This window comes from Rhineura floridana, chromosome 21 (assembly GCF_030035675.1).
Source record: "Rhineura floridana isolate rRhiFlo1 chromosome 21, rRhiFlo1.hap2, whole genome shotgun sequence".
In the NCBI taxonomy this organism is placed as follows: domain Eukaryota; kingdom Metazoa; phylum Chordata; class Lepidosauria; order Squamata; family Rhineuridae; genus Rhineura; species Rhineura floridana.
In genome coordinates this window covers 17,319,318-17,540,545 of record NC_084500.1, presented here as the reverse complement: position 1 = coordinate 17,540,545, position 221,228 = coordinate 17,319,318, and the positions used below count along the sequence as shown (strand labels likewise).

Sequence of the window (221,228 nt, the reverse complement as noted above, 5' to 3'; positions counted from 1 at the left end):
CTCAACATTTTATATCAGGAGTGGGAATCCTTTGGTCCTCCAGGTGTTGCTGAACTACAGCTCCCATCAATCCCAGCAACCATGGCCAATGGCCGGGGAGGATGATGGAAGTTGTAGTTCACCAACATCGGAAGGGCCAAAGGTCTGGTGAACTGCGGATGATAAAAGAGAGTTTATCTCTTTCAGCCAAGATGGGAGTACAAAGAAATGTCTACTGTATAGGCTCTAGGTAGGGACAAGCAGCAAACGCCTTCTGTGATATAATTTAAGAATATGCAATGGAGCCCTGAAAGGGACTACATGTTCTGCCTTAAAAAAAAATTGTAGTGGATATTTATTTTATTTAGATGATTTATATACCACCCTTTGCACAAGCCACAGGGCTGGTTTGCAACAAAGCAAATAGATAAAAAGTCAATAAAATCCTTAAAAACAATGCCATTCTTTAAAAATACAACCGATCAGGGCTTGCTTGGAGCCAGGAGTGTTGCCAGGTACTTAAAAGGACTGGAGGGCACACATCCCTATGACACAAACAAAATTTGCATGTGTTAATTTGTAAGTATGGATGCCTCTGGGCAAAACAAGGGGGGCAAGTGACCAGTGTTTTGCAATGCACCCAGCAATCTTGTATGTTTTTTTAAAAAGTGAGGGTGAGAGGCTGGAGATCTGGGGCTCAGCACAGAAAGTCTGAGGCACAGACCCCCCCCCCCAAGCCACCACAGAACACACCCCTGCTTGGAGCCTAAAGATCACGCTCATCAGGTTTGTGGATAATCTGCTGATGTTATTTTTAAAATGTAGACTTATACCCCATCTACATGGACTCAGAAAGGTAATAACCTCAGATTATTGTTGTTGTTGTTATTGTCCGCTCTTCTCCCTAAGGTCCCAGGGCAGGTCACAACAATTTAAAATACAACATTAAACACAGTTTAACAGCAAATTACAATCACAAAACTAGGGTGGGTCCTGAACACATACATCTCAGGTGCCAAAGGTCAGGATAAAGAGGTGTGTCGTCAGCATTCAACGGAAACTGTACAGTGAAGGTGCCAGGCGCACCTCTGTAGGGAGGGAATTCCACAATGAATGCCCTCTCCTGGGCTGCCACACCCTGAACGGCTGAAGGCGGCAGAACTCCCAAGAGGGTTGCCTCTGCTGATGGTAACACCTGAAAGGGTCTGTAGGGAAGGACCCGGTCTTTTAAATATTTGGGGCCTAAGTCATTAGGGCTTTAAACAAACCAATGATAAAATCTCTGTCATAAAACTGTTGGGTGGGGGAAAGGAATGTACACATTTAAAACATAGTGGTCATGTATTTAACTTTACTCCTGGCCCTTACTTTTAGAGGCAGAAATGTTGGAGGCATTGAGGGTGCCAGACTGCCGAGAACGCAACGATGACATGTTCCCTCTGGAAGGCTCAGATGCGTACACATGTTACTAAGGAATATCACAAAGGGCTGGCAAGGGAATATTGGGAAAAAATGCAGACTGACAACAGAACTGTTTTATTTCTCCCTGTCTCTTCAGTAGGTTCATTATGAAATGACAAGGTTTGGTCCCCTAAATGCCCGTTATTGCTGAGAATGGAATTTTAAGGTAACTTTTCCGCATATGGAACGTTTATAGCCACTTAGTTCAGGTAATTATAGCACAAAGAACTAATATTGCTACCATCTCAAATGGATTAGAAGTAATAACAAAATCAATACCAATTCAAAACTATTACCCTTTTGCTTTTTCAGTGCAGTTGTCCTAAGCAGGCAGCTTTTTAAAAGATTCAAAATCTATTGCATGCTAAGAAAACAAAATGCTTTAAAATGAACTACAACGGTTAATCAGAGCAAATATATAGAGCCAAATCTTTAGTTGCCTGGAACATTTGGTGGGAACTTTACCTCTGTACGTAAAACCTGTGCAGTCCTTTTAAGACCCATTTTAAACACTAGTGAGCATTGCAGACAATTTTTAGGGCCAAGAGTAGGCCTGGCTTTTTTTTCTTTGACAAGTGCAGCCACGTGGGTTTCCAAAACCAGAGTAGTGGCCTAAGGCAGGGTTGCTTTCCTATGCTGGGAAGAGGATATGGAGCTTCTTGTATCTACCCCCCCCCCACTCCCTACAGGGAAAAACAATCCATGGAGTGTCCAACATAGCATCACTACAGGGCATTGTGGGAAATAAAAATGGAGGCTTGTAAACCCAGCCACGGCCCAAGGCAGGTATTGGCACTGTGGCTGATGCTGCGCTTGCACGTGCCCTATTACCTAACCACCAAACTAGGGCCTCTACTCAGTATGTGCATATCAGAACATGTGCTCTGAACATCATATCCTCATTGCACAGACTTGAGTGCTTTCCTGCTTGAGGAAGAGGAAGCCCGTGTATTTATAGAGAGTCCACGCCCACACTGGACCACTACGGTCATGGCCTGTCTGCCAGTGAGACTTCCACGGTCCATCTGTTGCCATTGTCTTCCATCCGCTCGTCCTATATGAAGTGAACAGGCGAGGCTTTGCCAAAATGAGGCAAAAATGAAAGCAAACCCTACTGACAGCATGAATCGCTTTATTATATAATACAGTGTCAGCAAATCAGAAAATTCACGTTTCAAATAATCAAAAGTACTTTTATTCAACAAGTCAAATACAGCCAGGGTGTGTGGGTACAGGAAGGTAATATTCTTTAAAAAAAGCAAAGGAAGGAACCACCTGGACAAAAATACAAGGAACCACAGTAATGGAAAATACAGCTTTTAGTTACACATAAAATTATATATTTATATATTTATATATATATATATTTAGAGTAAAACTTGAACCTGAAGCAGTAATCTGTTTTTTTAAAAAAACACAAAAATAAAAAAGCTATATGCACAATTTAACTTGCAGACTCTATATGTAATTTCTCAGCTCATATCCTTGTCTACTGTGTATTCACAGTCAATGAATAGCTGCATGTGGATCTCACAATAAACCATGGTGTACTGTGACGGAGGCAAGTCTAGCCTCCCCTCCAGCTTGTGCACTCCCTCTTTGTACTCTTCTATGTGTGGCCACAAGGAAGAGTTCAGAAGCGTTCACTTATTTTATTTATTTATTTATTATTTGATTTATATCCTGCCCTTCCTCCCAGCAGGAGTTCACTTCACTCCTGCCATGTTGCCCAAACCCAACAAACTATGGTTAATCTTACCTATGCTTCATTTGAAACATGCCAACTTCAAACCACCATTTATGAAGCTGTCTTGTTTCATCAAACCATAGTTAATGTTAATCCCAGTTTAGGATTCTGATGCAACACCAAACTGTGGTTATTTGAAATAAGAAATGAAAGATTCCAATCTCTTCCTCACAGCCTTGCCAGCATGGAGGGAGGCTAGGCTTGTTCTTGCCATGATAAACTATTGTTTATCATTATGTTCGAATGCAGCCATTGTATTTATGTGCAGCTTTGCAGTCTGAATCTCTGAGGGTGCCTCACCTATCCACTTTGAGGGCCAAATCACAGATCCATGTTTATCAGTGCATTTACTGATTATCACTCTTTTAGGCTTGGGTGCCACCTTTTGGTCAAAACATGGTTGAGACCTGTGATAACTAGAATCAAGCAATAACCCATATCTCTAAAGAAGCCATCAAAGGATTCGTTTTAAGGATTTTAAGATCAGCAAATGCCAGCTCAAAACACAACCCATCTCAGCAGAGACAGCTCACATCTCAAAGCCAAGCCATTAAACTTAAAAGTGTTCCCCAAATTTCTGATAGCTGAAGACATAATTGCTTGTTAAAAAAAATCAAAGGCACACTCCATTCTTATAACTGGAAAAGATTTGCTTTCAAAAATTACCCGCTGTTCGAGGAGCCCACTCCCCTGTATCTCTGTGGCCCATAGGTTTGAGGGGGCTGTCATCGTAGAGCTCTCTGATTGCCCCTCCCTACACATAGCTACTCATCCAGAGCAGACATAAGCTGCGGGTGCTGCTGGGGTCCAGACACTTACCCAAAGATACTGGGTGCTGGCCCTAGATTCATGCAGAGACACAACAGAGAGTTTCCTCCAAGGGGCAGCCACTTGTGCTGTGTCTCTGTAATCACACCTACTGTGGAGATGGGGCAACAATCTGCAGTTGCGAGGAAGCAAGGCCTCTAGGGACACTAGATCCACAAAGAACCACAATCCTCAAAAGCACCTGGGTTTTGGTCTCACAGAAGCACATTATTGACTTGAGTTCTCACAGCCCTGGTAGCTGTTTTCTTGTGTCACACCACTTAGGAATTATTGGCGCAATCATCTGATGTACACATGGCTTTTAATATTTGGAAGAAACAGGAAACACGAGGGGCCTGCCCCCCCTTCATTTCTCTAAATGGTTAAGTCTCTTAAGGGGACTTCCACAAGAGCAACTGGTTGGATGCAAAATCCTGTTCCTCTTGACAGAAGGAGTCTTGCTCCTATCGGAGGAAAGGGATCTTTGCATCCAAACCAAGTAGCAGCCAAATGATTATGTTATCTTTTTACAAGGGAGAGGATTCATATCCACCAGTTTTTTTCTACCTGACAAATGCCACATTTCTCCAGATTATTGTTTGAATTTTAAAATGACCTTTCCCTGTGTTTCAAGTCACATTAACCAATGGTACTTGTAAGTCATATTTAAAAATTATACAAAATACAAAATGGAAGCATCGTTCTATTATTTTCTGATGTACGCTTCGGGGGGAGGGAATAACGACGTTTGACATCGTTACTAAGTTGGCACTCTAGAAAGCAGTTTTAAATATGAAATAGTTTTGGGTACAATAGAATTTGTACAGATCCTTTCAAAGCAACAACGCAAAGATATGAACTCGCCAGAAATAATCATGGCGGAGTGCTCCAAAACCCCACCTGGGGCTAAAATTAATGTCCAGTTTTTGCAAAAATGATTCCACACACCCCTCCGCCCGTGCACACCAAGAAATCACTCTTCTAGTGAAACGCCTAAGCAAACAGCACACAAAACTGGTTTTAAAAACCTCAAACCACACAGAGAAATACATTTTTTACAACATTATACTACATTTTCACTGGCTGATGAGCATTTTGACTTGATGGTCAAGAGGGATCCCGTATGGTTAAAAGGCACAGGTCAGTTGGGAATGAAAAAATGTCACTTTCCCAGTTTTCCTCCCTCCATCTCTCGCTATTGACGTTAAGAGTTTTCTTTCTGCCTTTTAGCTACTTCTTTTACACTCCCCACCTTACTGATGAGGAAAATTCCAAACTGCTCTGGCCATTAATGTCTAGAGAAGCAGAGAGTTGGATTCAGCTACAGCCTACTCAGGCTAGACCCATGTACTGAAGTTGATCACGCCTATTAACGCAGACGAGTCTACTCCGAGTTAGGGCTAGCAATGGAGTCAACCCACAGAGTGCAAGCAACGAAAGAGGTTGCTTGCGTGAAATCCAGAAATGAGGGGTTGTTATCTAAATTGGCCCTCCTTGTGCTGTTGCTCCAAGCAGAAGGCGTCTGCTGACTGCTCACTATGTGTAAGAATGAAGCACTCCTGAAAGTGGATGCGCAGGTAGTTGTCTTATCTGAGTCAGACTGATTGGTCCACCTACCCATGGTGGCTGGTGCCCACTGGGACTGGCTGGGCAGAAGGCAAAGAGACCCAATAGCAGGCGGAGCCAGGGCCAATGACACACATCCTAGTTTTGCCCCTGTCGTCTTCCTCTAGGGGAAACGCTGAGACTGAGAAAGAGGAGGAAGATAGTGGTCACAGCTTCACCCCGGGTCTGGTTGCAAGTATGAAAGCAGAGGGACGGGTGGAAGGCCTTCAGAGAGTGTGGCAGGGGGGAGGTCATGCCAAGGGTGGGTGGGGCCAGAGCCAAGAAGCGGGCGGAGCAATGGATGCAACTCTTACTTTCGTAAAGCAAGGCTCCATTGCAGCCACGTTTCATTCAAAGATTTCTACACACCCCACACAAGCACATCTCTCCATCCTCCACCCAGCAAGCAAGAGGCATTATCAGAGTTCGAAGACGCATCCCAGCGAGGCAAAAACACTCGTGGATGGTACAAAAAGCAGGGCCAGTGAGGGGTGTGGTCTGGGGGGGCCCTCCAAGAGTCAGATGAGAGAATTCTGTAGGGGTGGCATTTGGCTCCTGGGACAAAGGTCCCCACTGCTAGTCTACCCTGACTGGGAGCAGCTCTGCAGGGTTTCAGACAGGAGTCTTTTCCCAGCTCTATGGAGAGATGCCACTGGGGATTGAACCTGGAGCCTTCTGCATGCAAAAGCGGATGCTCCACCGGTGAGTTACCACCCCTGCAGGGGCACAGAAACAGGGTGAGGTTGGTAAATCTGAAAACGGCGAATGACTGCGTTCAGTTGAGCCATGGGTCATTTGGTCACATGTCACGATCGTGAAAGCAACCGAACAGCACTGCAGGCATGTAAGCGCTGGATACGGATCCTACAAGGATATTGGCAGTGCAATTCAATGATAATGTACGTTTAATAAGTGAACGACCAGAAATGGAGAAAGGTTCAAGATCATTTAGTTCAATGCTCCAGTATTACGGAGGAAGGTGGATGTCAACATGTTTAGTTAATGCTAGTCTTAAAGACATTTCTGTTTGGCCTAGACAAACTGGCGACGGTCATTACCAAATCACCATAGTTTCTGTTCAGATCTGAACGGCAAAAGCCAAAAGCGTTTGCTTTAAATGAAATGAAGTTGAGATCTGATTCGGGACCCAAATCGCTTTTTCTTCGGTTTAAGGCAAATGGTGCGTTTGTTACAGCAGCAGGCCGTGGCAACGGAACCGCAGCAAATGCCGCGCCTGCCGCTAGAACCTTCTTCACGTCAGATTCAGTTTTGTTCAGCTGGGAGAGAAACACTTAACGCTGAGTTGTGTTTTATAAGCCACCAAGACAGCTTTCTTCAGCATCTTATCTGAACAGTAGGCTCTGGCACAATAAACTAAAATAAAAAATTTGGCCAGATGTCAGCATTCATGTGCTCAGAGTCAGCTGCTTGACACATCTTGGATCGACACGATTCTCACAATGAAAATAAAGCTTGTTCCCCTCTCGCTCTCTGTCTCTTTTCCACTAGCATCCTTGCAATCTGCAGACAGGACCCCTGGCTTCAAAACATGTGTTTTTTGATAAGTGGCTTAATTCCTTTTAATTGTTACATGCATACATACTTAGATACAGGCCGGGCGCTTTTAACCAACCACAACCTTATGAGTTATACTCTCTCCATGCCTCCCGATATGCACGAGGGTCAGGGCTGAGCCCCAATCCGCCATTTTTAAAAATAAAGGAAGATGAAGAATTATTGCCTAATAAAACCCAAATAAGTCCACCTGCTTTATTTCAATTCTGTGTGCGTGTGTGGCTCAAATTACTGCATGCAATTCCATGTTAGAAAAGTAATCAGTTAAATGAATTCTTGCGTGTAAAGGGATGGCATCGGTCTTGTAGCACGTACATTGTTACAATGACAATATACTGGGAGGGGGGGAGAGAGGGAGGGGGTGCCCACATACAACTACACGTGATCTTAGCCAAAAGGCCGAGAAGCGATACGACTAATTCTTAAGAGAACCAATATTTATGGCCAATTTGCTGGTGAAGACGCAGAGACCAATTAAGTAATTATGTGGGTCTATGTGTCAGGTATAGGTACCGAAACCACATTGCTGTTTACTTAAAAAAATAAAATAATTGTGTGAGGCAGGCTTTTTGACTTGTGTTCATCATGTTTGCTATAGAATAAGCACCCTATAGGATCAGATCAAAAGCCTATCCAGTCCAGCATCCTCTTTCCCTCTGCAGCCAATCAGATGCCTCCGGGAAGCCCAGAAGCAACAGCCCCATTCTTCCTTCCCAGCAATTGGTATTCTGCGGTAGACTGCCTCTATCGGTGAAAGCAATATCTAGCTATTGTGACTAGTAGGGATGTGCTAGAATTTCGCCCAATTCAGACTTGGTACTGAATTTTCCATTAATTTGCTTATTCTCTATAGTTGCGGGTCAGATTTTTATGTAGCAATTTTCCATAGCTAAAAAGTTTTGAAAAGTTTTGTAAAAAAGAAACCCACCTCTAAAATATAGATATTAAGAACAATAATTTTACTGATATTTCCTTTCAAATTATCAACATAAATATTGATACTAGTATCAATTTTTTTTGCAAGGAAAAAAATGGATTGGGAAAAGCAGTGGCTAGCAGACAACGAATGAACTTGAATTGATACCGGCCTGTTAGGTTGATGGAATGCTTTTGCACTGGCACCAGCCAGCAGAACCCATAGTGGCCATTGACAGACCTATCACGCTCCATGGATTTGTCTACGCCCCTTTCGGTTGGAGGCTGTCAAAAGTTAACAATGAGATATTAAGAAGTAACCACAATAAAGGCTCTTAAGAATAATGTGACTGTGATGATCACCAACAGTGGGCCTTTAAGCCAGGCTGAGAACCTTGCTCTGCTTCTTCCTGAAATTGTGTCCCTGAAGATTAGTTGCACGATTTTAGACACAGAAAATGCCTCTTTAACCAAAACTCAGCTAAAAATAAAATAGATCAGCAAGCTGAGATCTATACTTCTGACCTTAGAGAAAGGTGTCTTTGCATGATTTTGGTACTGGCATGCACTGACTCAACAACGGGGGGGGGGGAGACATTATTTTTGCCATTACTCAATTCATCACCAACAAACTCCCCCCCCATCATAATAATATAACTTACAAAACAGCACAAAGCGGGTTGAAAAACAAGGAGGATCAAAAAGTCCAGATATTCAAGAATACGGTATAAAATTGAACTTTAGAAAAAGTTTCGTGACACGCACACACAAGAAACTAGGAGGTAGACAGATATTCTGAGGATAAAGACAGATTTGTTTTGTTTCTGAGGCGTTCAGCCGTTATCCATGTCTGTTGCTGAGCGTCCTCGTATCGCCGTTCCAGAGCGTTCATTCCTCATGTACATGGAAGACACACCAGCGCGTTTGGGGGGTCTTTTGTAGTAACACAAGCGCTTGTTGCTATCATTGCCCCCGACGTCCTTCCTTAGCAACGAAGCTAAGAAGAAGTCCTCTCCTACTCTTGCCATCCACCGATTTCAAACGGGCACGTCCGGATGTCCAGGGCCGACAAAGTACTACAAAATCGAGGGTATGGGAGTGGGAGAGGCCTGCTCTTTCGGGGCGTATTTGGCAAAGAACGGGAGAAAGACAGAGAGCATGACGCCGACAATGGCCAGCATGTACCCCCACCCAATCTGGCACTCGCCTGCATAGTAGATGCTCGAATTCTCGCAGTGTCTCCTCACGGCGGCGGAGCCAAGGCCGAACGGATAAACCAAGAGTCCAAATCCCATGATGAACACTAGGACGAGAAAAGACAAAAGGAGAAGACGGCAGTAGGTTATTTATTTATTTTTAGTCCAGCCCTGAAAATTTCTCCCACCCACCCGGATTATTCTCCATCTGCTGGGGGAAAAAAAAGAAAATCTATCAATGGGAAGAGAACATTTCAGCAGAATTCTCATGGGTGGGGATGCAGGAGTTTTAGCACGCTTGTCTTATTTTTATTTATTTTATTTATTATTTAATTTGTATCCTGCCCTTCCTCCCAGCAGGAGCCCAGGGCGGCAAACAAAGCACTAAAAACACTTTAAAACATCATAAAAACAGATCTTAAAATATATTAAAACAAACTAGTGTTAAACACATTAAAAAAACTTTTTAAAAGGGTTAAAAACATTATTAAAAACATATCAAACAATTCTAACACAGACACAGGCTGGGATAGGTCTCAACCTAAAAGGCTTGTTGAAAGAGGAAAGTTTTCAGTAGATGCTGAAAAGATAGCAGAGATGGCGCCTGCCTAATATTCAAGGGGAGGGGATTCCACAGGGTAGGTGCTGCCACACTAAAGGTCCATTTCCTATGTTGTGCAGAACGGACCTCCTGATAAGATGGTATCTGCAGGAGGCCCTCACCTGCAGAGCGCAGGGATCGACTGGGCATATAAGGGGTAAGACGATCTTTCAGGTATCCTGGTCCAGAGCTGTATAGGGCTTTGTACACCAAAACTAGAACCTTGAACTTGAACTTATTTTTGAGGTGGCTGGGAAAGGGGGGGGCTTCAAGCCTGACTGCAGTGAGGGAGTGGTGATTTGGGGAGTCACAGCTGCCTTGCCTCAAGCGAGACTTTGCCTTGTCTTGCTTTGCCTTGCTGTGGAAACAGGGAGCAGCCTTTTACTGACTGCTGCTGAGCCATGATTCTTCCTCTAAACAAATAGTAAAATTCTAGACCTCATGGTTCTGATTTAAACAGGAGCCTGGCTTCTGCTTGCGGGCTTCCCATGGGCACATGGTTGGCCACCGTGAGAACAGAAGGCTGGACTAGATGTCCCCCCTTTGGGCTGATCCAGCAGCCCAGCCTCTTCTAACGTTGCTCTGAAGCTGCTTGATCCCGAGTCAGACCACCGACCCCATCTACCCCAGCATTGTCCGCACTGACTGGCAGCAGCTCTCCAGGATTGCAGGCAGGCGTCTCAGCCCTACCTAGAGATCTGTCAGGGATTGGACCTGTGACAGATGCGCTACCACCGAGCCAAACCCGCAGCTCTTCTTCTGTCGGGTCAGCAGAACCCCTGGACGACTGAGGCCACGGATCAGAAGAGCGCTCAGATCTTAACCTGCTCTTACAGGTCTGCTTTTTTATCTGTTGCCATTTCTCACTGATTTGCTTCCGATGATGGTGCTGGTCGGTGTTTTTATACTTAAGTAATGCTTTTTGCAGTTATTCATTCTGTAGTGTGTGCGCATGTGTCTGTGGACACGAGAAAGGAATAAATACGGCCCTCCAGCCCTCTCTGTCTGGCCCTTGGGACACTCCTCTCTTTTGTTGGTCAGTGAAGCTTGCTGTGAGACATAGCCAGTCGAAAATCTATACACGCACACGCAACATCTTTTGCTCTCTTTTGCCTCTGGCCCCGCCCACCACCGGCATGTGGCCCCTGGAGGATTGCCTAGTAGGGAATGTGGCCCTCAGGCTGAGAAAGTTTCCCCCTCTGTCCAGGATATAAATAAATCAAATCAACAAAGCAAAACGCCTTCAAAAGCCAGGACTGAGAGTTGTCTCCAAAGTTAATCCTACCCACAACAGACCCACTGGAAATAATAAAGCACACAAGGGTTGCTTGGGTCTATTAATTTCAATAGGTCTACTGTGAGAAAAGCTTTAGTTGGCTACAACTCTGAGCTCCGTGCCACAAGAGTTCTTGTGTCCCTAAATTACAAGCCTGTTCTGAAATACAGGGGAGCGGGTGTATTTTAAAAGATGGGAGGCAAGGATGAAGGGGGTGCAGGATCCAATCCAGGCATTTTGACCAATTCTGGGAAACCTATTGGCAAGAGATGATTCCTATCCATGCAAATGCCTTTAATTTTTTTTTTAAAAAAAAGCACCATGGGAATACCAGAATTAGATCTGTCCAAACATCAAATAAGCTAACAAGCTGGTGTTGGCTTTAATGCCCCCCTCAGGCATGTAAGAAAATAATCCCATTAAGCTCCAGTTGTCTGAAGCGTGGCTTTCTCCTGTCACCGGAGCCCAGAATGCTCAATAAACCGTTGCTGGCGGGGAAAGGCGAGTTTTCAGACACGTTGCTAATGACCACTTAATAGCGCTGTCCATCAACGGAGCTGCTAGCCAGGGGAGTCCACAAAGGAAACAGCACAGATCCCGTGAACATGGTTGCAGGGGCCACTGACTCCCTCCACTTAGTTTCGGAACATCCCCAAACATCATTAAAAAGGGGGGGGGAGCACTCCAGAATTTAACTTGGGCTTGCCACGATTCACACTCTGACCGCTACGGGTGGGGTGACAAATGCGGCCCTCTAGGCCTCCCTGTCTGGCCCTCAGAACTCTCCACAGGCCTGCTTTTCCCCCCAAGGGTTTTTGCCTGGCTGGAAATATGTCACTGAACACCGATCATGCCTCTTGGAGGTGGAGGATGGAGGGGCGTGTGTGAGAGTGTGGACAAACTAGCCTACGGTACAAAGGTAAAATTTACATTCATTGCTCCGCCCACCATGCGGCCCCCAGAAGGTTGCCCTTGGGCTCAAAACGGCTCCCCCATACGTGACAAGAGAGCCCATTTTATTTATTTATTACATTTCTAGCCCACTTTTCCTCCAAGGAGCTCATGGTAGCAGACATGTTTCTCCTCATCCCCTTAAAACAACCCTGCAAGGTAGGCTACTTTGCAAGAAAATGACTGGTCCAAAATCACCAGTGAGCCTTGTGGGGCCGAATGGGGGTTTGAACCTGGGCCTCTTGGGGCTTGGTTCAACACCCTAAGAACATTGCCACCACAGCTGGCTTTTACAGGAGAATGAAGTAGGTGATAAGGGGAAGCAAGTGGCATTTTTGAACCCAGGCAAACGTTGTAGAGCTAATTTAGAGACTTCTTGGGAGGATTTCTCAAGAATTATTATTATTACATTTATTAGTTGCTTGTTACCTGAAGGTCAATAAAATAAATAAACCATACCGGAAATACAAAATAATAAAATAACCCTCCTCTATACAGCCACAGAAAACTTTGGCAGCGCACGAATACAAACAACTTCATCTCAGTCCAACAAAATGCCTGAGAAAAAGACAAGCCTTTACCTAGCACTAAAAAGATGTCAATGAAGATGCCAGGCAGATCTCACTGAGGGGCATACTCCACAAATGGGGAGCCACCACTGAAAAGGCCTTCGCCCTTGTCTCCACCCTCCGAGGGCCTAAAGAGTCCAGGAAAGTTCGTATTGGGAGAGGCATTCCAGAAGATATTGGGGTCCCAAGCCGTAAAGAGCTTTGCAGGTCAAAACCAGCACTTTGAATTGGGCTTGGAAGCATCCAGGCAGCCTGCGTAACTGGACAGGATTGGTATGATCTGTTTGCCTTGGACCCAAAAGAGCAGGTTCCTGCCCCTCAGGGGCTTGCAACCTTGATAAATCACATGTGGGAAGCAATGGGAAAAAGCAGAATAGAGATTTTGTCTTTCTCTCGGAAGACTAGAACCCGACAGGGTCGTCCAGTGATGCTGAAAGTTGGGAGATTCAGGACAAGATAAAAGGAAGGACATCTTCACACGGCGCAGTTACACTATGGAACTCGCTTCCACAAGAGGCAGCGACGGCCGACAAGTTGGCTGGCTTGAAAAGAGGATTAGACACACACCGACGCAGGAGAAGGCTACCAGTGGCTACTAGCCACGATGGCTATGTTCCCCCTCCGCGGTCAGAGGCAGTTATGTCCCTGAATGCCAGTTGCTGGGAATCGCAAGAGGGGAGAATTGCTGTTGCGCTCAGCTCCTGCTTGTGGGCTTCCCATAATGGACATGTGGTTGCCCAATGGGACACCAGAGTGTTGGACTAGATGGGCCCCCCTTGCCCTGACCCAGCCGCCCAGGCTCTTCCGATGTTCTGAGGAGCTGAAGGTGGCGGCAGCGGGCAAGTGAAGGTCACAGTTAAGGATGTGGTGGCTTGCAAGGACAGAGATCAGGCGGGGTCCAACAATTAGATAGATCATAGTGCGCCACTTGGCCAGACGCCTCTCACACTCTGACACGATGTCCCTCTGGAAAAATCTAGCGTTGAGATAACTGGACAGCACCCCATCCCCACAAGCGTTAACTGGGGTGGCTCACCTCAGTCAGGGCAATTTTGCGACCTCCTTCCACGGCCCGGCTTAGACCATTCATTTGTTTTGCCGCAACACACTCCTTAAGGACACTCATTCCTCCCCACCCCCTGGCAACACCAGCGCCCATTAAGAATCCCTCACTCCCGAGTCCTTCGCCAGGAAAGTCGTTGTCAGCTCGCAAAGAAGGTTTACGGCCGAGACCACAAGCATCAATTTAACCGAAGGTCACCTTTTATTTCTGCCTCCTAATCTGCCAGGCTTTGAGGGAGTGGGGGTGACACTTCCCTTGGGCTGCGGCATACTGAAGCGTGTTACCTGAGCTATACGGTAGCGGATGGTCTCTGCTGTATACAACCTTTTTTCGGGGGATTTATAACCTACCCGAAAAACACCTGTTCCCAATTAAAACCGTGAAAGGAAAACCTGCAAGTACACTCCATCTTTTTCTTAACATGGGAGAGTTAAAACGTGGGATGCTTATAACAGCTTACTGCCTTATACCTGGTCAGACTCTTTGACCTTTTAGCCCAGTAGTGTCTACACTGACTGGCAGCTGAACTCCAGAGTCTTTGGCAGCGAGAGGGTTTTTCCTAGTGCCTGCTACCTGATTCTTCTAACACACCCTTTATAGTCCTGCAGGCACATCTGGATTTTTGAGGGGGCACCACTCCCAAGAGACAGGAAGCATGCACACACTATGCTTTTCTAAGGGTTCTGAGCAAACGTCAGATCCACAAAAGAACATTGAGTTGAAAGAGGAAGTGGGAAAGAGTGGCACTCTTCCAACTTCCTCCTTCAGCTCTATGTCCTTCTGAAGGGTCGGAAAGGTTAAAAACAACCACCTCACTACCTCATAACCGAGGGGGCAGTGCGCGTGGTGGTTGTACGCGGCTTCAGAGGGCCAGGAGAAGATATGAAGGGCAGTAGTGTTGGACTAGGACCTGGGAGACCTGGGTTCAAATCCCCACTCAGCTATGAAACTCACTTGGTGACCTTAGGCCAGTGACTGTCTCTAAGCCTAACCTACCTCACAGGGTTGTTGTGAGGATCAAATGGAGAGGGGGAGAGCCTTGTTCATTGCCTTGAGCTCCTCAGACAGGTGGGATAGAAATGTCAGCAGCAGCAGCAAAGGCCTAGCTAGTCCAGCATCCTGATTTTTCACAATGGCCAGGCGGAAGCCCACAGGAACTTTGCGGGCAAGACATGAGCGAAATAGCTCTCTCCCACTTAAGAATCCCAGCGACTGGCATTCAGGGGCATCCTGCCTCCAATAAAGGAGGCAGCCCATAGCCATCATAGTTAGCTGTCAATAGCCTTATTAGCCACATTTTTGCCCAATCCCTTTTTAAAACCGTCTAACGTCACTAGCAAATCCCATAGTTTCAACTATGAGCTGCGTGAAGTCGTTAAGGTGTGATGCTGCTTAAGAACAAAAAACGATCCACAGAGCTGATCCCAGCCTGACAGCTGCATTTTTGTACTAACTGAAGCCTCCACAGGAAGTCTTATTATTGATTATTATTATTTATTAAATTTATATCCTGCCCTTCCTCCCAGAAGGACCACAGGGCAGCAAACAAAAACTCTAAAAAGACTCTAAAACATCTTAAGAACAGACTTTAAAATATATTAAAACACAATATATTTAAAAACTCTGAAACAAAAAAGCTTTAAAAAAAAGCTTTAAAAAATCTTAAAAAGCAATTCCAACACAGACGCAGACTGGGATAAGGTCTCTACTTAAAAGGCTTGTTGAAAGAGGAAAGTCTTCAATAGGCACCGAAAAGACAGCAGAGATGGTGCTTGTCTAAAATTTAAGGGAGGGCACTCCAAAGGGTTGGTGCCACTACACTAAAAGTTCTGTTCCTTTGTTGTGCAGAACAGACTTCCTGATAACATGGTGTCTGCGGGCGTAAGATGGTCTTTCAGGTATCCTGATCCCAAGCTGTATAGGGCTTTGTTCAACAAAACCAGAACTTTGAACATCTTCAGAGGCAGCCCGAATTATGACACATTGCAGTAGTCAAGTCTAGAAGTCTGCTGGCCATGGATAAAAAAAAATGGAAATGGATTGCCTTCAAGTCGATCCCGACTTATGGCAACCCTATGAAGAGGGTTTTCATGGTAAGCGGTATTCAGGAAGGCCATGGATAAAACTGTGATGAAAAAGGAACAAGTGCAATTTGCGGAAAAGTTTCTAGATGGCAGTAGCACCTAGATTTTGGCTGTCTGCATGCTCTAGCATCACTCCTCCATTCTGTTCCTCTCCATCAATGAAGCAGGAAGGGTAAAAAGAGAGATGGCCTTCTGCCCTCAAAGCAGGGCAAGCACTGGACTGCTAAGGTTTGTCTTGTGCAGATGAGCTTAAAATCCCCGTTAGCAAGGTGTCAAAAGTTTTATTTCAGAGCAGGTGGACCACACTTTAGATGGAGCACACCGAAGCCTTTCCAGCCCCAGGAGCGCATTCCCTTCTAGACAACCATCTGAGGCTGACATGCCAGTGGTGGGCAGGGCCTGAGGCAAAAATCGGAGCAGCAAATCCAGATTTTTGCCTTTGTACATTATGCTCATTTCTGCACACCTTCTGCTCGATCCCCCATCCAGGGCAAGCACGATCAGAGTTCAAGGACACATTTCCAACCAGGCAAAAACACTCAAGGCGAGTGTGACGCAGGGATGGTAAGAGGGGTGTGGCAGAATATCAGAATATATTAGTGTAAAAAGCACACAAAATGCATTATATGAGGATAAGTTGCTTGCAAAAAATGTGCACATTAGTCAAAAAGTGCATACAAAAATGCATTGATTAGGAGACATCCACACTAAAACGTTGAAGAGTTTTCATGAGGATTTTTTTAAATAATTGCAAATTGCTGAAGAAATGTGGAGACCTGAATTTAAAATGGGAAAAATGATAAACTGAGACCACAAATGGGCAGTTCCTTCCATCCCAAGCCTCAGTAAAGAAGACAGTCAGCTTCTTTGCCTTACTCCCCTGTTTAATGCGTACTCCCCATTTGTGGCCCGCAAGGTCATTTTGGCTAAGCCACTCCCACCTGTCATTAAATTGTTTGGGCTTGCAAAATGTGGTTCCTTTGCCCACGTGGTCTGCAACTTTAAAATACATTTCTTTGTATGCAATTTAATTTACACATCTTTGTATGCAATTTTGCCTAATATACACATCTTTTTTGCAAAGCCATTTTTCCCTAATAGAATACATTTTTGCATGGAACTTTATCTAATATACAAATCTTTGTACACAATTTAACAAACACATCTTTGTATGCAATTGTGCCCAATATAACACATGTTTTTTGCAAAGCCATTTTCTTTAACAGAATGCATTTTTGCGTGCAGCTTTCCCTAATATATGCATATTTATGCACACTTTCCCCTAATATATTCATTTTTGCACACGGTACTTGGCCGGAAACCTGCACTGCAAACTCCGGCAAATTTTTGAAGGGTGGTTTGTTTCCGTTGCTATGTTGTTTCAGAAAGAACACATTAGGCAGCTTCAAACTGAAGTGAATTTCTCCCTCAAAAAAGGCTGCAGAAATCCCTCCCGAATCGCACTCTGGGTAGCTACCGTATTAACTGCCTTGAGCTCCTCTGGAAGGAAGGGCAGGATATCAGTTAAAACAACAACTGCCACCACGTCCTTGAAACAATGACATTTAATGTGTTCAAGCAGCTAAGTTCTTGACTAAAATATGTAGAGATTTGTTTATCATTGATACCAGGAACAGAGAGAGAGAGAGAGAGAGAGAGAGAGAGAGTAAAAAATAGAGATCCAAATATCAGCAGTATGCATTCTCCTCCTGCCCCACTCTCTGGAGGTCAAAAACAGAGCTTCCCATTCATCAAGCTCGCTCCCAAGTCTTGTCACCGTTCAGACCACGTGTCCCCCCCCCCCCGGTGCAGCCCTCCCTATTCTGTTCCAGGTGAGTGCTTCTGACATCCTGCAAATCAGCATCGAGGCCAAGAACGGCAGAATCATTTCCCTTTCCTTCCCGGGAGTCCCATTGCTGCCCCGTTCTAGCTGCCCGGACGACCACAAAATCAAAGAGCGTAGACCTGCCGCTGAAACAGGCCAAAGGAGGCCCATCTTAATCCAGGATCCTGTCCTCACAGCGGCCAACCAGATGCCCCAATGGGAAGCCCGAAAGCAGGACCTGAGAGCAAAAGCAACCCTCCCCACTTTGGATTGCCAGGAGAAGGAGACCATGGCCACTGTGGCTAGTAGCCATGGATAGCCACACATTCATGGAGGAGAAGGCTATCAATAGCTGCTAGTCACAACAGCTATGCTCTCCCTCCACTGTCGGAGGCAGCCTGCTTCCGAATACCAACTACTGGAAACCGCACGAGTGCTCTTGCGCTCAGGTCCTGCTTGTGGGCTTCCCATTCGGGCATCTGGTTGGCCACTGGCAGATCAGGATGCTGGGCGAGATGGGCCCCCTTGGGCCAGATTCGGCTGCCGGCCTCTTCCGATGTTCCCGTCAGACCTGACAACTTCTGCCTCTAAATGTGCACGTAGAATTCCTGGCTATGAAGTCCTGGGTTCAAGACTCGCTTGTGGCAAACTCGAGGCTACTTAAAAGCTCCGGGGATCTACCACCTTGCTGACTCAGCCCGTCTCCCACACCCCGTGACAGATGCCGTTGGCCTTTTATCAAGAGGAGCCTGGCGGCTACCAAGCCTCTTCTTTCAGATGGTTCTGAGAAAGAGGTCAGCTGCCTCCCACCCGAAGCGAAGGATCGAACGAGTGAAGGAAGATGGCTTCATATGTCTTTTCGACGGCAGGTTGAGGAACGGGGGGGGGAAGTACTCGCTTTTATTTAAATGCTCCTCCTCTACCACGCCAATTTACATTTTGAATGTTGTTTACATTACTCGACAAGCAAAAAAGAACCTGCGTGTACATGGTTACATGGCTGCATCAAAATAAGGGCGTAAGAAGACCCCTGCTGGATCAGACCCAAGGCCTGTCTCATCCAGGGATAGGGCAGCTGTGGCCCTGCATATATTTCTTAGACTACACTTCCCATTATCAGCCAACATGGCCAATGGCCTGGGATTTTATTATTTTTTGCATTTACTTCCTGCCCCGGGGCAGCAAACATAAACAAAACAACGACAAGAAGAAAAGAATTCTAATAACAGTTAAAAAACATTCCAAAAACACAATTCAAAATGTTCTAAAACATGGTTAAACATGTTTTTAAAAACACAAGTGAAAAAATGGCTTCATCAGTGATCTTCAGGTTGTCAGGGACAGCCCCCTTCAGCCATCAAATGCCTGGGTAAACAGAAATGTTTTCAAATTCTCCTGAAAGTCAGTAGTGATGGAGTCGGACATGCCTCACCGGGGACGGCATTCCACAAACGGGAAGCCGCCACTGAAAAGGCCCTGCCGCGGGTCAGCACCAACTGGCCAGTGCTCAGTGGCAGCACAACTACCACCACCACGGCCTCGTCTGCCAATGGTAGGGTCCAAGATACTTGATTATGGGGGAAGATGCTCTTTTAGATACCTGGGTCCCAAGCTGTTTGGGGCTTTATATGATGGGAGTTCTAGTCCAGCAACATATGGAGGAGCCCAGGTTCCTCAGCCCTGATCTAGTCCATCATCCCGCTTTCTACTGGGGCCAATCAGGAGCCTCTGGGAAGCTCGCAAGCAGGGCGTGAAGGAAACAGCCTTTTCTCCTGTCATGGCTCCTTCGCATCTGCTATGCTGAGGTATACTGCCCCAAACACACAGAGGTTCCTTTTGGCCATCATGCCTAATACTGCATGGGTGGTGGTGGTGAAGATGGACATGGACTGCCTTCAAGTTGCTCCTGAGTTATGGCGACTCTACGAATAGGGTTTTCATGGTAAGCGGTATTCAGAGGGGGTTTACCATTGCCTTCCTCTGAGGCTGAGAGGCAGTGGCTGGCCCAAGGTCACCCAGGAGCTTCATGGCTGTGTGGGGATTCGAACCCTGGTCTCCCAGGTCGTAGTCCAACACCTTAACCACTATGCCACACTAGCTCTTGCATGCTTTAAATCCAAGTGAGCAACCTGTGGCCCCTGACCACATGTTATGTGACCCTCAATGCCTCCGGAAGTGGCGCCCTTTTTTCTACTCTGTCAGAGTTTCCTTCCTTCCTTCCTTGTATAGGACTAGAAACTTTTCTGAGGCAGCCTTGGTAAAAAAAGCAGAAGCAGGCTGATTTTTATTCAGTTCTTCCAGAACCCTTTTGCCTCCAGCTTCGTCCACTACCCCACTTTGGTTCTGCCCACTGCTCATGTGTGACCCCGGTACATCCCCACCCCGAGGGAATGCAGCCCTCACCTGTTTTAGGTGCTCCTTCCTGAAAGAACATAAGAACCATCAGGCCAAGGGTCCATCTAGGCTAGCATCCAAGCAGATTTCTCTTATCCTAAGTTAAGTCCTATGCAGAGTAGACCCATTGGGTAATATTCACTGCTAATCCTACTCAGTGCAAACCCACTGATGTCAGTGGACATGCCTAACTTAGGTTTGTTCATTTCAGTGGTTCTACTCTTGAGTAGGGTTTAATGCAACCCATTGAAAGTGTTGGACAGAATTAACTTAGGTGCACGGATTTCGAGAGATCTATTCTGAGTCGGGCTGGCTGGATACAACCTTTAGTAGCTAGAGCGTGTGTTTTTAAGACAGAAGGGCCCAGATTTGATCCTCTGGAGTGTGAGCCCTCTGACTTTTGCGGGGCTGGAATACAGCCTCCTATCCAGAGTCTTTTCCGTAGCTCTGCCACTGGAATTGACCAACGCTGGCACGTGGCCTCTGAAAGGTTGTCCATACGTAAGTCAGTCAGTAAATAAATAAATATTTATTGCCTACAGGGCGAGTCGGAACGGTTTTGAAAGACATGATTAAAACCAGTTAAAAGCAACCTAAAATCACTTCACAAAAAATAGGGTGGGTCCTAAAAATATACATCTCAGGGGTTAAAGGCCAGGCTAAAGAGGTGCATCTTCAGCATTAACAGCACAACAAAGTTGCCAAATGTGCCTTGGTGGGGAGTTCCAAAACTTAGGGGCCACCACAGAGAATGCCCTGTCCTGGACCACCTCCACCCCGAACTTCAGAGGAGGGGGCAGAACTACACAGAGGGGCCCCACTGCTGATCTATAGGGAAGGAAGGGGTCTCTCAGATATTTGGGGCCTAAGTCATTTAGGGCTTTAAACACTAATGTGAGCACCTTAAATTGGGCCTGGAGACGAACTGGCAACCAATGTAACCCGCAGGCTGAAAAAGGCCCCTCTGCCTTACAGGGCAGAAGTGCCTGTTCTTAGCAGCTTCACCTTCAAACATCCAGGATCTTTTCTTTCACCGGTGAAAGAATATTCACAGCAAGTCTTCTACAGAAGGTCTGGAGCCCTAACCATTTATTTATTTTCACACACACGCAGAGCCACCTCTGGTGGGAGCAAAATTTCAATTAATCACCACCTTATCTGCGAAAGAAGCAGTTGATCTCAAGGGCACAGAACTTATTCGCTGTATTTTATAGAACACAGCAGCCGCGCAACTCCAGGCAAGGAACATTTATCCTTTCTCTGCCAGAAACTCCCTTAAAGATGAGCAGGGATCTTTAACTAAAGATCAAACACACGTTAGATGAGCGAGAAAAGGCCACAGTTGTGCAATCTTACTTTTCCAAGAAAAAATTTTTTTTTAAATGTCTTTTAAAAGACATCACGCCTGCTTGCTTTCTTATTCTGCCACTGAGGCTTCTAAATGGCTCTAAGCAGATGATAAAAACCTCTGGTGGTTTTTTTTAAGGTATCACTACGGCTCTACACAACACTTGAATGACAAGGAGAGTGTGGTATTTCTAAGAATGAATGAAATCCGACCCTTTAACAGATCAGTATTCAACCACACTGGCATCCCAGAGTCTGTGGTTGCTTCCAGCTAAGCTCTACGCACAGGAGACCCACTGAAATTAAGGCACCTATGTTTGTAAGGTCCATTAATTTCAATGGGTCTACTCTGAGTAGGACCAACACTAGATACAAACCCCTGCACTGGCTCGCTATCACTGCCTAGGCTCCTCCGTTCAAGGGGGTGGGGATGACTTAAAACCCTGTAAGACTGCCTTGGGAAAATACAGTTGATCCCTCCTGAATTCCACTTTGCTGGGAATCGCAAGTAGAGAGAGTCACACTCAGGTCCTGCTTGCGGGCTTCCCTTTGGGGCATCTAGTTCGCCACTGTGAGAACAGGATGCTGGGCCAACCCCTTTTGGCCTGATCCAGCAGCCAGGCTCTTCTGATGTTATGTCTACCCCTGCAGGGTTGTTGTGAAGATAAAACAGGGAGATGAGAATGACACAGATTTCCCTGGAGGATGGGAGCAGGATTAAACCATGCATAAAATATCCCATCATTACAATCTTCTTCATCACCATCATCATCAGTTACCAGCCCTTCACCCAAAGATCCCAGGGCGAGTTACAATAAATTTTGAACAAAATTACTCAGCGTAGCAGTGCTAACCCTAAGGGTGGGGGATGACATCTAACAGATCTGGGGAGGAAATGGGGCTGTTTTAGACACTGGCGGACCCCAAAGGGAAACAGAATTGCAAGGCGATCCGTCTCCTCTTCCCCAGTTTATAAAAGTTTTTAAGGTTGGAAACATTTCATTTTAACTTTCTTTACCCATTATTTTATTTTTTTCTCTTACGCCTGGATCAAAGATAAACACACACACACAGCAACAGACCCCTTCTCTTAATTTTTTGCACACACCCCCTGCTTTCTGGAATGCCTTGCCTGATGAAGAACTCTGGAAAGCCCAAAAGCTCGCTGCTATTTTGTGACATTTTGGTGGGCCTTAATACAGGCTTTTGCCTAACTGTGGATTTTGTGGCGTTTCCCCTCTCCCTTCGTCCCCCTCAACAAGGCCCTTGGAAAGGGCCGTGGCTCAGTGCTTCACATGCATAAGGTCCCAGGTTCAATCCCATGCATCTCTAAGTAGAGCTCTAAAAGACTCCCATCTGAAACCCTGGAGAGCCGCTGCCAATTAGTGTAGACAATACTGACCTAGATGGACCAAAAATCTGACTCAGAATGAGGGAGCTTTCTGTTTAGCTCAACTCTTTATTTAGAACCATGAGGACTAGAATCTTACTTTATTTCTAGGGGAACAGCCACAGCTCAGTGGTGGTGCCCCTGCTTTGCATGCAGGAGACCGGGGCTCAATCCCTGGCATCTCCAGGTAGGGCTTTGAAATGCCTAAAATGCTAGGGAGCTGCTTCCAGTCAGTGTAGACAATACTGAGTGGCATGGACCAAAATTTGGCTCAGCATAGGGTTGCTTCTTATGTTGCTTTTTATGTATCCAGGAAGGAATTCAAGAGAAAGGTGTGAAAACTCTCCATTCAGCACCATGGATAGCTCCCAGCTACCCTGAACGGTGAGAATTTGGCCTCAATGCAAACGTTTTGGGGGTGAATTCAGAGTTTCCAATTAGGCAAAAGAAGAGAGGGATATTTTGAGGGACACTTAAAACTTGACCTTTTAATAGCCAAGAGGTTTTCCATTCCTTTGGGAGGAACAGATTGACTTGATCCTGTTTTTTTCCAGCCAGGCCATGCCTTTCATTTGAGGCCCCACGCATATAGAATCTATTCCCCCCCCCTAGAATCGCCCCCCTCTGCGAGATTCACCAAGCTAAGCCAGCCAATAGGAGCAGGATCTGAGCAAGACAGCTCGAGACCAGGGCCCGGGGAATTGGTTTTGAGCCCAGGGCGGCCCGCACTGCATCAGGAACAACCTTCAAGGGGATTGAATGACAGGGGTGGGCGGGGCCAGCAGCAAAAGTGAGTGGAGAAACAGCGGCTAACTCTTACCTCCTTAGAGGAGGCTACATTCCATCCGTGCAAGACTCAAAAGTTTTCTAAACACACACGCACGCATGCACAAAAACTGCATCCAGGTGAGCGAGAGGCATTAACGGACACATTCAAGCCAAGCGAAAGCACTCAAGCAGAGCATGGAGCAAGGCTGGCAAGTGGTGGGGCCTGGGGGTGAGAGGTGTAGCCTAAAAAGAGCCTTGAGGGCCAGATAAATAGGCCTGGAGGGCCACGTTCAAGCACCCAGGCTGGAGGTTCCCCACCCCAGCTCTAGAATGACCTTGTCAGGCAGCCAAATCTTCTCCAAATTCCCCCTCCTCCTCAGTAGACTCTTCCTCTGGGGGGAAACACCTCTCGCCGGGTCCACGGCCGCCTTCGCTCTTGGGCTCTGAGGAGCAAAGGGGCAGAATCGGGGCTCGAGGCAGGAGGTGGCCAGAGGGGTTCTTGGGAGGGGTCCAGACATGACATTCATGATACAACTCAAATCATACATTAACTGAGATTGAGGGAAGTACATTATATATATATCAAATAAATCTGACCCCACGCCTTTTAACTTGCTTATCTGTGCTTTATGGTTTTAACTTTGTCCGCTTCTTAAATTTGTGTATTTGTTTTAATGTTCAATGTTTTTAATTTTTGTAAACTGCCCAGAGAGCTTTGGCTATGGGGTGGTATATAAATGTAACAAATAAATAAATACTCAAGAGCCGTTTGGGGGAAATTCCATATAACAAACTGCTGGGGCTGCAGGGTTGGAGCAATCAAAACATTAACACCAGGCCTTTTTCGTATGCAACTTTAGCAGAGATGAACAAAATAGATTTTTTACTCCCGTCCTTGTAAAATACCCAGGAAAGAACGGTATGCGGCCTACTGATTGACCAACACGAACGAACCAACTGCGGAAACAAGTTGCTAGATCTCTGTTTTCTGCTATAAATGCCTAGAAAGTCTTGATTTTGCTTCTGCCCTTGGTTTATATAGACTCCATATATTTTTACCACTGTGTAGATTAGAATTTCTATGATTCTGTGGCGGGTCCATGGCTGAAGAGTAATGTTTTTGTTGTTGATGATATCTGTGAGGGACTTTGGAATACCTCACGAGTAAGCAATCTCCAGTAAAGCCAGCTCTGGCACAGAATCATCAATTTACTTGCCATCAAGAGTCCATCTGGTATAATGGTTAGAGCAGGCATGAGGAACCTTTGACCTTCCAGACGTTGCTGAACTACAACTCCCATCAGCCCCAGCAAGCAGGGCCAATGGCCAGAGATAACAGGAGCTGTAGTTCAACAACTTCTAGAGGGCCAAATATTCTTATAATTATGTCCAATATTTTAGTGGGCCTGCTCCAACTATGACTAGTACAACCCCAGGGTTCAAATCCTGACTCAAGGCACAAAGCTCACTAAGTGACTTTGGGCTAGTCACTGCCTCTCGGCCTAACCTGCCTCGCAGGGTTGTTGTGAGAATAAAACAAAATGAGGGGGAAAACCATATATGCTACCCCTTGAGCTCCTTGCAGAAAAGGTGAAATACAAATGTAATAATAACAATGAATAATGAAATAGTAACAACATCAGCAGCAGCAGCAGCAGCTATTCTTAAAATCATTTGAGAGCCACAAACAGACCAGACCAGACTTTTGGAGTTGCAACTACATAGAAACAGGATGAAAAGCTCCTTTTTCAACCCATTTCCCATTTTTGCGTGTACACTGCTACCATGAGTCCAGTGGAGGGAACGGTGCTGGATAAAGATGATGCTTGGAACATTAAAAGAAAAAAAAAAGGTCCTTTTAACAAAAGCAGAAACCGGTCTTTTATTTTGGACAGGAAAGCCAGCTTTATGGTGGTTGCTAAGGCGCAATGGCACATATTTTCATGGGCCAGGGAAAGCCCCGCGGCGACCGAACAATGACGGCTCGGATCCGCAGGACGGGGTGTCCGTCTCGCCTCTTGACCCGCCCGACACTCTCATTCACCAGCCCGACGCCTGCCGCATCCCCAAACAGCCCAGAGCAAAGGGAAACAGAGGAGGGAGGCGAGAAGGGGTTGCCGGTTGCTCAGGCTAGATGGCATGTTGGAGCGCGAAGCCTGAATTTTAATTGAACCGGGAAGGGATGCGTGGCCAAAACGACAGGGGGAGAGGGTTATTCAGGGGTCCCAGCACCATCAGAAAATGAATGCTCCATTCTTTGGCGACGGCTCGCTTTCCAAAGGGAGGGAACAAAATAAGGTTTTTGGAGAAAATGCAATCAAAAAGGACAATGTGGGAGTCTCCCACGCCGAGTCACTGATTTCTGAAACACACCTGGTTGCTGTTGGGTTCAGTATGGATGGCCAAGAATAGAAACAGCGAAGGCTGCTTTCTGCCCAGTCAGACCCTTGGTCCATCTGCTCCAGTATTATCTGCACTGACTGGCAGCAGCTCTCCCGGGCGTCAGGCAGGGGACGTTCCCGGCCCTGCCTGGAGATGCCTTTGGGGACTGAACCCGGAGTCTCTTGCATGCCAAGCAGGTGCTCTGCCACTGAGCTATAGCTCTTCCCCTAAAATTGAAGCAAGATTCCTCGTGGTTCTGAACCGAAGGCTGATTTAAAGAGGCATATGGGAAGCTGACTTCTACCCAATCAGACCACTGGTCCATCTGGCTCAGTATTGCCTACACTAACTGGCAGCAGCTCTTTAGGGTTTCAGACTAGGGGTCTGCCATAGGGGACTGAGCCTGGGACCAGTTGCATGCAAGGCAGGTGCCCTACCATAGAGCTGTGGTCCTTCCCCTAAAAGTAAAGCAAGACTCTAGCCCTCAAGGTTTTGAATAAAGAGTTGAACTGAGAACACAGGAATCTGCCTTCTACCCAGTGAGACCATCTAGCTCAGCACTGTCTACACTGACTGGCAGCAGCTCTCCAGGGTTTTAAGGGGGTGGGGGTCTCTCCCATCTGCCTAACTGGAGATGCCAGGGTTCGAACCCGGGACCTTCTGCAAGCAAAGCAGGGGCTCCTCTCACTGAGCTACAGCCCTTTGGGCCTTCAAACCATAATGCCAGGGGGCTGGATAGGGCTAAAGGGGGTTGCGAGGTGGCATCACAGCACCAGCCTTGGGGGGCGGGACCTTACAGCAGTAATGGATGCAGTTGCTAGTAAACAAGGCCTTTGCTGGTTGCTAGGGCAGTGTGACATCACCAGTGAAGTGGGTGGGGTCTTGGTTGCTAAGAGGCGGGGCATGCTTGCTACAATAATGTCAGGGGAGCTAGAGTGTTCTTGGTTGCTAGGGGTGGAGCCACATCTCCTAGGAGATAAAAGCTTGGTTGGTTTGTTGGTGGCTGTGGGTGTGGCCTCACTTCTCTTCCTCCCACCCCATTGGAAAGGTGGGCAGGGCTGTTCCGTTCGGCCAATCCTCTTTGCCCACCATCCTTTTCTTTGGCTGTGCTGGTGGAGAGGGGGATATCTGGGAGGAGATTTCCGGGGGGGGGACAGGGAATTTTGGGGGGGCCAGCCCCTCTCCTTCCTTTGGAGGCTCATTCCCCCCCACCTTTCCTTGTTCGCTGCAACCCCCACCAGAGCTCACGGGGGGGATTGGCCTAGCGAGGAGCACCCCACTGCCGTCATGGGGCAGAAACAGAAAGGCAAGCAGATGATGAAGAAGAAGAAGCCAGAGGAAGAGCTGGAAGAATTGAAGAGAGAAGTAGAACTCGAGGACCACAAGCTGACTCTTGATGAAATCAGCCTCAAGTACACAGTGGACCTCTCTAAGGGCCTGACCACAGCCCGTGCTGCAAAGATCCTCGCTCAGGACGGGCCGAACACCTTGACGCCTCCGCCGACCACGCCGGAGTGGGTGAAGTTTTGCCGGCAGCTCTTTGGCGGCTTCTCCATCCTGCTGTGGATCGGGGCCATCCTTTGCTTCTTGGCTTACGGCATCCAGGTGGTGGTGGAAGAGGCCGCGCTCAAAGACAACCTCTACCTGGGGATCGTTCTGACGGGAGTCGTCATCATAACTGGATGCTTCTCCTACTACCAGGAGGCCAAAAGCTCCAGGATTATGGACTCCTTCAAGCACATGGTGCCCCAGCAAGCCCTAGTGATCCGGGGTGGTGAGAAGCTGCAGATCAATGCCGAGAATGTGGTTGTGGGGGATTTGGTGGAGATTAAAGGGGGAGACCGGATCCCTGCCGACTTGCGGATCATCACCGCCAGTGGATGCAAGGTGGATAATTCCTCTCTGACGGGCGAGTCGGAGCCACAGAGCCGATCCCCGGATTGCACCCACGAGAACCCACTTGAGACACGCAACATCTGCTTCTTCTCTACCAACTGCGTGGAAGGCACAGCTCGGGGCATTGTCATCTTAACAGGGGATCACACGGTGATGGGCCGCATTGCCTCCTTGGCTTCTGGCTTGGAAGAGGGCCCTACCCCTATCGCCAAGGAGATAGAGCACTTCATCCACATCATCACCACTGTGGCCGTCTTCCTGGGTGTGACCTTCTTTGTCCTCTCTCTCATCCTTGGCTACACCTGGCTGCAGGGCGTTGTCTTCCTGATCGGCATCATTGTGGCCAACGTCCCAGAGGGGCTCCTCGCCACCGTAACCGTGTGTCTAACCCTTACTGCCAAGCGCATGGCTCGTAAGAACTGCTTGGTGAAGAACTTGGAGGCTGTGGAGACTCTGGGCTCCACTTCCACCATCTGCTCAGACAAGACGGGCACCCTGACCCAGAACCGCATGACCGTCTCACACATGTGGCTCGACAGCCAGATCCACGGGGCGGACACCACCGAGGAGCAGGCCGGGGCAATGTTTGACAAGCGCTCACCGACGTGGACAGCCCTGGCTCGCATTGCAGGCCTGTGCAACAGAGCAGACTTCAAGGCAGGGCAGGAGGAGGTCCCCACCGTTAAGAAGGAGACGACAGGGGACGCCTCTGAGTCTGCGCTCCTGAAGTGCATAGAGATGTCCTGTGGGCCTGTCCCAAAGATGCGGGAGAGGAATCCCAAAGTGGCAGAGATCCCCTTCAACTCCACTAACAAGTACCAGTTGTCCATCCACGAAGCTGAAGACAAGCCCAAGGGCCACCTCCTGGTGATGAAAGGGGCTCCCGAAAGAATCCTGGACTGCTGCTCCACCATCCTTCTCCAAGGGAAGGAGGTGAACATGGACAAGAAGATGCAAGAGGCTTTTCATAGTGCCTACAATGAGCTGGGAGGGCTAGGTGAAAGGGTGCTGGGCTTCTGCCACCGATACCTCCCTGAGCGCCAGTTTCCCAGAGGCTTTAAGTTTGATGTGGAGAAGGTCAACTTCCCCATCAACAAGCTCTGCTTTGTGGGGCTCATATCCATGATTGACCCGCCCCGGGCTGCCGTGCCAGATGCCGTAGGAAAATGCCGAAGCGCTGGGATTAAAGTGATCATGGTGACCGGAGACCACCCAATCACTGCCAAGGCCATTGCCAGGGGTGTGGGCATAATCTCCGAGATGAGCGAGACTGTCGAGGACATCGCCGTCCGCCTCAACATCCCTATCAGTGAAGTTGACCCTGGAGAAGCCAAGGCCTGTGTCATCCATGGCTCTGACCTCAAGGACATGACCTCTGCAGATCTGGACAACGTGCTCAGAAACCACAGCGAGATAGTCTTTGCCCGAACCTCCCCGCAGCAGAAGCTGATTATCGTGGAAGGCTGCCAGAGGCAGGGGGCTATCGTGGCAGTGACAGGTGACGGGGTGAACGACTCGCCTGCCCTAAAAAAGGCCGACATCGGCATAGCCATGGGCATCGCCGGCTCTGATGTCTCGAAGCAGGCTGCAGACATGATCCTCCTCGATGACAACTTTGCCTCCATCGTGACGGGTGTGGAGGAAGGCCGGCTGATCTTTGACAACCTTAAGAAGTCGATTGCCTACACCTTGACCAGCAACATCCCGGAGATCTCCCCGTTCCTACTGTTCATCATTGCCAGCATCCCTCTTCCGCTGGGAACGATTACCATTCTGTGCATCGACCTCGGCACCGACATGGTCCCAGCCATCTCCCTGGCCTATGAGAGTGCAGAGAGTGACATCATGAAGAGGAAGCCGCGGAACTCGAAGACAGACAAGCTGGTGAATGAACGCCTCATCAGCATGGCCTACGGGCAGATCGGCATGATGCAGGCGCTTGCTGGCTTCTATTCTTATTTCGTGATCATGGCGGAAAACGGCTTCCTCCCGCTCACCTTGCTGGGGATCCGTCTGGACTGGGACGATAACACCAAGAATGACCTCGAAGACAGCTTCGGCCAGGAGTGGACGTACAATCAGCGCAAGGTAGTGGAACATACCTGCCACACCGCCTTCTTTGTCAGCATCGTGGTGGTGCAATGGGCGGACCTCATTATCTGCAAGACGCGGAAGCTCTCCCTCTTCCATCAAGGCATGCGGAACAGGATCCTGATCTTTGGTCTCCTCGAAGAGACAACCTTGGCCGTCTTCCTGTCGTACTGCCCTGGGATGGATGTGGCCTTGCGCATGTACCCGCTCCGGGTGAGCTGGTGGTTCTGCGCCTTTCCTTTCAGCCTGCTGATCTTTGTCTACGATGAGATTCGGAAGTACATTATCCGCCAGCAGCCAGGCGGCTGGGTGGAGAGGGAGACATATTACTGAACGGCACACCTGTGCTGACTTGGGCTGATGCGAGTTGCGGTCTGAAAGATCTGGAAGACACCAGGTTGGCGAAGGCTGCTTTGCAACTTCAGATGGTGCAGATCTCATATTATCTGTGTGTTGAACCATCCTGAAAAAAGAAACTACTTATTTTAAAGAAAACTGAAAGGGGGGGGTGCTCGACCTTTAATAAATGCCTTTGAAAAATACCAAGCCACATTTCTCTCTCTCTCTATCTTCTCAATTGCTCTTTCTTTTTAGTTGAGTTTATCAAAACAGTTTAAGCAAATGATGACTGGTGGAACAGTAAGTCCAAGGTTTTCTAGGGCATGACTGCAGGAACGGTAATCCTGAGGTCTAAAGTGGTGCCTGTGTGCAACTTTCTAGTTTGTTGTTTGCAAGCTAATGCAAGTAGGGCCCTGCTGGATCTTCCTTAGTTGCCTGTTTCCAACTGTATCCAGCCAACGCCACCAGAAATCCTTGCTGCTAGCCACCAGCAGAGGCTGCTATCTAGAGGTAGACAGCCCCTGAACACAGAAGTTCCATTTTTCATCAACAGGCCATGAATTTGACTAGCATCTCCCCCCCCAAAAAGTCATCTATGCCAGAGGCCATCGCCACAACAAATTCCACAATTGAATCAGACTTGGCACAGAGGAGACCTGGTCCTTTGGGTCACCTCCCAAAACCTACTGCCAGCCAATTTCACTGAGCGAACCCCCCCAATCCAAAATTCTAGTATTGTAAGAGAAAAAGAGAGAGGTTCTCTCTGCGTGGTACATAATGAGGTAAGCCATCATCATCTTTATTTGCAGCCAAAGGCCCATGCGGCAAGGTTAGGTACAAAGGGAAATTATAAAATTATAAAATACATTGTTTAAAATTCCAACATAACTAAAGGAAAACTAAAACTCTTCAAAGTTAGAAGAAACATCAGACATGAATTTGTAATAGTCATTCATGGTACAAGGTTAGTTCGGATAGTTTGGGCTGCATAAATAAATTTGGCCACAGCGATTGTAAGGTTTCTGTTTGCACCATTTAGAAGCTGCTCTATCAGCCTCACAGGAGGGCTGTTAGGAAACCGTTTAATGGATGGATAAAGGAATTTGTACCATTCCGAAGAATAAATTGGGCATATAAATAGAACATGATACAGGGATTCTATCTCTCCCACCCTACAGGGACAAAACCTTTGGGCATACGGTGTCCCCCGGTATCTCCCATTACTGCAGAGTTAAGGCAATTAAACCTTGCCTTAGTAAAGGCATGTCGGAATTTTGGAACAGTTAAAAAATCTAAATAAAATGCATAAGATTTTATGTTGAAGCTCAGATTGTGAGAGAGCGGAGAACATGTTTTAGCTGCTGCAGTAATTGCGCTTTGTCTATCTATATCTTTAAGTCTGATTCCGATAAGAAGGTTGGCCGATGATGGTTCAGTTAGAGATAACTGTTCTAACGAGTATCCTAGTCTGGGAAGCTTGGAGAGGAGAATTTTCATCCAGTTAGAGGTGTATATGTCTTTCCAGAGACCTTTTAGGTATGAGATCCTCTCTAGCCAGCTTCCCTCCCCAACTTAAAATAAACACTAGCAGATAAGAAGACCCATACTGGATCAGGTCAAAGAGGGCCCATCCAGTCCAGCACCCTGTCCTCACGGCGTCCAACCAGATGTCCCCAATGGGATGCCCCCAAGCAGGGCTTGAGCGCAGCAGCAACTCTCCCCTCCTGCCGTTTCCAGCAAATGATATTCTCACAAGAACGCTGCCTCGGACAGTGGAGGGAAGACACAGCCATTGTGGCTAGCAGCCACTGACAGCCTTATCTTGAATTTGTCCACTCCTCTTTTAAAGCCATCCAAGTTGGTGGTCATCACTGCCTCTTGTGGGAGTGAATTCCAGGCTTCAAACATGCCCCGTGGGGCCAAGTCCTTTCCTGCCGGGCTCAGGGAACCTTCCCACATTCACCTTCATGAGACGGCCCCACTGAGGTCTAGCATCATGGAGAGAGGTATTTGCTGTGGGAGGAAAAGCTTCCATTGGCACCTTTCTTTTATGGGGGGAAGAGGAGGGCGAACGAACGGCTGACCTAAAGTCCTGTTAAGTAGCCATAAGGAGGGCTCCTCATCCTGCAGCACCTCCCCTTGCTTACATTTTCCTGCCAGGATTTCAGAAGCCAGGTGGAATTTGCAAAAACCAACCAAACCAAAAAAAGCAACCCACCCTCCACACAAAAAACCCCCCTATCCAATTGTCTTCAGGTCTGCAGCACAAGCCAAGCTCTGTGGTTCCCAAATATCTGCTCTGCTTGTAGAACCCTCCGGAAAGAGACTATACGGCCAGGGGGGGAGAGAGAGAGAAATGGGCAGGGTGTATCTGGGGCCTTAGCGGAGTAAAGGCCCTGGAATTCATTTTCCAACAGACCAACACACGCATTTAAAAAAGGCTTAGTTTGCACTAGATTTAGTTATCTATGGGGGGGCACAATAAATTGTAGCTGTATGCAAGGTGCAGTGGTGGAACATCTAGGAAGTGGAGGGGTGTCTCAGAGCAGCGGGAATCCTGTGATGATTTTCTTTGGAAGGCTCTCTGGTTGGCATGGCTGCCTTGACAGACCCAACGGATAGCTCTCTCCAGACACATCCATGCCGTTATCTAAGCTCACAGTTCTGTGGCGGCCAGAAAGCTGTTCCCCAGCCTTACGGGAACAGAGGAAGAGATGTGTGATTTTCGGCTGCGTTAGGCGGGGCGGGAGGGCAATCACTTGCCATTTCAGCTCGGGGGGGGATTAAATTTGCCACCATAGAGGGCAGGCCTGTCACCCGCCCTCTCCTTTTTAGTGGTGATGCAGAAAGCCAATTCACGCAGAGAGGCCAAGGTCAACAAGAGTTCAAAAATCGACCCAAATGCAGACCTTCTGTGTTTTGTGCTGAAGCTGGATAAATGGAGCCTTGCAAATAAAGTCACTACTCCCCACACACCTTGTCTATCTATGTGTTAGTCATCTCTGTTAAATCAAGGACTCAAATAAACAAAAGGAGGGGGAGAGTGAGCGGCAATTTCCCCCAATTATACAAAAGCTAGCTTCCTTTGCCTGATCATCATAGCTCTCCTAGCTGTGCTATCCTATCAATCCTCTTCCTCACTGGAATGTCAGCCCTCCCTTCCGGGTGACTTCCCATAGGGAGATCTGCCCTCCAAGAACCACTGGTTTACACACCTTGCCTGTTGGGCCTTCCCCATTTGTTTGCAAGGCAATAGTCCTCTTGCAACGAAATCTGCCGTGGATGTGCAGGATGCTATTCCCCGTTTCTAGTTCAAAAACAGAGTTCAGCCATTTTCAAGGAGGGGAGGTGCAAGAGAAAATATTGCCCTTCTGCTCTGGAAAACCCTTCCCTCTGACTTACATGAAGCATCAACCACCAGTGGTTTCAGACGTCTTGCAAACACATATCTCTTTTGCCGTGGCTTTCCCTGACCCATAAGGTTGGATCCTGTTATTGCTAGATTTTTTTAAAAAAAACCTCTTTATGATACCCTTTTTTGCATACCTCATGCCTGCTTCAAAGTTTTTAAATCTTTAGAAATGCTTGCAATTATATGAAAGAATGAATGCAGAAAGCTCTGTACGGTGTTCTCCAAAAAGAGAATGGTAAAAGTTGGAAGGGACCTCTTAAGTCATCCAGTCCAACCCCATGGCATTCCATGCAGGAAATCTGATGCTAGAGCATTCCCAAGAGAGGGCAATCTAGCCTCTACTTAAAGAACCTCCAAATGTGGGGGAGAATCTTCGTTTTCACAGTAATTTCAATGGAAAAATTTCTCTTTCCCAATGTTGCTCTTTGAATCTCCAAAAGCCAGAGGTTCAAAGAAAAGCAAGAGGGGAGTTGCTTGCTAAAGGGCTTTCAAACAGCTACACACTGCTCTTTGAAGTCCTGACAATGGGGGCTTCAAAGCGCAGCATCTCCTGACCTCATAGTGGCATCGGGTGACTGACAAGGCCACCGCCCATCTGTCAGACTTGGCCTGCCAGGGTGGGGGGGAGATAAAAATTTGGCCCACCAGCCAGGAAAAGCTCCCCAGCCCCGCTCTAGGTAATTGGTTCTATTGTTCAGACTGCTCTTAGTCAAGAATTTTATTCTAATGTCCAAGCAAAATCTGCCCTCCTATAACATAATCCCATTAGATCTAGCCTGCCTTCCTGGAACAGCAGAGGACAAGTCTTCCCCCTCTTCTGTGCAATGACAGCCCTTCAGGGATTGAAGTATGGGTGTGCTACTGTGTCCTGTCCCCCGAACATCTCTTGTACAGGCAAAACCTATGCCGTCCCTTTGACTAATCCTCATACAGGACTTTTGTTCCAGACTCTGGACCATCTTTGCTGCCCTTGTCTGAACCAGTTCCCAGAGATGAGGCTGGGGTGATCTGCAGGGAAGCCCACCACCAAGAGATGTGTGTGTTAGAGAGAAATCATCATCGTTGTCATTCCTATTATTAAATTTATTCCCCTCCCCGCAAAAAAACCCAGTGGCTGCCCATGGATGGCCCAAGCAAGGGGAGATCAGAAGACCCTCACTCCCAGGCAAGATAAGGCCAGGCCCTTGAAGAGGCAGCAAAGTTGAGTTCAGGACCATGGACAGCACTCCTGCAGCTGAGACTAACCATCCACGTTGTCTCAGCAAAGTCCTGAAGAAAATGAGACCCACTTGACTGGAGGGCCCTCCCTGAGACCTGCTTCCCAACTAGTTAAAGAGTCAGCACCCATGGCAGCTGCCGGCTCCGTCAAGGTAATGGGGTTTCCAGCTGTGGAGATCTCTCCTCAGGACTCTCTAGGGCCCCCAAGGAGTCTGTTGACCAGCCACCAGAGTCTGGCAGCAGAGGTGTCTCAGAGAGGAGGGGGACCCCGCTGCCCACAGACCCACACAGGATGGACCAAGGCAAGGATCCACTTCCTCCTCAGAGGTGCAATTGCTGGAGGACTCTGCCTCTAAGGAGTCCCAGTATGGGGCCATCGGAAAGGCCTCCCCCATACCAAGCTTGACTCATTCATTTCATATTTACAAAGCCACGTTGCCCGGGCTAATGAGGCTCTTTAGCCAAGATGAAGGGGGGGCGGTCAGACAGCGGAAACATTCTCCATCGCTTTAAAAAACTGAGATGAGGGGAGGAACAAAGAAAAGAAAAGTGACCTACCTCAAGTGTGTCTGGCACCAATGTGAACAGCTCGCTGCCTTTTCAAATTTAATTTAATTTGAATTATAATTTAAACCTCGACAGATGCAAATGGGACCATCTGCATAGCAGCTGAGATTGAGGGGGAAGAGAGGGGATTTGGGAGGGGCGGTCATTAATGCCAAACAAGAGTGCCGGTACAGAACAGGAGACCTTCAACAGACTGGGTTGGGGCAAGCTCCAAAAGCAAACGCGTGAAACAGGCTGACTCTTGCAAAAACACACAACGGTGAGATGTCGGTGGCCATCAAAAAGTGATGTTTTCTAGCTACGTGAATGAGCCTGTGCAAGCCTTAGGCTCATGAATCCTCCCCCCTTCCCGTCGCCTCACAAGGCAGAGATCAAAAGTTCCCACTGTTGAACAAACCAAAGTGCCCTGATTTATCTGTACTTGGGAAACTGTGCTGGGTTAAAACAAATCCGGATTCGATTCTCTTTGTATCAGGCTATTCCAGAGTGAGGCTGTGGGGCTTGTTCTCTGTTGCTTATGATTTATTTAATTAACTGATTTTGTTTATATACTGCCCTTCCTCCCAAAAGGAGCCCAGGGCATGGCATGGTGATAAAACAATAAAAGGCATCTTTAAAAACAATTCCAGTACAGATACAGACTGCGAAAGATCTCTTCTTAAAAGCATCTATTTATTTGTTTATTAAATGCTCTTACAGCCAAGGGGTAGAAATTGCAGGGAAACAAATTTCAGCTAAATGTTTGGGGGGAATAAATGAAAGGAGGTGCTAGAGAGAGAGAGAGAGAGAGAGAAAGAGAGAGAGGGCATATGCTAGAGAGAGAGAGAGAGAAAGGGGTGCTAGAGAGAGAGAGAGAAAGGGGTGCTAGAGAGAGAAAGAGAATGGGTGCTAGACAGAGAGAGAGAAAGGGGATGCTAGAGAGAGAGAGTACTACAGAGAGAGGAGTGTGTGAAAGAGTGAAAGTGCTAGAGAGAGAGAGAGCAGGGGTGAGAGAGAGAGAGAAAGGGAGTGTTAGAGAGAGAGAGAGAGAGAGAAGGGGTGCTAAAGAGAGAGGGTGCTAGAGAGAGGGGATTGTGTGTGTGAGAGAGAGAGGTGGGGTGCTGGAGAAAGAGAAAAGGGGTGCGAGAGAGAGAGAGAGAGAGAGAGAGAGAAGGGGTGCTAGAGAGGTAGAAAGGGACAGAGAGAAAGGGGCATGGCCCCATTCTCATTGCCTCTAGCCCCACCCACTTTTGGCTACACTCACTCCCAACTGCTAGTATATGGCCCCCCAATGATTATGCCCCAGGAAATATGCCAACTGACGGGAGGGAAGTTGACCACCCTGATGTAAAGCATGTGGGAAAGATCCAAAATGATCAGAAGGAACTGCGGCAAATAGCCATGTACCTCCAGTTCTGAAATTGATGTTTTGAAAATCCCCGCAGTTAAACCAGAACGCAGGAGGAAAGTGGAGCAGAGCATGAATTGGGGTAGGGGGGATCCAACTCATCCTTATTCCATCCCGACTCTGGGACCAATTCTGCCAAGATGCACGTCTCTGACCAGCCCTCCCCACCGCCCAGGTTCTCGGCTGTCCATGGCTCAGTGCTGAATCGCCTGGTGAAAGCAACTTGTTAAAAGCTATTTTTCTTATTTATTTATTTTATTATTTGATTTATATCCTGCCCTTCCTCCCAGCAGGAGCTCAGGGCAGCAAACGAAAGCACTGAAAACACTTTAAAACATCATCAAAACAGACATTAAAATACATTAAAACAAAACTGCACAGCAGGGATAGAAAACCTCAAGCCTGGAGGCCAAATGTGGCCCTCCAGACCTCTCTGTCCGGCCCCCGGGACTCTCCCCAGGCCACACATCTCTCTCACTGGCCCTGCTACACCCCCTCCCTGCGCGTCTTTGCCTGGCTGGAAATGTGTCCTTCAACTCAGACGATGCCTCTTGCTTGCCCAGATGGAGGCGAGAGCGGCCTGTGCGAGTGTGTGTAGAAACTAGCCTACAGTGCAAAGGTTAATTTTACATTTGTTGCTCCACCCACCTTTTGCCTCTGGCCCCGCCTACCACAGCCTTACCTGGAAGGGAATGTGGCCCTTGGGCTGAAAAACGCTTTGCATGAGCTCAGAAGCTAAGTAAGTTAGCTACACATGAAACCAACTCCACGTTTTTTGTCAGTAACCCATCGACCATCTGCAAGCTGCAGTTTGGTGGAGGAAGGTCTACGAGGAATACAGATCAGGGTTGGACCATCAAACGTGAAACCTCGCTGAACCCTTTTTTCCTCGGAGCCCTGGCGTCAAACTGATTACTGAGTGACTTTAAGAAGTAATATGATAGAGTGGTCTGCGGCGGGTTTTGAACCAAGGCCAGGAGACCCATTTTGCCAATAACGCGTCCTTGCAGAAGGATTGCTTGGCCTTGCAAGGGGGAGGGGATGTTAAAGCAGGGAGGGGGATGTCTCCGCCTGGGATGCGTTGCAAGTGGCGAGGGTGGCCACCGCACACAACCGGATCTTGCCTTTGCAAAGCAATGTCTTCATTCTGCGACTGCGGCCACTGCTGCAGTTCTTTTAAAAAAATAAAAATGAACTCTCACAAAAGTGTCATCATCATTTATTGCCCACCCTTCAACCAAAGGTCGTAAGCCGGGTTACGACAATTTTAAAATACGACATGAGAAACAACTGAAAAACAACATAAACTCCCCAAATAGGGTGGGTCCTAAAAATACACACATCGCAGGGGTCAAAGGTGATCTCGGCCTCACACTTCTGCACCTGTAACCGGAGCCACACCTTCGGGCTCAGGGCTACAGGGTCAGGACAAAACGCTAGCAAGTGGCTCCCGTGGCAGGCCACTTCCTGGTTTTTCTGCCTGTCGTGGAATGGCCGTGAACTGTGCTAGAGGCTGTATGATTTTTAAAAATGGTATTTTCAATGCCTCCTTTATTTCTTACGTGGTGTTTCATTGTATTACAATTTGCATTGCACAGATCTGTTAATTGCAATACCATAAAATGCAGCCTAAGGTGTTTAATGTTATAATTTTAAATTTTTTATTTTTATTGCTGTAGGTTTTTATTGTTATATTCTGTATTTTAACATTTTTGTACACCGCCCAGAGAGCTATTCGCTATGGGCGGTCTATAAATGAAACAAACAAATAAATAAATAAATATAAGACATGAAAGAAGCAATAAACATCCAATTCAAAATCAATATGAATATCTAAAGCGGACATGCCACAGGCCTCCTGAATGAAGCTCACAGACCGCAGTATGGGAATGCCTGCAACTAAACTACACTGGTTTCCTAATCCAGAAGAAAAGAATGATTCACAACTGCAAGAACTTGCCAAAGCCCTCAACACTCCTCTCATTCCCCCTAAAAAGGTCTCAGGTTCCTTGCTTTCCCCCACCCTCCATCCTCACAACATCCCTGTGAGATAAGTCAAGCTAAAAGAATAACTCCAAGAAACTACTCAATCCCCCCAAAAAACTCCTCTCATTTCCCCTACAAATATCCAGGTTCCTCCCTATCCCACAACAACCCTGTGAGGCAGGCCCAATTGACAAAGATGGGTCCAAGGTTGTCCAGCAAAGTATGTGACTGAGTGGAGATCTGAACCCTGGTCTCCCCAGCCCTAGGCCATATTCACACCATATACAGTATTTATTCCACTGTTGTTCCACTGTGAACAGTCATAGCTTCCTCCAAAGAATCCTGGGAACTGTAGTTTGTGAAAAGTCCTGAGAGTAGTTAGGAGACCCCTATTCCCCTCACAGAACTACAATTCCCAGAGTCGTTTAACAGTCAGCCCCTCTTCCCAGGGAACTCTAGGACCCCAGGGGAATAGGAGTCTCCAGTCCTAAGAACTCTTGGCATCCTTCACAAATTGCCCTTCCCAGGATGCTTTGGGGGAAGCCACAATTGTTTATAGTGGAATAAATGTGTGGTGTGAATGCGGCCCTAGTCAAACGCACTAACCTTTACACTGACCTACCTCTCCACTGCCCATCTTCTCCAAAAAGCAGTCCCTGTTTTTCTTTAAAAACAACAATACTCTGCTGCGTTTTCCTCCCTTCCTCCAAAAATTAAAAGGTCCAGAACACACTCACTGCACCATTCCTCACAGGGCCGTGCCGGTGTGGTGCATGTGCAGAATCACCAGGTAAGATGATTCTGTGGTGGTTGGGCCTTCTGACGTTACAGTGCTTCCGCTGGAAATAAATAAATAAATAAAGATATCCCAAAACGTCTATATTTAGTTTTCTTCCTCTGGCATGCTGTCGGGGCTACCCGGGTGGGGGGGGGGAGGCAGAGAGCAAACAGTAACAGATTGGTGCCTCTTATCGCTCGTGCTTTTGATCGCTTCATCTGTGCGCCTCTTGTTTTGAGGGACATGGGGTGGGCGAGGAAGGCAGGGGGCAGAAACATGCGTCGCTCTCTCAAAGCGACAACTTCAGCGCGTGTAACTAGAAATAAGCAACAAGGAGACAAGAGTGCTTCAGGCGTCCTCTTCTCGAACACGCTCCCAAAGTGGCTGCTTTTCATCGCCCGATTTCGGCGGTGACAGGTGGCTAGTTTTAACAAGGCCCAGAGTGGGAAGAGGGGGGGAAAGGAAACCTGCCACATGCTCTCATTCTAAGGAGCTGCTCCAGGTAAGAGCCTGGCTCCTGGAGCGGGCCAAAGGGAGCTCATCTAGTCCAGCCACCTGTTTTCGCAGCGGCCAACCAGATGCCCAGAATGGAAGCTTGAAAGCGCGGCCTGAGCGCAACGGCCTCTCCCCAGCTGGGATTCCCAGCAACTGGTATCCAGAGGCGCACTGCCTCCGACAGTGGAGGAAGGGCATTGACAAGAATTCGTGGACATCCAACGGAGCTGAACAATGGGAGATTCAGGACAGGCAAAAGAAAGGAAGTTTTTGCACAGTAATGGCGGCGGCGGCAAGTTAAACGATGGAATTTGCTCCCACGGGAGGCAGTGACGGACACCAGCTTGGACAGCCTGAAAGAGGATTAGACAGATTCATGGAGAATGAGGCTGCTAGCCACGATGGGGATGCTCTGCCTCCATCGTCAAAGGTGGCCTGCTTCTGAATGCCAGCTGGTGGAAACCGCAGGAGGAGAGAGTCGCACTCGGGTCCTGCTTGCGGGCTTCCCATTGGGGCATCTGGTTGGCCACAGTGAGAACAGGAGGCTGGACTAGATGGGCTCCCTTTGGCCCAATCCAGCAGGCTCTTCTGATGGCCACATCCTCTGTGAATTTAATACTCTTTTAAAGCCATCTGAGTTGGTGGCCGTGTTACCTCTTTTGGGAGCGAATGCCATACTTTTAAGGATGCCCTGCTGTGCAAAGTTACAGCCCTCCAAGCCCTTGTGCGCCCTCTCTCATTTTTATACGTGTGCCTCTCACTCACTAAGAATGGGAGGCTGGCAAGCCACGGCGCACCAATTGCTTTGAAAAGCCCACACCACCACACCAGGAGCCAAGGGTGGGGGTTAGGGAGTGGGCACCGCTGTTGCCCAAAACACAACTTCAAATCCCCCACCCCCCCACGTGGATTTGTGGCACTGATCTCCTGGTCTTAGTTCCCAAGGTATCATAAGATTTTATACTACATGTCTAAACAGTGAGAGGCACTGGAGTGTAGTGGTTAGATTACTGGACAAGGACCTGGGAGACCAGGGTTCGAATCCCCAACTCAGCCATGAAGCTCACTGGGCAACCTTGGGCCAGTTACCATCTCTCAGCCTAACCTACCTCACAGGGTTGTTATGGGGATTAAATGAGAAGGGACGAACCATGTACGCAACTTTGAGCTCTTTGGAGAAAAGGTGGGATGTAAATGCAACAAATAAAACAATTAAATGGAAGAGGGGGGCTTTCTTGGGACAGCAAACCTACACGTCTCTGTTTTTTAATATACATTATAATCAAGGATCATTATTATTGTTGCTGTTGTTGTTTGCTACATATATTGCAGCCGAGTGCAGAAATAACTGGTCTCAAGACTAGTAGTTGAAAAAAATAAAGACACTTAAGATTGATTACTACAAAGGGGTAAAGTCATACATGCTGAAGCAACTGTGCGGCTTCCACTCGGGGCGCCATTATGAACTATCCGAGAACAAAGACAAGAAAAAGAAAAGAAAGGGAGGAGCAAAGCCTGCAAAAACAACACATACTTTAGAGGAGGAGTCAGCAGAAGAAAGAATAGATTGCCTTTCTGTCTAACACCCACCACTAGTTCAGGTCACTGGTAACATGGTGCTTTACTCCCAACTTTTATTACTATTATTGTTGTTGTTGCTGCTGCTGCTGCTTCTGTTGTTGTTGTTGTTGTTAATTTCTACTAGTAGTAATACTACTACTACATTTATATCCCACCTTTCCTCCAAGGAGCTCAAGGTGGCATACAAATATGGTTCTCCCCCTCCCAGAATCCCTTGGACCGAACGTTACTGTCCTTGCGACAGTGGTGCCATTGAGACAGCAGAACACGTATTACTGGAGTGCAGGTTTTATACCAGCCTTCGCAGCCATTTTATTATTCCTCTCTTCCAGAAATTTCCAGGCAGAGATAAAAACTTTTTTGCACAATATCTATTAGCGGATATTAATTCCCCCATAACCCGTAAAGTCACGAATTTTTTCGCAGCAGCCATTGATACACGTAGAGACCTGATGAGAAAGGAACCTTTGACCGAATCGACCCATTGCCTCACGAAATAATTAACTTACCTGTACTATCTTGTACTGTTTTTGAACATGTTTTAGTGTATTTTTTGTACTGAATTTCTCTGGCTGGTCAATTGACCGTAATAAATCTAATGAATTCTCCCCCTCCCAATTTTATGCTTACACCAATCTTGTGAGGTAGGCTAAGCTGACAGAGAGAGAGAGAGACAGGCATAAGGTCACCCCAGTGAGTTTCATGGTTGAATGGAGCGTTGGTCTCCCAGATCCCAGTCTGACACTCTAACCACCACACCAGCTCCATAAACAATAAAAGTGTGAAGGGGGTAATTCCCATACATTGGGTTGTATTCAAATAAGTCCTACTCAGAGTAGATCCATTGAAATGGGTGAACCTACGTTAGTCATGCCTATTAACTTCAATGGTTCTACTCTGAGTTGGGTTAGCACTGAACACCACCCAATTAGATTTTTTTTTAACGTTCCCCAAGGCTTAAACGTCAATTTCAAAGGAGCTAAATAAACTGGAAATCACAAGAGAGGAAATGAATGACTATTTCATCCCAAAGAACTATAGACTTAAAAAACAAAACAGAAAGCAATCACTTCTGTAGCCAAAAGCGCATGAAAGGCATTAATACAAAAAGGCATTCAGAACAGCTAAATCCTTCTGAATAAAAACAAGACAACTCATGTTCTTTCTGAACTGGGCAGGTAACTCTTTTTATAAAGCAAAACAAAAACTTTGCCACAACCTGTCTGGGCAGACGTATTAAGAAGATGATTCTGTTGTACAGGTTAGTTAACTGGGAGCTTTGCAAAATTGCCAATGCACTACGTTAATTCAACTCAGCCGCTTGCGAAAGGCAGAGGCTCTTAACAATATCCTTTGCTCAAACATGTGTATGCACTTTTTCTTGGGATGGTGGGCCTCTGGGTCTCCAGATGTTGCTGGATGTCAACTCCCACCATCCCTGACCACTGGCTGTCTTGGCTGATGGGAGGTGGAGTCCATCTCCAACATCTGGAGGGCCACAGGTTTCCCTGTCCCTGATCTATGAAGAGGCACCCCCCTCTCTCAGAAGGGAATGCCTCTTCTATGTAGAGGCATTCTTCCATCTTGCATGCAATAGGCAGGATTTGTTAGATGAGGGCCTGAGTAACCTGTGACCTTCCAGATGTTGATGGACTCTCAACACCCATAAGGATGTGCTAGAATCTCACCCAATTCAGATTTGGTACTGAATTTCCCATTAACTCATTTATTCTCTATCGTTGCAGATTGAATTTTTATGTAGCAATTTTCTGCAGCTATCTTCAAAAAAGGATTTTTTAAAAAACAAATCTGCCTCTCAAATATTAATATTAAGAACAATAATTTTATCAATATTTCCTTTCATTTGTCGATGTTTCCTTTCAAAGAATTTCCTTTCAACGTATCAGCCTCCGAGGGGGGAAAATGGATCGGTAAAAGTAGCGGCTAGCGGATGAACAAAGAACTCTAATTGATATCAGCCTGTTAGGTTGATGGATCAACAGACCCCATCCATAAATGACCATCAGCCCCAGCCATTGGCCATGCTGGCTGCTAACAATATCTGGGTAGAGGCACAGGTTCACCCTCTCTGGCTTGCGGGATGAGACCCAAAGCCCTCTGCCACCTCTCAAGGCTGATTGGCTTCTCCTCTTTTCTCAAAGCCCTCAGATGTTGCCTTCAAGGTCAACAGGAAGCCCGTCTCAGCTCACAAGCCATGATGGCTGCTCAGAGATTGTACATTGGTCCCAATTCCCTCCCGTGCTCTTCTGAAACATAAGACACTTTGCAGCAACTCACTACTAACTGTTCTTTCTGCTTGTCGTCTCTTCAAAAAAAAAAAAAAATCCATCCAAGAATATCTCTGCATTGTTCTGGAAAACACTCTTTCCTGTCAAAAGTAAACGAGCCCATTTCACCTGTAGCTGTTTAGGAAATCCATGCACATTTTCAACCTCATCATAATTTTGTGCCCTCTTTCCCACCCTGCCCAGATGAAAGCTGTCAATACATCAAAGACTCATCTTTATGTACAGCTTATAATTATTAAAGCAATGCACGGGGTGGATCAAATAAGCTGGCACAGGTTTTCGAAGGAGCTTTCCCAAACCTTCTCATGCCAACTAGAAGATACGCCCAAGTGTGATCTTCTAAGGGCACCATCACCCTTAGTTGTCACAAAAAAGGAACAAAGGACAAGCATGGAGACCAACCTATCAGAGATCCTAGCAAATTGGACTGTCTGCCAGGACACAGATGGGAAATGGGGTGACGTTGCCCTCTGCCCCAGAGTTGCTACTGCAGATTGGTCTCGGTGCTGGAATTCATGGCTCTGTTGTCCTACCCCTGTGGCCATTTTGAAGGCCAGTGTTTCTGAGTATGGCAGTCAAAATGGTTGCCACAGAGAATGGGCTGAAACACTTCACACTGCAGATAGAAGATAGCATTTTGGGGGGGGGGGAATGCTCCCTACAAACAGAAAAGTAGTGCCCCACCGAATGAGCTAGGCCATCTCATTTCCTCCAGATGTGATAGCTTTCTGTCTGCAGGGAGAGAGAACTTTTCATTCAAAAGGACCACCCAAAAAACTAGCATTGGCAACCTGAAGAGGTGAATTACCCCCTTAACATCTTGTTCTGTGTGAATGTTTAGACAAAGCTTGCTCCAAATGTCCAAGAGCCAAAGGGTCACAAAGGGAGAGAGTGAACATAAGAACGTAAGGAAAGCCAGCTGGATCAGGCCAGTGGACCATCTGGTCTAGCATGCTGCTCTCACAGTGGCCAACCAGATGTCCTAATGGGAAGCCGGCAAGCAGAACCCAAGTCCAACAGCAGCAACTCTCCCCTCCCGTGAAGGCAGAGCGTAGCCACTGATAGCCATTTTCCCATGAATGTGTCTATCTTCTTTTAAAGCCCTCTAAGCTGGTAGCCATTACTGTCTCTTGTGGGAGCGAACTGCATAGTTTAACCATGTGCTGTCTGAAGAAGTCCTTTCTTCTGTCTGTCTCGAGTCTTCCAACATTCAGTTTCATTGGATGACAAGGCACAATGGTGGATAATCTTAAAAAATAAATAAATCAGGACCAACATTACCCGAGGCAATGCCAAAGGGCATTAAATCGCACTTGGAGCGAAGAAGAATGGAATTGGGGTCTCTCCACCTGTCACTTTGATCAATCCAAACCTTATACTCACATCACCCAAGGGGGACACATAATTAAAAGGGAAGGGGTGTTAAAACAGGGAGGGGGACACCTCCCCACAGGAGAGAGAGAAATGAGAACACAGAGGAGAAGAAACTCTGCATTAAAAAGATTGGCAGGGCACTCAGATCTTGCCGAGACAAATTTGACAAGAGGTGCTCTTTGCCTTATGTACTGCCGAATGGGAGTCAAAATGGCCCCAGAACACACGCACCAATCCGAGAGGGGGGTCTCAGCCAGAGAAAAAAGGGTTGCACAAAAATGCAGTCATAGGTAATTCATTACGATGCCCCCCCAAGTGCGAGCAAGGGGCGGTCCGCAGTGGTCCGCACCCACCGGAAAAGCAAAAGTGGGAGGGAAAATGAAACCGCATGCAGAGCCTCCCCTCCGAGGTAGAGAAAAATCCCGTCCCAAATTATCACCATCTCCCAGGAAGAACAATCCTCTCTTCCCCACCCCTTGAGGTAAGTTTCCAGATGAGGGCTTTCGCCTGGTTCCGGATTTTAAGAAAAGTTTGAGAATTAACTGAGTCCGTTCTCTTGGTGTTTAAAAAACAAAAATTCTCAGGCCGACAGTTCAATGTATTCATGCGCCATCTGCTGAAGACGTTTGTTGCCTAGGTCGCTCGTTCGAGCATGACAACAGGGTCAGGTGCTGGGAAAATATATATGCATGGGCGACATCAGCCTTGCCCAACCTTCGGGTCCCCAGATGTTGCTGGACTACAACTCCCATCAGGCCCAGCCAGCATGACCAATGTTCAGGAATGATGGGAACTGCAGTCCAGCAACATTGGAAGTCCCAAAGGTTAGGAAAGGCTAGACAACCTCTGATTTGAGCAATGGCCTATCTGGAGCCCTCCAGATATTGCTGGATTCCAACTCCCATCATCCTCGGACCATTGGCCATGCTGGCTGGGGTGGCTGGGAGTTGGGAGTCCAACATCATCTGGAAGGCACCAGATCTGCTGCCCCTTCCAACCAGAACATTCTCTCTCTCTGCAGGGCCTCTAGCTGAGAAAGGTCTTTGCCATCACCAGTCACGTGTTCCTCGTTAACTGGAGATGTGGAGAACGGAACATGGGATCTTCTGTGTGCAAAGCAAGGGCTCCAGTATCCACTGAGCTGTGGCTGCTTCCTATAGGAGGGCTGCTGAAGATACGCCCTGCTTGCAGCCTTTCCGGATGCGTCTGATTGGCTAGTATGGGAAACAGGATGCTGGAGAAGACGGTGCTGGTCGGGAATTTGTTTCAGTAACCCTCATGCTAGATAGGGATGGAAAGATCTGGCTGTTTTGGTTCTCTCTGTCTCTCATTTTTCCAGTGTTAAATTCAGCTCTATGTTTCTACAGAGATCTGTGAATTTCTTCTTTAAATCCTCATGAAAATTCTCCACCATTTTAGTGCGAATTTCTCCAAATAAACACCTTTTCGTAGGCAGTTTTGACAAAGGGACACCTTTTTGCAAGCCATTTCTCATCACATCATGCCTTTTTGCCTGTTATTTTCATGCATGTATTCATTTTTATGCGCACTTTCCCCTCATGTGCATTTTTGTAAATGCTGTTCGTTGGCAAACTGCATCCCAAAATTCTAATACATGCGGATTTCAAAGGATTCCTGTGTTCCGGTTCTCTTACTGTTTCGGAAATTGCGAATTTGATAAATTGAAATGCGAACTGAATCGAAATGCTCACCCATCCCTAGTGCTAGAGGTGGTCCCAAGTGGGGTGTGCCTTAAGGAAAAAGGAACGCGAGAGGACACGATATTCTGAGATGGAAATATTCAAAAAAGCCAGTCCCCAAAAGGTCTCAGCTTCAATCCCCAATGGCATCTTCAAGTGGGGCTGGGAATGTTTCCTGGTCTGAAACCCTGGAGAGCCGCTGCCAGTCAGTGCAGACAATACTGAGCTAAATGGACCAATGGTCTGGCTTCGTAAAAGGCAGGTTATCACGCTCCTGTGAAGTGGCATGCAGTCCACAAGAGCCACAGTAAATTTCTATAGCCTTTACGCTGCCATAAGATTCTGTTGTTTTTTTCCTACAAAGCAAAAGCTGATGGAACAGCCAGCTAAATTGTGGATCTACACAGCAGGGGTGTGGCCCTCCAAATCTTTCCATCTGGCCCTCGGGACTCTCCCTAACCGCACTCCCAACTGGCTCTGCTTTGCACCTCCCTTGAGTGTTTTCGTCTGGCTAGAACATGTCCATGAACTCTGATCGTACCTCTTGCTTCCTGGATGGATAGAGAAGAGTGTGCAGAAACCAGCCCGCTGTACAAAGGTAAAATTCGCACTAATTGCTCCGCCCACTTTCGCCTCTGGCCCTGCCCACCACCAGCATGCGGCCCCGGAAGGGAATGCGGCCCTCAGGCTCAAAAGGGTCCTGCTAGAGAGGTTCCAGATAACGCTCTGGTTGACGGCGGAGGCGAAGCCAAATAGAGAATCCGACACTAAAATCAGCAAACACAGGGCCCAATCCACCAGGAATTGACTTGCCGGTGCACACCTTTCGGAAACAACGAATGGCCAAGCTGCCAAGAAAGCCAGCCGCATCAGCACCACCGCCCAATATAAGCTGTTGAATTGATGTTCCTTTGCTCGCTCGCGCTCTCTCCTCCCTCCCTGCCACCCTCCGCCCCACACTGCACTTTCTCCCCTTTGCCCAGTGCTAAGATCAACCCCCAGCTTTGCAGCTGGCTGGGAACCCTAATTAAGCTAATGGGCTTCTGCAAACAGCCTCCTATTAAGATGATGAATTCAAGATAGCCAAAGAGGCCCATTAGAATAATGGCCTGAATAATGGGAGCCTTCATTATTTGCACACAGAGAAAGAGAGAGAGGGATTGGTATTGTCCTGTTATTTCAAAATGAGAATCTTCCGGTGTCTTTTCTGGTCGGTGAATGTTAGTATTGGAGACTCCGGGTGATGGGGCTTATATTAGCCTTATGCACACCAACCAGGAGATGCCTAGGGCCACATCTGTTTATGCTGTGCTAAAAAGTATTAAAAATCTGCACAGAGGGAGTCTGAATTCTGCACTTTAAAAGTAATTAAAAAACCACAAACGGCGTCATTTGAATAATTTATGCAGGCCTGGATAGTGTTGGGGAGGGGGCGGAGCTAGAGCTAGACAGGGCAATGCCCCTCCCCCTCCCATAGATAGAAATCTTACATGGTAACGTGACTTGCCCTGAATCGGGCACATTGGGTCATCTAGCTCAGTACTGTCTGCACTGACTGGCAGCCACTCTCCAGGATCTCAGGCAGGGGGACTTTCTCACCCCTATCTGGAGATGCTGGGATTGGACCTGGGACCTTCCACATGCAAAGGAGGTGCTCTGTGGCTAAGCTGCTGCCCTTCCCCTAAAAGCAAAGGAAGATTCCAGTTTTCACGATTCTGAAATAAAGTTTTCATGATTCTGAAATTGATTTAAACAGGAACGCAGGAAGCTGCTAGGACCCTTCCTGCTCCCACCCCATCCGTGTTACATAGTGCTTTGCTGAGCTTGAGAGGACAGGTCTCTGCCCCAAGGGGTTCGCAATTTACAGAGGAAGCTGACTTATAGGGAGTCAGATCATTGCTCCATCTAGCCCAATACTGTCGACACTGACTGGCAGCCGCTCTCCAAAGTTTCAGGCAGGGCATGTTCCCAGCCCTACCTGGCAATGCCTTTGGGGACTGAAAGCGGGACCTTCTGCATGCAAGGCAGATGGCTCTAGCAAATGACCCACAGCCCTCTCAGAAAACAACTGTCCAATCTGAGCAGGCATGGCCAACACATTTTTTTTTTAGTAAATCATTCCAGTCAGAAGGAATTGTTGGACCAGCGCAGGGGTGGGGTGGGGGCTCTGGTCCATGCCCACCTATATCAATCAGATGGCATCACGGGGTGACCCCCCTCTCCTAACAAAGGCAGCCTACAGGTTGGGGGTGGAAAAGAAATGAAGATCTGGCTTCCCCTAGGCCAAAACGTCCTTCCCCCACCAGACTAGAATAGAGCTGGGTTTGAATCTACACTCGACCACAAAGCTCACCGGGTGATCCTCCTTGGGTCATTTGCTAACTCTCTGCCTAACAAGGCTGTTGTCAGGAGCAAAAAAACAGAAAAGAAAGACACCATGCAAGCCGCCCTGAGATCTTGGGAAGAAGGACAAGATTTGAAAATATGTAACACCACAAGTGGGATCAGCAACAAAGTGTTGCCATGCGGACTCAGTGGTCCAGTTCAGGGTCCCAGCTAGCCACGCCCTCTTCCAGAGGATGACATTCCATTCCTCTCCCTGTTTCCCATTCCCTCCCCCCAATAGTCAGTCAGCATTCCGTGCCCAATGAGCATTCTCAGTCCTCAGTGAGCTGTTTTGGGGGGTCTCAGCCCCCTTAGTGGGTGGTGCCCTTTTGGCTATGCAAAGACCCACACTTGGGGGGGACGTGCTTGCTCTCACTATACACGGTAACAGTAGAAATGTGCTTGCGTGTGTGTTTTTAATTAATGTCACCAAGACATTAGAGTAGCTAAATTCGGCACTGCGCTGTGTAAAATCCGTCAAGAGCTTATTTTAGTCATCCTATCACCTCCCTTTTTGGAGTTTGTGATTTTAGGAAAATCTCTGCAATATTTCTGCAAGTACCTATAAGACAGAAAAAGATAGCACATCAGAAAATAATATTATTTTATTCTGTGATAATAATATCTTATTATATTTTATGTATTTGGACAATCTGTTCTATACCGTTTCTGAAAGCTTTCTATGCTGGTCATTGACCGTAACAAAAAGAAAGGTTGAATGTCACTGGGACGCTTTGGCAGTTGTGGCACATAAAAAGCCCCGAAGAGGCTCCAGGAAGCGGCTGATCAAACCCCATCCAGACAACATCTCTGACTAACAGCGCAACAAGTTAAATCCTATTGAATTCAATGGGGCTTACTCCCAGTTAAGTGGGGTTAGGATTACAAGCTAAGGAGCTACGATTAGCGTGTGTGTGTGTGTTTTTAAGGGGATGAGCGGAAAGACCCACATCCGCCCACAAAATATAGGTCGAAACCAGCTCCATAGAACTGGGACCCTGAAAACTTCTTAGCTATCAGATTCCTTTAACCACATTAGTCTTCTGGGATCAGATTATTGGGTCCATAGCTCACTTCCCTTCCTCGCCCCTCCCTCACCCCATTGCAATCCTATGGGGCAGGGCTTAGTCAGTCATTCCTGCCTCAGTACGATCTTAATGATCAGCGCTTTGTGGGTGAAGGCAGGCAAAATGGTAATTAATTTTATCATTGTCCTTCATGGCTTGACGAAACTCTTCAGCTGAAACAGGAACAGACAGACCTGTCCATTTTCCCTCTGCCACTCATTTTATGAATCTTGGGCTCAGGTTCGCAGCATTTCGGCACCTCTTTGTGAATTTCCTTTCCAAAAGATCACAGAAAACCGTGCAGGCATTTTCCATTTGCTCCTCTCAACACAGCTTTGTACACAATTGTGCCTAACAGGTGCATTCTTTTGCAAGCAATTTCCCCTAACATACATTATTTTGACACATTTTAATGCGCACTTCTCCCCAAAATTCACATTTTTGGACTTTCTTTTCATAAACTTGAGAACTGCATCGCCAAGACCCAAGAAGTGTGAATTTTGAAGGATTACTGTGTTTCATTTTGTATAAGAGAAACGCACATTTGGCAGGTTCAGGTTAAAATGCAACTCAGCTGAATTTCTCCATCGCGCTCCCAATTTGGAGACTTCGGCCATTAGAGGATCAGAGGTAGAATGGGGTAGCTTCGTGGGAACATTTGTTTTAAAATGCTTGACTGCTTTTCAACCTTTGTTTTTAATGATGGTTATATGTTTGTTTTTAATCCGTTTGTGTATTTAAGTCAGGTTTTATTTATAATTGAATCTGTACACTGCTTAGAGTGAGTTTGTTTTTTTGAGCCAGCGGTTGATCAATTTCCTAAACATAATAAAATAAATAAATAGACCTACAACATCTTGTGACACTGTGGGAATGCTGTGTACGTAATATATCTCGACTTCAGCAAAGCTTTTGACAAAGTGCCCCATGATATTCTGATTAGCAAGCTAGCTAAATGTGGGTGGATGGAACAACTATCAGATGGATCCACAGTTGGCTACAGAATCGCTTTCAAAGAGTGCTTCTCAATGGTTCCTTCTCAAACTGGGAGAGGCAACGAGCAGGGTACCACAGGGCTCAGCCCTGGGCCCAGGGCTCTTCAACATTCTTATTAATGACTTGGATGAGGAGATGCAAGGAATGTTCATCAAATTTGCAGGTGATACAAAATTGGGATGGATGGCTAATATCCTAGAAGACAGAAACAAAATTCAGAGGGATCTTGACAGGCTGGAGCATTGGGCTGAAAACAACAGAATTAAATTTAATAAGCGCAAAGTTCTACACATAAGAAAAAGAAACCAAATGCACAGTTATAAGATGGGGAACATCTGGCTCAGCAATACAACATGCGAGAAGGATCTTGGGATTGTTGTTGACCACAAGCTGAATATGAGCCAACAGTGTGATGTGGTTGCAAAAAAGGCAAATGCTATTTTAGGCTGCATTAACAGAAGTATAGTTTCCAAATTGCATGAAGTATTGGTTCCTGTCTATTCGGCACTGGTTGGGTATCGTCTTGAGTACTGCGTCCAGTTCTGGACACTACACTTTAAGAAGGATGCAGACAAACTGCAACGGATTCAGAGGAGGGCAAACAAGGATGATCAGGGGACTGGAAACAAAGCCCTATGAGGAGAGACTGAAAGAACTAGGCATGTTTAGCCTGGAGAAGAGAAGACTCTGGGGAGATATGATAGCACTGTTCAAGTACATGAAAGGTTGCCATTCAGAGGAGGGCCAGGATCTCTTCTCAATCGTCCCAGAGTGCAGGACACAGAATAGTGGGCTCAAGTTATAGGAAGCCAGATTTTGGCTGAACATCAGGAAAAGCTTCCTAACAGTTGGAGCATTACCACAATGGAACCAATGACCTTGCGAGGTGGTGGGCTCTCCAACACTGGAGGTGTTCAAGAGGCAGCTGGACAGCCACCTGTCGGGTATGCTTTATTTTGGATTCCTGCATTGAGCAGGGGGTTGGACTCAATGGCCTTAGAGGTCCCTTCCAACTCCATGATTCTATGATTCTATTTCAATGGCATGCTTGAGTTACTACACACCAGGGAACAGATGAAGCTCCAAAACTGACTCATCGCACTGCAGTAAAGAGGAGGTCAAAGCCAACAAACTAAGGAGCTCCCATTATACAGGTGGGGAACACTGAGGTCCAGAGACAGAAGCAATCCACATAAAAGGTCAGCCATGGCAGAGAATTCATCTTCCGAAAAATATATCCATAATTCTAGAATCCTATCCTACCACCTTTTTTATTTAAGCAAGGATGTTTAAAAGGCGGAGTTTTAACAGGGATTCCCCCTGATAGCACCAATTCTGCTGTTTGTTAAAATTAAAAATACTACTACTACTACTACAGCAAGTGTGGACGCTGAAACAAAAAGGAAAGACTTGGCTGAACAGAGCTGTCAGGTCCTTCCTGGAAAGATGTATTTATTCCAGAAAGGAAAGCAGCTTTGCCAAGCCGGGCAGTTGCAGCTCAGTTCCTCAATCGCCCTTGTGGGAATAGTCGGTCTCTGTCTGTCAGTGCCATGACAAAAAAATAATAATAATCCGGAGAGGGATCTTCCATTGCAAGCTGTTGAAAACAGGAAAGCATGGCTAAGCAGCTAAGTCATGTTGTTATGTGAGAAGCACGTGACCTTGTCGGGGTCACGAGTTCAAATCCTGTTCTCCTCCTGTGCACCCTCCCAATGCTAAAGAATCAGTGTCAGGTAGAGGACAGGGTGATGGATATGAACCATCAGCCAAAGGGCCAGGGAAGCCCACAAGTAGGAACTGAGCACAAGGGCATTTCTCCCCTCCTGCTGTTTTTTTTTTACTTTTAAAAATCCTCGTGAAAAAATCTTCAGCGTTTTCATGTGAATTTCTCCTATTTGCTTTGCGAGCAATTCCTCCTAATACAATGCCTTTTGGGGTGTTATTTTCACTAATGTATTCATTTATATACACTCCCCCCCCCGTATAATGCTTTTTTGTAAACAGCATTCACAGAACTGCATTGCAAAAGTCAGATTAAGTGCAAACTTCAAAGGACGGTTGTGCTTCGGTCCTCATTGTTTTGGAAAGTGCGGATTTGGTAAATTCAGCTCTAAATGTGAATTGGATCAAATTTTTTCCCCATCCCTGGGGCTGGGGAAAGGCCGTGACTACCGTACATGTTGAATTCTCACTATTTGGGTGAAGGGGGCTGAGGAGCATTACCTCTTTGGTTTTTTAAAACCTGCTCTACTCCTGCAAACCTCAGGATCATTCTGATCATGCCAATGCTCGTTTCTCAAGAGCCACATTTTGGCGACATTTCCGTCGGTGCTCACCACCCATGTTTGCTGCTCTCGGGAGCGATGCCACCAAAATGCGCAACAGTGGCCCTGTTTTGAGTATCACATGCACTCCCCACCCCACATATATACTCCCCACCTTCAGGCAAATGGGGGATGCAAACATCACGCATCGTGGGGCCGTGTGAAAGCACAGCCGTAAAGAGAGCAATTCACTCCGACGCTGCGGCAGATCCGCTCCGTGAACCCGTCTCCTCGTAAAAACACCGCAGTGCTTTCCCCTGCGCTGGCGTAAATGTGAACGAGGGGATCCAGAAGAATGGCGTTCCAGGGAGGGGTTGCGTGTGTGGAAATGGCATTCTAATCCACCTTGCCTGGAGGGAAGACTCTCGGAAGGGCAGTAATTCAACCTATTAAACGCCTGGACGGAGTTGGCCATCTGCTAGCGGTCTTTGAGGAATACCACTGCATAATTCAATAAAATAAAAACAGAGCAAGAGAGAGAGAAGGCTCTGCTTTCATTGCTTCATAAGTCACCAGTGAAGTAATTATATTTTTTATATCCCTATCAGAAGGCAACAGGGTTTATCGGTTTTATTGGCTTCCCATCGCAGTCCAACTGCTCCACACCAAGGTCACGGTTGGGGAGGAGGGAGAGAGAACATCCAGGCTTAAACCTCCTTTGTCTCCAAAGAAAAAGCCAGGAGGAAGGCAGGCCCAGCTTTCAAAAGCCATCTCAGAGGAGAGAACCTTGGGCATCCCACCAGCGGCCCAGAATCCTTTGCAAACAAGGGTTGCACCTGGCCACTGGCTCCTTTCTTTTTTTTAGGGCAGGGCAAAAAATGACCCCCTCCCGTTTGGAGACTGCAAAAGTGTTTGGAGGGGAGCATTTTGGGGGTGGGTGGTGGCAAAGTTTGAGGGGGGGGGAACACAAGGTCATTCTACCACCACACCGCTAGAATGCCATTTTCAGCAAGACCACATTACAATATTATTCTACTAGAAAAATAACTTAAATTGTATTTGTTTTTAGTTACTGTAAACCACCCAGAGAGCTTCGGCTGTTGGGGGAAATATTTTTTTCTCTCTCCAAGGGCCAGGTTCTTGAACCCTTGTCCCAGGGCATCATGCCAAGTCCTGACCTGGCAGCAGGCATGGAATCCTTGAGGGACGAACCAGACACCCCACCATTCAAGGACCTTGAGGAGCAGGCAAAGTCTTCTGGAGCCCGTGCTGAGGATCTCTGTGGGGGGCCCTCCAGATTGAGACCAGCTGGAAAAGCCCTGGGGCCATCATAGGAGGAGGTGGATGGAGAGGGAGGAGTGTGTGTGTTGGGGGCATGTCCTTGTCGTCATCGTGAGTTCATTGGCTCCCTCCATGTGTGGGCAGTTTGTGGGTGTCATCACTGGCACAGTCCTTGATTGGTGGATGCTGGTGGTACTCCTGAGGGACATTGTGTGTCTGTGCGTCTTTCCATGTTTGCAGTAGTGTAGTGGCAAATGCAGAAGTGAGGGTCCCTTCATAATAGTTACAGTCACGCCCCCTCCCATCTTTTTTGTTTTTGGTGTGTGCTACTGGGTTGAATATTAGATCCCTATTCATGCCTTCTCCCACAACTAGAGACATCCCTACGAGCCAAACAGCATGAAAGGGGAGAGTGTTAGCTAATGAGAAGAGTCTTCTCAGTGGCTGACTCACTTCCTTTTACTCTGATTGGCTCCAATCAGCAGGAAAGGACAAGGAAGCATGTTAGAAGGCACTTCTAATGGTTAACACACTCCCCCTACACCCCTGCATGTTTGGGTCCCCCCCCCGGCCTACCAGGCATGAGATACAATGGCCATTTCGGTACTATAGCTCTGTGCCCCTCCCTGGCCTAAGGCGAGTATAGGATTCCTCCGGTAGCTGTATTTACGGTAGATATTGGAGACAATGATTTATTCCAGACATTATGGCCAGACAACCTTTTGGAATATATATGCCTCAATGGCAAAATTATTGAAGCCTATTTAACAAAACAAAAGAAAAACCCAACCCCACAAGTGGGGTTGCTTTGATTACTTTACAGGACAAAATTGGCTTTAAATGGGAGGGTGCACTTGGGGTTTTTTGGCGGGGGAGATAGAGCAAGAAGTGGAAGAGTAGTTGAGGACCTATGGTCCAACATAACGTAAGAACTTGCTGAATCAGGCCAAATGGGGCCCATCCTGTTCACCAAGCAGTTGTCCCGATGGGAAGCCCACAAGCAGGACCTGAGTGTAATAGCAACTCTTCCCAGTTGCAATTACCAGCAAATTGCTATACTACCCTCGACAGGGGAGGTACAACATGGCCATCACGGCTAGCAGCCATTGATTAATTAATTATTATTAATGATTAACTGTATTATACTTGCCATTCATCAGCAGGTCCAAGGGCAGGTTCCAATTTAAAATTCAGTATTAAAAACAGTTAATAAAAAGTACATCCCCCGTGCAATGTTCTTTTAAAGCCATCCAAGCTGGTGGCCATCATTACATTTCATGGGGAAATGTTCCATATTGCCTATTCAATTCATTCTAAGAGCAAAAAAGGGGGGGAAAGAAGCATCTTGTCTTGTTTTGATCTGTAAAACCCTTAATAAAAGTTTAAACTGTCATGGCAGGGATGGGAGGGGGAGAAAGCAGCTGCATCTAGATTTTAGGATGTAAAGGGCAAAATAAAAAAGGCGTTCCGCTTGCATGCAGACCATCTTCCTTCAAAATCTAATTTTAGCAGCTGTTTGCATTTCTGGAACCCAGCCCAGGAACAGAGGCAGCTTAGCATAAGAATAGGGCATGCTTTTCCCCTATACCCAAGGAAAAAGAAAAGAGAGGAATATTTCTCCGCCACCCACTTTGCGGAAGGCAAAAATGGTGCCATGTGTGAGCATATAGCAGTGGCCCCTCAAGTTGCATTTGGCTAGGAAATGTTCCATCAGGCAGTGGACAGACTGTGAAGGCAGCCTCTTCCCAGCTCCTCTGTTCAGACTCCCCAAAACGTGCCCCACCTCCCCCCAAATGGGAATACTGGAGTCATGGAAGAGCCCAACTGGAACTGGTCATGTTCAGCCTTAGCTCTGCCCCTCCTCATAGCGTACTTGTTGGCAAAGAAAAGCTCCTAGATTTCTAGGTGTAAGGATCTGGGGGGGGTATGGTTGCAGTAGTACTCAACTATGCAAGTGTCCCCCCCGTCATCTTCAATCAGTTATGGGGAACCTGTGATCCTCCAGATGTAGCAGAACTCCCAACTCCCATTAGCCACAGCCAGCATAGCCAATGGCTAGGGACAACTAGGGAGTTGGAGTCCAGCAACATCTGGAGGGCGATAGGTATGGCCATCGGAGAATTCCGACAAAATGGAAAAGGAAACAGAAATTGCTGCAGTTTTGTGTGCTCGTCCATGGTCAGGAATGAAAATCAGCCAAGTGCATATAATATTTATTCATTCACATCGCCGTCATTCTTTTATTTAAGTCCGCAAACGATAAGTAATTAATGACTTTTCTTAAATATATTGTTTTGACATTTCCTTTACATTGAAATTAATGTTGTTATATAAATAGTTATGTAATGTACGCTAAACAGCAGGCAGCGAGATAAGGCAACATTTGGTGGAAACCAAACTGTGGTGGGACAGAAACAGCGGTGATTGCAACAAAACGAGAATCAATCGGAACAGAAATCACTGCCTTCTTGCATCCGACACCACAGATGCCTCACCTGTGCCTTAAACTATATAGGGTGATGCCAGACAAAGTGTTTACTGAGCATTCATCCTGATTCGTTTGCAGGGTGATCAGACAAAGTTGGCTATTTAATGAGCATTCATTCAATTTCATTTGCATCAAAGCAAGCGTTATCTCATGCCGTATGTTACCCCTGTATCACAAAAAGTCTGATCTTTTGGGGAAGCAGGTTTCTTGCGCAAGACCTCCCAACCAATTATCACTGTGCAGGTTGTGACCCGAAAATAGTGACAATCTGGGAGCGGCCACACTCTGGACCAGAGATGCTTGAAGGCTTCCAGCTTCTGGAAACGCTGCACAGAATGACCATAGCCCACTAGGCTCCCATCTAACAGGCAGATTGGAACTTATGCTTATCCAATCCATTGAGAGCCAAAAGTGAAAGAAATGGAAATGGACTGTCTTCAAGTCGATCCCTACTTATGGCAACCCTATGAACAGGGTTTTCATGAGGCTGAGAGGCAGTGACTGGCCCAAGGTCAGCCAGTGAGCTTCGTGGCTGTGTGGGGATTCGAACCCTGGTCTCCCAGGTGATAGTCCAACACCTTAACCGCTACACCACACTGGCCAAATGCACGTTTAAATACAGATGTTCAGAGGAGCTTCTTTATGTTTTAAAAAGATGCACTTTAATTGTGACACAGAACAGAATTATGGTTAAAACACATGCACACATGACTACAGACTGGGTACAGACAGATTCATTCAACCCTAGATCTAGATATAGGTTGAGTAGATATGGGATAAATTGGATAGATATATCTCTAAACACATAATGTATTTAGAGCAAGTTCATTTATTTACGACATTATTTAGGACATTTGTACCCTACTCTCCAGTTGAAAAGGCTGCCACAGCCACTTATATCCAGTCAATCAATACAAAACAATCCCTGCCTGTAGACTTACAATCTAAAAGACACAACACAAAAAAAAAGGATGAGGAGGGAAGAGGAAAGAAGCAAACTCAGGTGCCCATCCTTACATAGTACTTTTTATAAATGCCCAGTTGTAAACAGAATGAAAATTTAGGGTTGTATCCAACATTAGTCATACCCAGAGGAGACTCACTGAAATTCAAGAACATGACCAGGTTATGGGTTGTATCTAATATTAGCTCTACTCAGAGTAGACCCATCTAAATTAATGGCCATGACTGGCTTAAGCCTATCCATTTCAATGGGTCTACTCTAAGTAGAAGTTAGCTAGACACAATCCAGGGGAATTAATGCTAGGATAGAGGGGCGGGATCTCAGTGCATGTACAGAGTACATTTCACTTGGCACCAGGTTAACCACAGACTGCCCGCCTCTGGGATCAGCGAGGAAGAATTGGCAGCAATTTAGACGAGACAGAAGAGGGTGGATGTGGATTTTGAGACGCGTCTCAGTCATAACCAAAGGAAAGGCATCACTTCCCGGCAGCCTTGTAAACACAGACCCGCCGCAGACCATGTTTACCGACAGTGGGGAGGAAATATTTTCGCCACTACACCCTCCCCAAACAGCTACTTGGAAAGATTAGCACAGATTTTGCTTGTTCCAGCAAAGAGGCGGCTCAGCATCGCAAACATCAATGAACCAGAAGAAGTCTCAACAGTAAGCATTTGAACATGGGGAAGGGCAATCTGCTACTTGGCATTGTTGGTCTTTTATTTTTTATTTCTGGAGGGGGGAAAGAAAGAAAGAGAAATAGAAAGAGAGAGAGAGACCTTCACTGCATCCTTAGCACTGGAGATGAATGCTGTCAGAAGGTGAACTCCAGCCGAATCCCTGTTTGAAGGGGCACATTTTACCCTGGATGCAATCACACTGACACCCTGGCTTTAAAAAACAAGGAACTGGCGTTTATTAAAGGAAATGCATGTTCGATAGGAAAGATCCCTTGCTAAAGTGGAGATGCAACAAGGCATGTCTGTTCCTGCCTCTCAGGAGGAGGGAGACCAGAGGGGCGGAAGGAGAGAGGGAGCAGGAAGTGAGGTCAGCAACTCTAAGAGCAGTAGCAGGAAGATCAACACAGGTTAGAAGGGAAAAGGACAGTCTAGGAACCATGGAAGTTCCTCTCTCTCTCTCTCCCTCTTTCCCAAGCTGACACATCCACCATCACGTGCAAACTGCACCCCCAACATGCATTTGGGCACATCTTTGGCAGATGATTTCAGCATTCATCTCCATGATTCCATAGCGGAGCTTGATCTCCTGCGCTCTGCCAAGGAAGTGGTTTTCCAGGAGCAGCTTTGCCACATTCTCTGCACCAGCTATTTGCCTTTGGGCTAGCAAGTGGGGTTTGGGGCTGTGTTCAGCCCAGTGGCCTACAGCTATTTTATTCTATGGAAAGGATGATCCCTCCCCCAGTGCTCAAAAGCAACATGGCGCTCGTACAAGAAAAGGAAAGTAAAACCAAAAACACAAAATACAATGCTAAAATTATAATCCCAGTTTCCTTGAGGGAGCACCTAACTCCATAAATGGCCACTCAACCGGTCCGATCTGCGGAAGTGGCATTGTTGCAGGTACCACGTAATATTTGCTCTGCACTTGTAAGGAATCGATCTTTTTAGGGCGGCAACACCTACATTTGGAGCTCCCTGACCATTGGCACCAGACCGGGCTGGGAATGTTCCTTATCTGAAAACCTAGAGGGCTGCTGCCGGTCAGTGTGGAGAACACTCAGCTAAATGGAACAAGAGTCCGATTCAGTATAAGGCAGCTTCTTGTTTTCCTGAATTGTTACTTGGCTAAATCTTCATCCAAATGATTGTCAGCAGAACTTTAAAGGCTGAAGCAAAGTTAGCCAATAGGAGGAGGAGGAGGAGGAGGAAGAGGAGGGGTGTCTGCGTCCTCCCAAGACAAGGGAGGTGGGAGAGCCTGGATGCTCTTGTCATCCAACAGCGATTCCCTCCCACACTTTGCACCGGCTTGCTGTTAGCCCCCAAAGCCACCAGTCAGGAGCCAATTCCAGTTCAATCACCTTTTTGATTAATATATTTATCAAGGCAAAATGAATCATGGATTTGGTCCTTGCGCTGTCACAGGTGACAGATGGGCTACTCTCCACCCACCCATCAAATCCCTCTCTTTCACCCTCAATCTCCCCCCCACACACACACACACTATGGGCTTCCCATCTCCAAGCACCTGTGGACACCAACCACCACAATTACCCACCTCCCCTGACGCAGCAGCTCTCTGTTGCAGCATCTTGGTGGCAGCTCTGTGGAAGCAATCCATCACACCGCAGCTTTGGGATGTTAACGTTTATTAACGCACATGTACCTTTGTGGACGAGGAAAGTGAGGAAATAGATCCCTGCCCCTATAAGCATGCAATGAATGGGACTAGTTAAAAGATGCCTTCTTGGGCAATAAGCAGTATATAAAAGTTGGGTATACTTCTGACACCTCAGGCCTAATTAGGCCCATCAATCTACCCCATTTGGTCTGGGAGGCCATTTTGGCCAAGCCATGGCCACCTGCCCTATACTTTGTTACAGTTTTTAGTAGATCTATATTACAGCAGAGTGCAGAAACAACTGGTCTGTTAAAGCTTGTCGTTGAAAGAATAAAGAAACTTAAGGTTGATTACTACAGAGAGGGTAGAGTCTTACACGCTGAAGCAGCCATACAGCTTCCACCCAGGGAACCATGACTAACTGACTGATAACAAAGACAGCAAGAGAAGGTAGGAAGAGGAGCAAAGCCTGCAAAAACAAGAAACACTTTAGAGGAGAAATCAGCAGAGGAAGAATAGATTGCCTTTCTGCCAAATATGACATCAGGTGTAGGACAGGTAAAAACCTGGGTCAGCCAGAAGGGTGTTCAAAGACATCACAGATCAGCTGATGGGCAGTGCCTGGAAAGCCCCTTTCAAAATGCTGGGCAAAACAGCAATTTGAGAGGGGCCTCTGAAGACCCCTGAGGGCAAAAAGGGTAATCTGATGTCACTGTGCCATGGGCTGCTCCACCTGTCAATCTTGGCTTGCCTGCAAGGGAGGGGGAGACTTAACAATCTGGCCCACTGGCTAAAAAGGTCCCCCACCCCCGATACAAACTAACAACTGAAGCATCCTCGTCATCAAAAGATTCTGTTCCTCTCAGAGAAGGAGGACCCTTTCTGCCCAACCCAGTCTCAACAATGACAGAGATGAATCGACGCACTCATCAACCAACGAGAATCCTTTAATTCTCCCCCATTTTGACAGCCTTGTGAATCAAATTTGCCAAGTGCGGGGTGCAGGCAAGATGCAAGTCGCAGCGCAGACCTTGGGCTGGTTGACAGTTTGCTAGACGGCCAGCAGGAATCCCCTTGCTGCATCAGGCCGAAGGAGGCCCACCTCACCCAGTGACCAACTGGATGCCCCAAAGAGTCCCCCGGCGCAAGCACCACCTGAGCGCAACAGCAACTCTAACCTCCTCCGATGTCCAGCTGCTGGTATTCAGAAGTATCCTGCCTCCAACCACGGAGGGAAAACATGCCCATCACGGCTAGTAGCCATTTAGCCTTATCCCCCATGAATATGTCTAACCCTCTTTTAAATCATCAGCGTTGGTGGCCGTTGCTGCCTCCCCATGGGGGCGAATCCTTCCTTTTGTCTGTCCTGAATCTCCCAACATTCAGCTTCGATGGATGCCCACGAATCCAAGTTTATTTATTATTTATTTATTTTATATTTATTTTCAATCCCTTTACTGGCAATCTCCAGCATGGATTTTTTATTTTTTTTTACAACTGCTGCACAGTTAAAGCTAAGAGAAAGCTTTCTTCTATAACTCAGAACTGAAATACACGCACACCCTCCAGGGCACAACTTTCTCCGATACGGCCATTTGGATGGGCTTGACAGTCTCTTTACTAACAGTTCAGTCAATTACACGCTCAGCACCATCCATCATCTGCCCAGCCCTAACCTTCCCCCCATCTAATTCTAGTGTTCAGGTGTGAGTGACAGTCCACCCACATGCAAAAGGAAGATGTCAGGAAGATCAGTAGAATCTCAAGGTTTGCAGAAGTACCCCCCCCAAAGAAATTCTGGTGAGAAAAAAAACCCTGAAACACCTGAATGAAAACTGAGCATGCTCAGTGCCCATAGAATGCTGACTGACAGGTGGGGGAAGGAATGTAAAACCAAATGGGAAGGGCTATGGAATGGAGTAGGCTGGAAGAGGGCACAGCCAATTAACCCGGGCCACATCTGCACTACCTGTTTTAAAACTCTATGATACCACTTTGACAGTCATGGCTTCCCCCAAAAGAATCCTGGGAGCTGTCGTTTGTGAAGAGTGCTGACAGTTGTTAGGAGACCCTCTATTGCCCTCATAGAGCTACAGTTCTGAGTTCTTTGGAAAGAAGATTTGATTGTTAAACCACTCTGAGAATTGTAGCTCTATGAGGGGAACAGGGGGTTTCCTAACAGCTCTCAGTGTCCTTAAACTACAGTTCCCAGTGCTCTTTGGGGGAGCCATGTCTATTTAAAGTGGTGAAAGAGTGCTAGAAATGTATAGGGTGGATGAGGGGTGGAACACTTATCAGGAGCTCTGCACACTGCAGCATTTTGTTGCCGCTCCCACCTGCTGAATTCCAATTATGGGATCCTCCCACTGCAAGGCTGCTGCATTCTGAGCATTTTTTCTACTTTGCAAAAACACTGATTGACCTACTCCGTCACAGAGGTCATTTGTGCAGATTGATGCCGGGCTAAAAGACTGATGCTCAAGCACTTTGCTTGATGTCCCCGAGGTGTGTGCTACGTGGAAAGCAGGGAGCTTGCTTTGCAGGCAGAAGGTCCCAGATTCAGTCTTCGCCATCTCTAAGCAAGGCTGGGAAAGATCCTCGCCTGAAATCCTTGAGAGATGCTGCCAGTCAGAGCATGTAATTTGAAGCTAGATGACTACATGTATAGCAACTACACAGCCACAACGGGCCCCTCTTTTTGGGGGTGGGGAGATAGTTACACAGATTAGTTGGCCATGTTTGCTTTCCCACCCAGTCACAGGTGACACAGACTCTTGGCGGCAGCAATCCGGCCTGTCTGTCTTGCTGTTCCAGGGTGCACAATTGCATTAAGACCACAACCTGCTTCATCCAGGGAATCAATTGGTTCTTGACAAACTTTCGGGGGGGCGGGGCGGCGGCAGGGAGGGCACCTAGGAATTTAATTATGTAAAAAAAATGGAGTTGTGTAATTTTTTAATTAACCTTTTGTGGCAGCCCTGGCTGAATATTCCAATGGGCTTGCAAATCTTCCTGAACAAGATTTTCTTGCAGATGTGATGGGGGGAGGCAGGGAGCCTTGACGGTTTCTCCCCCCCCCCCCACAAGCCAATTAAGTCAGGATTAGGGAGATGGCGGCAAAGGCTGCCTGCACTCATACAGAGCGGACCTTCCTCGGTAATCTGGTTGGCTGGGCGGTAGCTACTGAAGAGCTTTGGCTGCAATCTGGTTACATTAAACACCTCCCCCAGCAAGAGATGCTTCGAGCTAGGGTCAGGCTGGATTAACCAACAGCACAACGGCCCTGCGGAGGCTGGCAACGAGGCAGCCCCTTTGCAGAAATTGTGTCTGTAAAGGTGAGAGTTGGTGGATCAGAAGAGGGGTGGGAATGAAGCAAGTAGGGGTCAGCTATGGAATACTAAAATAAATTTTAGCAGAAGTACTACCCTAGAACTTGGAAAGTGTTCAGTATCATTTTCAGACTGTGGCGGTATTGTTGTTGTTATGTGTCTTCAAGTCGATTACGACTTATGGCGACCCTATGAATCAGCGACCTCCAAGAGCATCTGTCATGAACCACCCTGTTCAGATCTCGTAAGTTCAGGTCTGTGGCTTCCTTTACGGAATCAATCCATCTCTTGTTTGGCCTTCCTCTTTTTCTACTCCCTTCTGTTTTTCCCAGCATTATTGTCTTTTCTAGTGAATCATGTCTTCTCATGATGTGTCCAAAGTATGATATCTTCAGTTTCATAATTTTAGCTTCTAGTGATAGTTGGTTTAATTTGGTTTAATTGGATATAACAACCAATTATTTGTCTTTTTCATGGTCTATGGTATGCGCAAAGCTCTCCTCCACCACCACAATTCAAATGAGTGGATTTTTCTCTTATCGCTTTTTTCACTGTCCAACTTTCACATCCACACATAGAAATCGGGAATACCATGGTCTAAATGATCCTGACTTTAGTGTTCAGTGATACATCTTTGCATTTGAGGACCTTTTCTAGTCCTCTCATAGCTGCCCTCCCCAGTCCTAGCCTTCTTCTGATTTCTTGTCTCCATTTTGGTTAATGACTGTGTCGAGGTATTGATAATCCTTGAGTGGAAGTATAAGCAATGCTTATGCGTTATCAGCACGTATTTGTGAATGGATTGCTGTTTAAACAATGTTTTCATTGCCACCTTATGATAAAGGAGAAATATAAATACTCTTAAGAGATTCAGGGGCCAGAGCCCCTCAGATCTTCACCTGGAGGCCCCACACCTGAGTTGGTGAGAAGGGGGAAGAATACTCCTTGCATGCTCAGATATCTATCTACTATGTATTTTGGATGTGCACGGAAAAAGTGCCTGGATTCACCGTGCCGCCAAATTTTGGGCAAGGGCTGAAAAAGGGAAATGCAAAATTTGCTTTCCAGTGGGTACGTATGGACACGGGGGCTGAAACGCAGCCTGCCAAGTGCCAAAGGCGTAAACAGTCTAACTTGGCAGCGCTTCTGAGGAGCTGTTGGCAGGACTTTTCAGGGAGGTGAAGGGGAGAGAAAGAGCCGAGAAGGGAGACAGAGCTCTGCCCACAAGCAGATTTCTTTAAAAAAAATAGCGTTTCAGCTGGTGTGTTTGTCTTATATAGACAAATCCAATGAGGATAAGTCTATCTGTGGCTGCTAGTCACAATGACCACATTGTGCCTCCGCTGCTGTTGGAGGCGTTATGCTTCCAAATACCGGTCACTGGGGAACGCGAGCAGGGGAGGGCTAATGCTTTCGCGCCCCGCTTGGGGGCTTCCCGTTGGGGCATCCGATTGGCCAGTGGGAGAGTGTGACGTCCTTCCCTGGTTCTCCCTGTCAGGTTCCCACCTGCTTGTGGCTACTGCCTTTCACTAGGCACCACCAGGGATACCACCAGTCCGGACCGTCCTTTATATGGTTTCTCACTCCGCTCTAGCACAGATCTCACTAGATCCCCCTGCTAGGCAGCACCACCAGTCACGTCCTATAACCAATACTCCCAGAGACTTTGCCTGAGTCTCTCTCTAGCTGGTTACTTTTGTCACTGCGTGCTTATGCTGTTCCCAACCCCCTTGTATCTTTATAGATAACGCATACAACTCTGGGTTGCTTTGGATACTTGAATTGTTATTATTCCTCCCTTCACCGCTGCCACCATTAGATACTGTTTCTGTTCAGCCTTGGTAATTACCTTGCCCTCCCTTCTGGTATGTATATCCCCCAGCCAAGGATCAGGCCTTTGGTAAACCAAATAAGTATTTATTAAATATCAGAAATAACAAGATTAGTTTTAGCTCTTGGAGCTCTCCATGGTGCTGATACTGCTGGCCTCGAGCACAGCTGCTGTGAATGGATCTGAAATGGGCTTCGGCTGTGGCAGGGCTCTCGTGGCCCTTCAGCAGTTCTGGGACACCCAACTCCCAGCGGCCAGCATGGCCCATGGGCAGGAATGCTGGGAGCTGTGATCCACCAACATTTGGAAGGGGCACTGGTCCTCTCTAGCTTCTTACATTGGGACGAGGCAATGGCACTTCTTGTGCAGATAACCCTGCCCATTGCAAGACCACACCTACTTCTTTAACACCCCATTCAAAGTCACACTAGAAGAGAAGGCTGCTTTGCCTACCCCTTCTGCTAGGGATGTAAGAAGACATTGGTCTTCCACTGTACCCTTGCACTGTTTCCGTTCCGCTGCAGTCCATCTTCTGCCCCAAAGTAAGTTGTTCCTCCGCAGGGGCAGAATTACGTAAATGATGCTGTCACAACCTTATTTCCACCCTCTTCATTTCAATGCAAAGGAAACACAATGCAAATGGGGGCGGCGGCAGCAATGTAATCAATTATGTCTCGTTTGCAGAATGAAAGCGGCAAAAGCAGCGAATGCCAATCGTACACGCTGGATTGATTTCTGTTCCGGACCTGGAACGATTAAGCGAATGTCGGCAATTTCTACTTCCGTTTCTGTCTACTCGATCCTTCTTAAAACTGGAGATGCCAGGGATTTAACGTGGGACCCTGCACTAACCTCTGCCCTGGAGGGAGCTGAGTGCTTTACATTTCAACCCCCCCCCCAAAAAAAACCCTGGTGCTCCAACCCATACCAGTGGATGCACTGAGGCACCATTTAAATTTCCCACAATGCCGCTGGGCAATGCCACTTCCCCCCTCAAACTCATTTCATGGATTTTTTCTTTTAAGAATTAACCACAAGCCTTGTGTCGTTGGAGATAACACCCCCCTGCCCCCCCCAAAGTGCTCAAAACTTCATTATTACGATTATTTCTTGAGTTAACAGCTTACGGCTGTCTTCCCACACGACAAGCTTATCAGCTCGCTGTCACCGATAATTCAAAGCCGACCTGTGTAATCTTGCTCGGCCCAACCACTGGAAAGTGGACAAGCCCTGAAGCTTTTGGGGAGGCGATGGGGAAATAGTGGCAGATTCTGGCATAACGCCACCCCCCCAAAAAAGCTGTTTTTTTAAAAAAAAAAAGACACCATCAAAGCATCTAGAACCATTGACGTTTTAGGATGGGGTGGGAAAAGGATTAAGGGACCTGGAATTGGATTAAGCCATTAGCATGGGCAGAGGAATCCGTATGTAAGCGTCTTGTGGCTCTCTGTAGGTCGGCAAGGCATTGGCTAGGAGCTATGGAGGTGGACCGATGGTGTGTTTGGAGGGGGCTAGAATTATCTGGTTATTTAGAGAGCACCGCCAATGTGCCGGATGCTTTACAAGGGACAAGAGGGCAGGTCCCTGTCCCAAGAAGCTTACAAACAAAAATTTGACACGGGGATGGGTGGTGGTCGCATAATGGGAGGAGGCAGGCAGGCAGGGTGAAAACAGGGAAGCAATATGTGGACTATCAGATGAATTTGGCTAGTGGCCAGTAAAACACACCAAAGGGACTTAGGAAGCTGCCTTATATCAAGTCAGCCCCACGGTCCATCTAGCTCAGCATTGCCTACACTGACTGGCAGCGGCTCTCAGGAGTTTCAGGCTTGGGACATTCCCAGCCCTACTTGGAGATGCCATTGGGGATCAAACCTGGGACCCAGTTGCTCTACCACTGTGCTACAGCTCTTCCCCTAAAAACAAAGCAAGGCGCCAGTCCTCATGGTTCTGAAAAAAAGGTCACTTTAAACCAGAACCTAGGAAGCTGCCTTATACCAGCTCAGACCGTTGATATATCACGGGCTGGCAGCAGCTCTCCAGGGTATCAGATGGGGGGGGGCTTCCCCAGCCCTGCCTGGAGATGCCTGACCCTGGAACGTTGTAAATGCAAGACAGACGCTCTAACACTGAGATACAGCCTTCCCTCATTAAAAAAAAAAAGCATGACGCACAATGTTACTAAGAGCCCATCTTATTGAAAAGGCAGGTTATTTTGGGAATCTGTAAAAAGAACACAGCAGAAGTATTTCCTGAGGATCACCAGGGCGCCTGCCACTTTCCTCCCTCTGACGGCTGAAATCCTCAATGAGACTGGTGACCGCTGCTCATCCCTCCGCAGCCAGCTAGAGAATTTGCAAAGCAGAGGTCTTTGCTACTTGCACAGTCCTCCCAAACTCCACTCCCCAGCACATTTTGACTCTGTCTTCGCTCAAATGTGGGTGGCTAGAAAAAAGAGAAATCTCACCGACGGAGAGAGAGAGTCTTGCTAGGTTTTAAAAAGCTCTCTGGAGAGGAGTTGGGAGTTTTCCCCCTCAGTGGCCATTCTCAAGTCTCAAGCTACAAAATGCTTAAGTTCCATTTTCTAGCACTGGTGCAAAGGAGGCAAACTAGGATGTTAGGAACGGGGGAGACATTTGATTCTGTTTCCATTTGAATGATAAACTACCTAACGGGCACTTCCCGAACCAAGATGCAGAGCGAAACACAGTCGTCTTTCGAAATGCACCCTTTGCCAAATTTTGTGATGCTGTTCTCCAGCAAAGCAAACATGTGCAAACAAGGAAAGGCATGCATTGGAGTAACTTGTGTGTCTAAAAATACATATATTTCCAAAAGTAACATACAAAAATGCGTTCTATTCGGGGAAATTGCTTTGCGTGCATACAAGAAATAAGTCTATGGAGAGAAATCTGCCTGAAATGCTGATGCGTTTTCACGAGGACTTTTTTTCTTAATTGCAAAATTAAATCACAGACGGATGTGGAAGTTAGAAGAACTGACTGGAAAAAATGAAAAACTAAAGAGGAATCGAAATAGATTCGCCCGTCCCTACTCTGAAGCTTCCCCAATGCTGTGGTGCTTGTGTTAGAGAAAATTCTTTCAGCTGGCAATTAAATAAAACTAATGATCTTGGGGGGGGGGCGCAGGGAAAACAGAGAAAATCTGAGCAGCAGGTAAACAGACTATGGGGTTGCAAGCCGTATCGACAAAAGAGAATTTACTGTGCATGTACAATCAAATGGATGAGTTCCTTTAAGGCTTTTCTCCTGTGCCCCAGTAAGGACCAAATACCACGGTCCAGCAATCGCTTCTGCACCACATCTTTTTATTTTGGCTTGCCGTGGATTAATCGTCACTTGAAGTGCAGAGACAACAATAACCATCGGAAGTCAAGTTGGATTCAGGCCGCAAGGATCTTCTCAATTCCCGACGCCACCAGTCCATCCACCCCCCGCCCCCAACCTGCGGCCTTGTTGATAAAGAGCCTGTCTGCCTGAACAGCCAAAGCAACCAAAATGTCACTGTACTCTCTTCCATACTATTGCATGGAGAATGTTCATATTCTCAGCAAAACAAGGAGATGCAGATCTAAGTTTCCAGTCCACAGTATTCCACAGACAATGTTCACATTCTCAGGAAGCAAGGAGAGATAGGGGCCTAGGTTTACAGCTCACATGAACAAAACATTAAATAAAAAAAAAAAGAAGGAAAGTATCAGTAGCAGGGGGACATTAAACACAGGAAACACAGAGCATTAAAATTGTTCAAACAACAAGGAAACAGGGACAGCTATTTCTTTGGATATTTACATACATAAACAACTGCTGAAAAAACCTGAAATCATTAAATCAGGATCTGGGAACCTCAGACCCAGAAGCTGAATGCGGCCCTCAAGATCTCTCTGTCTGGCCTTCAGAACTCCCCCTAGGCTGCACCCTTTACTGGCCTTGTTTCACACCCTCCTTGAGTGGTTGTTGTTGTTGGCCTGGCTCGAAATGTGTCCTTGAACTCTGATAATGCCCTTCGCTTGCCTGGATGGAAGAGGTGCGTGAGTGTGTGTAGAGACCAGCCTACTGGACAAAAGTAACATTTGCACTCTTTGCTCCACCTACTTTTGCCTCTGGCCCCACCCACCACTAGGATGTGGCCCCTGGAAGCCTGCCAATGAGCCAATATGGCCCTCAGGCTGGAAAAGGTTCCCCCCCAAGCCCTACTATACATGGCTGATCCAGTGAAATTTGTTGGGTTCCAAGTTCCAAAATGGGAGGGGGGGTCAAAATGACACAAAGGCATTGTACAAAGGAAGGTTTCTAGATGGACTCACTTACCTGCTGCTGTCTGAATGTAGCCAGCCAGGGTGCAGACCCGTCTCTCGCATGGACCGCTTGGGAGAAAGATCACGATGACTGCCAGGAGGGAGCTGAAGGCCAGGAGAGCACAGCCCCCAGAACAGAGCACAGCACTCGTCTGAATTAAAAAAAAAAAGACACGTAAGCATTTGGTTAGTGTGTGTCGGTCCTTCATCTTTTCACTTCAGGCCAAGATGTACGATTTATTATTACACTTCTAAAAAGTAAAAGAGGTGGTAGGAGGAGAATCCCACTAGGGATGCACAAGAATTTCAGTTCAGGTCGCATTTCAAGCCAATTTCATCAAATTCACACTTTCAGAAGCAATAGGAGAACCGAAACACAACTATCCTTTGAAATTTGTTGTGTGATGCAGTTAGCCAACCAAGCCATGTTTACCAAAAACGCACATGTGAGGGGACAGTGTGCACAAAGCAAATATATTTGTGAAAACATTATATGCACCAAAATGGTGGAGAATTTTCATGAGGATTATAAAAAAAAATCACAAACTGAATTTAAGATTGGCGATATGAGGAACTACGAGAACCGACACTGACAGGTCCTTCCACCCCCACGCCAAACCCACGCCATTAAAAATCCCAACCAAAGAGATCCTTATCGTAGCCACCGCTTCCAACAGCAAAGTTCAGTGGCTGCGTGCCGATCACTTTGGTAGCGAGACAGAACCACCGAAACAACAACAAAACCATTTCTCACCCTCCACAGCTGCACAGAACTAGATTTGCTTGCAAAGGATTCCTGCCGAGGACCCCCCACCAAGTGTGTTCCCAGGATCTAAAGGTTTGCTATATATGTCAGTCGTGGGGAAGGGGAAAGATAAGGAAATTAGGGAGGGAGGGAAGGAACAGATCGCTTGAGCGCTTTGTAGCTATAGAATCTTAGGTGGAGAGAAGATATCTTGGGGTGGGAGTGAGGCAGAACACATGCCATGAGGTTAGATCCTCCTCAGGGCCTAAACCTGCACCACCCTGCAGGCATACCAGCCACTGAACTGCACTCTTTCTGCAAAAAGGAGACTGTTGGCCCAAAATATTTTTTTTCTGATCCAATACACAACTGCAGATGGGTCATACTGCCCTGTAATCCAGGGGCGGGGGAACTTTTCTAGCCTGAGGGCCACATTCCTTTCTGGGCAACCTTCTGGGGGCCACGTGCCAATGGTGGGCGGGGCCAGAGCCGCAGCAACCAGTGTCAATGTTACCACTGTGCAGTAGGCTAGTTTCTACAGACACTCCTCCGTCCTCCATCCAGAAGAACAAGAAGCATCAGATGCATTCAGGCCAGGCAAAAACACCCGAGGTGCAAAGCAAGGGCCAAAGACGGGGGCATGGCCTGCAAATAGGGTGTGTGTGGCCTGGGGAGAGTTTCAAAGGCCAGACAGAAAGGCTCAATGTTTCTCATCCCCCCTTTAATCCAACGCTGTCAGTGTTGTTCTTACACACACAAAAAGGATCAGTAAACACTTATTTGTTTCACAGGAAGCAGAACGCAGGGCAGATCAGGCCCATTTTGCTCTCTACGTGCCAGTGGGGAAACACACCCACAGACCCCGTCCCTCTTGTGTTCTGCTGCTTAAGCCTGCTGTTAAATCTATTGCCTGCGATTCACCTGTCCCTCGATCCCAGGAGCGATCATGATGCCGGTGGCTGGGCGATAATAGCAACGGTATTACATGCATGGCGGGATTAGGGATTGAACAAAAGTGCCATCAAATGCCGCTGAAGCGCCTCGCCGCCTCTGCTGATAGATTAAATGGAACCAGTTATCAGCCTCGGCAGCCACCGCTGAACGCTTCTTAATTAAAAACACACCCTTCGCAGAAGGCGCCCTGCCACTGACGAACAGGGACCAGCCGCTCGGGGAGGACAGAAACAGGCACCTGTATACACCTTGCCAAAATAGTTGTCTAAAAGTTCTCATTGTTTTATTGGAAAGCTATCGCAAAGAAGATGGAGCAGGCTAGCTCTACGGGGCAGTACTAAGAACCAGTGGACAAAAACGGCAGGGAAGGAGATTTCGGCTAAACTTTAGGAAGAACTTCCTGATGGGAAGAGCTGCTCAACACAGGAAGAGCCTGCCTCTGGAAGTTGGTGAGCTGTCTTCTTCACTGGAGATCTTAATTCAGAGGCTGGAAAATCATCTCTCAGGGATGTTGTTGTTGCATCCTGCATTGCACATCCTGGACTGGAGGAGAGATAGGATAGCACTCTTCAAGTACATGAAAGGTTGCCACACAGAGGCCAGGATCTCTTCTCGATCATCCCAGTGTGCAGGGCACAGAATAATGAGCTCAAGTTACAGGAAGCCAGATTTTGGCTGCACATCAGAAAAAACTTCCTAATTGTTAGAGCAGTACAACCATGGAACCAATGACCCAGGGAGGCGGTGGGCTCTCCAACCTGGAGCATTCAAGAGGCAGCTGGGCAGCCACCTATTGGGTATGCTTAAGTTGGATTCCTACATTGAGCAGAGGGTTGGACTGGATGGCCTGATAGGCTCCCTCCAACTCTACTATTCAATGATTCTATGACTGAGAAGAGGGACCTGGGAGGAAGGGCTGCCCGTAGCTCAGTGGCAGAGCATCCACTTTGCATGTGGAGGGTCCCAGGTTCAATCCCCAGCAACATCCAGGCTCCTGAAGAACTGCTGCTAATACTAAGCTAGATGAACCAGTGATTTGACTCAATATAAGGCTCCTTCCTCTTCCTGTTCCCAAGAGGGGCGATCACCTTCTTGCCCTGCTTGTTGTCTTCCCCGAGTAATCCGACTGGCCAACTGAGAGAGTCAGAATGCTGGACTAGATAGACCTTTGGTCTGATCTGGCAAGATGCTGGGACTGGGTTAAACTGGTAAGGGTCAGGGCCCTGGTGGTGACACTAGCCACCGGGAGCCATGTGAAAGGCAAGTCTCTAGATCAGGGACAGCCAACATGGTACCCACCGGATGTTGTTGGACTCCCAGTTCCCATCATTCCTGAGCACTGGCCATGCTGGCTGGGGCTGATGGGAGTTGGGAGTCCAGCAACACTTGGAGGGCACCATCCTGGTTACCCCTGCTCTAAATATATATTTTAGGAGAGGGGAAGAGCAGAGATTCTGGAAGATCCCTGAACACCAAACCCAGTCCATCAGCCAAATGCAATAAATTCAACTGTCATTGCAGTGGAAGCCAGTAGTCCCAGTGTGTTTGCTCCCAAGAAAGACACACAGCTTCTTGTTTCTTTGCTCCTCAGAATTCTGTCTACACGTGCTTCATCCAAGCATTAAGCTTGAGAAGATCCCTAATCAGTATTCACCTTCCCCCTCCCTTCCAACCGACAGCAAAATAATATTTCGTGTTATTTGGAGATTCCATTTGGTATTCAGCTCTGGGATTCCTTGTCCCCAACACCATCCTTCTTCCCCGCTGCTACCTGGGCTCATGAAATAAAATTAATCTTGCTCCCTTCTGCACCTGCACCACCCACCCTGCATTTCCAAAGGCTCCTTTGCCAAACCCAATTTAGCGCTAGATTAGCTCCCATTAAGGGACGACTGACCTGGCGCCAGGCAGCCAGGCAACACATTACTGCGGCAGACTACCTCCAGTGTTGAAGGCGCTATGCCTCCAAAGACCAGCTGAGGATGAAATTACACGTGCGAGAGGGCTGTTGCTTTCACACCCCACTTGCGAGCTTCCTGTCGGGGCATTTGATTGGCCATTGCGATAACAGGATGCTGGACTAGATGGCCCCCCCTTTCGACCTGATCCAGCTGGGCTCATCTGATGGTCCTGTTTGAAGCAAGCGGCTCACTTATTTATCTTATTGATAAATGTATTTGGATACCACTATTTCATTTTTTAAAAAAATCAAAGCAAATTACAACAGATAAAAACCATGCAATAATAATAAAAAAAAGTACTGCCTTCAAGTCGATTCCGACTTATGGCGACCCTATGAATAGGGTTTTCATGAGGCTGAGACTGGCCCAAGGTCACCCAGTGAGTTTCATGGCTGTGTGGGGATTCGAACTCTGGTCTCTCATGTCATAGTCCAACACCTTAACCACAACAGATAAAAACTGTGCAATAAATACCATGACAAATACTGTAAAAACAAAGGTCAGCTTTTGCAAAGAGGCATCTTCTTAGCTGCCTGCCTAAGTCTGGCAGAACAGAAAGGTTTTCAGCAGGCTTTTAAAGGTTAAAACAGAAGGCGCCTGCTGAATCTCTGTTGGCAAAGCGTTCCAGAGAACCGGGCCGACGACACTGAAGGCTCAACTCCTTGTTGGTGTTAAATGAACCTCGCCAACTCGGGGGATGACCAAAGATGGTCTCTGGGATATTAAGGGTCCAGGAGTCCCTGAGATACCTGGCCCTAAGTTGTTCAGGGCTTTGTAAACTAATACAAGGACCTTGAACCTGGCTCGGTAGTGGACAGGCAGCCAGCGCAGGTGTTTTAAGGGCGGTGTCACTGGACAGCCACGTGTTCCCATCAGCAATCTGGCAGCTGCATTTTGCACCAGCTGCAGTTCCTACTTGGAGCTCTCCACGGTGCTGATGCCACTTGCCTCACGGACACCTGCTCTGGATGGATCTGCAACCGATGGGAGTGATGGGGATCCCAGGGCAGTGGGGAACCCAGGGCCCTCTAGAGCAGTTGCTGCTGGACTACAACACCCATCAGCCCCAGCTAGCATGACCAATGGCCAGGCGTTATGGGAACTGCAGTCCAGCAACACCTGGGGACCCAAAGGCCCTCCGTTGCATTAGATATACAACACGACAGACGTTTATCACATTATGCACGGTGTAGAGAAAGTGGATAGTTTTTCTCCCTCTCACACAATACTAGAACTTAGGGAGATCCAATGAAGGAGAACACTAGAAGGTTCAGGGTAGGCAGAAGAAAAGAGTCCTTCCCACGGCTGCGCTTTGGAAGTCGCTTTTGCGAGAGGCGGCGGCAGCCACCAACTTGGAGGGCTTTAAAAGGGGATTAGACACATTCACGGAGGAGAAGGCTCTCGGTGGCTACTAGCCACGATGGCTATGTTCTCCCTCCACTGTCAGAGGCAGAATACCACTTGCTGGGAATCGCAAGTGGGGATACATGCTGTTGCGCTCCGGTCCTGCATTTGGGGCTCCCTCCTGGGGTACCTGGTTAGCCACTGGGAGAACAGGATGTTGGACTCGATGGGCCACTGGCCTGATCCGGCAGGGCTCTTATAGGGTGGACCCAAACCCAAATGCACTTTCCCATTGAAAACCAGCCCTCCCAGCTGATCAAAGCCCGCTTCCCTGCCCCAACTTAAAAATGCATTTTCATAGTTCCCCCACCCAATCCCTGAAGCGAGCAGCCTCGCAACAATAAGACCTTACTTTTTCTAGTCTACATAATTATTCATGGGTGCAGAAGTAAACCCCCTCTCCCTCCCCCCACACACGGAGTCTCAACACGCACGGCGGCCTGCATGCTATTAATCGTCAGGGGGCTGTGCATTTCCAATGATAATTTCATTTCTGATCTGCCATCTTGATGTATTATTTACTGGAGCCGAGCAAAGGATTATTCCCCTACCCACCCCCGCCTGTTCCCCCGTCGCCATCAGCAGCACTTGGGATGCTTCAGAGTCTCCCCGCGGGGGAGCGGAGCGTCCGTTTGAAGTGGAGGAGGGGCAGCGAAGAGGAAAACTGAACTCCTCCGGTTGAGGACGCTGAAGCCGACAGCAGCAATTGCACTTGCGCCCGGAAACAGAGAATCTTCTTGGCATGAAGAAGGCCCCAGGTTTAGTCGCTGGGAGCATCCCCAAGTGGGGCTGGGAAAGGCTCCCTGCCTGAAATCCTGGAGAGCAGCTGCTGCCACCAGTCAGTGCAGATAATACTGCACTAGATGGGCCAAGGGTCTGAGTCGGTATAAAGGCGGCTTCCTGTATTCGGAAACTGCTCTTGACTGACTGCTCCTTTGTTAAAAGGATCTAGCTGAGAGATCTGGCCCTCCGGATGTTGCTGGCCTGCTGCTCCCATCATCAGTGACTCTTGGCCATACTGGCTGGGACTGATGGGAATTGGAAGTTCAACAGTGTCTGGAGGGCTGCAGGTTCTCCATCCCTGACCTGGCAGGTGAAAGAGGGGGAAATAACCTTTGCCTGCCAGCCAGAGTGGGCAACAGGCTAACCAAACAAGCAAGCACAGGAACTCTGGCAGATCAGATCAACAGCCTCTTTCATCCAATTCCACCCAAAACACTACCAGGAACATCAAAACCCCACAAGGCACAAAGGAAACAGCCCACCTCATTGCACACCCCCAGCAACCCAGTCTCCATAGGTACACTACCTCTGGATATGGAGGTTCTAGTAAGTGATTGTGGCAAAAAGCCATCTTAGATTGACAAATTCACGGTCAACAGTATCTCCTTTTATAGGTTCACAGAGCAAGCAAGGATTGCTCACATCCTCTGCCAGCAATCAACAGAACTTGTGCAATGTACTGGAGATATAAAGCCAGGCGCTGTCCACCACCCAAGAGAGAATATTTCCCAACATGCTAGAATCAAAACGGCTTTTTCCAAAACACACACAAGCGCAAGACTCATCAGCGGGGGGGAGAGAGCCAGGTTTCTATAAAAGACACTCAGCGAAGCACTGCCAGAGTGCCATCTATGGATCTGTGTGGTTCTTACTGTTAAAAATCATTAATGAGAAAGGTGTACCGAGGAGGCATTCTGAAGAGCAAAATGTCTGCTAGGTATGGAGAGGAAATCCCTGGAAAAGAAGGAGTGCGTCAGGGCTTGCGTGCCAGCCAGTCACAGAGACAAGAGGCAGCCAATCTGTCCGTGACCTGCCCAGCTGTGGACCTTGTAGGAATGCAGGAAGTTTTAAAAAATGCACTGCTTCTCTAAAACAGGAAAAGTAAAGTACTATTATCAGCTGCTAGAACAATAAAGAAACCCAACACACACACAGCCGTCTCTTGACCTTTCGGGAAGTCTAAAGTCTGCCTTGTTCTTTACCACAAGAGAGAGGGAGGGAATTTTGGGAGCAAAAACCAAACAAAACCCAGGAAATGGATGGAAGGAGAGGTAGCCAAAAATAGTTTCGTGGGAAAGGATGAGCCAGGAGGGAGAGGGGGAAGAGGTGACGGCACAAGCACACAACTCTGCCTGATCCGTGTGCGACAATTCCAGCGCCTGCTGGTTTTGGGGGGAGGGGAGTCGTCATCATGCAATTTCATGCACGTCTTCAAAGCTTTTAAAAAAATGTTTTTAAAGATGTTGTGTTTTAATGTACTTTATAGTCTGTTTTTATGATGTTTTCAAGTGTTTTCAGTGCTTTTGTTTGCCGCCCTGGGCTCCTGCTGGGAGGAAGGGCGGGATATAAATCAAATAAGAAATAAATAAATAAATTTCAGCTACTAGATGGAACAGTGATAGGGAATATTTTCCAGTCTGGGGGCCACATTCCCTTCTGGGGACCCTTCAGAGGGCCACATGCCAGAGGTGGGCAGGGCCAATTTTACACTTTTACAGTAGGCTAGTTTCTTGTAGGGAAGGGATCCTCTGGCGGTGCCACTTTGAACGCATTCCATCCACCTAACAGGCAGTATCTTTTCGAATAAATTATTTGTCCGCTAGCCATGGCTTTTACTGGTCCAGGTTTTTTCCCCGCCCCCAAAACATCAATATTAATATTGATATTTTGAAAGGAAAGTGTTTTTGCATCCTCCTCCTCCAGTATTATAGGCTTGGCTTGCTTGCTCCCCACTTGGAGCTTGGATTATTTGAGTGGAGGGGGGTGGCAGAGAGAGAGAGAAAAAAAAGAGAGAGCTGTACTGCTGTGCTGTGCGTGAAATCAATAAAAGAACAATATATTCAAGAGAACGTTCAAGGGGGAAGTCTCCAGTGTAGGGGGAAAGCCACTGAAGTTTGGAGCAAACAGGATTGCTCTGCAAAGATGGAGAATATGCGGACACCATTCAAAAATCCAAATTCAGCTGAATTCTCACCCATCCTTAGTTTCTAGACAAGCTCATGCACCCCGCTCTGTCCTTTACCCAGACCAGCAAGAGGCATTATCAGGAGTTCAAGGACCCATTCCAAGTAGGCAAAAACACTCAAGGAGAGTGTCAGTGAGGGGTGTGGCCTGGATCATCCCCTCCTACACAGAAACCAGTATGCCATGCTTCCCAGGCAGACATTTTGAGACTGGCGCCCACGGCACTTTCTCAAAATTCCAAATGCACCCACTGGTCCCAAAAGGCTGCCTACCCCAGGCTGCTCTATCACCCAGCCATCAAGCAGCTATCCAGTAAGAATGACTGCGGACATGGCCTTCAGAAGCATTGGCTGTGCAGGTTTTAATTTAATTGTGAATTAAATGATTTAAAGATTATTCTGCACATGGCTCTCAAATTTTGTTTTTGCTTTTTAAAAAACAAAGAACATCTGAAGTGCACCCACCCACCAAAATATAATACAGAGATTTATATGGCTCCGTCATTAATCAGAATTTATTGGGCCATGTAAAGGCATATTTATAGACCCGCCGAGGGGCTCTTAATTTGTTTAGGGATAAACAATTAATCACCCCCAGGAGTGGGATGCGGGGGAGGAAGCAGGAGACAGGGAGATTTTATGGCCTTTCGTTGTCAGGGAAATAATTCAAAAAATAGGTTCTGCGTGTAGGATCGGAAGGGATCAATAGCGACCAGGAGAGAGAGAGTGAAATAGCAGAAAGCATATATCTAGTTAAGCAGCAGCAGAAACCAGGAGCTCATACCACAGGGAGGGGCCCTCTTGTGTCCGGAGGGGGGGCTGGGGGAGAGAAGAGGGTCACAAATACCTGGATTCTTGATACTTTACTGCTGAACTCTCAAAACTTGAAAGATCGCAGGTTTAAAAAACCTGGCTATGAGCTACAAGCCCAACTCCTTCCCAGCCACAGACTGAGCTGCTGTGATGTCATGGCATGCTCACAAAAGCCCTTATGGTTCATGTTAGTTCAGCAGGAAAGCAAGTAGGATTGGAGGCAGGCATTAGGGCCAACTGGGGCATGGGAGAGAAGGCAGAGAATACTTCTGCTGAATTTCTCTTTCAATATCCCCTCACTTCACTCCATGGATCCTCATGCAACACACATGGATCCTCATGCAACACACATGGATCCTCATGCAACAACAGCAGAGGGAATGCTGTAAGTTCACCCACCGAGTAGATCAGGGATGAGGGGACATCTGTGGCACTCCACATGTTGTTGGACTCCAACCCCCCTCAATTAGCATGACCAATGGTCAGGGAGGAGGATGGGAGTTGTAGTCCAGCAAACTCTGGGAGGGCTGCCCGTTACCAGCCCTGAAACAAGATGGTTAGAATTTGGTCTGCAAGCAGAGTAAAACAAAAGGCTTAGGAGGAGAATTGCCAGAGTTCAAAAACTTGAAGAAATGCGAGCTTGGGGCCAAAAGAAAGTTGGAAGGGCACTCAGGTGGTCATCCAAACCAACCCCCAAATGGCCTATCCCTGAAAGGTGCCTGTCTGCCCTTCTCTTAAAAGGCCTCACGTTTTGAGCACATAGTTACAGCAAAATGCAATTGCACTGAACTCTGCACGTGCTCAAGAATACTCTTTTTTCAATTACAGGATGTCACGGAGCAGTGCAGTCCCACTGGACTCTGCACATGGTCAGCAATACTCATTTCTCCAGAAACTTCTCACACACTCCAGGGACTGAGTAATCCAAACAGCGAGGATGCCTCTCTTAGTGCACTGCCTGCCTCTCCCCCAAGCTATTAATAGATTCCAGGCTGCAACTTTTTGCAGTCTGCCTGCCCCATCCACATCTCAGCACCCTTCCATTCAGGAGCTATCAACTCCAAGCTGCAGTGATGGGAATTTGACCAGACTTGACAGCATCAAGCAGCCAGTAAAGGCTGAAGACGACAATTCAGTTACTTTCCATAACGAATTAAAATCGAAGCAGGCCTGCAACGGGGGCGGGTAGGCAAAACAGAGGTAGGTTACAGGGAAAGCCACAGCGCAAACATATATAATCCACATTAAAATCAGAGGGGAGGGAGCACACGACAGAAGCACAAGGATCAAACAAAGCGAAACTTCTCAGCCGACAGACATTTACCTCTTTCCGTTTTTTGTTTTTAAATAATGCATTTATTTTTAACCAGAAGGCAGCGGTTCAGTGCTATGAACTGATCGGCTGAGCTGGTTCATAAGAGAGGAGAGGAATTTCAGAAGCGGCCTTATACCAGGTGAGAATATCAGTTGCCTGGCATGGAGAAAGTGGGTAGATGTTTCTCTTCCTCTCTCATAAAAACTGGGAGTCGGTGGGCCCATCCGACGAAGATGAACGCGGGGAAATTCAGGAGACAGACAAGAGGGAGGACTTCTTCACACGGCGCCTCGTTAACCTACAGCTTTCGCTCCCACAAGAGGCTACCAACTTGGATGGCTTTAAACCGGGAGCAGGCAAATTCATGGATGAGGACAAGGCTCTCAGTGGTTACTAGCTGCGATGGCTACGCTCTCCCCTCCGCTATCGGAGGCAGCATGCTCTTGAACAACAGTCGCTGTGGGCCGCCAGCGGGGGAAGGGCTCTTGCGCTCAGCTCCTGCTTGTGGGCTTCCCAGAACAGGACTAGATGGGCCGCTGCCCTGATCCAGCACGCAGGCTCCTCTGATGTCCGATCGAGCTGACTATTGCCTGCTCCGGCTCGCTTCAGTGTGAAGGCCGGAATAGCTTCCGGGAACGCAGAGGCTGCAGCCGTCCCTGTTTTAAGGATATAGACCGTGGCACCGTACTCAGCTGGAGGCCCTCAACTTGTCCTCCATCCTGCATTGCCCACATCCTGCGCACGGATTGCTCCTGGCCTGAACAGATCAAATGCCGAAATCAATTCAGATCAGACTTCGCCCCCTTATTTTGAAATATTAGCTGGCGACGGGCAGGAGGGAATGGCACTGACGGGTGTGGGCATGCATGCGCTACTTATGGCACGAGGATGAAGGGCCACATGAGAAAGCAGCCTCCGGCGCAAAGACAAAAATGTACCTCTGGCCCCGCCCACCACTGGCACGCGGCCCTCGGAAGGCTGCCCAGAAGAGAAGGCAGCCCTCGAGGCTGAAAAATGGACCCCCACCACTGGTGCTGCAGGCGACTGGGGAAAAGATGTCTGCCTGAGAGCCTGGAGAGCCGCTGCCAGTCTGAGCAGACAATATTAGGCTAGATGGTCACATCAGTCTAACTTGGCATAAAGCAGCCGACTGTGTTCCTGTAATAAATCCAATCCATTGGGGGGGGGAGGATTAGTGCTGTGCGCAGTCCCATCACAGCGCACCAGGAGTGTGCACGCAATATGATGGACGGCTGAGGAGGAGAGAGAAATGAAAAAGAGGCAAGCAAAGGCATTAGCACATCAATAGCGTAGCCTGCGACCCCCATCAAGGCAGGCAAAGAGGCTTAATGAAATTTTAATTAGGCAGCCACCTTGGGCGCCGTCATTTGCCAGATCAGAACCTCCCCCCCTACTGCTCCAAAGGGAGAGGGGTCTTTCCCCTCACAAACACCATAAAGGAAGGAGTCCTCATGAGAGGTGTCTGAGGTCCTGCATCCCAATCGGTCCGGTCTGATCAGCACCTAAGCAGCTGTGATCGACTCCCCCCCCCCAAAAAATAAACAAAAGAGACACATTGCTGTCTTTCTCAAAGTGCCCCAAATTCACCATGTGTGATGAACTGATGTGAATTACTGCAATATTAATTTGGGGAAAGGGCCGCAGCTCAGGGGCAGAGCGTCTGCTTTGCATGCAGAAGACCCCGGGTTCAAGGGCTGAGAATGACCCCCGCCTGAAACCCTGGGTAGCAGCTGCCAGTCAATGCAGACAGTGCTAAGCTAGATGGGCCATTGATCTGGACTCCCCCCCTTTTCAGGTCCCCCCCAATGATTTTTTTCTACTTCTGCACAACAATGAGCCACCTACTCATCACTGCCTCTGTATCTAGCGGTGATCAGGCCACAGAGTCAGAGGCTTCAGGGGGACCCAAACGGGAATCCAGGTCAGGGCTCATTGGTGACTCCTGGAGATAAGGAGACTGTCGCCCCTGAGGCTGTTGAACAGGGACTCCTGAAGAACCTCCCAGACCAGCAGGGCCTACATGGCCAGAGCCCGGACAATCATGGGCACCTTTCCCTGAGCGTGAGGAGCTAGATGTCTCCCACGGCACGTCGCCCGGCCAGCAGCGTGTTTCCATTCTCTGGATTGCTCATTTTCCCAATCTTAAATTTGGTTCTCCACATTTCTGCAGCAATTTATAAAATTATTTAGGGGGGGGGAAACCCTCATGAAAATCCTCCAGCAGTTTTCTCCTAATAAATGCATGTTTCAACTTGCACATATTTGCAAGCAATTTCTCCTAACATAAACACATTTTCATGTGTTATTTTCACCAATATGTTCGCTTTGCGCACCCTTTCCTTAGTCTGGAGATATGAAAGGCCTCAGTCAGCTCCCAACCTTTGTCGGAGCAAGTGGTTCCCTTGGAGCTGTCCATGGTCTGGCATCCTTCAACCAGCCTTGCCACCTTCTCTGTGCAATCCGGCATCAGACCTGAACAAGTCACTTACCTACACCCCCTCCAGGTCATAGATAGTCTTGTTTGGGGCTACAAAAGGAACGGCACGCACAACGGAATATTGGAAATGGAAGAGCCAATTGCTTCTGTTGGCCCTGCTGTGATAACCAATTGATGGGGCATGGGTCCTCGCATGCCCCAAAGTTTCAGGGAACTTAGGGACTGAAAAGCATACCACCCATTCAAGACCTGAAATACACAATCTGGAATATTATGCCAAACGTTTTTTTCCCCTGGTTGCATTGTGTAGGGTACAGGTGAGGAACCTGTTTCTTCCAGCTGAGCCCCATGCTGGGAAAGAGAGAAGTGTTTTAAAAATCCCTGCACACAGAAATGTAGCATGTCAGGATACTGTCGGGGACGGCCCAACAACATTGGGAAAACCACCGGTTTCCCTGTCCCTGATCTACAAAGAGGTATTCTCTCCCTCTCCAGAGGGAATGCCTCTTCCAAATAAGAGACATTATTCCATCTTAATACGTTTTTTAATAATGTTTTTAACCCTTTTTAAAAGTTTTTTTTTAAAAAATGTTTTTAATGCTGTTTTGTCTTAATGTATTTTAAGATTTGTTTTTATGATGTTTTAAAGTGTTTTTAGTGCCTTGTTTGCCGCCCTTGGCTCCTGCTGGGAGGAAGGGCGGGATATAAATCTAATAAATAAATAAAATAAAATAAATAAATAAATAATAAGAATCTTGTGCATGCAGCAAGGAATACTACTTCTTAAATCGGGGATGGGGGATGCTATTGGACCTCTACTCTCATCACCTCTGACCATTGACCCTGCTGGCTGATAGAGTCCGACAACCAGTAGTGTAGTGGCAAATTCAAAAGTGCAGGATCGCGTCATGATAGCGACACCTTGGCCCCTCACAGCCATGCCCCGCTTTCCCTTGTCTGCCTTGCTCTCCGTGTTGTCTCCAAGTCCACACTACACCTCAACAGACATCCCTAGGAGCCAATGAGAATGGAAGGGGAGGCTGTGGGCTAGCTACTGAGAAGAGTCTTCTTGGGGACTGATTCACCTACTTTCACTCCAATTGGCTCCAATCAGCATGAAAGGCCAAAGACTCTTCTCCGTGGCTAACACACTCTCCTTTCATGATGATTGGCTTGTACATCGGGAAGTGGCTGGGACCCTGCACCCAAAAAGGTAAAGGGTCTATGACCCCCTGCAACCCCGTACAACGACATGCCTGCCAACAACATCTGGAGGGCCACAAGTTCCATGTGTCTGGCTGAGGACACTGGAAAGGGTAAGAATGTTTTTGTAAAGAAAAAATTAAGACAGCCACATTGTTATCAAGCTGCAGAAGAAGCGGCTGAGGGAGACTGTTCCGCCTCCCTTCCCTCAAAAGCAGCGCCTGCATTTTTAAACAGACACCCTGCCCCTCTTTCAACGGGAAAGGCCTGTTAATTAACCCCCAGGCAGGATTGAGAGCATCATTTGTAAGGCGATTAACATCATTCCCCCTCGCACAAAACACAGGCGTGCGTGAATGATCCTCTGCCAAGAGTCTCTCGCTCAGACAAAAGACAGGGACCCCCACGCACGATCCTCTGCCAAGAGTCTCTCGCTCAGACAAAAGACAGGGACCCCCACGTGCCCCCTTCTCCCAAGACGAGCAGCATGTGGGCAGGGAGGAGTTTGGGGGTGCCCTCCCCAATGGCCCAGCTCCACCCTCTCCTGGAGTGCTTTTGTCTGGCTAGAATGCGTCTTCGGACTGTGATGATGCCTCTCGCTTGCCTGCAAGGAAAACGGAGGGATACAGGCGGGTCTTGATTTCTGACCAGCTCGAAGGCAGCCGATTGTACAAAGGTTAAGCATCGCACCGGTTGCTCCACCCACTTTTGCCTCTGGCCCCAGCAACCCAGGCATGCGGCCCCCAGAAAGTTTCCATGAGTGAATGCGGCCTTCGGGCTAAAAAAAAAAGGGCTCCCTGTTCTTGATCTGATCAGGAGATGCAAGAGAGAGTGATCAGGGTCAGGTTTGCAGCCAGGAAAGGAGAGGTGGGGTTTTTTTTAAGCCTTCCCTCCCCCTAAGCTATGGGCACAACAAAAATGTCCTCCAGAGCGTGTTGCTGCAGGGAAGCAGCCACACAACTTTAGAGGCACAGGTGCAGGAGCTGGCCAGGAGAGGTGGCAACCCTGTTTTGGCAAAAAGCACAAGCATGAAATCGGCAGAGGTTCAACCCAGAGATGCACATTCTCCAGGATGAAACCAACATTTTTTTAAAAAGAAAAGACCACACTCTTTTGTTCTCCAGATCAACAAGGATTCTCACCAACCCTGGGACCCCTCAGTAAAAGGTGGGTTATAAATATTGCAATGCACACACACACACACTGCCCCGGGCTCCATAGTTGCAGTGGTGGCCAGCGGCTCCATGTCAGTGAGGTAGTGGAATCTGATTTGGGCTTTAGTCTGAACTTTCAAGGAGCTGTCCAAATAGCTGAACCCCCTTGGAAGTTTAGACCAAAACCTGGAGCGGATTCCACTGCCCCACCGACATGAAGCCACCAGCTGCCACTGCACAGCTGTGAAAAATTAGCGGCCAACATTTCCACTTTGTCACCAGGACAATCTCCAAAGGGGTAAAAGAGTCTGCTGCTGCTCACTCCCCCCATAGTAAATGTGTTAGCCTTTTGAGATGCCTCACAAGACTGTTGTGCTCACCCCATCACTGAGTATGAGCAAAGGATTTAGGGGTGGGGGGGAAGAAGCCTCCCCAAGTCATGATTAATTAAAAATAGTTATTTATATCCCACTTTTTAATCAGGAAAAAAAAAGATAGGAATTTTTAAAATACATAGAGTGACATGAGGGACTGGGAACAAAATATTGCACAAGGTTATCTTGCCCCCTGCCCAGTGTGAATGTTACTGTTCAGGGTGCCAGCCAGCTATGCCCTCCTCCAGGATACTCCATTCCATTCACACATTCATACGCCTAATATTGCAATGTTATTTGCATCCCCACTAAGAGGAGTGTTCCTCCTCAGGGTGCCAGCCATACCCTCTTTCAGGATACTCCATTCCACTCCCCCCCCCACACACACAAAGAGCTTCCTAGTGACATTCAAGAGCAACCAACTCCCAAGCATGGTGTCTTCTCATTTCCCCTCCCAGGATTTTCTCCTCCCTTCGCCTCTTCCCCACTTTTTAAACTTGCTCCTTGCTTTTTCTCTAAGGAAAAAATCTAACAAGAAAGCTTCGCTGGTGGAACACCAGCTCTGAACTTCCTGTTTGGAGATGTAGTACATCAGCTTGCCGTTCCATCAAATATTGTCAAGGTAGGCCTTCCGCAACCTGGAGCCGTCCAGTTGTTTCGTACTACAACTCCCATCAGCCCCAGCCAGCGACTAGTCTGACCAGCAGCAGCTTCTCAAGGTCTCGGGCAGAGAAGGCCCTTGGCCACCCCTCTTACTCAAGATTCTCGTAACAGGAGATGTCACAGAGCAAACCTGGACCCTTCTGAGGACATCAGAAGAGCCCGGACTGCTGGACTTGGCCAGTGGCCCATCTGCTCTGGCTTCCTGTTCTTACAGTGGCCAACCAGATGCCGCTTCTGGGAAACCCATAAGCAGGACCTGGGGGCAACAGCCACTCTCTCCACTTGTGATTCCCAGAGGCCTCCGACAGCGGAGGGAGACCACAGCCGTTGTGGCGAGTAGCCACCAAGAGCCTTCTCCTGCTGCATGAGTCTGCCTAACTCTCTTTGAAAGCCACCCAAAGCTGGTGGCTGTCACTGCCTCTTACAGGGACCAATTCCGGAGTTGAACTACGCGGCGCATGAAGAAACCCTTCCTTTCGTCTGCCCCGAATTCTTGCAACAGATTCCTAAACACAAACCCTGCACAATCTCCTCACTGGCCTTGCAAACACCTCCTGCTTCTTTCCTGACACTCTCGTCACCATCAGAACAAAGCAAGTGCACCCACAAGATGCACATGAACATGAAGAACCCAGGAGGCAAGCACGTTCAGCTGGAAACCTTGACACAAGTCAGGTCTCCTCGGAAGCTGGTGGAAATCAGTGGGGGTTTCGCCTCAAGCAAGAACACTTATGCCGCAAACCCGCAGAGACTAGGAGGCAGAGTACTTTTGCCTGTCTGCATGGTCTCAGGTTCAGCCCCCAATGGCATCTCCAGGTAGGACTGGGAACATCCCCTGCCTGAAACCCTGGAGAGCCGCTGCCAGTCAGTGTGGGCAATACTGAGCTACAGAGGCTTGCTATAAGACATGCAGAAGGTCACAGGTTCGATCCTGGCATCCCCAGGCAGGCCTGCGGGGGGGAAAAATCCTGGAGAGAGCTACTGCCAGCCGGTTGGACCAATACTCTGACCCTGGGTGAGCCATGTTCCTATTTGAACCCTTCATTCAAGCACCTGGAGCACTAGAATCTTGCTTTCTTTTCAAGAGCAAGGACCACACCTCTAGGGCAGAGCACCTGCTCTGCATGCAGAAGGTCCCCGAGTCATCTCCAGGTCCGGCTGGGAATGCCCCCTTGCCCCAAACCCTGGCCAGCCGCTGCCAGTCAGTGTGGGTATTCCTGAGCCAAAGGTCTGGCAAAAACTGTCCTTGGCTCAGCGGCAGAGCCTCTGCTTTGCCCACAAAAGGTCCCCGGTTCAGTGCCCACAGGCATCTCCGGGTAGGGCTGGGAAAGTTACTCCCTGCCTGCAGCCCCAGAGAGCTGCTGCCGGTCAGTGTCAACAACGCTGAGCTGGATGGACCAAGGGCCTGACTCGGTGGAAGCCGGCTTCCACTGTTCCTGAGCTTACAGCGGCTCTCCGTCCCACCCTGGGAAGCGAGCAGGCGGCCTCACTCACCTGCCAGGACCCGGAGGGGATCTCGCCGAACCTCCCGAGGCCGCCGACGGCGTAGCAATCGTGCAGGATGCGGCGCAGGGACTCCGAGCAGTGCCACAGCAGTCCGAAGCTCACCTCGCCGCCGCCTTCGCTGCTTCCCAGGGCGGCGGCCGCCACCACCACCCGCCGAGCGCCCCCGCGGTCCTTGACGATCCACGCCGGCGAGAGGAAGCTGAAGCTGCAGACGGCCACGAGGCAGGACGACAAGAGGACCCAGAAGCAGCCCACGCCGCTGAACATCCTCGGGAGAAGGGCGGCGGCGGGAGGCGGCCGGCCCAGCGAGCCCGTCGCGGAAGCGGCCGATGCAGCCGCCGTGCGCTCCCGCAACAGCAGCGCCGCCACCGCATCCACGCGCCCGGCCGCGGCTCTCTTCTTCTTCTCCTCCTCCTCCTTCTGGCGCGCCGGCATAGAGCGGGGCGGGGGGGAGCTCAGCAAGGCGCGCCCCCTTGCTGGCTCACCTCGGCCTCGGCCCCGGCGACGGAGGGGCACGAGACGAGGCCCGCCGGCCACACACACACGTGGCGCAGAGGTGGCGCTTTGGAGAGGTCCGGCGCGCCCTTGGGGAGGTTTGGCGAGCCCGTGCGCTTTCGGCGCGGCCAGCAGGTGCGCTCGCCGCCTCCCTCTCCCGCCGAGGGTTTTGCTTGGGCTTCGCCCCCGGTGGGCGTCTCCCTGGAGCCAGCCTCGGCGTCACGTGGAAGCTCGCCGGCAAAAAGAGGGGGGCGGCCCACCGGCCCGCCCTACCCAGCGCAGCTTTCCCAGCTCTCGCCGGGACGCAAACTCGGAAGAGGCGAGGACGCGAAAAAACCTAGGGAGAGCCTGCGGCTGGATCGGGCCAGAGGGGGCCCATCTCCTGCGGCGTCCCGTTCCCCCAGATGCTCCAATGGGAAGCCCGCAAGCCGGGCCGGAGCGCAACTCTTCCCACCGGCAATTCCCAGCAACTGGCGTCCAGAGACATCCTGCCTCCGACAGCGGGAGGACAGCACAGCCGTCGTGACTGGTAGCCGCTGATGGGGTCCGTTTAGTTCTGCGCCCTGTTCTCCCGGAGGCGAATCAGCGGTACGACAACGGCGCCAGTGACCTCGGGAGGTGGTGGGCTCTCCAACACTGGAGACCTTCAAGAGGCAGCTGGACAGCCGCCTGTCGGGGATGCTTTCATTCGGATTCCTGCATGAGCAGGGGGTTGGACTGGATGGCCTTACAGGACCTCTCCAACTCCAAGGTTCTGTGATTCCCCCGCCCCCATGGGAAGCCCGCAAGCAGGACCTGACCGCAACTCCCCGCTTGCGAGTCCCAGCAACGGGCATTCAAGGGCATCCTGCCTCTGACAGCGGAGACGGAACAGAGCCATGGTGGCTGGTAGCCACTGACAGCCTTGCCCTTCAGGAACTGGTGGAATCTCCCTTTAAACCCACCCAACTTGGTGGCCAGCCTCTGCGAGCAAATGCCCCGAGTTTAACTCTGCCCTGTGTTGCAGAAGCCCTGTCCTGTCTCTCTCCTGAATCTTCCAACATTCAGCTTCATTGGATGTCCACCAGTTCTAGTGCTAGTAAAAAAAACTTCTCTCTGTCCACTTTTTCCAGCCCAGGCCTGATTTCATATACGTACCTCTATCACCCCCCTTGCTCCCCTACTCTTCTAAACTAACAAGCCCCAGTTGTTGTGACCTTTCTCTTTCGCCTGCCTTCCATTAAAATGCCAAGGCACGCTTTGCTTTTCCGTGCACACATGGCAAGAGGTGCTTTCAGGCACCCCCTTACTTGCGAGAAAGTGCAACAGCTCCCCCTAGGTATTTTTTTTATTTGAGAGAGGCTGTAAATGCACTTTTTTAAAAAAGGGAGCGGGCATAGGGGACGTGTTTCCCAGTAAAATGTTTGGATTTCACATTGGCAGCTCACTCCTGGGTAAATTTACTCAAGAAGTCATTGGGCTTGATTTCCAGCAAGTCAGCATAGGGTTACAGTTTGGGGGTGATATCTAGTGTTAGGCATATTGACAGTAGACCCATTGGGTTGGATCCAACATTAATCATGCTCTAGAGCAGCCTTTCCCAACCAGTGGGCCTCCAGATGTTGTTGGACCACAATTTCCATCTTTCCTGACCATTGGCAATGCTGGCTGAGGCTGATGGGAGTTGTGGTCCAACAACATCTGGAGGCCCACTGGTTGGGAAAGGCTGCTCTAGACCCATTGCAATGAATGGACATGACCAACGTAGGCCCCTTCATTTCAATGGGTCTTCTCTGAAGAGAATTGATTGGAAATCAACACTTAGCTGCAACATTTCTTTTCTTAATTAACTGTTGTTTTTCATTTTTGAGGTTTCTAAACCTCAAATTAAACAGCAAATTTCATATTAGAGGTGCACTGCTTTTGGACATGGAGGCTCTACTTAAATTTAGCCACCCTTATGGACACCAACAAGAGCCAGTGTGGCATAGTGGTTAGAGAGTCGGACTATGACCAGGAAGACCGGGGTTCGAATCCCCACACAGCCACAAAGCTCCCTGGGTGACCTTGGGCCAGCCACTGCCTCTCAGCCTCAGAGGAGGGCAATGGGAAACCCCCTCTGAATACCGCTTACCATGAAAACCCTATTCATACAGTCGCCGTAAGTCGGGATCGACTTGGAGGCAGTCCATGGACACCAACAGGTCTCTCCCTTAGCACAGGTCCAATCCCCTTTCAAAACCATATCAGCAAGTGGCCACACCCCTAGGAAGTGGGTTTGGGTTAGGGTTACCATTGGGGCAGGTAGGGCAGAAGGCAAGGGAGCCCAGCAGTAGGCGGAGCCAGAGGCAATGACTGGTGCAGCCAGAGCCAATATCAGGTGGAGCTATCCACTGACTGGTTATAAGAAGGCAGGCAGGCGGGTGCTGGCTGAGGTTGGTGGGGTAGTGCCCAGTTTCCCTAACGGACCAGCCTAGGGCAAATGGAGCACCCTGGAGAGCTGCTGCCAGCCAGTGTCGACAATATTGAGCTAGATATACTGATGGCCTGACTCAGCAGAAGTTTCCCTGCTATATCCCCTACCAACTCTACCACTGTTAAAAAAGTGCACCAGGAAATGAGAAAATTTACACACACACACACACACACACACACACACGCGCGCACGCACGCACACGCACGCACGCACGCACGCACGCACACACACACACACACACACACACAGAGAGGGAGACAGAGAGAGAGACAGAGAGAGAGAGACAGAGAGGTACACCAGGAACAGATCTGGATCAGAGAGAGGGAAAAGGCAAATAAAAGTAATTTTGGAACTTAGCCTTTGCGTTATTTATAAATAACCGGGCATAGGATTGAGTTTGTGAAGATATCGCTGAGCAGGTGAAGCTTCACCTTGCAAAAGAGAAGTTTTTGAAGGTGATTAAATTTGCAAAGAAGGTGTCCAAGCGCCCCCTGGTGGTTTTTTCAGGAGAACAGTTTGGGATGCTGAAAAAATAAGACTGGCCCCCAAAAAGGTGATTAGTTATTGGAAGTTGAGGCTGCACTCCATGTCCGTCCCAAGACATTTTGCTGTCCTGGAGAGCTGCTACCAGACAGTGTAGACAATACTGAGTGAGATGGACCAATGGTCTTACTCAGTATAAGGCAGTATCCTATGCCCCTAGGATGCATAGTCCCTGAGGCTGGTCAAGTCATTTTGACACCTCAAGCAGAAAATACCACAAGTGCCCCTACCTGGGAGTAAAAACACAACAGTAATAAATTAAACAAAATAAAAATTTGCTGTGCTTTCATGACATCAGCTGAAATCAGTCTAACTGCCTCCAAGGTAGACTACAGCAATGCATTGTACATGGGGCTGCTTCTGAATACTGTTTGGAAACTCTGGCTGGTGCAGCACCCACAAGCTAGATTGTTAACTGTAACAAAGAAGTGTGGGAACATATAACACTGGTTCTGCTCTGATTGGACAGGCTGCTAATTTGTGCCTGGGCCCAATTCCAAGTGCTGGTTTTGACCTTTAACGCCTTATACAGCTCGGGACCTCTTTATATACCTAAAGGGCCACCTTTCCGCATTGGAACCTGTCCAGACCCTGAGATAGTCACCTGAGGCCCTTATCTGTGTGATGAAAGAACGGAGCCTTTTCTGTAGTAGCTCCCTGTTTATGGAATGCTCTCCCTAGGCAGGCCCTCCTGGAGCCAACCTTGTCTTCGTTTCAGTGCCAGGCAACTATGTTTTTCTTTTCCCAGGCATTTGGGTAGCACCAGTGCTATGGCTGCACAGTAAAATCTGTGTGGGTGTGTACAGCACCCGAAACTCAAACAGATGCCACAGAGCTCCCCGCTGTCTCCTCCTCCGCCAGCCCCGCCGGCTTCCCATGACTTGGATTGCTCCGTAAGGCCTCCTGATAAGTTGGTATCTGTAGGAGGGCCTCGCCTTCAGAGCGCAGTGATCAACTGGGTATATAAGGAATAGGACGGTCTTTCAGGTATCCTGGTCCCAAGTTGTATAGGGCTTTGTACACCAAAACTAGAACCTTGAACTCAGCCTGGTAGCAAATGGGTAGCCAGTGCAATTCTTTCAGCAGCCAGGTGACATGTTAGTGATACCCTGCCCCAGTGAGCAGTCTCGCTGCCGCATTTTGCACCAGCTGCAACTTCCGGACCAACCTCAAGGGCAGCCCCACATAGAGCACATTACAGTAATCCAGCCTGCAGGTTACCAGTGCGTGGACAACAGTAGTCAGGCTATCCCGGTCCAGAAATGGCCGCAGCTGTCTTATCAACCGAAGCTGGTAAAAGGCACTCCTAGCCACGGAGGTCACCTGGGCCTCTAGCGACAAAGATGGATCCAGGAGCACCCCCAGACTACAAACCTGCTCTTTCTATGCAAAAAGGTATCTATGTCTATTATACATATTGTTGCTGTAATAATATCACCTACCTCACAGGGTTGTTGTGAGCATAAAATGAAGAGGGGGAGAACCATGTACACCAATATTGAGCTCCTTGGAGGAAAGGTGATATATAAATGTAACATATTATTATTAAATTTATGTCCAGCCCTTCCTCTCAAAGAAGCCAAGGGCGGCAAACCAGAAGGGATAAAAACAATAAAGCTATGTTAATAACCATAACATAGTATAATTATAGATCATACAGAGAAGTTCGTATATTATAGATTCTATAACATCTATACAGGCGCATCAGGGTTCGCTGTATGACGGCAGGTTAGGGTTTTGCCCTTATCCAAAATGTCTGAAGCAGAACCGCTTCTAGCGAGGGACGCTTCTTCCCAGTCGAGAGCGTCGTTCCCTTACACAAGATGGCTGCCTTGAGGCTTGGGACGGCTGGGAGGGAAAAAAAAAACTTGCCCTCTCCTAAGATGGCCGCCGGGCCGCTCTCTTGGGTGCCGCGCCCTCATCCAAGGTGGCTTCCTCAAACACACACAGACGCACATCTCAACAGAAAAGACGGTTTTCCCGCGCTTTGATTGGCCGTCAGCCCTCCCCGACGCCAAGACGGCCATGCCGCTTGAGGGCAAAAGCAGCCGGCCGGTTACCGTTGGCTGTTGGCTTCCCCCCCCCCCCGCGCGGTTTTAAATTACCCGAGATGCTCCGCGAGGCCTGTCCCCTCCTCAACCGTTCGACCCCCGGAAGAAGGAGCTTGCGCGGCGGTTGTTGCCAACATGGCGGCTGCCTCCTCCGTCGTGAGGGGAGCGGGAGGCGGCGGCGGCGGCACCGGAGGCGGCGGTGGTGGTTGCAGGAGGAGCAGGAGGAAGGCGCTGCCCCAGGAGCCCTGAGAGGGAGACGGGACCGCCTTGGCCTCCACGACGCCTCCCTCTCCCCGCGCCGCCATGTCCTTCTTCAGGAGGAAAGGTAAGCCAGGGTGGGGGGAGGGGTCGCCGGGAGGTCAAAGGGGGCGGGGCCTCCGTAGTGAGGAAGGGTCTGCCGGAGGGAAATGGGGTGTCTGTGGTTCCGTGTGAGGAGGGGGCTTAATTAAAGGGGTTTTTAAAGGGGAATGGGGTGTCTCTCTTAGGTGGGGGGGAAAGGGGGCCTCTGATTCCGTGTGTGAGATGGGGGGGTGGAGGGGGAAGAGGAAGGGGGTGTTCCTGAGTGGGGGGAGTAAGAAAAGGTATATTTAAAGGGGAAGGAGAATGGGATGTCTGTCATAGTGGAGGGGAAAGGGGGTGTCTGTGATTCTGAGTGTGAGGAGGGGGCTTAAGAAAAGAGGGTGTTTTTTGTCGGGAAGGGGAATGACTGTTTCTGAGTGGGGGGCGCACAGTAAGGAGGGAGGCTCTTTGAGGGGAAAAGGGGGTGTCTGTCTTCCTGACTGTGAAAAAGGGACTTAATAAACCAAGACTTGAGGGGTGAGAGGAATGGGGCTGTCTTTCCAAGTTGGCACAATAAGGAGGGGGCTTTTTGAGAGTGAAGGGGTGTGTGGGTCTGTGTTCCTGTGTGTTGGAATAAGGAGGGGGGATTGGAAAGGGGTGGTGTGGTGCTGGTGTTCCTCTTTGGGGGCACAATGAAGAGGGAGGGGGCTCTGGAGGCTAAAGGGAAGTGGGGAGGTTTAATAAAAGGGTGGTTTTTTAATGTGGGGGTACACAAGCATCGAGGCTTTGGATGGGCAAAGGGAGAGGAGAGAAAAGGGGCTGTGTCCCTGGGGGGGTACATAAAGGAGATTTTGTGATGCTGAAGGGGTGAGGTGCTGTGTGGTCAGCTAAGGGAGAGGAGAGTGGCTGGGTGCGTCTGTATTTCTGATCATGGGGATTACGTGCCCTCCGAAAGGGGGTGTCTTTATGTCTTTGGCTATAACAGGCAGGCTGTACGTGCGTAAGTGGTCTGTGTGTGCGGAAGTGTTGCAGTTGGAGGGTGTCTTTGCAACTTGGCGGGTAGATTGGTCTGGATGCACAAGTTGGGGGGGGAACTTGGGGAGACTGGGGTAAACATGGGGTTGGAATGGGAGCGCATCAGTGATTTGGATCAATGGGGGGGTTGGGGATCTGTGGCAGGAGGAGGAGCAGATGTTTGTGACTGGGAACTGGTGGTCTGAGCAAAGGAGGAGTTTGGGGCAGCAAAAGTCGATGGCCTGCCTTTGGGGGGACTTTGGTTGGCTGTTTGGGGGAACAGAATTAAAGCAGCGATCAGGAATGGGCTTGTGGGTGTTAAAGGGATGCTAGTCTGGGAGTAAGAGAAGTCAGAAGGAGACATTGTGGCTGGGTCGGTTTAGCTCCATTGGACCTGTGTCATGGGGAATACAGAAACTGGGTAGAGATGGGAGCAGCGGAATCCAAGGAATGGGGTGTCATCCTTCTTTAATTCCCCCGCAAAGCAGCCCAGACAGCCGAAGGGGGCAGGATAAGGCTTTTCAGCTGAACAGGCCACTGAAAGTGTTTGAAGTTCCCTCTGAATCAGCAGGACGCTTCAACTCCGGCCTTTATCGCTAATTTGTCTCCAAACACGCCCAGCACCATGCACCAGGGCACACGTGAATGTCCTTGAGCACCTTGGTTTTTACTCTTGGCGCCTGCAGCAGTGTGCTTTTGTCCCTGAACTGTGGGATCCTGGTGGGGTTAGCATTGAGCTGACTACTTCGAAATGCTAGGATAATTAGCAGCAGTCAAGCTTGAATGAATTATAGTCAATGAATCAAGACAACAAACAGCCATGAAACAAGGAGCCACTTTATAATTGCTTCTTCGTTAACTAGAACAATTTCCTACAGCTTTCCTAGCCTGTAGACTTAAAACCTGAGGCTGCGTGTCTGAGGAGGTTGCATTCATGTTAGGGATTCAGCTTCTCTCTAATTTGGAAGCAATCCTCAGTTTAATAATTTGGATTGCATGATTTGAACTGGTGGTTCATCTGCAAAGGCTTGACAGTGACTGGCTTAGAACTAGCAAAGCGATATTTGCAATTGCATAACTTTGCGTGGCCACGGGGAGAGATTATCCAAAGCCATATATGCAAAGCGAAAAATATTTTCAAGTTCAATAGTAAGTTGTTAAACAAAAACAATTGCAACATTGTGGGGAAGGTTTCTGTATTATGTAATGCCTATAGTGTAACTTGAGATGTTTTCTGATTGTCTATTGTGTTAAAAGAGACCAAGCACCCTAAGGAAAAAAAAAGGGGGCCGAGTCCTTTCTAGAAGAATTTCGGAGACATGACTTCTACAGAACAAGGCAGGTGGTGTTGCTGTGAAATGTTGGTAGTGATGGATTCAGGATCCTCCTTCTTGATCCTTTTTTTAAGAAGAGGATTTATGACTTATAAGGCCTTTTCCAGGTCTGGTCAGCCCACTGTGATAGGAAACCTTCCTGTGTCAGCTTTTGGTTGTGTTCGGCTGCCAGAACCAGGTTTTTAACTAAACGTTTTTCATTCTTCAGTGCGGTGTTGTGGATTTCAGGCTTTTACATATTGCTTAGCCTTGCTAACGTTACTGGTGGTGGAGTGTGTGTTTGCTTGTAGAGATAAGACATGATACAAACATGATGAATACACTTTCATCAAGACAGTAGAAGTTGCTGGTTATCAAGTATGTTTCACAGTTGTGAGGATGGCATTAAAATATCTCTGTCCAGATACGTGCTGTTAAGCCCTCATATTTCTGGGCTCCTACTGGGAGGAAGGGCAACATATAAATCTAATTAATAACAATAATAATAATAATTTTTCCAAAGAGAGTACAGGAGAAATATTACAGAACGAGGAAATAATGAAATGCGCCTGTTAGCATTTTCTGAATTGTGTTGATAAAGTTGTGGATTGCATAATGCACATTTCCTCTTTGTGTGTTAGACTTTTGATGGGGATTGTTTCCCTGTTACAAAGCAGTAGTCCAACTGATTTTAAAGTGTGTGGCTTTTTGTGAGAGTCAACATCTGATGCGCGGGCTAACTTTTTCTGTTCAGCACATTCATGTGCAGTGGCCTTGTCTTAACAGACACAAACCCTGCACTGAAAATGGCTATTTTGCTTCCCCTGCCCCACCCTTGCTAGCTGCTCCCCACTTATGGAATTCCCACCCCTGTGGCCAGCGTAGGCATCACACAGCCTGTCTTTTCACCAGGGCAAAGAAGAGAGAAAGCTGTACATTTCCTTCCTAGGGTGTGGTGTCTCCATTTTTGCCCTTTATTGTATTTAAGGGTGACAGTGGCATGAACATCAACCAGGGTTCTTTAACAAACTCACTCCCTGGTTCACAAATCTCTGTATAATTTCTGTATATAAGGTTGCTGTTCTTCCTGTGCCAGTTTCTGGAACTTTGCTAATCTCAAGTGTTTTCCTGAAACACCATTGCGAACTTTTGTGTTTTCAGGAATAACACAATCTTGACGCTCAGGTTAGCCGTGCAACTTGCGTTCTGGGATCAGTCCCGAATGGTTAGGATAGGAATCCCAGAGTAGGCATTATAGGGCTTGCATGCCATATCTGACCCACCAAGACTTTGCACTTGACCTCTGGTCACTCATTGGTGCTCTGCCCTTTCCAGAACAGGGGAAAAGAACCAAAAAAATCTGAAGGGAAATGTTTGGTGTCTGGGTGCTCTTTGCTGAGACACCTACTCTCTGTGCAGTGATCTTTGCTTGCTTTTAGCCCTGTTATCACCCAGGACAAGAAAGCGTTGCTCAGATACTTGATAGCAAAGCGGCAGCAGACTTGAGGCGGGCATAAATGTGGCACCTGCTTGGTGGCACCCAGAGTTTTCCTAGGAGGCATCTCTAAAGCCAAAACACCCAGAGCTGTTGGACTCTAAACACAAGGCGCTGCAACTGCAAAACGAGTTTGGCGCCTGGGCAGCTGGTGACAGTGGCATCCCCATTGCCCTCCTCCTTAGGCGTTCTGCTCCTTGATGTCGGCCCAGAGTCAGAATTCAGACCCCCCTGCATTTTGGAGCCAAGATACCCACCGAGAGCTATTATACACTGCAGCCTGCCTTGGGAATGTATTGCTTCAGAATGCAGGGGGCACGGGTGGAGGTAAGTAAGCTTGAATGCCTCCCCATGTCAAAAGTTCCCTGTACACAGAAAGCAAGCCTCTCAGGAAGGAATGCTCAGTTTGAATCCTCCTTTTTACGCTAGAGTTCCAACAGGCAAGGATATTCTGTTTCTGCAGGGAAGCTGACAGCCATGTGATCCTCCCCCTCCGGTCTGAAGGGGTGCAATCCAGGAGGAGCTGTTCCATGGCATAATTCTGGAAAAAAACAATACTTTGGCTCCCTGCCTAGGATAGACATCTGTGTGAGGCTCTTTGTGACAAAACCTCTGCTTTCTTCCAGCCTAATGGGATGCCATCGTAAAGAAAGTGTTGTGAGACTTCCTCTTTTCTTAAAGCGAGCTTTCAAGTCATCCAGCCCTTCTGCTTCTGCAGGCTGAGAGATTCAGGACCATACCGGGTGGGGCAGAGCGAATCACGGCTGCTTTGACAGGCTTGATAGTGACCTGAGTTATACCTTCTCCTTTCCTTGACGGAGAAGGGGGACGTTTTAAACCTAAATATGGGAAAACTTGTTGGTAGGCTTCATGTTGCCAGAAGGTGCTTTGGGCACACAGCTGTATTCCTTTACAAATTTATTATTTGTTTGTTTGATTTATATCCCACCGTTCCTCCCAGCAGGTGCCCAGGGCGGCAAATGCATCAGCATAGAGAAAGGCAGGACTGTAACCCCAGGTATCATCTGGGGCTTTTTCAGAAACGTTGGAGGACCGAACAGGGTTGACAAAAGTCAAAATTGGGAGGCATTGTAGAGAGATGCCTCGGCTGAGGAGCTTAAAAAAAAAAAGCTTTGTGCCTCTTTTATTTCTTTGCCACATATATATGCCACCCAATAGCAATGTTCTCCAGGCAGTTTCCAGTATAAATAAAATATTAAAATGCAAAAAAATCTACCGTAACAATACAGTTGTAGTTTTAAAGTAATTAAAAAAAAAGATTTTAAGAGATCTTAAAAAGCCTGATGGGGGGAGGTCTTTGCCTGGTGTTAAAATGACTCCATAATAGGCTTCAGGGCAAGTCTCTAGATAATTGGATATTGAAAAGTGTGAACCAGCAGACAGAACTGACCGGGTGAAGTTTTGAAATGTTGACTGCCAGAGTCTTCAAGGAAACAGGAAGACAAACCTGCATTTGGGGATTACTAAAGATACAAGCCAACCACCTGATTAAGGAAGAGATGCTCACTGAGCATTAAGAAGCCTAGTCCATTTGTTGTATCTTTCACATACATTTTTAAGTTGGGGAGTGATGCAGTCTTTTGAGTTTCACAGAACACTTTATATAGCAGAATGTTTCTGAGCATCTTAGCTTTCATGGCCCTTCACTACTCTGTTTGGGCCTAATGAGGAAAATCCGACTTCTTTGACATAGCCGTAGATATTCGAAGCAGTCTCTGTTTTTCAATATGATTTAGGACCCCAGCACTAAATCTAGTAGTAATGCCACTGGCTGTATTTTGGATGTCTGCAAGTAAGTGAGCTTTCTGAATCAACAGGAAGTCTTATCTGCTGCACAACCGTAATGACTTAAGAGACACACCTAGGAAAGTTAAGCACAGCAACTTCATATCTCCTGTTCTTTGGGACCAACCTGCCAGCCCGCGTTTGCTAAAATATCCACAAAGCTTGCTTTGCTGGCCCACAGAGACATTTGGAGCCACCTTGCTCACTCATGCCTATGGGAGATGAATGGTGTGGAAGGAGAGGGAGCAGAGAGCAAACCTTCCCAGCCTGTGCACCTGGAAGTGATTCCTGCTTGCCACTGGCAACCAGCCTAGCAGACATTTCCTTTTCTACAGCATGTATTAATACTACCTGGAGGTTTTGTGATACTTTCCTCAGGGTGGATAGGCTGAGAGTCTGCAGCTACCTATGGGTGGTTCCCTGTGTCAATGGTGAGTGCCTTATTTGACAACCTTAAACAACAGTGGGTTGCATCCAGTGATAGTCATGCTCAGAGTGGGCCCATTGGAATTAATGGGCATGACGAGCAGATCCATTCATTTTAATGGGTCTGCTCTGAACGGAAAGTTGGATGCAACCCACTCTTTGTTGTAGTGGCAACTTTACTACAGTATGTGCAAATCATTCATTTGTCTCCTGCCACCCTTCCTCTTAAAGGAGCCCAGGGCAGCAAAATGTAGCCGGCGTCTGTATTTCCGGCTTGGGAGCCCTCTCGTGCTTGCGGCTGGCAGCAATAACAGAAATGTTTAGGTGTAACCAGAGGTGCAGGCGGCCTCAGGTGGTGACACGAGTGACGTTTGTGTTCCTGGCAGGAAGGTAGTAATTAGGAAGACATAAGACAGCAGCATCTACACGGGGGAGGTTGGGAGAGAGCCAGCGTGGTGTAGCCATCGGGGTGGGAGGACCCGAGTCCAAATCCCCATGTAGCCGTGATCCTTGCTAGGTAATGGACTATTCACACACACTCTCTCAGCCTAACCAACCTTGCAGGCTTGTTATGAGGATAAAAGGGGGGCACCCATGACAGCCACCCTGAGCTCATTGGAAGAAGGGCAGGTTATAAATGGAATAAGTGCATAATTGTTTAGTTTCAAGCAGTTACCAGAAGAAATAACCCTGTGAAAATCACGGAAGAAGGGAAACTCCACAGCGGGCTGCAGAAGGAGGTCCCAGGTTCAACCCCTGGCATCTCCATTTAGAAACAAAACTGCAGTGTTCAGATCAGGGGCAGCCAATGTGGTGCCCCCCGATGTTGCTGGACTCCAGCGCCCCTCATCCTTGACCATTGGGCAAGCTGGCCGCTGAGAGTTGGATCCCAGCAACATTGGGAGGGTGCCATGTTGGCTACCCCTGGTTTAGGTAACTGTTTACATCTGGGGCGGGGCACCTTCTTAGCAAGACCCTGGTCATAAATACCTCACCAGTGTCTTATGTCATGCCCATCAGGCTGTCCAGGGCCTGCATAAGGGACTGCAACTTGAAAGCTCTGGGTTGCTGACGTCAAGGTTTGACTTGCCCAGCTTCTAAAATGAAAATGCAAACCTCAAGCAAAAAAGTGCTGACTTGACAGGATGTGGGCCTAGCACAGGATGCTTGACTTAAACTGCAAGTGCCCCGTCACAGTTTTGTGAGAAAGTGTCCCGCTCAAAATCTTCCGATCCGGGATAGGGGCTTTGAAAAGGGTTCATGGGCAGAGAGTTTGCCTGTGAGGTGCATCGCTTGTGTAGCTCTTTCAGACACGGAGCATTCCTCGGTGACCTCTTAATTTTCCGTCAGCAAAATCACAATGTTGCTGCTTCATCACCAGGTGGCTTATGGGTTTCAGTGCTCCTGTTAGAATTGCCAACTGTCAAAAGTCTTAGCCTTGTGGATCAGATCTTGGGTGTGTCTCCCCCCCTCACACCTCAATAATACATGTGTTTGAGTGGCAAAGCACATTGTCACACAGCAAAGAAAGATTAATTCTAGTTGGGTCAATGCCTTGTTGAAAGGGTGCTCAGCAACGCTTATTGCTACAATGTTTCCCTGTCAGATTTGTTAATTTTATCTGTGTCAGTAATGGGACAGCCCAAATAATAATTGATTGATTGATTTTTATTTACGGGCATAGACCAAACTGGCCCGAATAATGGTGTAAAATATGCATATAATATACTGAAATCATTTACATATGCTTAGATTTGCTTAGAAGATGCTTACGGTTTATTGAAATAGTTTATAAAATCTGCTTTACGCATAAGAGCCAAACAGTAAAACAAGAGTAGTTTGAAACTGTAATTTTCCTGAAAAACAACTAGAACCGACATAGAGATAACAGGTCTGGGCAGACAGCCAATATGTCATGTAATTTGGCAATATGAAGCAAGAGGAAATCCTTATATGGTGAGGTTAAGCTGACTAGTGGAGGAAGAAAGACTCACCAGGAGTATCTGATGAGAGCCTGATGAGAAGTAGCAAAAAGTAGATAAGACCACGGGAACACGCCTTCCCTTGGAAAAGAAAGTGTATAAAAGGCCAGGTTTTATAGCACCCAGGACCCTCAGCTCTGCGGGAGCGGGAGGCTGAAGAAAGCAGGAGAACCATCTATTCCATCCATGACATCTGATGGGTGATATATCTTGACATGTATTTCCAAGTATTTTGTAATTTTGGCTCTGTGATATGACTTAGAGTTTAACTCAGTCCTTCAACTATTGTAACTTGTTTTAATTAAGATGTGCCTTCAGAGTCCTATACTTTGTTAAATGGATATCCAGCCACTTTTTTCGTGCTTTATTTACGTGTGTGTGTGTGCATATATATGTGTATGTGTTTCTGCAATGATGGCTAAGGCCACCTAGAATACATTTTATAAGTTGTAGTGTGCAAGATATAAATAAATAACAAATATTATAAAGACTGTTCTTCTGTTTGAAGTCTGACTCCCAAATAGAAAACTTCTGGTGCCTCCCAAGACTCAAGAGTGGGGTCTCCTCTATTCTCCGCCTACACTAGATGACTGCTGTGGATGACCTGTGAGCTTAGGGGACCTAATGTTTGACATATAAGGACTCTGTGTGGACACGGAGGAAGGAAGCAAGCAAGAACCCTTGACCCTATGCATTACTGGCAAGGGGGCTAGTCTTGCCGGTAACGCGTGTGTGTGTGTGAGAGAAATGCAGGGCTGAAGAGCAGCAATTAACCAGAATAAAATAATGAAACTGTTTTTTTCTTGCATTGGTTCAGCTCATGAGCCAAACAAGATTAGGTCTTTGCTAGCTTCAGAGTTGGAATGTGGCTCTCCTCCTCCCTTTCTTATCTCAGGGGTGGGGGATTTTCAGCCTGAGGGATGCATCCCCTCATGGCCAGAAGCCAAGGTGGGTGGGGCTAGAGGTGGATGTGGGCAGAGTAATGGCTGCGACTCTTTAGCTCTGTACAGGGATGTTGACACTCCTTACACACACATACGTCCTGTCTGCAAGATGAGGATAATACTGGTTTACCTTACCACAAATAAGACAGAAACATGTACTGTATTTGTAGCCCACTATCTAAGGTGCTCAGGGCAGTATCTGCTGGGGAAGAGCCACAGCGCTGTGATACATATTATTATTATTTCCGCTTCTATCCTGCCCTTCCTTCCAAAGGAGCTCAGGGCAGCAACATGAACCTCCCTGGACCCTTTGGTCCAGCCCTGCCTTCGATCATCTTCTGAGGCCCGTTTCCGGGGGGGGGGGCAAGGGCGGTAAGGGAGAGGGCCTTTTCAGTTGTGGCTCCTCATCTGTGGAATGCACTCTCCAGTGAGGTCCGCCTGGCCCCTTCACTGACATCTTTTCGGCACCAGGTAAAGACATACCTTTCCCCCCAGGCTTTTGATGGGCTGAGATGATGTTTTTGCTGTTAGGGTGCTGCCAAAGTTGTCTGGCTGGGGGGGGGGGCAGAGAGGGGGTTTGCGTTAACAAATTGTAGGTGCTTGTCTAAATTCTTCTTTCTAATTGTATAATGTATTTGCATTATGTTTTTAAATGTGTTGTATGTCGCTTGGAAACCTTTGGGTAACAAATGACTAACAAGTCTAAATAATAATAATATTAATGCACTTGCTTTTGCATGGGAACAGTTCTGGGTTCAATTCCTGGCATCTAGAGGTTAGGCTGGTAAAGACCCTGGAGAGCTGCTGCCAGTCTGTGTAGACAATGCTGAGTTAGGTGGGTCAATGATCTGACTCAGTATAAGGCAGCTTCTTATTTAGGTGGTTCTTCCTCTCTCCCCTTTCGTCCTCACAGCAACCTTGTGAGGTTGGTTAGGCTGGGAGGGAAAGTGACCTACCCAAGGTCACCCAGAGAGCTTCTTGGGTTAGTGAGGATTTGAACCCAGGCCTCTCAAGTCCTTGTCTGTTGCTCTGGTTTCTGGTCATCCTTTGAAGGCATTTTGAAACAAACAACGATGATGAAAAGAAGCGGACAGAAATGCAGTCTCTGCCCTGAATAGCACCCGATTCAGACTTGAGCTAAATGGTCCGAAACGGCTTCAAATCCTTGCAAATCTCTTCCCTAGATCAGCCTCCTCCTTTAAGCCGGCTGTACAAGTCTGCCCTTCTCAATGAATTATGCAAAGCTCCGTCGAAAGGCTGCATTTCATACACTAAGGATGCACCTGCCAGCCTCGTTTGCCCTACTTCAAGGGAAGGTTGCAGTTACCAAACCGGTCCGCTGAGAAGCCAGAGAGGGAGTAAGTCGCCTGTTAGATGAGCAAGTGTCCCAACCATTTTAGCAAGCGGAGGAGGTATGGAGGTGTAAAAGCCTTGAGACCGTTGCCTCACACACATTTCCTGTGCTGCCGCTGATCGCCAAGGGGTAAACGGGTGATATTTCCAGCCGGTGAAGTCTGGAAGGCAGTTGCTAGATGCCTACAATGCATGTTTCTGATTGCAGCTGCATGAATTCATCCTGGGCACTTGATGTGACGTCACTTTCTCTACCGTGTGTGTATGAAGCGGTGGGCGGGGGCACTCTTCACAGAGCTGTGCTTTTGCTAGAAATTGCAGTAGGGCAGTTTTGCAGCCAAGAAGGCTGTGATGATTCTGGAGTCAATGAAAAAGTCCGGCTGTTGTCTGAAGATGATGGGACCAAGCTTGTTCCCTTGAACTGAAGAGCCCGGCGATGTTGATAGGAGCTGGGCAACGAGAAATAAGCCACAGGGTGATGGGCCTTGCAGGGCAGTCCTACCCTTGTCTACTTGCAAGTAAGCTCTATTGAATCCAGTGGGGCTTGCTCCCAGGCACGTGGGGCTAGGACTGCAACTGTGCTGGCTGGGGCTGATGGGAGTTGTAGTCCAAAACAGCTGGTGGGTACCAGGTCGGGGGAGAGCTAGTCTGCATCGCAGAAGTCTGCGAATGTCATGCACATGCCCACTCCTTCACTTAAAGAAATCTGCTTGGGAAGAGATGATGGTGCTGCTTAAATACAGCACTCAAGATGGGCCTCCCGCTGAAAGCTGCAGGCCTGCATCAAGTTATTTCCCTTCACCTCCTCTAACACAAGGCCCGTTGGTAGCCCCTTGCTTGGTAGCCAGTGGCGACTACACGTCCCCTCCAGGTGACCAAGCAAGCGAGCATTAAGAGATGCGTCCCCTGAGCTTCAAATGGCTCGCAACAGCTACATGTAGGCAGGCAGCTAGTGAGAACCGTAGAAAGGCCGGTAACTTTTGTGGACTTGTTGGATACGCTGATATAATAATGCGTGTGGGTGTGTTAGGGAGTCGGGAAATGCATGGTGATGGCATTGCAGATGCATGTCTGTAGGGGGAAAAGGGAAGACTTGAAAGTCAAGTGCAACAGCCACCCTCCTTTGAGCCCAAATGGCATGGAAGGATCGGTACCACTTCATAAAATGAAGACAGTGAATGTTTAACAGCCTAAAATGCTTCAGAATGGAAATGGGCTGCCTTCAAGTCAATCCCCACTTGTGGCGACCCTATGACTAGGGTGTTCATGGTAAGCGGTATTCAGAGGGGGGTTCCCCCTTGCCTCTCTCTGAGGCTAGTCGTCCCCAGCTGGCTAGGGCCAGCTCAGCTTGCCACAGCTGCACAAGCCAGCCCCTTCCTTGTCTGCAACTGCCTGCTGGGGGGCAACTGGGCTCCTTCAGACTATGCAACTTGCCCACGGCTGCACAGGTGGCAGGGCACGTCACCCCTGAGCCACTCCCTGTGGGGGTGATCTTTAGCTGGCCCTTGACACCCAGGAGACACGAGCGGGGATTTGAACTCACAGACTCTGGACTCCCAGCCAGGCTCTCCTCCCCACTGTGCTATACCAGCTTCTAAAATGCTTCAGAAGTTCTTGTAAAAATTAGCCAGTTGTCTGTGGTCAACCTTGACTAGAAAACTTGCCTTGTTAAATCATTGCCTTGCTCTTGGTATCCTGTGTGCAAACTTAATTTCCCCTTTCAGATTGCAGCTCAGGTTGGATGTATTAAATTATTAAATTTCAGAAGGGGTGCCGCCATTTCTCCCTCCTCCCTCCACAAATAAGACAGCAGTAAATAATTAGCAATTATTGTAATTCTTCCTTTTGAGGCAATTGTCTCTCCTTGCTTTTTGCATTTTTTTAAATGTTCAGTGAATTGTTTGACTTATGCCTATTTGTGACGGAGGCAATTATCCCTTGCCACTCTGCAAACACCCGTTTCAGTGTGTCTGGCTGCGTTTGATTCATCTGAGAAGCACGTGCATTAAAAGGCTGGGAGAACAAAGCAGAGGGGTGCGGGGAAGGCGAGGCTCTGAGTGTTGGGAATGAAAGAGACTGGAGCGGCTGAGTGGCAAAGAGAAGGTGCTTCAATTTGTCAAGTCCTTGGGTCATGTATCAAGGGAAATGGGAAGTTGCTGAGTGGCAGTACCCAAGTCTTTGTTCCTTTAGATTCTACCTTCTGTCTCTCATTTTGTGGCTAACGTTGGCCTACCATGCAGGGCTGTTGTAAGGATAGCCATGAAAATGTATCCCAAGCACTTCAAACATTTAAATGCTGCTTATATTACACTGGCATAATCTCACGATAGTATCTGTATTTTCCTTTCTCTGTGCATCAGTTATTTGGGGTGAGGAAGAGATGACGATGATCTTAATTTTGTTTATGAATCGTTACCAGTGAGGCACCCCAAAGTGATTTACAATGCAATAAAACTTATATAAAATAAAACATATATAGGAACATAGGAAGCTGCCTTATACTGAGTCAGCGTTGTTTCATCTAGCTCAGTATTGCCTACACTGACTGGCAGAGGCTCTCCAGGGTTTCAGGCAGGGGCCATTCCCAGCCCTACTTGGAGATACTTTTGGGGGTTGAACCCGGGACCTCCTGCATGCAAACCAGGTGCTTTGCCACCGAACTACGGCTCTTCCTCTCACGTGTGTGTTTGTGCTTATATATAAACAATTTTTGGAACAAAAACATTACATATAAAACCATTTTTAAAACCCTACTATTACATACATAAATTTCAAATCCAACACAGATACCAGCTGGGATAACAATCTCCACGCAGAAGGCGTGTTGAAGGAGGAAAGGCGTGGTGAAATCCCAGGGTAGGCCATCCTTCGCCATCCTGGTGTCCTCCAGATGTAAGCCCGTGCTGGCTGGGGCCGAATGGGAGTTGTAATCCAAAACATCTGGAGGGCACCAGGTTGGGGAAGGCTGGGCGCAGGCTCTTCATTGCCTGCTTTTGTCACCTGTCAGGTCAGGGGAGGCACCAAAAGGCCGTTGACTCCAGCCCTTTTCCAGCCAGGCAGTGCTGCCCGCCTCCCAGAGCACCGTGCACATGCCCCCTCCAGAGCAGCCTTCCCCAGCCTGATGTCTTGCGTGCCAGCTCCCAGCAGTGGCCCACGATGGTGGGCATTGGGCGTCCAGCAGCCTCCCACCCCTGGCCCAAGGCCTTGGCGGGCCCCTGCCAGCCAGGCAGCACTAGGCCAAGCAGGCCAGCGTCGTGACGCAGTCGAAGGCAGCTTTGGGGGTCCCACGTCTTTCCCCGAAGGCCAGACTTGGCTCCTGGACTGCAGTGGTATTTCTTTGGGGGCACCGAGGGGGAGGAGGAAATCCCGTTCAGCTTCCTCATTGGACAGCGCAGGAGGCCTAACGCCACCGTCTTGTGTTTTGCAGTGAAGGGCAAAGAGCACGAGAAAGCAGCGGAAGTGAAGGCAATTAAAGGTACGGACTGCCTTCTTGTATTTCTGAGCCGGGCTAGTTTATTGCAGAGGGGAAAACATGGCAAGGGGCTGTGTGGCACCTCAAAAGACTGACAGATCTGTATGTCATTAGAATGTGGAACTGGCTTTTTTCTTATGACTTACGAGTATGCCGGCGGGCAATCTTTTTACCATGCCTGGATTCAAATTTATGCCAAGGGAGCTTCATAAATCACTTCAGGGGCTGGATCCGGGTGACACTGGCAGCCCCAGGATAGACTATGCTGACTAAATGCAACAGGAGCTCCTCTCTCTCTCCCCCCCTCCCGGCATGTCGTTTATGGAATCGGGACCTGTCGTGATGCCAAGTGGCGCTGAGTAAAAAAGCTGCTCTGCTTGGCATCTCAAATAGCATTGGAGCTTAGAACAATTCATGTTCTCCGACGCTAAACATTCCCCTCACTTTGTGTTTAGTCAGCATTCTGTGGCTTCAAAATCTCTGTAATCCTCAACGATTAGGAGGATTAGCTTTAACCAAGGACCCTAATCCCTGTTACCCAGATCTCTCCCTCTTTTGGTGATGCTGTGTCATTAACACATCCTCTTTGCTGCTTTCGAAAAGCAGGGCTGGTGAGGGATGTGGCCTGCCGAGAGTGCCAAGGGCCAGCACGAGAAGCCTGGAGAGCCAGATGTGGCCCCTGGGCCTCCGGTTCCCTGTCACTTGGCTATAAGGCGCTTGTGACTTGCGTCAGGGAACGATCACAAAGGGTTCCTTGGTGCCTGATTCTTCAAGCTATACTCCTGTGCTCCCCATCTTACCCCTGAGCTTGCTTGCTTGCTTATTTGCTTGATTTAAAGCATTTTATCCCGCCCTTCATCAAAGTTTGCCACTCCTGCATCAGACCACGGCGTTGCATCCCAGCTCCAGAAGTGCTTCCACTGCAGATTCTGTGCATTCAAGGAACTGGTTTCCACGCTGTGTGTCCTTCTGTATGTGTTGGGTGGGGAACCTGTGGCTGTCCGGATATTGTCAGACTGCAGCTCCCATCAGCCCTGGCCAGCACAGCCAACGGTCAGGGATGATGGGAGTTGTAACCCAGTAACCTCTGGAAGGCCGCAGGTCTCCCATCCTGGTTTAAACTCAATGGAAGTGGTTTGCGGGGCCTCCTGGCGTGTTCCTAGTTCCATCCCTTTTCTTTCTGTTCCAGCTGCAGCACCGGTACATTCCCCGCAGAAAAGCACCCGGCACCATGCCTTGCTGGAGGCTGCCAGCCCCAGCCCCGTGGCTATCAACGCCATCTCGGCCAACATGGACTCCTCCAGCAGCCGCACGGCGGCTCTCAAGAAGCAGCCCAGCCACATGGAGGCTGCCCATTTTGGAGACCTCGGTACGTCTTGGCATCTTCCCTGGCCCCATCTGGAGAACGAGACCACCTTTTCTTAACATCGGGGAGGGGGACCTGCGGGGTGGGGGGCTGGCAGGCTCCAGTCCCTGTCAGCCACTGGCTTTATATCAGGTGGTGAAACAACTAAAAAAAAAGTTTGAACTGGCTGACAGCTCTACTGATTTGTGTTTTTCTTTTTTTGGTCTGCTAGCCCCAGGGGGTGGACTACTTTGTTTCAGACCGTAAGGATCTGCCCTCTTACTCTGTAAAGCAGCTTTTGCTAGCCTGGTGCCCTCCAGATGCGTTGTACTCCTACCCCCATCAGCCCCAGCATCATATGGCTGTGCTGGCTGGGGCTGATGGGAGATGTGGTCCAAACGTAAAGCAGGCCACTGTAAAGCAACCATGCACAACGGTGGTGCAATATAGGCTATATAATCATGTGCACTAAAAGTCTTTCCCTTCTCCCAAGAGCAATTTTCTTTCACGTTTTTCCTCCCTATTTAGGCCGATCCTCTCTGGATTATCAGGCTCAAGAGACCAAATCCAGCCTTTCCAAGACGCTTCAGCAAGTCCTCCGGGACGCTGTCGGCCTCCCCTATTTCATCCAGTTCATGGAACTGCGCCGCATGGAACACCTTGTCCGATTCTGGCTGGAGGCTGAGAGTTTCCACTCCACCACGTGGTCCCGCATCAGAGCAGACAGCCTGAACACCGTCAAACACAGCTCCCTGGCCGAGCCGGTTTCCCCTTCCGCCAAGCAGTACGAAAGCGCCACGTCGGCGTCTTCGTCCTCTGAGCTGCTTGATGAGCGCCTGGAGGGTTGCGGCCCGGCTCGGCTCTCACCCGCCCGGCTGCTGGCCGCTGAACTAAACGGCCAGACTCTGGGCATCCAGAACCGTCTGCGGCTTTGCCAGGCTGGTGGTGGCAAAGCCCGTCTTGGGTTTGGAACGTCTGAGGCAGAGGACTGTCCTGTTCCAGATGAACCTCCAGACTCTTCCAAAGTCTCAGTATCCAATAGAAACAGCCCCCTCTTTGCACTAAAGGACTTGTCAGGAAAACTCATGAAAAGTAAGTGCTTCCCAGCTCTGGCGGTCTTCAGAAGGGAAGCTCTGTCTAGGTTGCCATAGTGTAAAAACAGCAAAGCGGCTTAGCGCCTTGGAGGAAGCCCCTCATCGCTTCCCATTTGGACACAGGAGAGCCAGCAAGAGTTAAAGGTGTGAAGCACTGCCTTGCTGAATTTGGACCCCTTGCCCCTGGGAACGGCCATCGTCCCCTGGCGCAGAGCATCTGCTTTCCGTGCAGAAGGTTCCTTCTCCAAATCCTGGCATCTTCTGTTAAAAAGGAGTTCAGATTCCAGGGTTAGGACTCCCCCTCGCCTGCCTGCCCTCATAACCGTGGAAAGCTGCTACCAGTCAGATTAGACAACACTGGGCTGGATGGAGACCGTGGTCTGCCTTGATATGAGGCAGCTTTCCATGTTCCACAAGCTGGCCATGAGGACAGGCAGCCTTCCTTGTTGTATTCCCCCAGCGTCTGTTATTGTGAGAGATTAATCTTGCCTCTTCACATGGGGAAGGGTGGATTGATTTTTTTGCATCTCCCAAGAGAAAGACTGATATTTAAATCTAGACTTCTGTGTAGCAGTTGGTTTGGTTTATGACATTTTATACCCCCCCCCCCCGTTTAGCAGCTTACAGAAATCAGTGCAAAGACAGTCCTTTGCCCGCAGGATCCCAATCCAATATAAGACACGGCATGCGAGGAAAAAGGAGTGGGACGGAAGAGGGGGAAAAGCAAAGTCAAGCGCCAGTTCTTCAGGTTACAGGCCTTACAACACAGTGCCATAGGTTCTGGCTGTCTTGGTAAAGATCTTGCCCTTGATAAAGACCAGTCCCTCCCCAGAAGCACTCTCCTCTCCACCCCCACTCCGTCAGATCCAGGAGCAGAGCTGGTGACAGTGTTCAGGGCTGGGCGGCTGCTGCCTTCAGCGCTTCCCTGAGACAGCAGACTGGCTGGCAGTTAGAATCCTCCTAGTCATTGGTTACTGTAATAATGAAAAGTTGGCTCGCAGGTAAAGAGAGCCGTATATCTTGCCTTCAAAACCCTAAGCCAAAACCTTTGGCCGTGCAGCACCTTGTCCTTTTGGGGCTGCAAACCGTATGTCTGCTTTGAGCAGAGGTGGGAAAGATACAACCCTTCGGAAGCTTCTGGGCTCCAGCTCCCATCATCATCCCTGACCATTGGCCATCCTGGCTACTAGGACACTGAACAAAATCCTTGACTTGAAGGCTAAGGCCAGGATCAGTAGAACGATGGAATTCCATGAGCCCTTCTAGGCTTGTTTTCCTCGAAAAGCAGCCCCGCCCTCAGATGCACGAGCGAACTCTTTGGGAGGTCGGCATAGGGCCCAGATGCTCTTATCTAGCACAATTGCCACACACCATTTGCTCAAGCTCCCTGTTCTATGGCTCTCCTGATGTTGCAAGATGCAAGGGGAGCCAGCTGAGTTGTCCTCACTTCCTTAAACAGGGCCAGCCGCCGTGCAAGGCTCAAGCGGTGTGCAGGATGCAAGGGGAAAGGCGGGCAGCTGTAGAGCCAGCCTTCCTCCGAGTGTCCTAAGTAAGGTAGGGCGTTGGAGGGCCTATACAACGGTCTGTTCTTCCTGCTTGGCCCTTCAAGAGCCAAGTTTTGCCTGAAAAGCCAGGAGCGGCCCAGCACCCTCTCTGTTTTGCTTGTCTGCGCCCTCTTCTGATGGCTTTGCCCCGTGCTGCTCCCTCTTCTCACGTTCTGCTTCCGGTACTTGCACAGTCCCTGATGAGTGGTTTTTTTTTTTAACTTCTGCGATGAGGATTATCCACGAACGGGTTACTCCTCCCACTGACAGGGCTTGGCTCTTATAGGGTGTGTGTTTGTGAGGGGGGGGCGTCGCCTCAGTTCCTGAACCTCTCCAGTCTATGGACAAGGCTGTAGAGGAGGTGTGGGGAACATCTGTTGCTCCTCCCCCAGATGTTGCTGGACCGCAACTCCCACCATCATCTCTCGCCATTGGCCTTGCTTGCTAGGGGTTGTAGTTCAACATCGTCGGGCCAAAGGTTCCCCACTCCTCCTACAGAGCGTGAATGGGGAAGCCTCCCAAGGGTGTTGGGGACCCCCACTCCCAGCAGCCCCTGGAGGGCCACAGGCTCCCCATCCTTGAGAGAGACCCGCATCAGGTGAGGTGAAGCGTTGGTTCCTGCCCAGTGGGACTTCATGCTGCTGCTGCTGCTGTTGTCAGCATCATAGTAGGGTGTGTGTGGCTTAAAGCAGGATGAGCCACCCATAGCCCAAACATCATCTGGAGGGCCACAACCTTTACTGGGATTTATTCTGCTTCAAAAGAGGTGGGGGGCAATTCCATACAGCTGAATAGGCGCACTTGCAGTGGAATCCAGGCTTGAAGTGTGGGGAATGGGGGCGATGCACTGGGCTGTGGGCATGTGTCTGTCTTCTGTATCTGTAGAGAAATGTGTAGTCGCTGCCCTGCTGGGAACTGATGCCACACTGCATCGAAGGAGACCTAGTAAGCTGGGATGTTCTTGGTTCATGTTTTCCTCTTCCCTCCTCAGCCCTTTTTCCTTTTGTGTCGTGCCTTTTTAGCCTGCGGGTGGGGTTTGTATTGTTTTTCATTGATCTGGGAGCTGCCCTGGGATCCTCTCTAACTGAAGAGTGGAGTATATATGCTTATTTGAATTGGTATAAATAAGTAACATCTGGAGAGTGGTTTCCCACTCCTGGCTTAAAGCATTGCAAAGAAGACCAATAGGCCCCATGTCCCAAGGAGCTTGCATTAGAAATGAGAGGGAGTGGGGAGAAAATAGCGTAGTGAATGGGGACGTTAGTTGGCCACAGTTTTAGTAGGGGGTGAGATCCCAAGCCACTTCTGAAAGGCCCCTTGACTTCAAAAGCCGTTGTTGTTTTCAACATGAGGGTGGGTGGGGACCACTGTTCATGGAGCGCCAGTCCAGCATTCCACACCTGCCCACAGCCTTTAACTCTTGGCTTCCTCCTCTAAGGCCTGTGGACTCCCCTGATTTGCTGCAGGAAAGGCGATCCCCTGCCTGAAACTCTGGAAAGCTGCTGCCCTCTCCGATGCCAATCAGTGTAGACCACACTGGGCAAGTTCGACCAATGGTCTGACTTTATATAAGGCAGTTTCCTATGATGAATGACAGTTCCTTAAACAAAAAAAGCCTGGCCTGGTCCAACTATGCAGTCATTTCTCTCTTTCTGGCCTTTCTGCTTTCTAGGTATAGAACAGGATGCAGTTATGATTTTTACCAAATATATCTCTCCCGATGCTGCTAAACCAATACCAGTTACAGAGTTGATGAGGAACGACATAGTGGGTAAGCAAGATGTGGGTGCGTATCTCTTGCTCGGAAATGGTGAGCACAATTGTCATGGGTGGCGAACTCGGGGAGAAGCCTCAACCCTTCATCCGACCGTCGTTCCAACCCTTTCTGTATTTGTGTCATCAAAATGTACAGAAATGAATTGCTCTGCTATCTATCCATACTAGAGAGAGCGAGAGCGTATATACACGCATATAGTGCCACTAACTGTGATACGATCTGCTGACCTTACAGCAAAGATTTGTGGGGAGGACGGAAAAGTGGACCCCAACTGCTTCGTCTTGGCACAGTCGGTAGTGTTTAATGCCATGGAACAAGAGTAAGTTGAAACCCTGTATTATTATTTTGTTTAAGTTGGAGGGTGGGGTGCTTCATGTTCTGAGGACCGGACCCAGCTCTTCCTGGGTGGGAGCTGTCTAGGAGAGAAGGCCAGGGCGAAAGCGGAGGGGGGCGGGAGATAAGGATCCCCGAGGTTCCTCCGTTGCTCAAGCTAGAGAGCAGATCTCTCCTGGAAGCTTTTCTAGGGGGCTCAGTCAGCATCTTGCCTGCTCCTGGGGCTTCGTTGCGGCACCAGCTGACTTCCTTGTATGTCTTCCCTTTTGATCCAAGTCTGAAGTTTGGGGTGCAGTGGGCACTCTGATCTCTGTCTTCTGGGATTTCAGCCCTGGGACTTTAAGCTGTAACTTCATTGCCACCCAATAAGAAGAGAAGAGCCCTTTGACCCTACCCAGCTGACTTCCTGTCCTTGTGCATTGCTGACCTGGAGCTGCCGCCTCTTGCTCCCTCCTAATGAGGCTGTTGTGTCTCCCTCTCCCCCCCCCCCGGCCAGGCATTTTATTGAATTCCTGCGGAGCCACCATTTCTGTAAATACCAGATCGAGGTGCTTACCAGCGGGACCGTCTACCTGGCTGACATTCTCTTCTGTGAATCCGCCCTCTTCTATTTCTCCGAGGTGAGGGGCTTCCTTTCCCTTCTCTAGCATCTCCCCCCCCCAGGCTTTGGTTGAGCCCCTCAAATGTGTTTCCTCCCTTTTCCCCATCACGGGGCTGGGAATGTCAAATGCTTCCTCTCTGCTCTCACCCCCTTACACTGAATGGCCTGATCACCCCTCCCAAAGATACGTCGGGCCATCCTTCCCCACCCGGGTGTTGGAGAAAGCTGTATTAGGCGGCATGGACGCTTTGTGCTGCTCTTTGCAAAAGCCCCCCCCCACACACACACAACTAGAATCCTTGTAGACTCGACAGAGGGAAGATGTGAGAACAGCCATAAATACTTTTTTTTAAAATGCAAAATACCTGCTGAAAAGCTGTGATTATTTTAAGTATGCAGCCGGGAAGTAGCACCTCAAAAAGTCCTGGAGAAATGTCAAGTATATTTATAGCCGGCGCTTTTTCTCCAGAGCTGAAGCTGCTCATAAGAAACCTTTTCTGTGGTCCCCCACCCCCAAGAGTTCCCTCGTTGGGAATGGCCTGGCAGGCTTCTAGGTTGCCCACTTGGTGTCCGGCTCACGGCGGTTCTGTCGCTGTGGCTTTGGCTCTTGAAGGGGACACAGTAGAACATCCCTTGGCATTTATGGATTCAGAATAATATACTACCCACCCCTCATTGCAAAGGATTGGGCTGGTTCTGCCAGCCACCTTTGACAAGCAGTCCATCATGCAAATCCTGTGTTTGGTACTCTTGCAATGAACTCGTTTTCTGGCCCTGAGCAACCCCTAAGTCAGGGGTGGGGAACTTCAGGCCGGAGGGGGGCACAAAAGCTCTCTCTGTCTGGCCCGTGGGGCTCTCCCCAGCCCATGCCACCTCACTGGCCTTCCAGCGCACCCTCCTTGAGTGTCTTTGCCTGCCTGGAAATATGTCCTTGAACTTAGATAATGCCTCTTGCCGGCCTGGGTGGAGGACAGAGAGGCAGGGGCGTGGTTGTGCGTAGAAACATTTACCGACTGCAAAGATACAATCTAACTTGTTGCTCCCCCACTTCTGCATCTAATCCTGCCTACCACTGACGTGTGGCCCTTGGAAGGTTGCACAGAAGAGAAAGCGGACCCTGGCTTGAAAAAGGGTTCCTCACTCTTGTCCCAAGTCCTGTTTGTACATCTTTAAAACAATACTGGTAGCAGCCTACCTCATAGCGATATTGTGAGCCACACACCCTTCTCTCTGGCTAGAAAAAAAAAGAGTTTAGGGAGCCCTGGAGGAACATTTGCTCTCACTTCTTTAATTTTGTTTCCCAGTTCATGGAGAAAGAAGATGCCGTGAATATTTTACAGTTCTGGCTCGCGGCGGATAACTTCCAATCTCAGTTGGCCGCCAAAGAGGGCCAGTATGACGGCCAGGAGGCCCAAAACGATGCTATGATCTTATATGACAAGTGAGTCTGGCAATCGCCCAACTTCCTTGCGCTCTTCTGTGTCCTCATCGAGGCTTTCTCACAAAAAGAAAGCCACAGACCCTGCTGTGCCTTAACTGACTCCAGCCAATCAGAGCTCGAACGTTTTGAGCGCGGTGATGTGGGATGCCCCGCGGGTCTCAAAGCTAACGTGTGAATTTGGAAACGTCCCTGTTTGCCCAGGAGTTTGATGGCTGGAGGAGAGTGTTGCCCAGCAACCTGGAGATCACTGACAAAACAATGTTTTTAACTGTGCTTTAGGATGTGTTTAGTTGTAATTATGTTTTGGAATGTTTTTTTAACAATTTTTAGTATGCTTTTCTTTTTCTTGTTAAATTGTTTTGTTTATATTGGCCATCCTGGGCTCCTTCAAGGCGGGATATAAATGCAATATTATTATTATTAACAACAATAATAAAATATTTTCTAGTCCTCATGGTGCTTGTGGGGAAAAATCTTGAAAGCATTCGGTCACCGTGGGGTTCATTTATATCCCACCTCTTCTCCAGGGAGCTCAGGGTGACATTCTCCCCCTCACCATTTTTATCTTCACAACAACTCTGTGAGGTAGGTTAGGCTGACAACTAGCAAATAGCCTATGGTTTCTTACCTTGCAAAAGATTCTTCAGGAGAAAGGGATAGCTGTGGATCTTGCTTCCTGTAGAGTTGCAGTTGAGCTGCAACCCTGTGCCCTCCAGATGTTGCTGGACTCTTGACTCCAACTCCCAGCAGCCAGCATGGCCAATGGTCAGGGATGATGGGAGTTGGCCCTCCAGATGTTGCTGGACTCAGAGAGCCAAATTTTAGTGGGAGTGTCAGGGAGACAGATGGAGAAAGGCAGGCAAGGAAGATGGACTCAGACTCCTATGGACTTCACCTCCTCTATAGTAGTAGTAGTAGTAGTAGTAGTAGTATTGGTAGTAGTAACATCATCATCTCCTTTGTTCTCTGCTGCTGTTGCAGATACTTCTCCCTCCAAGCCACTCATCCTCTGGGTTTTGATGACTCCGTCAGACTGGAAATAGAGTCCAACATCTGCAGGGAAGGAGGGCCACTCCCTAACTGCTTCACCACTCCCTTGCGGCAAGCCTGGACCACCATGGAGAAGGTGATGGGGAAAGGCTCCCTTCCATCCTCCTCCTCCTCACCCCCATTTTTTTTTTTGAGGAAAAATTCTGAAATTGGTGGTGACGTTTTAAAAATAGCGATGTTGATCTGGCAAGTCAAACTCGAAACTGCAGCTTGAGAGGGGATTATTATGAATAATAATTACATTTATATCCCACCATTTCCTCCAAGGAGCTCTGGGTGGCATGCGTGATTCCCCTCCGTCTCCATTTTATCCTTACAACAGCCCTATGAGGTAGGTTAGGCTAAGTGACTATGAGTGGCCCAAGGTCACCCAGCAAGCTTCAGAGCAGAATGGGGGTTTGAAACTGGGTCTAGGTCCTAGTCCGACTCTAACCACTACACCACACTGGCTCTCATGTATATGTATACCGGGTCAGCTGCTTGCTCCCTCCAGCCCACCATTTCTTCACACTACCCACTGTTAACTTAGGGAATTTACTGATGCAGGTCGGGCAAGGCACGTAGGATACACAGAGGATAGAGAATTTTTTTTCTCCCTCATAATGGTAGAACTTCACGGCCATCCCATGAAGCTGAATGTTAGAAGATTCAGGACAGACCAAAACGAGAGAGAGAGCTTCTTCAACACACAGCACATAGCTGGCCTATGGAATTGGCTGCCACAAGAGGCAGCGATGGCCACCAGCTTGGATCCTTTAAAAGAGGATCGCACAAATTCATGGAGGAAAAGGCTCCCAGTAGCTACTGGCCACCGTGGCTGCGCTCTGCCTCCCCAGTCGGAGACCGTATGCTTCCAAATACCCCTTGCTGGAAACGGCAGGAGGGGAGAGTTGCTGTTGCGTGCAGGCCCTGCTTGCGGGCTTCCTGTTGGGGGCATCTGGTTGGCCGTTGTGAGGACAGGATGCTGGACTGTGAGGGGGCCCCTTTGGCCTGACCCAGCAGGCTCTTCTGACGTTCTTGTGCCAGATCAGGCTGTTTGTTCACCTCACGCAGGCATGCACACACTCTCAACGAACAGTGGGCTTTCTGCTTCTTGAAATTCTCTTCCTCCTCCCTCCCCCCACAAGCTGAATTAAAAAAGGAATATATCCTTATGATTTCAATCTGTGTTTAATCCTTTTCTGCCGTATTAATGTCTGTGCATAGCGGGGTAGGGAACTGGTGGGTCTCCAATGATGCCGCATGCCCAGCTCCCAGCAGCCCCCAGCATGGCGAGTAGTTGGGGGGGGGTGATAATGGGAGTTTTAGTCCAGCAGCATCAGGAGAGCTTTAACATACAGTAAGGAACACAGAAAGCTCTCTTATGCAGCACTAGGGCATTGCTCCATCTAGGCCAGGTCTGCCCGCTCTGATTGGCAGTGGCTCTTCTGGGTCTCAGGAAGGGGAGGGCCTTTCCCTTCAGCCGGTTCCTGATCCATTTGCTGCCTGGAGACACCGGGAGTTGATTCTGGGGCCTCCTGCCTGCCGAGCCAGGCGCTCTCCCCCTGGGCCACAGCCCTCCCCGTCCTAATCATGTCCTCTGGGTTGCCTCCCTCCTTCTTCCTCCCTTCCAGGTTTTCCTTCCCAGCTTCCTCTCCAGCAACCTCTACTACAAGTACTTGAACGACCTCATCCATTCGGTCCGGGGAGACGAGTTTGTCAGCGGGTGCGTCGCACTGACTGTCCACGGCCCTGGCAGCGCCCCTGACCACGACTCCCACGTGGGTGCCCCACTGGACGGTGCGGCTCCTTCCTTGCAGGTGCGTGGCCCTGCTGCTCGCTCTTCCCGTCTCATGGTGGCTTGAGCCACTCTGCCTCGGAAGTGAACCCTCTGCTTGCCCGGCTCATCCCTTTTGACCTGCACCCTGTTGCCGGAAGACTGCAGCAGGCAAAGGCAGAGCAGGAGAGCGGAGGAGCTGAGCAAGGGGCTGGCATTATGATATGTTGTTTTGTAGAGGTTTTTTTTCTTAAGTGTTGAAAGTATTTCATGTCCACGGATTACCATTACAAGGGAAGGCAGCCTTGGTGCCTTCCAGGAGCTTAGAACCATAGAACAGTAGAGTTGGAAGGGGCCTATAAGGGCACTGAGTCCAACCCCCTGCTCATTGCAGGAATCTGAGTGCAAGCTTCTGAATTCTCAGGTCCCCTGACAATTGAACATACTGGCTTGGGCTGATAGGAGTTGGAGTCCATCAAGATTGTTATTTTTTTTTAAAGAAATATTTTTTAACAGATTTGGAGGGCACCATGTTGGCTATTCCCGTTTTGGCCTCTAATTCCCATCATCCCTGACCATTAGATATGCCAGCTGCTAGGGCTGATGGGAGTTTGAGTCCAGCAACATTTGGAGGAGGCACCATGTTGGCTATCCCTGTTTTGGCCTCTAATGCCCATCATTCCTGACTGTTAGCAATCCTGGTTAATAGCAGCTGAAGTCCAACAATTTGTTTGTTTGCTTATAGGATTTCTTAACCCGCTGTTCACCATAAGGTCCAAGGGAAAGTTATGACAATATAAAAATTTAGTATTAAAATCAGTTTAAACCATTTCCCATCAGATTAGGCTGGATTCTAAAAACCTGTCTACCAGGCATCAAAAGGCCAGGCTCAAAAGAGGCTTGTCTTCAGCATATGGCGAGAGCTGTGCAGTGAAGGTGCCAGGCACACATCTGTAGGGAGGGAATCCCAGTTTCCCACAGGAATCCCTAGACTGCCATCACAAAAATGGTGTTGGGGCTTTGTGTACTTTGACACCTTTGAAGGACTTTCTGGCAACGGACTACGGTAGCAGCGGCTCGCTAGGATCGTCCTCCCACTTGAAAGCGTCATCCGTATCTGGGTTTTACTTTTGTTTGTTTCTTCTCTTCCCCCTCTGCTGCAAAATTAATAATAATGCCCGGAATTTCTGTTGCAGTCCAGCCTCAAAAAGGCTAATGTAAAAATCCTGAAAAACTTTGACGAAGCAATAATCGTAGATGCCGCCAGCCTGGATCCGGAGTCCCTGTATCAGCGGACATACGCTGGGTGAGATTGCTCTTCCATTCCCTGGATGCAGAAGCATGTGGTGGACCCTGCCAGACCTTGCCTACCTGCATCTGAGACGTGTGCGTGGAAGAGAGAGAGGGAATTGCTGGGAGAGTGAAGGCCTTGTGCGCCCTTCCTGTCGAACTCAGCGAGAAGGAGTGGGTGTGAGACAAGAGGAGGAAATAAGACCAAAATAGGGGAATAGAGAGGTCTGTGCTCGGGCAGAGGAACGGGGTGCAAAAATCTCTGGACTGGGGAGATGGGTTAGAGAGGTAGGGTGCAGACCGAAATAAAAGTTAGCACTATAGAGTGGGAAAAAGTGGGTGAGCGGGTGCCTGTAGTGTGGGGAAGAGCATGTTATGGGGTGTAAAGAGTGAGAGAGGGTTACCAGAACTGAGTCAGCATTTAAAACAATTTTTTCTGGGGTTACTCTAGTCCCATAAATCATTTTTGAGTAAATAAAATTGTAAAAAGTGTCCCAGAGATTTCACTTGTACGCTCCCCCCTGCTGCAGGTGGTGTTAAAAAAACAACCGATCTAATGGACGGGGGGGAGGGCGCTTTGTGCTGTGACTGATCTCCCTCCCCATCAGCCCACAGCCAGTGACCCAGGACACTTTTTCCCTCTCTCTCTCCCCCATCCGCTAACTCTTGCTGCAGGAAAATGACATTTGGGCGAGTGAGTGACTTGGGCCAGTTCATCAGAGAGTCCGAGCCGGAGCCTGACGTGAAGAAGTCCAAAGGTGGGCTTCTTCCTCCTCCTCCAGCTCTGGAGCCATTTTATTCTTAGAATGCCAAGCCATTTGCGGCAGCGGCGGCTTCACCTTCCTGTCTCTGATTTCCCCCTCCAGGGTCCATGTTTTCACAAGCAATGAAGAAATGGGTGCAGGGAAATACAGACGAGGTAGGCTCCTCAGACCTCCAAGCATCTTGCCTAGGGGCCAGAGAGTAAATCATGTGTCTGTCTGTCTTGCTGCCTCTTTCTAGCTGGCTTGGAGGAATATATATATATATATTGGGAGGGCATTCTGTGCCAAAAAACCCAGAGCACCAACAAAAATATCCACAATCAGAGCAAATCCTACAAGTAGGCTGCAGGGCTGCATCTATGGATGCTATAATTTTTCCCTTGCAAAATTCAGAAAACCTGGGACACCAGGATTTTTTTGTTTTTTAGAGCTGGCTGCTCTAGGTAGTGGACTGCGGCCAGTAGATGCTGAATTTGTTTTGTTTTTCCCCACTCTGTTGTCGGGTTGTGCACTTCCGTGCCTGAGGGCAGTCTGTGCTCAAACAGGCCTCTCTTTTCTGCTTCTTCCAAGGCTCAAGAAGAGATGGCCTGGCGGATTGCGAAGATGATTGTCAATGACGTCATGCAACAGGCACAACCTGACCCCGCTGCAGAAAAAGTGACAAAGGTAACAAGGCGCGCTCTTTCACTGCAGCCCTCACCGACCTGGCGCTCCCCCAGATGTTTTGGAGTCCAGCGGCATCTGGAGGAAGGCCACAAGTTCCTTATCCCAAGTCTAGCGGCTGTATTTGTTCTCCACAATGCCCCTCAGGGATGCAAGTGCTACTCTCTGGGGCGAAATCGATGCTACCCACCTGCTAAGCCAGGCACAGGAGAGCATCTGTGGGCCCTCCAGAGTGTTGCCGAAGGACAGCTCCCATCAGCTCTGGCCATTGGCCATGCTGGCTGTGGGGGCTGATGGGAATAGGGGTCCAACAGCATCTGTTTGGGGGGGAGGCACAGGCCCCCCACCCCTGCCTAGGGCAAACAGTGAGTTTCCTCTTCTCCCCCAAACAGCTCCGTTGTACTCTGAGGGGTGCTGTGAGAGACCACTTTTCAAATCAACCTTTCTCTCTTTTTTTCCAGCTATGATCTTTGGCATTCCCAGGCAAGGGGATGTTGGGCTTTCTGCCGCTGAAGAGGATTGTGTTGCTTCTTTCCTCAACTCGGGGTGGAGGGGAACCCCTGTTGGTCGAGTTCTCCTTTGACACAAGTCAGTGGGAAACCAAGTACTGTAATCTTCAACCAGCTGATGTGCATCCCTTTTAGGACAAACTTTTGGGAGAGATGCGGAGGTAGGGGTGGCAAAAGGAGAGCCCAGACTAAATTAATTTGCTTCCTTCCTGCACCGGGGCCCCGAATTCCCAGTTGAAGAGTTGCATTCCTGGCAAAAGGTCCCACCAGCTCCCTCTGCGAAGGATTACTGAACTTGGAAGTGGAGTACAGTTCATGTTGAGAGGACTGCAGATAGATCCCCCCCTCTGTCCCCCCCTCACCCTGGTTCCTGGCTGAGATATTTCCCCCCCCTTTCAAAAATCTGCAATCAGAAAGGCACAGGGCATCTTAACCCGTCAGAGGGCTGAACTGTTGGAGGTGAACGGTCTTTAAACTGCTGGAGCCATTTTGAGTTTTCTTTTTACTTGAAATGTTCTGAATACAAGTTACTGGACCTTCCCTTCTTCTCTTACCTTTGGGTCAGTCCTGAGAAAAGAGCAGACTCTGATTGCAAGTGACTTCCAATTCAACTCTCTTTGGTTCTTAACTGAAGTTTTTCCCCATTCCTTGCTTCTGAGAATGCACAACGCCATCCTTCCCATCCCATCCTGCAGCAAGGAGGGTGTGCTGCCAGGGACTGAACTACAAGCCGAAGAAAACGTCCTTTGTGTCCTGGGTTCCCCCATTTATTTTTATTTCTTTTTGCTTCGTGAATGCTCCCGTTGGACTGACGCAGTCTCTCTTTCCCCCGTTCAGATTCTGTTCTTCTAGTTGCCAGTTTTAAGGCAATTTTCCCCTTAATAGTTTTTTGTAACCTTTTGGGGATTGGAAGCAATTTTCATACAACCTGAAGCAACAACACTTCCATCGTTCCCGCACCTGCAACAGGCAGGTAATTTTCCAGAGTATTCAGAGCACTCAACATGGGGTCCACTCCGTGTGTCTGTGTGTGTGCGTGCACAAGTGTTTTTCCTTATACCTTTACTTCTGTTGAAACATTTTCTGTTTGGAGAGTTTGTTTTTCAATTCCCATTTGCTTTTGTTCCCTGAAGACTTGTGTAAAAGAAAAAACAAACACAACCCAAATCACCCGTAGGAGACCCTCCACGATTTGTCTCCAGTGTTTTGAAAGTCTCGGTGGATGAAGCAGGCATTCTATTGTTGCAATATCTGATCTAGCAAGGCACTCTGTGTTGGTCTGCTAGAAGCAAAAAGCTATGTATATGTTTTTTGGTACTGTGTACCACCATCTTATTGTCTCATGCGCAAGTATTCATGTACTTAAAAAAAACCCCATATTTAATTGTGTTTTGATTGAAAATATATAAATAAATAAATATATATATATATATATAAATATTACAAACGTGTCCATCTTCCCTTTTGTGTGTTTTCTTAGGTACCTATATATCTGCCTTGTCTGTTCTCAGGTAAACACACTGAATTTGTCTCTTTAAATCAGAGATGGACAGAAAGTACATTGGGATCTACTGGTCAATCTGCTGGGTAATTTGCAGTAGCCTGGCAGTTTTCAGAGTCCAAGTTGTCTAGCAATATCAGCGACTACAACTTGCTTCATTTGCATCGATGCATGGGTCTGAAGCGGCTTGCCTGGTGCGGCGAAACCACAATTCTAGCTCCATGGTATTGGCGCTACTACCGCTTATTTTAAGGGGGACGGACAGAGCAGCACTTCGCCATTCAAGTTCATCCCAAAAGACCAAAAACATTAAAACACATGCATAATGGAACGTGTTTAGTTAATTTTTTCCCAACAATTATGATCTTTAAGCTTAAAGATCCAAAGAGCCTCAAGCAGGTGTGAGGAACCCGCGTCCCCCCCGAGGTTGCTGAACGACAACTCCCATCATCCCTGGCCATTGGCCGGGCTTGCTGGGGCTGATGGGAATTATAGTTCAGCAACACCTAGTGGGCCAGCAATTCTCCACTCCCTCCTGTACAGCATGCATGAGGAAACCTCCAAAGGACTCCCAGCAGCTAGCATGGCAAATGGGCAAGGATGATGGGAGTTGTGGTCCAACAGCACCTGGATTAAAAAAAAGTTCTACCCCAAAACTTACTAAATTCATGTTTGGTTCCCTAGCAATTAGAGAAACAGCTTTCAAACTGTAGTTCAGAGATATTTTTAGCTAATCCAGGGAATTTGTTAAAGCCACGTATGTTCATTCCAAGCATGAGGAGGTTTGAGGACTCTGGCAGCATCAGCAGGGCCAATCTGGCACTTGGAGGGTAGGAATAAAATAAGACACTTTTTTTACATTTACAAATGCTATATTAGGCTGCTTTAACAGAAGTATCGTTTCCAAAATGGCGTGAAGTACTAGTTCCCCTCTATTCAGCACTGGTTAGACCTCATCTTGAATACTGTGTCCAGTTCTGGTCTCCGCTCCTCAAGAAGGATGCAGACAAACTGGAACGGGTTCAGAGGAGGGCAACAAGGATGATCAGGGGACTGGAAACAAAGTCCTATGAGGAGAGACTGAAAGAACTGGGCATGTTTAGCTTGGAGAAGAGATGACTTGATATGATAGCACTCTTCAAGTGCATGAAAGGTTGTCACATAGAGGAGGGCCGAGATCTCTTCTCAATCGTCCCAGAGTGCAGGACATAGAATAATAGGCTCAAGTTGCAGGAAGCCAGATTTCGACTGGACACCAGGAAAAACTTCCTGTTAAGAGTCACAACAATGGAACCAATAACCTACAGAGGTGGTGGGCTCTCCGACACTGGAGGCATTCAGGAGGCAGCTGGACAGCCATCTTTTGGGAATGCTTTGATTTGGATTCCTGCATTGAGCAGGGGGTTGGACTTGATGACCTTATAGGCCCCTTCCAACTCTACTATTCTATGATTCTAGCATGGAGGGAAGTTACTGGTGGGGTCCCTCACAGAGCTGAATCAGGAGGGATGCTGCTTAAGATGCATAAATGATCTGAATTTCGGTGAGCAATGAAAGAGTAAAGTTTGCGTGTACCATATGCTACAGACGCTGCAATCCTAAAGGACTCTTCCCAGTGGGCAGCAGCAAAATGACACACTGCAAGCACGTTGCCTTCACGCAGGCCTTTTTGTGTCTGAAATTGCCACCGTTGCTTCACTTCAGGTTGCTTGGTTGAACAGAAAATCCAATCGGCAGTACCAACCTGTTACTTTCTATGTTTTCTGTTACATTCTGTCATCTTTTTTTTTAAAGATGTGTGGTGATAGTTCATACCCTACCCACCCAATTTTATGGTGATTTTTTAAAATTTAATTGCAGTGCTGGCTAAACATGCTATGAAGACTTTGCTGGGCTACTGTGTTTTTAATTAAAAGCTTCCTCCTCACAACTTGTGGTAGTTACTGCTTCCTGTTCAGCGGTGATTTGGCATTACTGAATTGCCCCTTTGCCTAGCCTTATCCTGATGTGAGTGAATTATTGATTTCCAGCTCACTTTCCCATTCATTTCTTTATTCTGTGCTACTTTTCACTATTTCAGTTTAAAAACACAGAACAAAAAAGGAATTGATCTGGAAGCCAGCAATTAAAAACCACTGCACTCCCATCCTTGCAGGCAACAGGAACTGACAATGCTCTGTGTCTCTTCAGAACAGGAAGCAATTACAATGGGTAAGACTGCTCAACTTAAAAAGGCATGTGAAGGGATCCCTCTTGGACTTAGCTAAACATGATAGGGCCAGGGAAAGGAGCATGTTGCATTTAAATAATGGACATCAAATAACAAAGGGCTGCCTTTTAATCCCACGTCCAGCTGGTTGTTGAAAAGGAATGCCTCTGCACAGGTAAAACTGTAAAAACTGCACAGGATTTTTAACTTGCTAGGAAAGAAAGTTTCCTGTATTTTGGGGGTGGAGGAATTTTATTCAGTGTTAGGAATTCACTAGCAGAGGAACTGAAAAATTAAACAGCTGTGGTGCAGTGGAGGTGGAACATAGGAGAGAGCAGATCTAGGAATTATGATGGCAACCACAGCAACACTAATTTATAGGCCCTCCTTGCTCTGGAGTGAAGTAATAATGAGGATTTCAAGCTTGAGTATTTGTGGTGGATTAGGGTGGAATTCAGTGTTGCACAGACAGACTCCCACTCATGCTACAGGGCTTCACTGCCCTCTTACACCCTCCCTCAAAATCTGCTTCGGAGGGTCCCCAGATCCCAACCTGTGGCCCTTCATTAAGGTGTGTCTGTAAAAAGGAAATTAAAAATCATGCAGCATCTTGCACAACACATCACAATTGCTGCAGCAATTTATTAAGTGGTCTGCCAAGACCCCCGTTTTTCAAGGGGCTAACGAGGAGAGGGGGGTTGGGAACCACTGCTGCAGGGCAGAGGGAGAGAAGCAGGCAGTGAAACGTCACTGGGCGAACAAAAGTCCATTCCCCTAGTGCACAGAAAAAATGGCCACTGGATCTTGGGGGGGGGGGGAGATTCTATGCTGTGTAAGTCCTGTCTCTCCTGAATCTTCCCACCTTCAGCTTCATGAGATGTCCATGAGTTGATATATTTTCTCCTCACCATGAAGTCCAAAAAGAAAATCTGTGAACTAGTTCATCTTTTAGTCCAGCCAGGTAGCTGTAACTACCATTTCTTCCCTTCAGGGCTGAGCCCTACCTTGCAAAGGGGCTCTGGGGCTGAGCCCTGCCATGCGAAGGGAGAAAAGCCAGCCTAGCCGGAGAGAGGCCACCAGCTCAGTGGCAGAGCACCTGTGCTTGATAGGGAGAAGATCCCCTGTTCAAATCTCAGGTCAAAAAAGGATCAGGGAGCATGCAGATGGTGGGGAAAGGCCCAGAGACCTTGCAGAACCGCTGCCAGTCAGAGTCGCCAAAGCCCGCCCGTGACCCTCCCAAGATGAAGGCACCATATCGCATTTCCACCATCGCCTCTTGCAAAGCTGCCAAATCCCCGGGCTCTCTCTTGCCCTTCCCCGCTTTTCTCGGCAGAGGGCAGCCGAGCCCAGTTCTTTGCCTGCGACCTCCAGGCGCAGGTTGATGACGCACGGCAAGCTTCCTCTCCACGTGGGTACCACTTGCCAGCTAGGACCGTGCCCGTCTCCAGACTTGCGGAGCCTGGTGGGTGGAGGCTTCAGGTTCGTCAGAGGAGCTGGGAAAGGCCCACTGCGCCGTCTGGAAGGGCTGCAAAGGGTGGTTGGCTGGGTTGGGGGTCAGAATTTTGAATCTGGATTATTATGAGAGAAGGGTGGAGCGGCCCTGAGTTGGGGGGATTTATGTATGTATGAGCGGGAGGGAGAAAGAGAGGGACCACCTGGTTTAGAAGGTGTGGAAAACTGACCTAGGCCACCTTCACACAGGACATTTATTCCACTGTTAATCCACTTTAAACAGCCATGGTTCCCCCAAAGAATCCTGGGAAAGGTAGTTTGTGAAGAGTGCTGAGAGTTGTTAAGAGACCCCTATTCCCCTCACAGAGCTAGGACTTCCAGAGTGGTTTCACAACCAGTCCCTCTTTCCAGGGAACTCTGTCAATTGCAGCTCTGTGAGGGGAACAATGGTCTCCTGACAACTCTGGGCACCCTTAGCAAATGATACTTCCCAAGGATTCTTTGGGGGACGCCAGGGCTCTTTCAGGTGGAATAAACATGTGGTGTGAATGCAGCCCTAGGGAGGAAAAAGAGGCATAAATCCATAGTTTGGGGCAGGGTGGAATAGATCCTGCTGGTTTGGTTGGGGGGGGAGAAATGAAGGGAAAGGGTGATATAGCCATTTGAAAAATGGAAATGGACTGCCTTTAAGTTGATTCCCACTTATGGCGACCCTATGAATAGGGTTTTCATGGTAAGCGGTATTCAGAGGTGGGGATAGGATGAAGATAAACAAAAGATCTCCACATTTAGGATTATGGAAACAATATTTTCCTCCCCTTCTGTTTGTAGGTGTTAGTTAACTTATTAATTCTAGGATGACTGTTTGTATTATCGCTGGTTTATTGCTGTTGTGAGCAGCCCTTGTTTGTTGCTGCTGCTGTTCAGTGTATATCTGCATCCTTCCTCCAGGCAGCTCATGGAAGCCGCTGTGGTTTTCTCTCCCTCCCCCCAATTTTATCCTTGCAGAACCCTGTGGGGTAGGTTAGGCGGAAAGCGAGAGTGATTGGCCCAAGGTCAGACAGTAAGCTTCCTGGCTGAGCGGGGATTTGAACCCGGGTCTTCACAGTCCTGATGTTTAGTCAAACCTTTGCACTCTGCTAGTGTAGTGTAAGGGTAGTAATAAAAATTAAGAATTGTCAGACTGTGGGTTGTTGTTGCTTCTTAGATTCCGTACCTGCCCTTCGCCACAAAATCCCAGGGCAAGCTGCAAAACTTCAATATTAAAACCAGTCAGAACAACTTACAATCAGAAGACTAGGGTGGGTATCCAGTAAAGCCAGAGCAGGGATACAGGACGCTGCCTTATGCAGAGTCAGACCATTGAAGGGCTCCGTGGCTTTGCCTGCAGAAGGCCTCAGGTTTAGACCCCAGCATCTGCAGGTAAGGCTGGGAGAGACCCCTGTCTGAAACCCTGGTGAGCTGCTGCCAGTCAGTGTGGACATTACTGAGCCAGAAGGACTGAGGGTCTGAATCAGTATATGGCAGCTTCCTGGGTTTATTTAAATCATCCCTTAATTTAGAAGCATGAGGACTAGAATCTTGCTTTATTTTCAAACGCATTGCTGCAGCTTATTAGTACAACACATTTACCCACAAAAGGATCCTGGTTTGGTCCCCAGCATCTCGATTGTAGGCCTGGGAATGTCCCCAGCCTGAAACCCTGGCGAGCCGCTGCCAGTCAGTGTGGGCAATACTGAGCTAGATGGATGCAATTGTCTGATAAGGCAGCCTCTTTTCCTTAAATAGCCCATATCTTTCCTACTGCTCATCCATATAAAATTGCCCTACGGGTAATAAACTTGTCTACATCAACCAGAAATAATCTGAGTGACCTTTCCAGGAAATTCTGCAAGGAACAGAGAAATCTGCCCTTAGGTGAACTGTACAAAGGGGGATGCCTTTTGTTTTTATTTAGAGCCTGATAGAGGGATATTGTGACAACATGGAGGTGTTGGCCGGGAAGCCACTCTCCCTTGATCGTATCAGTTTTTATTTGCAGGTCAAAGCTCAAACCTTAAACAAGAATGACGGCAGACATTGAGCGACTCCTTATACAGTTCAAAGATGAGTCTGGTGAGGCCTTGGGGTCCCCCTTCGATGTCCCCATCGACATCACGCCGGAGAAGATGCAGCTGGTCTGCAACGCCCTCTTGGAGAAGGTACCCGCGTGGCCTTTGTCTCCTGGGCAGGGTTAGACTGAGGATGATGCACTTCCCTCCCTCCCCCAATGCCGTATCAAGTAGGCGGGTCTCCCCACTGGCGGAGAGGTATTATGATTGTTATTATTTATTAAATGTTTATTCTGCCCTCCCTCCCAGAAGGAGCCCGGGACGGCACATGAAAGCACTCAAAATTCTCTTTAAAACATATTAAAACAAAACATCTTTAAAAACATCTCAAAAAGTAATTCCAAATTGTGACAGCCAGAGGCTGAAGGTGGAAGGAGACTGTGGCCCTGATGGTAGAGCACCTGCTTTGCAGGCCAGAGGTCCCCCGTTCAGTCCCCAGCATCTCCAGATAGGGTCGGGAACATCTTCTGCCTGAAAGCCTGGAGAGCTGCCGACACTCATTGTAGACAATACCAACCAATGGTCTGAGTCAGTGTAAGGCAGCTTCCATTGTTCGCATTTAAATCAGCTCTTAATTCAGAACCATGAGGACTAGAATCTTGCTTTATTTTTAGGGAATGAGTTGTAGCTTGGAGATAGAGCACTCGCTTCGGAAGCAGAAGGTCCCTGGTTCAGTCTCCAGGTAGGGCTGGGGGAAAAAAACCTGTCAGTAACCCTGGAGAGCTGCTGCCAGTCCGTGTAGTAAGCAGCACTGCCCTAGATGGACCAATCAGTGTGACTTGGTATAAGCCCGCTTCCGATATTCCCAAAACTTTCCCACCGGCTTGTGAGCCTCTTTGGATCCTCTTTGGAAAGTTCAGTGACAGAGCACATGCAAATAAATCCTGTCACGCAAGTGACTATAAATGCCCCTTTTTAAAAAGTGGCAATTCGCTGTTGCTCTTGGCGCTCAGAAAAAGCTGCATGCAAACCAGACGTGGCCAAAAGCTGAAACCCGGATCTCTCCTGTCCAAGGAGGAGCCGCTCCCGCTGGCTTTCTACGTGCAAGACTCCGAGATCGTTGCCTCTCTGAAGCAGACGTTGGCGGGGCAGGGGCTGGAGACGGAGCGGGTGGTGGAGATCGTCTACCAGCCGCAGGCCGTGTTCAAGGTCCGGGCCGTGACCCGCTGCACCAGTTCCCTGGAGGGACACAGTGAAGCCGTCATTTCCGTCGCCTTCAGCCCCACTGGGAAGTAAGTAAGGGGCTCAGCTGGGCTCGGGGCCGAGATGGAGAAGTACCAGAGAGAACGGGTGGAGCATCTGGGGGGGAACTGCCTCAGATAAGCTCTTTGTCCGCACTCCACTTGGCTGCCTCCCAGGGATACATGGAACCCCTTTGCTCTTGAGTGAGGAGATAACAAGGCTTTCAGGTTCTACTGTTATTTGTCACTGAATAGCACAGAGGGTGGAATCTATTTGCCCAAGCAGACTTTCAAGCTTCACTTTCCTCTTTTCTCACAGCCCACTGCACACCCCCAGAATCTGCTCTGGGGGGGACCCCCAATGGGAGCCTGTGTGTGGCCAGCTGTTTTTTCCTCCTTTTCAAGGTATCTAGCCAGTGGCTCCGGGGACACAACTGTGCGCTTCTGGGATCTCAGCACGGAGACCCCGCACTTCACTGCCAAGGGTGAGTCTTCATAAACCTGCGAAGAAATGCATTCTGGGAATTTGTTTTGACTTTGCGGCCGCCTAATGGGCATGTAGGCAGAATGTTTTTTTGTTTTGTTTTTGGGGAACCAAAGGGGAAAATCCATGGCTCAGCTGTTCAATCCCCCGTATCTCCAGATAGGAGTGGGATAAGACCCCCTCCCTGAGATCCTGGAGAGCCGCTGCCAGTCAGGGTAGACAATACTGAGCTAGACTGACCGAGGGTGCAGGGCCCTTAATTCGGAACCATGAGGACTAGAATCGTGCTACATTTTTAGGAGAAGAGCTGTAGCCCAATGATAGAGCCCCTGCTTTGCATGCTGGAGGTCTGATGTTCCTGTCTTTTGTTTTTTTGTGTGTTTTGGCTTTTCACCAGCAATCCTCCTGAAACTTGTGTGTGTGTTTACCAGGTCACCGTCACTGGGTGCTCAGCATTGCTTGGTCTCCCGATGGCAGGAAACTGGCATCCGGATGCAAAAACAGCCAGGTAGGTGTTGCTCTTTGGCTTCTGAATGGACACGAGGCTGGGTCTTTGTTTCTTTGAGCCAAGCATCGGCTTCACCGATATGAGGCAGCCAGACCTCCAACAAAGTGTTGCAGCATGGAATGCTCCTGTTCAGGATGCCAGCCGTACCCTTTTTGGGCAGATTCCATTCTATTTTTCTCCTCCCAATATTCTGGCCTCCTCAGCAGAGAAGGTCTGGCCTCGTAATAAAGGACAAGTGGGACCCACAATAAAATGTTAACAGTGTGGAGTGCCAGCCATACCCTTTCTTGGGGTAATCCATTCCATTTCCCTCGTATTCTGTTTTTCTCTCTTCTCCCACCAACAGACAGACTTCGCTCTGTGGCCCTAAAGCATCTTCTCATTGGGTTATGTTAGGTTTTATCTCCACCCAATTTTTTTGGGGGGGGGGGAGTTGTACTTTTGCAAACCCCGAGACTTCCCAATGTCAGGGATGCCTCCCTGTCATGCATGGCTGGTGCCATTTTGACTATGTAAGGAAGACCACTCAAGAGAGAGTAAGGCTATTAGTGGCTGCTAGCTGCAATGAAGATCTTCTCCCTCTCCTGTTGGAGGCAGCGAATGCCAGTTGCTGGGAATCGCAGGTGGGGAAACTTGCTGTCGCGCTCGGGTCCTGCTTGCAGGCTACCCATTGGGGCATCAGGGTGGCCAGCGTGAGAACTGGGTGCTGGACTAGATAGAAATATATCCTGCTCTGTGCATAGCCAGAAACAGGCCAGTAGGTCTGGGTCGCAACTATGTTTCCATTTTTTTTTTTATCGTTTTGTGCAGATATTTCTCTGGGATCCCAAAACTGGCAACCAGATTGGCCGGGTTCTCGTGGGACACTCCAAATGGATTATGTCCCTATGCTGGGAGCCTCTGCATTTGTAAGTCTCCCCATCCTGATCCCTGCCCCCCCCCCAAAAAAATCTTGTTATCCTTTGGCTTACTATCAATTACAGGACTGTTTTAACCCACCCATTTGTCAGCGGGATGTAATGGTTAGAGTGTCAGGCTAGGGCATGAGTGGACCTGGGTTCAACATCAAAGTAAGTCAAGCTGTAGAAACACGGATTAACTTGGACACAAATAACAGCTTGCCCCCTTTTTTTAAAAAAAAGCTTGTCCTCTTGACCAGTCTTCAAAGGACCAAAACGAATATCTAAAGGTATGCAAATCTGTAAAGCCAGAATGAATCAAAGCATAACGACAAAGTTAAAATCCGGAATCTCCCTGGCAACAGCAAGGTTTGTCTGCTCTTGTCAGTTACTGCAGGTAGAAAATGTGCAGTTTTCACCATTGCACATCTGTCTTGCCCACACCCAGTAAGTAAATTACAGACTTGTATAATGATTAGGAGAAAGGCAGAAAGACTGAGCTGTCTTTTCCTAGGAATCCAACACTAGATACAACGCAATTCCTCAGGTATATCAAGAGATTGCTTAAATGATTAAGACCGCTGCTCAAATGACTCTGCAGTAATCACCGCTAAACATATTTACTGCCTGGATGATCAGGCAGTCGATATTCATTCAAAGGAATTATTAACGTGGCTGTTGGCAGCTGTTCAAAAATGGAAGACATTACCCAATTTGCAGTTGTCTTTGTGGTATAATAATGTCTGGAATCGAGATAACTAAGGAAACGACACACAATTTAAAAGTCTCGAAAGGGTCTGAAGACCCGGAACATTTCTATGCTGTTTGGTGGGAATGTATAACTTATGCTCCTGCAAATGATCTGCAGAATTCTTTGCCTGGATCAATGCATGAAATTTAGACCTCATAACTGTGATTTATAAAAATTATGCTCCTCTGTTGACTTTGTTTAACTGTTAATGCTGGAAGAGCCACTCTGTAATGTGACAGTGAAAACAAATATTCTTTGACGTATATCCCCTAATTGTATTTGTTTTATTATGTTCTTTATAATTCAGTTTTTTAAAAATGCAATTCCTCTCTCTCTCTCTCTCTCTCTCTCTCTCTGAAAATGGTCACTGATTTACAAAGGCTGCTTTCTCTTGTGTCCGAAGCACAGTTAGGAACCTCAAAAGAGCCCTGCAGGTGAACAGGAGAAGGTTGAGGCATCTCACCCAGTTTCCTGTTACCAACAGTGGACAGCCAGATATTTCTTGGGCGCTGCCAGGCAGGGCACAAAGAAGGCTGCAGCTCTGTCCTGAATATTTGTCCCTGCCCTCCAGCTGGTCAATGTCCTTTTGATTTTTATCTTCTGGTTTTTTAAGCGTGGACTTAGAGATTTAGCTTCAGACTTTTTGTGTCTGCTAGGAACCCGGAATGTCGCTACCTGGCCAGCTCCTCCAAGGATGGCAGCATTCGCATCTGGGACACGGCAGCTGGCCGGTGCGACAAGATCCTGACCGGCCACACGCAGTCTGTGACCTGTGTCAAGTGGGGTGGAGACGGGCTGCTGTACTCCTCTTCCCAGGATCGCACCATCAAGGTCTGGCGGCCCCAAGATGTAAGTCTGGGAAAAGATAAACTGTGCTTGGAAGGAACTGTAGCTTTAGTGGCCTGTTTAACAAGCTGCAGCCACGGCTTGGATGGCTTAAAAGAGGATTAGGCAAATTCACGGAGGAGAAGGCTATCGATGGCTCCTAGCCACGATGGTTATGTTCCCCCTCCACTGCCAGAGGTAGGATGCCTCTGAATACCAGTTGCTGGGATTCACAAATGGGGGAGAGTGCTGTTGTACTCGGGTCCTGCTGGTGGGCTTCCCTTTGGGGCATCTAGTTTGCCACTGTGAGAAGAGGGTGCTGGACTAGATGGGTCCCCTTTCACCTGATCCTCCAGCCAGGCTGTTCTGATGTCCAGCCTTCAGAGCAAGATTATTTGGGGGTTACCACTGAGGCTGGCTCAACGGAGGACCAGCCCCGCCCCTTACAGCATCCGGAGCCAGTGAGACGCCTGAGGACTCTGCCCAATCGGATGCCTAGGAGTAGTAGCTCCACCTTCCTGTCTCTGTATAAAAAGCTTCCATCCCGGGATCGCCTTCCCCGATGCAGCGTTGGGCGTTCCGTGGCTCAGTCAGGGTTGAGGGCTATTTTGTCTTTCTTGTTCCCCTTTCCAGGGCGTCCTCTGCCGCACACTTCAGGGTCATGCGCACTGGGTGAACACCATGGCTCTCAGCACAGACTATGTCCTCCGCACAGGGGCGTTTGAACCGGCTGAGGCCTCCATCAACCCCCAGGACGTTAGCGGATCCTGTAAGAGCATCTTGCGCCCTTGGGTTGCTTTGGGCTACCACCACTGTTTCTTCTGTGGGCAGGGAGGGGAGCTAGTTTCCACAGACGCAGCATCACTCAGCTGTAGAAATCGACATTGGGTGCAGAATTCTGAGCATCCTCAGGATCTCAGCTTTCCGGTGAAGCAAGTTTCTAGTCCCTGTGAATGAGCTAGGCCCACTGGCCCTGCACCTGACATCCTATCAGCTGACGCTGGTGCCTTACAAAGCTCTTGTGACTTTGCCCACGCGGTTTAGATTTCAAACCACGTGGACAACAAAATAGGTCCACCTGACATTGTGACGTCAGGTGATTGACAGGTGAGTGGCCTCACCCACCTGTCGAACTTGGCCCGCGTGGTGGGTGGGGAAAGACAAGGATCTGGCCTGCCAGCCAGACCCAGTTCCCCACCACTGGAATAAACAATGCAAAACAAACCCAATGAATGCAACATGCAGATTAGCAAGCTGCAGAATTCAGTTGCCCCCCCCCCCGCCCCATGTGCAGAATTTCAACATATTTATTTTAATTAATTTATTTATTTTATTATTTGATTTATATCCCGCCCTTCCTCCCAGTAGGAGCCCAGAGTGGCAAAAACTAAAATGCAATGCTGGATTCTTAACTGCATTTCTGCTTGCAATCTGGTCTTGTGTTTTCTTTCACTGCGGGGAGTTCCTAACCTTTTTTTCCTGACACTCACAGTGGCAGAGATAAAGGAGAAAGCACTGCTGAGGTACAACCAAGTCAGGGTAAGTCTGCCCTCCTGCCTCTCCTTGACGAGAAATAGCCACTCACCTAGGGTGACCAAGAATCCATTTCCAGGCGACCAAGAGCCATTGCCCTTACTTTTTTATTATCTCCCCTTTTTACTGTTTTTAGAAGGTTATGGGGGGCATAATTTGACTAAATGGGGGGAGGTAGGAGTATTCCCTATCTTTTCCCCTCACTATTTGAGCACTGGCCATTCCACTTTCTAGCCATTATATTTTGGAAAGCCTTTATTTAGTTTAATTTCTTTTCTTTAATTCCTTGCTGTTCTGCCTTTCCACCCTAATGGGTAAGCTGGGTGGCTTCTCTCCGTCTCCCCACACCCTGAAGTCCAGAAATGTGATGTCGCTGCATCCAAAATTAAAAGGATAAAAAATGTGGGTTTTTTATTAAATTTAAAAATTACCATTGCAACACCTTGTCAAAGCATCTTCCGATTCTAAGACGCAGCAGCGTAAAAACAAGACAAGAGGCCTCTTCTTCCCCAAGCCATCACCTGGGTGGGAGAGTTTTTAACAAGCTCTCCTAACCACCAATAGGAAGGTGATTCTGTGGGTGGGGCTCATAGGGGTTGTTCCTATCCCAGAGCAGCACCCCGCCTGACCGCCTTAATGCACCTTTTGGAGGGTTCTTTTTCAAAGCATGCTGTACCTTTTTGAAAGTCAGCACCTTGCATTTAGTCTCAAAACAAACTGGTAGCCATTGGCGTCACTGCCTCCTGTGACAATGAGTTCCAAAGGTTGAACTTACAAGCCTGATGTGTTTTAAGGGGGTGTTGGCACCAGAACACAGGGCTGTTCCGGAATCCCATTCCTCACATGCAAAGTGGATGTTGTCTCCTCCGCCCACAGGGTCAAGGGCCAGAAAGGCTTGTCTCTGGGTCAGATGATTTCACACTGTTCCTGTGGGTGCCCGCAGAGGACAAAAAGCCCCTGCAGAGAATGACCGGCCACCAGGCGCTGATCAACCAAGTCCTTTTCTCCCCGGACACCCGGATCATTGCCAGTGCGTCCTTCGACAAGTCTGTCAAGCTATGGGATGGCAAAACCGGGAAGTAAGTTTGTTCCTTATTTTTATTACGACAATTTTCCGTTTGTCTGCAGAGCTTTGTCTGGTTTGATAAAAACCATGAGCAATTTTCAAGTAGTCCCTGTGGGGGGAAAAGGTTTGGGTGTTTTTCATCTACCCCATTGTCATGGACAGATCACCGCTTGCTGAGATTTAGACTTACAGCGGCTCTTTCCCTCTGCAAAGGTGGAGGATCTATTAAGTTGATCCGCTCCCGGAGCCGGATGGATCCTGTAGGTTTTCATAGGGCTCTGGGAGATTTTCCGGCTGATAGGACTGGTGCTCCTGTCGAGGCCCTGGTCGCACTGTGGAATACAGAAATGACCCGGGCTATTGACACGATCGCTCCCGCGTGCCCCCTTCGCTGTAGAGCTCATACAGCTCCGTGGTATACCCCGGAGCTGAGAGCGATGAAACATGAGAGGAGGAGGCTGGAGTGCAGATGGAGGAAAACTCCCAGTGGATACAATCATGCCTTGGTAAGTGCCACCAATAAGTTGTATACAAAAGCGGTAAGGACAGCAAAGAAGCTCTATTTTGCTGCCTCTATTAGATCATCTTTAAGCCGCCCAGCGGAGCTTTTTAAAGTCGTGCGAGGGCTCTTACACTCTGGCCCCCACGATACTATGGAAACATCTGAGACCCGCTGTAATGAAATTGCTGGACACTTTCAAGATAAGATTGCATGTATCCGCAGGGACCTTGACTCTGATGTTGTGACAGATGAATCCATTGAAGTGTCCGGAGCACGGCCTTGTCTTTCTTTATTGGATGAGTTTCAGTTGGTGCAGCTCGAGGAAGTGGACAAGGTGCTTGGAATGGTTCGGGTGACCACGTCTGTTCTGGATCCTTGCCCATCTTGGCTAGTGAAAGCTGGCAGGGCTGGAACCACCGGTTGGGCCAAGGAGGTGGTTAATGCCTCCTTGAGGGAGGGAGTGGTCCCTGGTAGCCTCAAGGAGGCAGTAGTGAGACCTCTTTTAAAGAAACCCTCCTTGGCCCAGATAATTTAAACAACTATAGACCGGTGGCGAATGTCCCTTTTCTGGGCAAGGTTTTGGAGCGGGTGGTTGCCAGCCAACTCCAGGCGCTCTTGGATGAAACTGATTATCTAGATCTGTTTCAATCTGGTTTCAGGCCCGGTTTTGGCACCGAAACAGCCTTGGTCGCCCTGTATGATGACCTGTGTCGGGAGAGGGACAGGGGGAGTGTGACTCTGTTCATTCTCCTTGATCTCTCAGCGGCGTTTGATACCATCGACCATGGTATCCTTCTGAGGAGACTCGTGGAGTTGGGTGTCGGGGGCACTGCTTGGCAGTGGTTCCGCTCCTACTTCGCGGATCGTCACCAGAAGGTAGTGCTTGGGGAACATCACTCGACACCATGGACTCTCCATTGCAGAGTCCCTCAGGGGTCGGTTTTGTCCCCCATGCTTTTCAACATCTACATGCAGCCGCTGGGTGCAGTCATCAGGAGTTTTGGAGTGCGTTGCCATCAGTATGCTGATGACACGCAGCTCTATTTCTCCTTTTCATCTTCTTCAGGTGAGTCTGTTGATGTGCTGAACCGTTGCCTGACCGCGATAATGGACTGGATGAGAGCTAATAAACTGAGACTCAATCCAGACAAGACCGAGACATTGTTGGTGAATGCCCTCCCTGCTCAGATGGTGGATGTTAACCCTGTTCTGGATGGGGTTACACTCCCCCTGAAGGAACAGGTACGTAGTTTGGGGGTTCTTCTCGACTCTTCCCTGTCTCTCGAGGCCCAAGTGGCCTCGGTGGCACGGAATGTGTTTTACCATCTTCGTCTGGTAGCCCAACTACGCCCCTATCTGGACAGGGACGACCTTGCCTCCGTTGTTCACGCTCTGGTAACTTCAAGATTGGATTACTGTAATGCGCTCTACGTAGGGCTGCCCCTGAAGACAATTCGGAAGCTTCAGCTGGTGCAGAACGCAGCTGCCAGACTACTGACGAGGACCAGTCGGTCTTCGCATATAACACCTGTCTTGGCGCGTCTGCACTGGCTTCCTATTTGCTTCCGGGCGAGATTCAAGGTGCTGGTTCTTACCTATAAAGCCTTACACGGCGTGGGACCTCAATACCTTGTGGAACTCCTCTCTCGATACGAACCTACCCGTTCACTTCGTTCAGAATCTAAGGCCCTCCTCCGGGTACCAGCTCATCGGGAAGCCCGGAGGGTGGTTACTAAATCTAGGGCCTTTTCTGTGGTGGCCCCTGAGTTGTGGAACAGCCTCCCCGAAGAGGTACGCTTGGCGCCTACACTTTTATCTTTTCGGCGCCAGGTAAAGACCTTTTTATGCTCCCAGGCATTTTAATTTTCTTAACCATTTTAATCTTTTAATTCGTATTTTTAATTTTTGTCGTATTGTGTTTTTGTAGTTTTTGTTGTTGTTTGTTTGTATATGTTTTTATGATTTTTATTATGATATATTGTATTTTATCTTGTTTGTTCACCGCCCTGAGAGCTATTCTGCTAAGGGCGGTATATAAATTGAAATAATAAATAAATAAATAAATAAATAAAATAAACCCCAGATGTAGCCAATACTGAGTTAGATGAACCAGTTACAGTAATACCTCAACCAATCCTCCAGGGAGCTCCTTTTAAGGAAGACTTTTTTTTAAAGGTGAAACTGACTAGCTGAGCTTTGCTGTGGCTAAACTTTCAAGCTTGTGCCTTTGCTCTAAGGTGAAACTGACCAGCCTGTGCCTGTGCTTTGCTAGAGTGAAACTAACAAGCCTTAAAGAGATTTCTTGCTTTCTCCTAGGGCTGGGGAGGGAAGGATCTAATAGGATTCAGAGGAGGAGAAGGAGGGGAGGGGGAAGGAGGGGGAGGGAGTGGGTGCCGGGCAGGAACCCTTTAAAGCCTCTGTTGAAGCTGCCCTCGCTATCTGTGAGTGGGTGTAGGAACGTATCCCTATTCTTTCTATGTTATTTCTACCTCTAGTACCAAAGTGTCTGTTAAAGAAGTAATGTCCAGGAACGCGTGTACTTTGTTAACTGAGGTATTACTGTATTCACCTTTAGTGTTAGACCGAAGCTGAGTATCTGAAATCTTGCTTGTTGTCAGCTTTGCAGTTTATCTTTAAAAGCAAGTTCCAAGTCCTCATGATGATGTTCCAGTGAGAGAGCTAAACACTCTTTAATTCTTTAGAGGTAGAAGAGAAGGGCTTGTGGGATTAGAGGTGTTCGCATTAGGGCATTCTCAGCTTTGGGGAAAGGTGTGTTCCATTTCCGCTTCACGACCCAAAAATATTTTTCCCCCCTAAGGTTCCTCACCTCCCTGCGAGGGCATGTCTCTGCGGTGTACCAGATTGCGTGGTCGGCCGATAGCCGCCTGCTGGTCAGCGGGAGCAGCGACAGCACAATCAAGGTCTGGGACGCTAAGACACGGAAACTGGCAGTTGACCTTCCCGGCCATGCGGACGAGGTAAGGCCCTAGTCAGCAGTGAGGGTTTCCTCGGGTTCACTTTGGCAGGAGAGGACAGGACCTTGAGGCTCCCCCACGTCAGGGATGACTCCCTCTCATGAGTGGCTGGTACCAGTTTGACTATGTAAGGACCAGCACTCAAGAGAGAGTAAAGCTATCAGTGGCTATTAGCCACAGTGGCTATGCTGCTTCTCCACTGTCAGAGGCTCCATGCTTCTGAATGCCAGTTGCTGGGCGTCCCAAGTGGGAAGAATTGCTGTAGCACTCTGGTCCTGCTTGCGGGCTTCCCACGGGGGCAAAACCCCAAGAAGAATCACTAAAAGACCCAAGTTTAAATTCCTGCTTGCTTATCGGTTAAATGTAAATATATCATGACAGTTTCCTCTGCACCAGCTTAATCCAGGCTGCAGGGTCTTGGTGGGGTGGGGCCCCATCATCAAGGGGGAAGCGTATCACATGATTACACACAAGTTGTAGAATTTGGCTGGCTGAGAACCTGAACATTCATTGTCCCTTTCTAGAAAAGGGAAGTCACTAGTCCACAAGATGGATGTGACTTTGTGTCACATCTGGTGAAATCTTGCTCTCTCGTTTTTCTCTCTCTGTTAAAACCCACAAAGGCGTTCAAGTTAAGCTGCTTGTACTCCCTGAAAGCAGCTGTTGCTTAGCCTTCCTGTTGTTCTGTTCCCAGGTGTTTGCAGTGGACTGGAGCCCCGATGGTCAACGGGTGGCAAGTGGTGGGAAGGATAAATGTCTGAGGATGTAAGTTTTGGGCTTTCTATGAATTGCTTGAGATATCAAGGCGGAAGCGTCACTATGTCACCTGTGGGGGGTCGTACCATTTCTTTAGAAAGGGAATACAATCTGGGTATTTTTCCACTTTTTGCGGTAGTGGTGGTATTGCTCTGTGTGCGCGTGTGAGTGAGAGACAGAGCACCAACAGTGTATATATCTGGCTACTTAGAGCAGGGTGGAGCCCTCCAGATTCTGTTGGACTACAACTCCCAGCAGCCCAGCCAACTGTCAGGGATCATGGGAGTAGTAGTCCAACAGAATCTGGAGGGCGCAACATTGGCTATCTCTGATTAGAGAGTGTCTCTAAGGGGAGAAAATATAAAAGATCTCTGCCCCAAGAAGCCTACATTTTGAAACTTGCCATGGCTTTGCAGCCTAGTGGATGGAAGTCAACCCTGGCCTAGGAACATCCAAATTCAAATTCCTGCTCGTTTGGTGAATCTCGTTTGGTGCCTTAGGGCAAGTTGTTGGCTAAGCCTAACCTACTTCACAGGAGTGTTGTGAGGAGAACGTGTATAACCCAGCATACGCCGCTTTTCAGCTCTTTAAAAGGAACGGAAAGATACTAATGTTTTCAATGTTTTTCGTAAACATATACTTTGTTAATGTTGTTAAATAAAGAATTTCCTTTCAGTGAAGCCTATCCAGACATGTAGATGTTTACATGTTTTAATCACTTTTTAGCTTAATGTTAATTTTAATTCTCCTTTAAATATTTTTAATGACTTGTTTGTAACTGCTATTGGTAATTTGAACATGTTTGTTAAACTGCTTAGAGGTTTTATTAAATAAAAAGGCATAGAAATTTTGTTAATTAAAACGTGGGGGGGGTCCTTTCTTTTTAAACAGATGGAGACGATAGCTGGGGAGAAGGACTGTAAAAAAAATGGACCCGATCCATTTGGTGATTCTCTCGTGACGCAGGTTGCGGCCTACAAGCCCTCCATTTTACAGAGGGCTGCTTGAATCAAGACTGTCCTTTTTTGTCTTTATTTCTTTTTTGTATCGAGATAAAAGCGTCCTCTCCTCTCTGTCAGCAGGCTTCTGACCTCTTTCGTGCCCCCTTACGAAATTGTTATTTAAACCTGTCTAGAATCTGCACACCCCCAACCCGTCTTCCTTCATGAGAGCTGGTGCAGGCGAGAGGTTGAGGGAGAGGGAAGCAATCTAGAAGGTCCTGTGTTTGAATCTCACTATTTTTACTCATGGATTCACAAGGTGATGAATCCTTGGCAGTGGCAGCCCCTTGCTGTCAGAAAAATGGAGGATAATCATTTCGCTCCCTCTAAAAGCAAACTCGGGTGGAAAGTGCTGGTAGGACTGGAACGAAAACAGTTCTGTTGAGAAATGGGAGGGGTGGACGTGTGGGAGGGACCCTGAGGTTTAGACCAGCGCTAAATAAATAAATATCTCTAAGCAGTTGGCGGCTTATCTTAGAACACCAATTAGAACATCGCAAAATATCAAAAGAAACCATTTAGATATGAAAATATCAACCCATGTTTCTTTATGTAAGGGGTATGTAAATATATCAGAAAGTCCAACCCCAGATGTGAACTGATTAGTTTTTAAACAGCAATATGTTTCACGGTCAATATTCACTGAGGTTTTATGGCATCTTGCGTTTGTAATGGAAGAAATCATTTGAACTCCACTAACCCAGTTCTGCTATTGAGGAGCCTGGGTTTTGTTCATCTCTGTTAAAAATTTGAATAAAAAATATGTTTTGGAAAAAAAGAAATGAAAATATCAACAACACATGATAAAGATCCCTGTTTCAAGCAGCAGAATTAACAGGAAAACAAAGCATTCTCTGAAACATAAACTCCCTGTCCCTCCAAACAACCATTACAACTAAAAATTGATTACAATAACAAGGCCACTAAACAAAAATAATGAGCCACAGGGCTGTAGCCAACAACATTTTACTGAGAGTAACCCCTTTTAAATTAATGGACCCGTTAGTCATGGCCATTATTTTCAGTGGGTCTACTCTGAGTAGAGACTGGCATTGAGTACCACCCATTTGTCCAAGAGGCAACAACTATACAAAATAACATCCCATAAGACACCAAGTGTGTTTTTTGTTTTTTACCAGAGAGGCTAGTCCCTTTGAGGTTAGAGTGTGTATGCTACTCTCTGCCTCCTCTTCCCCTTTCTTTTCTAATTATCATTGTCATTTAGCTGCCTTGGAGGCCTGTGGCCAAAAAGGAAGGCAACGTATACAAATTTTCAATAATAAATAGTCATTGATGGGTCCATTTGCCTTCATGATTTTTTCCAGTTTTTTTAAGCCATTATAAGCAAATGGCCATCTCCGTTTAATTCCATAATCTGATCATTTAGAACATGATAATTCGTCCTGGTATATTAGAACAAAAGGCCTTATGTTCCCCATCCTCTTTCTCTCTGCAGCCAACCAGAGGACTCTTTGCAAACCCGCAAGCAGGACGCAACGGCATAAGCCCTTTTGCCTGTTTGTGATTCCCATCAACTGGTCTTCAGCACCACGCTGCCTTTTCGTATTGGAGACAGCACAGCCATCGTAACTAGCAGCCATCCTCCATTTATGTATTGTCAGACCATTGGTCCATCTAGCTCAGTGAAGTCTACACTGACTGGCAGAAGCCCTCCAGGGTTTCAGGCAGGAAGTCTCTTCCAGCCCTATGTGGCGATGCGGGGATTGAAGCTGGGGCCTTCTGCATGCAAGGCAGATGCTCTCGCACTGAGCCACAGCCCTTTCCCACAGTGATGTACACGCTTGCATCAACGCGTGCGCAAGTCTGAGCCTTTTAAAGGGTTTATTGCAGAACTGAGGTTGATTTACAGGAGGAGGTTCAAAGAGTGCGAGATTAACATGCTACAAGGAGAAAGGTACCATCGCAATACCAAATTCCAGCTGCCGCAGTGTTGAACACAGTATTTCCTGGATGAGCCACAGATTAGATGGAAAACTGCTGATTTGGGTGAAATGAACAACTCTTTTAGGATGTTAATTCTGCTTGCAATTTCAAAGCAACATCTGTTTGGGTAAGAAGGGAACAGCATTGTCCATGAAAGGATCTGGGAATTCTCCTGTGTGCTCTCATAGTGCAGCAGATGCATTGCAGCTTCACAAGTTCCAGTGTTTGAGCATATGCAGAGGGCTTTCTTCCCCCTTCCTGCAACATGGCAAGCAATCCTAGCCCGTTCCCACACTTTGGCCACTGAGGAGAAGGGACTGCGGACCTGAGCGAACCAACTTGCAAAGTGGCTGCAGTCCTTTGTGCACTTACCTGGGAGTAAGGCCCAGTGAATATAATAGGTATTATTTTTTAGTAGCCAAGCACAGGATTGCACTGTTAAACATGTTGTTTAGGAATGCATTTATTCATTATTTATTATTTGATTTATATCCTGCCCTTCCTCCCAGCACGAGCCCAGGGTGGCAAAATTTGATGTATTAAAAACCAGCGATGGGGAAATTCAGGAGCAGGAGACAAACATGGAACTCTCCCCCAGGCCACACACCCTTCCTACACCCTCACCCCCAGGCCACGTCCCCTCACCACACCCAGCCTTGAGTGTTTTTGCTTGGCTAGCAAGCATCCTTGAACTCTGATCATTCCTCCTGCTTACCTGGACTGAGGACAGGGAGGGGTGTGCGAAGCTACTGTGCAAAGGTAAAATGTACGTTAATTACTCCACTCATGTGGCCCCCGGAAGGTTGCTCAGAAGGGAATGTGGCCCTTGGACTGAGAAAGGTCCCCACCCTTGTTTTAAGTCCATGTTAGACACAGCATTTGCTGGGTGTATTAAACCAACACACACAAGAGGGTATAATATGATGGAGATGAAGACACTAAATAAGAAGGCAGCCAGCAGAGAAAGCAAGATGATAGCTAGCAGCCAAGAATAAAAGTAGGCTGGATCAGGTGACCTCCCTGAATGTCTTTTTCCGCCTGCAAGGAGCTGGTGCAAGTGTGATGATGAATCTTGTGTGTGTGTACATGTGGAATGGAATTAATGCATCACATGGCAGGCAGGTAAAGTGCCATCAGTCCTGGGGCAATGACCCCAGTGAATCCACTCCACCAGCTGTGTCTCGTGATGCTCATAGAATCCATTTTGAGCATCGTAAAAGGCGGGGGGAAAAACTGTCAGCAAACCTTCACTTGCTAGTTTTCCAAGGTGTGTACAGCTATGCAGTTGCCAACAGTTAAAAACAAAAGCAGTTTCTGCTCCTGGGCCTTTTAACACTTTACATAGCAGCATTTTATTTAGCAGGAGATTATGCTTGTCGCCTTGGTGGGAAAATGTCTGGCTGATTTCTGCAGATGAGATCAAGAGGCAGATTAAAGCACAGGAGCAGGTTAGGCCATTTTTTCCCAGTCAGTTGGCACAGGTGCTAATGTTTTTTTAAAGTTGACAACTGTGGGTGGCCCTGGCAGACATTTGGGAGGAATTAATCCTACCCACTTTCTATATAGAGTTGCCACCTTTTATTCTTGAAAGAGCTCCTGTGCCTCTTAAGAGCAATATGAAAGAGAGTTTCAATGGGTGCAGCTTTACCCCTTCACTGCATCTGATAGCTAAATGGATCCTTGTTAGAGGCATTTTACTTGGGGGTGGGTGGGGGTGAACAACCGGGGTAATTCTATCATCTCTGTGGTACGTGCTACTTTGCAAGCACCCAGAGACATTTGCCTAGCCCCTGTTGGAAACAGAATTCTGTGCCAGATAGACATTTAGTAGTGCCCAACCAAAAAAAAGCTGCACCAGTTGAAGTTTTGCCTGTCATGTAATTTTAGAACAGCAGGAACAGCATCTAAGGCTTAGGGAGTGGACTTTTTTTTTTCCATTGCAGCTTCCCCAGAGCCTTCATAACTTCTCCACACAGCACATACGTAAACTATGGAATTTGCTCCCACAACATGAACAGATGGCCACCAGCTTGGATGGCTTTAAAAAGAGGACTAGACAAATTCACAGAGGATAAAGCTATTAATGGTTACTAACCCTGATGGCGATGCTCTGCCTCCACAGCTGGAGGCAATGTGCCTCTGAACGTCAGTTGCTAGGAATCGCACGTAGGGAGAGTACTGCTGCTGCGCTCGGGTCCTGCTTGTGGGCTTCCCATTGGGGCATCTGGTTGGCCACTGTGAGAACAGGATGCTGGACTAGATGGGCCCCTTTTGGCCTCATCCAGCAGCCAGGCTCTTCTGATGTTCTTACCATTGCCTTAAAACAAAACAACATATTCTGTAGCTTAATGAAGAATACATGCAACTTTGCCTTGCTTTTCTCTACCCTCCCCAACACTTTTTCCTTTTATATCATGCTTATTAGACAATCACACAATTGTATTTGTGCCAGGGGCAAGGGACTCTTTTGTGTGTGTGTTAAACGTCAGCACTTTGATTTGATTTTAATATTTCTACCCTGCCTTTCGGCCAAAAGGCCCTCAAGACAGCTTATAACAGAGCAAAAATATAAAAATACATCAATAGAACATCAGTAATACATCAATAAAGGAATAAAAACAATTAGCAAAAATTAAATAGCACTTAGAAAACATTAAACGCTTTGTTAATAGCAATATTTTTTCTAAAAATAATATAGCTGCTAGGGTGAAAATGCATGTTAGCATCAGCAGTGACGAAAACAGCCAACTTTCGGTTCATGAAGGAAAAAGATATATGTGTGTGTGTTGGGGGGGGAATTAAATGACTTTTTTAAAGGAGGTGCGCATGTGGAAAAAAAAATCATGTACGGGCTGAGAGTGGGGGATGAAGGTTAAGGGTTTCATGTGACCAGCCTGTGTTGTCTTGACGGATGGAAGCATTTGATGCTCTCCAGTTCCCAAGGCCTATTTACAAGAGCCTGCAAGCACCAGCTCACAGGCAGAGCATGTGACACCCTCATCAGGTCATGTGCATTTGGGGCGATGCACAAGTGCAAGCCTGTGAAAAATGGTTTGCTGTTCGTGTGTTCGGATCTCCTATTTTGTTTTCTTTCCACACATCCTATTTCCAAAGAAGAAAGGGCAGTTATCAACATACATTTGAGATACATATAAAGCACATTATTTCCCTCCAAAAAATCCTGGGAAATGTAGTTTATCCCTCACGGTGCTACTGTTCTCAGCACCCTTAGCATACCATACTTCACAGGATTCTTTGGGGGAAACAATGTATTTGAAATGCATGGTGTGCACACAGCCCAGTAGCATAGTGGCAAATTCAGAAGTGCAGGGTCTCTTAATGATAGTCACAGCCACACACACACATCCTTTTTGTTTGTTTGTTTGCTGGGTTGAGAATGAGATCCCTGTTAATTCTTCTCCCAAAACATCAGATGTCCCTAGGAGCCAATAAGCATGAAAGGGGAGAGTATTAGTTATTGAGAAGAGTCTTCTCAGTGGCTAACTCATTTCCTTTCACTCTGATCAGCTCTAATCAGCAAGAAAGGACAAGGAAGCATGTTAAAAGTTTATTTTCAGTGGCTAAAATGCAACCCTTTCATGCTGATTGGCTCACAGGATGCTGGGAACATAGGGACTCTGCTCCCCCCAAAATAGGGGTCTAAGACCCCCCAACTCCCTGGATTACTACACCCTTCCACACAGCCCTACTTTAAACCACCTCATCCTAAGCGTGCCATCTCACCAGATCCAGTTTAAGAAGATTTGTGTCCCGTAGCCAACTTTCGGGCATATATCAACTGTGGGCCTCAGTTGGATGCATATCCCAAATCTGAGATGCACATTCATGCGGTAGCAGTTGGGGTCTGCGCCCATGTGTGGATAGATGCCGTTAACCCACACTATGATTGTGTCAGTAGCACACACGCTGGGGTGTGCGCGCACATTTATTTATGTATTTATGAGATTTTTCACCCCACCTTTCTTCCAAGGATCTCTAGGTGGTGTACATAGCTCTACCCCCATCTTATCCTCACAACATTCCTGTAAGGTAGGTTGGGCTGAGAGATAGTGGCTGGCCCAAGCTCAGCTAGGGTGGTGTGGTGGTTAGAGTGTCGGACTAGGGCCTAGAAGGCCAGGGTTCGAATCCCCACGCAGCCATGAAGCTCATTGGGTGACCTTGGGCCAGTCATCTTCTCTCAGCCTAACCTACCTCATAGGGTTGTTATGAAGACAAAACAGAGAAGGAAAAGAGCTATGTACACCACTTCAAGCTCCTTGGAGGAAGGGTGAGATATAAATGTAATAATAAATAAATAAATAAATAGTGAGCTTTGTGACAGAGTGGGTTTTTGAACTGGGATCCCTTGTAAAACCGCAACCTCCCCACCCCCTGCTCCCTTGATCTGCAATATGTGGGGATACAGTAATGGTGTTTAAACGTATCTTCAGTTGTTTTGTATTGTATTTAAAACTATTTTACTTGTTTTATTTTATGCTTGTAAATTGCCTTGAGATGTATGTAGAAGGTGATTCATAAAATAATTGCAATTACATTATATTAGAAGCTGTCTAAGTGCCCGGCATATGCTGGGGTGTAAAGAAAGGCCGGGGAAGGGACTGGCAATCCCACCCCATATATACGGTCTGCCTTGTAAACGTCACAAGTTGTCACCCTAAGAGTCAGAAACGACTCGCACTACAAGTGCGGGGACACCTTTACCTTTTTAAGTGAATCATATCATGTCAAATTGCGCTGAAAACTAAAAAACTGTAGTCCTAAACACACTTACTAGTGAGTGAGCCCCACTGATTTCCTTCAAGTAACATTTGTGCAACAGACAGGAAGTCAACAGGTGGAGCTTACCTTGTATTCTGGTGGAGAAACCTTTAACCACTGGGATTCCCATTTGTTCTCCAGCAGCTGTTAAAAGAGAAAGTAGCCTTATTTAACCAACTAAATCCTAATCAACTAAATACACTTATTTACATATTTGTATCTATTCCACCTTTCCTCCAAAAAGCTCAGGGTAGTGAATGTCATTCTCCCCTCCCATTTTATCCTAACAACAACCCTATAAGGTAGGCTAGGCTGAGAGATAGCACCTGGCCCAAGGTCACCCCAACGGCCTGAGTGGGAATTTGAACCTTGGTCTTCCAGGGCATAGTCCAACCACTATACAGCACTGTCTCTTGCCAAGTGTGTCAGAGTGACATGGCAACCCTCAGTCTAGGATTGCCAACTGAACAGGAAAAACTGGCCAGGCCTGCTCCTGTGCCTTTAAGAACAGCTTGATCTGCAATGGAAAAGCACACAGAGGAGCATTATCACCTGCTATAACATTTGCTGTTATAGGCAAAGGAGAGAGGGTGGTGAAAAAGTTGGCAGTCCTCTGTGAGGTCTAAAGTTACCTAATTTAAAATAAGTATTAAAAATGTGGCCAGACATCCCCCTTTAACCACAGCTTAACTCAAGCCTCACAGTGTCATGCCCACTGCAACATTTCTGTTATTTGTTGGACTCACCTTAATCAAACAAACCTGGCATAGGAAGAGGCGCTGAGGTGGAGAAGTTGGCAGCCGATCCTCAGTGAGGTCTCCCAGCTTGAAAAGACCTGCCCCTCTAACCACTCACTTCTTGGGCCACACAGAACTGGTGGCTGTGTGCGTGCGGTGAGCAAGCACTTGCTTATTATGCTTAATCATTTTGTTATTGTGGGTGTCATTACTTTATATGTGCCTATATAGTATCTTGCGTTGTCTCTGACCAAAACCAAAATGGCGCCCATTATTCCCCCCCCTCAACTTTTCCGCTCAGACGTCGCCGTCGAGGTTTTATTTTTTTTCCCCTTCCCGCGCGCGGCGGGACTCTTTTAACTCTTTCTCGCCTTCTTTTCTCCTCCGCCCTATTCTTAAATCACGGCGGAGGGAGACAGGAAGCCGGCGCCTGCGCGATGCGTCCTATAAGAGCTCCTGCGCCGCGCGGAGACTTCGGCAGTCGCAGCCGGACGCCGGCGGGGAAGGGTGGAGTATTTGCTGCAGAAGACACGACAGGGGCGGCAGGCAGACAGGCAGGCGGCCTGAGAAGACGGCAAAGGATTTCCCCCCACCCTACTCCTTTCATCCCCCCACCCTGAAATATCTGTGGCCCAGGACCACCACAAGGGAGCTGGGGCTGCCTCCTTATTTCTGTCTCCCTTTAGAGAGTCCATTCGCTTGACTCTGTTTTTTGGGGGGGCGGTTCGGGTCCCCTTAAGGCTAGTAAAGAGGTGGGGGCCACAATGTAACAAGGGCATGAGCAGAGACCCCTGAGGGGGGGTTGAGCCCCCTTCCCCATTGATCCCCACTTTACAGGCCTTGTATATTTATCTCTTCTCCCCCTCCTCTCTTCAAAAGGTTTTTAACACCCCAGCCATTGGCCACCCCTCTCCCTGTCACCTGCTCAAGGATCTTCCTCATTTCTCCCTCCCTTTTTAAAAATTAAATATACAGGGGTCTGAATTGCTCACCCCCATTTTAAGGGGCCTGTATATGTGTGTGTAAGATATAAGAATTCCTGCCATCTTCGTTTAGAGAGAGAGAGAGAGAGAGTGTCACACTCCCACTTTTAAAGAATTCTTCGTTCCCTGTTCCTCCAAACCCTATTTGGGCCTATATTAAATTGTGTTTTCTTTAAAGGGGCCTGGGACATTGTGTCTCTTCTCCCTGTCCCTTTAATTTTTATTGCTTTCTCTACCCCCCACACAGGAGAGGGTTTATTTCCTCTGCCTTAGAGAAGCCCCCAACCCTGCCTTTAAAAGCCAGCCAGGTGCCCCTTTCCCCTTTGAATCCCTTCCCAGTCAAGGTGCTAACCACCCCCCCCTTTTTTTTTGGAAGCCAGAGAGCCTTAAAACACTCTTGCCTGGCGATCTCTTGTATTTGCAAACCGCTGGCCTTGATGATTATATTCGTATTAATAATCATTACTGTAATATAGGGCCAAAAGGAACCTAAATGACCCCCCTTTCTGACTGTGGCCCCTCTGGCATCTTTCTGCCTTCAAAGGAGGGTTAAACAACCCCCAATCTCTCCCTCTCTCTTCCCCCATGCCAGGAAAAGCTCCTCGCCTTTGGGAAGCCAGAGCAGCCAGCCAGTACCCCTCACCCCCTTTGCCTGGGGGCCCCCCGACCTGCGCCTCCCTGATCATGCCGAAAGCTGCCCCCCATCCTTGGGGGCAGCCGGGACGAAGGGAGACAAGCAGATCCCCCCTCGCTGCCCCCCTGAGTGCCTCTTCTTTTTCTCCTCTCCTGGCCATCCCTAGCCTGGATTGCTGATGTGAGCTTGCTTTTGAGGTTCCCCTCCTGTTAGCCTCCCTGCGTCTCTCCCGTCACGGGCTTCATGCCCCCCTGAAGAGGATGGAGGTGGTGGGGGACTTTGAATATAGCAAGAAGGACCTCATAGGACACGGAGCCTTTGCTGTGGTCTTCAAAGGTCGCCATCGCAAGGTAAATGCAGGGGGGATGAGTCCCCTCCCCCCAAAAATCTTCCCTTTTAGCTCATCTCTTGAGTGCTTATACAACCATCTCCTTCCCTTACCCCCACCCCAGCAGGCATGTTTGGGGGGGGGTTGTGCATGCCTGGGAGGGGGAGTCAGTCAGCGGCCAGCTCTTCATTGCGTGCCCCTCTTTTCTTTGCAGTTACTCCTTTTTTAAATCATTTTTTGCCGTTGAGATCATCCGTTGCTGTGGAAAGCGGCCTGTTCTGGGGAGTCATCTGAGGTCAGGTGTGCTCTAAGCAGCTATTCCTTACCTTCTGGATTTTTTGGGGGGGGGTGCATGTTGATGTAAGCTACAGCCGCTTTTTTTATTCTCAAGTTCACGCCTGTTTGTTTTTATTTCAAAGTCGAGCAGAGATGATGATGGTGGTGGTGATGTCAGCCTGTTGTTGTTGCGGGCTCCTCCTGCTCTTGGTCTCTTCCCCCTTGTGTTGAGATGCAGTTGCATAAAAAGGTTTGAGAGAGGCTGCTGGGGTTTAGGTAAACACTGAAAAAAATCAGGGTGAGGTGGCTATTTCTCCTGTTTTCTCCCTTCTTTGTAAATCTCCCAAAGCGCAGGGGCAGCATTGTTCTATAACTGCCCCCTCCCCACAAATAACTGCAGGTCTAATGGGAGCCTGGTTCTTTTCAGATTGGTTAAGATTTTTCAAATTAAACCTTTCGTAGCCTTGCTGTCCTTTATTTCATGAGGCTTTCCTGGTGATGAAGACTTCCGCCTCCCCACCAACTTTCTTAGGAAAACCTGCCCCAGTTCCATCTCTTGGAGTGCCAGGCCTAGCTGTCACCTTAGGGCCTCGATATCCTTTTTTACATAAGCCCAGTAACTTGACCTGAAGTTCCACTGGAATCTTCATGTTTTCCCTTTTGCTCTAGGCTCAACTAAGTGGCCTTGGACGTAGGCTGAAGCTCAGTGGTGCATTGCTTTGAGAATTGCACTGGCTGCCCATTTGCTACCGGGCCAAGTTCAAGGTTCTGGTTTTGGTGCACAAAGCCCTATACAGCTTAGGACCAGGATACCTGAAAGACCACCTTATCCCTTATATACCCAGTCAATCACTGCACTCTGCAGGCGAGGGGCTCCTGCAGATACCATCTTATCAGGAGGTCTGCTCTGCACAACATAGGAAATGTACCTTTAGTGTGGCAGCACCTACCCTGTGGAATTCCCTGCCCTTAAATATTAGACAGGCACCATCTCTTATTTTTTTGGACCCCTGCTGAAGTCCTTCCTCTTTCAACAAGCCTTTTAAGTAGAGAGCTTGTCCCAGTTTGCATCTGTGCTGAAATAGCTTAAGTTGTTTTTAACGCTTTTTTTAAAAGATGTTTTGTTTAAATATGTTTTTAAATGTTTTGCTTTTATTATATTTTAAAGTCTGCTTTTATAATGTTTTTGGTTGCCCCCCATACATTTAATAAATATGACAGATCCCTGTGTTCCTGAGTTGTTTCTAAGTTGGCACTTCCTTGTCTCCATTCCCCATCTGTCAAAAGAGCACATGATTCATCTGCCTAGTACTACCAAGAAGAGGGCTTTTTCATTACTGGCACCCCCAACTATGGTATAGTCCAGGGAAAGTCACCTGGCACCTTTGCTATGCCCTTTTTGGTGCCAAGTGAAGACATTGATATTTCACACAGGCTTTTCAGTTGTGTGTCAAATCTGGATTGTTTCACTCTGTTAAAAAAACCTCTGGCTTTTATCATGGTTATTTGTTGATTTTAATCAGGATATATTGTATTTTCAGTTTGTGTGTGTGTGTAAACAGGGAATGCTTAATAGGTGGCCGCATAATTCAGTAAATAATGCTCGTGAATGTGAGCAAGAGAATCCCTTGTTGCCCTTCATTCTGCTCCTTTTATATTTTTTCCCCCTGAAAATGAGATTGTAAATTCCTTGGGGCAGGGACTTGACTGTTTTACGTATGTTTTGTAAAGCGACTTGTAGATTGCCACTTTGTAAGTACTAAAAGAGAGCCCTGCAGGCTGAAAGTGCTTCCAGGCAGTTGACAATGATATGAAAGTACGTTTGAATTTAAGATTGCTCAGAGTTAACACCTCCTTACAGGGTATAAACCTGTGTGATCTTCCTTGCCTTCTGTTTTTCCTGTTCTGCGTTTCCCAGAACTGTTTGTGACTCAAAAGATGACAACGTTGACTGACTGAAATGTAGCAAAAACAGTTGCATAACTGAAATGCTCCTAGCCACGCTGACTGGGCTGCTAAGCAAATAAAATGCAAAGATTACAAGGGGGTGGGAAGATCATAAAATCGATTTGAGTCAGCACTTCCATTGTAAGAATGTGTGTTCTTACAATGTGTATCTCCAGGGGAAATGATCAGTACACATTTGAGACGATCCGTCTTAGGACTTTTAGTCTATTGGAAATGAGTATCAGCTGCTCTCGACTAAAGTATGTGAGAAGCCTTGCAGTTTGTAGTCCTATGTGATTCAGAATATTCCATTTGAAATAATTTATGGTTTTTTAGTGGGTGCTTAAGACAGTGGCCTGTTTTGCTCATAATTCTTGAGTCAGGCATGGGGAACATTTGGTTCTCCTGATGTTGCTGAACTACAACTCCCATCAGCCCCCAGCAAACATGGCCAGGGATGATGGGAGTGGCAGTTCCCAAAAGTTACCCACACCTGCTCTAAGCTATAGTTTGTTTAGCCTAACTGTGGTTTGTTTGTACTTGTGAACGTGGTCCAGCAGACTAAGCATGGTTTGTTTCCATGTGAAGTGATGTCTTGTTGGCTTATCGTTAGGGGCGATTTTTTAAAACTCTAAATTAAGATAGTAAAAGGTCTTAAAGCTTAGGGAATTGTGCTCTTAGACCTGCTACAGGGCTTCATTTAACAGGGGTCGAAGAAACAAACAAGAAGCATTACGGCAAAGTCATTGTAGTTCCGGTAAGCGCTTGGCGGGAATCGGAGCAGTCGTTCTAAGCTGCCGCCAGGTTTCATGCGCCCCCTGGTCGGGCATGTCTTGTTGGCTTATGAACCATGGTGTATTCCAGCTATGGTTGGGCATTGTGTCCAAACCCAACAGCCTTGCTTAACCGTGGTTTCTTTGGCTGCTCCAGACTCTTGTCAAGCTACAGAGGCATGAGGTGAGAGCAGCTGGGGGAGGGGACCCCGAGGCTTTGGAGGAATAAGCCACAGCTTGTTTGCTTGTGTGTGAGAACTGAGTTACGGTTTGCTGAACAAAAACAAATCACAGTGTAGTAATTTCTGTGCAAACGCAGCCATTGGTGGCAGAGATTGACAAAAGGGAATAGGAATCGGCTTATTTTAGCGTAAGAATACGCAGCCACAGGCCACGGTTTGACCAAGAATAGGAGGTCAAGGGGCAGCGCTCACTGGACTGGAAAACATTGGTGCCTTAAATCCCAGGGAAGCAGTGGGTGAGCCAGGGCCTCGCTTACCCATCCATCTCATCCAAGGAGTTCCCCAGCACCGTTGTCACTTCATCCCACTTTGGGATGGCATCTGTGGGTTCCATTTGGTGTTCCACAAAGGACTGGATCTGCCCTGGAGCCTCCATTTGCTGACCTACTATCTGCAGTAAACAAGAGCTCATTAATAAGGACTGGACTGGTAGCTGCTGTTGCTCAATCGTCCTCTTTAAGATTCCTGTATTGGCCGCTCTTAAGAACAGGAACATGGAGCACCTCAAAGCTATTAAGAACAGGGAACCAATCCAGAGCAGCCTTCCTCAACCTGGTGTTCTCCGGATGCTTAAGACTAGTCCAAGATGGAAAAGGCTGCTCTGGATAACTTACAAAAAACAATATTAGGGCAATTTGGCTGCTTAATGTGGAAAATTAGAATACTCACTTGTATTTAAAACCCTTTTTTTGTTCTTTTTCAGAAAACTGACTGGGAAGTGGCCATTAAAAGCATCAACAGAAAGAACTTGTCGAAATCTCAACTCCTGCTTGGGAAAGAGATAAAAATTTTAAAGGTATGTTTGTTCAGAGGAGAGTTGGGAAGCTCAATACTCAGACCGTTATGCCAGTTCCAACATTTTACGTCTTCCTGCAATTCAGGCCAAGAATTGGAGGGTTTTCAAGTAAAGCCTTGAGATTCTCCATCTCTAGAAATAGATGAGTGTCCATTAGATGACTGGTGTGGAGAGTGTAAATATTCCCAGGGCTCTGTTGATTTTTCCTTCTATGTAAGCACAATAAAGGCACAGATTTCCGCATCCTGAGAATCTCTGGGTTGCATTCAACTGCATCCTTTTCAGAGTTGACCCACTGAAAGTAATGAGCCTAAGTTAGCCGTGTCTGTTAACTTCAGTGGGTCAACCCTGAGTGAGACTAGCATTGAATTCCACCCTGTGTGTTCATGAATTATATAAAGAAAGAGGAGTCAAACCACTGAAATAATGATAAAAAAAATGATAAAAGGTAGCTGGGTTGGCCCATCGGGGGGAAAACACCTTTATTAGGCCAACGTAAATGTCACAAAATAGTGTGTGCACATTTTTGAGTTCTCCAGATCCCTTCATCGGGCTAGATCAGGGATAAAGGAGAGGCAGTGTGGTGTAATGGTTAGAGTGTTGGACTAGGACCTGGGAGACCAGGGTTTGGATCCCTGCTCAGCTTTCAAACTCACTGGGTGACCTTGGGCCAGTTACTGCTTCTCAGCCTAACCTACCTCACAGGGTTGTTGTGAGGATAACAGAGAGGGGGAGAACTGTGCAGCACCTTGAGCTCCTTAGAGAAAAAGGTAGTATATAAATGTAATTTTAAAAACATGGGGAACCTGCAGCCCTCTGGAATGGATGTTGAGCTCTCTGAGGCTGCTGGAATCTCAGAAGCCTGAGTATTGGCTGAGCAAAGACTCCAGTGGTTGGGGGTGAAGGTGTAGACTTTATTCCCTTACAGTACTCTGCTACATCCCATGACAAATAATGGAATATGCCAATAAGCAAATGTCACAGAATCCAGGTTTTCTTGATGCAAAATTCAGGTTTGCTTGGCAGAGAAGACTTGTTTCTAAATAGACCTCAGTTTTAGCATTCCCTATGAATTGCACTGATCTTTCTAAAACTTCTCCCACTCTGGACTTGGAGTGATGTGGGTGGCAGCTTCTGGAGGGTTGTGGAATTTTCACACTCGCTTCTGTCACCCTTGGGTTGACCTAGCCTCTTTTTAGCAAAATGCTAACTGATTCAAAAGGAACAATATGTGATCTGTATTGGGGGGCTTGTCAGTGAGAGATGTTGAGATATCTGGAAGCAGGACAGAAACACAGCTATGTGGACATGTACTATTTCCCGCCCCTGTGGAGGTTTCAGAATATTAATAAAGCAAGATTCCATTCCTCATGATTCTGAATTAAGGGGCGGTTTAATTAGGAACTTAGGAAGTTGCCGTATACTGAGTCAGACCGTTGGCCCTTGCAGCTCAGTATTGTCTACACTGACTGGCAGCAGCTCTCGGGTTTCAGGCAGGAACTGTTTCCCAGCCCTGCCTGGAGATGCCATCGGGGATTGAACTGGGGACCTTCTGCATGCAAAGCAGCTGACCTACCACTGAGCCAAACATTAGCAAACAGGATGTTGGGGAGGAACATCTTAGTGATAAAGGGCATGCTTTAGGGCCCGCGTTCAGCCCCGACTGTTCTCCAGTTGAACAATTAACCAGTGATGGGAAAGGCTAAGGACAGTGAAAAGTTGGATGCGGAATATGCATCATGTGAAAAAGCAGCATGAAAGCCACAAACGGCAGCAGTTAGTAACGGCAGACGTTATCCCCGTCCAAAACACGGCACATCCCAGCTAGCTGCCAAGGATAGGCAGGAAGGAGGCAAGGCACACATCCCTGGGAAAGGGGATTTAACTGTGCTGGTGCCGCTGCCTGGGGCAGAAAGGTCCTGCCTAGAGTGGCCGCTCCCTGATTTCAGGTGCGCCAGGCACACTGAGCAGAGACTCCAGGGAATATCTTCCGTGTGAGTAGGCAGTCCGTTGAGGGCCCCGCAGTGCTTTAGGGCATTCAAGGTCGACAAACACCAGCTCTTTGAATTGGGCCTGGAAACTAATTGGGAGCCGGCAGCAGCTGCGTTAACATGAGCGTAACCTGCTCTGAGCTATTCCGGTCAACAGCCTGGCAACTGGGTTCTGTGCCAGTTAGGAGTTTCCAACCCTTTTTCCAAGGCAGCCCGACGTAGAGTGCAGTGTTGTCGTCCAGTCTGGGATCGGGACCGAGGCGGACGTTGCAGCGGCCAGGTGGTTTTACAGTGCATAGGTGATCCTGGACCAGAACAGACTGGAGCGGCTTGGGACACTGCTTCAGCGGTGGCCCGCCCACTCTTATCGTCTGTCCTACTTGGGGAGGATTCTGCCTCACTTCCACTCCTGACAGGCATGTTCTCTGCTGCAAGTGCTGTGAGCCTGACACTCGCCAGGGATGGGCTTGGGCACTGCGGTGCTGAACCCTCTTCTTCTTTCCTGATTGGCTACCAGGCCCAGGACAGAAAATGTCGATGCTTTGAGACATCCCTGGCCTTTTCTCTGAACTGGCCCCCGAGACTGAGGAGTGCTGATGCAGATGACTTTTTGGCTAGCATTGGAGTGACATCTTTGTTTTCTTGGACCCTGGAAGCAGCTACGCCTTATCTGTGATGGTGTGCCTAGTGTTGCCCCCTCGGAGTCTTGTGTTACGCCTTTTCTAAGTGCACTTAGTTCACCATCTTCTTCTCCTCATTGTGTTTTGTGTCAACTCCAGCTTTTGAGAACAGCCCTACGCAATTCAAGGTTTTACTGGAAGGGATGGTGGGTGGCCAGTCCTGTGTCCATTGGACACTGTTTCAAAATACGTTTAGCCCAGTCTTCATCGTCAGTACACTAAAACCATTTCAGACACACAGGTGATAATGCTGAACTGTGTGTGTGTAAGTAAACAAGGACAGGTGACAAGTCAAAACAGCAGCCAGAACAGCAGTAAAAATAGCACTACTCATGTTATCAGTAGCCCCCGGCATGGGTACTCTCGCCCTACAAATGCCCGCGGGAATAAATAAGTCCTCTGCTAGAGACGAAATCTTATACGAGTTGGTTCTTGTTGTATGCCCCTTCCACTTTATAGGGTCTTCTGCTGCTGCTTCCTCTCTGAACGTGGCAATCTGGCACACTCCCCCCCCCAAAAAAGAAAGTCTCTCAAGTGCAGTGAAATTCAACACTGCTGTCTTTACTGGTGCCAGACTTCACATACAGGAATTTATTCTTGTACCTAACATTCTCCCTCTCTCTCTCTCTCTCTCTTTAACACACACCTTTCTGTTATCTCCTGTGCCACCTTTTATATTTTCAGTCAGTGATCCTGCCATCTCTCACAAATCTTTGCCGTGACTTAGCCCAACCTTCCCTTGCTGGAACCATCTGGAGGGTTCTAGGTTGGGCCCAGGCTGAGCTAACTAATTACATCAGTCCATGTATGCTCTTGAGCTCTCTGGACACCCACTTTATGGCTGCCCAGGAATGTAAACATTTCAGCTATTCTGAGCATTTTGTTCTTGTAACTCGATTTCCAGTCGTTTGATAAGCGAGAGCACGGCTTGGGCTATGAACGGCAGTACTGGCCCTTTTGTCACCCCTTTGAAATGTCTTGGGAGTCTCCACCACAAACCTTCTAAATAACAAACATGTTGCTTATTTCACAGGAAATTTGAGAAATGCTGTTCCCTGCTAAAAAGTTCCCATATGGTTAGAAATCCCCCCACATCAGCCCCTTGATACATACCAGACTTCCCTTATTCCAGTTTCCCAGTAAGCCCCTATTACTCTCAGTAGGTGTGGCTAGCTCAGTGTTGTCTGTGCTGACTGGCAGCGGCTCTCCAGGGTGTCAGGCAGGGGACGTTCCCATCCCTACCTGGAGATGTCAGGGGCTGAACTTGGGATCTTCTGCATGCGGAGCAGGGGCTCAGTTCTTCTCCTAAAAATAAAGCAAGATCCCAGTCCTCATGGTTCTGAATTAAGGGCTGATTTAAATAGAAAGCTTCCTCACACAGAGTCAGGCCATCTAGTCAGCATCTGCAAGTAGACAGACTGGGAAAGACTTCTGTTCTGAAACTCTGGAGAGCCACTGCCAAGCAGACCAATGTCTAGAGAGCAAGTCGTTCCTCGTCTACTTGCAGATGCCGGGGATGGAACCTGGGGCCTCCTTTATGCAAAGCAGCTGTTCCGCACCTGAGCTACGGCTCTTGCTTACTGCAGAAGCGGTGGTGGCAGGCAAAACCCTCCCCTGCTCAGTTCCTGAGGTTGGTGTGTGAACCACAACAGGAAGGCGAAGTCGCAAATGAAGCAGACACCTGTCAGTCGTTAGAATAAAAAGAAAACATTTCCAGTGGCCCTGCCTCTTCCAGCTTAAGCAGTAAGGCTGCTGCGCAATCTTAAAACAGTTATAATAAAGCAAAGCAACAAACACACTGGGAGCCAACGGCAGCTGAAGAAACAGTAGGTAAAATCAGCTGGTAAAAAACAGAGAAGGTTGGAATTAATGGTTGTTTGATAACCTCAGGGCTGCTGCAGAACAAACCTTGGCTTCAGATCGTGGTTTGTTTGTAGCAAAACAAACCACGATTCCCAGTTGGGAGTAATGCTGAGTGAAAAATCGCAGTCCGTTTGTTCGCACTTGCTAGTGCGAAGGAGTGGATTGCACCTTCGCGGCAAACCATTAACCATGACTAACCATTGGACTAGTGAACTCGACTAGTATCTCTCCTTGGCTGTTTTTTTTTCTCATACAGGTTCCATTCACAAGAAATAGAAATGTACAACACAGAGAGGAACAGGTTACGTTTCCCCTAGTCATATCTTGTTAGGATATAGTTCCTTTCATAGTTTACAGAAGGGAATTTTACTTGTATGGGTTTTCCCCCCAGCATTATGTGCTACATTACTGGTCTTGGCATTGCTTGCAATGCTGTCCTAACTGAACAGTTCATGGTCTCCGCAGGACTGACCTCTTCAATTGCCTGTCTCCTGTTTTCTAGGAACTTCAGCACGAGAACATTGTGGCCCTCTACGATGTCCAGGTGAGCGTCTTCTCCAAATGATACTGAGACCGCACGATAACAACTTCCAGAGGAGTTGCTGTGTTTGGCCTCCTGCAGGAAACAACAAAGATTGACGGACTTGTTACGGGAAAAGTGGGGAACCTCAAAGTGGCCCCTGGCCGCTCTTTTTGGCCCTTGGAGATCTCCATAGGCCGCGGGCAGGGAACCTTTTTGGCCTAGTGGGCCAAGATCTTTCTCTCTCCTCACCCCCGTGGGCCAACTTTGACCGGTGGGCGGGGCCAGCCACCTCTTCATCTGGCATCCTGGTGACATCAGGTGATGGGATAGGTGGGTAGTCCTGTCCACCTGTCATCAGTTGACCCGTATGGGTGGGAGGTGAGAAGTGTCTTCTTCTCCAGCATGTTCCCCACAGGAAAAGTGCTGGTGAAGTAGCACCCAGCAGGGTTGAACCCCACCGGAATGGCCTCGTCAGCCAAATTGGACCCCCTGGCAGGCTGGGATTGGCCCACAAGCTGGAGGTTGCCTATCCTAGGCCGCCCTCCCCCTTCCCAAGCCACATTCTTCATCTGCCCTGCTCTGCGCCCTCCTTGAATGCTTTTATTTATTATTTATTTATTTATTTATTGTACTTTTAGACCGCCCTTTAGCGACAAGCTCTCAGGGCGGTGTACAACAGAATAAAACCACATTAAAATACAGGTGAATGTGGGTACAATACAACTATAAAAACATTTTAAAAACAAGGTGAAGACAAAAGTTAAAATAAGATTACAATTAAAATTAAGATTAAAATGCCTGGGCAAAGAGGTAGGTCTTTACCTGGCACCGAAAAGATAAAAAAGAAGGCGCCAGGCGGGTCTCGTCAGGGAGGGCGTTCTGTAATTCGGGGGCCACCACTGAGAAGGCCCTAGATCTAGTTATTGCTCTCCGGGCCTCCCTATGAGTTGGAACCCGGAGAAGGGCCTTCGACGTCGAGTGTAGCGAACGGGTAGGTACATAGCGGGAGAGGCGTTCCAGTTTTGCCTGGCTGGAATGTGTCCTTCAGCTGTAAAAACACCCCTGCTGCTGTGGGTGGGTGGATGGGTGTAGAAGCCTCTGCGGCTGAAATGTAGCCTCTTGTACAAAGTTAACATCCACATCTGTTGATCTGTCCGCTGTTGCCTCTGGCTCCGCCCACGGCTGGCATGTGGCCCCCAGAAAGCCCCCTCGTGGGGAATAGCAACAAAGGTTCCCTACCCTTCTATAACGGCATCTGCTCTGTGTGTGTGTGTCTTTGTTCACACATCTTGACAAGAATTCTGGCTGTGGCGTGGAAAAAAATGTCCTGCCACTTAACAGGAAAACCCCCCACCAACATTACTTTGTACTGGGTGCGAATCCTGTCTCGGAGACTAGCACCTTCTAAAGAGCATAGCATATTAACAGGCTGCAGCCCTCTGGGAATGGGAGCAGGCTGTTCCTCATGGGATCGCAGGGGAGGGGAGCTTCATTTCACCCTCGCAGGTGTCTGGGCTGGGAGTGGAGCTCGTGCCGCTGACTCTCCTTTTCAAGTATAAGTCGGGCCGGCACAAAAAGCTTCTTATTGTGGGATGGGTGGTCAGGACAGAGAATGCGTTTCTGGCTGGTGCCCTGTTTGCAGTGCCCCCGTAGACACGCTGGATTCCAAGTGTATTTCATCTGTAAGCGCGTTGCTAGGATTTGTGCCCCTCCTGAGGGGCTCCTGGACTGGAAACAAACGTGGACTTTAAACTGCGCTCCGGTTCATTTTTTCCCCCTCACCGATGGGGCTTGCGTGCCCAGACTCTCTGCTTCTGCCCGTCAAGGTGAAAAGGTTATTAGCATAAAGTACTTTGGGGCAGTGTCTGTCTGCCTTGGTTTTCCTTAAGCAGAGACGTGCGCTGTCTCCTGGGGCTTGCGATGGTTGGGATGTAGCTATATTTATGACAATGCAGGTTGTCCAGAGGTTTCTTTGGAGGTTGGCGGCTGCCAGTCCCCATTGTCTCTCGGGGATCTCCTGGCCTCATTCTCTCTCGCCAGTACGGAATAATGATCTTAGCTCAAGGGGCAGATGGGCGGGGGAGAGCACGTCTTAGAAACGGCAGCACGTTCAATGGGATTCCCCTCCCTCCTTGCCGCCTGCAGTGTCCTGGCTGAAGCATCGAGTGAAACTGAGACGTATCTGGTTTGCTTGGCCTTTTCAGTTCCACGTGCTTGCAGGACTCTCCTGTGCACGAGAAGCAAGACGAGGCTGCTAGCAGGGGCTGCTCATCCTGCTCTGCCGCAACGTCGTTGCTTCGCAGAGGGTGTTTCTGTTTACTGGCGTGCCTTTCTGTGAACCTGCCCTGTGTCCTGACCTCCTTCAAGCCCCAGTCTTGCCTGCCAACCCCCTTGTCTTGTCCTCTCCTGCCCTGATCCTGGCAGACCTGCTTTCCCAAGCTTGGCTAGCGGAACAGTTTAGGGCTGAGAGCTACAACTCCCAACAGCCTCAGCCGGCATGGCCGTATCAAGCTGGGGCTGATGGGAATTGTAGTCCAAAACACCCAGAGGCTGCCAGATTGCTGAAGGCTGCCTTACTTCTTTTCCAAGCTGGAGGAGACTGTTCCAGGCTGCTTATGTTGCCAGTTCCTGTCAGAGGTAGGCAGCTTCTCCCAAAACCAAATGTGAAGAGCTTGGCTGAAGCTGCAGGGTATCTGATGAAAAGATATTGGAGCCTCCTCCCACTGGACTGCCCCTTGTCTCCTTCCCCTACCCTCAGCACCAGCACAGGGCCGACTCCAGTCACAACCACACCATCCATTTAAAGCCCATGGCTTCTCCCAAAGAATCCTGGGAACCGTAGCTTACCTTTCACAGAGCTACTGTGCCCAGCGCCCTTAACAAACTACAGTTCCCAGGATTCTTTGGCAGATGTCAGGTGCTTTAAACATACGGCACAGATGTGACCTTCCACCAGCTGCCCTGTGGGAAGCATCCAGACGAGTTGTTCTATTTCAATAGTGTCACATTGTGATGTTGGTTACTGTATATTTTGATATTGCTTGCAAGCTGCCTCAGAAAGATTCATGTCCTCCCAAGGTGGGGTATAAATATAAGGGCTCTTTTTAATTGGTTAGTAAAGCTCAACTGCAGGCTGGCTTTTGCCCGCAAGCGCTAAACTGGCTGCTCTTCTTGCAAAGAATACTGTTACCAGCTCACACAAGCCTGCCCGTATCCGTGAAGGTTTGCAGGTTCACTTCTGCTCCTGACAAGTTCCTAACGAGTCAGAAACCCAAGAGGCAACTCAAGTGAGCTTGCTCATGTTTCCAGACCTCATGATTTTTAAAGTCTGTTAGACTTGCAGTTCTGGAACGTTTCAAAGTTGGCCATACCAGGTATCTTGGCCATCAGCAAACCCTGGAGACTCATCATACGTTCCCAGCATGCCAGGAATTGTTTCCTGAAAATGAAATGTCACCCAAGGCGGAAGACTTAAAGCCGCGTAACAGCTCAGCTGTAGAGGTGGGGCGAGAAGCTCTGCTGATGGAAACAGGCTTACCCTTTTACGAGACAGTCGGGCAACCGTGGGATGTTCAGTCAGTGTGGAACAGCTGTGCAAACCTTTAGATTTCTTCCAGCCTGGCTTTACTGCCCCCCTGAGCGTTCAGCCCTCCCCCACATGCGCACGTGGGCACACACACACACAGGGTATCCTCTTATAATTAGTCTCGTCTCTTTGCCATTTTAGCGCTACGTGTTACCACAGTGTTACCTCCTGCCTTAGGAGTTTTAAGATCAGACTAGCCCCGCATTGTTTTCCCCGACCAACAGCAGCTCTCCAGGACCTCAGGCAGCGAGAGGGTCTTTCCCACCAGCTCCTGCCGGAGACCCTTTTCAGTGGAGATGCCAGGGAGGGAGTCGGGCAGCTTCTGCATGCTAAGCAGGTGCTCTGCCGCTGATGCACAGCTCCTCCCAAAATGCATTGTTAATTTTAAAGTCTTAATTACGTGGGCGGTATAGAATTTGGAGGGGCACAGACCTGCAGAGGGATTTCTTTAGAAAATGTTTCATGGACTCCGTTCTGGCCTCTGAATGCAGACACTTATATGCATGTTCCCCCTCAGCCTTAGAGGAGGGCAATGGGAAACCACCTCTGAATACCGCTTACCATGAAAACCCTCTTCATAGGGTTGCCGTAAGTCGGAATTGACTTGAAGGCAGTCCATTTCCGTTCATTGCCTTACTTCAGGTGCATAAGCACATGGCCACGGTCTAGTTCCGACAAGCAACAGGTGGGTGGTTGTATTTTTGTGCACGCAGACACACACATCTCCCTGCATCATAAAAAACTAGATGGGGAGATTTTCTCCTTAACATTTAGTTCCTAGGTGCAGGGAATCCCCCACGAATGAGCTTTTAGTCACATGAGCACCATCTCCAGCCTGCAACAGCATATAGCTCAGGCATAGGATTAACCTCTCCTGCTTGTGAAAATTAGGCTTCAGTGCACCCTCGCCCAACTGGGTGCCCTCCAGGTATTTTGGATTGCAGCTCTCATCATGGAAGTTGTAAACCAAAAAAAACCCCGGAGGGTACCAGGTTAGGGGTAGTATTCCTATCTGAGAGGGATAGCTTTCCTGGGAGACTCGTGCAGTGGAGTGTAGCCGACGGGATTTCTTTGTGATTTCCTCCCCTGATCCGGCAGTCGGTTAGACGTGGGGCACAATAGCTGCATTGCTCCACTGCTGGTTCCTATCGAGCATTTGTGTCGCTGTTCAGCACAAGCAATCTCGCCTGATCTCTCATCCTTCCCTCGTGGCCAATTCTACTTTTTCTGACTTATTCATCACGCTCCATTTGAGGAGGACAGTGATAGTCTGCTTCCGTTGCCCGCTTGCTGCAGCTGTGCTTTTTTCTTACGTAAAGCTTACTTGAGCAGCACAAGGCCCATGTTTTTTTTCCTGGACCATGCTGGATAGGCACCAGCTTAGCAAAGGGTAGTCATAAAACTCCTTGTCCCTCTGTGCCTACAAGCTAGGTTGGATGAGGGGTGGGTGGGGGGAATGTTAACGTTTCCCTTCCAGACTTCTGCTTAATTAAAAAAAACCTTGCCATTTGCTAGACGAAAGGATATCTGAATGTCACACCTTTTTTAAATGTATTGCGTGCACGTTTTTTTTATAACAAACCGTAAAACTTGGCAGGATGTTGCGGCTTGATAGAGGTAATTAGTCTCTGTGAAATTTATGTGCAGATGAGCCATGCAATCAACAAAAAAAGAGGCTTCACAGGGCCAAGCTGAAATACAGTATATCATCAGCGGTTAACAAGGTTACGTTTACCCATTCTTTGCACTCTACAAGTTATGTTTTTGTAGCAGGAACAGCGAGCCTAAGGCTTTGTTTATTAGGCATCTCTCCCTCCCCAGATCCTGACCTTCTTGCAGACCCTTCCCGTAGCCTGTCAGGGAGAAAGCCAAGATAGTTGTGGAGCACGGACCCCCTGCGATGTTTCTCATTGTGAGCCTGGGTGTGGGTGGAGATTACTGGAAACCTCCTCCCCGTTTCTTGCCATCACTGCATTGACTCAGCCACATCACCCACAGAGTTTGATTATAACTTCGTTGGCTGCTTGTACATCCACCCATGTGGATGCCGCCAAATGCAATTGCCGTGTCCTCCCAGCCATAGCCCTTGTGGTGCCCAGAAATGTTCCTCTTTATAAGATTGATGATGGCTGATCTAGGTATGTTTGGGCAACTTGGCTAGTAAGTTTATTTATTTGTTTGTTTCATTTTTAAACCGCCCATAGCGAGTGGCTCTCTGGGCGGTGTACAAAAAGATTAAAATACAGAATATCACAATAAAATCAACCTACCAACAGTAAACATAAATAGAAAAAAAAAAAGTTTGGGCTCAGCTTTCAGGCCAGGTCTCAAAAGCAAAGAGCACACTGTTGAAAATTAGTTTCATCTTCACATCTTGGGGAGCTGCTGCAGCATCAATTTCTCTTACTTCTTCAGGAAGTGTAATTAATTCTGAAAGCGCAAAATGTTTCTGTTTTAAGCCTGAGCTCTTTAGACAGGTCTGTTTACATTGCATTCAAAGGACTTGTGGTGTCGCCCAAAAGCTTCAGGTGTGGAAAAGTTGATAAGGAGATAAAACAGGAGTGAGAGGAGTGAGTTTAAAAGGGAGTTGGAAGTTGACAAATAACAACTCATCCGTCCCTTGGTGCTAAACCTTTTTTTTGTTTTACGCGCAGTAGAATAGAATTTTTGTCATTACTGTTATTTGCCGTCTGTACAAACAGCTGTCAGTCATATTTTGGGCAACTTCAAATAGTGTTTTGTGGATTGAATCTTCTAGAGATCTACCTGTGGGAAAACATGGAGTTGAGTTTTCATCATGGACTTTTTGGGGATGAACCCATCACAGATGGAATGATCCATACCACTTAACCGAACCCTTACTGAAAAAACTAGTATGGACGTTCTGGGTTTTGCATACGTAGGAGTTGTTCCAAAGCCTCCTGTGGAGGTAAATGAAAGCATGTTTCCTTGTCTGTGTGTAATGCCAGGGCTCTTCTGATGCTCTTGAAGTTGTTATGACAGCAAATTGGAGGAGGATATGCAGAGGTAAACACTGTCCACATGCAAGCAGGAGGATGGTGAGAAGTGTGGCTGAGAGAAGAGGCTTTGCCCCCTGCCCAGTTTGGTGCCCTGGCATGCTACGCTGTTGACTGGAGTCTTCGTTGATTGGCAGTAATAAATGGTCCTCTTCCTAAACCCCCAGAAGTTTCAGTTGCAAGGAACTGAAAGGAAAGCCTGTCACAGGTCAACCCCAGCGTCATTGTTACCTGCCCACTTGTATATTGTCCATTTACAAAGTTTTGTTCCACAGGCCTTGATTTGTATCAGCTGTTCTCAGGCAGGGTCCACGGACACTTGGAAATCTGATCCATCGCTTCCTCTCATCCAAATGCAGGGAGCTTGAAGCATCACTTAGCGTGGCTCAAGCCCAGCACATTTCTGCACTGGGTAGGAGAAAAGAAAAAATGATGCTCATTCATCTGCAAACATGCCCCAGTGAATTGGTGAGCCATTAACGTATGCGCATCGCTTGACAGCCAAAGAGCACCCCGCTGAAGGGGGCCATAATTGCTTTATGATTTCCATGAGGTTGCTCCTTGCATCTTGAGTTAGGTTGGGGGCTGTAGTTCATCACATCATCCAAGCAGAGCCCATCGCTCTCTCTGAAGTGCAGGCCGCTGAAGGAAGCGAAAAGCAGGGTGGGGAAAATGCAGGGACTCTGGTGGCATTATTATTGAGACTCCAGGTTAGTGGTTGATCAAGTGTGTTGCTGTTCAGTCCCTGCCATCTCCTCACTGTTGTTATTGACTTTATATCCTGCCCTTTTTTCCCATAGGAGCCCTGGGTGGCAGATATATCAATATCATCAAAAGCACTCTCTAAAAATAGTTAAAGCAATCACATTTTCAGCCAGTGATTTCAGGGTTTCCAGGAAGAGTACCTTTCAGCCATCAAATGCATTCCACAAATGGGGGACTGCCACTGAGAAGGCCCTGTCACGGGTCAACCCCAACCAGACAGCCCCCCCATCAAGGCTTCGCCTGCCCGTCGTAAGGTCCATTGGTCGTAAAACGTTTCGATATAGCCCAAAGCCTCATAAGATCACTGAAGGCCCAAATATATGTCCCAAATGAGAGAAAAAAACCCATCCAGATTACAAATGAAAAAAGCACATGATAGTCAAAATAAAAACCAAAATGAATTTAAAGCAGCATCCCAGAGCCAACTGCAGCAGATGTCACCTGGCCTCCAAATGCCCATAGGGAAGGGCCCCCATTGAGCTTCCCAGCGGGAGAGGGAGTTCCACAAATTGGGTGTTGCAACCAAGAATGCCCTACCCTTCCCTGAGTGCCAAAGCCGCTGTGGTTTGGCCAGTGGCAGTGGGACGCAGAGCAAAAGTCCCATGGCGATTGACAAATGGTGACGGGGGCAGGACTGTGAAAATCCACCTAGTCATGGACCGGTACATTGGCGGTGGATACAGATTCAGACAGATCCATTGTTAAAGACTATATTTTGGAAGATAATCTTACTTGGTCACAAGCGATCGCCAAGAAGAAGAATAGGCATACTCAGCTTTCCTAAATGGATAGGGTTGTGTCCAACTAAGTTTTACTCAGAGTAGACCCATTTAAGTTAGTGGTTCCGAGTTAGCCGTGTCCATTATTTTCACTCCGAGGAGGAGGAGCATTGGATGCCACCCTCTCCACGTTTTGGACTGGCATAATTCAGATGCCTGGTAGCGGTAAGTGGAAGTGCCCACTCTTCCCAGTCTCTCCGGGCTACTTTCTAGGACAAGCAGTGTTCGTGTGCAGTGTCTGGACGGGCCCCAGAATTCCCTGCAGGCCACAGAGGATGATGGGACGCGTCCTAGATCTTGTGCTGGCTTTAATTTAGGTCACCCACCCAACCAGGCCTGCTGGGCCTCATTGCTCTGCATGAACAGAGTGGGCCCTAAATTCACTCCTTGTGATGCGCAGGGCGGGGTTTATATAGCAAAGGGCCATCGCTCCGTGGCAGTGCATCTGCCTTGCTTGCAGAAGGTCTCAAGGTCAAATCCTGGCATCTCCAGGGAGAGTCCCCTGCCTGAAAGCCCTGGAGAGCTGCTGCCACTCTGTGGAGACAATACTGAGCTAGATGGACCTCTGGGTCTGATTCAGGATAAGGCAGGTTCCTGCGTTCCTATAGAAAGGCTATGATATTTGGAAGGCCACAGAATCTAGGCATCGATTTCAACCAGCGCTCCTTATCTTTGCCCCTGGATAAACGTTTCCAGCCAGCTGTTCTTTTGTTCATGGGCAGCCCTAGACAGTAACCTTTGCCACCGACGATCTCCTTTTGGGAATGCCTACAATTATGGCAGATACTCAGTGGAAGCATCGTTGACGAGCCGGCACGTTTGCCCCCGCCTGCTTCAGAGCAAAGGGACAGGCAGCACTTGCTGCTGTCCCTTGCTAAGGAAGGGCACCATATATATGTATATATATATTGACCTGCCATCTACACATTGGCTTTCTGGGAACATTTAGCCATATTTCCTGCATTGAGCAGGGGGTTGATGGCCTTGTAGGCCCCTTCCAACTCCATCTACTATTCTATGGTTTGACCAATTATTTGTCCAGCGTGCCAACTCTTACCATGGGAAGCTGCCTTATCCTAGGTGAGTCTGCTAATCCATCCCCAGTGCTGTCTGTTCAGGCCGGCAGCAGTTCTCCTGGGTCTCTGGCAGAGAAGGTTTTATCTCATCACCTGCACCCTTACTCTTTTTCTAACTGTAGCCGACGCTCTGCCTGCACCACCTGTGTCCCACCTGCTGTACTGCGGTCATATCCAGTCTTCACCTGCACCGCCTCCCCCCCTTCCCTTGCAAGCCCATGATGCGTCACGGCAACACGTGGAAGTATGGGCAGCAGCCTGTTCTGGGTGAATGTTTCCCATAACTGGCAGAGTTTATACATTGGTCCTGAACATCAGTCATCTCGGCACGTCAGCCGGAGCAACCACAGCCGCAGTCATTTTTTGGCGGGCACGTTAAGAGTCTTGAAACCGTCCACGGCTGGCAGCCAGCTTGGGTGGAAAAACCAACATCGTCCATCACTTTTTATCCCCATCAAAGCAGGCCAGAAGTGCCTGAGTGCTGCTGCTTTTGAGAACACTGGGGTCTATACCTTCTTTATCGAGGCTGCATTCCCTGTTGCATGTGGAAATATTTTATGAACGGTGCTCTATAAATAATAGTCAATACCCTCAGGAGTTCATAGGAATGGTTTCTTCCCCATGAGCAGAAATTGGGAGAGACAAATGCTGTCAGCTGAGCTGTGTGTAGCCTGTGATGTATTATTTTTTTTAATTGCTCTGGTAGCTGAATTCTACAACTGTATGCCCTGCCTTCCTCGCAGGGGTCAAAGGTAGGGCTGCCTTCTGTGAAGGCTGTGTTTTCTGTTTGAGCTGGAAATCCTTCCTATCCCCATGGGAACGAGTACAGCTCACTTCCAGAACACTTCCTGCTTCCTGTGCAGACTTGCCAGTGCAGAAGGTGTTGCGCACAGTGGGATGACGTCCGTCCGACTGCGGAAGAACCGGTACCGTGTCTGGTCTCTGCTGACTCCTGGGCTGTGGCGCTGCCTTGGTGCTTGGACTGAAGGGCCCTCTTCCTCGCCGGCCCTAGTTTTATTTCCCTGAGTCGTTTGGGCTGCTGGGAGGGGTGTGAAGTCCAACTCCATGTCCGTTGGTAGTTGTAGGCCTGGCTTGCTGCCTTCCTGACCACTGGACTGTAGCGTTAGCGCTGTGTGCCTGGGGGTGGGGGGAGGCATGTGGCGTTGCCCATCTGTGTCCTTGTGTGGGACAGGGTTAAAAGAAGTACTCATGGTGTTCCTGCCATCGCTCTGTGTTGATTGGTGCCTTCCATGCACGGTTACCATCAGTCGCATAGGGGCAAATCCAGAAGTGCAGGGTCCCTTCACGTTGGTCATAGTCGTGCCCCCTCCCCTTTTTTGCTGCGGGGTTGAGAATGACATCCTTGTTAATGCCTTCTCCCACAATAGACATCCCTAGGAGCCATAAGCACAAAAAGGGAGAGTGTCAGCTACTGAGAAGACTCTTCTCATGCTTCCTTGACCTTTCTGAGAAGACTCTTCTCACTGGCTGACTCACCTCTTTTTACTCTGATTGGCTCCAGTCGGCAGGAAAGCATGTTAGAAGATTCTTCTCAGTGGCTAAGATACTCCCTTTTCATGCTGGTTGGCTCCTTGGGACCCGGCTTCCAAAAAAGTAAAGGGTCTAAGACCCCCCGAGACCCTGGACGACTACACCCCTGGTTAATACGGAGGTGTTGGTGAAGATCGTTGTGACTGGTACGCGGCAGCATAGTTTCCTACACCCTGTGGGACTGGATCTTGGCCCCCTTTCTCCCCTCCCTAAAGTGGTTATGTTTTTGATGTCGCTGCTGTTGGGGCCGAGGATCCCTACCCACATTACGCTGAGATAGGTGTCTGTGCCTGGATTGCTGTCCCCTACTGAGATGCATCTGCGCTTCCTAAAGGAGTGTCAAGCCGGGACTTCCTTAGAAAGAGACTCCAGGGTTTAATATTCTCTTACAGGCGCGGCCGTAACTAGAATTATCCAGAGCGCTTGTACAAACACCTTGTCATCTTCTTTTTAAAGCCTTTGGTTTAGGTTATGCGCAGTTATCAGGGCCTGTTCTTTTCCCAACTTTTATTATATCTTCATGAATCTGATAATAACTCATGAATCATCATGAATGATATTGATCCAAATTGAAACAATGTAATGTAAAACTAATTGTTTTTTTTATTGTTTTTCGTGGGGGAGGTTTATTTTCAGCTCATTGTATGCCTGTCTACTGCACCTGCAAATGTGTGTCTGTTTTATATACTGTAGGTACTTGTTTATAGCAACCTCCCCATAAATCATCCATCGTGGCAAAATGGGTGGGAAAATCTGCCCTGTTACAGGATTAAGAATGATAGTCCTGGCTATTCTGTCGTGGTCCCAGGTGTAGCAGTGGGTCTGACCCGTAGCGGAGAGGGAATGTCTGTGTTTTGCACGCAGAGCTCCCAGGTTCAGTCCCCAGCAGCTGCAGTTAAGAAAGGATCAGGTCCTGGTCCCGGGAAAGACCTGCGCCCCTGGAGAGCGGCTGTCAGTCCGATGAGGCTGAGGTCGCCAACCTTTTAAGGTCCATGGGCTCACTTGGAGTTTGGAGCGAGTGCCGTGGGCACCACCCCCTGTGGGCTCTTCCCTCCCCCAGATCTGCCCTCCCCGCCAAGAGACAGAAAGGCAGAAAGCCATGGACGCGTGCACACTCAACTTTTCCAAGGGATTTTGGCAAAAGTCAGATCCGATAGAATTAATATGAGCTTTGGAAAGTGTATAGAGCTGAAAGAAGGTGTAGAGTGTCACTCTTCCAACTTCCTCCATCAGTTCTATGTGCTTTACAAGGACGGAAAAAGTAGCCACCCTCACCGTTTAGTGGCCCAAGGGGACAGTGAGTGGGTGGGCTCAGAGACTTTGTGGGCCTCAAGAGAAGGCCTCAAGGGTGCCTCTGTGCCCATGAGCACCACTTTGGCAACCCCTGGCCTAGGCTGAGAGGTAGCGTAGCAACCTACCTGGGACTGCTGCTCCCTGTTTACTAATCCGAAACTTGCATTTGAGAGAAGTAGCGCCAGTGCTGTTGCCCTTTCCAGCTCATGACTGAGATGTGATTTGAGGCCTGGTTGGAATCTGCTGCTTTACGTGCCGTGTCCCCGCAGCGATTCTTGTTCGGAGCCCGGCTGCTGTGTTTGGGGCAGCAAGAGAGGTTGCTGTTGGTCTCCAGAAGGCTGTGGACCAATTTACAGTTGGATCTTTGTCCTTGGAGCAACCCACTCCCTCCCTTCCACAGTCTGGATTTCAGGCAAGTCAGGAGAGGTCACGCCTGTCGGGATGGAGCTCAGCTCTGTTGCCCTATCGGGTTTCTTCTTGGCCACGAGAGCCTTCCGTGCCCAGAGCTTGCTCAGGCAGCCAGTATCCCAAAGCTTCCAAGGCGCTTGAATTAAATGTGTTGCCCGTTGGACTGCGCCACGGTGTAGATTCCTCTGAGTTTGTTCCAGGTCTTGGCAGCCCCAGCAGAAGATGCCTTTGCTGACCTTGAGCTTTCTAAGAGGCAGGATCCGTTCTGGTTTCCTTGGCTGCTTGTTGTGCCTCCAGCTTCTCCAGAAGAAGACGGCTAGCTCTGCATGCCCAGGTTGCTACAGGTCCAGCCCAATGTCTGAAAACAGATGTGCGTGTGTTTGCTCCAGTCTGTCGCCTTGGCTTTGCTCTTCGTGGTCAAGTTCTCTAGAAGTATTTCAGATAATTTCCCTTTAATCTAGCGGTAAGAGCGGGGGGGAAATATTTCCAGGAGGAAGTCTCCTGGAAGACACGCCAAAGAAATCCGTTGCTTCCTAGAGAAGGCTGATGTGTCCTGCGCTGCCAGCAAGAGAAGCTGCCGTGTGTGTGCGCTGTTTGTGGATTTGGTGGGGTGTCTTCAGCGGGTGTCAAGCACCATGCTGTCTGCCTGGGAAACGCTGCCACAGAGAGTTGCAGAGTAGTGGAACGCCAGCAGTTCTGGGCTTGTGCCCAACGGATTTGTGACTGTGAAGGGTTTGGGGGTTTTCAACCAATTGGTAGGCAAGCGCCACCGCGAGTACCTAGAGAGGGGCCCCTACCCCCATGAGACCCACTGGTGGCGAAGTGGTTAGGGTGTCGGGCTAGGGCCTGAGCCAAATCCCCGCTCAGCCATGAAGCTCACTGGGTGACCTTGGGCCAGTCGCTGCCTCTCAGCCTAACCTACCTCCTGGGGTTGTTTTGAGGATAAACTGGAGAGGGAGGACAACCACATATGCCACCTTGAGCTCCCTGGAAGATAGAAATGCAATATAATAAATAAAGGGGTTTCCTGCCCCCATACGGCAGCCTCTTGTCTGCTCAGGACAGGTCCCGCCTCTGCCCTCTCCCTCAGACGCACACCACATTGAAGGAGACTCCTTGTGCCACAGCCGTAAAAATGTTAGAGCAAGAGCAATAGAAACCAAAAGGATTTCCCCAGCGGTTAAGGAAAGAGGGTCTTGTTCAACTTTCCCCAACCTGGTGCCCATCTTGGATGACAGTGCCCATCAACCCCAGCCAGAACGGACCGTGGCCAGCGCTGATGGGTGACGTCTTCCAAAACATCTGGTGGGCACCAGGTTGGGCAAGTCTGGCCTTGATCCTCCTTCACCTCGGGTGCTGGCCAGACAGATCCTTCCTCCAGGAGCGGCACAGGCGCATCATAGACCGTGTCGTTTCGGTTGATGGTGCGGACCGCAGATGAGGGTTGGGAATCCCTCGGTAAAGCACCTCACTTACTGCATATCTCATGGGTAGTTTCTAGGGGGCACAAGGGTAGATGGGCACCTTGCATGCAGGATTGAGGGGCAGGAACAGTCTGTTACCTTCATTGCAGAATTCTAATGAAAAAGGACAATTATTCGAAAAGTGCCCGAGTTGCACAAATAGGGGCACAAACAACTCCATTCTGACATCACACTGACCCATGATTTGTGCCAACAATAGTTTGGGACCCAAGCAGATAATGTGAGTTCCCAGATATCAAACAGGCAAATGCTTCAGGGCTCCCTTGGTCTGCTTTCATTTCCTGTCCTCTCATCTGCTTCAGTCTCCGTTGTGCAGTAGCCAACTCAGCCGTAGTTTGTATATCTCATGGTTTCCGATTCCAGTTTGGCAGTTCAGATACTGGGCCGAAGCTTAAGCCTGAGCTTTCTTAGCCATGGTTTGGTGTGATGTCTGGGTTGAGCACTTATATATATGTCTGTGTTAGTGCTTAGAGGATGATTTTTATTTGAAAGCCTATTAAGATTAGAATTCGTTTGGAGAGTGGCCACAGCTCAGTGATGGGACGCTTGCTTTGTATGCAGAAGGACCCAGGTCCAAACTCTAGGTAAGACTACGATAAGACTCTGCCTGAAACCACGGAGAGCTGTTGTCAGCCAGTGAAGAGAAAACTGAGCTGAGATAGACCAATGGTCTGACTTGGCATAAACCAGTTTTTTGTTTTCTTATTTAATGAGACATTTCTCTGCTTCTCTTTCAGGAGTTGCCCAATTCTGTCTTTCTAGTAATGGAGGTACGTATTCCTTCTTCCAATTTCTCCTTGACTGGATTTGAATAGACCAAGTCTATCATTTTGAAATACCGTAGAGATGAACTGTACCCTTCCTTGATTAGCTGCAGAGTCAAACGACGAGGAAATGTTTGCTAATTCCCATCCTGCCCTGCCCTCAAATCAGCATCTGCAAGTCCACAGAGTGTGCAATTGGAGTGGCCACACATTGGCCCCATTCACACATCGCATTAACCCATAGTTTAAATAAAAAAATAAAATGACATGTAAGAACACACCGTGTTAATTGTAACTTTGTTTCTCCCCCCAAATCAAATATTAATCTACATCCCCATGAGCACAGACAGAACCTCTCAACTCTAGCCAAGTTTGCAATGCACATTAAATCACAGTTAAAATAAACTGCTACTTCCTCCTGCTGAAATTCCTGGTGCTTTGCTCTTCTCCTGCTTCACTAGGGGGTCCTGCTTGTTGATACGTGTGAACCCAGGCTCATGGTTTGTTTCTCCAAACAAACCACAAGCAGAAGGTCTGTTCTTGGCTTACCCCTCAAGATTGCTTCAGGAGGAACAAACCACAAGCACTGGTTTGAATGTAACAACCAGCCAGACCATGGTCTGTTCCCTCCATGGTGTGGCAGGCAAGGGGGAGGAGTGAAGCACCTACAGTTTCAGTAGCAGGCATCAGCACACTGCTTGCCCACATTAAACCATGGTTATTTTAATTACGGTTTAGTGTGACATGCAAACCAGGCTAGAGTTGAGAACGGGGATATAGATTAATATTTGATTTTGAAAAATAACAAAGTTACAATTAATAAACATGGTGTATTCTTCCATGTCTCTCTCCCCCAGCTGTGCCATGCTTTAAAGAAACTGGCGGAGGTGGGAGTGATGATGGTGGAGAAAATATTTAAGAGGCTTAACAGGACAGAAAATAACATCAGATAGTCATATTACAGTTTCTTTTTTAAAAACAACATATGGTAATTGTCAAGCTTGGTAGTTGCTCAGTGCTTGGAGAGGCTGGTAATATGAACAGAGTTGTCACCAGTGACACCCTGTTGGGCCACCCGGGGGTGGGGTGGGGACAATGACAGAGCTTGAAACAGACCTACTCTAAAATGAAAAAGTTCACCAGTGACGGCAGTAAGCTTTCAAATGCCAAAGCAAAATGACACCAGGATTTTTCCAGACCTCGCCACTGGGTGGAAAGTCACCACTGAGAACTGGGTGTTGTGCAAAGCATTCCTGTCTCCTTTGCTAAACCCTGGAATAAACCAGTGGCCTCCTTGTTTCCTGTGCTTTCTTTTTCTTCAATGAGTAGCAATGTGTTTTATTAAAAAAAGGTCTCCTAATCCTGTCTTCCATGTGGGTCTGTCCGTTTGTGGCATGGTAGCATCCATTACTTTCTTCTACCCCACGGAACAATTAATATTGCTAAACATTGCCTTGCTGAATGTTGTAGTGAACTAAAGTGTTTAATTTCAGATAAGCTATTAAATATACTAAGGTTCCATAAATTTTGCAGCAGCTTCATTCAAAATACCTGTGATTCTTGAGCAAAGTGTCTCTGTTAACTTACCATAATGAATTAAATGTGAATAATAGAAGATGTGTTTGGATCCATTTGGGTGGCAAAGATATATTGCACACACCCCGAGGCTTCTTTAGACTATTAAACGCTTGGGCCTGGTACAGACGTAACACTTCCCAATCTCCTAAGCATAGATAAGCAGACATATATGCCCCCTCTCCCGCATTGTTTGGAAATGTCCTCCTTTTAATTTTCGGAACACAGCCAAGGTGCTGCTTGGTGTTTGCACTAGTGTGTTTCACTAACCGTGGGTTTGGAAACACTGGTGGTTTGAACTAACCATAGTTAATGAAAAACTGCCGCTCCAAATGTCACAGTGCACCTTGGTTAGCTCAGAAAATTGAGAGGCATATCTGCATTGGAAGGGAAAGGATCACCGGAGCCAGAGGAATGCTCCTGATTTAGTTGGTTATGCCATGTTATGTCTACTTGTTGGCCTTTTGAACAAGCAGATGAAGAGTTCAGACACCAGCAAATCTGATACGAGCCCTTTTGCTTTCTCTCCCTTGGACAGTATTGCAATGGTGGCGACCTGGCAGATTACTTACAAGGTAATGGATTGCTTGTGGTACTTTGTTCACAGCTCAGAGGTTGCAGAGTGTTGTTGCGATGCCCCGTGGCTGTTCCTTTTCCTGCATAGTTTATGACTGCCTGGAGGGAGTGTGTTTTCTGGCTGTGGATATTAATACTCTTTTGTTTCCAGAGTTGTCAGTAAATTAAAATACAAGCTAAAATTGGCGTCCCCTTCCTGTCAGTCATGTATTCTCCAAATAGATTTTTTAAGGGAATTACACCATGGGTGGGAGGGGCAAAACGTTACAGCTCTGTTGTAGAATTGAGTCTGCAAGACAGCAGATCTTTGTTCCAGTTCTCTGGGATCTGATGCCAAACGTTTCCTTCGGAGGAAAGACCTCAAGGCTTTGTGAGAAGAGGCAGCGAGATGCAGAGGAAAAGATTTCTCTTCCCTAGATTATAGGGCAGAGGAGAAATGCCTCGTTGACTTGCGTCCGGCATAATGGGCCGAAAGGTTGACTGGCAATGTGAAATGGCTAATTTGGGGATTTGAGCTCTGCCTCACAGCTGTTGAAGGAAAAGTCAGAATGAGGTTCTTGAGCCTTGCAAAGCCCAGTTCATTTCTTGTCCCGGCATGGTGTGCTTTTTCACAGCCCTATCTTGGTTTGGTTTCTTTTTCCGTTGGTCAAGCTGAAGTGTGACGGAATGTTGGGAACAGGATTCTATACACGGACAGCACAGAAGAGCCAAAACTCGCATGCTTTTTCCCGTTTCGGTGTGGACCCAATGGCGGCATCTCCAGGCAGGACTGGGAACGTCCCCCTGCCTGAATGAGCCGCTGCCAGTCAGTGTAGACAACGCTGAGCAAGATGGACCAGTGGGTCAAACTATCTATACGGCAGCTTCCTATATAAAAACAATTCAGAACCATGAGGACTGGGATCTTGTTCGGGGAAGCAGCATAGCTCAGCGGCAGAACATCTGCCTTGGAAGCAGAAGGTCCCAGATTCAGTCCCCAATGGCATCTGCAGGGAGGGGCTGGGAAAGCACCCCTGCCTGAAACTCTGGAGAGCTGCTGCCAGTCAGTGTGGGCAGTACTGAGCCGGGTGGGCCAAAGGTCTGACTCTGTATAAGGCAGCTTCCTAAGTGTTCAGCATTGTCTGCATCATCTGAATTTTAGGCAACCCTGAAGGCCGATGGAAGCATTACCCATGCACGGAGTGTTTGTCTGGTAGCTAAACTCAAGGAGGATAAATTGTCTCAACAGCTACCTGTCATGGCGGGTGCCTGGAACCTCCCGGTTCAGATTCTGGCCCGTGGCTTAGCGTGAACAAGCTAGGAGAGAAGGCCGTGGCTGCCTTGCTCCTCCAGTGGCCACTCTGCTAGGCTGCACCAGCCGAAGCCATCGTTTGGCTTGACGTGTCATCCGAACCCAGGCTCATTGTTCCGCGCTCTCCAGACGAGCCACAAGCTTTGAGGCTGGTCGTTTGGGTTGCGCCTCATGGCTGGTCTAGGAGAGACCACGAGCCCTCCTTGCAACGACACCCTCCGCCAAGCCAGGCCTTAGCTCAGAGCAGCAACAGAACCAGCCAGCGGAGGAGCAAAGCAGCCATGACCTCTAGGAACATAGGAAGGTGCCTCATACCGAGTCAGGCCAGTGGTACATCTAGCTCAGTATTGTCTGCACTGACTGGCAGCGGCTCTCCAGGGTGTCAGATGAGGCCTCTCTGTGCCTCCGAGTCTTATGTTGCTGGGGAGCAACAGCAGGAGGAGGGCTCTTGCCCTTCCCAGAGGCTGCTGGGAGCCTCAGAACTGCGTAGGCCTTCAGACTCTCAAGTTCACAGCCAGTGCAGAGCAGCTTCTGCAAACGGATGATCTGCACGGCGGGTAGAAAGTGAACCCTGCACATGTGTTGGGTCTCCATGCTCAGACTGTGCATCCTAGTTTGTGGCTGCTACCAGCACAGCACCTCTGTGCACAATTGGGGCAACACATGTTGTAAGGAACTTTTAAAAATCAAGGCCTACCCCATGAAGGTTTTTCCCAGGGAAGCCCCCACACAAAGGCCGCAACTTAATCCTTTTGTGTGCACGCCCTTCCCAAATTGTAAGCCTTTGTGGGTTAAAATATATAATAATATATTATTTTATTTATTTATTATTTCATTTATATCCCGCCCTTCCTCCCAGCAGGAGCCCAGGGCGGCATAATAATCTAGCCCAGGGGTTCCTAAACCGTGGTTCGCAAGCTTCATTCATGTGGTTTGCAGCATGTCTGTGAAGGACTGCAGGGGCAGCAGCTGTGACCGGTGGTGGGCACAGCCCATTAAATCACGGGGATTTTTAATTGAGTTTTTATTGCTTCTTTTATTACTTACATCACATATTATTCCTCTTGCATTCTATGTTGTATTCTGTAGCGTTCAGATTTTAATGCAACATAAGAAATGGAAGAAGCAATAAAAATACAATTAAAAAATCCTGTAGCATCTTGCACCGCACATTATAATTGCTACGAAAGGCAGAGAAAGCATTCAGTGGTCCGTCAAGGCTCTCAATGATTTTCAAGTGGTCCATTGGGGGGGGGGAGTTTGGGATTCGATGCGTTTTGAAGCCCTGGTTGAATCCAGTGGGACATCCTGCAGAGCGTCACTGAGACTCAGAAGTCCCCATGATGTTAAAATGCTTTCCCCCCGCTCCCTTAGCAAAAGGAACGCTCAGCGAGGACACCATCCGTGTGTTCCTGCAGCAGATCGCGGCTGCCATGCGCATCCTGCACAGCAAAGGGATCATCCACCGGGACCTCAAGCCGCAAAACATCCTGCTGTCGTACGCCAGCCGCAGGAAGTCGAGCGTCAGCGGCGTACGCGTCAAGATAGGCAAGTCGGCTCTTGGCGCTGCCTCGGGGTAGGTGGGTGAGTCGGGACGTTGGCGATACGGGCAGCTCAACACCAAAAGGCTTGCGTTGGAAAACCACTGTGAGCTGAGGAGCTGCTGCCCATTTGATCGTCTCCTGCCTGTCCGGTAAATTTTTACGGAAGGGAAAGTGAGCCTGGCAAATGCCCAGCTTGGGGCCAGCTTTGCATGATCTGTTTTTCTAACATCTCATCCACACTGCACGTTCATTTTATTTATAAATGTATTTGTATACTGCTCTTTCAAAGCGGTTTACAAATAAAAATAAATTAAAACTGTACAGTAAAAGCCATAAAAATACAGTAAAAACAAAGGTCACCTACTGCTAAAAGCATCTTCTTAGTTGTTTGCATGAGCCTGGTGGAACAGAAGGGCTTTCATTAGACGCTTAAAGGTTAAAACAGAAGGCACCTGCTGAATCTCTGCTGACCAGAGAACCGACACTGAAGGGTCGATTTGATGTCGATGTTAAATGAGCCTCACCAACCTGGGGGATGACCAACGCCACTCCTGTGATCGAGCTGGGGTATAAAGGTTCAGGCGGTCCCTAATTTCAAGCACATGGCTTTCCTGGCAGCTGTAGTTTAAGGTCGCATTGAACTGTAGCTCTGTGAGGGGTAGACTACAATTGAAGCCATGTGCTGTAAATGTATGGCATGGATGTGACCTGAGTCTTGATTGTTCTGGGTGCGCCCCCCAAAAAACTTAAGAAACCAACACACGTGTTGTGTGACAGGTGTGCTCATTGGGGAGATGTGATTGGCTGCAGCCCCCTTGCAAGCGTCTGATTATTGGCTGGCCTGGCTTTGCCTCTGTGCTGCGTGTGAAACTCCCACACTCCCCTGCTTCATTTCTGTTTCCAATGCAGACGTGAACAAGGCATCCATTAAATCATCCATTTATCTTTGCAGCTGCTGACTGGGGAACCATTCCTACGGGCTCCAAGCTGCTTACGTTGCAGCCAGGGTGCGGGTGGGTGGGAATGGCGAAAGGAACAGTTGATTCGGGAGCCCCTGTGTGGGTGGCGTTCTTACTAGCATTGGCATCTGTGTCCCGTAGGATGCCAGCAAGCTGGACTGTAAGAAAGCCTCAATCTCTCTCTTGCTTTCTTTCTAAATTGGTAGCTGGGAGATGAGTGGCTTGATGTGACGTGTGTTTCATTTTGAACAGCTGACTTTGGGTTCGCTCGCTACCTCCAGAGCAACATGATGGCAGCCACCCTCTGTGGTTCTCCAATGTACATGGTGAGCAAGAATTCGTAAAGCTTTCAGCACTGTTGCTGTGCTTTAATTTGAGAATATAGCCTATCTATCCATCTATTAATTAATCATTCAGTTAATTGATTGATATCCCGCCCTTCCTCCCAGCAGGAGTCCAGGGCAGTTATCGTATGTCTGTATATCACTTTTTGTCCCAAAGTCTCTAAGTGGCCTATGTTAAAACATATCAACAAATCATATCGTTACAAATCACGGAACACAATTTAAAATCTCTGTGGAATGTCAAGAATTTAGCAGATTCGTGTCAGTTTAGTGTGAATGACTTTGATCTTTACAACAACCCTGTAAGGTAGGTCAGGATTGTTATCCCCGTATTGCAGATGGGGGCAGGGCCGAGGCTGTGGCTAGACTAAGGGGGCAGGAATTAACTTGCTTCCCTCCTCCAAAGAAAATTTGGGTTTTTTTTTTATTTCAAGGTGTTTTGAGCAGGAAAGACCTCTTGCCAGAAGGTTTGTGACTGCATCAGTAGTAGATCAGCCCTGATGGCGAGGACTCTTGTTTCAAGTGGGAAACTGGAGCTCTCCCAGCCGACAGATTCAGTGTTTGGCACAGTGTCTGTTCATCTCAGGGGAAACATGGCCTTGGAAGAGGAATGTGCTTCCCACCCCCACCCGGCAGCCAGCCCAGCAGAGGAACTCTTAGCAGAGGCCCCGCTCAGACTCTGGTGCAAACTGAGCCAGCCGTTACCCTGGGAAAGAAGCTGTGGCAAAGCCACCCCTGAGATGCCTCTCCTGGTTGTGCCTGGCACATCGTAAAATTGCCACTTGCCTTTGCTTGGTGTAGCTCTGGGTGGCCTGTTCATACAGCCACACACCTGCTTCTTGTAGAACGCATGCACAGAGGAGGAAAGGATAGTTTTGAGTGGCTTAACCACATGGGAGCAATTCACTTAGGAGCAAGGCGGAGGGGGGTGAACTAGCTCTCCAGAGTGTGTTGTAAAACTCCCATGGCGACTTAAGAAGTCTGTGCTGTGTGACTGATCTAAAACTGGACTAGGCTGCGATTTGGTCACCATTCCACCCGCCGCACACAGTTGGCTATTTCATGAGTGCCGCCCTCTTGCCTGTCTCACCATAAACTCCACTGTCCGTCCTTGGCCTCTTTCAGGCTCCTGAAGTGATCATGTCGCAGCACTATGACGCTAAGGCTGACCTGTGGAGTATAGGAACGGTGATCTATCAATGTCTGGTTGGAAAGCCGCCTTTTCAGGTAAGGGCAGCTTAACCGTGCTGGTTGTCCCAGTCCCATGATGGGGAGAGAACACGAGTGTTTTAGGGGTTATCTCCTCCTCCACTTCAGCATGCCTCAAAGTGTTGAGGGTGTTGGGTGGGTACAGAGATCCTCTGTGTGCCTGCTCTGGATCACGCAGAGGCAATGTCGTCTCCTTGCAAATTGTGGTTTGAAAATGGGGGACTAAATCTGGAGGCACAAACTCCTTCTTCCCCCCCACCCCCCAAGGGATTTCTGCTTTCTCTTCCTGGCGTTAACTGGTTTTTCTGCGTCTGTGTGTGCCCCAATGCAGACCATGGTTATAAAGTAGCTCACCATGGTTCCCTTCTAAAACAGACGGAAATTGTGGTTTTGCGCACCGTGGTTATAGGAACCTAGGAAGCTGTCTTACACTGAGTCAGACTATTGGTCCGTCCAGCCTCAGTTTTGTCTTCTCTGACTGGCAGGGGCTGTCCAGAGTTTCATACAGGATTCTCTCCCAGTCCGATGTGGAGGTGCTAAGGGTTGAACCAGGGGCCTGCATGCAAGCCAGATGCTTTAAGACCCATCTCAGGCCCTTTCCCTATGTAGGAAGCTGCCTTATACCGCATCAGATCAGTGGTCTGTCTAGCTCAGCATTACCTACACTGGCTGGCAGTGGCTCTCTAGGATTTCAGACAGGAGTCCTTTTTCCCAGCATATGCAGATGCTCTACCACTGAGCTATGGCCCCTCCCAGGGGTTTGCTTCCTTAACCATGGCTTGCCTTTGGGCATGCCTAACATACATGTGATTCTCACAGCGCCCTGTGGGTTTGGAGGGCAAGAGACGCTGGGAGGGTTACCTGCCTCTGTTTGGGCCCATGTTTTACACTGGAGATGGTGAGGGAGAACAGAGAAGATTTCTTTCTGCCAGCCTGAGTGGACTAGGCCAGCTAATCTTTAAGAAGATCCCCCCAGATAAAGACTTGTGGCAGGACTTTGCTTTGGAGTTTGGGGCAGGAGACCAAGTGGACTGGCTTAAAGACTTTTCCCAGAGCAGAGAGTGGCAAGAACATGACTACAGCCTGCCATGTGCTGAGGAAACTAATCTGTTCCTGGAGAGGAGTCCCAACCCCCTGCGGTAACGCCAGGAAGAAGACTCGCCCCAGGGAAGGAGGGTGGCAAGTTGACAGGGTTGGTTCCCACTATACAAGCTGTGGCTTGACTGGGTGTCTCTCCCTCTCTCTCCCTCTCCCTCAGCAGACCACATCCAAAAGTAGTCACCCTTCCACTGGCCCCTTTTTACAAATGGGCTGTTCCCCCTTTTTGGAGGGGTCAGCTCCACTCTGGAGCTTCAGATCAGAGCTTCCAAGTGGAGCCAGTCCCAGCAGGGATTATTTATTACTATTATTTATTTATTTATTTATTTATTGCATTTATATCCCACCTTTCCTCCAAGGCGCTCCAGGTGGCGCATACGGTTCTCCTCCCTCTCCATTTTATCCTCACAGGAACCCCATAAGGCCGAATTTAAACAGTACCGAATGTAAGCTGCGTACCCGCCGCTTTCCCTATCCGGCCGCTGACATCTTACGGTGTCTGGCGAGTGCCAGGTGGGCGTGAGCATCCAAAAACAGCCATGTTGGCCAAATTGGCCAGTTTGGTGGGTTTAATTTGGCCCATAGGCTGAAGGTTCCCCACCTGGCTAGGAGCTTTCTGTTTGTGGAGGCCACTCTGAACAGAATTCTGGACAAGATGGGCCCTGGTCTGATCCAGCAGCCAGGCTCTTTAGATGTTCTTTGTTCTCACATTTGTGTATGTTGGTGGGGGCTTTTGTTTGTCCGTTTGCAAATATAATTTTTGGCGCATTCCTCACCTCTCCCTCTTTTACAGGCTAATAGCCCTCAAGATCTGAGAATGTTCTATGAAAAGAACAGGAATCTGATCCCTAGGTGTGTATACTTCTGTGGAGGGTGCCTGGTATCTGGGGGAATCTTAAGGCCTTGAATACCTTTGCCTCTTTGAAAGGGTGGCAGAGCCTCAGTGTGTTTGTCTCTTCAGTAGGACTCTGTGATTTATTTCAGTGTCCCCAGGGAAACATCCCCTTACTTGGCCGACCTGCTTTTGGGTTTGCTCCAAAGAAACCAGAAAGATAGGATGGACTTTGGTGAGTAAAGATCGAAAGACTCATTCCCTCTGCCAGTCAGCACTTCTTATGCTTTTCTGTGTGAATTGATGTGTGTGAAGATGATTAGTTTGATGGTTTTTGTGGGCTTCTTATTCTTTCTTCAAGGAGCTCAAGGTGGTGTACACACTGTCCTCCTCATTTAATCCCCACCACAACCCTGTGAGGTAGGTTAGGAGGCAGTGACTGGCGCAAGGTCACCCGCTGAGCTTCGTGGATGAGTGGGGATTTGAACCCTGGCCTCCCAGGTCCTAGTCTGACACCCCAACCGCTGCACCACTACTGGCTCTCGCAGCCTTAGTTGGCGTGTTGGTCCATCAGAGCAAAAGGAGCTGTGCTTTTTACAGGACTCGCTTGAAATTCTGGAATTGCAAGCTCTTGAACCACACAGAACTCTTCTTCAGATGTAGCTGTTCAAAGCAAAAATAAACCTGCTAAAGAAGAAGTGACAGTAAAGTTAAGGAATTGGGGCCCGAAGGTGGGCTTCTGCCATCATTTCCTCTGTTGTTGTTGTCCAGAGTTCTTTTAAGGGAATGGGAAAGGGAGAGGGAAAGAGCAAAACCAAGGAGCGATCCAAACCTCCCTCACCCCAGGGAGGGGGAGAGGTTCGGCTGAGCCAAGGCGGCCCTCCACTCAGCAGTCTCGGCTGAGCTGGCCTCCTGCCCAGCCCCACCAAGCATGGGCGAGAGAGAGCGCTGAAGCCGGGGCCAGTGGACCGAAGCAGCCTGTTCTCTGCGAGAGGGGAGGGGCAGGGCCAAGCTGGCCCGGGGTCTAAGTCCTCTGGCTGGCCTCGGGGCCGTTGTGCGATGGCATCGGGCACGATCCGGATGTAGCAAGCTGCCTTGCACAGAGTCAGACCCAAGGGTCCACCTTGGTCAGTGTTGTCAGTGGCGGCAGCTGTCCAGGGTTTCAGGCAGAGAGGTCCGTCCCCCCCACTCTACCAGGAATGCACGGACCCGATTGTTGTGCCAGCCTGGAGCTGGCATAGGGATCAGGCCCAATCCTACTCTTCCTAACCTTCAGCCCAACCCTACCCCACAGGGTTGTTCCAAGGATGAAACGGGGAGGGAGGAAGCCATATATGCCACCTCGAGCCCCTTGGAGGAGAAAATGGGGGATCTAAACATAATCAGAGATATAAAGAAAAATCACCTAGCAAGATGGATGTTTAATTTCTGGGATGGCGTTCTTAAAGTGGGTATTATTTAAATGCAGATTGATTCCTTGATGGCTTTTCATTTCATCTCCCATCTTTCAGCATGTAGCTATGAGAAAAGGCAGGGGAGCGGGAAGCATAATACTCCAGGCTGGCCAGCTTGCTCCTTCCTGCTTGCCTTTTGGAACACTGCCCAGAGGCAGTCGGTGGAGCACTTCCGGTTAGGGATGCTTAGGTGGTAAACAGCGCAATCTGCTTGTGTAATCCTGGATTTCTTAGAAGGAAGGTTATGTCCAAAGTGAAAAAACAAAAACAGGGACAGAGTTGTGTTTTAAAAGCACGAACAAGCATTTTTGCAACCTGTGAGAGGCATTCAGCATGTTAACCATTTAAAAAAACACACCCGCACAGAGCCAGAGAGGAACGACTGAAAATAGCTTGCCAGACTATTTATAGCCTTCCGCGACTTGGCCTCTGTGATTGTTGTCTGGGAAGGTTTCTGACGGAAGCCTCATTCTGCCAGCTCAGGTTCTGATCAGTTGCTGACCAGCTGATGATGCCTGACAGCTGTTTGTGGAGTGTGAGGGACCGTGTGCGTAGATGCAGCCGCGGAAAAGATGGCTTTTCCTGGTTGCCCTGCTGCCTGCTGGGAGCATAACTTTTACTTTCCCTTTGCTGATGGTACTTGGAGCCAGCGGTTGGTGTAGTGGTTAGACAGTCAGACCTCAAATCCCCGCTCAGCCATGAAGCTCACCTGGGGTGACCCTAGGGCCAGTCACCGTCTCTCAGCCTAACCTCCCTTACAGGGTTGTCGTGAGGATAAGATGTGGGGAGGGAGAACCATGTAGGCCTCCTAGAGCTCCTTGGAGAAAAGGTGGGATAGAAATGTAATCAAATATATTTAAATAACATCAGGAGGATGCCAGGACAGAGAAGAGTGACCTCTAGGGTTCTGGACAACTGACCATCCAGCCTCTTCTTAAATACCTCTAGTGAAGATCTCATCACCTTCCGAACAGGCAGATATGTTTGCACGGATTGTTTTTAAGGAACTCAGCCTCTTCCTCCCCCCAATGCTCCAAGTCCGACATTCTCTGTCCGATAGTAGCGCACTGGCTTGTAACCCCTTTAGTCCACAGAGCGAAATACAACCCACCTCCTTTCGATGTAGGCAGTGAGAGAGAACGGGACTTAGAGATGATAGATGGTGTCCATCCTCTTCTGCTGACTTTTTGCAGACGCTTCCAAAGCATCGTCTAGCGAGCAGCGTTTTTTTCAGCAGGGTTCTGAGGCACTCTGGCGTTCCTCGTGAGCTTCCCTAGGTTTCCTTGGCGAGAAGATGGCTGGCGGCAGGCATGTTTTCCTGAAAGGCACTTTGTGTTCATTTCTTCCTGCCGCTGGAGGGAGGTGGGATATTGGGCAAGTTCTAGGGTTCATTCTGAGTTCAGCCAAGGGTGACACCACGAAGGCCTGGCCAGCACCTTTGTTGCAACAGGACCCTGCGCCTGATGAGTCAGTGAGGCGGAAGGTTCCCCCAGGGGGTAGAAAGCTTGCAGATTCCTGCTCTAGGGAGAATTCTTGGGCTCTAGTACAGCCGCCCCAACCTGCTGCCCTCCTGATGTTGTTGGACTACAACTCTCATCCAACCCTGACCATTGCCCATGCTGTCTGTGGGGACTGATGGGCGTTGGAATCCCAACAGCATTTGGAGGGCACATGGTGGGGGGAGGCTGCCCCAGTTAAATGGACATTGTGCAGAGCTAGAGTCAGATCGCTGTTCAGCCATGAATGAGAATTCAGCATTCAATGGTCCTGCTTGCGGGCTTCCCCCGGGCACCTGGTTGGCCACTGTGAGAACAGGATGCTGGACTAGGTGGGCCACTGGCCTGATCCAGCAGGCTCTTCTTGTGTTCTTATGTTTAATGAGAACTCAGTCTCTGCTCAGCTGTGGATTTTGCTGAATGGCCTTCGCCCTACCCCACCCCCAGATAAAATCCTTGGTTTCTCCATCTCTAAAATGGGGACTCGAAGGACGTGTATTGCAGGTTTCTCAGGAGGTTAGCTAGGAAAGGGACTGTGAGTGCACAGTGGCAATAACAGTGACGAATAACTCCCTGGAATGGGAACGTGGGTTGGTTTTGATTTGCATGACAGCAGCGTTGATCGCTGGCTGGATTTCCCCCCCCCCCATTTTTTTAAAAATTTGTAGTTATAACAGAAACGACTAGAAACAGTAATGACCAAAACACAACAAAACTCCATTGCCAGCTGCCCTTGATTTTAAAAATATTCCACCGATCCTGTTTTAAACAGATAAATATAATTAGTCCACCTAGGTGTCTAAATGAAATTGACTCTTTTTTTTTTTTTAATAATTTTTATTCAAATTTTTCAAAAGACAAACAAAACAAAGTCAAAAAACATAACAATACAACAACAAAAAAATAAAATAAAATAGTTGACTTCCGATTTGTCGCAGATCAGCTATAAGTATATAATATACATCAAACCTGTTCCTTAATGTATACATACAGGATCACTTTTCTCCATAGGCTGTCTTAGTTAATCGTCAAATCCCAGTATCATCATTTTATTTTGATCTTTCAACAAAAAGTCTAAGAGAGGCTTCCATTCCTTAAGAAATGTATCTGTCGATTTTTCCCTAAGTAAACATGTCAATTTATCCATTTCTACTAAGTCCATTAATTTCAATAGCCATTCTTCCGTTGTTGGTGTTGATTCCATTTTCCACTTTTGTGCATATAATAATCTTGCTGCCGTAATCATATATAATATTATTCTTCCATATTTCTTTTCTATTTGTTTATCCATAAAACCCAATAAAAAAAATTCTGGTTTTGACTGAATATTTATCTTTAGAATTTTTTGCATCTTCCTACCTATCTGTGCCCAAAATGATTTTGCCTTTTTACACAGCCACCACATATGATAAAATGATCCTTCTTGTTGTTTACATTTCCAACAAACATTAGAAACATTACTATACATTTTTGACAACTTTTCTGGAGTCATGTACCAACGGTACATCATTTTATAGAAATTTTCTTTAAGATTATAGCATAGTGTAAATCTCAAGCCTTTTTTCCACATATTTTCCCATTGATCCATTTGTATGTTATAACCAAAATTTTTTGCCCACTTTACCATACACTCTTTTACTTGTTCTTCCTCCATATCCGTTTTCAGTAAGAGTTTATACATTTTCGCAATTATATTTTCATCATTTGTACACAATCCTATTTCAAAATCAGATTTACTTATTTCAAACCCATACATTTTCTTGTCCATTTTATATCTTTCTAACAATTGTAAATAGGCAAACCATTGAAAACTATATCCTTCCTTTATCAGTTGTTCTCTCTCTTTCATTATATATTCTCCATGTACATTTTCTAATAGTTCTTGATAAGTTAACCATTTCTCTTTTCCAGCCATTTCTCTTCTGTAAAACGCTTCTTGACTTGAGACACATAATGGTATTTTCGAATAAAACCTTGGTTTATATCTATTCCATATTTTCAACAGAGGACGTCTTATAAAATGATTGTTAAAGTCTACATTTACTTTTACTTTGTCATACCATAGATATCCATGCCATCCCCACTTCAAATTATGGCCCTCCAAATCCAATAGTCTTTTATTCCTCAATAAGATCCATTCCTTTATCCAGACTAGACAGCAGGCAGCAAAATAAACTCTCAGATTTGGTAATCCCAGTCCTCCTCTTTCTTTGGCATCTTGTAGTAGTTTAAATTTAACTCCTCGTTTTTTTCCTTGCCATACAAATTTAGAGATATCTTTTTACCATTGTTTAAAAGGTAAATCAGAGGATATTACAGGTATTGTTTGAAACAAAAACATCATTCTCGGTAATACATTCATTTTTATCACAGATATTCTACCCATTAATGACAATTGTAGTTTATCCCATCTTAGCAAATCTTTCTTAATCTCTGTCCATAATTTTTCATAATGATTATGAAACAACTTTGAATTTTTATTTGTCATAATGATACCTAAATATTTCAACTTTTTCTCTATTGTAAAATCTGTCTTGTCCATTAACTCTTTCTGTTCCCTTAAAGTTAAATTTTTCACCAACATCTTTGTTTTTTGATTGTTGATCTTAAATCCTGCTAACGGTCCAAATTCTTTTAATTTGTTCATCAATACATTAATTCCTTCCAAAGGGTTTTCTAGTACAATTATCAAATCATCAGCAAATGCTCTCAATTTATATTCTTCTTTTTTTATCTTTAATCCCGAAATCCTTTTATCTTGCCTTATATCTCTAAGCAGCACTTCTAAGACCAGAATAAATAAAAGGGGAGATAATGGACATCCCTGTCTTGTACCCTTTTGTATTTCACATGAATCCGTTAAATCTCCGTTAACAATTATCTGAGCCTTCTGAGATGTATAAATCGATCTAATCCATTTTATAAAATTGTCTCCAAAATCCATTTGCTCCAAAACCTGAAACATAAATTTCCAATTCAAATTATCAAATGCTTTTTCAGCATCTAAAAAAATCGAAGCTGCTTGTTTATCATTTCGTTGTTCTAAATATTCCAACACATTCAAGACATTCCTGACGTTGTCACGTAATTGTCTTTTAGGTAAAAACCCTGATTGATCTTCCTGGATAAATTGTTGTAATATTATTTTCAATCTTTCTGCCAAGATCATTGTAAAAATTTTATAGTCATTATTCAATAGAGATATTGGCCGATAATTTTTTGTTTTAGTTAAATCTTGCTCCTCTTTAGGTATTAATGTTATATTAGCATTTTTCCAACTATCCGGTATCTTTCCCTCTTGCAGAATAAAATTCATTGTAGACTGTAAAGGTAGCAAGAGTTCTTCCTCCAAACATTTATAATACATTGCAGATAACCCATCTGGTCCTGGCGCCTTTCCTAATTTAATTTTGTTTATAGCTTCAGATATCTCTCTTGACGTAATAGGGCCATTAATAGCTTGTCTCTGAAAGTCTGTAATTTTAGGCAAATTCTGTTTAGATATATACTCTTCTATTTTTTCAGATGGAATTTCCTGACACTTGTACAATGTTGAATAATATTGATGAAAAATCTTTTTGACTTTTACATTATCTGTCAGTGTCTCATCTCCTTCTTGTATCTTTAAAATAATATTTTTTGACGTTCTTTTCTTAATTTATATGCTAACCATTTCCCTGGTTTATTTGCAAATTCAAAAGTCCTTTGTTTAGCAAAATTTAGTTTCCTTTCAATTTCTCTAACTGTCAGGATTGATACTTGCTTCTGTAACATTTTAATTTGATTTACAATAGAAACTTTAGTTGGATTCTTTTTCAATTCTTCCTCTTTTTGTTTTATTTCTTCCAAAATTAATTGCATTTTCTGTTGTTTCTTTTTTTTAATTCAGAGTTACATTTAATAAAATATCCCCTCATAAATGCCTTACTTGTATCCCAAACGATATTTTCATTTGTTCCTTTATGTAAATTATGTTCAAAAAACTCTTTTAATTTCTTCTTACATTCTTGTACTACTTTGTCATTCTGTAATAAAGATTCATTTAGTCTCCATCTAAATCCAAGATTGATTTTTTTTAAAGTTAATATCACAGGATTGTGGTCCGAAAAAGTTTTTGGTAATATATCCATTTTAAAAATATCCTTCGCTAGAATTTTAGACATCCAAATCATATCAATCCTCGAAAGTGTTTTATGTCTTTCTGAAAAATAAGTAAATTCCTTTGCGTTATCATTTATATATCTCCAGGTATCCACCAATTCTAAATGTTCCATCAGTTCAAAGCAAATCTTCGGTAATTTACCCTGTGTCTCTTTAATATTTTTTTCAGAAAGTCTATCAATTTTTGGTGAGATTACCCCATTCCAATCACCCATGACGCACCAATGATCATATGAAAACTCTGACAATTTTTCCATAAGTCCTGTGTAAAACCTTGTTTTATCTTCATTGGGGGCATAAATACCCACTATCAAAATGTTTGTACCCTGTAAAGTAATTTCAACCCCCACAAATCTACCACTATCATCCAGTAATACCAATTTAGGAAGCAATTGTGGGTTAATGTAAAGAACAACTCCATTTTTTTTTTTTGGTCCAGCCGAAATAAATTCTTCACCCAAATTTTTACAAATCAAATATTTGGAATCTTTCTTCTTAATATGAGTTTCTTGTAAACAAATTATATCCAATTTTAATTTTTTCAAATAATGAAACACTTTCTTTCTCTTCTGCGCCGTGTTGGCTCCATTTATATTCCAAGTTAGATATTTGTAGTCCATCTTTAAGTGTGTATTTTAAAATGTGCCTGATGCTCCTTTTAATCCATCATCTTCCTTCCCCTCCTCTGCATGTTCTTGTTGACTTTGTTTCCCAGGAATTATATCCATATCTTTGAGTTTATCTTCTTCCATGTCTTTTGAAGCTTTTCTCAAGAAGTCCCTTGCTTTTTGAACAGTATTCAATCTATATTTCTGTTGTCTGAATGTAAAGATCACTCCTTCTGGAACATCCCATCTAAATTGAATTTTGCGTTGCTTAAGTTTTTCTGTAAAGAAAGCATATTCTTTTCTCTTACGTAAAAGTCTAATAGGAATTTCTTTCATCACCAGTATTTCCTTACCATCAATTTTAAAGGTATTTTTAAAGTGTTGTTGTAACACCATATCTCTGGTCGTCTTGTTTATAAAGTGAACAAGCACATCTCTTGGAATTTTTTTCATTGTTGCATATCTGGAATTAATTCTATAAACTTTGTCTATTTCAAATTTCATCCGATCTTCATTCAAATCCAGAAATTTTACTAAAGCATTAACAATTTTATCTCTGATGTCTTCACCTGTTTCCTCAGGGATTGCATGGAATCTCAAACAATGTTCTTTATTTCTTAATTCAGTCACAGCCATATAGTCCAAGTTTTTTTCTAATTCCAGATTTAATATGTCTGTTCTATTCTCCAAGATTTGTACCTTTTCTTTAGTATTTTTTGCATCCTCCTTTATTTGCCCAATTGTCCCTTTAATCTCATCCACTTGTGTTTTAATATAGTCTTTTATATCTATCAATTCAGTTTTCATTTCCTGTTTTATATCATTAATCCCTTCCATTATTTTTTGAAACATATCTGGGGGTATAGCCCCTTCCTGTGGGTCAATTGAACCTCTTCGCTCCTGGGCCTTAGTTGCTTTTTTAGTTGTCATTCTCGAAAGAAGCCTTGAATTTCTGATATTAACCACTGTTCCAAAACCTAGAGGCAGTCTATTTCTTTTTTTTTTCCTCCACCAACAAAAGAGTTAATATTCCAGGCCTGTTATTATAGTCCGGCCAGCACAGCACAGTTCTTATCTACGTCCAGGAATGCAAAACAATTCTGGTTCACAACACCAAGCGATTAGTAACATATACGAACAGCAGATTCGTCCAAAAAGAAATAGTCCAAGGAGAAAAATAGTCCAAAATATATTTCCATATAGTAATAATTACCTCTCATCCGTTTTTAAACTTTAAAACTCCAAATTCAGGCCAGCTTTTTGTCGTAAAAAAAATATGTAAGTTGTTTACATTTTCTTTCTTCCTTAATTATATTTAAAAGAGAAAAAGTATGACTCACCCAGATTTCTCAGTTGCTGATTCGTAAACAAATCCCTTTTATTGTAGTAATTTAAGCCAAATGATAAGATTTAGACAGAAGTAGGCTCGCTGGTTAAGGACTTTTTTTAAGAAGAAAAAAAAACGCTTCGCTTTTTTCCAGTACAGCTTGCTGGAAGTCCTGACTCCATCTTCAGCCGATCGGCATGCCTTCTTATCTCAGGGATTTCCTGATCAATTCCAGCAGCCGACAGCTCAACGAAGCCCTGTGGAAAATCTGATCGGTTCTCCTATGCCTTGGAGAACATTTAAGCCAGTCAAAGTTTCCTCTTGGCTGGCTTTTAAACTGAAAAAAGCTTCCTCTGAGGCAGAGATCTCTCAGAGACAGTCACCAGCTGAGCACTCACTTCCGGGAAGTCTAAATGAAATTGACTCTTAAAAGCCACACGGAAAGGGCATTGAGATCTTCAAGCCACTGGGTGATAGATGGTGGGCGTTTGCCCTTCCGGCCTGGCAATATCAGTCACTTGGCCACCACAAGGCCTTGCAGAACCCACTTTTGCTGCCCATCTGCTAGTCCCCACACCAGAGGAATATAGTTCAGGAAATTAATCAGTAACAGGAGGAGGCTTGAGCCCCATAAACAAGTGATGTATCACAAGACAGCATGTTCTTACGCCAGGGTAGCAAAGCTGCTTATCCCTGGTTGCTTGGACTGTCCCTCCTGAATTGCAGAACACAGTGTTCTGACCCGGGATGTCAAAGCTTCTTGATCTGCAGTGCTAACCCTGTTCCTCCGCTGACTTAAAATGGCTCTGGGGGGGGGGAACTGTAGTCGACAACGTGCCCTTCAGTATTAGCTGCTGTTTGCTTTGAGCTTCAAATAGAGGACACTTAAAAGGGCAAACAAAGCTCTCTTAATCATCCTCGCTGACTTGAACGATAGTTAGGGGTGGCTGACCTGTGTTGGCCCCAGGGCAGCAATCACCCTTGCTTTGCCATAAGGCCTTGCACGAGTCTTGTTTGTATTCTTTTTTGAGGGGAGGGGATGCCAGTGGTGGGTGTGGCTACCCCACACTCTCTAGGCACACAGCTCTCCCACAGATCAGGGGAGGACACGGGCTGTTGCCCACTCTGCATTCTTCAAATGATCAATTTTATGACTGAAGAAGGGGCAATTTTGCATCCCCATGAGGGGACACTGGGCTCTACCAACTCCAGGGCTGACTTTACGTGCGTTTTTTTGCTATGGCTGCCAAAAATTGGTGGGATCTTGGGGATGCTCAGAGAAATTTGGCTGTGGGGGGGAGGGCAAGATCAAGCCCTCACTTTGGGGGTTTGCTGCCCCTGTAAAGGGTGGTTTTTTGCAGGAGTGGGGTGGCTGTTAATATCAGTCTGAAGTGGCATATAAGTATACATAACATGTTTTGCAAACCCTTTGTGCTGTGCTTTCGGCGTGCCCGACAACCAGCTTGTTTGTTGGGCATTTGGGAAACAATGCGCGTGGCTTTTGACAGGTGTCAGTCACCTCGCATCATCGTGCTGTCAGACGATTGACAGGTGGGTGCTCCCACCCACCTCTCAAAGTTGGCCCACGCAGGGTGGGAATGGGAGAGATCAAACATCTGGCCCACCCGGCCAGAAAGGTTCCCCACCCAACACGCCAGCAGCTTCTTTGGGTTTGCATTACCAGATTGGCTTTGTTAGGCTGAGGGGGAGTTCTATGGTAACTTAAAAAGCATATTGAGGGGGGCAGGAGCAAGGATTGCGAAAGCTCTTTTGCATCTGGGCACAGTGCCGTTGAGGACAGTCACACCTAGGCAGAAAAGATGCCGCCTGGTCTCTTCCGTATCTCTCGTTGAAATCTTTCCCCATTCCCTTCTGTCTGGCCTGTAAACAGTGTGTTCCACTGAATGCCAACAGCACTTCAGTGAGCTAAAGCCAAGGGTGTGTCTGTGAGGAAATGGGCTCTTAAACACCCATCTTCGATTCCTCCGGTTAGCTTCATGTTTAAAGTGATTGACTGTGTTCTAGCAAAGCATACCCTTTTGATCTTCAATTAGCCCTTTTCAGGGCCTGGTGGGGGGGAGGCTGTTGAGTGTGTGTGTTTGTGAGGACAGCACTCCCTCGCCATGCGGCTGCATCTCTGGATGACTTGGAGAATAGCACATTCTGTGGTCAACTTTTTCTCTCTTGCAGAAGCCTTCTTCGGCCACCCTTTCCTCGATCAGGTTTCGACGGTCAAAAAATGTAAGTGGTAATTCCTTCTGCCTTGGTTCCCCCACCCCAAATACTTGGGAATAATCAACAAATGCTTTTTAAACAAGTGGGAGCCTTCCTTCCCCTCCTCCCCCTTGCATCATGCTGTGTTCCTCTGCAGGGTCCCCCCTCACGGACTTTCTACCCTGAGTTTTGAGAAACTTGACCCTTTCAGTGGCAGTGTGGGGTCCTGGCCTGCTGGCTTCCTTTCTCAGGCTTTGAATGTCGCTGAAGGCCTTTGCCTGCAACGCAGCCCTTGTCATGTCCTGGGAGGCTTTGTGCAAGGGGGAATCTAGGAGTCGCGCTCTCTCTCTGAAGGCTCCTTTAATGGTTTTCTTTTTTCCGATCCTCCCTTCCTTACATTGTTGCTCCCTCAGCGTGTCCTGTGCCCGTGCCGACGTACACCGGCTCCGGCTCCGGCAGCTCCTGTGGTAGCTCTCCCTCCTGCCGGTTTGCTTCTCCCCCAGTAAGTTTTGTCCTGATTTGGGGGAAGTAAGATTCTCTGGACTTGGGGCGGGTGCGTGAGTGGGCAGGGACGGCAGTTTGCACCAAAGCCTCTTTGCACTAGGTCAGGGCTGGTGAATCTGTGGTCCTCCATATGTTGTTGGACTATGGTGATATTTAAGGCACATTCCTTCCCCCCCAAAAAAGAGAATCCTGGGAACTGTAGTTTAAGGGTGCTAGGAATTGTAGCTGTGTCAGGGGTAAGCTACAGTTCTGAGGGTTCTCTGTTTGGGGGAGCCATGTGACTACAACTCCCATCATCCCTGACCGTTGGGCTATGCTAGCCGAGGCTGATGGGAGTTGGAGTCCAAGAACTGTGGAGGGCCACAGGTTAGCTGCAGATGCCGGAGTTTCCGGGTCTCCCAACACCTCCTCACTCATCGCAGCAACAAGCCGATTGCATGCCAGCGCTCCATCCAGGAGCTTTCTCCTCCTCCCAAAATTCTTCAAGCCCTGTTTTGAAAATGGAAATGGGCTGCCTTCAAGTCGATTCCAACTTATGGCTACCCCACGAATAAGGTTTTCATGGTAAGCGGTATCCAGAGGGGGTTTACCATTGCCTTCCTCTGAGGCTGAGAGGCAGTGACTGGCCCAAAGTCACCCAGTGAGCGTCGTGGCTGTGTGGGGATTCGAACCCTGGTCTCCCAGGTTGTAGTCCAACACTCTAACCACTAGGCCACACTGGCTGCTCTACAGATCTCCAAAGGGGGAGGAGCTTAGCGGTGGAGCACCTGCTTTGCATGCAGAAGAACTAAAGAGGATCAGGTAGCTGTTGATGGAGAAGACACGCTGTCTGCCTGAGACACCTGCTGGAGTGCTGCTGCCAGTCAGAGCAAGACAGTACTGGGCTGGGTGAATAAAGAGAATAAAGGGGTTTTGCGGCGAGCCGTTGTCTCCCCCGCCCTCTCTTCCAAGTTCCCTTCATTGTTTCCAGATCTGTCAGTGTTCCTGTGGATTTTTTTATTTGCAGCTATGAAATTTGGCAGCCAGTTTGGAAATCAGCATGAGAATTTCTGCTGTCTTCAATTATGTCATTAAAAAGGACCCCTTGGTTTTTGTTTTATTTTTTTTGAAATGAAGCAATAAGCTAGCAAATAGGTGGCCAGTACGTGTTGAACCTTCAGGTCAGGTTTGGGGAACCTGTGACCCTCTAGATATCTCTACAGATATATTTTAGGGCCCACCCTGTTGTGTGAATTTAGGTTGTTTTTTATTTCTTTTTAATGGTGTGTTTTAAAATGGTTGTAATCTGCCCTGGGACTTTTGAGTGAATTATTCATTTATTTATTTATTTATTTATTTATGAGATTTGTTAGACGCCCATCTGGCAGAGGTTAATCTGCCACTCTGGGCGACTTACAACCAAACACAAGTACATTCCATATAGACATAATCAAAATCCTAAAAATTAGAGATTAAAAATTAAAAGCTTTAACTATAAATTTCTACAAAACATTGTCTATGATTGGATATTAGTAATGGTGAGAAATGTCTGAAAGAGAAAGGGAAATAGAACAAAATCACATCACCATCTTTTCACAAATCAGTTACAAACACAGAATACAAAAGGATAATAAATTAAAGGGTATAAACTGTAATGCGGGTAACCAATGTTAGTAATAATAATAGATGTTGTCTGACTTGGTATTCCCAGCAGCCATCACGGCCAGTGGCCAGGGATGATAAGAGTTGTTGTCTGACAACATCAGGAGGGCCACAGGTTCCTCATCCCTGCATTAGGTCTGCAGAAAAAAGGAGAAACTCAAAAATGAGGTCTTTTAGAGAAGTCTGAAAACATTGGGGGGTTTTCCTTTGAAACACAAGGCTCTTTTTCAGGTAGATTCTAGTGCTCCCTGTTTTCTCAATCTCTGCTTTTGCTTTAAAAGCCCCCCCCCCCAAAAAAAACACATTTCTATCCTTATATGATGCAGTGGAGCCTGTTGCCATCCAGAATCAGCAACTGGATGGGGCAGGAAAAAGGTGCTACATGGGGGACTAGATAGGCCCAGAATCACCCTCAGGCTACCTCCTGAAGGATAAAGATGCCCATGCAGCCGGCTAGAGGAACAGGCACCGTTTCCCAGCTGTAAAAGACACGCACACGCACCACCGGGCAAAGTTTGTTGCCCTTACTGGGATACAGCTTGTGAACATGTGAATCAGTAGCTGGCTGGCCTTGAAGACTGATGCGAGGAGAGCTGAATGGAGTTACCAAGAGTGACGTAATGGTTAGAGCAGCCTTTCCCAACCAGTGTGCCTCCAGATGTTGTTGGACCACAACTCCCATCAGCCTCAGACAGCATTGCCAACGGTCAGGAAAGATGGGAATTGTGGTCCAACAACATCTGGAGGCACACTGGTTGGGAAAGGCTGGGTTAGAGTGTTGGACTCTGAACCTGGGAGACCTGGGTTTGAATCCCCACTCCGCCATGAAGCTTCCACTGGGTGACCTTGGGCCAGTCACTGCCTCCTAACCTACCTCAGAGGGTTGTTGTGAGGATGAAATGGAGAGGGAGGAGAACCACGGACGCCACTTTGAGCTGCTTGGAGGAAAGGTGACATAGGAATATAATAAATAACAATAATAATGACCAGCTCCTCCCAGGTTTGTAGCCCTTTTGTGATGCAACTTGTAAACATGTGAGGCAGTCATAGCTGGTGAATCTTCTCGACTCACAACAGGGGGGCTGAGCAGAGTTACCCTTGGTGGGGTGGGTGGCTTAGGGCTGGCAGACTCAACTAGGCCAAGTAAGCCCCCCCCTGAAAAAAAAACACCCAGGCCTTTCCAACAGGAAACTGAGGCACTGTGGGTTGCTTTGGGGGGGGGGTGCGTCTATGTGGGGTTTTTTACATTTCCCTTTCTGTCACTGAGTGCAGCGGTTCTCTAAATGTTACACACCCTCCTCACACAGTTAATTTTTAATGTTCAGTCTGAGCTGTGGTTTCACTTGAGGGGGCTTCCTCCATGACTCCTCTCTTCTGCTACCGTGACTATGACTGCACTTGCTTTCCCCTGGAGCCCGGAAGTTCTCCTGCCCAGGGCGAGCGAGTTGCCTCCTTGCACAACAGTGAGCAGATACGTCAAGAGTATGTTTCTCTGTGGGATCTTTCCTTCCAAGATTGTGTGTTCTAGTTTGATAGATTTTGCAGCGTTGGGGAAAATTCTGTACGAAACGGAGAACGGTGGCCTTTTCTGTACTGGGCCAACGTCTGGGTGAGATCAAGGGAAATTAATTCTAGAATAGGGTTGGGGAGCCCTTTTCAGGCCTGAGGGCCACCCAGTGGTGGGCGGGGCCAGAATCCTCAGTAGGCGGAGCAACAAACGTAAATGGTTACCTTTGTACTCTTGGCTGGCTTCTGCATGTACTCAACACATCCCTCTCTGTCCTCCATCTAGAGAAGCCAGAGGCCTGATCAGGGTTGAAGGACACGTTTTCAGCTAGGCAAAAACATTCAAGGGAGGATGCGGATCACGCCCAGTGAGGGGTGTGTGGCCTGGGGATAGTGTGGCCTGAGGCTCCCCACCCCTCTTTTAGAAGATTACATTCCGCCTTTTGATTGAATGATCCCCAGGGATGGCTACTATTAAATTCCAAAGCCCTGAACAATTTAGGTCCAGGGGGCTGTAGGGACTGCCTGAACCCTTACACATCCCAGTTCGATCGCTGAGATCACCTGCAGGAGCGTCATTGGTCATCCCCCAAGCAGACAAGGCTCATCGGAAAGTCACAAGAAACAAAGCTTTCAGCACTCTCGGCCCAGTCCTGTGGAATGCTCTGCCGCTAGAGATTCAGCAGGCACCTTCCATTTGAACTTTTAAACGTCCGCTGAAAACTTTCCGATGCCGCCAGGCGCCTGCAGGCAATAAAGGAAAACGCCTTTCTGTAATAGTGGATGGCCTCTGATTTCAAATGTTGATGTGGTTTTTATCATCTATCTGTACGACTGTTGTAAACCGCTTTCATTTTTTTTAAAACAATATGCAAGTATTTCTATGTATAAACGGCATTAATGCACGCGCAACGCTTATACATCTGGCCTATGAATGCAAGCTTTTTTGAGTTTTGCTGAACAGACAGTTGGGCCTAACGGCAATATCTCGACTGCGTGCGCCAGGCCTCCGCTAACGGCTGGTGCCAGCATATATTTATTAATATATAGCTGTTCTGGCATGAGCCAGTTGTCCCGAGGGCATCCTGCAAGGCCCCTGATGTCCCCTTTTCCTTTCAGTCCCTTCCAGATATGCAGCACATCCAGGATGACCACCTCTCTTCCCCTCCCTTGGGGCCTCCGAATTACCTTCAGGTGTCCAAGGATTCCCCCAGCACCAGTAGCAAGAACTCCTCTTGCGACACGGATGACTTTGTTCTGGTCCCGCACAGCATCTCCTCCGATCAGTCCTGTAAGGCTCTTGGCTTCTACGCTCCCCTGAGCGATTACAGCTGCTGCTTTTCTTAGGGGTCCATGCAACTGATTCAGGCCAGGCTTTTGGGAACATTTCGGTGCCTCGGCCAAGTCGGGTACTGAGCAGCCATGGATGGCCGCGGGTCGGATTTGGTGACCCAGGGGGGCCCGGGGCTGTCGGGGGGCAGGGCAATCAGGCAGGAAGAAGAGGTCTGCAAAGAGCTTTCCTGTAAGAAAGCCATTTTGAGAACAGTGTCATGCAAGATAAATTGACTCCACTCTCAGTCAGGGGAGGGGAGAAGGAGAATCAACATGCCCCTCCATATGTTTAGCTATGGAGAGTTTTTTTAAACCATAACTAAGCATGAGAGCCACTTCCCAGACTTTTTGGGGGAGTGGCTCCAAGCCAGCGTGGGCGCTTCCCAGGTCGACCCAGGGCAGGTCGGCCTGTTCCCCGATAGGAGCCACAGGGCAGGTAGAGGAGATGCACACTGCTGACTTCAGATTTACTCCAATGTCGACCGTGTTTTGTGGTTTGCTTCCTTGTTTGGTTCCTCCCTTGGAAGAACTCTCCTTACTCCTGCATGCGTTGCGTGTTCTTGAGCGAACGAGCAACTGCTTCCTGGGACTGGAGTAATTCTGGGGCAAAATTGAGGGCAGGACCAATTTTTCTTTTGCTTGGAAAACTGTACATCTGTCTGTCTGGTCATCCCTTTCCGTCTCAGGATGCCCACGTTTACACAGTTTAATGAAACCAACATTAGAGAGAGAGGAAGAAATTGTGCTTTGAACCCCTTTCCAGGGTACCATAGAGCAAGCGGTCCTCTACGTGTTGTCCCTTCTTATCACCTCCAGGTCTACCAACCCAGAATTGGGAGCCAAATAGTGTCTCAGAGGAGCAGGGATGGACTTTTCCCCTCCCCTTCCTTCAGCAGCCCCCTACACCCTCCCAGGGGGACTCGGGCTGCTGGCGGAGAGGAAAAATCAGCCCCACCCTACCCAGGGAGTGTGGTTGTGTGCACGCCTTGCCCTTTGGGGAATTCCATCCGGCTCCCCAAAAGGAAGCCAGCCTGGTAACCCATTTTCATTGTAAAACTGTGACTTTTTGTAGGATGTGGTGGAGCTGTCTTCCCACCTGCCCCTCTTTCCAGGATCATACTGACCCATTGGATGTCAGTTTGTTCTCCGGTCAGTCCCTGTGATTTACCTTTTCCGCTGAAGCGCATTGTATGCCAGGTGTTTTCAGCAGAGGGGATCCTTTCCGCAGCCCTCGGAGGTTTGGGGGTGGCCCTGGAGAGCGCGTTCTCTGTGGCTGGTTGTGGGATTCCCTCCCTGCAGAGGTGCGTGTGGCCCCTTCCTTACATAGTTTCCAACATATGCGGAATACGCATCTCTTTACTCCGCCCTTTGATACCTGAGAGAGGTGTTTTCCAGGACCCACCCTATTCTAGTGGCTGCTTTGTTTTTATTTATTTTTAATACTGAATTTTAAATTGTTGTAACCCACCCTGGGTCCTGATGGTGAAGGGCAGGTAATAAACAGAAATAATAATAATTACTACTATTGTTTTGGCCAGCTTCTCATCAGGGAACTATTCAAGAGTACTGTGCTCATGTAAACGTGCCATGTCGTATTTCCCTGGCCTCTGTGTTCCTAGAGTTGCTCAGTGCAGCTTCCAATTAAAATCTTGCACAGTCTCTTTCTCTTTTTTTGTGCATCACTCCCTGGGCCCTAATGCCTGTTGCGTGTCGGCGTCTTCTCTTTCCTCTACAGATGACATGCCTCTGGTAGCCACAGGCCGGCGGTCCTCGAGTGAATTCCTGATGTGCGGAGGGTAAGTGTCTGGGGGGCGGAGGGGGGGCTTAGCCTCAGGGCTGTGGAGTCCGTACGCCAGACCTTCGACTCCGACTCCTCTATTTTTCTACTGTCCGACTCCTTCATAAATGGCAAATGTATATTAACTAGTAATAACAAATTTACTGTAGTAAAATGGTAGCACAAGGCATTTCATCACCACCACGTGAATCCAGAGCTTGGAAAAGTTACTTTTTTGAACTACAACTTCCACGAGCCCAGTCCCTGGGTCACGATGGCTGTGTTCTGCCTTCGCTGTGCCTCTGAATACCAGTTCCTAGGATTCACCAGTGGGAAGAGTGCTGTGGCCCTCAGGTCCTGCTTGCGGGCAAAAAGGATGATCAGGAGACTGGAAACAAGGCCTTATGAGGAGAGACTGAAAGAGCTGGTCATGTTTAGCCTTGAGAAGGGAAGACTGAGGGGAGATAGGATAGCACTCCTCAAGTCCTTGAAAGGTTGCCACACAGGAGGGCCAGGATCTCTCTTCCCGATCGTCCCAGAGTGCAGGACACCAGAATAACGGGCTCAAGTCACAGGAAGCCAGATTTTGGGTGAACCTCAGGAAAAACTTCATAACTGTTAGAGGAGTAAGACAATGGAACCAATTACTTAGGGAGGTGGTGGGCTCTCCAGCAATGGAGGCATTCAAGAGGCAGCTGGACAAGCATTTGTTGGGGATGCTTTAGGCTGGATTCCTGCATCGAGCAGAGGGTTGGACTTGATGACCTTATAGGTCCCTTCCAACTCTACGATTCTATGAAGGATGTGATTGGCAACTGTGAGAACAGGATGCTAAACTAGACAGGCCCCTTTGGCCTGATCCAGCAACCAGGCTCTCTTCCTGTGTTGTTTGGGATCACATGTGCAGTTGGCCCCCGTGTGGGCTGTGCATACTGCACGGTTTGCTTCCGCATGCTCTCAGGCCTGGCCTTTATCTACCTTTCCCCAGAACGTTTTGCACAGATCTTAGCTTGTACATTTTAAGCATCCTTTTCAGAGTGTGGGCAGCTGCTGCTGCCGTGTAGATGGGCCCCAAGCGAAGCTTTCCCTGTTTAGCCAAGCTGTGCTCGAGAAGCCGGCATCGACTGCCTGAAAAGTTTGCAGCAGAAAGGCAAGCACAACTCACGCATGCACCCACACACCACAATATGCTTAGGGGTTAATCTCTGGCTGGCTTATTGACAAATTATATAAACTGTTTCTTTGCTCAAACCCGTTCCCTGTATCTCCTGCCTTTTTGAGCCTTGAACAAACAAAACACATGCAGACCTATCAGCCTTGCTCCTGAACTTCCTGTTCTCTCCCGCAGTAGGTTTTCCTAGAATGACTTTGTTTTGAAAAGTGTGAGGGGTGGGGAGGGAGAGCTGGCCTGCCTGTGGGAAGGAGGGGAGGGGCCAACGTCCAGCTGACCTGCTTTTCCCGAGGGGCAGGATTGATTTTCCAGTGAAGGCCTCAGTCCAGCCGCTGTGCGCTCAAGTGCGTTAGCAGCAGCAGCCGCCAGCTCGCCTTTCGCCAACGGCCTGAGCTGTGGGACAGCACACTGCAGCTGTTTGGCGCACGCTGATGCCCCCGCAGACACCTGGGGGCCTCGTTCGCTTGCCTCTCCCCTGGGGATGGAGACTACAAATTGAAAAGAGGCTCGCTGGCAACCCCTCATGTTCCCTCTCCGTGCCTCCCGCCTTCAGGCAGTGCCAGCCGTCGGTCTCCCCCCGCAGTGAGACAGCCCCCATCCCGGTCCCCACGCAGCTGCGCAATTACCAGCGCATCGAGCAGAACCTGACCTCAGCCGCCAGCCCCGTGTCCAACCCCCAAGGGTCACCGAGGTAAGACCTGCCTTTCAAAATATATATATATCTTTGTGTCGGGGGGGGGGGGTTGCCCCTGCCAGAGGTGTTTTGGCCCCAGCTGCAATGATGAAATACATCCAGAATTGCTTCTTTGTGTGAACTGCATTACATGACTATAAACTGACGGTCAAAAGCCCCATTCCTGCAGGGCTGGACCGCTGCAGGGCTCAGCCAGAAATTCAGCAGCAGGAATCAAAGGTTATGTTGCTGGAAGAGCATCTCAACGTCAAAGCAAAACAGCGCATAAATAGTTGAATATGTTTGAAGTTGTTTTAACGTATTAAGATGACTGTTCAATGCTGAGGAGTTGATGCGGTCACCGTTCAAACACAAACTGAACATCCTGGGATTGGGCTTGGAATATATTAAAAGTGTGTTAAAGACACACTTAGTATTTTTAATTATTAGGTTATTTACTCGTCCATCATAAAGTCCCAGGGCTGGTTGCAACACTACACAGAAATGCAAGGTTTAAATCAGTTTGCAATCAGAAGAATGAAGAATAGGGTGCGTCTTAAAAAATTACCTATTTCGAGGCACTCGCCAACCTGGTGACCTCCAGATGTTTTTGCGTGAATCCAGTTCACACAAAGAGTTGCAGTCCAACACGTCAGGGCACCAGGCTGTCAAAGGGCAGGGTAAAGAGGTGTGCAATTTTACATGCATTTCCAACAAGAAATGTCTCCTGAAACTAGACCGAGTCTCTTTTGCGTTTGCTTCCAGATCTGCTGCAGTGAGGCGGTCGAACACCAGCCCCATGGGCTTCCTGAAGACTGGCTCCTGTTCCCCAGTGCCAGCGGACTCTGCCCAGGCTGTCGGGCGCCGGCTGTCCACGGGCTCTTCCAGGCCATATTCCCCTTCCCCACTTGGTAAGGGCATACGCAGAGACACTTGGAAGGTACAGTTTAGCTCAAGAGGAGGTAGGGACTTGAGAAGTTATTCTGCACCCGTGACTTTCAAGGGGGCTATAAATTGTGGCTGCCCTCAATTGCCTGAGGGGAAGAGAGTCTTGTCTCTGAAGTCAGGGCAACCTTGAAGTGCCTCAGACGCACACGCACGCACCCGGCACTACGGCAGGGAGAAATCCTCCAAGCATCTCCTTTCATGCAAGCTTTGGAACCGTGCCGCACAAACTCACTAAAACAGTTACGACCATAAAAGACAATAAAAAACAGTTCTAACTGTAAATTCCATATATTGAAAACGATGTGGACATTTAAAAACAATTCCATATATAGAAATAGTTAAAAACACTTCCCATGCAGGTAGAGATGTGGATAAACACTACTGCAGCCCCCCGTGACTGCAGCGATGACCTTCCCCTCTCTCCGACTTCGACTCCAAGCTGGGGAGTGTGGGATGGAGGTCTCGCCCTGTCGCGCTCCCTCAAGAGGCAGTTGAGATAGCACTGTGTTTGCAGCACAAACCCTGACCCAAATCGTTTTGTCACAAGCTTCCATGGACTTGAGCCCGCACCGTTAGATGCTTGAAGCGTTATCCTTAGTTGTGGGAGGGGGGCAGGGATCACAAGCCGTGGATTCCAAGGGGAAACGCAGCACATAAAAAATCCAGGTAACAATGGCGACACTGAAGCTTTAACAGCGGCCTTTGACTAAGCGTTGTCTCTGCGATCCCCTTCCTAAATCACAGTGAGATGGTTTAAAGAAGGAGCTGCTGTTTGAGGGTCTTTGTTTTGTTGATGTTCCCGTTTCGTCGGGAAAAATAATCATTGTGTATCATCCCCCCCCCACTTTCCCTGCCCCCTCTCCAATAGTTGGCACCATACCTGAGCAACTTGGGCACTGCTGTTGTGGGCAGCTGCAAGGGCATGAATCCAGGAGCCGAAACTCCTCAGGTGAGCAGTGTGCGTGTTCCCTCATCCTGGTTTTATTTTGTATGTATGAAATTTATATACCGCTTCAGATTTCAAAGAAAATCTCCAAGCGGCTTTCAGCATCCTTAAAAATATCACAAAGAGTCAAGTACATCCTGGTTTTGAGGATTCCACAGAGTCCTGGGCAAGCTGCATAGCCCCAGTTCAAGAACCAGATTTGCAAATGCTACTGGGTAGCTTACCCAAGAAGCTCTTGGGCAAAGCAGTTGCTTGGCAAGAGTGATGGAGATGAATGTTTCTCTGTCAGTCTGGGGAACTGGTTTCTAGTTGTGCCATAAGAGCATCAGAAGAGCCTGGCTGCTGGATCAGGCCAATGAGGGCCCAGCAGCCTATTCTCACTGTGGCCAACCAGAAGCTTCGATGGGAAGCCCGCAAGCAGGACCTGAGCACAAAGAGCGCTCTCCCCTCCTGCGATTTCCAGAAACTGGTTTTCAGAAGCAGACTGCCTCTGACCATGGAGGCAGAGCATAACCATCATGGCTAGTAGCCATTGACAGCCTTTTGCAGATCAAGGGGTCTTTGGCCATAAGCCTGATCCTGCTTGTATTCATGTAGGGTTTGTAAAGTGATTGATACGTATATATTCTTACTTTTTTTTCTCATAGTAGACCCTGCTGGGCTTACTGGGAGAAGAGATTAAGCAGAACTGCCAAGGCCTCTTGAGCCTGACTCAGCCCATGCAGAAATAGCTCTTGGCCATTCCTCTCTAAACTGTATCGCTTGAAGCAGCCATTAGAGGAATCTTGCATCTGGATTTTTTTTTCACCAGCGCAGGGGATTTTACTTTATTAACCGCCGGAGTGGCAAGGGTTAGGATCCCTGCTCGCCACCTGATGCTGAACAGTCTGGGAAGAGCGCATTGGGTGGGAGGGAACCTGGCCTAATCCCAGCGTATGTTAGAATCCTTCCTCCCTAGAAGTGGCCCGATGTGTTAGGCAGCAGGAAAGTTGTGCCCTGAAGTGTCGGGCTTTGTGTGAAAGCTGCTGGAGAACCAGCAAGGCGGTGGCTGCCCCGTTAAGAACGACGCGTCGACTTGAATGGCCCGTTGGCAGATCTAGAGGTGCAGGTTTTAGCTTTGCAGGGGTGGGTGCCTTTTTAAGGAGGAAGGAAGGCTGCTTCTGTTAACTTTGTGGGTGCCTTTAAAAGGCCTTTGTTGGATCAGTTTCATAGCTCTCATTGTCTAGTCTCTCTCTCACACACACACACGCACAGAGCGCACCATGACCCTGACTGACTCTCCCTGTGTCCTCATGTCCCCTTAAGCGTTGAAGTTCTCTGGCAGACTGTCTGCAATCCTGCTCTTATGAAAGCACTCCCTTGTAAGATTCCTCTTCCTCCGCCCTCTTCATGCTTTCAGCCCTTCTGGGGATGAAAAAAGGCTTTCCAGTCCTCTTCGCCTCCACCACAGTGGATTTGTTTGTGCCGCCCCCCCCCCCCAGCATGTGCTTAAGGCCCTGGAATGATGGACAATGTTGGGGGGCAATTGCCATGATTTTAAAAAGAAATGTGGGGTGTGGGTGACAAAGACTTCCTTATGGACTCACCCCATTCTTGTGATTGTAAACTCTTTTGAATGTTGTATTTCAAGCTGTAACCCCTCCTGGCACCTTAAGTTAAGGGTGGGTAATAAATGGTTTTAAATTGTTTAGGACTGTATATTATGTATAGCTTTTTGTTATTGTAAGTCGCCTATTATTATTATTATTATTATTATAAATAAATTGATAGCAGTACTCATAATATCCCTGAATGTATGATCCACTAATATGAGAGGTCGTAAAGAAGAAAGGTCACTCCCACACTACACATTGAAAGCACGTGGCTCCTATGGAAGAATCCTGGGAGCTGTAGTTTGGTAAGGGTGCTGGGAAATGTACCTCTGTGAGCAGTTAAACCACAGCTCCCAGGATTCTTGGGGGAAGCCGTGACTGCTAAAGGGGCATCGCTCTGCTTTGAATGTGTGGTGTGGCTTTAGTCTGGAGCCTTTTGTGTGCAGAGCAGTCGCACTCTCCCTATAGCTGAACTATGGCCCCTCCCCTAAATAGCTGCCTCCAGCCTGGTCAGGCTGTTTGTACATCTTCGCCCACTTGTGTCTTCTCTGGGGGAGGCAAGCAGCTCTTGAGGGTCTTCAGCAGAGAACATGAGAAAGAGTCACGCCAAAGGGGGCCCATCTAGGCCAGCATCCTGTTCTCAAAGTGTTGGAACGGATGCGCGAAGGGCCGCCTGCAGGCAGGATGTGACCGCAGCAGCAACTCTCTCCCCCTGCAGTTCCCAGCAAGTAGCATTCAGAGGCGTACAGCCTCCAGCGGTGGAGGGCAAGCTCCACCATTGTGGCTGTATTAGGGCCGTTTATAGCCTTATCCTCCATGAATTTGGCTAATCCTCTCTATCAAAGTGGGTGGTCATCACTGTCTCTTTTTGGAGCGAGTTCCATCGTTTAACTCTGGAATGGCCAGTAGCCACAATGACTACGTTCTCCTCCTGCTGTTGGCCAGCAGCATACCTCTGCTTACCAGGTGCTGGGAATGGCAAGGGGGGGAGAGGGTTGCTGTTGCGCTTGGGTCCTGATTTGGGGCTTCCCATTGGAGCATCTGCTTGGACAGGATGCTGGACTAGCTGAGCCCCCTTCGGCCCGATCCAGTTATGTTCGTAACTGTGTTCTTCTCTGTCGATCTTGGGAGGGAGGGCTCAACTAGATCCGCTTTGAACTCCCCCCTGACTGTGTTTCCTCTCCTTCCTGACTCTCAGGGTCCCCGGCACCGCAGTCCCAGTCTCCGCAGCCCCTCCTGATGGTGGGAGCCCGCCTTCAGAGCAACCCGACGACCCTGACGGACATTTATCAGAGCAAGCAGAAGCTCCGGAAGCAGCACTCGGACCCCGTCTGCCCATCCTACGCGGGCCACGGCCACTCTCCGCAGCCCGCTCGGCCGGTCAGCCTGGGGACATCGCCCACCAAGCACGCAGGGTCGTCGCCCCGGAGCTCGGACTGGCTCTTCAAAACTCCCCTGCCGACAATCATTGGCTCTCCAACAAAGGTGGGTGCCGGGGCCTCTTCCGCAGAGGCGAGGTGGGGGGGGGCAAGGCTCTTAGGCTCAGGACCAGTGTAGAGATGCAGATTCTTACTCAGAGCTACTGTCAAGGAGCTGGCTAAAGGATTGTGTGCTGCCTCGTTGGGAGTCAGTGTATCCCCCTCTGTCCCGCCAAGCTGTGCTTCAACAGGATACACAGCTAACAGCACTTAAATCAGGGATGGGAAACTTGTGCCTGGGCTCAAATGAGCCACTACCTGCGGCTGCAGCTCTCCTGGTACAAGGACTTAGGGGTGCCCGACAGAATGCCCACCTCCTTCTCTCCTGTGCCCTCAATCTCCGCTCCAGAGAGTTGGGGGGACCCTCCAGAACATATTTTGGGGGGCGCACAGAGAGAGGAGAGGGAACACAAGCCCCAACTCTGGTGGTCCACAGTTTTCCACATCCCTGACCGAAATCCACGTACTTTAATCACATTTTGGAAATGAGGGGAGTATTCCAGGGATGAGAGAGCCCCTCCCTCCTCCTGGTCATTTAAACAGGTCTCCTCTAGCCCTTTTGACAAGGGGATCTTTAAGGCCCTGACCTTAAAATTCTAGAGTTGGATGAGAACAGACGCTGATGCCCGGTTAACCGTCTTTTTCCCTTTCAGACAGCAGCTCCTTTCAAGATCCCCAAAACCCAAGCATCCTCCAACTTGGTGGGCCTGGTCAGTCGGCAGGGGCCGGCCGACGCCCCCTTGCAGCAGGCGAAAGACGTGGGCGAGACGAGGGAGTTCTCGCACTTCCATTCGACGCAGGGGAGCGACAGGCAGGCGGCAGAGCATCAGCAGCGCGGCAAGACTCTGTTTGGCAGGTAGGATCCCTTTTCCCACAAGGCTGTGCCCTAAACAGCTTGACCCCGAAGTACCCTAAAGGTACTTGCTGAGGTCTTCTGATGGGGCACACTGTTGGTGGTCCCACGTGACCTGACATTTGTCTGGGCTTTACCAGGGGCCGAGTGTTTAGTGCGGCAGGCCCTGCCCTGCGGAACTCTGTGCCAATACAGGTTCGGCAGGAGTCATCCCTGTTCGTTTTTAGATGGCTTCTTTAAACCAGTATTCAGGCAGACCTAAACAAGCAAGTAAAGCCGCTGCAAAAAGGGCTTCAAGTCCCCTCGTGCCCATGGCTGTCTGAAGCCAGAGTAGTGTAGTAATGAAGAGGCAGAGCTGTGGAGCAGGAAAAAATCACCTGGTTCAGATCTCTCCTTTGCCAAGGTGCCCACTAGACACCTTTATTTGGTTCTTGCTCTCTTGTCTGAAGTGTGGAGATGATGATTCCGCAGGGTTGGTTTTTTTTTTAAGGCTGCTGTCTGTGGCATATACAAATTGGATACAACTTCTTCAGCTTGACACAGTTCTGGTTCTGCTGATTATAAGGGAGGGGTTAGCAGAGCACTGAAGCTTATGCCCCCTGGGGGGTTGCAAATCTTACTACGCTCTGCTGTGTCTTTCAAGATTGCACCAGCTGTGACCTCCACACTGTGATGCCTCATAGGTACTAGAAACTTGCTTCATTGTTTTAAAAAGCAAAAGCCGAGGTTCTCTGGAAGCTGGATTTTGCATCCAGTTCCAAATCTCTCGGATGTTCAGAGCCTTGGCAGTAGAGTTATGGTTTGGATGCCGCTCTCTGCTGCCTGCACAGCCGCCATGCAGTGAACAGAAGCACCTGTTTGTTTCATGAGGCTTGCCCAAGAAAAGGTCCCCGCAGAATATGATCTCTGCCGTGGGCGGTTTATACCGCAGCAAGTGGATCTGATGAAGCCTCATTTCCTGCTGTGGCTTTCCTCCAGTACTCTTTTTTTAAAAAGTTCTTCATTTAAGTTTTGGACTTGCAAATGGCGTGTTTGTTTCTCCCCACCTCCAAACCCCTACCACACGAGGATGGATTTAAACGAGGAACAACCCCAGGCCTTATTTGGGTTTGTAGCATAGTTCTTGGTGGCTCTGGGTCAGGGGCTTGAAAACTCTGGTCCGCAAGCTACCTTCAGGTGATCCAAGGCCTGTCTGTGAAGAACACTTAAAATCTGAATTCTGTAGAATGCAATAAAATACAGTATGAGAAAAAAAACAACAGCACTGCAATTAAGAATCCTACAAGGTCAAGGGCATCACGTTACAATTGCTACAACAGGCAGGGAAAAAATCATTAAGTGGTCTGCTGAGACCCTTGGCAGTTTTCAAGTGGCCCATGAAGTTTGGGAACCGCTGGTTTAGGTTCTCTCCCACTGAAAAGTACCTTAGAAATAGCTCTGCCTGATCTCTTTCAGGAGCATTTTTTTCCCTTAACTGCTCTTCCCTGCTTGGACCCCCTCCGGGCTGGAGTTCCGCACCACCTGAATTAGTCACATTTGCTGATGAGGAACAGCTGCCCAGAAGCGGCATCTCGCCCTCTCTCTTTGCGTACATCAGACCTGCACACGCTGAATGCTGCTCACAAGGGACTCCTCTTTGGGACAGCAAAAATGCGGGAGGGGGGTTGCAGGTCCTTGGCAGGCCACAATCCATGTCTCCTGGAGTGCCTCTGTCATGGTGGGTTGTAGCTCACGCAGGCCTGGAGTACGTTAACTAAGGTTAACTGGGAGGACAACCACCCACCAAAGCCCAGAGCAGCAAGACACACACACCCTTCCCCAGCCCAGGCTTTGCCCCCCCCCCCGGATTTCGCTACCTCCCGAGCATTGTGCTCTCTTCCGCTTAGGTCCGTGAGTACCGGCAAGCTATCGGATCAGCAAGCGAAGGCGGCTCTCAGCGGGCAGCTCTACCAGGGCAGCACGGACAGCCTTAATACAGAACGGCCGATGGATACAGGTAAGGAAGCAGCTGGCCTGAACTCTTGGCAAATCGAAAGGCAACGGGGTAGGGGAGAAGAACCTCTCCAGTGTCTGCACAAGTGAGAGAGAGAGAGACGTATTTCCGTGCGTATGTGCCTATGTGTATATATACATAGTAAATATATACACAAGCCAGTGAAACCCTATTCTGTGTGTCTCTCTTTATCATATTTTGCTCAATCTTTAGTAGCACCACTGGGAACCAGATAAAGTTGTTGCCCCAGCAGCCGGATGTGGCCCCCAAGGCTACAATTGGCCTTCCCTGGGTTAAGCCAAAAGCCACACAGAAAAAGTGGGCTTTGAGGAAGGAGCTGTAGTGGGACAGCCTGTCGAACCAGCGAGGGGGCAAGAGGTGAACCAGGGACAACGGCATGTTGTCTGAAAACTCACTGGCGGCTAGTAGTCCCCTGCCCTCCCTGGCGGCTGTGTTGGGCTTGTGTTGTGCTTCTACATTGCCCACTGGCGTTCCCATGAGGACTAGCATGCTGATCTTTCTTCCCCCAGCTCCACCAGGGGCCTGTGGCGTCGCAGCAGTGCCTCCCTCCGTGGGAGCCGTTGGGAGCTCAAGGGCCGTGATGTTTACTGTCGGATCCCCTCCGAATAGCGCCACCCCTCCAGCCTGCACCCACATGGCCCTCAGAGCCCGAACGACATCTGGTGAGCTGCATGGACCTCACCTCTTGCCTCATCGCTGGAGGCAAAGAGGGTACCGAAGTGGGGTGGGGTCAGTTGTGCATCTGCAATGGTTGCCCCCCCCCAATCTTTGCTCTCGCACTTCCCCCTCCCCCTTCCACTCACAGTATGTTAATTTTATTTGAAGCGCTTACATGCCATCTTAACCAGGGCAAAGCCTGTCCAAGAGATAGATTTGCCTTCTGTCTACTGCGGAATACGTAAACCCTCCTGATCACTCCCTTGAGTGAATCACCAAAGGCCCTCAAACATCCTGGCTTACGCACTGCTTTGCTGTAAGGCTTCTCGGAAAAAGTACATCTGTGGATGCAAGGCGTAGCGAAACCTTTCCCGGTCCTCTTTCTGCAAATCTTTCCTGTTCCCTGAATGACGGCTGAGCTTTTGCCTGAGACCTTGTGACCTCCTCCTTGGCTACCGATTTCCATTTGGCGCAAGACAGGGGGACTTTGAACCAAGCTAAGGGTGTTGGTCTGAAATGCATGTCTGTATGTGCTGTTTCCCTTATAGTTGGCTCCAACAGTTCCGGGGGGTCTCTGTGTTCCACCAGCGGCCGCGTCCTCATGGGCTCCCCACCAGGCATTTACATGGGCTCCTCTCCTCCTGGAGCAGAGGCCTCTCCGTACCTGAGGTACATGTCTTACGGTACTTCACCGCCCAGCTTGGAGGGATTTATCACCTTTGAAGCTCCCGAACTGCCAGAAGAAACTCTGATGGAGGTATGGAACAGTGGCATCTAAGTAGAGGGATACGTATGTGTGCGTAGATAAATACATTTATTCTATAAATATATTTGTATACCACTATTTCATTAACAACATGAAAGCAATTTACAATACGTTTTTGAAAAAAGAACACTACCATACAATAAAAACATTAAAAATACAGTAAAAACTCTTAAACCGAAAATGTACTTAAAGTGAAGCACTACCTTTTTTCACTTATCGATGCATATACTGCACTGCAGTCGTCATATACGGGCATAACTGATGTAAATAACGCATTTATAACTAAAATAAACACAGTAGGCTTTATTTTAAGAAAAAGTTTGTAATTGGAAACTGATTGGGCGGTGGCATCATGACGTTAATTGTCCGTTCTTGCGGAGCGAGCGTACGTAAACGGGAATGGTGATACTGTAAATATGTCTGTAGTCGCGAGTGTCCGTAAAGTGAAGGTCTGTATAGCGGGGTGTTCCTGTAGTGCGAAAAGACATCTTGATTGCCTGCATAAGGCTGGCAGAACTGAAAAGCAGGTGCTTAAAAGTTAAAACCAAAGGCTCCTGCTGAATCTCTGTTGGCAGAGCATTCCGGAGGACTGGGCCGATGACGCTGAAGGCTCAGTTTCATGTCAGTGTTAAAGTGAGCCTTGCCAACTCAGGACGTCCAGCGCCGCTCCTCTCAGTGATCAAGCTGGGACAGAAGGGTTCAGGTGGTCCCTAAGTTACCTGGTCCTAAGTTTACAAGTAAACTTGTAAGTGCTTACATCAGCAATCTGGCTGCTGCGTTTAGAGCTTCCAAACCAGGGTCAAGGGCAGCCCCGCATAGAGCGCATTGCACTAAGCCAGCGTCAAGGTTACCAGCGCATGGACTACAGAGGTCATGCTATCCGTGTCCCAGAATGGCCGTAGCCGAAGAACTAGACAAAGCTGATAAAAGGAGATACTTATCAGGAGATGGGGAACATCTGTGGCTGTCCAGATGTTGCTGGTCTTCCAACTCCCATCGGCCCTCAAGGCCACCCGCCAGGAATGATGGGAGATGTAGTCTGACAACATCTGAAGAGCCACAGGTTCCCTATCCCCATTATACATCATGCACGGTGTGTTGTTAAAGCAGGACGGTAATTCAGGATTTATAGGAGAGCAAGTATTGCGTCTGTTTAATTTTCCCCCCAGAGTTTCCATTTTTAAAACAACACATTTTCCCCCCAGTTTCAAAATCTCTGGATATTTTGCATCTCTTGCATACCTGTCGAGAGGTATGATATCCTGCAAAAGCATAACCAATTGCAACCAGGACTACTCTGAAGCAGGGGGTGGGGAGCCTGTGGGCCTGCAGACTTTGTTTGACTGCAAACCCCACCGGCCCCAAGACAACATAACCAGTGGCCGAGGATGATGGGAAATGTAGTCCATCAACATCTGGAGGACCACAAGATGCTTGGTGCGTGTGGTTGTATGGGACATCCCCCCCCCCATGCTTAAATAACGCCAACTACAAATCCAGCCACGAAACGCCTTCTGGGATCAAAAAAAGGGGAGGGGGTTCAGCATCCACCTTAGAGATTAGGGAAGACCTTCCCAGGGAGAGAATTCCCTATGGCCCTCTAAGGAAGGGGCTGTTTGGCAGTGGCCTTGGGGACAACTTGGCAAAGGGTTCAAGAGACCTCTCTGCTTCCCTCCCTCGCACCAGAGGGAGCACACAGACACCCTGCGCCACCTGAACCTGATGCTGGCCTTCACGGAGTGCGTCCTGGACCTGACGGCCGTCCGGAGCGGGAACCCGGAGCTATGCTCCTCGGCGGTCTCCCTCTATCAGATCCAGGAGAGCGTCGTTGTGGATGAGATCAGCCAGCTGAGCAAAGACTGGGGGTAGGTACCCACCGTGCCACCACCTGGACCCTGCTCATGAAGGCCGCCGGCCAGGTTATTAAGAGTCCGTCCTCGATCAGGGGTGGGCAGGATTCAGGCTTGTGGCATCTGCTTTGTTTTCTTTACTCACACAGGGGACCCTTTGGTTCTGCAAGCATTGCCGCACTGCAGCCCCCGTCACCCCTGGTCTGTTGGCCGTGCTTGCTGCTGAGGCTGATGGGAGTTGTAGTGCAGGTAAAGGGCCGAAGTTTCCCTGCACCGCTGGAACCTGGTGCAAGAAGGGCTGGGGAACCAAATGTGGCCCTCCAGGCCTCTCTGCCTGGCCCTTGAACTCTCCCCAGGCCACACCCCTCACCGGCCCTGCTTCACACCTTCCTGGAGTGCTTCTGCCTGGCTGCAAATGTGTCCTTGAGCTCCAAATGCGCCTCTTGCTTGGCTGGATGGAGGGTGAAGAGAGGTGCGTGCGTGCAGAAACGTAGCCTAGCGTACAAAGATAAGATTTGCATCAGTTCTTCCCACTTTCGCCTCTGGCCCCGCCCACCCCTGACGTGTGGCTCCCGGAGGATTGCCTGGAAGAGAATCCGGCCCTTGGCCTGACCAATGTTCCTCGTCGCTGCTCTCAAAGATGGAACCAGATGCAAAAAGAACCAGCCACCTTACTGCATCCCACAAGCTGTGGTGCCGGATGATCCAGATCAGCACCTGAATGACCCGTTGACAAGCAATTCTGAGCCCCAGTTGCTGCCCCCTCCTCCCTGACCTGGTCACAATGACCTGGTAAAAGCTAGCCAGCTTATACTCCTGAAGGCTGGGAGAGGACAAGGCCAGCCGTGGCCAATTTTCCTTTTCCTTTTTGCAATTTCTTTTCAGCCATGACCCAGTGACAGGGCCTGACCCACCAGTTGAAGGCCAGTGCTCTTTGAGTGTCCCTGAGCAGTTGATACTGAAAGAGCAGCCCTAATAGGTCTTCCTTAAATTAAAATTTAGAATATTAACAATTAAAATGTGAAATATTAACAAAGACGGGGGACACACACAGATGTCTCCCAGGCACAAGGCCTGAAAGGGGGGGGGTGAGACTGGAGGGGCAGGAAGTGGGTCCTGGAGGGGCTGAGCTAGACAAGGGAAGCTCCTCAGCCCACACATGCCTCCTGGCAGTGGGCAACTGCAAGTTAGTTCCTTCCCCCTCTCTCCCTCCCTCCCTCTCCAACAAACGGCCTTTTTTTCCCCCCAGGCAAGTTGAGCAGCTGGTCCTGTACATGAAAGCCGCCCAGCTGCTGGCGTCGTCCTTGCACCTGGCCAAAGCACAGATTAAATCGGCAAAACTGAACCTCTCTACCGCAGTGAAGCAAGGTGCGTGTGCCCACCCACCACACACTCCGACACCCGGGCACGCTTGGCTGCCTTCCGCCTCTGCCACAGAGATGTGGGAAGGGGCCTTACGCTGAGTCAGACCCATGAGTCCGCCGAGCTCGGTATTGGCCACACTGACTGGCAGCAGCTTGCTTGGGTTTCAGACAAGGGTCCCTCCAAGTCCTACCTTGGAGGGATAGAGCATCTGGTTGGCATGCAGAAGGTCCCAGGCTCAGCCCTTGACAACACCTCCAGGTAGGATGGGGAACGTTCCCTGCCTGAAACCTTGCAGAGCTGCTGCCAGTCAGTGTGGGTAATACCGAGCTTTACCTGGCATGGTATGTTTCACAACTGTTTTCCTCCCCGCAGTGGTCAAAAACCTGAACGAGAGGTACAAGTTCTGCATCGGCATGTGCAAGAAGCTGACGGAGAAGCTGAACCGGTTCTTCCTGGACAAGCAGAAGTTTGTCGACGAAGTCAACAGCGTCACGGCCGAAAAGCTTATCTACAGCTGTGCTGTGGAAATGGTAAGGTATGGGGGGCAGGGGCTTCTTCAGCCTGAGGGCCACACTCCCTTCTGGTCAACCTTCCGGGGGCCACATGCCAGAGGCAAAAGCGGGCAGGGCAGTGAATGCGCCTTCGTACGGTAGGCTAGTTTCTGCTCACACACCCCTCTCTGTCATGATCAGAGTTCAAGGACACATTGCAGCCAGGCAGAAACACTTGGAGTGCAGAGCAGGGCCAGTGAAGGGTTTGGCCTGGGCAGAGTTGTGACGGCCAGACACAGAAACTTGGAGGGCTGCAGTTGGCCCCCCCAGGTAAGGGATGGGAAAGCCTTCAGGGAGGTGGGTTGGTGTGTGTGTGTGGGTTCTGTCCAAGTCCCTCAAAGCCCCATGGCTCAGCACCTTTTGTCTGCAAAGCAAAGCTCTCAGCCGATGGAGGATATAGGGATCGGTGGCAGCTTTCCAGGGAAAGGGAATTCTTCATAAGCGAGCACCCGGCACTCACTGAGAATCTTCCTGTGGCTGTTTTCAAGAGCCGTGAGTGTCGCATATAGATTCCCCTCTGGTTTGGCTTTCTGATGAACATAAAAGCTGCGAGGAGTCCGTGCATTTCCATTGAGACACGCACACAAACAAATTAGGCAGACCCCTTCGGGGGTTAATTAAAACTGGCTTTTCCATTTGTTAATGCCTGGAGAGTTAACAAAGGTGCCGTTTCTTGTCATCTGACAAGTCTTTCGTCAGTCTTAAACAGTCGTGAGCTTGAATTCCCCGGGTGCCACACACAACCCCGGTTGTCCTTAACTCCATGGGCGGGAGGCAGGGAAACGTTCCCGATAACTCTGCCATGTGTAATGTTGTTGGAGTTTCCCTGATGATGTTGGGCACAATAAAAAGGTTCTGGGGCTTCCAAAAGATGTGGGAACTTCTGTGAGAACTCCAGGCAAAGGAAGGTGCCCATAGAAATTGAAAAAGCGTTCACAGATTCTCAAAGAGAAAATATTTCATGGGAACTTCTTCTAGTATTCCATTTTTTTTCTGTTAGAAAAATTGAGAAAAGATCCTTCAGAGGAAAAAAACAGAAAAAAAGATATTTATGGTTTTTGGCGGGGGGGGGCAAACTTCACATTCCTGATTTTTGCTGCAGGGTAAGCCAATGTGGCATCCTCCAGATGTTGGCCTGCCAGTCCCATCCTCACTGACCAGTCATCATGCTGGCTGGGGCCTATGGGAGTTGTAGTCGAGCAACATCTGGAGGGCACCACATTGGCTACCTCTGCTTTACTCTCTCACAAAGAGGTCAGGAGTGTGGTTCTCTCCTTTCCCTCCCCCCCACGAGCTAGGCTAGGCCAAGGGAATGGCAAGCGTCCCACGGTCACCCTTGGCCGGAGTGGAGATCTGAACCCGGGTCTCCCCAATCCCATCCGGCGCTGCCGTCCTTTTACCACATGACACTGGCTTTCAACAAGTGGCCGTGAAGAAGTTACAAAACAAAGCCTCTGTGCGCGGAGCTTGTCTTCTCTGCAAGTCACCGTTGTGGGAGAGAAACGCATGTGCCTCTTTCCTTGGCTTTGATGCTTTCCTCTCACCCTCCTCAGGTACAGGCAGCAGCCCTGGACGAGATGTTTCAGCAGACGGAAGACATTGCCTACCGATACCACAAAGCAGCTCTGTTGCTGGAAGGCCTGGCGAAGATTTTGCAGGACCCGGCCGACATAGAAAACATCAACAAATGTAAGTCGTCGTTGCTGGCGGTGGGGGCCCCTGTGTCGTGACACAGCATGTTCTTGAGTTGGCCCTGAGCCTGCCATTTACCGCCGTCACCATTGGTTTTGCCAAGGTTTCCTTGACTTCCAGTCCACACAATTGCCTGAAGAACTCCTATTGAGGTTTGAATACAGCAGTTCTTACAAGCAGACCTGCACGTGTTTGTTTTTTTTTGCCTTTCAGATAAAGCTAGTATCGAACGGAGGCTCTCAGCTCTTTGCTGCAGCGCGGTGGCCGTTTATGAACAGTAACCAGTTGGCCTGGGACCATTTGACAGATGTTCTGCTGCAGCCAAATCACCACCTTTGCCCCTGCCCTGATGGAGGGCAGGTTTTTTACATTTCTGTGGGTTTTCTACCAAAGAGAAAAATGCAGCTGGTTCACAGAGGAGGAGAAACCCTGAATTATTTCAGAGGAGACTTGCCTTTATGACTTAACAGATCGCCCCCTGTCCTTCACTGAGCAGCTGGATTTAAAAGGCTTTGTCTTTGCATTTCCAACGGAACTGGTTTCCACGAAACCTTGGTCGCAGGACGGTGAATGGGCTTACTATTTTTTCTTACAAAAGCATGGCACAAATAATCGAATTTCTTCACCGAGGTCCAGAACAGCTGGCTTCCTGTTCATTTGGGGGGGGGGGGTAAAGGGTTTCCTTTTTTTGGAACAAGACTGCAGAACGAAGATAAGACAATGTTAATCACAACCCTGTGTCTTGTGAATGCCTTTGCTAGGTTTGGATCTGAGCTTGTGTCTTGTAAATAGCATTCTTCCAGCCCATTAGGCAAGAGAAGAAACTGCACCTTTGTAAGAAAACCTGAGGAAATGATGGACCCAAGGATACCTATTTCTTTGGTTTTGCGATCAGATTGCAGAGGGGGAATCTATTCAGAATCCCTGAAACCAGTCTTAGCAATTATCGTGGATATGTAAAATCTTTTGATGGTTTTTCTTCTTCCTGATTTATCCTGGCCCAAAATACTTTATATTGCACTAATTTACTAAAATGACTGTGTGCTCGTTTCTCTTCTTTTTGGAAAAACTGTTAATTTAAAAAAAAAAATCAGAAAAGGCACAACGATGAACTCTTGCTGGGGAGGAGGGAGGGGGAACACTTTAATTTCACTGTGCTTTCCATGGGAAAAAACACCACTGTCCCAAAATCATCCAGAAAAAAACATTTTCCAGGATTTCAAATGTAGCTTCTTAGGAGACTTTCAGACAAAGCATAACATGTACATAACAGGACTTCAGGCAGACTATTCCTTTTTTATGTATCTGTTTGTCTTAATACTTGAGTCGCTACGCCACACCCTGGACTGTTTCAATGATGTTCTGAAGCAGGTGGTGGCTTTTACTCTTCTCGCTCCCTGCCCCCCAATATACAAGTTTGATTGCTTAGTTCTGTTGTAGCATGTGGGATGTGTGCGTTGTTGCCTGTACCCTGAAAGTTGGTGCCCCCCCCCCCCGAAAGAGCCTATTTTTCTTTGTATTGGAGGACACCACTGCAGTTTCAATCTGTTCCTTTCAGAGCTGTGTATGGCTCTTAAGAGACACACAAGATCTTCAGGACTCCGGATGTTATACAGCATGGATTTTTCTTACAGTACCAGAGCATTAAAGAAAAAAAACATATCAGGGTTCCTGTACAGCTTTTGAGGACACTTTGCCATCTCCTTCAGCTGCCTCCCCCCCCCCTTTCAGACATGCCTTTAAGAGGCTTTGCAACTTGTGAAGCATCTAAGGCGACTTTGTCTCTCTGGAAACAATTCCTCTTCATTTTGAGAGTTGATTGTGTTTTTAATTATCATCACTTGGACACTTGAATACACACCATTTTTCAGAACAAAATGATTTTGAACCTTTTTGGGGTTTTTGGGTTTTTTTTACTGCTCAAGCCTTCTCGGCAGGGAGGTCGTTGGCATTCAGGCACCATCTGTTTCCGTGAACTGATAACTGCGCGTGTGTTTTGGTCTCTCTCCCCCCCCTTCCCCTCCCCCCTTTTTATGCTTTGACAACGTAATGTGCTTTTTACCTTATTTATCTGTACAAGAAATTCCAGCAGTTAATTTGAAAGTGTTTTTTTTTTTTTTTAATTTATACAACATTTGTATTTTTAGGTCTTTAATACAGTGTTTCTACTACCTCTTCTTTGTAACTGCATGCATTTCTTCTTGACCCATAGCGTAATAACTGAAAAAAACAAAACAAAATCCTGTTGCATAATTTTTATTATGGCCTGTGTAAATGTATATTAAGGTTAGAAACAAAAAAATAAACTGATATGCAAAAGTGTTTTTGTGGTATAGCTTGGATCGTAGAGGGTAACTAATGTGTCACCTCTGCAGTTGCGTTCCAATTAACCCAGTGAGGCTAAGGGTTGGGAGCATAGGAATCTGCTTTATATCGAAGTAGACCGTTGGTCCATCTAGGTCAGTATTGTCTACACTGGCTGGCAGCAGCTCTCTAGGGTTTCAGATAGGAAGTCTCTCCCAGCCCTACTTAGAGTTGCCATTGGGGATTGAACCTGGGATCTTCTGCACGCAAAGCAGGGGCTCTGCCACTGAGCTACTGAACTCTTGACCATCGGAGGAAGGCACAAAGTACATCAAGAACCCTGCAAG

The 221,228-nt window shown here is 48.1% G+C and overlaps 5 protein-coding genes and 1 long non-coding RNA gene across 17 annotated transcripts; 4 read left to right on the top strand and 2 right to left on the bottom strand.

The window, feature by feature from the left end:
• Window positions 1-2,829: 2,829 nt before the first annotated feature.
• LHFPL7 (LHFPL tetraspan subfamily member 7) lies at window positions 2,830-93,654 on the bottom strand. Its single transcript, XM_061605513.1, has 5 exons — window positions 93,404-93,654; window positions 88,574-88,637; window positions 87,794-88,501; window positions 70,303-70,441; window positions 2,830-9,392 (listed from the first exon to the last, which is right to left on the bottom strand). The coding sequence occupies exons 1-5, from the start codon at window positions 93,652-93,654 to the stop codon at window positions 9,166-9,168; spliced, it is 1,389 nt and encodes a 462-aa protein (XP_061461497.1). The 3' UTR covers window positions 2,830-9,165.
• Window positions 24,075-30,255, top strand: LOC133374263 (sodium/potassium-transporting ATPase subunit alpha-2-like). Of its 4 annotated transcripts, XM_061604931.1 has the most exons (3): window positions 27,223-27,385; window positions 27,541-27,543; window positions 27,692-30,255. In XM_061604931.1, exons 1-3 carry the CDS (start codon window positions 27,223-27,225, stop codon window positions 30,253-30,255), a joined length of 2,730 nt encoding a protein of 909 aa, XP_061460915.1. The 4 variants fall into 4 exon arrangements, with proteins under 4 accessions (XP_061460917.1, XP_061460915.1, XP_061460914.1 ...); XM_061604933.1 differs by lacking the exons at window positions 27,223-27,385; window positions 27,541-27,543 and adding an exon at window positions 24,075-24,102 and having other exon boundaries at window positions 28,199-30,255; XM_061604932.1 differs by lacking the exon at window positions 27,541-27,543 and having other exon boundaries at window positions 27,262-27,299; window positions 27,600-30,255.
• Window positions 93,415-123,007, top strand: AKAP10 (A-kinase anchoring protein 10). The gene is made up of 15 exons (XM_061604680.1): window positions 93,415-93,674; window positions 107,389-107,436; window positions 108,623-108,802; window positions 109,307-109,870; window positions 113,089-113,187; window positions 113,428-113,512; window positions 114,023-114,146; window positions 115,432-115,568; window positions 116,550-116,694; window positions 118,232-118,417; window positions 119,571-119,680; window positions 120,340-120,422; window positions 120,531-120,583; window positions 120,999-121,094; window positions 121,553-123,007. The coding sequence occupies exons 1-15, from the start codon at window positions 93,653-93,655 to the stop codon at window positions 121,556-121,558; spliced, it is 1,938 nt and encodes a 645-aa protein (XP_061460664.1). The 5' UTR covers window positions 93,415-93,652; the 3' UTR covers window positions 121,559-123,007.
• LOC133374151 (uncharacterized) lies at window positions 101,525-149,160 on the bottom strand. Of its 3 annotated transcripts, none has more exons than XR_009759828.1 (4): window positions 148,824-149,160; window positions 148,165-148,221; window positions 145,394-145,615; window positions 101,525-104,410 (listed from the first exon to the last, which is right to left on the bottom strand). It is a non-coding gene; the product is annotated as an uncharacterized LOC133374151 (long non-coding RNA). The 3 variants fall into 3 exon arrangements; XR_009759827.1 differs by lacking the exon at window positions 101,525-104,410 and adding an exon at window positions 128,184-130,555; XR_009759826.1 differs by lacking the exon at window positions 101,525-104,410 and adding an exon at window positions 141,916-143,417 and having other exon boundaries at window positions 148,824-149,158.
• On the top strand, window positions 126,681-141,431 carry NLE1 (notchless homolog 1). Of its 6 annotated transcripts, none has more exons than XM_061604681.1 (13): window positions 126,681-126,789; window positions 128,804-128,963; window positions 129,888-130,105; window positions 130,460-130,539; window positions 130,970-131,046; window positions 131,857-131,954; window positions 133,353-133,545; window positions 134,155-134,290; window positions 135,014-135,060; window positions 135,931-136,133; window positions 139,441-139,600; window positions 140,292-140,362; window positions 141,245-141,431. In XM_061604681.1, exons 2-13 carry the CDS (start codon window positions 128,829-128,831, stop codon window positions 141,255-141,257), a joined length of 1,431 nt encoding a protein of 476 aa, XP_061460665.1. In that variant the 5' UTR covers window positions 126,681-126,789; window positions 128,804-128,828; the 3' UTR covers window positions 141,258-141,431. The 6 variants fall into 6 exon arrangements, with proteins under 6 accessions (XP_061460665.1, XP_061460666.1, XP_061460668.1 ...); XM_061604682.1 differs by having other exon boundaries at window positions 128,791-128,963; XM_061604684.1 differs by having other exon boundaries at window positions 126,712-126,772.
• A 108-nt stretch (window positions 149,161-149,268) lies between the features above and the next one.
• Window positions 149,269-220,899, top strand: ULK2 (unc-51 like autophagy activating kinase 2). Of its 2 annotated transcripts, XM_061604678.1 has the most exons (27): window positions 149,269-150,781; window positions 154,701-154,793; window positions 159,830-159,871; window positions 174,547-174,579; window positions 176,687-176,723; window positions 179,390-179,563; window positions 180,771-180,844; window positions 181,988-182,089; window positions 183,963-184,021; window positions 184,154-184,236; window positions 195,238-195,288; window positions 195,675-195,763; window positions 200,032-200,203; window positions 201,980-202,040; window positions 203,746-203,883; window positions 204,631-204,776; window positions 205,682-205,762; window positions 208,550-208,836; window positions 209,483-209,685; window positions 211,569-211,678; window positions 212,206-212,358; window positions 212,902-213,110; window positions 214,806-214,984; window positions 216,219-216,337; window positions 216,707-216,864; window positions 218,439-218,574; window positions 218,791-220,899. In XM_061604678.1, the coding sequence occupies exons 1-27, from the start codon at window positions 150,692-150,694 to the stop codon at window positions 218,856-218,858; spliced, it is 3,147 nt and encodes a 1,048-aa protein (XP_061460662.1). In that variant the 5' UTR covers window positions 149,269-150,691; the 3' UTR covers window positions 218,859-220,899. The 2 variants fall into 2 exon arrangements, with proteins under 2 accessions (XP_061460662.1, XP_061460663.1); XM_061604679.1 differs by lacking the exon at window positions 212,206-212,358.
• Window positions 220,900-221,228: the final 329 nt, after the last annotated feature.

Coding starts and splice junctions, on each gene's coding strand:
- LOC133374263 (XM_061604930.1), top strand. CDS start 27,223: ATGGGGCAGAAACAGAAAGGCAAGCAGATGATGAAGAAGAAGAAGCCA.
- AKAP10 (XM_061604680.1), top strand. CDS start 93,653: ATGTCCTTCTTCAGGAGGAAAG. Junction 107,437..108,622: donor GGAAGTGAAGGCAATTAAAG/GTACGGACTGCC, acceptor TTTCTGTTCCAG/CTGCAGCACCGGTACATTCC. Junction 114,147..115,431: donor CCCTCTTCTATTTCTCCGAG/GTGAGGGGCTTC, acceptor TTTGTTTCCCAG/TTCATGGAGAAAGAAGATGC.
- LHFPL7 (XM_061605513.1), bottom strand. CDS start 93,654: ATGGCGGCGCGGGGAGAGGGAGGCGTCGTGGAGGCCAAGGCGGTCCCG. Junction 70,442..87,793: donor TCCCCTCCGGGTCCTGGCAG/GTGAGTGAGGCC, acceptor TTTTTAATTCAG/ACGAGTGCTGTGCTCTGTTC. Junction 9,393..70,302: donor CTACATTCAGACAGCAGCAG/GTAAGTGAGTCC, acceptor TTCTCGTCCTAG/TGTTCATCATGGGATTTGGA.
- NLE1 (XM_061604681.1), top strand. CDS start 128,829: ATGACGGCAGACATTGAGCGACTCCTTATACAGTTCAAAGATGAGTCT. Junction 131,047..131,856: donor CCGGATGCAAAAACAGCCAG/GTAGGTGTTGCT, acceptor CGTTTTGTGCAG/ATATTTCTCTGGGATCCCAA. Junction 135,061..135,930: donor TGAGGTACAACCAAGTCAGG/GTAAGTCTGCCC, acceptor CTCCGCCCACAG/GGTCAAGGGCCAGAAAGGCT.
- ULK2 (XM_061604678.1), top strand. CDS start 150,692: ATGGAGGTGGTGGGGGACTTTGAATATAGCAAGAAGGACCTCATAGGA. Junction 204,777..205,681: donor ATATTCCCCTTCCCCACTTG/GTAAGGGCATAC, acceptor CCTCTCCAATAG/TTGGCACCATACCTGAGCAA. Junction 216,865..218,438: donor ACAGCTGTGCTGTGGAAATG/GTAAGGTATGGG, acceptor CACCCTCCTCAG/GTACAGGCAGCAGCCCTGGA.